The 288,358-nt window shown below is 48.4% G+C and overlaps 1 protein-coding gene across 1 annotated transcript; it reads left to right on the forward strand.

Annotated features, from left to right (window-relative positions):
• The first annotated feature begins 327 nt into the window (after nucleotides 1-327).
• On the forward strand, nucleotides 328-164,352 carry LOC138285693 (polymeric immunoglobulin receptor-like). The gene is made up of 7 exons (XM_069226397.1): nucleotides 328-723; nucleotides 40,651-40,983; nucleotides 57,771-58,103; nucleotides 61,146-61,478; nucleotides 147,324-147,383; nucleotides 163,369-163,428; nucleotides 163,922-164,352. The coding sequence occupies exons 1-7, from the start codon at nucleotides 684-686 to the stop codon at nucleotides 164,125-164,127; spliced, it is 1,365 nt and encodes a 454-aa protein (XP_069082498.1). The 5' UTR covers nucleotides 328-683; the 3' UTR covers nucleotides 164,128-164,352.
• Nucleotides 164,353-288,358: the final 124,006 nt, after the last annotated feature.

Consider the following 288,358-nt stretch of genomic DNA (forward strand, 5'->3'; position numbering starts at 1 on the left):
GTTTTAATCGCGTGTAATTAAATGATGCTATTTGCACAGTGACCAGGCTGAAGCAGACAGAAAATACTCAGGTCACAAAGAGTGATTTATGTCTAATTAAGGATATTTGAGTGGTATTTAAAGTGTTTTTTCTCCTAGTCTTTTGATCTGTGTTCCGTTTATGGTTTTAATTAATTATTAAACTAAATATATACTCAAATATATGCTCAGTGGTGCTTTCCAGCGAGGGAGCCATAGAGAGCAGATGTGCAGCACCAGAGCAGACAGGAACCAGACACTTCCCCTTTCACAGGAGGAAGCCTTTCACATCCGCCCTGGCAGCAGCACAGACACAGGACGGACAGCACTCACACCAGACCTGCCAGCAGAGCCTGTCCTGCCTCTACTGTGGACTGGTGGCAGCCAATAGTGACACATCTCTGCCTATCCTTGGATGTGGCCGTGGTTATCACCAGTATCTGTTCCTGCTAAGAGAGGGATCCACTGTGGCCCATGCTCAGCTGACACTCGGTTTATGGCCAGCTCAGGCTCTGGAGAAGCAAGTAACCCCTAAAGAACCTTCATACTGGAACCAGCAGATCCATGGGACCAACCCTGAGGGGCCAGAAACACTGCCTCGCAGATCAGTGGTGAGACTGAAATACAGATAACATTCATTAACAGGGGAGAAGCAGATAAGCAGAATGATTGCACTGATTGCTTTGGTTCTCGTCTTCTCGACAGGTGAGAATTGATCTTATTGTATTTTATTTTTGGAGTAATTTACTTGTATGTGTGCAGAACTCAAATTAACTTTGCATAATTAATATATGTAAGACCAACTAGTATAACATATAGAGAAGTCTGTGATGAATACCAGGCACCTAACTACTATGCAGAACTCCGTGCTGGTGAGTAGTGGAGACCAAGGATTCTCAGTTGTGGCACCTGAACTCTGGAACCAGCTTATCTGGGCTGTGAACCGTAAATGGACTGTGATGTAATGTTCTTTAAGGTGGTGAGTCTTCAGCTCTTTCAGTGCAGAGCTCTATGAGTGACGCAACCTATTCTGAAAATGAGTCTAGCTTCTGTCAAGAGACAGTTGAAAGTAATCAAGAAAGGTGTAATATGGGTTTCTGTAAAGTAAGGAATTTATTGTTTAGGTATAAGTTACCAATATGTCTGCATCCGAGCTCCCACCAAGTCAGCTCCGTTTAGACATTGTTTTTGCAATGTTACTGAAAGGCTTAGAACACCACATGGGTGGAGGTGTGGGGAACAGTGGGTGTTTCAGGACTGTTTTCTCTACCCTGTCCCATAGTATTCTCTACCCTGTCCCATAGTACCACCACTTTACGAACTAAATATGGGAATTTGTGAGGAATATTTTATCCCAACATGAATGTCTCTTTTAACATTTCTGATGGGTTAGTTTCCTTTGTGAGATATTTCTCCCAGTTGGGCAACTCATCAAACCAGCTCACTGCATGTTGTAACTGTGCCGGTGCATCTTATAGATATAGGGCAGGCAGTCCTAGTGAGAGCTTCACAGTGGCCAGTTAAACCCAGTTATATTTTCCCACCCAATTTAGAAAATACAGAAGCATGTCTAATTCCTTGAATAGTTTAACCGTCCTTGGCACACATAATTCTGCAATATGTAAAGGTATTATGGTAGAAAGACCATCTCAGCCAATTATATCTTTACCATGATAGATCATTGTAGTGTTTTAGATAATTCTAGTGAGCATATCAGCCTTTCCAGAACCCTGTCCATATTTAATTTGAATCACTCTTGCCTCTACATTTATGCAAATTTCAGGGAAGATTCTTGCTTCAAGATAATTGTCTAAATCCAATTGGGCATGTTCATCCAGTCTCTAAAGACCCCCCAAGTAGAATTATTTTTGTTATTTTCCTCAGTTAGTAAATAGGTCTGAAATACTTTGCAATCTGTCACGTTCCTTGCACACAAGAGTTTCTCCTAAATAGACCAATGTGTCAGCATTCAACAATATCATATACGTTCTGTCAACTAGCTCTATCCCTTTGTGCTAGACTTATGAGCAACTTACACCCTAGTGGCTCCATAGCCAATGTCAATAATAGCAGGGTAACATGGCATTCTTCTCTGGCACCTCTTTCTACTTTCCACTTTTTAGGATCAAAATTTCCATTCAGACTCATAACTAGGCCTGGGTAGAGTTCCCAGAGTTCTGCTATGTGGAACTCAACAAAGTTCTGAAAAACCTCTGCAGTGCTCCGCAGACTTCTGTGAGCAGTGGAATTTGGGTGAGTATGTAGGAAAGTTTCCTCTTTTTGGCATGCTTACCCCATTTTCTGCCTGATGTCAGGTTACCCCATTTTCTGCCTGATGTCCGTGTGCTTGACTGTGTTCACTGGGATCCTGCTAACCAGGACCCCAGTGATCATGCTCTGTCTCCTTTAAATTTTGTCACTGCATACTGATAACCCAATATTGCACCCAACATTGGCATACTGGTGGCCCCTTATAAGCACCTTGTGTATAGTACCTAGTTACCGAGGGCATTGGGGTTCCATGGGATCCCTATAGGCTGCAGCATTTCTTTTGCTACCCATAGGGAGCCCATGCAAATGCTTCTGCAGGACTGCTCTTGCAGCCTGCAGGAAAAGGTGTATGCACCCTTTCACTGCCATTTACAGTGCACCAGGTCACTTATATATCACCCCTATAGAAGGCCTTCCAGTCCTGAGGGCAGGGTGCAAACTACCGGTATGTGAGGGCACCCCTGCACTAGTAGAGGTGCCCCCACAACCTCCAGGACCATTTTTCCAGACCTCTTGCCTGAGGAGATGCCATTTTACATGTGTACTGGACATAGGTCACTACCTATCTCCAGCTACATAAGGGAAACTCCGAACATAGGCATGTTTGGTATCAAACATGTTGGAAGCATACCCCCAATGCTTTTGCAAGCATAGGTTGTATGATTCCATGCACTCTGGGGGCTCCTTAGAGGATCCCCAGTATTGCCATTCCAGCCTTCTGAGGTTTTCCAGGCAGCCCCACCTGCTGCCACCTTTCAGACAGGTTTCTACCCTCCTGTTGCTTCAGCAGCTCAAGCCTAGGAAGGCAGAACAAAAGATTTCCTTTGGGAGAGGCGTTTTACACCCTCTGCCTTTGGAAATAAGTGTTACAGGCTTAGGAAATGCTTTGAAGGGCACAGATGGTGCTCTCCTTGCATAATCCCATGTACACCGGTCCAGGGACCCCCAGTCCCTGCTCTGGCATGAAACTGGACAAAGGAAAGGGGAGTGACCACTGCCCTGTCCATCATCACCCCAGGGGTGGTTCTCAGAGCTCCTCCGAAGGGTCCCTGTGTTTTGTCATCTTGGATTGCAAGTTGGCATGGAACTCTGGGAGCATCTGAATGGCCAGTGTCAGCAGGTGACATCAGAGCACTCCCCTGATAGCTGCTTATCTGTTAGCTGACTGTTAGAAATGGGGCCTTTGGTTGGCAGTCAGGTTACCCCCTGTCCAAGCAAGGACCCTCACTCTAGTCAGGGTAAGTCACACACAATCCAAATTATCCTGTGCCCACCCTCTGGTAGCTTAGCACTGAGCAGTCAGGCTTAACTTAGAAGGCAATGTGTAAAGTATTTGTGCAATAAATCATGCAGTAACACCATATAGCACCACAAAAATACACCATGCAGTGTTTAGAAAAATATATAATATTTATCTGATAAGATGCAGGTCAAAACGATTAAAATGCAAAAATATATGTTGAGATATCACTGTAAAAGTTATGTAAAGTGTCTTTAGACTTTTAAAAGTAAACAAAGTCTCTTTCAAGCACAAAGTACCTGGTTCGCATGCAAAATCTCTGCAAAGAACCTCAGAGGGGGAGATGCGTGGAAACAAAGGGGTGTGCGTCGATTTCTCGGGCTGCACACGTCGATGTGCCGTTTAGTTTTCATGCAGGGACGGCTGTGCATCGATTTCCGGTGCTCGGTCGTGGATCCTCTTCAGGTTGCGGGATTTTCAGACGCCCAGGAGACGATGCATGGATTTCTTGTGCTGGCAGGATGAAGTGGCACGAGCTGCGTCGATCTGGTGGGCATTGCGTTGAATTTTTTAGCACACGCCAGGCGCTGCGTTGATTCGTCTCTGGAAGTTGGGCTGCGTCATTCCGGCTCAGCTGTGTGTCAATTCAGTGGGCCGTGCATCACATTTCTGGTCGCTACGCTGGTACTGTGTGACTCTTCTCATTGCGAAGTCAGGCTGCGTCATTCCTGTTCGGCGTGTGGTGAAATTTTCACCACGGTGCAAGCTGTGTGTCGTTTCTGGCAGGCTGTGTGTTGAATTTTGCCACACAAGGAGTCCTTCCTGTTCCCTGAAGTCTTTTTGGTCCTGAGACTTCAGGGAACAGGAGGCAATCTCTATCCAAGCCCTTAGAGAGCATTTCTTCACCACAGCCAGAGAGCAGCAAGGCAGCAGGGCAACAGCAAGGCAGCAGTCCTTCACAGAAAGCAGACAGGTGAGTCCTTTGGGCAGCCAGGCAGTTCTTCTTGGCAGGATGCAGGTTCTGGTTCAGGTTTCTTCTCCAGGAAGTGTCTGAGTTGGTAGGGGCAGAGGCCCTGTTTAAATACCCAAATGTGCCTTTGAAGTGGGGTAGATTTCAAAGAGTGATTTAGAAGTGCACCAGGTCCCCTTTCAGTTCAATACTGTCTGCCAGGGTTCCAGTAGGGGGTGTGGCAGTTCTTTGTGTGAGGGCAGGCTACTGTCCTTTGACATGCAAGTGTCAGGCCCTCCACCCTCCCAGCTAAGGAAGACCCATTCAAAATGCAAATGTATGCAAGTGAGGCTGAGTATCCTCTGTTTGGGCTGTGTCTGAGTGAATGCACAAGGGAGCTGTCAACTAAACCCAGCCAGATGTGGATAGTAAGCACAGAAAGATTTAAGTGCAGAGAAATGCTCACTTTCTAGAAGTGGTATTTCTAAAATAGTAATATTAAATCCAACTTCACCAGTCAGCAGGATGTTGTATCACCATTCTGGCCATACTAAAGATGACCTTCCTACTCCTTTCAGATCAGCAGCTACCACTCAACAAATGTCCGCGGGTAGCCTCAATGTTAGCCTATGAAGGGAGCAGGCCTCACAGTAGTGTAAAAACAAATTTAGGAGTTTTACACTACCAGGACATGTAAACTACACAGGTACATGTCCTGCCTTTTGCCTACACAGCACCCTGCCCTATGGGTTACCTACGGCATACCTTAGGGGTGACTCATATATAGAAAATGGGGAGTTTTAGAGGTGGCACGTATTTTTAAATGCCAAGTTGAATTGGCAGTGAAACTGCACTCACAGGCCTTGCAATGGCATGCCTGAGACAAGGTTAAGGGGCTACTTAAGTGGGTGGCACAATCAGTGCTGTAGGCCCACTAGTAGCATTTGATCTACAGGCCCTAGGCACATATAGTGCACTCTACTATGGACTTATAAGTAAATTAAATAGTCCAATTGGGTATGGTCCAAGGTTACAATGTTTAAAGGGAGAGAGCATATGCACTTTAGCACTGGTTGGCAGTGGTAAAGTGTGCAGAGTCTTAATACCAGCAAAAACAATATCTAAAAAGTGGAGGGAGGCAGGCAAAAAGTTAGGGGTGACCACCCTAAGGCTGTCAGGTCTAACACTGACCAATCCCCTTTCAGGGCTATTAAGGGTGTCTCTCTTGGGTGGTTCTTCAGAGTCGTATTGCAAGACGCCAGCAGGAATCATCTGTATACTTTACTTCACCTTCTTACTGAAGAAACTGCATCTGGACCCTCCAGGAACTTAACAACTGCAACAAAGAAGCAAAGTCACTCCCCTGTTTCAGCAGGAATCTCTCTGCAACGACGACTGGCTGTTTTGTTCCCCTCTCCTGATGAGTTGCATAGATCCTGCATCACAGGTGGTAGACTGTAGTGGTCCTGACAATCCTCACGTCCTACTGTCCAACTTTGGTGAATGTAAGAGCTTGCCATCCCATGCAAGACAGTATCCCTATGCACAGCGTGTTTTGCAATTGGCAAGGTTTGTTGGCATCCTTCCACAAAGTTCTTCAGGCATCATGCACCTTCGTCCCCCAGCACTCTATCCTGCGATGCACAGTTTCCTGAGTGGTTCTCCAGCGGCATGGGATCCTTTGTTGTCGTGCTGCATGGGACTTCATTTGTACCTTCTTTGTCTCTATGCTGTGGGACTCCTGTGCACACTGCCTGGTCTTCTGTGGGCACTCCAATTTGATGAGAGCCCCCTCTGGCTCTCCCTCATGGGAAGAGCCCACCTGGTCTTTCCTGGTCCCAGGCAGCGCCATTTTCTGCTAACGGCGAGCTTTGCGTGTACCAAGGCTTGTTGTTGGAATCCAGCAACGTAAACCAGGCTGCAATCTTTCATCCGGCATGGGACATCATCTGCACCAACCAGGAACCCGCATCCATCTTCTTGGGTGCAGTACTGACTGTTGTTCTTCACCAATGGTTCTTCTTTTGCACCTTCTTCCGGGTTAGCAGGGGCTCCTGTTCTCTCTGGACTCTTATGTGTTTTTTGGGCTTGGTCCACTTCTTCCACAGATCTTCAGGTCCAGGAATCCACTGTTAGTGTCTTACAGTTTCTTCTCGTTCTTGCATAATCTTCTTTCTCGTGTTCTTGTGTGTTCTAGTGTGTTCTAGTGAAGTTACTGTGTTTCACTCCTGCTTTCCTGGGCTCTGGGGTGGGTTCTATAACTTACCTTTAGTGTTTTCTGATACTCCCAATGCCCCTCTGCACATTACACTTGCCTAGATGGGAATCTGACATTAGCATTCCACTTTCTTAATATATGGTTTGTGATCCCCCTAGGCCCATTTCTAACTATTGTGATTTTCACCCTGTTTTTCATACTAGTGTACATATTGTATATATTACTTACTTCCTAAGGGAGTATAGTCTCTAAGGTATTTTTGGCATTTGTGTCACAATAAAAAAGTATTTTTATTTTTGTAACACTGAATATTTTATTTCATGTGTATGAGTACTGTGTGAATAAAGTGGTATAGCATGAGTTTTGCATGTCTCCTAGATAAGCCTTGACTGCTCAGCTACAGCTACCTCTAGAGAGCCTGGCTTCTAAACACTGCCAACATTTCCCTAATAAGGGATAACTGGACGTGGTCTAAGGAGTAAGTACCATAGGTACCCACTACAAACCAGGCCAGCCTCCTACAGAGTTGCACTGTTTGCACTGAATTTCAGTGCCAGGAGTTTCTCCTGTGCTGTAAAATCAGGGTGAACGGTATCACGCGGAGCGCCAGAGAGTAATAACTTCTTTCTGCCGCTCAAGTAGATTTTATATTCGAGCAGCAGCATTCTCAATGCAAGCAGCAGCTTTCTCAAAGTGAGCAGTAGCGACCTGTCACGACCACCCACATTCAGAAATCTCACTTGCCAACTTAACAATTTCTCTTGCTCGCCAACGTAACGTTGGCGAGCTGCCCAAGAGAAAAAAACCTCTGCGCAGCTTCACAGAGTTTTTCAGAACTCCGCGCTCCTTGTGGAGTGGGGAAAACTCTACGAACTTCTACAAACTTCTCCAGTGGAGCTGAATTCTTTCCCCACCCCTACTCTTAATATGGGTTCTGTATACAACAGTGTGACAATGCTTGGACCAAATCCCATCTTTTCCATGACTAACCGTATGTTTTCTCATCCCATTGTGCCAAATGCTCGCTCAATGTCGAGTGCATACGCTTCCTCTGATGCTGACAATGCATGTATTACAAATGTGACCCTTCTAATGTTATGCATCGCCCTTCTATTCAAGAGAAATCCGGACTGATGTTCAGGTATTATTGTGCTTATCACATTTTGCTCTTTTCATACAAACATTAAGGGCCTGATTTATACTTTTTTAGCACCACATTTGCATCATTTTTTGATGCAAAAGCGGCACAAACGTACAAAATTCACGCTTTTGCATCAAAAATTTAGCCAAATGCGGCACAAATAAAGTATAAATCAGGCTCTAAGATACTTAGGGGCATAATTATACTCCGTCTGCGCCGAATGTGTGTCAAAAATTGTGACGCACATTCAGCGCAAACGTTGCCCCGTATTTAAACTTTGGCGCCCGCGGATGACAAAATTCCGCAGTGTGCGTCATTTTTTGGATGCGGCATCCCGCCTTGCGTTAATGATACGCAAGGTAGGCGTTCCCGTCCAAAAAATGACTTAAACGGTCGTGCGTCGTATTTATGCTTTCGGGCAAAAATGACGCACGGCCGGGAGGCGGAGCCATAAAATGACGCACAGCACGATTTGCAGCAAAATTTAACACCTGGGTCAGGGCAGGTGTTAAAATGGGGCAAACACACCTGTATTTAATCAGAACACACAGAAGCAACAGCAGAGCAGCAGAGCAGCAAAAGGGAGACATGGAGGTGATTCTTATCCAGCGTGCACGCAGACGCAGAGCCCAGCAGCTACAACAACACCAGCAGGGACCCCAAAGGCAGCGCAGAAGGCAGGAGAGGATATTCAGCCCCAGAACAACCCTTCATGGCCTCAGGGAACACGACATCATCCAGAGGTACAGGTTGAACTGGCAGGCCATTCAGCCGCTGCTGCGAAACATTGAGCCACAGTTGGCACCCACCTTGCTGACACCCCGCACCATCCCAACAGAAACCAAGCTTCTTGCCGTACTTCACATGCTGGCAAGTGGCTCTTTTCAAACAACTGGTGCCCTGGTTGCGGGAATATCACAACCATCATTCTCTGCCTTTTTGCCCAAAGTACTGGATGCCATCATTGGACTTACACCCCACCACATCTACTTCCCTAACACACTGCAGAAGCAGCAGGAAACAAAACAGGGGTTCTACCTCATATGGGGCTTCCCACACGTCCTTGGTGCAATTGACTGCACACATGCACGCCTTGTGCCACCTGCTGCAACTGAACACCTCTACCGCAACAGGAAGCACACACATTCCATCAATGTGCAGGCCATAGTCGATCACCAAGGAGTGATCACCAACATTGTGGATAAATATCCTGGGAGTGTCCCAGCAAAGCAACCCTCTGGGAAACACAACACATACACCACAACAGCAACATGTGGACAGGAACACACTGAGGTCGTGACATCGCTAGCCATGTTTGATAGGTCTGCAGTGAACCTGTCACACATCTGAAATTACTGTACAGCCTAATGTTAAGACGTCAATGATTACAACTTGTTTAGTGGGTTGCCTAAATGTCACCTTGCAAATTGTAAGTGTCCCAATGACGTTTACATTAATCCATTGCATAAGTCTAAAGGTATGGGATGTCCAGGGTACATTGATATGAACATGTTAACAACACTGTCAATTTTAACCTGTGTATGGAACTATCATCTCACCCCCAGTGAAGACACAGGGAACAACTGTGTCACAAGTCACAATGCTAGGGAGGACACACTGTACTGCAAATCCCAAAACAAACGGTCAGCAGCCAAACACTTGTTCAGCCAAGGAAACAACACGATGCAGATGGTACATCCTACAAGCCTAGGATACGACATTATAACACAAAAGAGTCACAGACAACACAAGACAACTACTGCCATGAAAGGTCATTTCAATAGGGCTAGCTACATCAACATGATCCCATTCATTTTCTCTTGCAGCTGATCAGGAGTATGGCATCCAGCCATGGATAATGACACCTATTGGCAACCCGAGTACTGCAGCAGAGCATGCCTACAACGACGCACATAGGAAGACACGCACCATAGTTGAGAGGACCTTCGGCATCCTCAAGTCAAGGTTTTGGTGCCTCGATATCACTGGTGGTAGCCTCCTATATTCCCCGGAGATGGTCTGTAAGATCATCCTAACATGTGCAATATTGCACAACATTTGCATCAAAAGGAACATTCCCCTCCTGAAACCAGAGCCACACATGCCTGAAGAGGAGGAAGAGGAGGATGCTGGCCTGCAACATGAGGGTGAACTACAGAACACAGCCGCTGGTATACGCAGGCGGCAACATATCGTGAACAATTTCTTTTAAATATAAGCAACATCACCACTTTAATGAACTAATTTAAATAAACACCTATAATAATCACCATATCATGGTCTGACTAATCATTTTTGCACACCTTCATCTCTACTTATCAGAATAAGAGTGTTGCCTCATGGAGCATTGCTGATATACTGATTAGGACACTGAAAATCCCAGAGCTAATGTGATGCATAACATGCAATGGTCACATACACACACACACTGTAAAAGACATATATCATGTGCATTTCTCTTTTGAAGGCCAATAGCAGAGGACCACACCTATTTCACACAACCATGTTGAAATCAAGGTCCAACGCAGCATATGGCACACAACTAAGACACCATCACTCAATAAGGGGAAAACAAGCCTCATACATGAGGCAGTGGATGTGCTATTGAATCAGTAACAGGAATGTCTGACCAGAACCTTGACAGCAGTTATTCCAATTGCATCCAATATTTGAAAGGACTATCTGTGACCAGAGTTCCATAGAAGATGTACATAGACAACACAAGTGACACACATATGAGCAGCATTGCGCACATGACATTCCATGTACATGTCAGCCAATTTCCTAACTCCTGACACACCCATGCACCTGGTCACAACCCACCTGTCTGAAGAGGTCCCTGGAATACTAAGATGTGTACCATGGTATTCCATCCTCTACACAAACAGACTAATAATAGCAATCCAGTGTGCTACACCCTTTCCTATGGTATGCCATTGTCATAGAACATCTGACCGCATGGACGTCAGGTCAATTAATACACTAGCTTCTAGTTTCTAAGCCCTGTTAGCACCTGTAGATTGCTTCCCATGTGAAAATGTCTGTTGGCCATTAGAATGCAAATCTCACCTACAGGACTTGTGAGAAACAGATGCAGCCCACACCTGTGATCACCTCCATGCACAGCACCCATTTCAGCAAGCACTGCCCTGCTGATGCCTGGAACAGCATAGGAGTTGCCATTTCATCAAATACACTGTTAAGCATTGATACTAATTAAGCCATGTAACACAGCCCTTGGGTTCATATGTCACCTTCAAAAACACAGGACATACACAGTTTGAAATGTCAACTCTCTAGTTCGTCCTCCAAACAGTCTTAGTCAGACCGCTGATTAGGTAACTTGTCAAATTGCTGGATCCACCCTGCATTCTGTCAGCCTGACTGGCATCTGTCTGTGCATCACACTAAAGTATCCCTGTGTCTACATATGTACCACACTTGCATTAGCAAACCTCTCATTCATCAGGGGGTATTGGGCTTCTTCAGTGCATACCCAAATACATTGTATAGCATCATCTGCCTTTTAACTGTACCATTTGAGTTAAATCCTCAGTGAAAAGCAAAATTCATGGCCTATCACTTGTCTGGGTCTCATTTATGCATGAATGACAAAGTGTGACAGTGTCCCAGGGCCGTATGCAGGGATTGGGTACGGGGCCTTCAGCAGAACCAGCAACCTCTGATAATGTCTATGAAAATCCACACATGTCAGGACCCTGACAGCTCACACACAGAATCACAGTGCTCACAACATATTGATGGGCCATGTGTGGTTAATAGCTGCGAGAATAATCAGCACAGAGGCTATGATGTTCCCAGATGCAGTGGGAATTGCAGAGGCTAACCTGTAAACAAATGTTGGAATGAAACTTGCCGGAACATGACACCTGAGGCATTATCTCACTCAGCACACCAAGGTTGCCCTGTTGACTGTCTCATTACACATCTTTAGTGACAGGGTGGGACCATCCCCATGTAGGTTCTCATGTCCTCATCCACTTTACTCACATTGATCAACAAAGGATACTCAGTAGATATAGGAATAGCTGCCACTGACTCATGATGACTCCTGGACTGAACTGTGACAAATTACACCCCAAAAAATATACAGCATCATCATTGCACCACACACATGAACAAGACACCTATGTGCAATTGATCACTGGAAATATGTGGACACGTGATGCCTCGTCTGCTGGTCCACCACAGCCACTTGAGAGTTGTGGCTCACTTCTATGACCTCAACTGTGGTGTCATCATACATTTGTGATTCACCTTTGTCTGTCTGGGCAAACAGCATGGTACCCACTTCCTCAATGCATATGTATGACTCACTGTGGGATTCACCAACTAGTGCCTAGGAAGCTGTTACCAAAACTCTAGGACATAGGATGTTGAAAATTTGGACCATTGACATGAACAAGCGTCTGCCATCTATCTGGTGCATGCTTTGTCACATGTGGTGTCTATGTTACCCTAAATCTTGGAAGTTCACATTACGGATGTTGCTACATGTATGACTGACACATGTCCTCTCTCATTTCCACAGTGACTTGCATCTAAGGATTGGACACATTCATACAAGCATATGTGCAATAATGCTTCATGTGATACACACACACTTGGTCAACAAATACATTAGTTGCCAAAGCACACACATTGAGCCAAAGGCATTTAGGTATTGTACATATGTACGTCAAATTGCTATCCTCTCCTTATGCCAAACATGCCCAATTTGTGCAACACATATATGTAGGCCACACATATGGCCATCTAGTGCGTCAGCCAACCGTAAAAATACTGTGAAGGAAGTAGCGGATCATGGTCCTCGGCAATATGATGCCACACGTGAACATACACCATCAACACCATAGTGAGTGCAATCAGTCTATCTCTGATGTGTCCCAAATGTAACATAACATGAAAACAGAAAAATGCCCAAAACCAGTTCATGCACTGAAATTTTGACGTTCCTAGCGTTATGCGTCATTTTCTGACCACCAATACTGTATTTGCGCCATTTTTTTTTACACGCAGGAGTGAACATTAGGCCGCATCCAGATATTTGTACAGGCCATGTACTATTATTTGGATATGGGCTAATTTGCACTCCTGTGTGTAAAAAAAAAAAGACGCAAATACAGTATTGGCGGACAAAAAATGACGCATAACGTGAAAAAGGGCGGACATTTTATACAGGAAATGATGAAATAGGATATCCTGTTTACAGATTATGTACAGTGGGTGTACTTTCACTTTCACTTTGCAGTCTATGATTCTTCTAGACTGTGTGGCTTTGTAGAGAGTGGTGTCCTTAGATTTTGTGCTTTTTTGTCCTGTGTGCTGTCTCTATTGTCAATTTGTGAAATAAATATTGTTGGTGTATACTGTCCTACTGTGTTTTGTGTACATTTGTCCATTTATCTAGTGTTTTTGTTGTTTGTGGGAGTCTGTTGTGGGTAGTGGTAGTTTGGGGATAGTTGGGCCCTTTTAGTGGTTAAGTTTACTTTTCTTCTGTATTTGTACACCTACTTTCCCCCTTTTCCCCTTTCTATTTCTTTAACCCCTATTCCCTTTCACATTTACACAATGTCTGGTAGGCCACGTCTTGGCAGGATGGGTGAAGAGGAGTTGGGGGCTTCATATGGCTTGTGTGCTATTTCTTGCCACTGATGATCGAGGCAGGGGGCAGGGTGATCCAGGGGTATCACACAGAGGCGCACAGAATCCAGTGGGGAAAGGTGCTGCATCACCTGCAGCGTGTGTATGCCAGCCAGAGGAGTGACCACCAGATGAAGCACCGGTGGGCTGACCTCATCACCTGGGAGCAGGATCTCTTGGACTACCTGGGAATCATGATTGGTGGCCCTGTTGGTGAGTACTAATCATGTAAATGTGCACGATTAAATGCTCTGTAGTGACATCAGATGATTTGTACTATGTTTGCCAGCTAACTTGCTGACTGTGTGTAATGCTGGGGAAACATACAGGGATAATTGATGCACTATGGGAAGGATCACAATTGCTAGCTGTCAGGTAGCACGTGCTCAGCAAACTTACAGGATGCTTTCCCGTGAAGTAAATTGGTGCGGCCTTTGTGTCAGACAACCAAACAAAATAGGAGTCAATCATGTCTATATAGGGCACTTTTGCCAGAGAAGTAAAGATGTACCAACATATTGGCTAACTTTGTTGACCAATAGCTAGACTTACTTTAGAATCACTACATGATGCAGAAAATGAGTGCTGGCTTCACGTCAATTGATTATAGCAAAGTGGCTCAGACATATGTCTCATGTGAGTCTGGTGAGTGTGGAAGGAAAGCGTTCACGGAAGTACTATGAATGTTTGGGATTATTGTGGTCCTTTATCTTTTTGGATACATGTCAGATCTGGATTTGGAAACATTGTGAAAAGGTGGAAGGTGCCCTCAGCTAACATCTTAGAATGTTTGTTGGAGTTAGTTATGCCACATTCCAATATGGCAGTCCAAAGGTATGCACATGGGTTCACATCTCCATGGTTGGTGCAAATCACCATAGCTGGGTCACATCAAATGAATAAACTGTAACAACAGGATGCTTAAAAAAGTCCCTGCCCGTCCCTCTGTACATTGTACCTATGTGTCATAAATGTGTCATGGCCACATAGCATGTTTGACTGGTAATGCAGTCCTCAAGTAACCAGGCTTTGGATGTCTCTCTTGGATGCACCTGATGAGACGATTGCACTCCATATTTTTTTCAGGTCACCAATGACTGGGCATGTTTGCCACCACATGATAGTTAGGGTCAATGCATGTGTGCAGATATGTGTGTAACTGGCAGATGCAATATCATCAAGTCTGAATGGCTACCATTTCCTTATTCAGCCTACACGTTGTATATGTTAATGAAATTGTTGGTCTGTGCACAGATTTTTAGTACATTTCTTCCTTCCATGCCTTACAGGTGGACCGGAACCCTACACTGTGGGAGAGGTGGCTACATTTGAGGCCCCAGACCACTCCAGTAAGTGTTGATATGTCTGTTATGTGTTGTGTTTGCTGGTTATGGACTTGTGTGTGTTGAACGCATAGCAAGGTGTGATGCGTTGGGCAATCATTTGTCTTGTTCCATGAGTGGGATTTCAGTTTCTCAAATGTTTTGAGTTGGCCAATGCGTATCCTATGGTATTATCTAGGGATTGTAGGCCATTCCTGTAGGCACCACAGTGAGTACTGGGGTGAGTCATGTGGATGACACTTGTATCAACAAGAGTTGCACTGGAAGTCAGCTCAGATTTAGTCAGCTTGTCAGACCCACATTCTCCAAGATTGGTACAGCAAATTGCTTTCCAATAGACCTCTGCTTCCCTATTTACCAAGGTACTTATTAAACTGTAGGTAGAACCTCCTAGCAGCATGTACTTCCACATGTAGTGCTACAAGTATATGGAACTTAAGTGCAATGGCCTAGGTGTGCATGCTAATCATGATCATGGATGTTCTTGCAACTCTGTGTCTGATGTAAGTTAGGCCTTACTGGAAGTATGCGTTGTGTACCAAGTTCTGCATTTCCTGACATGTGTGGCCCTATGATTGGTCTAGGGTTTGCTGACTCCCAATTGTTGATAGACCTTACCTGTGGTGTGTGTGTAGAGCCAAACACGTGGAGTTTTCTATACACTCCTCGGTGTACATGTTGTTGGAAATTGATAGTTGTTTACCAACCCCCCACCCTCAAACACAGGCATGGGTTTGTGAATGGGATACCTAGTACTGATGCTACCAGTATGTTACACATACATGTGAATAAGTGACTGTTTGGTTGGAACCTAGTATACGCACTCAGGTTTGGCACTTGGTACTATACAGGCATTTCCAGTTACAACTTGCAGACCATGTGGCTTTAGTTTTGCATTCCGTACACTGACATTTGTAGCCCAAGTCTTGGCGGTGGATATGCAGCATGATTGTTAGCTGATAAATGGCAGAACTCAGATAGCAAGTCAAAGCCAGTTGTTACCCATCTTGTAGGTTATGGATGTGCTATGTGTGATGTGACCTTTGTAGGCTGGCCTGTCATGTACTTCCTCAGGGACATTCAATGATCTGTATTGTGATATGACCTGTTACAAGTTCAGTAGATGTATTGTCTGATTAACTTCTTGTGCTATTTCACACAATGCAGTTACTAATGTAGGATATTTGCATTTGTCTTCACAGCTGCAAACATGACTCCAGACCAGGTCCGTGAATTCCAGCAGCAGGCCATGCAATACCAGCACATCCTGCTGGTGGAGTCGGGGTTCAGGAGGATGGCCCGTCGATATCGCCATGAACGGGCCTCCGGGGCATGGAGGGCCTTCCCACAGGGTGGCCCTACTTTGCCCACCACAGCCACCACCAGCACAACCACCACTTCAAGCCAGGTGGCCCCACCCACAGCTAGGACTAGTGAGCCTACATCTGCCGGACTTCCAGGCCCCAGCATTGCTACAGGTGCAGGACAGCCCACTGGCCGTGGCTCCACACACACACAGACCTCCTACACCGGTACCCAGACTGCCCCAACTCCATCTGTTGACCCTGCAGCCTTCCACAACATGAAACAGAAGATGGACCGTGTGCGGCGCAAGTTAAGCCACCTGAGCCGGGATGTGCGCCACAATAACCGGCGTGTGAAGTCAATCAAGAGGACCCTCCGCAGGGCAACCTCTAGACTGTTTTTGATATGGACATGATTCCCTCCACTCCCTCCTCTTTTCTTGTTCTTATACTTAGTGGGCTTAGGGGGCTTAGTGTTAGGTCAGTATAGGCTGTTAGTTTAGTTAGTTTTAGTGGGTGGAGGTTCTGATTGTTTCTATTTTTTCTTATTACATGTGTGGGCGGGTGGGTGGGGGGCTATGTTGGGGTTCTTGTGTGTTTAATAAAAAACAAATAAAAAAATAAATAAAAAAGAAATATATATATATTTGTTTAAGATAGTATAGTATGTGTTTAGGTTAGTATGTGTTGTCCTCCATGTGTCCCGTCTCATAAGGGGGGTGGGGGGTGGATGTTTAGAACGTTTTGTTACATGTGATAAGTAAGTGTAGCTTAGGTTAGTTAGGGACAGTTGTGGGTAATGAGTAGTCAGGGTAGATTAGGGTAGGTAAGATTTTTCCCTCAGTTTCCTCTTCTGTGATTAGCATTTAATAAATATTAGGTTAACCCTTAACAGTATGTGTTAAATGGTACTTGATCCTGGGCTTGGAATCAGTGTACATGAATTTTGTACTATTACATTTGTGTCCTATGCTACATACAAATCCCAACTGAGCTGTAAGATTGGCAGCTACCTCAGAGCTACCTTGCAAAGTTTCCACCCTTCGTTGCAACCACCAATCACAGTTAATATGGATGACAATGTGTTTCTGTTGATAAGTGTGTTTTCTACGTCACAAACAGTGCTTCCAGACTTGGTATTGGGGGAACAGTTTTAGGCGTGACTGCAGTGTGATGATCAAGGACACCCTTATAAGATGAGTTCTCGTAGTCACTCTAGTATTCTTGTCTTCATGACTCACATACGTCATTTGTGACACAGTTCAGCATGATTACCTATTTGTATGTAAACTCAGACATCTTCATTCATGCAGTTTTTGTAGTGTTTGCTTAGATTAGTGTGCACTGTTATATGTGTTGGTATTGCTTGGTGACAACATTTTGTGGCCACTATTTAAAGACTTAGATATCCCTTGAGGAAGCATTATTCTGTCCAACACAGCATGATGGTGTATGGTTTCTCACTTCATCAGATATGTCCCTCAGGATGGGCAGAGTATGATGCAATCATGGCCACTGTGCAGATTTATCTGACTACATAATATCAGGACAGTTGTATTGACACACTATATAATATTTGACAGTAGGCACAATTCAGTTATCTACTGCACAGTTGATATGTCACATTACCCAGAGACAGATTTGTTGTGTAAGTGCTATTTATTGAAAAGTGCTGTAGTGCTATCTGTACATTGTCCATGATTGTGAGTCCATTATAGTGACATCTTACATTGTGATCCTACACAAGGGGTTACGGAAATGCTTTTGACATGCTGGGGTTGATGTTTCAGACAGTGCAGAGGGACATTATTTGCCAATGAGTAGGAGAGAGACAATCACTGGGCAGCCTGAAAAGATATACAGTGGTAAGCAGAACAGTCATTAAGTAGAGTTGTTGCAAGACTGGCACGTTACAAAGCGCAGGACCTTGGTAATAGTTGGCCATGTGGCAGGGACTAGTGCTTCCGGGTACTTTTCCTTGTGAATGGGATCTGTTCCATGTCTTCTTCTGATGTGTGTGTTGCCTCCTCTGTTATTGGTGGTGGTGGTTGTGAAGGGGCAACACACACCTCAGTGTTAGAAAACTTGGAGTCAGACATCCCGGTCACTGCTACCTGTGAAGGCCTTAAGGGCAGTACTGCAGCAAGGAGGATCTGCTGGTTCTTGAGAATAGCAGCCACATCACGATGGTAGGCAGCCAGGTCGGCCCTGAGGGGTTCAATGTTGCATTCGTGCACACGTTGATAGGATTGCTGTTGTAGGTGTTGGGTCAACTGTATTACAGCTGTACTGATTTCCTTCTGGGTTTTTTGCTGTTCCTGCAAGATAGATGTTAGGGCTTGCATAGCTGCTGCCTGATCTGCAGATGACATCATGCACGGACGCACCCCCTCAAGGCTGGCTGCCATAGTTTGCATCCCCACCCGCACCTCCTTGGCCAGCTCACGCTGTACCCCAACTACAGTTCTCTCAAAGCTGGTGCCTGTGCCGTCTGAGTCCTCAGCTGTATAGGAGCTGGCAGGTCTTACAATTGGCGTGGTGGGTGGATCCTCTGCGATGGCTGCTTGTTCTGTGCTCCTCCTTGTGACTGAAGGTGGGGTCTGGAGGGTTTCAAGGACCTTTTGGATAGCTCGTCATCCATGTCATCCGGGTAATCTGGGACAGGCATATCCGCAGGAGATCCATCTTCCTCTGCAATGAAACAAAGTACAATTAGTGTGTCTGTGTTGTGGCATGAGTGATGTGACATGCCTGCCTTGTGATGAATTCACATTGTGATCTTGTTTCGTGTTCATTGCTCCAGCCCTTCAGATGGGCATTCTCCCAGGCCTATGGCTCACCTGCATGTCACATGTATGTTATTACGTTATTAGACTTGTCGGCATCATCTCTTGTAGGTGTTGGTTTTGACCAAATAGAGAATTGCCACCTTCTTGTCCTACTCAACCCTCCATCTACATCCATTCTCATGGTGAGACCTTTCACTGGCTGTGGGTGTTCTGATGGCACTGGCAGCACACTTAACAATCTGGACCTACCCCAATCTCTGATCTTTCACATCCACTTAAATGTATTTGACATGTGGCATATCCTATGCATACAAATGTTATGACACAATATGGATGTTGGCATTGGTAATGTGTACTGCTAATGTTGGGGAATGTGTGGTACATTGGATTGCCCTGATTGTCGCAACGGTGTCCTATTTCCTCCTCTGACTGTGCAGGTGTATGTCAGTGACCAGTTACATGTGCCCCCCCCCAATGCTGTTGTCTGAGCAGTATGACATTTGGGATGTTACGTGGTGACCCAGGCACAGGATGGACCCTGACATCTGCAGCGTGGGTATGTCCTTAGTGCTTTGTAGCTCCTTTTGTTGTTAAAATTGGCTGATGTCTGCAACAACTATGGGCATTGACATTTGACAGTACTGGGGCCCTTGTCCTTTTTCAGGGGATTGTTGAAGTTGTCATCCTCAACCCCCTAGTTTAGGTGTGTATGATCCATAGGGAGGTTACTGCCATTGGCTACTTGAGCTGCACACAGAGCGGAAGTGGTAGTGGCAACTGTTGTCGCAGTTACATTCCAGTTGTCGGTGGCTAGAGGGTGTTAAGAGGGCCCTAATTAATGTGGGGGGTATGGTGGCTGACGTGTGCCAGGATGTCAGCTTGATGTTGTGGCCTTCCCTCCTGGCGTGGATTTCCTTTTGCTCCATCGTTGGCATGGCAGCATGCCCCCATGGGACTGTTGTTGGTGTAGTTTAATGGTATGCCCCAGCTTCTGTCTGTGCAGGCCATGCCCCCATGCCATGCCCCTTTACCCATGCCACTCCATGTATATGATGACTTCCATGCATTTTGCGGTCGGTATCCCCCCTGCTTACGGTTAACATTAGTGCATTTTAATTCCCCATGCGACTTACCCTGCATGTGTGTTGTCTCCTGGTAGTCTGCGCTGTCCTGTCCTTGAATCCCTGTGACGATCTCCTCAGGGATGACGGCTGCGACCATCTCCTCCATGTGGTCCAGGGCCTCCTGGTGTGCTGGACTCCCACCTCCAGTCTGCAGTGCTGCCTTCCTGTTCCTGGCTATCTTTTCCTTGGTCCTGCGCTTGCAGTCATGCCAGCATTTCTTGCACTCGATGACTGTTATGCGTACTTCAGCCACACTGTTCTCCTACTGATTGGCAACTTTGAGGTGACAAACAGTTGGTGCTGGTGTTCCATCACCTCTTTCACCAGAATTTACTGTTCCTCTGCACTGAAGCAACACTTTCTTTTCTTCTTATAAGTGTCCTGGTTCTTGTGTGGGTCCTCCTGGCTGGTTCCTGGTCTGTTGTCATCTTCCTAGGGTCTGTAGTGGCATCTGGGATCCATTTTGTTCTCCTCTGGTGAAATGGCAGTGTTCGTGGGGTTTTTTGACGCTATTGCGTCAAAAAACGATACATATCCGGTTTGCGGGGTCGTAAATCAACCCACAGGCATTTCCGCCACGTTAACGTCGTTTTGCTTTACGACTTGACGCTGCAGTGTGCGTAAAAAAAAATTACTCCCACCTGTGGTTTGAGCCGCTGTGCGTCAAAGTATAAATTTGACGCCCGCACGGCGCACCAAAATGGCGTTAGCCGGCTGTAATATTTTTGACGCAAAACTGCGCCGGCACAGTTTTGCGTCAAAAAGTATAAATATGGCCCTTAGGGGCATATTTACAAGAGGGTTGCACAATACTTGCACCATGCAGTGTTGTACATGCGTGGCCCAAAACTCTAAACCATATTTTTGAAGCCATGCAAAGCCACTTTCCCTGGCTTTGAATGGCTTCAAAAATCTGGGTGCTTATTCACAAGCCCCGGTCTGCAACCGGAACGTCACTTTCAATAATGGTCTGGCGGAGCACACTGCAGAGCCACATCGACAAGGCCTTGCGTGGCTTTTCGTGACCTTTTAGATATGGAGTGAGGCAACGCAGCACAAGTGACTGCGTTGCCTCACACTGTGATAGGGAGGCATGTCATGAAAGTTACAGTGGGTGTTCCCAATTAACCACCACAGTATTTGACACATAAACAGATTTACAACATGCTGTAAACTTTGGAATGTGTCAAAAGTCTATGCCTCTCGAGGGGTGGCATGAGGGAGGCACAACGAGAAGAAAAAACATTATTTCTCCTCGTTTTTCCTCATTCTATTTGTGCTGCCTTCTAGAGCACACACAGTAAGAGGAATTCACCTCCACTGATTGTTTTAGTGCAAGAAGATGTCCCTTCCTGCAGGTTTTAGTGCAAGAAGATGTCCTTTCCTGCACAAAACCAATCATACCTACAATGCAGACACCCTTGCAGTATGGGGCAAGGATGCATGAGTTGGTGCATGGAAGACAATTGTGCACCAGCACTGTGGAAGACATAAGGAATGCGTTGTATCTTATAGATACAACACATTCCTTCCCTTTTCTTCTGACTCATGGAAGCACAGTAAGCAGGCTTGCAGCACTGCCCTGCGCCAAAATAATTTAGATATGCCCCCTGGAGTATTGCAAGGCAGCTCAAATTGCTGTGTTGCATTCCTCTGCTGCTTAAATTAGATTTTACCTTAAAAAACATGAGACAAGAGGCATCTGACAAAACAGGAAACGTTTTTTTAACTAAACATTACAGCCGGGAGTACAGTTACAGCACCGGGGTATGACGACTGTCTCATACAACATCCTACTGATCCATGTTTTATACATTTCTTTGATTGCAATAAACACATAAACATTCTTCTCCTGGTGAAATATGTGCACTAATGACAAGGAATACAATTTCCAGATAAGGAATGCAGGTGGGCCTTGATCTGGCATGGACACCACGTGGGTCAGTGAGTACGTATCCAGATGTCCAGTCTGATGGGCACGGGGTCACTGCATGTGCTTTGTGTGCTGTGTCCGGATTAGCTGAGTGTGCCTAACTATATGTCGTATCTGACTTTATGGTGTTTAAGGAATGCACGTGTCCCTCTAGCCATTTGTTCTTTATTAGGACTAACCTTCAGAGGCCATAGTAGTGTTGCTGCCAATCTGTGGGTTCTGATCTGAGCTTATGTGTTTGGCTGTGAGCTAAGTGTTACCCCAGCTGTGACCTGTCAGTCATTAACCTTCAGGTTTGGGCTGCAGTGCCTGCCTGACCGCTAACCTATGTGCTGGGGTTGACAGAGAGTCCATGACGGGGGAATCCAATAGGGATGATGTGACTTTGTTTGTGTATGAAAATGTATCATTTGTGTTTAAAAGTGTTTTGTTATTAATTGTGACCATTGATTGATCCAATGTCAACAACTCCACGCAAAGGGAGGCATTCAATGGGTGTGGTGTGGACATTCCCATACAACTCTCTTGGTTTTTCACAAATTCTCAGATTTACCAAACAAAGTACACCTGGGAATTTCATCAAAAAGATTTGCCTCCCCAGGAGAGGCCTAACAAGGAGAAATATCTTTATTTCTCCTTGTTTTTTGCCTCTTTCTATATGTGCTGCATTTGATCCAGTAAGTTGGTTACAGGGACTCCCACTCTGGTCAAAGTATCCCATGTGACGACTTCCTAGTGGTGATTACTGGGGTGGCAACTTCTTCATGTGAACATGACGTAAATGGACGTACAAGCATCTGGTTATTTTTGTTTATTTGTGTGCTCCTTAATCACATCTGTTTCTAACCACAAGGTAGCCTTAAACTCACAGTCTTATACCATTACTGTACTTTTTGATTTGTTAAACAGTCAAACCTCAGTATCAACCATACAACGCTCTTCTCTGAAATGGCAAGGTGGCAGCAAATCAAATCAAATCAGGATTTATAGAGCGCAACTACTCATCCGTAAGGGTCTCATGCCGCTGAGCTGTCTAAAACATGCGTTTTTGAGCATCTCGTGAACAGAGCACCACTTTGTTATCGGCAACACGTTTTATTTTCTTTCTTATTTCTACATATCTGAGTAACTAATTGTTCAACAAATTTCACAAACTTTACATAATTTAATTACAATGTGTTTTTTTTATGAATGTGATAATGATTATGTTGAAGGGAAAATTTGCCCTTGTTCATGTTTTACTTTGTAAGTCTCTGACTGGTCCATGTGAGGTCACAGGTACACTTGGAGGGTCCATGTCAATTGGATGCAGTTATTTGCCAGAATACCAAGATATGGACAAGTATTAGTCCAGAGGGGCAGACTGGTTCTGTGACATTCTTGTACAAACATCACCGTCTGAGCGAGCGATGAGGAAGGACCGAGTGGCCATCAATGATTCACTGCTCTGAGAGGTCTGACCTTATTTGGCTTTTTGATTTCAATCTATTAGGAGACGCATTAGAGGATCGATGACTGTGCTTAGAGTAGTTCCCCCCATAAGTCACAAATCCAATACATATCATCAAAAAATGTCAATCAACAATATCAATATTCTTTGGAGTCAATGATCGTAACACATCATGACCTAATTGGCCATTAATAACCACGCCTCAGATAAAATTAGAAAAATGTATTTCCCTATATTAACAATACTAATATCATGTAACTCATTTTCAATACGAACTGATAAGCATAGAAAAACAACACTGGCTGACCAAACCTTCTAATGAATCCTAATCTAATCAACGCGTTAATCATTAAATGTTCTAAACCCCCAATAGAAATCAATAGCAAAAATAGCTGCAATACGGAGATAGCATATATTTAAGATTCGCAACTGAATTATATAAATTGTGTTAATTGCAATCTGTTAGTATTTCCAGGATTCCTTAACTACCCTTCTAATTAGCATAGCATGTCTGGGCTTCATGCTAAACAATTTAATAGACATACATTTGGACAAAATCTCTCAAAATAGTGGTTGGTACCCAGAAACAAAAGTAAAAATTTACATCAAACAATAGCATTTCTGTGATACTCAGTGTGGATCGGCAAGCTGCAATTATCTTCGTCAGACGGGCATCTGTTAGGTCAGCATCAACAGTTGGACTACGGAAGGGAATAGTTCAGAAAGTGGGCTCTAAGCAACCCGAACCATCATAAGCAGTCTAGGGATCAGCGTTCAATATCAAAGTTTTAAGCAATAAAGTCTCTAGGGACTCATCAGTTCCTTCAGCAAAATAGATCTGGTAAAGAATGACTTTGTTCCTTGCTCTGCAGTTGGGTTAAGTTAAAACTGTCCAAAGAACTTTCCACGTTGCCATTGGTCAGATAATCATACATTTACAATTAGTCCAATAAGAGCTCATTTCTAAGTCTAAGATATAACTAAACTGTCTTTCACATGGTGATGATTGGCTCTTCTTCTCCTATTTCCATCGTCAGATCCGTCAGGTAACAATTTTTGTATCAGTCCATACTTTGGTCGGTGCATCCATTGTTAGTTCCTGGGAGCATTGCTTTCTCACATATTAACTATACAATGTATCTTCTGCTATTACAAGACATTCTTCTCATGAGAAAAGTTATATCAGCTAGTGTTTGGTCAACACAGTGGAAAACAATACATAAATTCATTTCTCTATGCAGCCATTTAATGTGAATCCTTTAAACAGTGCAGCTTCACATGAGGCTGTGCAACTAGGCCCACACTTCGCTAATTTAAGGCCCTCAATTTAATAGAGCAAATACATAATAAGTAAGCGTTAATAGGACATACTACTACAGTAACCTAAATATGAGCGCATCAATTTATGACGGCAAGCATTTAATGAAGATTTCTTTGTGATTGATGATGACCACTCAAGTGGGCACATTTTCAAATTGCACATTATTCTTTATATTAGTCAAATTCTACACAGATTCATAATTCAAATTACATGAGTATTTATTAATAAAAATTCAGCGTTCACAATCCCTCCCCTGATTACCAAATATGGCATCATCTCTTACTTTAGCTGATTCAAAACTTTGTCTCACCTACAATTTTGACTCTTTGTATGTATTCATTCCTTTTCTTTGTCTCGAGTGTATTCTAAAATAATTTTCTGTTTCTATTTCTTCCCTCCTCTGATCATTCTTCTGCTTTTTCATTTTAATCATGTGATATATTTTATAGATTCCCCACGTTCCAATTCAACAAATTGCAATAATCAAAATAACCTGTACTATTTTCATTTTTGCCCTTTTCCCAGTGTTGCCGAGCCAATTTCCCACAAATGTGAAACCTTGTCCAACTTTTTCCCAAACTCCGGGTTCTCTCAATCATGTCAGTACTATCATTAGTCAAATTATTAATCAGGCTTCTAATTTCTTTATTATTATCAGATATGTATGTACAGCAGTGTTGCAATTTCAGCATTTTACAGACTCTGCCTTTCTTTGCTAAAAGGATGTCTAAAGCAAGCCGGTTCTAAAGAGTCATAGATCTTACCGCTGCTACTTCAGTATCCATCAGGACCAGGGCTCCCGAAAAACTTATCAACATGTTATCTACAGTGGTAGACTACTTTAGAATTTTCCTTGAATTTAAAATAACTCCTACTGAAGGAATTATAGCCACAAATATATCTCCCACTATACCTGAAGTAGACTCTTGTTTCTGCCTCTTCAATTGCAATTCATTTGATTTCTATGTCTCTTTCACATTATCAAGATGATACATTTTTGGAAATACTACTCCCAAGTAGCGTGTGCCATACCATCCTCTTGGAAGATGGTAATAGCCAATTTGTCCACAAATATAGTAAACCCCAGGAAAGGGTGAGTCTTGTCCATTTAGCATAAAGGTCCATTTGCTCTGGAATATAAACACATGTCTGTATTCATTTGTATCCACAAAGTATCAGTCCTAAACTGATCTCTACGTATGAAAGGTTTTCCTACGATAAGTGCAACTAAAGATAGTTTCCCTTGCATTTTGTCTATACTAATTGTCGGGTAATTTCGAAAGTTTCTTTTATCTATGCCCTGCTCCATTCTTGTTTTTAATATTCTACACCTATCTTCAGTCTGGTCTAAGAAACTTTTCTCTACGTGTGAAAGCAAGCAGGTAAGGTAATTGCGGTGAGCAAAAACAGTGCCAAATGTTAATGTTGGTTCAAAGAATCCTCTTCTATATCCATGCCAGGATCCTGGGTGGGTTTACTCAAGTACTTGATGGGGATAAAGGAAAACACGATATCTTGGTTAGAATAGAAATATTAGATGTATTCCTGGTTATAAAATCTGGTAATAAAAGACTGTAAGTAATACCGTAGGTTAGAGGCAGACTATGATAGCCAATTCCTTCTTCAACTGATGAAGGAATTTGTGTGCAAACAAAACAATCTCTTACATCCATTGTCTCAATATACTCTTGAAGCAAGTGATAAAAAATGTTAGTAGAAAGAGCTCCTTGTGAAGTGTCTACGTGCAAGTATCTCTCATCCTGTTAGAACTTTTTTAAAGCAGTAAGCGTGGGCTCAACTTTTATTGAAGACGTGTGGTTAGTTTCAGAGTGTCTAATGAAGTTCATGTTCACAACCAATAAAAAACATGCAATCATACCAGCAATTGCTAGACCCATACCTATGCACTGGCAGCACCTATTTTTCTTAGCTTGTCTGTTAAGGTTACTCATGATCTGCAGAGAATCGGAAAGTAGAAGAAGAGGTTTTATAGCTATGCAGCAAAAAACAAAACAAATCTTCAATCTCTTTCAGCAGATTATTTACAGTTTTCAATCTTGCTTTCAGGACCCTTGTCAAAAATACATAGCTTTCATCAAAAATCGGTTTAGCAGCTTTGTCAAATGAGGTTAAAAAAAAAGTCTCTTCCAGGTACTTTCAACAGTCTCTTTTCTTTTCTTGGTTTACAGCTTTACACAATTCAGTTAATTGATCTTCTTCACGTGCCAAAATATTGACCTGGAATGTCTTGATCAAAACAAAAAGACAAAAATTATTTCTGCCGTTCACTTGTTGTTACATACGCCCACTCAGGACCTGCATACCTTCGACTTGCAATTCTCTTTCTTTTCAATCTTTGATCTCCACTTAACTCTCCATCCTTCAATCTTCCTTTCTTGTTGTGTCCACTTCTTCTTCAATTTTTGTCACTGTAATTGCTTCTTTTCTCTTTGCTTGTGATTTTGGCCACAAATTGCCTTTCATTGGACCTCTTGTCATTGCTCTTTTCAGTGTCTGACTTGTAACTTCAGTTAGTTCGGCAGGGTTTTCTCTTGACGTACTTGAAACTGGTTCAAGAAGAGTCAGCTCGTTTTGGCTTCAATCCGCCTCAACTCCTTTACCCTCAAAGTCTGTCACTTGCTCTGTTTGTCTTTTAAGACTTCTGCTTCTGGTAGAGCCCTCCTCTGCCTAGAGTCTGCTGCTACCTCATTTGAGGTTGGTTCATTTTGGCTCTCCTGTATTTCCTCTGTTTCGTCTCTCACAGGAGTGGTTGAATCACTTTCAGTTTGCTCAGATTCAATCTCTATCTCTCCTTCTCCTGTCTCTGATTCTGGAGTTAATCTGGAAGTTTTTGGTACTCTCAACAACTCTTCTTCATTGTCCAACGGACATAGTACTCTCCAAGTATGACTTCCGTGGATCCAGTTCAGAACTCCAGCCTACTTTACAGCTGTAGTAGTAACTAGTACTACTTGGTAGGGACCCTTCCATCAAGGCTCCAAGCACATCTTTCTCATGTGCTTCCTGATCACAACCCAATCACCAGCTCTCAGGTTGTGGCCTTGGTCTTGAGACAGTTGCAGTGTGGTGGCTTCCACCTGATGAGAGAAAGAGCAAAACAAATCAGCCAGACCTTTGCAATAGTTCAACACCATATCATCTGTTATGTTCACAAGAGCATTGCCAGGAACCACTGGCAACCTCATTGCTCTGCCCATGAGGATTTTGGGCGGCGACAATCCAGTCTTTCTCTCAGGAATGTTTCTCATACTCATTAGAACTAGCGGCAGTGCGTCAGGCCATTTCAGATTTGTGGACGCACACATCTTTGCGACTCTTGATGTCAAAGTGCCATTCATTCGCTCCACAAGTCCTAATGCTTCAGGGTGGTAGCTACAATGCAACTTCTGCCCAATGTTTACAGCTGAACATAGCATCTTAATTACTTCATTGTTGAAGTGATTTCCCCTATCTGATTCTAATGAGATCGAGAAACCAAAATGTGGCATCAATTTCCTAAGCAGTAACTTTGCTACTGTGAGGCTGCCATTTCTTCATGTAGGGTAACAACAAGTTCCAAAATGCAAAGGGAGAACAGAACTCAATGTCATGCTTACATTGTACAAGAGGCAACATGAGTTCTTTATCATCAGAGAGCACTGAAGCAGGAAGCTCTAAGAAGCTGCTCCCACCAAACACACATGCACTCAGTGATTTTACAACACTTACTCAGCTGTTGAATAAGCAGCAGAAGAAGCATTCTGTTCATGAAGGGTAATGGGTTTCTGGTGAACTGATCTCATTCAAAAGGTGAAAATGCACTGGTGTGTTCACAGCCTCTTTTACAAACAATGAAGATAAAATACATTTGAGTGGAGAAATGGTTTGCTGCACCGGAGGCAATTTCAAATTTCTCGTCCCAAAGCTGCAATACTATTGCCTTGTACATGACTACCCTCGGAGGGGACTCTTAACCATATTACATAAGTGATGCTGCAGCTACAATGAGCGATAGTATCCATGCTTTGTTTTTTTTTTTTATGTTTATTCGACCCTGTGGGCACTTTCTACACTTTTATATATGAAGACACCATGCATTGCTAATTTTAAATGTGTTATAGCAGTCTCATCTCCCAACCCATTGCTGACCCAACTTCACTACCATAGAGGTTTAACCCACCACCATGAACGGGGCGGGGTGCAAGGAGCTAAGAAAGAACACACTGTTAAACAATAAATAGGCACTCCTAAGCGCATTGTTCATGCAGACTGATCAACCTAATTAGAGCATGGGCTGAGATGCTTATGTGCACATCTTGCAGCACCCGGCTTCTGGGGTGCATCACAAACACTCCCGTCCGCAGGAACAATGCCACACAGCTCGGTACCAGTGCAAACAGTGAAAATAGAAACACATGGGAAAATAGGGATATAGAAAGAGGACAGCACACCTTTAGGGCCATATTTACAAGGCCCTAACGCCCTGGAGCTTGACTTTTAGGGACACTCCGTTGGCGCTATGCACTGCGCTATATTTAAAAGGTGGAGTTTCGTGGTTTAAAGCCACCTTGTAAATACAACCTTGTCACATGCAGCACTTTGCAAGGAAGCGGTGTGCAATGGGTTTTGGTGTGGGCAATCCACAGCAACACCCATTGCATTTTGACGCTGCCCCAGATTTACAAGGAATCGTACGTCTGTGGCAGCGACACAAGGAGAAATGCTATCATTTCTCCCCAGCAACGCAGCCAGCCTTGCACCATCGTTGGCGCTCTGCAGCAAACTTATCGCCGGTGCAGGGGGAAACCCAGGGGAGTGCCGCATTGTTGTTAATACGGCGCATCCCTGCATTTTGAAAATGATGATTCGCAGCACTTGCAAATTTGGCGCTGCATCGGGCTCTTTCATTTTCTTGTAAATCTGGGCATTAGTGTCTGTGCACATCTGTGTAGTATCCTGCTAGACAAACAATGAGCCGGCCTTACCATCGGGACATTCACTGCACCCACCCCACACTCATCCATAATAGGTGTCACAATTCAGGTGACCTTGCCAATAAAAGAGGCTGGTGCACATGCCCAGGGCCTGTTACACCCACAGCCAAGAATCACCTGTGCATTTTATTTCTTTAGTATGGGGGCCTAGGGCCTACAACATTACCTCGGTGACGACGAAGATGAACCTCATCTGTCACTTAGCCATGTCCGGTGTCAGCCATGTACTCATGGTCAGCCAGTGATCCAGTGACCTCCTGCCCTTTTCATGCCTGGCAGCTGATGTTCGTCGCTGTGAGGTGGAGGAAGGAGGGCATAATCATTAAGGTGCGAAGGAAGGACCCGACCAGCATGAGCAGAAGCTGGAAGAGATCCCCAGATCAGATTTTTTGAGACAGGACATACTGTGGCAAGCTTTTCACTAATTAAGGAGGATGGAGCGCACCATCACGCACAAGAGTAAGGTGGGGGAGCAAGGGCCTAGTTTGGACTGAGAACAGAGAGGCCAGAGTGGGAGACAACAGGCCATAGAAGAGGGGTTTTGACCGCACCTCCTTTGATACTGGCATGAGACTCTGCAAGAAGAAGGACGGCCAAGTTCACTGCCGGAGAGCTATGAGTCAGTCGTGGGTGTTAAATGACATACTGGACCTGGGTGAGGCCTACAACAACGGTGTCACTCAGCGCGCGGCAAGGACAACACAGACACTAAGGCCCTCATTCTGACCTTGGCGGTCTTTTCGCGAGACTGCCGAGTTACCGCCGCGGTGAAGACCGCCGACCGCGGCGGTATGCCGCTGTGCGCATTCCGACCGCTGGGAGCGTTCCGCCGGGAAACCGCCAGCAGCCACACTGGCGGTCGGCGGAAAAGTGGAGACTGGTCAACCTCCACCGCCACGCCAGCAGAACACCGCCCACAGAATTACGACCCACATATCTGTGTGGCGGTCTTCTGTTGGCGGTGTTCTGTTGGCGGTCACCTCCCCATGGCTCCCGTCGCCTCCCGGAGGACCAACGCACAAGGTAAGTTGACCGTCCGTGAGGGGAGGGGGAGGGGGGGTGTTGTGTGATGTGGGCGTGCATGGGGGTGTGCGTGTGAGTGTGTAGAGGGGGTGTATGAGTGCGTGTATAAGGGCGGGGGGTGCTGCTGTGTCTATGGGTAATGTGTGCTGTTCGGCAGGTGCGCATGTCTGCATGTATGTGTGCGGGTATGTGTCCCCGTTGTGTATGTGTGTGTAGGGGGTGTGTATATGTGCATGTTGGGGGTGTGTGCATGTCGGGGTGCATGTATGTGCATGTCTGGGTGGGGGTGGGGAGGGGGGTGGAGGGTGTGGGGGGAGGACTCGGGTGGGTAGTGGGGGGTGGGGGAGACCCCTATCAGTGCCAGGGAAGGAATTCCCTGGCCCCGATAGTGCTTACCGCCATGGTTCGCATGGCGGTTCCCGACCGCCAGAAACCGCGGCGGTAGGCAGGGTCATGATACCGTTGGCGGTCTTGGGACGACCGCCGGGCCGGAGTGCGCAAACTCCAGTCCGGCGGTCATGACCGCTGTGGCGGTCGGAGTGGGGAAGTGGCGGTCGATCGCGGCGGTGACCGCCGCGGTCAGAATGCCATTTTTCTGACCGCCGGTCTGTTCGCGGTCCGACCGCCGCCTCTCCGCCGACCGCCAAGGTCAGAATGAGGGCCTAATTGTTGGTATGTGCCTGAGTGACCCAGAGCAGTCACACAGTTTTTTTTTATACTCAAGTCCTCTGCGTGTGTGCTTGATATATTTAAGTGTAGAGGCTGTGTGACAATCTACATCCCTTCCAACGTTTACTTATGTTGAATTAGGGCTCTTTGTTCACAAACCTGTGATGTAACACATATGGGGCCAGATGTATCAAATGATTTTGCACTCGCAAACGGCGAAATCGGCCGTTTGCGAGTGCAAAATCGTGGTCTGCAATGCATCAAAGGCATTCGCAGACCACAAAATGAAAATCGCAAAAATTGCGATTTTCTGCGTTGCGACCTGGATTTTGCGAATCGCAAATTGCGATTCGCAAAATCCAGGTAGCAAGACTATTCTGCAAAAAATCGCAAATTGCGATTTTTCGCAGAATGGCATTTTGCACATCCAAAATACCATTGTCTGCAACCAGGTGGTAACCTGGTGCAAAATTTTTAAATGCAGTAAAACTGCATTTTTACATTTAATATGTAAAGCACACATGCCCTTTTGGGGTGCAGGAGAGCAGCACCCTGCCCTTTTGCATTTCCCAAATTGCTATTTCTGGTTCAGAAATCGCAATTTAGGAAATGCAAAAAAATTGCAGCTTTGGGCCAACAGGCCCATAGATGCGAATGGGGCCAGTATCGCAATTTGGTAATTGCATTTGCGATTTTTAAGAAATCGCAATTACCGAATCGCAAATGTGATACATGGCCCTTTGCGAGTCGGTAATTGCGATTTCTTAAAAATAGCAATTACCGAATCGCAATGGGCCAGAATCATACATCTGGCCCATGGTCTCTTTGTCTCTGGCTAGGTGCAAGATTGGGCAGTAGTCCACACTTCTGGCTGCAACCACTGGATTCTTGATTCATGGTTTTTCTCTCAACATTTTTTGCCTGGGTGGCAAGTGTTTGGCTACCTGGCTAGTGTGGGGTAACCAATGCTGTATCTGGTTTGGCAGATGCAGTGCCTATGTTGGTGTCAAACAAGTCCATCTCCAGTTTGTGGTCATCACTCACTGTTTTCTGGGTGTAGTTTTGTTCACTTTCTACCTGCTGATTTTCTTGAACCAGCATACACTTCTTGATACTTTGGACAGACCACATTGTACTGTTATTAAAGTTCCTGGGACATCAGTGACTTCCTACACCTTTTACTCAAACGGGGTGCAGAACTTCCACCCTCGGTATCGATCCTTCATGATTACTTAGTCCCCAACCTCTATGTCTGGGACTAACGCCTTCTGGACTTTGCTGGCCCTGTCCCTCGTGACTTGTCACTTCTCCTGGGTGGCTTGAGTGTATATGACAGCCAGACTTCAACTCAGCCCTGCCAGGATGATATCCCAAGCACACTTCTTCATCAGCAGGTCTATTGGAGCGCGCCCAGTGGTACTGTGTGACGTCTACCAGTACGCTCAATTGAATTGGCGCAAACAGCATTCTGCATCTTTTCCGCAATACCCTCTGATTCTTTGTCCCCTACTCAGGGTGTGCATTCAATTTTCTTCCTCCCCATTCGCCTGGGGCCAATGTATGGTTACCGTCCAAGTTTTACATTCAGACTGTGGAGATATGAATGAAATTCTTGCCCTTGAAAAGGGGGCATGTTGCCTGTTTTAATTTTATCAGGAATCCCTAAGAGTGCAAAGATCTTTTCGAGTACAGGTTCAACCTATTCAGTTGCCCTGGAGCACACAAGTTATAGCACAGGGTACTTGGTGTGACTGTTTATTATGAAAGGAGTAAGGCAGCAGTTAGGATATCTGCCGAAAACCATGCTAACACAGAACCACAGTGACATGCGAGCCGCTTCCATAAGCACCAGAGCAATTGGAAGTTCCCCGCCTCTGACAGTGTATTGGAGCCAGTTTTGGGCCCTTTCATCAACTAGCTCATCGAATGCCAGGAAACCAAACAGTGGACCTTATTTACATATTGGTGGTAACAGTCCCGCTAACAGCTTTCCAACTGAACATCCACCTGTATCCTTGGCAGTCCGCCTTCCGTAATTAGCTTTAGGAGGACCCATTGACTTTAACTCTTCCAAGGCCCGCCAACTCTACCAAGAAATCCCATTAGCTGCCACCGCTGACTTCAGCCACACTTACAGGTGAGCAGATTTGGTTCTGTCATACCTCCAACAAAAAAGTGGTCCGACCTTCACTTCTGACTGGGTGGATTGAGGGAAAATGGGGTAAAAACTCACCTTTTCTCCTAATTCTCCTTCCATTTATGGCTGGACATGACTGGCCAGGACCATCGGTCGCTGCTTCCACAGAACCCCAGAAAAACATGACCCCCATCACTGGACATGAAAGTAGGCAAGGTAGGTAACCTGCAGTTGCATACAGGGGGGATCACTACACATGGGCATGGTACCACTGCAGACATAAATATGTTACAGTAATTTTATTAAATTACTGTGACATGCATCTGTTAGGGACACGGGTAGCCAAGACACAGGTGGGGACACACTGGTGCACAACACATATCAAACACATACACAACTGTTATTATGGCATCAGTATTCATTGACAAATGAATGCCGGCAACAGAATGACAGTAAATTCACTCATGTCAACTGTGCCGAAGTGCGCACACTGCAAGTTGTGCTTGAGTTGTGTGTGTGAGTCAGAAAGTGTATATGTGTGTGCAATGCAATTGGCTAGGTTAGATGGAGGGAGGTGTTCTCGGTGATGTGTTGTGTCAGTATGTGTGCCACTTGCATATGGCTTGGATGTTGTTTTGTACGTTGTGTTGTGTGTTGTGTTGCTGCGTGCAGGACTCAGGTGCATGTTGTTGTGTGGCGGTTGCTGTTGTGATGTGTGTAGTTGTGCTGGTGTGTGTCTGTGTTTGTGTGGATGAGTGTGTTGACTGTTGTGGTTTTGTTGTGTGTGGATACAGTGTCACCAGTGTGTGTCTGTTGTGTGATGGATATACGTGTTTGTGTGTTTGCTGCACGTAGTTGTTGTGTTTTGTTGTGATGGCAAATGGTAATATGTCATGTGTGATGAAGGGGGTGCATATGTGAAGAGTAGGGTGTGTGTGTGTGTGTGTGTAACTTACTTCTATTCCACCGCCACTGGCATTGTCCAATGTCCATTGGGTCAGCGATGTCCTCCCTCCCTCTATCATCAAACCGCCACCAGTACACCACCTGCCCACTTGTAACATCTAAATACTGCTGGCGGGAACCCACCTGCCTGATGGCTAGGAAGTGCACTCTGTAGTGGCAGACTTTGGCTCAGCCACAATACATCTAAATACAGCGGGTGGTGCGACTGTTGACTTGGTGGTCTTCTTGGGCCTGCCACTGACGCAGTTTGGCGATCCAACTGCCAAGATCGAAATCAGACCTGTTATTTCTTAACCAGGCTTTGGTTTTCACATTGCCTTGGTGTCCCTGTTGTTCCAGGACAACTACACGTGACCGTAGTTGTTGGGGCATCAGGATCTGTCACCTCCGGAGTAGGAGTCCTTCTTCAGTCATCCTGAGCTCATCTTGTAGGTGCCACAGGGAGCTTATTGTTCCCTGTTCTTCCATGGTGAGGGCTTTCACTCGATCCAAGAAGTTTCTCCAGAGATTTTCTTCAACTGCCTCATTCACCTTGGATATGCTTGAGTCCTTTTCGGTGGCCTACTTGATCTCTTCCAATGATAGAACCTTCTGGCAAGCATCGTGGACTATAATTCTTATACATTCTTGAACGCCTTAGTCCTCTTCTGGGTCGCTATTGCTGGTCAGGTGTCAGGACAGGTAGTCGGCAGAGTTGTTTATCCCAGGTCAGTACACAACTTCAAATGTGTAAGGCTGCAGTTGCACTGCACACACATGATGCACGGTGGTCCATTCCTGGCAGTCCCTGTAAAGAGAGGTGCTTTATGGTCAGTAATTAGTGACACATCTCAGCCTATCCGTGTATGTGGCTGTGTTTAACCCCAGTGTCTGTTTCTGTTAAGAGAGAAATCCTCTGGTGCCCATGCTCAGCTCACACTTGGTGTATGGCCAGCTCAGTCTCTGGAGAAGCAAGTAACCCCTAAAAAACCTTCATTCTGGGACCAGCAGATCCACTGGACTGATAATGAGTGGGCAGTTGCCCAGCAAATCAGTGGTGAGGCTGAATTACAGATAAAATTAATCAACAGGGGAGAAGCAGATAAGCTGCAGAACGATTGCACATATTGCTTTGGTTCTCGTCTTCTCAACAGGTGAGAATTTATATTTTTGGATTTTAAGTTTTGAGTAATTTACTTGTATGTGTTCAGAACTAAAATTAACTTTGTATAATTAATATATGTGAGATCAACTAGTAAAACATGTAGAAACGTTTATGATGAGTACCAGTCACCTAATTGCCATTCAGAACTCTGTGCTGGTGAGTAGCAAAGATCAAGGATCCTCAATTGTGGCACCTGAACTCTGGAACCAGCTTGTTCTCTAGGTATCTATGTATAAACATGTATGTGGTATTTCTCTAGCCCAAACCTAGCTAGAGTGCTCTACAGGGTCAAAGATAAGCACAAAGGTAACAAATGCCCGGACAGATATGCAGGTTGTGAATCGTAAATGCACTGTGATGTAGTATTCTTTAAAGTGGTGAGTCTTCAACTTTTACAGTGCAGAGCTCTATGAGAGATGCAAGCTATTCTGAAATAATTCTAGCTTCCATCAAGAGTCAGTTGAAAGTAATCAACAAAGGTGTAATATGGTCCGTGACCTGGACTTCCTCGGTTTTCTGTAAAAATAAGGAATTTATTGTTTAGGTATAAGTTACAAATATCTCTTCATCTGAGGTCCCACCACTTCAGTTCCATTTGAACTTTGCTTTTGCTATGTTACTAAAATGCTAAGTACACCACATGGGTATAGGTGTGGTGAACAGTGGGTGTTTCAGGACTCTTTTCTCTACTCTGTCCCAGAGTACCACCACTTTATGAACTAAATATGGGAATTCGAGAGGAATATTTTGTCCCAATATAAATGTCTCATTTAACATTTCTGGTGGGTTAGTTCCTTTTTTGAGATAGTTCTCCCAGTTGGGCACCTCATCAAACCAACTCACTGCATGTTGTAACTGTACTGGTGCATCTTATAGGAATAGGACAGGCAGTCCTAGGTCTCCTTGTGTTTCTCACAGTGGCCAGTTTAAAGCAGTTATATTTGCCCACCCAGTGTAGAAAACACAGAAGCAGGACTAATTACTTGAATAGTTTAACCGTCATTGGCACATAGATTTCTGCAATGTGTAAAAGAATCCTGGTAGAAAGATCATCTTAGCCAACAATATCTTTACCATGATAGATCATTCTAGTGAGCATATTAGCCTTTCTAGAACCCTGCCCATATTTAATTGGCATCACTCTTGTCTTTATTTAGTAACATTTATGCCAATTTGAGGAAAGATTCTTGCTTCACAATATTTGTCTAAATCAGATTGGGCATGCTTGTCATGCTCACCCAGTCTCTAAAGAGCCCCAGGTGGAAATATTTTTTGTATTTTCTTCAGTTAGTAAATAGGTCTGAAATACTTTGGAATCTGTCAAGTTCCCTGTGGAAAAGGGATTCTCTTAAATAGACTAATGGACTAATGTGTCATCAGCATTCAACAATGCCATATAGGTTCTGCCACCTAGTTCTATCCCCCATTGAGCTAGATTTATGAGCAACCTGCATGCTAGTGGCTCCATAGCCAATGTCAACAATAGCAGGGACACATGGCATCCCTCTCTGGCACCTCTTTCTACTTTCCACTTTTTAGGATCAACATATCCGTTCAGACTCATAAATAGGCCTGGACAGAGTTTGCAGAGTTCTGCAATGCGGAAAAAGTGCTGAAAAAACTCAGCAGTGCTCCATGGACTTCTGCGGGCGGTGAAGTTTGGGTGAGTCACACTGTTGCACTGATTTCCAGTGGCAGGAGTTTCTCCCACACTATAAAATCAGGGAGAATGGCATCACGTGGAGCACCAGAGGGAGCTAACTTCTTTCTGACGCTCAAGTAGATTTTCTACTCGAGCGGCAGCTTCTTCAACGTGAGCGGCAGCTTTCTCAATGTGAACGGTATCGACCTGCTGCGACCGCTCACATTCAGAAATCTCGCTCGCCAACTTAGCAATTTCTCTTGCTTGCCAATTTAACGTTGGCGAGCCACCCAAGAGAAAAAGCTCTGTGCTACTTCTCTGAGTTTTTCAGAACTCCATGCGAGGTGGGGAAAACTCTGCAAACTCCTCCAGTTGAGTGGAAGTATTCGATCACCTCTTAATATGGGTTCTGTATGCAACAATGTGACACAGCTAAGAAAGCTTGGACTAAATCCCATCTTTTCTATGACTGTTTTCCCATCCCATTGTGCCAAATGCTTGCTCAATGTCGAGTGCATACGCTTCCTCCGATGTTGACAATGCATGTAATTACACATGTGACCCTTCTAATGTTATGCATTGCCCCTCTATTCAAGAGAAATCCGGACTCATATTCAGGTATTATGTTCAACACATTTTGCTCTTTTGACACAGACATTGAGATATTTAGGGGCATATTTAGAAGAGGGTTGCGCAATGCTTGCACCATGCAGTGTAGTACATGTGTGGCGCAAAACTGTAAGTCAGATTTTTTAAGCCATGCAAAGCCACTTTGCAGGGCTTTGAATGGCTTCAAAAATCTGGGGGCTTATTTACAAGCCCCAGTGTGCAGCCAGAACGTCACTTTTAATGATGTTCCAGCGGCGCACACTGCAGACCCATATCTACAAGGCCACATAAAGCCACCTTGCATGGCTTTTCATGGCCTTCTAGATATGCAGCACCAGTCATAAGCATAAGGGAGGTGCAATGAGGAGAAAAAACATTATTTCCCTTCGTTTTTCCTCTTTCTATGTGTGCTGCCTCCTGCAGCACATACGGTAAGAGGAATTCACCTCCACTAATTGTTTTCTGCAGGATGTCCCTTCCTGCACAAAAAAAATCATATCTACAATGCAGAAACCCTTGCACCATGGCGCAAGGGTGCATGAGTGGGTGCGTGGAAGACAATTGTTCACCAGCACTGTGGAAGAGGACAGGAATGTGCTGTATCTTATAGATACAACACATTCCTTCCCTTTTCTTCTGACGCAGGACAGCACAGCAAGAAGGCTTGCAGCACTGCCCTGCGCCAAAAATTGTAATTATGTCCCCTGGAGTATTGCAAGAAAGCTCAAATTGCTGTATTGCATTACTCTGCTGCTCAAATAAGATTTTACATTAAAAAACAAGAGACAAGAGGCATCTGTCAAAACAGGGAACGGTTTGTTTAATTAATCATTACGGGCAGGAGAGCAGTTGAAGTACCGGGGACTGAGGACTGTCTCTTGTAGAACATTAAAATGACGCATGTTTTATACACTTCTTCGATTGCAATAGACACTTAAACATTCCTCTCCTGGTGAAGTATGTGAACTATTGACATGGAGTCACAGATACAACCTTCAGATAAGGAATGCAATTGGGCCTCGATCTGGCATGGACACCATGTGAGTCACTGAGTACGTGTCCAGATGTGCCGCCTGAGGGGCACGTGGTCACTGCGTGTGCTGTGTGTGCTGTGTCCTGATTAGCTGAGTGTGCCTAACTATGTGTGACATCTGACTTTATGGTATTTAAGGAATCCATGTGTCCCTCTAGCCATTTGTGCTTTATTGGGACCAACCTTCGGGGACCATAGTAGTGTTTCTGCCAATCTTTGGAATATGAGCATGTGTGTTTGGCTGTAGGCTAAGTGTTACCCCACCTGTGACCTGTCAGTCATTAACCTTCAGGTTTGGCCTGCAGTGCCTCCCTGACTGCTAACCTATGTGCTGGGGTTGATGGAGATTCCATGATGGGGGAATCCAATAGGGGTGATGTGACTTTGTTCGTATATGAAAATGTATCGTTCATGTATAGAGGTGTTTTGTTATTGTGTGCATTGATTTATCCGATGTCAACAACTCTGCGCAAAGGGATGCATTCAATGGGCATTGCATGGACGTTCCCACACAACTCTCCTGGTTTTTCATGCATTCCCAGATTCACCAAACTAAGTAAACCTTGGAATGCATCAAAAAGATACGCCTCCCGAGGAGAGGCATAACAAGGAGAAATATCTTTATTCTCCTCGTTATTTACCTCTTTCTATGTGTGCAACAAACATAGAAAGAGGAAAAGGCCTCTCAGGATTGTTTTTGTGCAGGAAGGTGTCCCTTCCTGCATAAAAACAATCTTGCAAGCAACGCAGACCCCCTTGTACCATGGTGCAAGGTTGCCTGGGTTGGCACTAAGCTGCCAAAATGGTGCCAGTGCAAGAGAAAAGGGCAGGAATGCTCCATATTAGTGCGTTGTATTCAGATGTCACATTCAACACCAGTAAGTTGGTTATAGGGACTCCCACTCTGGTAAAAGTATCCTATGAGACATCTTCCTAGTTGTTGCCACTGAGGTGGCTACTTCTTCATGTCAAGATGACGTAAATGGACCTAAACCATCTGGTTGTTTCAGTTGCATTCTGTGCTCCTTCTCAATCACATCTGTTTCTGACCCCAAGGTAGCCTCGAACTCACAGTCTGTTAACATTACTGAACTTTTGGATGTGTTAAACAGTCAAACCTCAGTATCAATGATACAGCACTCTTCCCTGAAATGGCCGGGTGGTAGCAAATCAAATCAGACCAAATCAGGATTTATAGTGCACAACTACTCACCCACAAGAGTCTCGAAGGCGCTGAGCGATCTAAGTTTTTGAGCAACTTATGAACAGAGCGCCACTTTGTAAAGACCTTCATCCCGACTTCAGGGAAGAACATGACCTCTGGTGTTTCAGAAAACTACTAGAAATGTAGCTGCTCATGATGGCTTTCAGCTGGGACCAAAAACTAACTTCTGTGGATTTTATGGAGTAACAGAGAACGGATCCACTGCTGAAAAGTATCACTATCAGTTATAAATTCTATTAATCAATTTATCTGCAACACGTTTCATTTTATCATTCTTTTATTTTTATTTTCTGTTGATATACATCTGGGTAACTAATTGTTCAACAAATTTTGCAAACTTTACCTAATTTATTTACAACGTGTTTTTTTATGAATGTGATAATGATTATGTTGAGGGGATAGGACGCTTTGCTCATGTTTTACTGTGTGATTTCTCTTTAAAGCCAGGGGTCAGGCTCTGACCGGTCCACGTGAGGTCACAGGTACACGTGGAGGGTCGGTGTCCGTTGAATGCAACTATGAGGCGGAGTACCGAGACTCTCCCAAATATTGGTGCCGAGGACCAGGCTGGTCCTGTGAGAAAGTTGTTGAAACATCCATGTCTGAGCGAAAGGTGAGGAGGGACCGAGTGGCCATCAGGGATGCACCGCGCACCGGGACATTCACTGTGGTCATGGAAGGGCTGCGGCTGGAGGATGCCGGGAGCTACCAGTGTGGAATATACAGACATGTTTTGCTTGATGTCAACTTCCCAGTCTCAGTGGTTGTTCTCACAGGTGAGTTCATGCTCCGATAGCATTAATGATCGCTCTATCTCTGGGTGCTGCTGCTGGTTGGGGGGGTCATGGGCTGACACTGGCACAGACGTATCTCTGTACAAATAAATACAATCAGTTAAAAAGTCCTAAAATCAGCTAAACTCACGTCTATCTAAGAGATTGTTAATAGTTACATGTCTGATGGTATTTTTGTAGTAAGTAGTTTTGTTGTCTTTGTCTTCACATGCTGCTCATGTAGAGACATAAGAACCCAAGAGCCGACACATGAAAAAAGAACCCTGTGTTTTGAGTTTCAGCTTAAACCATACTCATGCACAGATACCTGGTGTGCAACACACAGTCCGTGGGTAAGCCACGGTGCACTTTTACTGCGTGTGCAGGGCACAAACTGATAGAGTGCTCTCGCTTATTGACAAGCATTGGCAAAGCCAAAAGGATCTGGCAATTTTTGACGTGAAATTGCTACTTTTTCTGAGATTTTATTTGTGGCGGTGAGGAATGGCGAGTGAAAGACTGAGTCAGCAGTTGGACGGGTGACTTCTAGGGAGACCAGGTGTCCCAGATTGACTGGGACAGTCCGGGATTTTAATTATATGTCCTGGCAAATTTCAGTACGTTTAGCAAATGTCTGTTTTTCAGAGAGCGAGAGATTGTAATTCTAGTTCTGTGTTTGTGGAATGTCCTGGTTTTGGGTTGTCAAAGTCCTGTCACCATGGTGAGTGAGTGCATGGATGAACAGATGAACGAGTGAGTGCCTGAATGAGTGAATGCATGGATGGAAGGCTGGATACACGGTTCTCAATGAATCACTGCATGGATGGAAGCAGTTAATTACACCAATGTTACAGACTGATGTCCCAGGCAATGGTTAGGGTGCACAAGGGTCACAGAAGGGAAGACAGGGCTAAGGTGTGGATGGGTATGCCGAGCAGGAGACAAAACTAGAATATAAAAGTCTAGGTCTGACTAGAGGTGACGCAGGGTACTGTATCACCGTACACATGCTTATTTAAAATAGGATTTTGGAACTGCATTTTACAGGTACAATTGGTGTTTTAATTACTACTTTATGTTCAGAAAGAAAAGCATTGTAATTTTGTAACAAACAGAATAGGGAGAGAGTGAGGTGCTCAGTCTGCTGCATCAGGCAGAGCAGTGAGAATCCCTGGATCCCTTCGTTAGTGTCAGAAATCAGTGTTCCTCTCTTTTAGAAAGAAGTTCTCGGTGAGCCAAAGCAAAATGTGGTCTTTGTTGTTCAAGTCCGACTTTAGGGCAGTGTGACTGGTGCGGCTGCACTGGGCGCTGACTTGGGGAGAGGCGCGTTGACCTCAGGGGGTGCTGTGTTTAGCAATAAGGTATGTATGGTTTAAAAGCACCTACTGCAGAGATTCTCCTGTGGCCAGCTTTCAGGAGGCAATCAATCAATCAATCAATCAATCATGAGATTTATAGAGCGCACTACTCACCCGTTAGGGTCTCAAGGTGCTGGGGGGGAAGCTACTGGTCAAAGAGCCATGCCTTGAGGCATTTCCTGAATGTCAGGAGGTCCTGGGTCTGGCGTAGGTGGAGCGGTAGGGAGTTCCAGGTCTTGGCGGCGAGGTGAGAAAAGGATCTTCCAATAGAAATGCCGACAACTCTTGAGATTAATGTTCCTGCTAGACAGAGAGATCGAAGTTTTGTCCAGTGGCAATTTTGACTATGAGGTAGAGCAGAGAGTTAATATGTCTGTTACAAAGAACGCGTACTGTGCAGATCACAGATCTCTATTTTATGTTAATAGCTGGGTGGATTACTGCTTTTGTCACAGAAACTCTTTTGTTACCACTCCTCATCAGATACAACCCTAATATAGAACTGTGACTGTCATCATAGAGCTGCATGCCGACTGCATAAACTAGGTTATGTTTTTCATCCTAGTTTTCATTATCTATTCTTCATGTTGCTAAAGAGAGTTTGTTTCACAAGAGATACATTCTTAATAGCGAAGCCAACCTTTACCATTGCTTTAAAACAAATAAAATGGAGGTCATGGGGGTGGCAAAAAGGATTGTCACACTGGGCGCCATCAGCACTAAAGTCAGCCCTGGTGCTGTTCCAGGTGAGATGTGTGACTTGGAAAAACCTGTAACATCCTTGTCTGGAGTGATGTCTTGTTCATGATGTTTTACAATAGAATGTTTAGGTGGGGTGTTCTACATTATGTATAGAATGGGTGTTCTACATTCTGTGTAGAATGTTACACTGTGGTACGGGTGACAGGTAAGGTGTTCTACATTCTGTATACAATACTATGCTGTGGTACAGGTGACAGGCAGGTGGTTCTACATTCTATATAGAATGCTATGCTGTGGTACAGGTGACAGGTTGAGGGTTCTACATTCTGTATAGAATACTATGCTGTGGTACAGGTGACAGGCAGGTGGTTCTACATTCTATATAGAATGCTATGCTGTGGTACAGGTGACAAGTAGAGGGCTCTACATTCTGTATTGAATGCTATGCTGTGGTACAGGTGATGGGTAGGGGGTTCTACATTCTGTATAGAATGCTATGCTGTGGTTCAGTTGAGAGTCGCTTCCTGGTGCTGTTGTTTGATACTACAACAAAGCAGCTCCCACGAATATCAGCACTGTAACGTCATTTATCATCAAGAGAGTCACTACAGGGTCTTAAACAGTTGCTGCTCTATTTTTGCACTCTGGAATTTGTAGTTTTGTCTGTAACAGTTAGATTTAGAGAACAACAAGTTCCAAAATGCAAAGGGGGAACAGAATTCGATGTGCTGCTTACATTCTACAAGAGGCAACATGAGTTCTTTGTCATCAGAGAGCACTGAAGCAGGAAGCTCTAAGAAGCTGCTTCCTCCAAACACACATGCACTCAGTGAATAAGCATCAGAAGAAACATTCTGTTTATGAAGGGTAATGGCTTTCTGGCGAACTGAACTTGTTCAAAAGATGAGAATGCACTGGTGTGTTCACAGCCTCTTACAAACAATGAAGATAAAATACATTTGAGTAGAGAAATAGTTTGCTGCACTGGAGGTAATTTCGAATTTCTGGTCCCAAAGCTGCAAGACTAATGCCCTGTACTTGACTACCCTATGAGAGGACTCTTAACCATATTACATAGGTGAAGCTGCAGTTACAGTGAGCAATAGTAGCGCTTTGTTGCTTTTCTACTTAAAGCTGTGGGCACTTTCTACACTTTTATGTATGAAGACACCATTATAAATAGGTTATAGCAGTCTCATCTTCCAACCCGCTGCTGCCCAGCTTCACTACCATAGAGGTTTAATCCATCACTATGAACGGGGCGGGCTGCAAAGGGCTGAGGGAGGACACACTAACAAACAACAAAGGGGCACTGCTAAATGTGTTGATCATGCGGACTGACCAACCTAAATACAGCCTGGGGTGAGATGCTTATGTGCACTCCTGCAGCACCCGGCTTCTGGGGTGACTCACAAACACTCACGTCATCAGGAACGATGCCTCACAGCTCGGTACCAGTGCAGACAGTAAAAATGGAAACACCCAGGAAAATAAGGATATAGAAACAGGACAGCACACCTTTGTCCCAAAGTTACAAGGCCCTAACATCATCTGAACTTCACTTTTTGGGACGCTCCGGTAGCGCTGTCCTCTGTGCTGTATTTACAAGGTGGCGTTATGCCACTTTTTGTGGCTGAACGCCACCCTGTGAATACTGCCCATTCATATGCAGCAGTTTGCGTGTCAGGGGAGTGCAATGAGTGTTGCCGTGGGCGTTCCACAGTAACACACATTACACCGAGTCCTCTGCTTGTGTGCTTGATATGTTGTAGTGTAGAGTCCGTGTGACAATCTACATCCCTCCCAACATTTACTTATGTTGAATTATGGCTGTTTGTTCACAACCCTGTGATGTAACACATATGGTTGCTTTGTCTCTGGCTAGGTGCAAGATTGGCCAGTAGTCCACACTTCTGGCTGCAACCACTAGATTCTTGATTCATGGTATTCCTCTCAACATTGTTTGCCTGGGTGGCAAGTGCTTGGCTACCTGGCTGATGCGGGGTAACCAATGCTGGATGTGGTTTGGCAGGTGCGGTGCCTATGTTGGTGTCAAACAAGTCCATCTGCAGTTTGCGGTCATTACTCACTGTTTCTGGCTGTTGTTTTGTTCACTTTCTACCTGTTGATTTTCTTGAACCAGCATGCACTTCTTGATACTTTGGACAGACCACATTGTACTATTATTAAAGTTCCTGGGACATCAGTGACTTCCTACACCTCTTACTCAAACGGGGTGCAGAACTTTCACCCTGGGTGTCGATCCTTCATGACTACTTAGTCCCCAACTGCTATGTCTGGGACTACAATCTTCTGGTCTTTGCTGGCCCTGTCCTTCGTGGCTCGTCACTTCCCCTGGGTAGCTTGAGTGTCTATGACAGCCAGACTTCAACTCAGCCCCGCCGTGATGATATCCGAAGCACACTTCTTCATCAGTAGGTCTATTGGAGCATGCCCAGTGGTACTGTGTGACGTCTGACAGTATGCTTGTTTGAACTGGTGCAAACAGCATTCTGCATCTTTTCCGCACTGCACTCTGATTCTTTGTACCCTACTCAGGGTGTGCATTAAATGCTCTACCTCCCCATTCGCCGGGGGCCAATGTATGGTTACCTTCCAATGTTTTACATTCAGATTGTGGAGATATGACTGAAATTTTTGCCCTTGAAAAGGGGGTATGTTGTCTGTTTTAATTTTATCAGGAATCCCTAAGAGTGCAAACATTTTTTTGAGTGCAGGTTCAACTTTTTCACTTGTCCTGGAGAACACAAGTTATAGCACAGGGTACTTGGTGTGACTGTACATTATGAAAGCAGTAGGGCAGCAGTTAGGAAATCTGCTGAAAACCACGTTTATGCAGAACCACAGTAACATGCGAGCCTCTTCCATAAGCACCAGGGCAATTGCCATTTCCTCGCCTCTGATAGTGTATTGGAGCCAGTTTTGGGCCCTTTCATCGACTAGCTTATCGAATACCAGGAAACTAAACATTGGGCCTGATTTACATGTTGGTGGTAACGGTCCCGCCAACGGTTTTCCAACTGAACACTCACCTGTAGCCTTGGCAGTCCGCATTCCGTAATTAGCTGTAGGCGGACCCATAGACTTCAACCCTTCCAACTCCACCAAGAAATCCTATTAGCCGCCACCACTGACTTGAGCCACACTTACAGGTGAGCAGATTTGGTTGTGCCATACCGCCAAGAAAAAAGTGGTCCGACCTTCACTTCTGACTTGGCGGACGGAGGGAAAATGGGGTGAAAACTCACCTTTTCTCCTGATTCTCCTTCTATTTCTGGCTAGACATGACTGGACAGGACCATCAGTCGCTGCTGCCACAGGACCCCAGAAAAACACAACCCCCGTCGCTGGACACGAAAGTAGGCAAGGTAGGCAACCCGCAGTTGTGTACAGGGGGGTCACTGCACATGGGCATGGAACCACTTCAGACATAAACATTTTACAGTAATTTTATTAAATTACTGTGACATGCATATGTTAGGGACATGTGTAGCCAAGACACAGGTGGGGACACACTGGTACACAACACATATCAAACACATACCCGACTGTTATTATGGCATCAGTATTCATTGACAAATGAATGCTGGCAACAGAATGACGGTAAATTCAATCTTGTCAACTGTGCCGAAGTGCTCACTGTAGGAGGCTGGCCTGGCTTATAGTGGGTACCTTATGGTACTTACTGTAGGAAAGTACCATCTTGCCTGGCATGTTATCCCCATATTTCACTGTATATATGTTGTTTTAGTGTATGTGTCACTGGGACCCTGCCAGCCAGGGCCCCAGTGCTCATAATTGTGCCCTGTATGTGTTCCCTGTGTGATGACTAACTGTCTCACTGAGGCTCTGCTAACCAGAACCTCAGTGGTTATGCTCTCTCTTTGCTTTCCAAATTGTCACTAACAGGCTAGTGACCAATTTTACCAATTCACATTGGCATACTGGAACACCCTTATAATTCCCTAGTATATGGTACTGAGGTACCCAGGGTATTGGGGTTCCAGGAGATCCCTATGGGCTGCAGCATTTCTTTTGCCACCTATAGGGAGCTCTGACAATTCTTACACAGGCCTGCCACTGCAGCCTGAGTGAAATAACGTCCACGTTATTTCACAGCCATTTACCACTGCACTTAAGTAACTTATAAGTCACCTATATGTCTAACCTTCACCTGGTGAAGGTTGGGTGCTAAATTACTTAGTGTGTGGGCACCCTGGCACTAGCCAAGGTGCCCCCACATCGTTCAGGGCAAATTACCCGGACTTTGTGAGTGCGGGGACACCATTACACGCGTGCACTATACATAGGTCACTACCTATGTATAGCGTCACAATGGTAACTCCGAACATGGCCATGTAACATGTCTAAGATCATGGAATTGCCACCCCAATGCCATTCTGGCATTGGGGAGACAATTCCATGATCCCCCGAGTCTCTAGCACAGATCCGGGTACTGCCAAACTACCTTTCCCGGGGTTTTACTGCAGCTGCTGCTGCTGCCAACCCCTCAGACAGGTTTCTGCCCTCCTGGGGTCCAGCCAGGCTTGGTGGTCCGTGGTCCCTGGAACTCAGCAACTCTGTCCAAGTGACTCCCACAGTCCAGTGACTCTTCAGTCCAAGTTTGGTGGAGGTAAGTCCTTGCCTCCCCACGATGGACTGCATTGCTGGGTACCGCGTGATTTGCAGCTGCTCCGGCTCCTGTGCATTCTTCCAGGATTTCATTTGTGCACAGCCAAGCCCGGGTCCCGACACTCTAACCTGCAGTGCACAACCTCCTGAGTTGTCCTCCGGCGTCAAGGGATCTTCTTTTGTGACTTCGGGTGAGCTCCGGTTCACTCTTCTTCGTAGTGCCTGTTCCGGCACTTCGGCGGGTGCTGCCTGCTTCTGAGAGGGCTCCTTGTCTTGCTGGGCGCCCCCTCTGTCTCCTCACGCAAGTGGCGACATCCTGGTCCCTCCTGGGCCACAGCAGCATCCAAAAACCCTAACCGCGACCCTTGTAGCTAGCAAGGCTTGTTTGTGGTCTTTCTGCGTGGGAACACCTCTGCAAGCTTCTTCACGACGTGGGACATCCATCCTCCAAAGGGGAAGTTTCTAGCCCTCTTCGTTCTTGCAGAATCCACAGCTTCTACCATCCGGTGGCAGCTTCTTTGCACCCTCAGCTGGCATTTCCTGGGCATCTGCCCAATCTCTACTTTGTTGCGACTCTTGGACTTGGTCCCCTTGTTCCACAGGTACTCTTGTCCGGAAATCCACTTTGGTTGCATTGCTGGTGTTGTTCTTTTTTGCAGAATTCCCTTATCACGACTTCTGTGCTCTCTGGGGAATATAGGTGCACTTTACACCTACTTTTCAGGGTCTTGGGGTGGGCTATTTTTCTAACCCTCACTGTTTTCTTACAGTCCCAGCGACCCTCTACAAGTTCACATAGGTTTGGGGTCCATACGTTATTCGCATTCCACTTTTGGAGTATATGGTTTGTGTTGCCCCTATACCTATGTGCTCCTATTGCAATACATTGTAACTTTACACTGCTTGCATTACTTCCTTTTGCTATTACTGCATATTTTTGGTATTGTGTGCATATATCTTGTGTATATTTGGCATCCTCATACTGAGGGTACTCACTGAGATACTTTTGGCATATTGTCATAAAAATAAAGTACCTTTATTTTTAGTACATCTGTGTATTGTGTTTTCTTATGATATTGTGCATATGACACCAGTGGTATAGTAGGAGCTTTGCATGTCTCCTAGTTCAGCCTAAGCTGCTCTGCTATAGCTACCTTCTATCAGCCTAAGCTGCTAGAAACACCTATTCCACACTAATAAGGGATAACTGGACCTGCAACAGAGTGTAAGTACCCCTTGGTACCCACTACAAGCCAGGCCAGCCTCCTACACTTACACCTTGTGCCAGGTCCAGTTAACCCTTATTAGTAGATTAGAGGTGTTCTAGCAGCTTAGGCTGATAGAGGTAGCTATAGCAGAGCAGCTTAGGCTGAACTAGGAGACATGCAAAGCTCCTACTATACCACTTATATCACTTAGCACTATATCATAAGAAACACAACACTCAGAGTTACTAAAAATAAAGGTACTTTATTTTAGTGACAATGGGGGTCATTCTGACCCTGGCGGTAGACTATCGCCAGGGCCAACGACCGCGGATGCACCGCCAACAGGCTGGCGGTGCATCCCTGGGCATTCTGACCGCGGCGTTACAGCCGCGGTCAGAAACGGAAAACCGGCGGTGTCCCGCCGGTTTCCCGCTGCCCTGAGGAATCCTCCATGGCGGCGCTGCAGGCAGCGCTGCCATGGGGATTCCGACCCCCTTACCGCCAGCCTGGTTCTGGCGGTTTTGACCGCCAGAACCTGGCTGGCGGTAACGGGTGTCGTGGGCCCCTGGGGGCCCCTGCAGTGCCCATGCCAATGGCATGGGCACTGCAGGGGCCCCCTAACAGGGCCCCACCAAGATTTTCAGTGTCTGCCAAGCAGACACTGAAAATCGCGACGGGTGCAACTGCACCCGTCGCACCCCTTCCACTCCGCCGGCTCCATTCGGAGCCGGCATCCTCATGGAAGGGGGTTTCCCGCTGGGCTGGTGGGCGGCCTTCTGGCGGTCGCCCGCCAGCCCAGCTGGAAACTCAGAATGACCGCAGCCAGCCAAACTCGGAATCACCTCCAATATGCCAAAAGTATCTCAGAGGATATACTCCCTTAGGAGGTAGGTAATATACACAAAATATAAAGACACAAACCAAATCAGGTAAGTAAACAGTTAGAAAAGTAGTGCAAACACTGTAGAACACAATACAATCCAATAGGGAAAAATATGCCTAGGGGCAACACAAACCATATACTCCAAAAGTGGAATGCGAACCACGAATGGACCTCAGGCCCAGTGTAGTGTGTAGAGGGTCGCTGGGAGTGTAAGAAAACACTAAGGGTGTCCAAAATACCCCACCCCAAGACCCTAAAAAGTAGGAGCAAAGTTACCCTACTACCCCAGAAAGACAGTAAAGTTGAGATAGGGGATTCTGCAAGGACAACAAATGACTGCAAAGCACTGAAGACAGATTCCTGAACCTGAGGACCTGTAAAGGAAGGGGACCAAGTCCAAGAGTCACGCAAGTGTCCGGGGGGGCAGGAGCCCACTAAACCCCAGAGGAAGGTGCAAAAGGGCTGCCTCTGGGTGGAAGAAGCCAAAGATTCTGCAACAACGGAAGGAGCAGGAAACGTTTCCTTTGGTCAGAAGATGTCCCACGGCGTGCTGGAGGACGCAGGGTTTTTTCCACGGAGAAAGACCACAAACAAGCCTTGCTAGCTGCAAGTGTCGCATTTGAAGGTTTTGGGTGCTGCCAGGGCCCAGGGAGGACCAGGAGGTCACCACTTGGAGGAGGAGACAGAGGGGGCACTCAGCAACACAGATAGCCCACACAGAAGCAGGCAGCACCTGCAGAAGCACCTGATCACGCATTCAGAAGATCTGAGCACAACGGTCAACTCAGCACAACAAAAGAGGGTCCCACGGATTCGGAGTCCAACTCAGTGAGTTGGGCAATGCAGGACAGAGTGCTGGGAACCTGGGCTAGGCTGTGCACGAAGGAAGTCTTGTAAAAGTGCACAGAAGCCCGAGCAGCTGCAGTTCACGCAGTACACCGGATTACACTCTGGCAAGGGGAAGCAAGGACTTACCTCCACCAAATTTGGACAGAAGGGCCACTGGACTGTCGGTGACACTTGGATCCAGTTCCTGTGTTCCAGGGACCACGCTCGTCAAGATGAGAGGGGACCCAGAGGACCAGTGATGCAGACGTTTGGTGCCTGCGTTGGCAGGGGGAAGATTCCATCGACCCACAGGAGATTTCTTCTTGGCTACCAGTGCAGGGTGAAGGCAGACAGCCCTCAGAGCACGCACCACCAGGAAACAGTCGAGAAAGCCGGCAGGATGAGGTGCTACAATGTTGCTGGTAGTCTTCTTGCTACTTTGTTGCATTTTTGCAGGCGTCCTGGAGCAGTCAGCGGTGGATCCTTGGCAGAAGTCGAAGAGGGAAGTGCAGAGGAACTCTGGTGAGCTCTTGCCTTCGATATCTGGTGAGATACCCACAGGAGAGACCCTAAATAGCCCTCAGAGGAGTATTGGCTACAGAGAAAGGTAAGCACCTCTCAGGAGGGGTTTCTGACGTCACCTGCTGGCACTGGCCACTCATAGGTGTCCATTGTGCCCTCACACCTCTGCATCCAAGATGGTAGAGGTCTGGGACATTCTGAAGGAGCTCTGGTCACCTCCCCTGGGAGGTGCTGGTCAGGGGAGTGGTCACTCCCCTTTCCTTTGTCCAGTTTCGCACCAGAGCAGGGCTGGGGGATCCCTGAACCGGTGTAGACTGGCTTATGCAAGGAGGGCACCATCTGTGCCCTTCAAAGCATTTCCACAGGCCAGGAGAGGCTGCTACTCTCAGGCCCTTCACACCTATTTCCAAAGGGAGAGGGTGTAACGCCCTCTCTCAGAGAAAATCCTTTGTTCTGCCTTCCTGGGACTGGGCTGCCCAGGCCCAAGGGAGGCAGAAACCTGTCTGAGGGTTGGCAGCAGCGGAAGCTGCAGAGAAAACCCCGGAAAGTTAAATTGGCAGTACCCAGGCTCTCTGCTGGAGCCCCGGGGATGCATGGAATTGTCCCTCCAATACCAGAATGGTATTGGGGTGACAATTCCATGATCCTAGTCATGATACATGGCCATGTTCGGAGTTACCATGGTGACGCTACATATAGGTATTTTACCTATATGTAGTGCACACGTGTAATGGTGTCCCCGCACTCACAAAGTCCGGGGAAATTGCCCTGAACAATGTGGGGACACCTTGGCTAGTGCCAGGGTGCCCTCACACTAAGTAACTTTGGACCTAACCTTCACTAAGTGAGGGTTAGACATATAGGTGACTTATAAGTTACTTAAGTGCAGTGTAAAATGGCTGTGAAATAACGTGGATGTTATTTCACTCAGGCTGCAGTGGCAGTCAAGAATTGTCTGAGCTCCCTATGGGTGGCAAAATAAATGCTGCAGCCCATAGGGATCTCCTGGAACCCCAATACCCTGGGTACCTAGGTACCATATACTATGGAATTATAAGGGTGTTCCAGTGTGCCAATAAGAATTGGTAAAATTAGTCACTAGCCTGCAATGACAATTGTAAAAGCAGAGAGAGCATAAACACTGAGGTTATGGTTAGCAGAGCCTCAGTGATACAGTTAGGCACCACACAGGGAGCACATATAGGCCACAAACTTATGAGCACTGGGGTCCTGGCTAGCAGGATCCCAGTGGCACATGTCAAACATACTGACAACATAGGGTTTTCACTATGAGCACTGGGCCCTGGCTAGCAGGATCCCAGTGAGACAGTAAAAACACCCTGACATATACTCCAGAGTAGAAGTCCTTCTTCAGTCATCCTGAGCTCATCTTGTAGGTGCCAAAGGAAGAGGGCTTTCACTCGATCCAAGAAGTTTCTCCAGAGATTTTCTTGAATTGCCTCCTTCATCTTGGATATGCTTGAGTCCTTTTCGGTGGCCTACTTGATCTCTTCCAATGATAAAACCTTCGGGCAAGCATCGTGGACGATCATTCTTACACATTCTCGAACGGCTTTGTCCTCTTCTGGGTCGCTATTGCTGGTCGGGTGTCAGGACAGGTAGTTGGCAGAGTTGTTTAACCCAGGTCGGAACACAACTTCAAATGTGTAAGGCTGCAGCTGCACTGCACACACACGATGCACGGTGGTCCATTCCTGGCAGTCCCTGTAAAGAGATGTGCTTTATGGTCAGTAATTAGTGACACATCTCAGCCTATCCTTGTATGTGGCTGTGTTTAACCCCAGTTTCTGTTAAGAGAGAGATCCTCTGGTGCCCATGCTTAGCTCACACTCAGTGTATGGCCAGCTCAGTATCTGGAGAAGCAAGTAACCCCTAAAGAACCTTCATTCTGGGACCAGCAGATCCACTGGACCAATAATGAGGGGGCAGAAAAACCCTAGCAAATCAGTGGTGAGGCTGAATTACAGATAAAATTAATCAACAGGGGAGAAGCAGATAGGCTGCAGAATGATTGCACGTATTGCTTTGGTTCTCGACTTCTCAAAAGGTAAAAATTTATATTTTGGGATTTTTTTTTCAGTAATTTACTTGTATGTGTTCAGAACTAAAATTAACTTTGCATAATTAATATATGCGAGATCAACTAGTAAAACATGTAGAAACGTTTATGATGAGTGCCAGTCACCTAATTGCCATTCAGAACTCTGTGCTGGTGAGTAGCAGAGATCAAGGATCCTCAATTGTGGCACCTGAACTCTGGAACCAGCTTGTTCTCTAGGTATGTATGTATATACATGTATGTGGTATTTCTCTAGCACAAACCTAGCTAGAGTGCTCTAAAGGGTCAAAGACAAGCATAAAGTCAACAAATAATAGGAAAGATATTCGGGTTGTGTATCGTAAATGGACTGTGATGTAGTGTTCTTTAAAGTGGTGAGTCTTCAACTTTTTCAGTGCAGAGCTCTATGAGAGATGCAAGCTATTCTGAAAATAATTCTACCTTCCATCAAGAGCCAGTTGAAAGTAATCAACAAAGGTGTAATATGGTCCGTGACCTGGACTTCCTTGGTTTTCTGTAAAAATAAGAAATTTATTGTTTAGGTATAAGTTACAAATATCTCTTCATCTGAGGTCTCACCACTTCAGTTCCATATGAACTTTGCTTTTGCTATGTTACTAAAAGGCTAAGTACACCACATGGGTATAGGTGTAGTGAATAGTGGGTGTTTCAGGACTCTTTTCTCTACTCTGTCCCAGAGTACCACCACTTTATGAACTAAATAAGGGAATTTGAAAGGAATATTTTCTCCCAATATGAATGTCTTATTTAACATTTCTGATGGGTTAGTTCCTTTTTTGAGATATTTCAGATTGGGCATGCTTGTCATGCTGACCCAGTCTCTAAAGAGCCCCAGGTGGATTTTTATTTTTTATTTTCCTCAGTTAGTAAATAGGTCTGAAATACTTTGGAATCTGTCAAGTTCCCTGAGGAAAAGAGATTTCCTTAAATAGACTAATGTGTCATCAACATTCAACAATACCATATAGGTTCTGCCACCTAGTTCTATCCCCCATTGAGCTAGATTTATGAGCAACTTGCATGCTAGTGGCTCCATAGCCAATGTCAACAATAGCAGGGACACATGTCATCCTTCTCTGGCACCTCTTTCTACTTTCCACTTTTTAGGATCAACATATCTGTTCAGACTCATAAATAGGCCTGGACAGAGTTTGCAGAGTTCTGCTATGCGGAAAAAGTGCTGAAAAAACTCAGCAGTGCTCCATAGACTTCTGTGAGCGGTGAAGTTTGGGTGAGTCACACTGTTTGCACTGATTTCCAGTGCCAGGAGTTTCTCCCACACTGTAAAATCAGGGAGAACGGCATCACGTGGAGCACCACAGGGAGCTAACTTCTTTCTGGCGCTCAAGTGGATTTTCTACTTGAGCGGCAGCTTCTTCAACCCAAGCGGCAGCTTTCTCAATGTGAACGGTATCGACCTGCTGCGACCGCTCACATTCAGAAATCCCGCTTGCCAACTTAGCAATTACTCTTGCTCGCCAACTCAACATTGGCGAGCCACCCAAGAGAAAAAAACTCTGTGCCGATTCGCTGAGTTGTTCAGAACTCCATGCGAGGTGGGGAAAACTCTGCAAACGCCTCCAGAGGAGCGGAATTCTTCGTTCACCTCTTAATGTGGGTTCTGTATGCAATAATGTGACACAGCGAAGAAAGCTTGGACTAAATCCCATCTTTTCCATGACTAACTATATGTTTTCCCATCCCATTGTGCCAAATGCTTGCTCAATGTCGAGTGCATACACTTCCTCCGATGTTGACTATGCATGTATTACATATGTGACCCTTCTAATGTAATGCATTGCCCTTCTATTCAAGAGAAATCCAGACTGATATTCAGGTATTAATGTGTTTATCACAGTTTGCTCTTTTGAGACAGACATTAATATACTTAGGGGCATATTTAGAACAGGGTTGCGCAATGCTTTCACCATGCAGTGTGGTACATGCATGGCGCAAAACTGTAAGTCCGATTTTTTAAACCATGCAAAGCCACTTTGCCGGTCTTTGAATTGCTTTAAAAATCTCGGGGTTTATTTACAAGCCCCAGTGTGCAACCCGAACATCACTTTTAATGATGCTCCAGCGGCGCACACTGCAGAGCCATATCTACAAGGCCACATAAAGCCACCTTGCGTGGCTTTTCATGGCCTTCTAGATATGCAGCACAAGTCATAAGCATAAGGGAGGCGCAATGAGGAGAAAAAACATTATTTCCCTGTGTTTTTCCTCTTTCTATGTGTGCTGCCTTCTGCAGCACATACGGTAAGAGGAATTCACCTCCTCTCATTGTTTTCTGCAAGATGTCCCTTCCTGCACAAAAAAAATCATATCTACAATGCAGAAACCCTTGCACCATGGCGCAAGGGTGCATGAGTGGGTGCGTGGAAGACAATTGTTCACCAGCACTGTGGAAGAGGACATGAATGTGCTGTATCTTATAGATACAACACATTCCTTCCCTTTTCTTCTGACGCAGGACAGCACAGCAAGAAGGCTTGCAGCACTGCCCTGCGCCAAAAATTTTAATTATGTACCCTGGAGTATTGCAAGAAAGCTCAATTTGCTGTATTGCATTACTCTGCTGCTCAAATAAGATTTTACATTAAAAAACAAGAGACAAGAGGCATCTGTCAAAACAGGGAACAGTTTGTTTAATTAATCATTACGGCCAGAAGAGCAGTTAAAGTTCCGGGGACTGAGGACTGTCTCTTGTAGAACATCAAAATGACGCATGTTTTATACACTTCTTCGATTGCAATAGACACATAAACATTCTTCTCCTGGTGAAGTATGTGAACTATTGACAGGAGTCACAGATACAACCTTCAGATAAGGAATGCAATTGGGCCTCAATCTGGCATGGACACCATGTGAGTCACTGAGTACGCGTCCAGATGTCCAGCCTGAGGGGCACGTGGTCACTGCGTGTGCTGTGTGTGCTGTGTCCTGATTAGCTAAGTGTGCCTAACTATGTGTGGCATCTGACTTTATGGTATTTAAGGAATGCATGTGTCCCTCTAGCCATCTGTGCTTTATTGGGACCAGCCTCCGGGGACCATAGTAGTGTTTCTGCCAATCATTGGGATCTGAGCATGTGGGTTTGGCTGTAGGCTAAGTGTTACCCCACCTGTGACCTGTCAGTCATTAACATTCAGGTTTGGGCTGCAGTGCCTCCCTGACCGCTAACCTATGTGTTGGGGTTGAAGGAGATTCCATGACGGGGGAATCCAATAGGGGTGATGTGACTTTGTTTGTGTATGAAAATGTATCGTTCATCTATAGAGGTGTTTTGATATTGTGTGCATTGATTTATCCAATGACAACAACTCTGCGCAAAGGGATGCATTCAATGGGCATTGCATGGACGTTCCCACACAACTCTCCTGGTTTTTCATGCATTCCCAGTTTTACTAAACTAAGCAAACATGGGAATGCATCAAAAAGATACGCCTCCCCAGGAGAGGCATAACAAGGAGAAATATATTTATTCTTCTCGTTATTTACCTTTTTCTATGTGTGCAGCAAACATAGAAAGAGGAAAAGGCCTCTCTGGATTGTTTTTTTGCAGGAAGGTGTCCCTTCCTGCATAAAAACAATCTTGCAAGAAACGCAGACACCCTTGTACCATGGTGCAAGGTTGCCTAAGTTGGTACTAAGCTGCCAAAATGGTGCCAGTGCAAGAGAAAAGGACTGGAATGCTCCGTATTAGTGTGTAGTATTCAGATGTCACATTCAACACCAGTAAGTTGGTTATAGGGACTCCCACTCTGGTGAAAGTATCCTATGTGACATCTTCCTAGTTGTTGCCACTGAGGTGGCTACTTCTTCATGTGAAGATGACGTAAATGGACCTAAAGCATCTGGTTATTTCAGTTTCATTCTGTGCTCCTTCTCAATCACATCTGTTTCTGACCACAAGGTAGCCTCGAACTCAGTCTGTTAACATTACTAAACTTTTGGATGTGTTAAACAGTCAAATCTCAGTATCAATGATACAACACTCTTCCCTGAAATGGCCGGGTGGTAGCAAATCAAATCAGACCGATCAGGATTTATAGCGCACAACTACTCACCCACAAGGGTCTCAAGGCGCTGAGCGATCTAAAAAATGAGTTTTTGTGCATCTCAGGAACAGAGGCCACTTTGTAAAGACCTTCATCCCGACTTTAGGGCAGAACATGACCTCTGGTGTTTCAGAAAACTACTAGAAATGTAGCTGTTCATGATGGCTTTCAGCTGGGCCCAAAAACTAACTTCTGTGGTTTTTATGGAGTAACAGAGAACGGATCCACTGCTGAATAGTATCACTATAAGTTATACATTCTATTGATCATTTTATCTGCAACACGTTTCATTTCATCTCTCTTTTAATTTTATTTTCTGTTTATATACATCTAGGTAACTAATTGTTCAACAAATTTCGCAAACTTTACCTAATTTATTTACAACGTGTTTTTTTTATGAATGTGATAATGATTATGTTGAGGGGACAGGACGCTTTTGCTCATGTTTTACTGTGTGATTTATATTTAAAGCCAGGGGTCAGGCTCTGACCGGTCCACGTGAGGTCACAGGTACACGTGGAGGGTCCGTGTCCGTTGAATGCAGATATGAGGCCGAGTACCAAGACTCTCCCAAATATTGGTGCCGAGGACCAGGCAGGTTCTGTGAAACAGTTGTTGAAACATCCATGTCTGAGCTGGAGGTGCGGAAGGACCGAGTGACCATCAGAGATGAACCGAGCACCAGGACATTCACTGTGGTCATGGAAGGGCTGAGGCCGGAAGATGCCGGGAGCTACCAGTGTGGAATATACAGACATGTTTTGCTTGATGTCAACTTCCCAGTCTCAGTGGTTGTTCTCACAGGTGAGTTCATGCTCCGATAGCATTAATGATCGCTCTATCTCTGGGTGCTGCTGCTAGTTGGGGGGGGCATGGGCTGACACTGGCACAGACGTATCTCTGTACAAATAAATACAATCAGTTAAAAAGTCCTAAAATCATCTAAACTCACGTCTATCTAGGAGATTGTTAATAGTTAAATGTCTGATGCTATTTTTGTAGTAAGTATTTTTGTTGTCTGTGTCTTCACATGCTGCTCATGTAAAGACATAAGAGTCCAATAGCCGACACATGAACAAAGAACCATGTGTTGTGAGTTTCAACTTAAACCATACTCATGCGCATATACCTGGTGTGGAACACACAGTCCGTGGGTAAGTCACGGTGCACGTTTATTGCGTGTGCAAGGCACAAACTGATAGAGTGCTCTCGCTTATTGACAAGCCCTGGCAAAGCCAAAAGGATCTGGCAATTTTGGAGGTGTCCCAGATTGACTGGGACAGTTTGGGATTTTAATTATCTGTCCTGGCAAATTTCAGTACATTTAGCAAATGTCCTGTTTTTTTGGAGAGGGTCAATAGAACTCGCCAAGGTCGATGCATAATTGTAATTCTTCTTCTGTGTTTGTGGAATGTCCTGGTTTGTGGTTGTCAAAGTCTTGTCACCCTGGTGAGTGAGTGCATGGATGAACAGATGAACGAGTGAGTGCATGAATGAGTGAATGCATGGATGGAAGGCTGGATATACGGTTCTCAATGAATCACTGTACGGATGGAAGCAGTTAAATACACCAATGTTACAGACTAATGTCCCAGGTAATGGTTAGGGTGCACAAGGGTCACAGAAGGAAAGACAGGCCTGGCAAGCAGGAGACAAAATTAGAATATAAAAGTCTAGGTCTGGCTAGAGGTGACGCAGGGCACAGTATCACCGTACACATGCTTATTTAAAATAGGATTTTGGAACTGAATTTTACAGGTACAATTTGTGTTTTTATTACTACTTTATGTTCAGAAAGAAAAGCATTGTAATTTTGTAAGAACCATAATAGGGAGAGTGTGAGGTGCTCAGTCTGCTGCATCAGGCAGAACAGTGAGAATCCCTGGATCCCTTCGTCAGTGTCAGAAATCAGTGTTCCTCTCTTTTAGAAAGAAGTTCTCGGTGAGCCAAAGCAAAATGTGGTCTTTGTTGTTCAAGGCCGACTTTAGGGCAGTGTGACTGGTGCAGCTGCTCTGGGCGCTGATGTGGGGAGAGGGGCGTTGACCTCAGGGGGGTGCTGTGTTTAGCAATAAGCTATGGTTTAAAAACACCTACTGCAGAGATTCTCCTGTGGCCAGCTTTCAGGAGGCAATAGAAATGCCGACAACTCTTGTGATTAATGTTCCTGCTAGACAGAGAGATTGAAGTTTTGTTCAGTGGAAATTTTGACTCTCTGTGACGTTACTGCTTTTGTCACAGAGACTCTTTTGTTACCACTCCTCATCAGATACAACCCTAATATAGAACTGTGACTGTCATCAAATAGCTGCATGCAAACTGCATAAAATAGGTTATGCTTTTCATCCTAGTTTTCATTATCTATTCTTTATGTTGCTAAAGAGGGTTTGTTTCACAAGACATACATTCTTAATAGCAAAGCCAACCTTTACCATTGCTTTAAAACAAATAAAACGGCGGTCATAGGGGAGGCAAAAAGGATTGTCGCACTGAGCGCCATCAGCACTAAAGTCGGCCCTGGTGCTGTTCCAGGTGAGATGTGTGACTTGGAACAACCTGTAACGTCCGTATCTGTAGTGATGTCTTGGTCATGATGTTTTGCTATAGAATGATTAAGTGGGGAGTTCTACATTCTGTATAGAATGCTATGCTGTGGTACAGGTGATAGGTAGGGGGGTCCACACTCTGTATAGAATGCTATGCTGTGGTACAGGTGATAGGTAGGGGTTCTACATTCTGTATAGAATGCTGTGCTGTGGTTCAGGTGATAGGTAGGGAGTCCTACATTATGTAAAGAATGCTATGCTGTGGTAAAGGTGATAAGAGTTCTACATTCTGTATAGACTGCTGTTGAAAATGCCCATTCTGCAGGGTCATTCCCAGACTTTTTAACTTCCTCCTCCTCTTTTTCTGACCTCATTTCTGCTGGCTTTAGGACTCTGCACACTTTACCACTGCTAACCAGTGCTAAAGTGCATATGCTCTCTCTTTAAAACATGGTGACATTGGATCATACCTAATTGGGCTATTTATTTACTCATAAGTGCCTAGTAGAGTGCACTATATGTGCCCAGGGCCTGTAGATAAAAAGCTACTAGTGGGCTGCAGCACTGGTTGTGCCACCCACTTCAGTAGCCCCTTAACCTTTGCAAGGCCTGTGTGCGCAGTTCCACTGCCAGTTCGACTTGGCATTTAAAAGTACTTGCCAAGCCTAAGACTCCCCTTTTTCTACATATACGTCACAGTCTGTTAACATTACTGAACTTTTGGATGTGTTAAACAGTCAAACCTCAGTATCAACGATACAGCACTCTTCCCTGAAATGGCCAGGTGGCAGCAAATCAAATCAGACCAAATCAGGATTTACAGCGCGCAACTACTCACCCACAAGAGTCTCAAGGCGCGGAGTGATCTAAAAAATGAGTTTCTGAGCACCTCAGGAACAGAGCGCCACTTCGTAAAGACCTTCATCCCGACTTCAGGGCAGAACATGACCTCTGGTGTTTCAGAAAACTACTAGAAATGTAGCTGCTCATGATGGCTTTCAGCTGGGCCCAAAAACTAACTTCTGTGGATTTTATGGAGTAACGGAGAACGGATCCACTGTTGAATAGTATCACTATAAGTTATACATTCTATTGATCATTTTATCTGCAACACGTTTGATTTTCTCTCTCTCTTTAATTTTTATTTTCTATTGATATACATCTGGGTAACTAATTGTTCAACAAATTTCGCAAACTTTACCTAATTTATTTACAACGTGTTTTTTTAATGAATGTGATAATGATTATGTTGAGGGGACGGGACGCTTTTGCTCATGTTTTACTGTGTGATTTCTCTTTAAAGCCAGCGGTGAGGTTCTGACCGGTCCATCTGAGGTCACAGGTACACGTGGAGGGTCGGTTTCCGTTGAATGCAGCTATGAGGCCAAATACCGAGACTCTCCCAAATATTGGTGCCGAGGTCCAGACAGGTTCTGTGACGATGTTGTTAAAACATCCATGTCTGAGCGAGAGGTGAGGAAGGACCGAGTGGCCATCAGGGATGCACCGAGCACCAGGACATTCACTGTGGTCATGGAAGGGCTGAGGCCGGAAGATGCCGGGAGCTACCAGTGTGGAATAGAGAGAAATGTTTTCGTTGATGTCCAGTTCCCAGTCTCAGTGGTTGTTCTCACAGGTGAGTTCATGCTCTGATAGCTTTAATGATCACTCTATCTCTGGGTGCTGCTGCTGGTTGGGGGGGTCATGGGCTGATACTGGCACAGACGTATCTCTGTACAAATAGATACAATCAGTTAAAAAGTCCTAAAATCAGCTAAACTCACGTCTATCTAAGAGATTGTGAATAGTTACATGTCTGATGCTATTTTTGTAGTAAGTAGTTTTGTTGTCTGTGTCTTCACTTGCTGCTCATGTAGAGACATAAGAGCCCAATAGCCGACACATGAACAAAGAACCCTGTGTTGTGAGTTTCAACTTAAACCATACTCATGCACAGATACCTGGTGTGGAACACACAGTCCGTGGATAAGCCACGGCGCACTTTTATTGCGTGTGCAGGGCACAAACTGATAGAGTGCTCTCGCTTATTGACAAGCATTGGCAAAGCCAAAAGAATCTGGCAATTTTGGACGTGAAATTGCTACTTTATCAGAGATTTTGTTTGTGACAGTGTGGAATGGCGAGTGAAAGACTGAGTCAAAAGTTAGACGGGTTTGTTCTAGGGAGACCAGGTGTCCCAGATTGACTGGGACAGTCCGCGATTTTGATTGTCTGTCCTGGCAAATTTCAGTACATTTGCCAAATGTCCTGTTTTTCAGAGAGGGTCAATAGAACTCCCCAAGGTCGATGCATAATTGTAATTCTTCTTCTGTGTTTGTGGAATGTCCTGGTTTTTGTTTGTCAAAGTCTTGTCACCCTGGTGAGTGAGTGCATAGATGAACAGAAGAACGAGTGAGTGCATGAATGAGTGAATGCATGGATGGAAGGCTGGATATACGGTTCTCAATGAATCACTGTACGGATGGAAGCAGTTAATTACACCAATGTTACAGACTGATGTCCCAGGCAATGGTTAGGGTGCACAAGGGTCACAGAAGGGAAGACAGGGCTGGTGGGCAGGAGACAAAACTAGAATATAAAGTCTAGGTCTGGCTATAGGTGACGCAGGGCACTGTATCACCGTACACATGCTTATTTAAAATAGGATTTTGGAACTGAATTTTACAGGTACAATTTGTGTTTTTATTACTATTGTATGTTCAGAAAGGAAAGCATTGTAATTTTGTAAGAACCATAATAGGGAGAGTGTGAGGTGCTCAGACTGCTGCATCAGGCAGAACAGTGAGAATCCATGGATCCCTTCGTCAGTGTCAGAAATCAGTGTTCCTCTCTTTTAGAAAGAAGTTCTCGGTGAGCCAAAGCAAAATGTGGTCTTTGTTGTTCAAGGCCGACTTTAGGGCAGTGTGACTGGTGCAGCTGCTCTGGGCGCTGACGTGGGGAGAGGGGCGTTGACCTCAGGGGGGTGCTGTGTTTAGCAATAAGCTATGGTTTAAAAACACCTACTGCAGAGATTCTCCTGTGGCCAGCTTTCAGGAGGCAATAGAAATGCCGACAACTCTTGTGATTAATGTTCCTGCTAGACAGAGAGATTGAAGTTTTGTTCAGTGGAAATTTTGACTCTCTGTGACGTTACTGCTTTTGTCACAGAGACTCTTTTGTTACCACTCCTCATCAGAAACAACCCTAATATAGAACTGTGACTGTCATCAAATAGCTGCATGCAAACTGCATAAAATAGGTTATGCTTTTCATCCTAGTTTTCATTATCTATTCTTTATGTTGCTAAAGATGGTTTGTTTCACAAGACATACATTCTTAATAGCAATGCCAACCTTTACCATTGCTTTAAAACAAATAAAACGGAGGTCATAGGGGAGGCAAAAAGGATTGTCACACTGAGCGCCATCAGCACTTAAGTCGGCCCTTGTGCTGTTCCAGGTGAGATGTGTGACTTGGAACAACCTGTAACATCAGTGTCTGTAGTGATGTCTTGGTCATGATGTTTTGCTATAGAATGATTAGGTGGGGAGTTCTACATTCTGTATAGAATGCTATGCTGTGGTACAGGTGATAAGTAGGGGGTTCCACACTCTGTATAGAATGCTATGCTGTGGTACAGGTGATAGGTAGGGGTTCTACATTCTGTATAGAATGCTATGCTGTAGTTGAGGTGATAGGTAGGGAGTCCTACATTATGTAAAGAATGCTATGCTGTGGTAAAGGTGATAAGAGTTCTACATTCTGTATAGACTGCTGTTGGAAATGCCCTTTCTGCAGGGTCATTCCCAGACTTTTAACTTCCTCCTCCTCTTTTTCTGACCTCATTTCTGCTGGCTTTAGGACTCTGCACACTTTACCACTGCTAACCAGTGCTAAAGTGCATATGCTCTCTCCTTAAAACATGGTGACATTGGATCATACCCAATTGGGCTATTTATTTACTCATAAGTGCCTAGTAGAGTGCACTATATGTGCCCAGGGCCTGTAGATTAAAAGCTACTAGTGGGCTGCAGCACTGGTTGTGCCACCCACTTCAGTAGCCCCTTAACCTTTGCAAGGCCTGTGTGCGCAGTTCCACTGCCAATTCGACTTGGCATTTAAAAGTACTTGCCAAGCCTAAGACTCCCCTTTTTCTACATATACGTCACCCCGTAGGTGTGCCCTAGGTAACCCCTAGAGCAGGACGTTGTGTAGGTAAAAGGCAGGACCTGCACCTGTGTATTTTACATGTCCTGGTAGTGTAAAACTCCTAAATTCGTTTTTACACTACGGTGAGGCCTGCTTCCTTCATAGTCTAACATTGGGGCTGCCCTCATACATTGTTTGAGTGGTATGAGTGGTAGCTGCTGATCTATAAGGAGTAGAAAGGTCATATTTAGTATGGCCAGAATGGTATTACATATTTTTCTAAACACTGTGTGGTGTATTTTTGTGGTGTTATATTGTATTGTATTGTATTGTAATTGTATTTATATAGCGCTTACTACCCCTGACGAGGCATCGAAGCGCTTTTCGATGAGTAGCACGCTACTCCGGAACCCAACAAGAATTAGTGATGGATTAGTATAGTTTAATAATGAGTACAGTTTTAGTATTATTATGAGTTAATTTGAGCCGCGGATATGAGAGTTTGTTAGTTAGATTGACTGGAGTAATGGAGGGGTGGAGGAGGAAAGAAATCCAGAAGTGTTAATTGGGAGTATATCCTTCATTTACTCAACCCAAAGGCTTGGGATGAGTAAAGGGGGATGGAGGATGGAAGAGCATGTGGAAGGGTTAGGGAGAGCATAGTAGCAGGGTGAGATGAATGCAGGAGAATTTAGTAGGGTTGTGTGGGAGGTCACAGAGGTAGAGTGAGGTTTGGTGAGTTACATGTGGAGGTGGAGGGAAGAGCTTAGGCAGAGATATTTAGGAGGTGAAAGTGGTAGAAGGGATTTGGGATGAGTCAGAGTGAGAATGGAGGATAGTTTGATAGAGACATGACATAAGAGTGATGAGTAGATAAGTATGATAAGATGAGAGCAGGAATTCATAGATATCTAGTATAACAACCCAAAAACTAGGAGCTAGGATTGTGTTATGCGTCACAGCATGGACTGGAGAGGCCTCACTGCACCTCACACCACAGCAGGCCTTGGGTTTGTGTTATGCGCCACAGCATGGATTGGAGAGGCCTCTTTGCACCCCACACCTCAGCAGGCCTTGGGTTTGTGTTATGTGTCACTGCATGGACTGGAGAGGTCCTATGTGAAACGGTGAGAGATGGGGAGCACCTGTACACGACGACCCACAAGAAGAGGTCCACGCTCAAATCATACAGTGTTGCAAGTATAGTGTGATACCCTGCCTCATCCTGAGGGAACCGGGCCTGAACCCGTTCAAGATGTAGGAGAACGAACCACTTCACAGAGTGTGCCGAAGTGGAACCAGATGCAGACATGGCGATAACAGAGTGATGCACGTGCCCTCGTCGGAGAGCTCAGATTGGGAGAAAGGTGGGGAAATCACTACCTGGAGAGAGACTAGACTCTACATAATGCACAGGGAGATGATGAAACGTCAAAAGGTAAAGCAACCAAGAGTCCAAGAGTCCACAGCCCATTTGCAGCATTGAGATCAACGGCCAACCCATCTCAGCTCTTATAGACACTAGGGCATTGGTAAATAAAATGGACATGCCACCGTACCAATGCTTGGAAATGCAGCCCGAGCAGCCACTACAAACACAACAATCTTTGTTTGTGAGAGCAACAGTCCTATTCCAGCTAGCAGGAATGTCTGAAGAGCATGTCTGGCACCTAGAGCAGATCAATGTGAGGTTGTCGGTCACCATGAAGGTGAGATACCCTCATCAGCTGCTGCACTGCAGAACATCTGGGGCTTGGGTTGATAGCATTCGCCAGTCAAGTACACACCCACTAAGTGAAAAACCTTCTACTAGAATTTGGGCATGTGATCAGAGGCCTAGGGAGTCTCAAGGACTATCGCGTTAAGCTGCACTTTCATGAGAGAGTCAAGTCACTGGCATTGATGCACCATAGTGTCCCTTTTCATCTGAGGACACAAATGAAAGAGGAGCTGCAAGACTCACATTCTAGGAGTAATCAAGAAGGTGTCCAGTCCGACTCCCTGGGTATCTCCAATGGTAATCGCCCTAAACCCAAGCAACCAGGAGCAGTCAGGCTCTGCATAGATATGTGCCTCCACAATCAAGGCATCTGGAGGGAGAACCATATCACACACATTATAGAAGACATTGTAGCAGATCTCACCAGAGCCAAACGATTCTCCAAAGTCAACCTTATCTCAGGTTACAACCAACTATTCTTACACCTTGGAAGCAGATACTTTACTTCCTTCTCAACATACCAGGAGCTACACTGCTACAAACGAATGACTATCACAACACACCCGGAGCTACGATGCTACCAAAGACTGAACTTTAGAATCATTTCCATTGCAGAGGTTTCCCCAAAATGCCATATGGGAACCAGTCTGGACTTTCCTGGGTAATCAACATCAGAGCGGATGTGCTAATATACTCCAAATCCTAAAATGAGCACTATCAGCACATGTGAGCAGTTCTACAGTGTCAGACTGAGGCGTAAACTTAGTAGGATCAAATGCACATTCTTCGACCAAAGCCTCATGTTGTATCACTACATATTCTCATCAGAGAGTATCAGCATAGATCCGAGGAAGTCCGATGACATCGGGAACGCCCGAGTACCAACTTTTTACATGGAAGTGAGACATTTTCTAGGGATGGCGAAGTACTGTAGGTGGTTGATGCACGATTTGGCGATGTTCACCGACCCACTCAGCCCACTGACAAAGGCCCACTGTAAGGGAGGAGAATGCGGCCTATTTTTAATCGAGGCATCCACTTTGCCTAGCGAGTGAAGCCATAAGGCCGACTGAAGCCACAGATCCAACTGATCACCCAGACTGCCTGCCCTCAGGCCCTTTCGCTGAAAGAGTTTGTCTATGAGTCACAACAAGACAGCTGTGTGGAGCAAGCGAGCGAGAGAGGGATGCAATCCAATGTAACAACTGGGCGACCCTCCTGGCTCTGGAGAGTGCACTCAGAGCTCTGTGTGACAAGTGAAGCCCTTATGCTCAGAGGCAGGCAGATTGAGGTACCCTGACCTATGAAAGAACTCCTGGTGAGACTAGCCCACCGGAGCCATAAGGGCATGGCAAAGACCAAGGATAGACTGCAGGAATGGACTCCAAGGCAGGCGAGCACGTAGCCCAGTGCCTGCAGTGTCAACTAAAGTGATACTGCGAGGTTGGTTCCCTTTGTCACTAAAGATGCCAGTACCACACCATGCACTCTATTCCATGTTGACTTCAGGAGTGTCCCTGACGGGCGACATGTTCTGGTGTTCATTGATGCACCATTCCAGGGACAAGAATTCTAAGTGTACTGGAGAGCTATAGCAGTTACAGACCGCTGTATCTGGCTATAGTACTTACAAACCAATGCATCCGGTTGTATTAGTTACACACTGCTACATCTGGCTGCAGGTGTTAGTGAACACTGCATCCGGCTGTGGCAGTTACAGAACGCTTCATCCGGCTGTGGCAGTTGCAGAACGCTGCATCTGGCTGTGGCAGTTACAGAACGCTGCATCTGGCTGTAGCAGTTGGAGAACACTGCATCCGGCTGTAGGCGTTAGTGAACACCATATCCGGCTGTAGCAGTTAGGGACCGCTGCATCTGGCTGCAGCTGTTACAGAACGCTGCATCCGGTTGTATTAGTTACAGACTGCCACATCCGGCTGCAGCAGTTAGAGAACGCTGCATCCAGCTGCAGCAGTTACAGAACGCCGCATCCGGCTGCAGCAGTTACAGAACTTGTGGTATTGTATGATTTATTGCACAAATACTTTACACATTGCCTTCTAAATTAAGCGTGACTGTTCAGTGCCAAGCTACCAAAGGGAGGGCACAGGATAATTTGGATTGTGTGTGACTTACCCTGACTAGACTGAGGGTCCTTGCTTGGACAGGGGGTAACCTGACTACCAACCAAAGACCCCATTTCTAACAACTGCCATGCTGTGGTTCTGGTGTTCTACATATAGAATGCTATGCTGTGGTACAGGTGATAGGTAGGTATTCTACATTCTGTCTAGAATGCTATGCTGTGGTACAGGTGACAGGTAGGATGTTCTACATTCTGTATAGAATGATATGCTGTGGTACAGGTGATAGCTAGGTGGTTCTAAATTCTGTATAAAATGCTATGCTGTGGTACAGGTGATAGGTAGGGGATTCTACATTCTGTATAGAATGCTATGCTGTGGTTGAGAGCTTCTTCCTGGTGCTATTGCGTGATACTAAAACAAAGCAGCTCCCACAAATATCAGCATTGTAACTTCATTTATCATCAAGAGAGTCACTACAGGGTCTTAAACAGTTGCTGATCCGTTTTTGCAATTTGGAATTTGTAGCTCTGTCTGTAACAGTTACAAATAGAGAACAACAAGTTCCAAAATGCAAAGGGAAAACAGAACTGGATGTGCTGCATACATTCTACATGAGGCAACATGAGTTCTTTGTCATCAGAGAGCACTGAAGCAGGAAGCTCTAAGAAGCTGTTTCCACCAAACCTTCTTGCACTCAGTGATTTTACAGCACTTACTCAGCTGATGAATAAGCAGCAGAAGAAATATTCAGCTGATGAATAAGCAGCAGAAGAAATATTCTGTTTATCAAGGGTAAAGGGTTTCTAGCAAACTAATCTTGTTCAAAAGGTGAAAATGCACTGGTGTGTCCACATCCTCTTACACACAAGGAAGATAAAATACATTTGAATAGAGAAATAGTTTGCCGCACTGGAGGCAATTTCAAATTTCTGGTCCCAAAGCTGCAAAACTATTGCCCTGTACTTGACTACCCTAGTAGGGGACTCCTAACCATATTACATAGGTGAAGCTGCAGTTACAGTGAGCGATAGTAGCGGTTTGTTGCTTTTCTGCTTAAAGCTGTGGGCACTTTTTACACTTTTGGATATGAAGACACCATGCATTGCTAATTTTAAATGGGTTATAGCAGTCTCATCTTCCAACCCGCTGCTGACCCAGCTTCACTACCATAGAGGTTTAATCCACCACCATGAACGGGGCGGGATGCAAAGGGCTGAGGGAGGACACACTAACAAATAACAAAGAGGCACTGCTAAGCGCATTGATCATGCGGACTGACCAACCTAAATACAGCCTGGGGTGAGATGCTTAGGTGCACATCCTGCAGTACTCAGCTTCTGGGGTGACTCACGTCTGCAGGAACGACACCTCACAGCTCGGTACCAGTGCAGACAGTAAAAATGGAAACACCCGGGAAAATATGGATATAGAAAGAGGACAGCACACCTTTGGGACAGATTTACAAGGCCCTAACATCACCGGAACTTCACTTTTTGGGATGCTCCGGTGACACTGTGCTCTGTGCCGTATTTAGAAGGTGGCGTTATGCCTTGTGAATACTGCCCATTTGCACGGTGCTGTTTGCGTGTCAGGGGCGCGCAGTGGGTGTTGCTGTGGGCATTCCACAGTAAAACCCATTGCACCCACCCAACAACCATCTATCATAGGTGTCACAAGTCAGGTGACCTTGCCAATAAAAGAGGCCCGTGCACATGCCTATTGCCTTTTATTTCTTTAGTATGAGGGACTAGGGCTCACAACACTATATTGGCGACAAGATAGCTGAACCTCATTTGTGACCTAGGCCATGTCCGGTGTGTGTCAGTGCTGTGCTTGTGGTCAGCCAATGATCCAGTGACCTGCTGTCCTTTCCATGTCTGGCAGCTGATGTTCGTCGCTGTGAGGTGGATGAAGGAGGGCATCATCATTAAGGAACGAGGGCAGGACCCGAACAGCATGAGCAGAAGCTGGAAGAGATCCCTGGATCAGATTTTTTGAGACAGGATATACTGCTGCACGCTTTGCACTAATAAACGAGGAGGGACCACACACCACACACAAGAGTAAGCTGGGGAGGAAGGGCCCAGTTTGGAATGAGCACAGAGAGGCCAGAGTGGAAGAGAACAGGCTATGGAGGAGAGGATTTGACTGCACCACCTTTGATACTGGCATAAACCACTGCAGGAAGAAGGCCGGCCAAGTTCACTGCCAGAGAGCTATGAGTTAATTGTGAGTGTAAAATGGCCTACTAGACCTAGGTGAGGCCTATAACAACTGTGCCACACAGCGTGCTGCAAGAACGACACAGACACTAACTGTTGATATGTGCCTGAGTGACCCAGAGAAGTCACTCTGTTTTGTTTATACCTTTGGGCCGAGCCAAGTTCTCTGCTTGTGTGCTTGATAAATTGTAGTGTGGAGGCTGTGTGGCAATCTACATCCCTCCCAACTTTTACTTATGTTGAATTAGGGCTGTTTGTTCACAACCATAGATGTAACACATATGGGCCCATATTTATACTTTTTTAGCGCCGCATTTGTGCCGTTTTTTGATGCAAAATCGGTGCAAACTTGCAAAGTACAATACAATGGTATTTTGTAAGTTTGCGCCGATTTTGCATCAAAAAGCGGCGCAAATGCGCCGCTAAACAAGCATAAATATGGGCCATGGTCTCTTAGACTCTGGCTAGGTGCAAGACTGGGACAAAGTCCACACTTCTGGCTGTGACCATTAGATTCTTGATTCATGGTTTACCCCTCATCATCGTTTGCCTGGGTGGCAAGTGTTACCTGGCTGGTGCCTATGCTGGTGTCAAACAAGGGCACCTCCAGTTTGTAGTCATCACTGACTGTTTCCTGGCTGTTGTTTTGTCCACTTTCTAACAGCCTAATTTTCTTGAACCAGTATACACTTGTATACGTACTTTGGTTAGACCACATTGTACTGTTGTTAGAGTTCCTCGGACATCAGTGACTTCCCACACCTCTTTCTCAAATGGCGTGCTGAACTTCCACCCTGGGTGTCGATCCTTCATGACTACTTTCTCCCCAATGGCTATGTCTGGGACTACAGCCTTCTGGTCTTTGCTTGCTCTGTTGTTCGTGACTCGTCACTTCTCCTGGGTGGCTTGAGTGTGTATGACAACCAGACTCCAACTCAACCCCACTGGGTTGATATACCAAGCACACTTCTTTAACTGCAGGTCTATTGGAGCACGTCCGGTGGTACTGTGTGGCGTCTGCCAGTAGCCCCGTTGGAGTTGGTGCAAACAGCATTCTGCATCTTTTACGTATTACACTACACAATATTTGTGCTCTACTCAGGGTGTGCATGAAATTCCCTACTTCCCTATTCACCTAGGGCCACTGTGGGGTTACCTTCTGACGTTTAACATTCAGACTGTAGAGATATGACTGAAATCCTTGCCCTTGAAAAAGGAGTCTGTTGTCTGTTTTAATTTTATCAGGAATCAGGAAGAGTTCAAAGATCTTTTTAAGTCCAGGTTTAACTTATTCAGTTGTCTGGGAGTGAACCAGTTATAGCATCAGGGGTATGTGGTGTGACTGTCCATTATGAAAGCAGTGAGGCAGCAGTTACATAATCTGCCAAAAAACATGCGAACGCTAACAGTGACATGCAAGCCTCTTCCATAATCACCGGGGCAATTGGCAGGTCCTCGTCTCTGATAGTACATGGGAGCCAGTTTTGGGCCCTTTCATCGACTAGCTTATCCATGAAAGGAAACCATACTTTGGGCCTGATTTACATTTTGGTGGTAACAGTCCCGCCATCAGTTTTCCCACTGGTCACCCACTTGTAGCCTTGGCGGTCTGCCTGCCGTATTTAGATGTTGGCGGTCCCGTAGACTTTAACCCACCCAAGTCCCGCCTAATGGCGGGACACCGGCCACACTTAAAGCTGTGCAGATTTGGATGTGCCCTACCACCACAAAAACATTTGAGGTCTGACCTTCACTTCTGGTTTGGCAGATTGAGGAAAACAGGTTGAAAACTCACATTTATTCCTGTTTCTCCTTCCGTTTCTGGCTAGACACGACTGGACAGGACCATCAGTTGATGCTACCACAGGAGCCCGGATAAAAACACGACCCCCGTTGCTGGACACCAAGGCAGGCAACCCGCATTGGTTGTGTACTGGGGGGGTCACTGCACATGGGCATGGTGTAGGAAAGTACCCTCTTTTTGGCATGGTTGTCCCCACTTGCTGTCAGTGTGTTTTGACTGTGCTCAATGGGATCCTGCTAACCAGGACCCAAGTGACTGTGCTCTCTCCCCCTAAATTTGGTTGCTTGGGACTTCACACACCCCACATTTGGCATACTGGTTCCCCCTTATAAATCCCTAGTATATGGTACCAAGGCACCCAGGGCATTTCAGACACCAGGGGTTCCCCATGGGCTGATGCATGTATTATGCCACCCATGGGAGCCCATGTAAAATGTGTCAGTTGGCCTGCCATTGCAGCCTGTGTGAAAAGGTGCATGCACCCTTTCACTTCGGGTCACTGAACCAGGTCACTGTAAGTCACCCCTATAGTAGGCCTTCCTTGCCCAGAGGGCAGGGCGCAGGTACCAGTGTGAGAGGGCCCCTCCTGCTTGAGCAGAGGTGCACCCACGAACTCTAGCTCCATTTTCCTAGTCTTCGTGAGCGCCTGGGCGCCATTTTACGCATGTACTGGACATGGGTCACTGCCCATGTCCAGCTACATAATGGTAACTCCGAACTTGGGCATGTTTGGTATCAAACATGTCGGAATCATACCTCAATACTGTTGCCAGTATTGGTTGTATCATTCGATGCACTCTAGGGAATCCTTAGAGGACCCCCAACATTGCTCCTACCAGTTTGCAGGGTTTTTCCAGGCAGCCCACGCTGCTGCCATCCTACAGACAGGTTTCTGCCTGCTTGCTGTTTGACCAGCTCAAGCCCAGGAAGGCAGAACAAAGGATTTCCTTTAGGAGTGGGAGGCTACAACGTTTCCCTTTAAAAATAGGTGTTACAGGTCTTTGGAGGGGTATCCTCTCCAAGCCACTGGTATGCTTTGAAGGGCACATTTGGTGCCCTCCTTGCATAAACTGGTTTGCACCAGCCCATGGACCTCCAGCCCTTGCTCTGGCGTGAAACTGGACAATGGAAAGTGGAGTGACCACTCCACTGTCCATCACCACACCAGGGGTGGTGCCTAGAGCTCCTCCAGGTGGCTACTTGATTCTGCCATCTTGAATCCAAGATGGGCAGAGGCGTCTGGGAGCATCTGAGTGGCAAGGAAAGGCAGGTGACATCATAGCCCCCTCCTGATAGGTGGTCATCTTGCTAGGTGACCAATCCCTCTTTCTGGGCTATTTAGGGTCTTCCTTTTGGGTGGGTCCTCAGATTTAATGTGCAAGATTCCAGCAGGATTCCTCTGCAACGTTTACTTCACCTTCTGGTCACTGGAACTGCAACTGCACCCTCTAGGAACCGAAAATCAGTATCCACACCGAAGACTCTGCTTGCAACATTGTTTCCACTGCTCCTTTCAGCAACTGCAACATTTCCCCGGGTGTGCATCCTCTGTGGGTGCCAAGTCTTCAGTCTGCATGAGAAGCAAGAAGGAATGTCCCTTGGAGTGAAGGAGTGACTCACTTGCCTCTGCAGGCACCAACTGCAACAATGACTGGCTGGCTTCTCTCATTCTGAGGTGGATTGATCCTGCATCCCAGCTAGTCATCTGGAGTGGTCCCCTTGGTATTCTCTGCCAGCTGTCCAACTTTGAAGATGAAAGGCGTTACCTCTGCACGCAGAGCAGTACTCCCGGGCTCTGCGTCTCTCACGGCTACTAAGGCTTGTTGGCATCTATTCCAAGGGATCTTCAGGCTCCGTGTATCCCCAGCCCCCAGCGCTCTTCCCTGTGACACACAGCCCTCTGCGTGGGACTCCTTTTCCTAGTGTGCTGCAGGGGCCTCACTGCGACTCCTGCGCTTGCTGCCTATGGGCCGTCTGTGAGGGCTGTCTCCTCTTCTTCTGTATGTCCTTGTTGCTGAGGGTCACCCGGGACTCCCCTCTGTGGGTTGAGTCCCCCTGGGCCTTGCTGGTCCCCGGCAGCACCACTTTTTGCAATCCATTACATTTGCCTTAGCCAAGGCTTGTTGGTAGTTTTTCCACACCACAGACTGACTACAATTCTTCATCCGGCGTGGGATGACGACCGCATCACTCAGGAACTCTTCAGCCTCTTCAGGGCTGCACTGCTGACCATCTTCGTTCACCGTCGACCAGGTCCTGCGTCCAGAAACGGGTGGGTAGTGGCTCCTGCCACGACCGGACACTCCAACGTGACCTCGACTTGGTCCTCTTCTTTTTCAGGTCTCCTTCTTACAGTATCCACCTTTGGTTTCTTGCAGTCTTGTCTGGGTCTTGCAATATCCTTCTCTGAAGTCCTTTAGTGGGTTGGGGAAAAAACTGTTACTTACCTCTTTTCTCCTGGTCACTGGGGGGGGCACTCTGGTACTTACCTTTTGGGTTTCCTACTTCCTCCAGCTCCCCTCTACCGGTTCCACTTCTTTGGGTGGGGACCCGACTTTTGCATTACATTTACTTAGTATATTGTTTGGTTCCCCCCAGGCCTTAAGTATTGCCTATTGCTTTCAATGTTTTCTATTGCATTTTTTATGCTAATCTCTGACTCCTAATGTGTATATAATAGTGTGTTTATTTACCTCCAGTTGGGTGTTGTCTATATATTATTTTGGTATTTGTGGTACCGTAATAAAGTGATGGGAACACATAATCCTTCCTGATTTTCCTGTAGCAGGACTGCTCCAAGGCCTACAGGACTCGCAACCACAACCAACTTTGTCCTGTGTCTCCGATTTAAATATGCCATTGTTACATCATCTACAAGTGCCTCTTTCACATTTCTGAATGCTTGGTCACCTGTGTGGTCCCATTCCCACGGACGGTCATGTTTTGTCAGAGCTCAAAGATGTTCAGACGGGGTGGCTAGATTGAGAATGAATCGCCCAGACTACATGGCCTTCCCAAGAAAACTTCTCACCTCCGATGCATTGCAGGGCACACCTGCCATTTTGATAGCTTCTACTTCCTGTGGGTTGACCTGCAAGCCATTGCTCGAGAAATGGTATTCAAAGGATGCAATGGTCTTTGCGTAAAAGGAGCATTTTTGTCTGTAGAGGGTCAACCCAATATCAGCTAACCTATTCTGTGTAGCCTTCAAACTTGTGTGATGCTCTTCCATGGGGTCAGAGTAGATCAGGATGTTGCTGCTCACATTGAGCACACCAACTAGCTTAGACAAGGTCTCCTGAATGATATCCTGAAAACCTTCTGCAGCAAAAACATGCCATAATTGAGACATCTGTACTTGAGGAGGCCCAGATGAGTGGAGAACATGGTGACTTGCACTGTCGAGCTCAAGCTAGTGGTAGCCTTCATTGAGATCTAGCTTTAAAAAACAGCTGACTTTGTTGAGGTCTGCCACTATTTCATCTATCGTAGTAGTGTGAGAAAGTCATGTTTTTAGCCATGTTCACCCCAATTATATCTGACTGGTACTGGTAGTAACTGACTCTGACTGTGCCCTAGGCTCTGCTAACCAGGCCCAAGGTCAGTGCTCTGATAAAAAAAGATATATGGTAATTAGGTATAATTACAATTGGCAATGACAGAACCATGTACGTCCCTAGTATACAATAAGGCAAGGGGGATTCATACTTCCTATACATCCTTAGTACATAATAGGGCAGGGAAGTTTAGAGGCCCAGTAGATTTTCTTCACGTAAATGTGCACTACTGTGTTGCCTACTGTCACTTTTAAACGGAGCCCCGTTTTGCAGACTTTAAAAGTAAAATGTATGCAAATTTGACTTTGGATTAAAGGTACTTTCAAAGTGGTAATCTACCTTATTTTTATATATAATCCACCCCTAAGGTCTCCCCTAGGTGCCACAGGTATGGAATGCCATGTAACTAAAAGAAGGGACATTATAAGAGATGTCTTATATGCTGTGGTGAGGGAAAAACTGCCCTTTTAGTTTTTCCCCGTTGTAGATACTAAGGGCCAGATGTAGGAAGCACTTTGCGAGTCGCAAACGGCAAAATTTGCCGTTTGCGACTCGCAAATGCGTGTTTCCTATGCAGAAATGCATTTTGCGAGTCGGGAACGACTCGCAAAATGCATTTCCGAATCGCAAATAGGAAGGGGTGTTCCCTTCCTATTTGCGATTCGCAATGGTATGCAATTCCATTTGGGACCGCGTATGCGGTCGCAAATGGAGTCGCAGTTACCATCCACTTGAAGTGGATGGTAACCCATTCGCAAACGGGAAGGGGTCCCCATGGGACCCCTTCCCCTTTGTGAATGGACCCCAAAACATTTTTTCAGGGCAGGTAGTGGTCCAAGGGACCACTACCTGCCCTGAAAAAAAACCGAAACAAAAGGTTTCGGATTTTTTTTTAAGTGCAGCTCGTTTTCCTTTAAGGAAAATGGGCTACACTTAAAAAAAACTGCTTTATTTAAAAGCAGTCACGAACATGGAGGTCTGCTGACTACAGCAGGCCTCCATGTTAGCGAGTGCCCATAGTCGGTATGGGGCCGCAATTTGCGACCCACCTCATTAATATTAATGAGGTGGGTCTTTGCGACCCCATACCGACTCGCAGAAGGTGTCTGAGACACCTTTCTGCATAACATTTTGCGACTTGCAAATTGCGAGTCGCTAGTACTCGCAATTAGCAAGTCGCAAAATGTTATATTGCTACATCTGGCCCTTAACTCCATAGGCTAACGTTGGAATATTTCATTAGGTTTAAATATTGCTAGAAATGAGCTAGGAATGTCATTCAAGGACTCAAAAGATTGGTTATGATAAATCCAACAACTTTTCACTGCTGAATTTATCATAACTAATACAGATGAGACGTTATAGAACTTTCTCTTCTGTGAGCCAAAATTCTGCCTTCTAGCAGCCTTTCCTGATTGGTCAGCCTTAACAGGCTTAGCCATGCTGCTTGATGTGGTGATAAGTGGCCTGCATTGAACAGATTCTCTGTTGGGGGGAGTTCTAGAGTTGCAGTGCACAGGCCAGAAAGGGGGCTGGGTAAATCAAACTGAGATTCAAGGTGAACAGGACAGTAAGGAATGTCAGCAGAGTCTACTCCCTCCTCCTGTGCCCTCCAGCCAGATGCCAGGCCCAGGAATAGAATTTTCAGATGGTCTGGAGGGGAAGTGTTAATAGAAATGAGCTACACCAATAGGTTGGTTTAGCCAGGTCTACTCTGCTGGAGAGGAATCCGCCATCTTAGATTTTAAAAGTGTAATGCTTTGTTGCACAATAATATGTCAACTTTGAAGGAAGTTGTCATGTTTTTGGGTGGCACCCTGTATTTCATGACACAGGGGTCCACACACAGTCTTATGGCTCCTGCCTACTTGGGCTTAGGGGCTATCACGAGGGGTGATACTGATGGAGTCGGTCATGTTACTTACTCAATTACTCCTAATTGCTCCAATTGATCCAATTCTTTTTTTACTAGAGGGTGCAGATGGAATGGCACTCTACTGTGCCTTAGATCCACAGGCATCATAGCTTTGTCTATGTGGAGCTTCATCTTTGAGCCTTTTAGGAAGCCCAAGCCTCAGAACACTTGCAGGAACTCCTCTAGAATGCTCATGGCATGTGAATTATGCCCTTGCTGTGCGTAGAACACCAAACTAAAGCCCTCTACCACATGGCATCCGAAGAGGGTGCCACTGTCTCCTTCAGTCATGTGAAACCTAGCATGTGTTGATTTACCTTTACTTTGACCACATCTCTTAGGGGCTGCCATCCCATTCCTCCATGAGTAGATTCTGGCTTTGGTAGGCACCAGCTTTGAACGTGGCTGGAGTTTGTTGAGTTGAATAAAGTCCATGACGTTCACAGACGCACCCATGTCAATGGGGGTGGTGATTTCAGTTTTCTCCACGAGTACCTTACACATTGGTGGAGGTCTCCTATGGTGTTTTTCTCCTCCTGCGAATGAAACTGTGAAGGCTTCATTTTCATCATCATCTTCCAGGCGACCTACAGAGCCTGGCCGCTGTGCCCACATGCATCTAGGGACATTTGCTTGAGGGTGTGGCACCCTTGCCTTTAATATCCAGAGCCTGTGTTCGGTGCTTCTCTGCATCACACCTTCACAAAGAGATTTCTGCAGCCAGATGTGGATCAAGTCTTGCTTTGTGCTGAACACACGTTGAGTGTGTGGTGTGTCAGTCTGCAGTTTCCACACCCTTTTTCTGCTTGTTTGGATATGATTGGGTTGCGTGGCCATGAATGGTGCCTTTGGATTGCACCTACTTGTTCTTCCCTGACTTTGACCATCCATGCTGCAGCCAATGAAGCACCTTTTGTTAGCGCCACTTCCCTGTCCTCCATTCTGCTGTCTCCCAATTGTGAGACCTCACTAGAATTACTATTTCATCAAGGGAGATACTGGGCTGGCGAAGTATCAGTTTGCATAGAGTGAATGATCAACAACCTTGGATTAATTGGGCTCTGATTTCACCAGGCTGGTCAGTTTGCAGAGTAATGCATAGAAGACACCCACAGATTTGTCATTTGCTTGTCGGTCTCAGCACACTCTAAATCTTTTATAATCAGGATTAAGTTGTGGCTCAAAGTGTTGGTTGAGGGCTGAGACCACAGCGTCAAAGTCCTCGTCCTCCTGGTGCTGGGGAGGTGCTCAAACATGTCATAGAATTCTGCACCGCCCACAAGAAAGATCATGGACTTTTTCACAGCCCCATCAGTCTCTAACATGGCACAAAAACAGTGTTGGAGGTGCCTTAGCCACTGACGGCAGAGTGGGGCAGCTGCTCTGAGGTCAGCTAACTGGTTGAATGGTGGTAGCTCAAGGACAGATGTATGGGCACACCGTGGTGGGGCAGGCAGCACAGCATCCTTCTGTAGGGCTGACATGTCTCTAGTTTGGGCATTCCCTTCTTCCTTTAGTTTCACACACTTTTACCTCAAATGGTGTGGTTTTGGCACTGGCACACAATGTATCGCCAGCGTACAGGTGGCGGTGCAGTCCAATGGGTGTGACAATGATAGGGGCTTGTGGCATTAATGGATTCTGCACCTGGCAACTATGGCTGGTGCCCTATGTTCCTGTCTTCTTTTTTCTTTATTTCTTTTGCTTGTCTTGTTTTTGTCCCTCTTTAACTTTTTTGCTTTTTTCCACTCCTGCCTCTTGCCTCACATCACTATGCCCCCTTGTTTTTTCTTCTTCAGTGACCTTTTATCATATGCTTTTTACTCTCTTGCGTGCCTTTGTTCTTGTTATTTTTTTTATTGCTCTTGCCTTATTTTTCTGTGAGGCCGGTTTGCACAAAGTCCTTCTCTCAACCAGCCCACAAGTGCTCCTTCCTGCCAGGCATTCAGCGCCAAGGATTCCAGACAGGCTCAGGGCCTCTCGAGCACACAGAGCCATGTGCTCTTACAACAGCCTCCCGGACAGGATGCAATGTATCTGTAGACCACTTGACGGTGCTGCTTTACCACATCTTCTCAGGGCCTCATCTAGTTCGCTGAGTGGCGATGGAGCGGAAGCGGTGAGGAGAGAGGCACGAGGCGCTGGGTCCAGGCAGTGCTTTACACACTGGGGGCAAGGCATGGATGGCAGCCTTGACAGTCGGCAGCAGTCTGTGGAGCTGCACACGTAGTGGCCAGAGGCAGCAAGGAGACATCGATGACCCCAGCATGCCAGGTAATACGCTGCCTCGCTGCCAGAATAAAATAGCATACTGGACCTGGGTGAGGCATACAACAACTGGCCACACAGACGACGCGTACACTAATTGTTGGTACGTGCCAAATGACCCTGAGCGGTCACTGCGTTTTATTTACACCTTCGGGCTGCGCCCAGCCTTCCGATTGTGTGCTTGATACACTGTACTGTATGTAGAGTCAGAGTGGCACTCTACAGTGGGAGCTCGCTGCAGTGCCATCAGAAGACCACAAGAGGGCGGCAGAGACACATTGTGCATTATGGGCCTTTCCGTGTAGTGTTTCTTAATCCATTTCTGTTTTTGTCTGACATATTTGCTCTGTTATGATTCTCACATATTGTGCCAATTTTTAGCTACAGAAAAGTAACCCTGAAATTATCTCATAACCATGACTTGCCATAAGGTATTTGAGAAGGCCAGACATCAAAACATTTTGTTTTGGGGGACTCAGGGCAAAAACGTTTCTGGAGCAGTGTGAGGCCTTCTAATAAGAAGTACTGCCTCAGTCACTTTGAGCAAAGAGGAGAGCTGCAAGCCTGATACTAAGAACCATCAGCACCGAGCCAGACAGTGTCTCACCAAAATTAGGGTGACGTTTCTTTGGTTTAGTAAACACAGTGAAACAACAAAAATTAACTCCAAGCTTTCCAGGTCCGTGTATGATGTCCTTCTCCAGTCCAAGAGTTTCTTTGAACTCATAGACTTGTCATTTTTATTGCAATTTAAAACAAGATTACAATTCCCAGAATTCCAACAGAAAAACATTGACTGAAGCAGCACATCACACGTTTACCTAGGAAATTTGGCAGCTATGGGTACAGTGTACACAACAGGTTGGTAGCGGGTGGAACTGGATAAGAAGAACAAGAAGTGAGCGTCCTCGCCACCCACACAGAACACCAAAGTTCAAACTAAAGGCTTTGGAGCACCATCATAATGAATAAAATAAAGACTGTGGACAAAGGCTTTTTGGGACACCAACAATGGAAGGCACAACTGCCTGCTGCCATCAACCAGTAGGCAGGAGGCTACAGGAGCTTAAAGGAGAAGGTAGGGGAGCAGTCAAGTGAGTGGGAGGAGAATGACTGCAGAAGGTGGGACAAGCTATTTATGAGCAGGCATGGACCCCTACCCCACATGCAAGCAGTGTGTGATCTGATCCTGCAATTATGGCCCCTAGGGGAGACAAGCATCCATAATTAAAAACATATGCGACAACTGGGCACAAACCAAATCTGGATGTATTTTAAGGAAATGTAGCAGAGCGATGTGTCTCCATTTTTATGTTTCTTTTCTCTCATGGGCTCAAAAGTGTTGGTGAGCTCTAGCCAATAGGAGCACCTTCAATAGACTTCTTGAACTTCAAAAGGCACACTTGGTGAGGATCTGGCTTTACCGTTTCTCTGTAGTAGTCTTCTCTTGGCTCCTGGTGCTCCTCTACGGCTGGTGGGGGGCTTCCTCTACAGCCCCCCCTCTCCCAGCCATACTCATAAGCCACAGAGCCTACTAGCTGTCGTGCAGGGCACTTAGAGTGGCAGACAAGGCCAGGTTTTCCTCATCTGGCCCTTAGGGGTCATAAGGGGCCAGCTCCATTGGCCCTAAAGAGACCTATCTAATCATTAGTGGCAGCTGAAGGCAAAGTCCTTAGTACATCAGAGGCATCCGGTGGCTGCTTCTTGCAGCTGTCCATGATTCTGGTGTTGTCCCTGTCCATGTCCATGGTCTTGCTTACTCTATCTCCCTTGTATAGGGGTTTGTAAAGGTTGGTGAACATTTCTAGATTCCAGTCAGCCCAAACCAATCCTAGGATGCCACATCATCCCTCCTCCCCATTCCAACAATCCTGCACAGCATTATGGGACAGTCCAATATGGGAGAACCCTTTTTCTCCTGTGCATAGCTCCTGTGTCCAACCAGAGCTATGGCCAGAAAAATGAGCAGCCCTTCCTCTGGGGTCACTATAAACCAGTTTTAGGGCAGCTGCCACCTCATACTCCGTTTGGAGCCAAGATGTCGAGCAGGACTATAGAGAAGGCAGGCCTACCTATCAGCTACATCTGCCTGTCATGGGGGGGGTGCTGTTTGAAGTTTATCAAGTTACTGGGCACAACTACCAGGCCATCCTGTCAAAAAAGAAAACTCCCTGAACACATCCAGGACCCTCTGCCCACTGTCTGGCAGAAATACACATTCTCACTACAGGGGAGCCATCAGCAGTCATGTGACACTCAACACTAGCAGAAAGGTCTATTGATTTTAGGCAGGAAAATGGCAAATTTCAAAAAGAGTAATTCCCAAAATAGTAAATCAAAATCTGATTTGACTAATAAGTTGAATTTTAAATTGCTATCAAGACGAGTCCTTAAATTACTTCTCTAGCTGCTACCAATCAAAAGTTTGCATTTAATACATTTTTCCCTATGGACGTAGCCCAACAGCTAGAGTGAAAATAGACCTTATGGATATTTCACTGTAAGGAGGTTAAACATTCATTTCTACATGTCCTACTTTTAAATATCATGCTCCTTGCCTTCAGGAGCAACAAGGCCTACTTAGGGGTGACATTAATATCTAAATGAAATGTTTATACTTGTCAAAACGGGGTTATTTTGACAGGTTGAACTTGCAATTTAAAACTGCCACAAGCATATAAAATGTGTACAATTACCAGGCTGTGCATGATCTCACATGCAGCCAACAGACATACACACATGCCTGTACACACCCATTCATATGTAACCAGTCCAATGGCACTTACCCTTGCTGCACTATGGCAGCCTCATGTTAAAAGTTGGACAGTGGTGATAACCCTCTGTCCAATTACCATGAAATTACCTTGAGTGCGGGAGTAAGGTGATAAGACTTGTCCACAGTAAAGGTCAAAAAAATGGGTAATCCCAAGCAAAAAATCATTGTGAACTAAATGAGAGGAACCCATTTGCAACAGTGCCCGCTCTACATATCTTGGCTGGATGAATCAATGTAGTCAAAATTAACATTCTCCTCAGTATCTGTTTCAGTACCTCCAAACATCTTTCCCTGTCAGTGGTATACGGTCTGTTTCAAAGTAGACATTGCGTGTTTTGAGATGGCAAAATAGACACTACATTTGTTTGGGATGACCAAAAGCCTAGCACTATGCATTTCGGCCACATTTCTGATGGCTCCCACCAATAGGGGTTATTTGGTGTGCCCCGATCTAGAGGAATATATTTTAGGACCAAGTGGCGCATAGGATGGTGCTCAGAATGTTTCCCTCCCTCAAGGGAGATGGGGACTCCTCTTACCCCAATAGAAACACCAATGCTTTTGTAAGTGGATGATGAGAGAGTGCAGAGTCCTGAAGGATCTCTTTCTGGGAAGCATCAGTGTTCTGGGTGTAAGGCCTGAGCCAATTTCAAACACCTTTTTTTAAATAAGATTACAAGATCATTTGTGTCTTTCACAATTGATTTGACCTAATATTAAACAAAATACCTTTTACATACGATTATAAAAAGCGATTGTTTTCCTCTTACCGTAGAAACATCACATTTGGGAATGGATATGGGTATTATGCTGTAATTTGTGAAAAGTACCTACTCAAATTGTGAATTCTAATTGGAGATGTATCACTCCATAAGAATGAGCAAAAGCAAATTGTTTTGCCAAATAAATCATCAAAATTACTAATTTGGAATCATCAGCATACTTAGAACAGTCTGTGATGACACCAGTGAACCAGGAAGTGAGCCAGGTGCAGTATGAATCGAGAAGAGAGAGGAGTAAATGTCCTGAAACATTCTTAGAAGCAGTATGGAGGAGCATTATGGGAAGTCAGGAGTCCCAGGAGATTGTTTCCCGAAAGATGAAATGCAGAACTCAAAATACAGACCAATGGGCCAAACAGTCAAGCTATTTTGAAAATTCTTCCTTACCAAGCCAGAGTCCACATAAAAGGCAATTTGGAGCTGTATGAGGGAAATAATTTTATAGGTGTGACAAACAGGATCACAGAAGAAATGTACACACGTTGATACTTACTGAAGTGCTATACCTAAAAGTTACCAGCACCCACATCAGCAAAAGCTGGAGCCACAGGCAGTGGGTTTTGCACTGAACCCCCCCCTCCCAAGCAATGGAGACGATCACTGCCTGATTGCTTCCTGCACTTTCTAGCAGGAAGCAATCTCAGGGCTTGGCACCATCAACACATCAGCACACAGTGGGGCATGTTAGAGGACACTAGCGAAAGTAGGCAATGACAAACATACAGCAGTGACACTGATTACTCAGAAACATTGCAGATCCATCATGAGTTCCATTCCTTGAGTCAATATTCAAGCGCAATTTATTATGGGACTTAATGTGTGTCCATGTCTATGTCTAATCAAACTATTACAGCTGCAGTAGCAACCAGACTCCATTTATTTGTGTGCACTCTTTTAGATATGAGTAACCAAACTCCAAATGGGCAGCAGACATGGGAATACTGGGAAATCAGCAGGACACACATATAGAATATGCACTGCATGAGACAAGTAGTCTGACATACCATCAATCGGTTGCTCTTAACAGATCCAACTACCCAAAGCATCAACTTGCACAAAGAGGGGGAGCAGACATAGGTATGAACAGTCCACCAAGTCAAGCAAGTGAAACGACTGCTTCTGCCAGAGGAATGGTCACTTGTTACATGTATTGTTACGTTACATGTATTTGTGAGTACACCATCACCTTTGAGGGTACAGTGGTGCTATGTAAGTGTGTGATACTAGCTCTGGGAGTAGGATGAGGAGTGTTAGAAATGGGGTCTTTGATTGGCAGTCAGGTTACCCCCTGTCCAAGCAAGGACCCTCACTCTAGTCAGGGTAAGTCACACACAATTCAAATTATCTTGTGCCCACCCTCTGGTAGCTTGGCACTGAGCAGTCAGGCTTAACTTAGAAGGCAACGTGTAAAGTATTTGTTCAATAAATCATACAATAACACAATATAGCACCACAAAAATACACCACACATTGTTTAGAAAAATATATAATATTTATCTGGGTATTTGCAGGTCAAAACGTTAAAAGATGTTATATGAAATTGTAGAGATATCAGTGAAAAGTGATATAAGTGTCTTAAGTCTTTAAAAAGCAAACAAAGGCCCTCATTCTGACCTTGGCGGTCGGCGGAGAGGCGGCGGTCGGACCGCGAACAGACCGGCGGTATTAAAAATGGCATTCTGACCGCGGCGGTCACCGCCGCGACCGACCGCCACTTCCCCACTCCGACAGCCACGGCGGTCATGACCGACGGGCTGGAGTCTGCGCACTCCGGTCCGGCGGTCGACCCAAGACCGCCAACGGTATCATGACCCTGCTTACCGCCACGGTTTCTGGCGTTCGGGAACCGCCATGCGAACCATGGCGGTAGGCACTATCGGGGCCAGGGAATTCCTTCCCTGGCACTGATAGGGGTCTCCCCCACCCCCCACTGCCCCCCCGAGTCCTCCCCCCACACCCTCCACCCCCCTGCCACCCCCCAGAGGTGGTACGAACCCCCTCCCCACCCCCACCCCGACATGCACATACACGCACCCCGACATGCTCACACCCCCAACATGCACATATACACACCCCCTACACACACACATACACAACGGGGACACATACCCGCACACATACATGCCGACATGCGCACCCGCCGAACTACACACATCGCCCATAGGCACAGCAGCACTCCCCGCCCGCATGCACGCACTCACACACCCCCTCTACACACTCACACGCACACCCCCATGCACGCACACATCACACAACACCCCCCCACCCCCTCCCCTCACGGACGATCAACTTACCTTGTGCGTTGGTCCTCCGGGAGGCGACGGGAGCCATAGGGACGTGACCGCCAACAGAAGACCGCCAACAGAAGACCGCCACACAGAAATGTGGGTCGTAATTCTGGGGGCGGTGTTCTGCTGGCGTGGCGGTGGAGGTTGACCAGTCTCCACTTTCCCGCCGACCGCCAGTGTGGCTGCTGGCGGTATTCCGGCGGAACGCTCCCAGCGGTCGGAATACGCGCAGCGGCATACCGCCGCGGTCGGCGGTCTTTACCGCGGCGGTAACTCGGCGGTCTTGCGAAAAGACCGCCAAGGTCAGAATGAGGGCCAAAGTCTCTTTCAAGCACCAAGTACCTGGTTTGGAGTGGAAAATCTCCGCAAAGGGCTGCAGAGGAGGAGATGCGTGGAAAAATGGTGTGTGCGTCGGTTTCGCCCCTTCACACACGGACTTGCGTCGTTATTTTTCACACAGGGAAGCCGTGCGTCGTTTTCCGGCGTGTGGATAGTCTCCTTCTGTGGGTCGCGGGATTACCAGATGTCCCGGGGTCTGTACGTGGAATCCGGGGCTTGTTGTCCGGCTGTGCGTCGTTCCGGTGGGCTGTGCGTGGAATTTTCTCCCTCACGGCAGACGTCGTGTGGATTTCCTCTCTGTAAGTCGAGCGGCGTTGTCCAGGCGGGCCGTGCGTCGAAGTTTCGGTCGCACCGCAGGCGTCGTGTTGACCTTTTCCTTGTGGGGTCGAGCGGCGTCTTTCCGATCGGCGTGCGGTGAATTTTTCACCGCAGACGAAGCTGTGCGTCGAATTTTTCAGTGCACAAGGAGTCTAGTTGAAAAAGAGAAGTCTTTTTGGTCCTGAGACTTCAGGAGGCAAGCTCTAGCCAAGCCCTTGGAGAGCACTTCTGCAGCAAGGCAAGCGTTCAGCAAGGCAGCAGGCCAACAGCAAGGTAGCAGTCCTTTGTAGAAAGCAGTCAGGTGAGTCCTTTGAGCAGCCAGGCAGTTCTTCTTGGTAGCATGCAGGTTCTGGTTCAGGTTTCTTCTCCAGCAAGTGTCTGATGTGGTAGGGCAGAGGCCCTGTTTTATACCCAAATGTGCCTTTGAAGTGGGGGAGACTTCAAAGAGTGGCTTAGAAGTGCACCAGGTCCCCTTTCAGTTCAATCCTGTCTGCCAGGGTCCCAGTAGGGGGTGTGGCAGTCCTTTGTGGGAGAACAGGCCCTCCACCCTCCCAGCCCAGGAAGACCCATTCAAAATGCAGATGTATGCAAGCGAGGCTGAGTACCCTGTGTTTGGGGTGTGTCTGAGTGAATGCACAAGGAGCTGTCAACAAAACCTAGCCAGACGTGGATTGTAGGGCACAGAAAGATTTAAGTGCAGAGAAATGCTCACTTTCTAAAAGTGGTATTTCTAAAATAGTAATATTAAACCCAACTTCACCAGTCAGCAGGATATTGTATTACCATTCTGGCCAGACTAAATATGACCTTCCTACTCCCTTCAGATCAGCAGTTACCACTTCAGCAATGTATGAGGGCAGCCCTAATGTTAGCCTTTGAAGGGAACAGGCCTCACAGTAGTGTAAAAATTAATTTAAGAGTTTTACACTACCAGGACATGTAAACTACACAGGTACATGTCCTGCCTTTTACCCGCACCACACCCTGCTCTAGGGGTTACCTAGGGCAGTGATTCCCAACCTGTGGGCCGGGGACCCCTAGGGGTCCGTGAAGCCTCCTCAGGGGGTCCGCGACTGCTTAGAAAATGTAATATTATTAAGTTCCAACTATCAGTAATGACTGAGTGGGGGTCCCAGGATTCAAATAATGATTCAGTGGGGGTCCCCGGGCTCCAGTATTGATAAAATGGGGGTCCACAGAAGTCAAAAGGTTGGGAACCACTGACCTAGGGCACACATTAGAGATGACTTATGTGTAGAAAAAGGGGAGTTTTAGGCTTGGCAAGTACTTTTAAATGCCAAGTCGAATTGGCAGTGAAACTGCACACTCAGGCCTTGCAATGGCAGGCCTGAGACAAGGTAAAGGGGCTACTGGAGTGGGTGCCACAATCAGTGCTGCAGGCCCACTAGTAGCATTTAATCTACAGGCCCTAGGCACATACAGTGCACATTACTAGGGACTTATAAGTAAATTAAATAGTCCAATTGGGTATGATCCAAAGTTACCATGTTTAAAGGGAGAGAGCATATGCATTTTAGCACTGGTTAGCAGTGTAAAGTGTGCAGAGTCTAAAACTGTCCAAAAAGTGTAGGGAGGCAGGCAAAAAGTTAGGGGTGACCACCCTAAAGCATGTCAGGTCTAACATGTGTCCCCCCCAGCTGAAAGTGGGGAGAGCTACCCAACCTCCTGGGAGCTCTCATCGCTAAGGCGGAAGTATCTGGAGAGACCATCAGCAGTGGCGTGGTCAACCCCTGGGCGATGCTCCACCGTAAAGTCCATCCACTGTAGGGAAATGGACCACCTCAAGAGTTTTGGATTCTCACCCCTCATCTGCATGAGCCATCTGAGGGGCCTGTGGTCTGTCTGAACCCGGAAGTGAGTCCCAAACAGGTAGGGTCTTAGCTTCTTCAGTGCCCAGACCACAGCAAATGCTTCTCTCTCAATAGCACTCCACCTCTGTTCCCGTGGTAATAGCCTTCTGCTAATAAAGACTACTGGTTGGTCTGAGCCCTCCTGATTTAGCTGTGCTAGAACAGCCCCAATGCCATGCTCGGAAGCGTCTGTCTGCACAATAAATTCCTGGGAGTAATCAGGGGCCTTAAGCACGGGGGCCGTGCACATGGCTTCCTTCAGAGAATCAAAGGCTTTCTGACAAGCCTCTGTCAAATTCACCAACCTAGGTTGTTTCTTGGAAGTGAGTTCTGTCAGGGGTGACGCAATGGTGCCATAGCCCTTGATGAATCTGCGGTAGTATCCAGTGAGACCTAAAAAGGCTCTCACCTCAGTCTGTGTTCTAGGTGGTTGCCAGGCCTTGATAGTTTCAATCTTGGTCTGGAGTGGCTGCACCTTGCCACCACCTACTAGGTGTCCCAAGTACACCACGGAACCCTGCCCAATCTGGCACTTACTGGCCTTGATGGTCAGGTCTGCCTGTTGCAGAGCCTGAAGCCCCTCCTTGAGGTGGAGCAGGTGTTCCTCCCAGCTGGAACTGTAGACAGCTATATCATCCAGGTAAGCTGCACAGTAGGCATCTTTACCAGCTAGGACCCCGTTAACCAACCGTTGGAAGGTAGCAGGGCATTTTTCAACCCAAATGGCAGCACCCGGAATTGGTAATGGCCATCAGAGGTGGAAAATGCGGATCTCTCTTTAGCCCCCTCTGCCAGTACCCTGAAGTAAGATCTAACGTACTCAGGAACTTGGCAGCGCCTAGTCTGTCAACGAGCTCATCAGCTCAGGGGATGGGGTGAGCATCAGTCCGGGTGACTGAGTTGAGACCCCGGTAGTCCACACAGAACCTGAGTTCTGGATTCGCACCTGGTGTAGTAGCCTTAGGAACCAATACAACAGGGCTGTCCCAGGGACTACTGGATTTCTCAATAACCCCTAAAGTCAACATCTTGGAGACCTCCTCCTTGATGGTGGCCTTCACCTTATCCAAATTTTGTTCTTCACAGGGGGACTGTCACCTGTTTCAATGTCATGAACACAGAGGTGGGTCAGTGCCGGAGTAAGGGAGAACAGGGGGGAGAACTGCTCTAACAGCTCATAGCAGTCTCCTCTCTGGGTTAGAGTCAGGGAGTCAGAGAGAATGACGCCCTCCACTGACCCATCTCCTTCTTTGACAGAGAGGAGGTCGGGGAGAGGTTCACTCTCCTCTTCCATGCCCTCATCTGTGCCCAGGAGCATACTGACTTCAGACCGCTCAAAGTGAGGTTTGAGCCGGTTGTGATGGAGGACCCTTAGGGGGTGCCTAGGGATCTAGAGGTCCTCTAGGTAAGTGGCCTCCCCTTTACGCTCCTTGATCTCAAAGGGGCCAGTCCAGCAGTCCTGGAGAGCCCTGGGCTCTACTGGCGCCATCACCCTAACTTTGTCTCCAGGTGAGAACTCAACAAGAGTGGTCTTCCGGTCATACCACTCCTTCATCACCTCTTGACTGGCCTCGAGGTTACTCTTGGCCTGCTTCCAGAAGCGTTGGGTTTGGTTGCGGAGGGCCAGCATGTAGCTGACCACATCCTGGGGAGGTGACTTGGGAGCTTTCTCTCAGCCCTCCTTAACAATGCTTAAGGGTCCCCTGACAGGGTGACCATAGAGAAGCTCAAAGGGGCTGAACCCCATCCCTTTCTGGGGCACCTCTCTGTAAGCAAACAAGAGGCATGCTAAGAGGACGCCCCACTTACTCCTCATGGCATCAGTCAGGCCACTAATCATGCCCTTCAGGGTCTTGTTGAATCTCTCGACAAGCCCATTGGATTGAGGATGATAAGGGGTGGTAAACCGGTAGGTCACCCCACACTCATCCCACATGGACTTCATGTATGCAGACATGAAGTTTGTGCCCCTGTCAATCACAACCTCCTTAGGGAATCCCACACGGGTAAATATTCCCAACAGGGCTCTGGCCACCACCGGTGAAGTCACTGTTCTCAGAGGGATTGCCTCTGGATAGCGGGTGGCATGGTCCACCAAAACCAGGATAAACCTGTTGCCCAAGGCAGTTTTGGGTTCCAAGGGACCAACAATGTCGATGCCCACCCTTTCAAAGGGGGTGCCAACGACTGGGAGTGGGAGCAGGGGAGCCTTGAGCTGTTTCCCTGTTTTCCCACTAGCCTGGCAGATGGGGCAAGCTTTGCAGAAGTTATCTGAGGCTGTCCTCATTCTGGGCCAATGGAAGTGGGTGACAAGCCTGTTAAAAGTCTAGTCTTGGCCCAGGTGTCCTGCCAGGGGGATGTTGTGAGCCAGACCCAGTTGGAAGGTCCGGTAACACTGGGGGACCACCAGCACACAGGCTTCCCCAGGACCTGGAACCTTAGGCTCACTGTAAAGGAGATCATTCTCCCAGTAAATATGGTGACTGCCAGAGGCGTTACCTGCTGCTTGGGCTGTAGCCTGTTGCCTCAGACCCTAAAGGGCGGGGCATTCCTTCTGCGCCTTGCAGAATTCTGCCCTGGTTGGCCCCCCCTCTACTTGCCAGCCAGCAAGTTCATGTAGGTTACCCAGGTCAGCTTTGTCCTCCCCAGTTGGCTCAGGGGCCTCCTCCTCCTCAGGGGCCCCGTCCACCACCATGGGAACATTTGAGGTGGGTTTCCCATGCCTCTTGCCCTTCCTCTTTGCAGCTGTCTGGGCCATTTTTCCAGGCTCCAGATGCCCTTGACTCCCTTCCCGGGCAGCCATGGACCGTGTGGTTATGCAGACCCACTCAGGCAACCCTAACATCTCCAGGTGGGATCTGAGCTCTACTTCTTTCCAAGCATTATGCTCAAGATAATTGCCTAACAGACAACCTACAGGTATGGCAGGACTCACAGCTACTTTCAGAGTACCAGAGACCCCCCCCACTCAAAGGTAACCAGAGCCACTGGTAGCGACTATGACCTGGTGGAATGTATTAGGGACTATCTGCTCTGTTGGCACCAGCTGACTCTTGACAGTAGTCAAACTGGCTCATGTGTCACGCAGAGCATCCACCTTTTGCCCATCAATGGTGACCCACTTCCTGTACTTGGAAGTATTTTGGGGCATGTGGGCTTTGGGCACCATTTCTCTTTCTCCCAGGGACACTAGGGAAACCTCTACCTGCTCCCCAAAGCTATCTAGGTCCATCTCCCCCCGAGTGCTACACTAGTCAACCCAGGTGTCTGTCCGGTAGTGGACGGTGCTCTCTTGGAACACTGGGAGTCGCCCTTAGAGTGACCATACTGGTAGCACTCTAAGCATTTGGAGTTGAATTTCCCTGATGATTTATCATAAGTCCCTGGCTTTTTCCCAAATCTGGAAGAGGAATAGTTGCCACCCCCACCCTGGGAATTCTTTTGGAGACCTTTTGAGAGTTCCTTATCTGTAAGATTATCTCCCCCCTCTTTCTTCTGTTGGGAACCCTGACCACCTTTGTGGGTGTCCCCCCCCAGATACCTTTCTGGACACTCTGGTGCTAACCCAGAGGTCCTCCTCCTCAGCAAGCTTCCTGGGATCAGTCGGCTTACTATCTACCAAGTGCTGGCGCAACTCTGTAAAAGTAGTATTGAGCATATGCTCTCTCAGAATCAAGTCATATAACCCTTTGTAATCATCTACTTTGTTGCCCTGCACCCATCCATTCAGTGCCTTACTGGAAAAGTCAAAGAAATCTGCCCATGTTTTTGTGGATTGTTTGGTGCTGTCCCTGAACTTCTGACGGTATCCCTCAGGGGTCAGCCCAAACTTGGCAAGTAAAATGGCTTTCTGAAGTGGGTATGTGTTTTGATCTGGTTTATCCAATGTGAGAAGTGTGTCCCTCCCCAATGTTGGCACATAGCTGTACCCCATTGCCCTTCAGGAACCTCATGAGGCCTTAGTGCAACTTCATTGGCAGCTAACCATTTATCTATGTCATCTCCCACCACAAAACTGGGCACCACATTTTTGGGTATACAAACCTTCTTTTCTCCAGCAGGTCCTGTCTGTATGCTGCCACCATTACTGCTGGATTCATACTGTCTTGCCTTGATCTCCAGCTCCTTGAGACTCAGTTCATGAGCCAACAATAGTTTCTTTTCAGCCAAAGCTCTCTCAGCTGCAGCTTCAACTCTTTCAGCTTCCATCTGTTTGGCTGCTCTCTCAGCCTCCATCTGTTTGGCTGCTCTTTCAGCTTCAGCTTGCTTGGCTTCTCTCTCTGCCCTCCTTTCCTCCTGTTGAGCCTCAATTTTCAGTTTTGCCATTTGCAATTGGAACTCCCTTTCTTCTCTCCTTTCCTCTGCGGTCAGGCTTTGCTCAGAGACACTGCTCCCTGGTCTGGAAGGGGGCACAATTGCAGTGGTAACATCACCCACTGATGGCAATAAATCCTCTGAGGGGCCATTTTCTGGCTCCTCTTCCTCATCATCCTCCTCTAAATGGGCTTCTGCCCAGGCCCTCAGTGCCACTTGAAAGTCCTTCTTTCTGGAGGCCCCTTGGGTGGGTACTCTCATCACCCTGCAGAACTCTTTTAGCTGTTTGACAGTATATGTCTCCAACAGGGCTAGGTCCAAATCTCCTGCTTGAGACCCAGCCAGAGACATGTTGAGTGAGTATTTCGTTTTTGAAAATTGTCAGGAAAAACAAATTTGCAAAAAGAGATAAAAATCAAGTTGACCTTCAACTGTGGGTAGATAGTGAAATACTTAGCTACTGTATGTCACTGCACAAATACAAGTCCTATCCTCACCGCTGATCACCAATGTTAGAAAGGGGGTCTTTGGTTGGAAGTCAGGTTACCCCCTGTCCAAGCAAGGACCCTCACTCTAGTCAGGGTAAGTCAAACACAATCCAAACTATCCTGTGCCCACCCTCTGGTAGCTTGGCACTGAGCAGTCAGGCTTAACTTAGAAGGCAATGTGTAAAGTATTTGTGCAATAAATCATACAATAACACAATATAGCACCACAAAAATACACCACACAGTGTTTGGAAAAATATATAATATTTATCTGGGTATTTGCAGGTCAAAACGTTAAAAGATGCAATATGAAATTGTAGAGATATCAGTGAAAACTGATATAAGTGTCTTAAGTCTTTAAAAAGCAAACAAAGTCTCTTTCAAGCACCAAGTACCTGGTTTGGAGAGGAAAATCTCCGCAAAGGCCCGCAGAGGAGGAGATGCATGGAAAAATGGTGTGTGCATCGGTTTCGCCCCTTCACACATGGACTTGCGTCGTTATTTTTCATGCGGGGAAGCCGTGCATCGTTTTCCGGCGCGCGGACAGTCTCCTTCTGTGGGTCGCGGGATTACCAGATGTCCCGGGGTCTGTGCGTGGAATCTGGGTCTTGTTGTCCGGCTGTGCGTCGTTCAGGTGGGCTGTGCATGGAATTTTCTCCCTCACGGCAGGCGTCACGTCAATTTCCTCTCTGGAAGTCGGGTGGCGCTGTCCAGGTGGGCCGTGCATCGAAGTTCCGGTCGCACCACAAGCGTCACGTCGATCTTTTCCTTGCGGGGTCGAGCGGCGTCTTTCCAGATCGGCGCGCAGTGAATTTTTCACCGCGGAGCAAGCTGTGCGTCGAATGTTTCGGTGCACAAGGAGTCCAGTTGAAAAACAGAAGTCTTTTTGGTCCCGAGACTTCAGGGAACAGGAGGCACGCTCTATCCAATCCCTTGGAGAGCACTTCTGCAGCAAGGCAAGAGTTCAGCAAGGCAGCAGGCAAACAGCAAGGCAGCAGTCCTTTGTAGAAAGCAGTCAAGTGAGTCCTTTGAGCAGCCAGGCAGTTCTTCTTGGCAGGATGCAGGTTCTGGTTCAGGTTTCTTCTCCAACAATTGTCTGATGTGGTAGGGCAGAGGCCATGTTTTATACCCAAATGTGCCTTTGAAGTGGGGGAGACTTCAAAGAGTGGCTTAGAAGGGCACCAGGTCCCTTTTCAGTTCAATCATGTCTGCCAGTGTCCCAGTAGGGGGTGTGGCAGTCCTTTGTGTCAGAGCAGGCCGTCCACCCTCCCAGCCCAGGAAGACCCATTCAAAATGCAGATGTATGCAGATGTATGCAAGTGAGGCCCCTGTGTTTGGGGTGTGCCTGAGTGAATGCACAAGGAGCTGTCAACTAAACCTAGCCAGACGTGGATTGTAAGGCACAGAAAGATTTAAGTGCAGAGAAATGCTCACTTTCTAAAAGTGGCATTTCTAAAATAGTAATATTAAATGCAACTTCACCAGTCAGCAGGATTTTGTATTACCATTCTGGCCATACTAAATATGACCTTCCTACTCCCTTCAGTTCAGCAGCTACCACTTCAACAATGTATGAGGGCAGCCCCAATGTTAGCTTATGAAGGGAACAGGCCTCATTGTAGTGTAAAAATGAATTTAGGAGTTTTACACTACCAGGACATGTAAACTACACAAATACATGTTCTGCCTTTTACCCGCACCGCACCCTGCTCTAGGGGTTACCTAGGGCACACATTAGAGGTGACTTATGTGTAGAAAAAGGGGAGTTTTAGGCTTGGCAAGTACTTTTAAATGCCAAGTCGAATTGGCAGTGAAACTGCACACACAGGCCTTGCAATGGCAGGCCTGAGACAAGGTAAAGGGGCTACCAGAGTGGGTGGCACAATCAGTGCTGCAGGCCCACTAGTAGCATTTAATCTACAGGCCCTATGCACATACAGTGCACATTACTAGGGATTTATAAGTAAATTAAATAGTCCAATTGGGTATGATCCAAAGTTACCATGTTTAAAGGGAGAGAGCATATGTACTTTAGCACTGGTTAGCAGTGGTAAAGTGTGCAGAGTCTAAAAGCAAGCAAAAACTATCCAAAAAGTGGAGGGAGGCAGGCAAAAAGTTAGGGGTGACCACCCTAAGGCATGTCAGGTCTAACAAGGAGTTACTTGAAGAGTTAGTTCTTCAGGTTCTCTCAGAATTCAAGAAGAGAGGAGGAGTCTCTAATGTGTACTGGGAGGACGTTCCATGCAGTAGGAGCCATGTCTGACAAGGTTCCACCTCCAGTTTTGCTTAACTATATGCGTGGAATGTGTGGGTCTGGCTCAAAAGAGGAGCCTGGGTGGTTGGAGGAAATGTATGCAGCAGTTCAAAGAGGTTGGGCCTGTGTTGTGTAGTGCCATGTTGTGTTGGGTATCATTTTGGAAAAATCCAGAGACTGTTTTGACCAAGAAAATACTAGTAGACTGTCTTTTTCCTGGATGAGGGTTTGCAAATCCCTTGTATTCACTACTCTAATACCGTATATCAGCGTATGGGGATGGAATCCTTCTTTTCAAACCCTTCTTCCTGCACCCTTTAAGTAAAAGGTCAGTGACTGATGCAATTCATCAGTTTATGGAATCCCAGCAGAGAAGAGGTTTTGCAGGAAGACCGACTATAGCCAGGTACCTGGACTTATGGGACTTTAACTGCTCCATTGATTTCAGTTGGATTGCCCACAGTTGGTGGGGACGTTCCTTATTATTGCATTTTAGATCAGACACTGTCAAATACCTGCTTTGTTTTTCACTGAACTACCCACAAACCCTAGGGTGGTGGTAAAGCAGAATTCCTTTAACTGAAGCCCCCATCCCCGCTCATGCCCATCTGTGACATCACTGCACCACAAGGCACGCTGATATCTCAAATCGGAACTGGACATGACAAGGAAGAAAAAGGTTAGTGTTCTTCCTCAGACCCATTGGGGACTTTAGGCCCCTGCAGCCCTTAAAATGGGAGAGTCCCCTCTTTCCAGCAATGCTTTCTCAAATAATTTCCTGCTCATGTATTGCAAACACGCTGTGATCCATGAGCAGGAAACCATTAGACACCTGGAAATCCACTGGACCACCAGGGATTTCGTGTTTGCGGGAGGTTGTACCCCTGGTGTATGGGCCGAACCCCCATCGGGACAATAATATTTTTGGAAAAGTTTTTAGCTAAGGTTTGAAGCTTACAATGGCTTTTGAAAAAAGCCATTGTAAGCTACACGTAAGCCACACCACCCTGGACACCCCAGTAAATGTGCAGATTTATGAGGCTTTCTTTTAGTTAATAACCAACACAACCCCCAACATCCACAGATAACCAAATTGCAGTAAAAGAGCCAGTTTCTGTGGAAACATTTAGGTGGACATTTAGACATTGGCGGTAAAAGCCGCCTACCGCTGCGGTGACGGCTGCCAAAAGACCGCCACCGCGACATAATGAGGGCCTTAATGTGTCCAAATGTGTCCATGAAGCGGATGCTACTCTTTCATACTGCAGGTTTTAGGCATGATCATGCAAGTGGGGTAAAACAATTTCTGAAAAAAGTAGGGTAACTCTGGGTGGGACGGATTTAGTGGATTCTAGCTGTATCATACATCAAAGATATAGGAGTAACATGTGTTCTTAGCCAAAGTTTCAGGTTTGCAAAGACTTCTAGGTTTGAAATCTTGGGGAAATTCATACACGCCACACCACCCTAAGCTCCACTAGTGTTTTACTTTTCAGAAATTTGTGGCTTTTGTAGGTTTCCCTGTGTGGCACCCAAGACACGCCCCCAAAGTCCACAGCTATTCGCACTGTAAAAACAAGGTTATTTCCTGTGGAAAAATGTGATGAGTCCACTTTCTGCCCTTGCCTATTGCAGGTGCTAAGCCCACCCATACAAGTGAAGTATCATATTTATTTTGGCAGACTTGGGAAGATGCTGGTTGGTAGGAAATGTAAGGCTCCACACAGCTTTCAGAAGTTTTCCTCACAGTAATGTGAGGAAAATGTTTGTTCTTCACCAAAGTTTGAGGTTTGCAGGGCATTCTGTGTAAGAAAACATTGTGGGATCAATGTGAGGCAAACCATTTCATAAATGTGCTGGTTTGGTAGGTTTCCCTGCGTGCCAGCTGAGCTATGGTCTGAACTCCACAGCAAACTAATTTGCCACAAAAGGGTTGGTTTTCGCTGAAGAAATTTGATCTCTCCATGTTGCGTTTTTAGACCTTTTCCTGCCATGGGTGTTAGGCCCATCCACAAAAATATATTTTAGCCAACATTTGATATTTGCTTCCTCTTCTGGTAGCAGCAACTTCACAGAAGTACAAATAACCACTGTTCCTAAACTCAGTATCTGGTGCTCATTTCAGAAATAGATTGATTTCATTCATATTTATTTTTCACTCTTTATATTTTATCACATGGATTGCTCCTTACTTGGTACACAGTGACAAACTATTGTAAGGTGTAGATCAGTTGCTGGTTCTGAATACCTCGGGTTATGGTGAATATACAAACCATGTACTGGTCCCTGCAACCAGAATGGTATGGCAGATGTAACGGTGTATTGCTTTTGTAAACTGACAAGTTACAGATGAGAACATTGTCACAAATAGCTCTTTCTTTCTATTTATTTCCATTATTTTTTTATTTCAACTATTAGTTTCTTTAGGAAAGCCTTTGCCCAATGCTGATTATAGCCTTCTGGCATCACACCTGTTTCCAGCACAAACTGCAAGTAGGTTGAAACCAAACAAATTAGGGAAAATTAGATACATCTTAAAACAATGTCAGACCTGTGCTAAAAATATTTTTGGTACAGCTCAGCTTGTTCCTGAAATCTACAGCGATGCTGATTTTAGCTCTGCAGGCCTTTCATTGATACCATTTATAGGAAACAATAGACACTTTCTTGCACAGCACATTTCCCCCATTTTTCCCGACACCCCCTAAACAATTAGCTTAATTTTGGCTATTTACTCAGTCCCTTCCCGGGGAATCCACAAACCCTGGGTACTTTTAGAATTCCCACAATGTTGGAAAAAAAGAACATAAGTTTGGCATGGATACATTATGTGGACTAAAATGTTATGGAAGTGTAAGCTCAAAATACCCAAATACCAAAAATAATTTTTCTTCAGCCTCTTGAGCCTTTTCAGTCTCTTTTTCAACTTGATCCCTTTCAGTTTGTTTAAAATCTCTATTAAATGTAACAGGTACAAACAAAGCGTTGCGCTAAAGACAGTCAGCGCTTCGATTCAGGCAAGCAGTATGTAATCACATTGAACATTGGGTGGCATAGTCTCATATATAAGTAAAGACATTGCATATATTTGAAATGTATTCCAGCCTGCCTAAGCCTACAAAGGGACAAAGGGGAAATGGAATAATTTCAACCAAAAACAGCAGACAACAACAATACATTGTTCCAGTCTTATAATGTAGGGGTGATATTGCAAGCTTATAGGCACCTGGTGTGTAACCCCGTTTATGTCTATATATTGCGGTGGGCAGGCCTAGCTGATGTGGTGTCAAGTATTGGGGTAGAAATGTGTCACAGAAAGAGTTGTAACGCTCCGAGCTGGGGTGGATTAAAGCAAGTAAACTCTATGTGTGAAAGATAGCATAACAAGGACTGCCATATAGCGTGAAATTTGTCATCAGTAACGGACAGGATATGCAAAATGTGCTCCATTTCCATGATGTGCAAGAGACGAGTGAACCACTGGGCTAGGGAGGGCGGTGTTTTCTACTTCTATGCTATAGCTATTAGCTGCCTAACTGTATGCATCATATAGCTAGCAAGGGCCTAGTCTGTGTTAATCATGGCTGTCAGATGGATGGGCCTGCGTCCCAAGTTCACTGTGTAATATGTGGCCGGCAGGTGGAACCCCACCACGTCTGTCTTTTAAATGGCTTAGAACTTCCTCCCAGAAGAAAGTGATCCGTGCACACGTCAACCACATGTGAGAGAAGTCGTCCGCTCCAAGACGCATCTCCAGTCCGAGGTACCAGGGTACATGGAAGCCAGCAGTGCAGAGGTATGGTACCATTGATACAAAAGCTTATAAGCCATTTCTCTGGGGGAGAGACTGCAGTATAATTTAGGAATGTCCGCCAAAGTCTTTCCCATTGTTTGTGAGAGATAGCATCTATAGGGGGCTATAACCCACTGGTGCTGGTATTGGTAAGATCGCTGAGGTGGTGAGTGCTGCAGAACTTGATAACTATTGGAGATTAGTCCCCCGGATTCGACATAGGTCCTGACGAGTGATTCAAAAGGAGTGTATGGGCAGATAACACAAGGATATACGGAAGGGTGAAGCTGGAGGTATTGCAAGTGCACTGTTTCAGGCAATCCTATTTGCACTGCTCAAATGTTTTTATGGTATCGCCCTGTAAGAGGTCTCTAAGAGGTCTGTATTCCGCATCCATCTAGGCACCAAAGGTGTACGGGACGGGAGCTCAGGGGAAATGTAGTATTGTGAGCCAAGGGTGTATTTGGTGATGGGAAGGTAGTCAGACTCCGCCAGATTGTCCCACACATTCAGGACCATCCTCGTCGGAGTTGCTAGATATGTATTACGTGGTTGAGTGTGTCTGGGGAGCCACGGCAAGTCCCAGAAGGGGTGATATGCCACCACTCTGTCCATGTGGAACCAATGGATCTCGCTGTCTCTAGCCATCCATGCTGAGACATATCACAGATCTGCTGCTGCATAGTAGTCTAAGAGGTTAGGGCAGCCCAAGCCCTCCCCATACCAGGGCTGCATTAAAAGAGAGTAGGAGAGGTGGGCGCCCTCCTTCCCCAAATAAAGGCACTTAGGTCACGCTGTAGTCTCAGTATGTCATCTCGGGGATCAAGTTGGGGGAGATTGAAACAGGTAGAGCACATGTGGAAGCACATTCATCTTCAATACATTTGGGCATCCCAACCACGATATGTGGAGGGGCTTCCATCGTCTGAGGTCCTCAAGGAGCGCCTTCCAAGTTGTGCTCATCCACGTTTCCAACATGGGTGTGAGATAGATCCCCAGATATTTAATCTTACCAGCAGCCCAGCAGAATGGTGCCAGCCCCTGTAGCACCCGGATGTCTGACTTTGGGATGGTGATATTCATGACTTACAATTTGAAGAGGTTCATTTTGAACCCTGAAATATCCACAAACTCTGCTAGACTGGCTACCACTGCCGGTATCTGGCCGGGTTAATGTTAAGAGGAGGTCATCTGTGAATAGGTTGATGTTATGCTCTTGCCATCCAAATGATATCCCCTCAATCTCCTTGTTGCCACATATCGCAATGGCCAAAGGCTCTACTGCTAAGGCAAATAAGAGCGGCGGCAGGGTACATCCCTGCAGGATGCCTCATATAACATTAATGAGATCTGTGAGTTTTCAGTTCACTCAGGTAGTATCCATTGGAGACACATACTGTATAAGGCCATTATTTAATAGATCATATTGGGACCCAGACCCACCCTCACCAGAATCAAGCAGAGAAATCTCCAATTAACCCTATCAAATGGCTTCTCAGCATCTAGCAAGAGAAAGCATGCAGGGATCGCATGGTGGTTGCTTTCTCAATCAGATGTGCTACCCCGCTGTTTTGTCAGCTACCTGACGGCACCGAATGAAGCCTACCTGGTCGGGATCGTTAAGGCCAGGCATATGTAGGAAAGTACCATCTTGCCTGGCATGTTACCCCCATTTTTTCACTGTATATATGTTGTTTTAGTTGTATGTGTCCCTGGGACCCTGTTCACCAGGGCCCCAGTGCTCATAAGTGTGCCTGAATGTGTTACCTGTGTAGTGACTAACTGTCTCACTGAGGCTCTGCTAATCAGAACCTCAGTGGTTATGCTCTCTCATTTCTTTCTAAATTGTCACTAACAGGCTAGTGACCAATTTTACCAATTCACATTGGTTTACTGGAACACCCTTATAATTCCCTAGTATATGGTACTGAGGTACCCAGGGTATTGGGGTTCCAGGAGATCCATATGGGCTGCAGCATTTCTTTTGCCACCCATAGGGAGCTCTGACAATTCTTACACAGGCCTGCCACTGCAGCCTGAGTGAAATAACGTCCACGTTATTTCACAGCCATTTTACACTGCACTTAAGTAACTTATAAGTCACCTATATGTCTAACCTTTACCTGGTAAAGGTTAGGTGCAAAGTTACTTAGTTTGAGAGCACCCTGGCACTAGCCAAGGTGCCCCCACATTGTTCAGAGCCAATTCACTGAACTTTGTGAGTGCGGGGACACCATTACACGCGTGCACTACATATAGGTCAATACCTATATGTAGCTTCACAATGGTAAGTCCGAATATGGCCATGTAACATGTCTAAGATCATGGAATTGCCCCCTCTATGCCATCCTGGCATTGTTGGCACAATTCGATGATCCCAGTGGTCTGTAGCACAGACCCTGGTACTGCCAAACTGCCTTTCCTGGGGTTTCACTGCAGCTGCTGCTGCTGCCAACCCCTCAGACAGGTTTCTGCCCCCATGGGGTCAAGCCAGGCTTGTCCCAGGATGGCAGAACAAAGGACTTCCTCTGAGAGAGGGTGTTACACCCTCTCCCTTTGGAAAATGGTGTGAAGGCAGGGGAGGGGTAGCCTCCCCCAGCCTCTGGAAATGCTTTCTTGGGCACAGATGTGCCCAATTCTGCATAAGCCAGTCTACACCGGTTCAGGGACCCCTTAGCCCCTGCTCTGGCGCGAAACTGGACAAAGGAAAGGGGAGTGACCACTCCCCTGACCTGCACCTCCCCTGGGAGGTGTCCAGAGCTCCTCCAGTGTGCTCCAGACCCCTGCCATCTTGGAAACAGAGGTGCTGCTGGCACACTGGACTGCTCTGAGTGGCCAGTGCCACCAGGTGACTTCAGAGACTCCTTCTGATAGGCTCCTTCAGGTGTTAGTAGCCTATCCTCTCTCCTAAGTAGCCAAACCCTCTTTTCTGGCTATTTAGGGTCTCTGTCTCTGGGGAAACTTTAGATAACGAATGCAAGAGCTCATCAGAGTTCCTCTGCATCTCTCTCTTCACCTTCTGCCAAGGAATCGACTGCTGACCGAGCTGGAAGCCTGCAACACTGCAACAAAGTAGCAAAGACGACTACTGCAACTCTGTAACGCTGATCCTGCCGCCTTCTCGACTGTCTTCCTGGTGGTGCATGCTGTGGGGGTAGTCTGCCTCCTCTCTGCACTAGAAGCTCCGAAGAAATCTCCCGTGGGTCGACGGAATCTTCCCCCTGCAACCGCAGGCACCAAAAAGCTGCATTACCGGTCCCTTGGGTCTCCTCTCAGCACGACGAGCGAGGTCCCTCGAATCCAGAAACTCTGTCCAAGTGACCCCCACAGTCCAGTGACTCTTCAGTCCAAGTTTGGTGGAGGTAAGTCCTTGCCTCACCTCGCTAGACTGCATTGCTGGGAACCACAACTTTTGCAGCTACTCCGGCCCCTGTGCACTTCCGGCGGAAATCCTTTGTGCACAGCCAAGCCTGGGTCCACGGCACTCTAACCTGCATTGCACGACTTTCTAAGTTGGTCTCCGGCGACGTGGGACTCCTTTGTGTAACTTTGGGTGAGCACCGTTTCACGCATCCTCGTAGTGCCTGTTTCTGGCACTTCTCCGGGTGCTACCTGCTCCTGAGAGGGCTCTTTGTCTTGCTCGACGTCCCCTCTCTCTCCTGGTCCAATTTGCGACCTCCTGGTCCCTCCTGGGCCACAGCAGCGTCCAAAAACGCTAACCGCACGATTTGCAGCTAGCAAGGCTTGTTGGCGTTCTTTCGGCGGGAAAATACTTCTGCACAACTCTCCACGGCGAGACGGATCCGTCCACCAAAGGGGAAGTCTCTAGCCCTTTTCGTTCCTGCAGAAACCTCAGCTTCTTCTGTCCAGTAGAAGCTTCTTTGCATCCACAGCTGGCATTTCCTGGGCATATGCCCATCTCCGACTTGCTTGTGACTTTTGGAATTGGTCCCCTTTGTCCACAGGTACCCTAGATTGGAAATCCACAGTTGTTGCATTGTTGGTTTGTGTCTTTCCTGCATTATTCCTCTATCACGACTTCTTTGTCTTTTGGGGAACTTTAGTGCACTTTGCACTCACTTTTCAGGGTCTTGGGGAGGGCTAATTTTCTAACTCTCACTATTTTCTAATAGTCCCAGCGACCCTCTACAAGGTCACATAGGTTTGGGGTCCATTCGTGGTTCGCATTCCACTTTTGGAGTATATGGTTTGTGTTGCCCCTATCCCTATGTGTCCCCATTGCATCCTATTGTAACTATACATTGTTTGCACTGTTTTCTAAGACTATACTGCATATTTTTGGTATTGTGTACATATAACTTGTGTATATTTGCTATCCTCTGGCTGAGGGTACACTCTAAGATACTTTGGCATATTGTCATAAAAATAAAGTACCTTTATTTTTAGTATAACTGTGTATTGTGTTTTCTTATGATATTGTGCAAGTGACACTTGTGGTACTGTAGTAGCTTCACACGTCTCCTAGTTCAGCCTAAGCTGCTCTGCTAAGCTACCATTATCTATCAGCCTAAGCTGCTAGACACCCTATACACTAATAAGGGATAACTGGGCCTGGTGCAAGGTGCAAGTACCCCTTGGTACTCACTACAAACCAGTCCAGCCTCCTACATTGGTTGTGCAGCGGTGGGATAAGTGCTTTGAGACTACTTACCACTCTTGTCATTGTACTTTTCATAAGAGAAAAATATACAAAACAAGTTCAGTGTGTGTACACATAGCTAAAAAGTTTTGCATTTCCTCTTTTCACTCTTTTCTAAAGTGCTGAAAAGTACTTCTAAACTTTCAAAAAGTTCTTAAAAGTTTAAAAAGTTTTTTTTCTGTCTTTCTAAAAAGTTCTGAAAACTTTTATTTTCTTTTTCTATCACTTTAACTCTCTCTAAAAATGTCTGGCACAGGCCAAAATGTTGATCTGTCCAAACTTGCATATGATCACCTTAGCTGGAAAGGAGCAAGGAGTCTCTGCATAGAGAGAGGTTTGAGTGTTGGGAAGAATCCTTCCTTAGAACTGTTAATTAACATGCTTAGAGAACATGATAAGGCCATAAGTGCCCCATCTGTTGAAAAAGTAGCTAATGGTTCTCAATCTGATCCAGGGACTACCCCAGGAAAAGATGGAGGGAAGAAACTCCCTAGCCTGCCCATTACTAGACAGTCTAGCATAGTTGGTCATGATGATGAGCCACACCATACAAATAGTGTTGTCTCACATCATAGCAAAAGCATGTATTCTCACCATACTGGTAGTGATGTTTCTGTTAGCCAAGCTGTTAGGGTGGCTTCTGTAAGGGACAGGTCTCCTTCTGTGCATTCCCATCATACCTCTGTATCTAGGAATGTCCCTCCCACCAACCCTGATGACAGAATGTTAGAGAGGGAACTCAATAAGTTGAGGGTGGAACAAACCAGACTGAAGCTTAAAAAGCAACAGCTGGATTTGGATAGACAGTCTTTTGAATTAGAGAGGGAAAGACAGAAGTTGGGTTTTGAAACCCATGGTGGCAGCAGCAGTATTCCCCATAGTCATCCTGCAAAAGAGCATGATTCCAGGAATCTGCACAAGATAGTTCCCCCTTATAAGGAGGGGGATGACATTAACAAGTGGTTTGCTGCACTTGAGAGGGCCTGTGTTGTACAGGATGTCCCTCAAAGGCAGTGGGCTGCTATCCTATGGCTATCATTTAGTGGAAAAGGTAGGGATAGGCTCCTTACTGTGAAAGAAAGTGATGCCAATAATTTCCAAGTTCTTAAGAATGCACTCCTGTATGGTTATGGCTTAACCACTGAACAATACAGGATAAAGTTCAGAGAAACCAAAAAGGAGTCTTCACAAGACTGGGTTGATTTCATTGACCATTCAGTGAAGGCCTTGGAGGGGTGGTTAAATGGCAGTAAGGTTACTGACTTTGAAAGCCTGTATAACTTGATCCTGAGAGAGCATATTCTTAATAATTGTGTGTCTGATTTGTTGCACCAGTACTTGGTGGACTCTGATCTGACCTCTCCCCAAGAATTGGGAAAGAAGGCAGACAAATGGGTCAGAACAAGGGTGAACAGAAAAGTTCATACAGGGGGTGACAAAGATGGCAACAAAAAGAAGGATGGTAAGTCTTCTGACAAGGGTGGGGACAAATCTAAAAATTAGTCTTCATCAGGCCCACAAAAACACTCTGGTGGGGGTGGTGGGCCCAAATCCTCTTTTAATTAGAACAAGGAAAAGAAACCATGGTGCTATTTTTGTAAAGTAAAAGGCCATTGGGCAACAGATTCCAGTTGTCCCAAGAAAAGCACCAAGCCTCCTACCACTACAACCCCTACTGCTACACCTAGTGTCCCTACTAATAGCAGTGGTGGTGGGAGCAAACCTACTAATAGCCAATCCAAGGGAGTAGCTGGGCTCACTTTTGGTGACTTAGTTGGGGTTGGCCTTGTTAGGGAGGCCACAGAGGCTGTGTTAGTCTCTGAGGGGGCTATTGATTTAGCCACCTTAGCTGCTTGTCCCCTTAATATGGATAAGTACAGGCAGCTACCCCTAATAAATGGTGTTGAGGTTCAGGCCTACAGGGACACTGGTGCTAGTGTGACTATGGTCATAGAGAAACTGGTCCACCCTGAACAACACCTACTTGGTCACCAGTACCAAGTAACCGATGCTCACAACAACACACTTAGCCACCCCATGGCTGTTGTTAATCTCAACTGGGGGGGGGTTACTGGTCCAAAGAAAGTTGTGGTAGCCTCAGATTTACCTGTAGACTGTCTACTAAGGAATGATTTGGAGACATCAGCTTGGTCAGATGTGGAGTTGGAGGCCCATGCAGCAATGCTGGGCATCCCAGGGCATATTTTTGCTTTAACCAGGGCTCAGGCCAAAAAGCAAAAAGGACAGGGAAGCTTGGATCCTGGAACAATGGACCAAGTGCTCCCTAAAGCTAGGGCTAGTAGAAGCAAACCACTTCCTACTATCCCTCCCTCTACAGTGGATTCAACTTCAGAGGAAGAAGAATTCCCTCCCTGTGCAGAACCTACACCAGAGGAGCTTGAAGCAGACACTGCTGAGCTTTTGGGTGAAGGGGGGCCTGCCAGAGAGGAGCTGAGTGTGGCACAGCAAACCTGTCCCACATTAGAGGGTCTAAGACAGCAAGCTGTCAAGTAAGCTAATGGGGATGTCAGTGACTCTCACAGAGTTTACTGGGAGGACAACCTCTTGTACACTGAGCATAGGGATCCTAAACCTGGAGCTGCCAGGAGACTAGTGATTCCTCAGGAGTACAGAAAGTTCCTCCTAACTCTGGCACACGACATTCCCCTAGCTGGGCATCTAGGACAAATGAAAACTTGGGACAGGCTTGTTCCCTTGTTTCATTGGCCTAGGATGTCTGAGGACACAAAAGATTTTTGTAAGTCCTGTGAAACCTGTCAAGCCAGTGGCAAGACAGGTGGAACTCCAAAGGCACCCCTTATTCCACTGCCTGTGGTTGGGGTACCCTTTGAAAGGGTAGGGGTTGACATAGTTGGCCCCCTTGACCCTCCTACTGCTTCAGGCAATAGATTCATCTTGGTGGTAGTGGACCATGCCACAAGATATCCTGAAGCTATTCCTTTAAGGACCACTACAGCTCATGCAGTGGCAAAGGCCCTCCTGGGAATATTTTCCAGGGTGGGCTTCCCAAAGGAAGTAGTATCAGACAGGGGAAGCAATTTCATGTCTGCATACTTAAAGGCCATGTGGAAGGAGTGTGGTGTAACTTATAAGTTGCTAGTATGTTTGTGTAGATTTTGGCATTAGCAGGGCAATGGGGCGATAGGAGGTAAAGTGAGTAGGGTCCTTTTCTGGCTAGGGAATTAGCAAGATTTCAGTGCCCCCCCATCGTGGGGGTGAGACCCATGACCTCTGTGAAAGAGTTTATAGTTTAACCAAAGGGGCCTCCAGGTCAGGAAGAAACAACTGATAAAAACTCACCGGCAATCCATCCGGCCCCGGCGCCCTGCCTATGGGAAGTGCTCATAGTGCTAGGTATATCTCTTCTACCGAGATAGAAGATTCCAAGGCCTCATTATATATAGACTCCAATGGGGTCAATCTGCTCCAATGACGTTGTTTCACTACCATAAAGGGTCTGGTATGTTCCATTTGTCCTTTTCTGTGACTGCCCAGGATCCATCGGATTTCAGGAGGTTAGATATATATGCCTTATTTGGCTTTTTCCACAGCCTGCACGCCAGTAATGTATCCTCCTTGTTACCCCCTTTATAGTAGCTTTGTTTAAGTGCCAAAAGGGATCTCTCAACCTTGTTCCTTCTATGAGCTCGCAGTTGGCCCCTCAGAGTAGCCAACTGTTTTTTATTCCGATGAGTGGGACAGATCTTGTCCTGTTGTTCCAGCACTTTTTTGCCAGAGGTCAGATTGTGCTCTACTATGCGCTCCTCCAGGCCACGTGCAATGACTATTGTGGTGATCACTCCCTGAATTGTGGCCTTAAGGCCATCCCATATCCCATAGGGTGTGCAGGGAGGTTGCTTGGTCCGTATTGTGATTGAAGTAGTCAGTGATGTCCTTTCGGATCTCTGCTACATCTAGCGGGTCCCTCATCAGCCTCGCCGGGAATCACCACCTGGGATATTCTCCCTGGACCCTGTTGGGTAGGGGCCATACCACGTCGGTATGTACATAGTCAGAAATGGATATACCTAAGATCGCAATGGCGTTGGGGGCGTGTAGGAGCTTATGTGAGAGAAAAAGGTAATCTGTGCAGGAGTATGTAGTGTGGACGTGAGAATAAAAGGTGTAATCATGGCTGTCTGGGTGCCAGTAGCACCAGGCATCTTTAAGGCCTTGGTCGAGGATGTCCCTTTTAAGTTGCGGTGACATGGCTCTTGTCGCCTGTTGTGCATTAGTGTACCTGTCTAGGGTGGGGTCCCACGCCAAGTTCAGATCTCCTCCCATTATAATGTTCCTTCAAGTCATTCCAGTTGGGCTTTCAGCATGCAATGTAAATAGGCATTCTGGGCAGTGTTAGGCGCATATATGTTCAGCAGGATGAGGCACTCTCCCCCTTCTGTAGGTGTATGGTCAGATATCAGCCCTCCCTGTCCCCGATTACTTTGGTAATGTGTGAGTTAAAGTGTGCTTTACAGAATATGGCCACCCCCAGCATCTTGGTGTCAGCGTATGCTCAGTGTCGTACAGGGTATTTAGCATGGGCCATTTTATGTCTGTCCATCCCACGTACATGTGTCTCTTGGAGGAATACAATGTTGTGGTTGTGTTGAAGAATATATATCCAGATCTTTTTACGCTTGTTTGAAAAGTTGATTCCCCAGACATTTAGAGATACAGTTTCATCCCTTTCCCCAGTGGCTCATCCAGAAATAGGTAGAAGCGGGTAACGGCTAAGGCATAGGCTTTCACTTATCGTATTGAGGGGCCCTTTCCCCCATGTCTGATATGTGTGCCTCCCCTCTTATCCCAAAGAACTAATGCAGACCTGAAGAGTAACAAATAAGAAAAACATTCAAAAACAACCCTAGGCCAACGGGCCCGAAATTGTGTACACAACATTGTTAGATAGTCGTGTAGAGCCACAAGCTTCTCCACTGAAGAGTCACCCTCCACCAGGAAGAAATACCAGAGGCAAATAAGCAATATCGAAAACAGCTGTTTTCTCATTCATTCAGAGGTTCGGAGGACGCTCCAGTGGCATCCCGGGGGCCGGCGCCACCATCAAGGTAAGTTCCAAACAGCGAGTGGCCCAGTCCACGTGCAGCCTACCACTAAGCGTCAGAGTGCCAGTCATCGCCAGTGGAACCTGCACAGATCGTGCAGGCAGAGGTGGATTGTTCATGTTTCATAGCTGTTGTATGATGTCCCTCTTCATTTCCTGTGAGAATGTCAGCGCCCAACTTATATCAGGACAATAACACCCCATTGTGGTCCAGATGGGTTTCAGGATATCACTTGATGAACTTTCCAACTGAGAGGGGGTGCCGGTCTCTTCTGAGGCAGGGAGCCCCAGCAGTCGTTCCTCAATCCACAAGTGATAAGAGGGTGAACCTCTTACCCTCCCATTCCAAGAGTAAGGCAAATGGATGACTCCATTGATATTCAACATTTAATGTTCGTAGTTTGACAGTTACTGCCTTGAGGTCTTTATGTTTCCTTAGAGTGGTGATGGATAAGTCTTGGCATATTTGTATCTTGTTAACCTGGTATTCTGGGCTGGATGTCAGCCGCGCCGCTTGGATACTGGCCTCATTTTCAGTGAAATAATATACTCGAGCCAAGATGTCCGAAGTGGGGTGCCCGGGGGTAGCCACCACCCAGTGGGCTCTGTCGAGAGACGGCAATGGCCCCCCACCAAGTTCAGTCCAGCTCTGTCCACCGGATAACCCCCAATATGGGCGACAGGTGAGAGAAGTCTCCAGAGGTGTCTATTCCCTCAGCGCTCCAGCAGGAGGGCAGGCTCACCAGGTGTACGTTGTGGTGTGTCTTGCAATATACCAGGGTATTTCGTGGCTGGATGACATCATGACATTCATTGTTGAAAGTGGCACATTTTGTGGCCCATGGGAATCCCCTGTCACAAGCAGTCCCCAGCTACCCGGCAGCAACTGCCAGTCTACCCCCAGTTTCAGCCACGGGAGTAGCAGGGGGACCATCTGAAGTCCAGTGGGGGTCCCAGGAACCGGCAGTACATCAGCAGAGCACTCCCCCACTCCCAAAGCAGCCACTAGGGCCCCCGCCAGGTACCTCATTCCCCAACACCACAGACTGTGCCCTAGACAAGCAGTCCTGGAGACAAGGAGGGGGGCCCACAAAGATAGATGCAGCAGCTCTGGCCTCCGTGACAGGCAATTCTCCTGCTGATCAGTCCGCCATCCTAGAGTCCCTCCCAGTCTGCCCGACAGATACCACTCTTCTACTTGTCACCGCAGGGCCACACCAGTGTCCAGCTGCCCACTGGCTCGTCTTGCCATGGGATCCTCAGGGGCCAACGTTCCACCTCCCCTATGCTCCACTCAGCTTGGGGGACAAGGCCAGTGGTGCTGTCCGGCTCTTTGCCCTTTGTGCCACCATCCAGGCCACAGTGAGATTCCTCTCAAATATTGATAGTCTTCAGGCAGGGCAGCCCGAGGCACTTATTAGTGTTGGCTCTTGCAGTCCAGGGGCATCCGATGCTGCAGCCTCCATGCCAGGTTGGTGCGCGGCACACAAAAGGACAGTCTTTGTCTAGGCAAAGGCCCTGCAGGCCATCCATTGCTGCGCATAGAGGCGGCAGATAATGTGCCTGTCAGGCAGGTCCAGTCCCCGCAGGCTGCTGCTCCTCCCTTGGGACATCCCGCTTGAGTCACCGGCCGCTAGAGTGTACCTACCCGAGGTCCACAGGCCCCGGCATCCAGGCCCTGTGGCCTGCTGGCAGCCACCTGTAGTCACGTCAAGCAAGATGGCAGCTCCAGGCCCATCAGGCCGCAATGGGTTGCCTCACCAGCAGCAGGGGCAATGTGCCTTCACCTGCATCTCTCTGCTGCCCTCATGCGGCTCCCAGGCCCAGTGGTGTAGATGGCACTGAGTTATTGCCCCCAGGATCCAGAGCTTCTTCACTCCCCTCTCCCTCTGCTTCTTATTAGAGGCAACAGTGCTGAGAGAGGGTGACTCCTCTGGCCTTTGGTCAGTGTTTGTTGCCCTTCCCATCTCCTCCTGCTGCTGCAGTTGCTTCTCTGCCTCCAGGATCGAACTGAGAGCCTTGTCAATTCCAGGCCCTCCTCCAGCCGCAGGCTCTTGCCTGCGCCTCATCCCTGGTGGCCCAGTGGCCATCCACAAGTAAGTATCTCCACTCTCTCACTCCTTCTCCCCTCTTTTTTACTCCTTTTGACTGCTTTTCTCCTTTCACTCATTTTTACTCCTGCCCTTTCTCCTCCCACTCGGCCCTCTCCCTCCCATGCGGGTGCTGCCCCTGCAGCCCCGCCCCATCCTCCTCAAAGCACCTTTTTAAAACCCTCCCTCCTCACAGGTGACCGAACCCCCACCTTCCTCCCCTTTTTAAAGTTGGCCACAGTGCTGTGAGAGGGTGACTCCTTTGACCTTCGGTCAGCATCTGTTGCCTTCCCCAGCTCCTCCTGCTGCTGCCGCTGTTGCTCCTCCTCTGCCTCCAGGATCAAACTGAGAGCCTTCTCAGTAAAAGGCCCTCCTCCACCCACAGGCTCCTGTCTGCGCTTCATCCCTGGTGGCCCAGTGGCCATCTACAAGTAAGTATCTCCGCTCTCTCAATCCTTCTCTCCTCTTTTTACTCTTTTTTACTCCTTTTTACTCCTTTGCCCCTTTTTATCCTTTTTTCTCTTCTCCCTTCCTCCTTTTCCCCTGCCCTTTCTCCTCCTGCTTAGCCCTTTTCCTCCTGTGCAGCTGCTGTCCTGCGGCTCTCCCACTCCCCCTGCCAAGCCCATTTCCTGCCCTCCCAGTTGACCGAACCCCCACCTCCCACATCTGTTGCCTTCAACAGCTCCTCCTGCTGCTGCCACTGCTGCTGTTCATCTGCCTCCAGGATCGAACTGAGAGCCTTCTCAGTTCGAGGCCCTCCTCCATTCATGCCTGTGCCTCTTCCCTGGTGGCCCAGTGGTCATCCACAAGTAAGCATCTCCACTATCTCACTCCTTCTCTCCTCTTTTTACTCCTTTTCTTTTACTCCTTTTAACTCCCTTTTTTCTTTTACTCCTTTATACTCATTTTCTCCTGCCCTTTCTCCTCCCACTTGGCCCTCTCCCTCCTGTGCCGCTGCTGCCCCTGTGGCCCTGCCCTCCTCCTCCCCACAAAGCATCTTTCCCGCCCTCCAGTCTCCCAGCTGACGAACCCCCCACCTCCCTCCCCTTCTTAATGACGGCCTCAGCGCGGCCGAACAACTGAGGTGCCAAAGGAGCACCCAAGGCAAGCCTGTCTGCGGCCGTTCGTGCCTGGATGGCACCCAGCACCGAGCCGTCCTCAGGCCACCCTCTATTATGACACCCAGACCCTCCGCCACAACAAGCGTCTCAGTGACTGCTGCACCGCATCTCCCAAAGGACACCCACGGAACTTTCTCCTGCTGGAACTTCAACTTCAGTTTCAGCCACAACAGTCAGAAAAAACACCCCACACCTGGAAACACTGACGCCCACCACAACCTCATCAACGCCCTCCTCCTGAATATACACAGCCTCCTTAAGCACGCCACCGAACTCTGGGACCTGATCGACTCCGTTCAACCAGACATCGCTTTCCTTACGAAGACCTAGACCAACCCCACCTCTGGACCAGACATCGCCATTGCTATCCCGGATGGCTACAGCACCCTAAGGAAGGACCAGCCCTTCTGTCTGGGTGGAGGACTTGCCATTGTACACAAGTCCTCACTACGCATCACAGCCAACACGGAGGAGCACTGCACCACAAAGGAACACATTCGCTTCCTGATCCATGCCAATCACAACTCCATCCGCAGCCCCCTGGTCTTCAGACTGCGTGGTTCCCACCCAGCATTCATTGATGCCATTGTAGACATTGCCACCCCCCACGCCCTGGCGTCCTACGACTACATCCTCCTCGGAGACCTGAATTTCCACCTTGTGGACCACAACGACCAAAACACCACCTTCCTAATCAACAACCTCATCACCCTCGGGCACAGACAACACCCATGCACGCTGCCGGACACACACTGGACCCCTTTACCTCAAGCAACCGGATTACCGTAAAGACCATCTCCACCCTGGACTGGACAGACCACCACTGCCTACACTTCACCAACACAGCACCCAGCAGCCGCACCAACTCTCCCAGGGCCCTCCACAGAAAATGGAATGAAATCACCAACGAGCAACTCACCACAACACTTGGCAAATCACCCTCGCCTCCCTCCGATGACACCAACACCGCAGCATGCAACCTCAACTTCTGGATCACTGAATGCTTCGGCGCCCTAGCTCCCCTCATTTTAACATCGGCCAACCACATCCCAAAGAAAGCCATCTGGTTCACCACCAAACTATTAGAATCCAGGAACACCTGCAAGTGCCTAGAGAAGAAATGGAGAAACAGCCAAACCAGCGAAGACCTCGCCTCCTTCAAAGCCACCACCACCATCCACCACCGGCGCATAAAGAACGCAAAAAGAACGCAATCCAGGAACGCATCATCTTCTCCATGCACAACACAAAAAAACTATTCATGGTTATCAACAAATTCACCAATTCCCCCTCCGAAGCCACCAGCATCCCCCCATCGCAAGACCTCTGCGACAGACTCGCCACCTTCTTCCACCGCAGGATCAAGGACATTTACAACAGTTTCCTCCACGAGAACCAGCTCAGCATCAGAACCGATGACCGACCCACCAAAACCATCCACAGCTGGTCCACTTTCACCACTGAGGAAAAAGAAAGCATCATGAACAGCACTCACTCTGGAGCTCCCACAGACCCCTGCTCCACCACATCTACATCAGAGCCAGCACATCCATCGCCCCCGAGCTTCGCAAGACAATGAATTGCTCCATCAACACAGCCACTTTCCCCAAAAGACTGGAAATATGCTGAGGTACGCCCTCTAATGAAGAAGCCCTCAGCTGACACATCAAAGCTAAAGAATTTCCGTCCTATCTTGCTGTTACCCAGCCAAAGTACTGGAAAAGGCCATCAACTCACAGCCACGGCAATTCATCAAGGACAACTCACTGAACACCTCCCAGTCTGGGTTCCTCCGCAACCACAGCACATAGACAGCTCTTTTTGTAGCCACCAATGACATCCATACACTCCTAGACCATGACCACACCGCAGCACTCATACTCCTCAAACTCTCAGCAGCCTTCAACACGGTCTCCCACAGCACCTTATGCACCAGACTTCATGACGCAGGAACCCACAGAAAAGCCCTGCAATGGATCCACTCCTTCATCTCTTGCAGAACACAGAGTCAGGCTCTCATCATACACAACTAAACCTACAGAAGTTAGCTGTAGAGTTCCTTACGGATCTGCCCTGAGCCTAACACTCTTCAACATATACATGGCCCCACTTGCAGCCATCGTCTGAGACCACAGAATGAACATTGTGTCATACGCCGATGACACACAACTCATCATATCCCTCATTGAAAACCATGATGAGGCCAAGAGGAACTTCCACACAGAAATGGAAGCCGTCACTGCCTGGATGAGAGAGAGCTGCCTCAAGCTCAACTCAGATAAGACGAGCCCATCATCTTCGGAAACTCCAACTCAGCCTGGGACAACTCCTGGTGGCCTACATCTCTCAGCACACAACCTTCTCCGACTGATCATGCCTGCAACCTAGAAATCATCCTTGACTCCTCCCCATCCATGACCCGACAGGTAGTCACCTCCTCCTGCTGGCACACCCTCTGCCAACTCTGAAAGATTTTTAAATGGACTCCAGTAAACTGCCGCAGGACAGTCACCCACGCCTTAGTCACAATCAAGCTCTACTACCGCAACACACTCTACACCAGCATCCTCACAAAAAACATCAGAAATCTGCAACTCATCCAAAACGCCCCTGCCAGACTCGCCCTGAAGCTCACCCACCAATAACGTATCTCCCAGCACCTGAGGACCCTCCACTGGCTCCCGGTGGAGAAACAAATCATCTTCAAGCTACTCACCCACACCTACAAAGTCATTCACAACATTGAACCGGCATACCTAAATCACTGCATCTCCTTCCAACACCTCGCCAGTCCCCTTCGCTCCACCCAGCAGGTACTGGCCACCATCCCACACATACTGAACCTACCTCGCAGCGAAGAGCTGGAACAACCTACCAATGCATCTCAGACAAAGCCCATTGCTCACCATCTTCAGGAAAAACCTCAAGACATGGCTCTTCGGATGAGGCTCTGTCTGTCCCCTCCCCCCAGCTGCTGGAGACTCTCACGGGTGAGTAGTTGCGCTCTACAAAAACTGATTGATTGATTAAGTGTGAATCTTACTAGGCGTGCATGCTGGCCACGCCCCTTTCGATCCCCTTCGAATACAATTTATTTCAACATAATTCTACTTACACTCACGCCTCTCATAACATTTGTTACTAGTGCTAATAGGTTTAATTACTCTGAGATGCTCTGAAATGTAACCTAAAACCCCAATTTAGTTCATTTCTCTAATGGAAGAATTTAATATGTATCACTTATTCCAAGAAGAGTGTGATCACATACAATGAACATCAAAGTACTGAAATCTTATGTGAATGGTAGTTGATTGTACTAGTTAAGTGTAGATCACCTCTGCATAGAAACATGCAAATGTGTATATGCATTACATTTTGTAACATTCATAATTACAAAGTATTTGTTTAACAAGCTAGCATATGTAGTCTTAATATATTCATTGATAGACACATTGTAATCAAACCTTCTATCCCTAGAATTATTAGTAGCAATATATGATTCAATTTCAGATTCAGGTAAAGCATATCCAGTTGAAGAATGAAGGATAACCAGGAGACATACTAAAATTATCAGTAAAATATTAGCATAAAATGTTTTTTTACTAATGTACTTTCCAGTACAAAACTTCTTTTACTCTGGAAAGTACCCTAAAAGAAATGCAAAGTAGCGTGAAGCACTGCCTTGGGCTACTTAGCGCCAAGGAGGGTGTTACATGGGTGATACATGGGTGTTCCTATGCAACCACCCATACCTTTAGAAGCAAAACCGAATCTACAAGCAAGGGTAGACAGGGTTTTGCACCAAAAGTTAGAATGCCTCTTGAAAGCAGGCTTTAAAAGGAGAAAAGTTTTCATTTCTCTTTTGTTTTCCAACTTTGCATGCATGCTGCACAAATGTGTCTAAAGATAGTATTGTGTACAGTAAGGGCAGCCTTCCAGTACAAAACCTATACTAGACTCATGCACAACCCTTGCACTATGGTGCAAAGGTGTGTGCGTGGTGCATGGCAGCTACAATCAGCGCCAGCACTAGGGAGAGAGGAGGAGAGAGCCATATCTATGTAAATATGGTGCTCTCCTGCTCCCTCCCTGTCACACAGTGCAGCGCAGCACAGCATTTTTCGCTGGTGCACTGTGCTGGCAGATTATTTGGTAAATCTGGGCCTCAGTTTGAAACATTTACGGGAAACCTGCTTTCCCTAATGTAAGGTACAAAATTAATCTTCTTTAAGTAAGAAATTCAGGCTGTAACTAAAATAAAGGTTAAAAACCTCAAAAATGTCAAACTTCCAGCAAAAATTATTTAACTTTGTTTTTCTCCACTCCTCATAATGAAACAAACAGTCTTTCAAGTCAAGCCTGCTCTAGTTGTATTTTCATTAAGTAAATGTATTAAGGTGCTGGATAACTTCCTGTTCTGTACTCTTACCCTTGTAAATCTTTAGACCAATTTTTTGCTCTGAATTTTTGTTACTCAAATCTGATTCTGCCTGCACTGTTTCGATTTTAACCACTTTCCATCTGCAACTTTCTTTTGGTGTTTTTTCCTCCTTCCCATGCAAATTATCTTGGAGGCAGCTTTAATCTTTGGACCCACTTGTACGATCTGCAGTGTCTTCATCTTTACTTGCCTCTAATTTTCTGCAGGTTTAGATTGCAACAGCTTGATCTGCTCTGGGGATTCCTTAAACTGTCATTTTTGTCTGCACTCTCGCTGACTCGTTTTGCTCAGTTTACTGCTTTTCTTGTTTTTCTTTGTCCCCTCTCTGGATTGAATTAGTGAGTTCAACACAGTGAAACAGTGCTTGGTGTCACAGCTTCTTCATCTGCAGTCTTCACTCTCTTTGTGTGATCCGCTGTTGCAAGCCTGCACACTTAACTGTAGTACTGTCACAAAGATCACTTGGTGGGGGGGCGTGGTCTGGCCATCAGAGAAATGGCTGCCTGGTAAATGAGCTCTGCGTGCCGAGGCTGAGTCTGGCGGTCCAGAGGGGCTATTGGAGGTCGAGACCACCCCTGCAAGTTGGGCACAGTCTACTCATTATGGCGGCGAGCGTCAGAGGGGGCCGTTTCTCCCTGCAAACCAGCGTGCGCAGGACAGCGGCCTTGTGGGCTTCTGTTATCGGAAGAAGCGCGGTCTAAATTATTTCATTGCGCGGAGAGCGCACGAAGAGTGCGGGCGGCCGGGATGGATCGCACCCGGCTGCTGAAGTGAAGTCAGGCTGAAGCCTGCCCAAGGTACCCTAGTGTTGGCGGTTGGACAGCCCCCCCTCTGAATCCCTGGAGTCCTCGAGGGATGGGGAAAGGTCAGGGAAAGACCACCAGCAGCCTTCTCGCCCGTGCGGAAGTGAGCCCCATACCGCAGAGAGAGGGAGGGGGATCCCCCTCTGCTAACGGAGTACACTATCATCAGAAGCCCTACTGAGGCTCGAAATATGTGCAAGGAGATGCGCCACAGCTACTTATCATACGTGTTGTAGGGATCTCCTACCAGCCTGGATCATGTCTGGCCTTGAAAGCTGGTGTATGCCTATGTAGCAGGGACCCGCAGGATGGGGGTCCCTCATCAAAGTGAAGTGGCAGACTGTGAGACTTTTGTAGCACCGTGAGGACCAACCCTTAACATTGACCCCTTGGGCACGCACCCTACCTCAGTTGGACATTGCTCTTGCGAGTGTGGCTGGCCTGTACCGAGGGAAATCATTCACTCCCCCCTGACCTCACACATGACCTTGCCTGGCACTGTTCACCAAGATCGGGCCTACTGCGGAGGGTCACGGTTGGGGAGCGGGCACTCTAAGAGTACAGAGTGCTTGACTTACAGCAGCTGCGCTCACACAAGAAGAGAAGTTCTTACGCTGGTTTCTCCGTCCCAAGGAGTCGACTAAGGCTCCTGCACAGACACGACTTAGCACCATATCCGCTCTGGAGCCCCTTCTTCTACCAGGCGGTGATGCCAGGGGGGAAAACATCGGGCAGACACTCCCGACAACTACTGTTCTCAGAAGCCATTGCACCACCAAAATCCATGGCAGCACACATGACCCCCTTAGCTCTGTGGCCCAGGCGGCCGACCCCCACTAGCTCTGTGGCCCAGGCACCCGGCCCCCACCCTGTTGACGCCACATCCTGCATCCTGCAGGAAATCACAGCAGTGGGACAACATCTGGAGGCAATGGACTCGAACATTTCGGCCCTTTCTGCGGCCTCCACCTTCATACGGGCAGATATAGCCCATTTCCAAGTAACAGTGACGAACCTTGATCATCCCCTCACAACCGTCGATAACCACATTGCAGACCTGCTGGCCCAGAACGAGGAGATATGGTTCCTGCAGCTGAAGATCACAGATCTGGAGGATAGAAGCAGGAGAGACAATGTCCGCTTTTTTGGCATACCAGAACACACAGCCTTGATTTTTCTCCGCCGTTGGAGTTCCAAAGAGTCCACAGAATTGGTCCTCTGCATAAAGCTCACTCTGGGTGGCCACGCCAGTTTTCTCCACCTTGAGCAGGCCCGACAAGTCATTACAGTGGCCAGATCTCAGGGCCTGTACTCTCTGGAGGGTCATGAGATAAGAGTGGCTGTGGACTTCTCCAGATTAATGAACAAAAAATGGAAAGCATTCCTGGCACTATGGCGGTGTTCTGATGACGGGGCGGTGGAGGTGGAGCAGCCTCCACTTCCCTGCAGACCGCCAGTATGGCTGCTGGCGGCTCTCCGTCCGAAAAAGGACAGAGGGCTGCCAGCAGTTATAATACGCTGCGTGGAAAACCGCCTGCAAGACCGCCGAGATCGAAATGAAGGCCTAAGTTTGGCCTTTTTGTGCCCGCCCGTATGTGGATTACCCTAGATGGTAAATCGAGAGACTTCCTTGATCCTGCAGACCTGCAATCCTTTCTGAATAACCTCACTCTGCAACCCATGGAGCAAACTCCTACTCATCTGAGAACAGATTCTACGTCCCTGGAGGATTCCTCCTCCGTTGATACTTCCCACCATCATGCCGCCCTGCAGAAGAGAGGACATGTAGGAAAACGGCTCCCTGTTGCAGTTACCCCACACTTTTTGCCTGATATTGATGCAGACTTGACTGAGAAGTGTGCTGGGACCCTGCTCACCAGGCCCCAGCACCAGTGTTCTTTCACTTAAAATGTACCATTGTTTCCACAATTGGCACACCCCTGGCATACAGATAAGTCCCTTGTAAAAGGTACCAGTGGTACCAAGGGCCCTGTGAGCAGGAAAGGTCTCTAAGGTCTGCAGCATATGTTGTGCCACCCTAAGGGACCCCTCACCTGTGTGTGTTGGTGGGGAGAAAAAGGCAAAGTTGACATGGCATCCCCCTCAGGATGCCATGACCACACAATACTGCCTGTGGCATAGGTAAGTCTCCCCTCTAGCTGGCCTTACAGCCCTAAGGCAGGGTGCACTATACCACAGGTGAAGGCATAGCTGCATGAGCAATATGCCCCTACAGTGTCTAAGTCCATTCTTAGACATTGTAAGTACAGTGTGGCCATGTTAAGTATATGGTCTGGGAGTTTGTCAAAAACGAACTCCACAGCTCCATAATGGCTACACTGAATACTGGGAGGTTTGGAATCAAACTTCTCAGAATAATAAACCCACACTGATGCCAGTGTTGGATGTATTAAAAAATGCACACAGAGGGCATCTTAGAGATGCCCCCTGTATTTTACCCAATCCTTCAGTGCAGGACTGACTGGTCTGTGCCAGCCTGCTGCTGAGAGACGAGTTTCTGACCCCATGGGGTGAGGGCCTTTGTGCCCTCTGAGGCCAGAAACAAAGCCTGCTCTGGGTGGAGGTGCTTCACACCTCCCCCCTGCAGGAACTGTAACACCTAGCAGTGAGCCTCAAAGGCTTGGGCTTCGTGTTACAATGCCCCATGGCACTCCAGCTAGTGGAGATGCCCGCCCCCTGGACACAGCCCCCACTTTTGGCGGCAAGTCCAGGGGAGATAATGAGAAACACAAGGAGGAGTCACCCACCAGTCAGGACTGCCCCTAAGGTGTCGTCAGCTGAGGTGACCCCTGCCTTTAGAAATCCTCTATCTTGATTGTGGAGGATTCCCCCAATGGGAATAGTGATGTGCCCCCCTCACCCCAGGGAGGAGGCACAAGGAGGGTGTAGCCACCCTGAAGGACAGTAGTCATTAGCTACTGTCCCCCAGACCTAAACACACCCCTAAATTGAGTATTTAGGGGTCACCCTGAACCCAGGTAATCAGATTCCTGCAACCTGAAGAAACAAGAAGGACTGCTGACCTACAAGCCCTTCAGAGAAGACAGAAGACAACAACTGCTTTGGCCCCAGCCCTACCGGCCTGTCTCCTGTCTCCTGCAACAAGCGACGCATCTGACAAGGACCAGCGACCTCTGAAGCCTCAGAGGACTGCGCTGGACCAAAGGACCAGGAAACTCCCGTGAGCAGCGGCTCTGCTCAATTTCAACAACAACTTTGCAACTTTAAAGAACTCACGTTTCACGCTGGAAGCGTGAGATTTCACACTCTGCACCAGACGCCCCCGGCTCGAGATCCAGAGAACCAACACCACAGGGAGGACTCCCCGGCAACTGCGACCCCATGAGTAGCCCGAGACGACGCCCCTGGGCCCCCACAGCGACTCCTGCAGAGAGAATCCAGAGGATCACCCTGACCGCGACTGCCTGTAACAAGGGACCCGATGCCTGGAACAAGCACTGCACCCGCAGCCCCCAGGACCTGAAGGAACCGAACCTCAGTGCAGGATTGACCCCCAGGCGACCCTCTGCCTAGCCCAGGTGGTGGCTGTCCCGAGAAGCCCCGCCCTGTGCCTGCCTTCACCGCTAGAGTGACCCCAGGGTCCCTCCATTTATTCCTATCTAAAGCCCGAGGCCTGCCCCTATGCCGCTGAGGGTGTGTTTTGTGTGCCTACTTGTGTCCCCCCCATTGCTCTACAAACCCCCCTGGTTCGCTCCCCCGGACGCGGGTACTTACCTGCTGGCAGACTGAAACCGGAGCACCCCTGTTCTCCATAGGCGCTTATGTGTTTTGGGCATCTCTTTGACCTCTGCACCTGACTGGCCCTGAGCTGCTGGTGTGGTAACTTTGGGGTTGCTTTAAACCCCCATCGGTGGGCTAAATATGCCCAGGAACTGAGACTTGTAAGTGTCTTACTTACCTCATAATCTAACCTTTACTTACCTCCCCCAGGAACTGTTGATTTCTGCAGATTCCACTTTTAAAATAGCATATTGCCATTTTAACAAAGACTATATATGATATTGCTTTTATTCAAAGTACCCAACTTACCTGTATGAAGTACCTTGCATTTTATGTGTTTACTTCAAATCTTGAACCTGTGGTTCTTAAAATAAACTAAGAAAATATATTTTTCTATATAAAATCCTATTGGCCTGGAGTAAGTCTTTGAGTGTGTGCTCCTCATTTATTGCCTGTGTGTATACAACAAATGCTTAACACTACCCTCTGATAAGCCTACTGCTCAACCACACTACCATAAAATAGAGCATTAGAATTACCTAATTTTGCCACTATTTTACCTCTAAGAGGAACCCTTGGAATATGTACACACTATTTCTTACTTTGAAATAGTATATACAGAGCCAACTTCCTACATTGGTGGCAGCGGTAGGATATAAGACTTTGCATTTGCTGGACTATTCAGCCAATACCTGATCACATGACTAAATTCAAAAAATTGTCATTAGAAACTGATTTTTGAAATATGAGCTATTTTTCTAAATTTTTTAAAGTCTTGCTAGGGCCTTGTGTAAGTCCCTGTTAGCATTTCTTTAGAGTTTAAAAGTTTGTAAAAGTTTGGATTTAAGTTCTAGAAATAGTTTTTAGATTCTTAAAAAGTTATCCCAACTTATAGAAAATAAAGTCTAGCACAGAAGAGATGGCGGTGGAACTCAACCTCACCCCTTACCTGCATCTAGGGATGTCCGAGTTAAGGACTCTCTGTAAACTAGAAAATATAAAGACTGGGTCAAACCCTACCAAAGTTAAGCTCCAGGAGCTTTTGTCAGAGTTTGCAAAAGGCCACCCCTCTAAGGATAACCCTACAGAGGGGTAAATTAGTGACCAGGAGGATAATTCCCTCCCTCCTGTTCTAGTTAGGGAGGCCAGGGTCCCTCAAACCCTGACTCCACAAGTGATAGTCAGGGGTACTGTTTCTTCCACAGGAGAGTCCAGTAACTCTGAAAGCACTGAGGGCTGCCTCAATGAAGACGACCTCCTGTTAGCCAGGATGGCCAAAAGACTGGCTTTGGAGAGACAGCTCCTAGCCATAGAGAGGGAAAGACAAGAGATGGGTTTAGCTCCCATCAATGGTGGCAGCAACATAAATAGGGTCAGAGAAAGTACTGACATGCTAAAAATCTCCAAAGGGATTGTAACAAAATATGAAGATGGTGATGACATCACCAAATGGTTCACAGCTTTTGAGAGGGCTTGTGCAACCAGAAAAGTAAACAAATCTCACTGGGGTGCTCTCCTTTGGGAAATGTTCACTGGAAAGTTTAGGGGTAGACTCCTCACACTCTCTGGTAAAGATGCAGAATCCTATGACCTCATGAAGGCAGCCCTGATTGAGGTCTTTGGATTCTCAACTGAGGAGTACAAGATTAGGTTCAGGGGGGCTCAAAAATCCTCGAGCCAGACCTGGGTTGACTTTGTTGACTTCTCAGTCAAAACACTAGATGGTTGGATTAATGGTAGCAGTGTAAATGATTATGATGGGCTATATAACTTGTTTATGAAGGAACACCTTTTAAGTAATTGTTTCAATGATAAAGTGCATCAGCATCTGGTAGACCTAGGTCCAATTTCTCCCCAAGAGGTGGGAAAGAAGGCAGACCACTGGGTCAAGACAAGGGTGACCAAGGCTTCCATAGCAGGTGGACAAAAGAAAGGGGTCCCAAAGCCTCCCCAGGGGAAGAGTGTTGAGACATCCAAGGGAAAAAGTAAAGAGTCTTTTACAGGGCCCCACAAACCTGGACAGGAGTGTGGGTCCAAAGCCTCTTCACAATCCTCATTTGGGTACAAGGGTAAAAACTTTGATCCCAAAAAGGCCTGGTGTCGCAGCTGTAGCCAGCATGGACACCAACCTGGAGACAAGGCCTGTCCCAAGAAAGGTTCCACTTCAACTACTACTCCAGTTAGCACTGGAATAGCCAGTCTTCAGGTGGGACCAACAGTGTGCCCAGAGCAAATCAGGGTTCACACTGAAACTATATTAGTCTCAGAGGGTGATGTGGACTTAGCCACACTTGCTGCCTGGCCGCCTAACATGCAAAAATACAGGCAGCAGCTCTTAGTTAATGGGACTACAGTAGAAGCCCTGAGGGATACGGGTGCCAGTGTCACTATGGTGACAGACAAACTGGCTTCCCCAGGAAAATACCTGATTGGACAAACTTATCCAGTCACCAATGCTGACAATCAGACTAAAGTACGTCCCAGGGCTAAAGTAACTTTAGAATGGGGAGGGGTCACTGGCCTGAAACAGGTGGTAGTCTCTTCTGCTATACCAGTAGAATGTCTGCTTGGAAATGATCTGGAGTCCTCAGCATGGGCTGATGTAGAACTCAAAACCCATGCAGCCATACTGGGTATCCCTGAACTGGTGTGTGGCAAGACAAGGGCACAGTGCAGGGCTCAGGGTGAAAATTCTCAACAGCCATCAAGTGATCGTAGATTAATTTGGCCGCTTTTACCAAACCCTTTACACCCCCGAAACAGTGGGAGATCAGGGCAAGTTGACCACCTTCTTTGAGAAGGCACGCCTGCCCAGGCTTTATTGGACGGAGAAATTAGTAGAGAAGAGATCCAACAAGCGATAGCCAAGCTCCCCTACCACAAAGCTCCTGAGGAAGATGAATTCACAACAGAATTCTATAAATGGACTTGGGCGGAAACGATCAACGCCATATATGAGGCCTTCCATGGGGCGGACCAGTCGGGCTCTCTACACCCCCTCGCTAACAAAGCCTCTATAATAGTACTAGCCACACCTGGGAAGGACCCTCTTCTTTGCGGCAACTAACGACCTATATCCCTTCTCAATGGAGATGTCAAAATCTTGGCGGGAATTCTCGAGGCCCGCCTTAAGAAGGTCATTCCCTCTCTTATCCACTACACACAGGTGGGCTTTGTACCTCGTCGGTCCTCGAGAAACCACTTATGTACCTTGCTGCACGCTCTCTGGGCAGCACGAGACTCCCGGGCAGAGGCTCTGGCTCTCTCCCTGGACACAGAAAAGGTGTTCGACTGTATAGAGTGGTGGTACCTCTTTGAAATTCTAAAACGATTTGGACTTGGGACTAGCTTTATCAACAAGGTGCGTTTGCTATATGACTCACCAACAGCACAGGTCAACTGCGGAGGGTTTCTATCCAACACCTTTTCAATTAAGAGGGGGACCCTTTAGGGTTGCCCCTTGTTGCCACTACTATTCTTGTTAGCTGTAGAACCCCTGGCGGCAGTGATTCGTAGATTAAGGTGGTCATTCCAACTTCGGCGGTCTTTTCAATAGACCGCCGAGGGACCGCCGTACAGAAGACCGCCAGTGCTGGCGGTCTTCCGCACAGGCCATTATGACCGTTGGCAGCGCTCCGCCCGTTTCCGGGCGAAGAGCCGCCAACAGCCATACTGACGGCAGGCGGGGAAGTGGAGGTAGCTCCACCTCCACCGCCACGCCAACAGAACACCGCCCAGCGAATCACGACCTGTGATTCGCTGTGGCAGTGTTCTGTTTGCGTGGCGGAGTCGGCGGAGCAGCCCCCATGGGTCCCGTTCCCTCCCGGAGGATCACCGGAACAGGTAAGGTGATTGTCCGCTGGGGAAGGGGGGTGAGGGGGTGTTGTGAGTTGTGTGCGTGCATGGGGGTGTGCGTATGTGTATGTTGAGGGGGCGTGTGAGTGCGTGCATGAATGTGGCAGGGTGTGTGTATGTGCATGAGTGCGTGCATGAATGCAGCGGGGTGTGTGTATGTGCATGAGTGTGTGCATGAATGCGGCGGGTGTGTGTGTATGTGTGTGTATATGTTGGGGATCGGGGTGGGGACGGGGGTCCTGCCACCTTTTGGGGGTGCAGGGGTGGTGGGGGGGTAGGCGAGGGAGTCGGGGTGGCGGTTGGGGGTGGGGGAGACCCCTATCAGTGCCAGGGAAGGGATTCCCTGGCACTGATAGTGCTTACCGCCATGGATTTCATGGCGGTCCCAAACTGCATGAAATCCATGGCGGTAAGCCGGGGTCAGGCGGGTTGGAATACCGCCGGCGGTATGTGACAACCGCCGGGCTGGAGACCCAGGTCTCCAGCCCGGCGGTCTTTACCGCCGTGACGGTCGGAACGGTGAAGCGGCGGCTGGCCATGGCGGTAACCGCCATGGTCAGAATTCATTAAAAAAGACCGCCAGCCTGTTGGCGGTCTTACCGCCGCTTAACCGCCGACCGCCACGGTCGGAATGACCACCTAAGTCTCATAACCGGGGTACCTCTACCAGGCGGTACATCGACCATCTACCTTTATGCCGATGATATCTTATTAACCCTCACCGATCTGGCTAGGTCCCTACTGGCACTCCGAACCATATTAAAAGACTTTGAACTCCTCTCGGGCTACCGGATTAATTGGGACAAAAGCGAGGCGTTGCCCTTGTCCCCTGTGACAGTAAGTGCGTTCGTGCAGGAACTACCGTTCAAGTGGAAGCGGTCGCGTCTACAATATTTGGGCATCCACATCAACGGAGGATTGGAGAATATGGTGGTTGATAACCTGGACCACTGTTAGCCAGTATGATAAGAGAGTTAGATAAATGGGTGCATTTGGGCCTATCTATGTAGGGCAGGGCGCAGGCGGTGCAAATGGTGACACTACCGAGATTCCTTTATGTCCTGGGCATGCTACCTCTACAGATCCCCATGTCCCGCCTTAGAGAGAAAGACCGTTGCATCCGAACTTTTGTCTGGGGTACGTTGCACCCTTAATTACCCCTAGGTCTACACTTCTCGCCTGGCGGGGAAGCTGGGGCTGGGTCTCCCCCTCACTGGTCTAATAGCTGTGGACTTTGATCATCATTATAGGGCGATGGTCTTGAATTCAACAAATCATTTGAAGTCCCCATGTATGTAATGAAGATCTTTATTTAAGTGCATAAATCAAGACCCTCGGCCTCTCCATTAGGGCAAAGAACCCTCACCCCCTCCTGCCAGTACTGCAAAAGGTGAAAAGTAAAATGGTAATAAAGTGAATTTATTACCATTTTATGTTTCCCTTTCCCCAACCCGAGCCATGTTTTGGGGGAGGGTGGCATTGCTGCTAATTGGCAGCAGAGGAGTGGTATTCACTCCTCTAGTTAGCAATGCACATGTCACTTTTCCCAGCTGTCTTGCGATGGCCAGCTTAACATGCACAGTGTAAACTTCTCAACTCAGCTGTCTAAGACAGCGTGGTGGAGAGCAGGCACTGGCCCCCGGTGCTTGGAGGAGCATTGGGCAACCCACTCCTGCCAATCCTGGTGCTGCTCTTATGCTGCTAACATTATCAGCCGCATGAGAGCAGCGTTCAGATTGGTGTGGAGAACTGCTGCAGCTTGCTGACCAGACCAGCGCTAAGAAACTAAAGCGACCTGAAGCGAGCCAGTGCATGCAGTGGGTGAATACATTTTAATTGTATTCTTTTTAACCCACTGATATACTGTAAGACTCGCACTTCCTTCAGTTTCAATGCCAGAGTTGTAAGTCATGGTCCTTTATAAACTATGTTTAGAACAAGCCATGGCTGACTGCTTTGGTGTTGGCCAGGCACTGCTGATCAGTGGCTGACCCCCAAAATATTTAGGGTGCCAGCCACCACTGTAAATCAGTAATAGTTGTTTTATTTTCATCATTATGGGCACCATTACATTCGTAAGTCCCAGAGGAAGATATAATTATATAAAGTGGAAGCATTGTTGTATTCTGCCTATAAATAGTCCCAGAAATATGACGTTTGACTGATCTGCCTTTTATTATTCCTAAGAATCAAAAAGACTTAAAAAATCCTGATCACCAATCACAGATTAATTTATTCTAAACACTTTATTGACTCACTTGCAATCCACAGATATGCATATTGGAAAGAAAATATAAAAACAAAAGTATTTGGGGATACCAAAATTAAACTAAATTAAAGGTACATAATCTATTTAGAGCACGCATAATTCTCAGAGAAATGATGATTTTGAAGAAGACTAGTCAACAAGTGACATGCATGGTCTTGGAGTATACTTGAGACTTAAAATTAATTTAACACAATTCTTAGAATGGCAATGGAAAAAAGCATTACTAATGCTGAATTAAATGGCATGCTGCAAAATGGAACTTGTATTATAATTACATTTCATTAATATGGAATTATCCTGTGGTCCATAGATACGGATGTGTGTATTACCAAATTTCTCACCAAAGTTCCTGGTCCATTTGCAATTAGACCTCGCCACCAATACATCATATGTTCTCCACTGACAGGAACCATGTACACTATTGGTAAGTTATGCCAAAGTTGGTTAACTCATTCTAGTTTAAACAGTGTGTAAGAACACCTGTAAAACACTAGCGAAGACATGCATTTGAGTGACTCCTTGGTTTCTGCCCTCCTGCTACTTGATCTGATCAAGCCCAGGAAGGCAGAACAAAGGATTTCCTTTGGGAGAGGGAGGTAACACCTTCTCCCTTTGGAAATAGGTGTGACTGGCTTGGGAGGGGTAGCCTCCTCAAGCCACTTGTTTGCTTTGAAGAGCCCATTTGGTGCCCTCCATGCATAAACCAGTCCACTCCGGTTCAGGGACCCCAAGTCCCTGCTCTGGGGTGAAACTAGACCAAAGTTGGCAGGGAAGTCTGGGGTGAAACTAGACCAAGGTTGGCAGGGAACTCTGGAAGCATCTGAGTGGCTAGGCCAGGTAGGATACGTCAGAGCCCCCTCAGGGCTATTTAGGGTCTCTCTCTTGGGCGGGTCCTCTTATTTGGCTTCCAAGACTACAGCAGGATTCCTCTGCAACCTCCACTTCGACTTCTGGCCACTGGAACTGCGACTGGACCCTCCAGGAACCGACAACGCTGCAAACAACGAAGCAGACTCTTCTGCAACTTTGTTTCCATGATTCCTGCCAGCTTTGCAACATTTCACCAGCCATGTACACTAAGAAGACAACCTGCACAAGAAGAAGAAGGAATCTTCCTTGGAATGGAGAAGTCACTCCCCTGCAACGTAGGCACCTACAGCAAGCGACGACTGGCTGTGTGGATCTCCCCTCATCTTGAGCTGCATGGATCCTGCATTGCGGATGGTGGTCCGGAGTGGTCCTCACTGCCAGCTGTCCAACTTGGGTAAATGTAAGCCTTTGCCTTCCCATGCAGGATAGTACCCCCCTGCACCGCACCTTTTGCAGCTGCCAAGGATTATTGGTATCTCCTTCAAGGGATCTTCGGCTACGTGCAGCTCCAGCCCCCAGCACTCCTTCCTGCAAAGTGTGCGAGGAGGCCTCTTTTTGCATGGTTAGCCCGCACTTTGTGCCTGATGTTGATGTGTTCTAGAAGTTGGTAGTGTCCAGGGCCCCTGGTAAAAAGGTTCCCTGGGCCAAAGCTCTTTCCATAAATATTTTGTGATGCTTGGCACAATTGGATACACTCTTAAATATCCCTTTAAGTCCCTAGTAAGTGGGTACCCCAGTACCAAGGGCAAGAGATATTAAGAGTAGGCCCTTGAGGGCAGCAGCACTGATTGTGCCACCCTCAAGGGCCCTGCACCCAGGTGCACCCAGCACTGCCATTGCAGGCTGAGTGTACTGGAGAAAACCTAAAAAGACAAACCAGAAATGGCACACCCTCTGTTTGCCTGGTCCACCCAACACTGCATATATTATGGGTCACCCCTCTGGCAGGCCTTCCAGCCCTGAGGCAGGGTGCACCATACTGTGTGTGAGGGCATAGCTGCATGAGCAATATGCCCCCACTATGTCCTTACCAGACGTAGGACATAGTGAGTGAACAGAGCAGCCATTTTAAATGTGTGTGTACTGAACACTAATCAAACACGAGTTTCCCAATTACATGATGGCCTCTCTGCACCGTGGGTTGTTTGGTATCAAACAACTCAGAATGATAAATCCAAACTGGTACCAGTATTGGATTTAGTCCTAAATGTACCCAGGGATCAACTTAGCCCCCTGTAAAAGCTAACATAACTGGCATGGTTGCTGACTGGTTCCATTCAGCCTGCCACCTCCAGACAGCCAATCCATAAACCTTTGGGGAGAGCCCAGGCTCTCTGGTTTGGGAACAATGCCCTTCCTGGGTGGAGGAGCTAACACCCCCTCCCCCAGGAATGTGCAACACAGATGTGTAACACAGATGGCTTCCTTCTTGCAAACCCCCACTTTTGGCAGGAGCAGAGGTGGGAAACCAGACAAAGGGAAGGAGGAGTGGCCTCATTGGGCATGCACCACCCCTGAGGGCTTGCATGCGCAGTGGTACCCCTGATTAATTTTCCTCCATGTTGGAATGGAGGAAAATAGCCAATGAGGTTTAGGGAAGTGACCGTTGCCACAGGAATTGGTCACTGTAGTGGGTGTAGCCACCCAAGGGTAAGTGTCCCATTGGACACTACCAGGTTCCCCCTAAAATACCCACTAAACTCAGTATTTACTGGGCTCCCCTAGACCAAGAAAACAGATTTGGAAAAGATTTTAAACGACAAAGGAGACCAGCACCAAAAGAAGACCACAGCAAGAGAACTGAGGACCTGCTGCACAATGATAAGGCACCAGACCCTGCCTGCTACAACCAGGACCCGAACAAATTACCACTGCAGTGGAGCTGGACACTGGACCAACCCCAAGAAATCCAGGGGACCTCCAGGCTTCAAGATTCACCCCAGATCTCCCTTAAGAGTGGAGGCACCACTCAACAACTCAAAAAGAACCAGCAAACCAGTGAGGGTCTCTTCACTGACTGGCCAGGAGCTGCAGCTACACCTGATGACACAACTATGACCGCCCAGACGTGTCCCACATCTGTGCCAAGTTTGGTGACACTGCACCCTCTAGTGGCTGAGTTACGACTGTACCCTGGGTACTGGTAAGCTGACATTGGACCATCAGAAAACCAGCTCCCCCAGAGCTGAACAAGGATCAAGAGGAAGCCCCAGTTGAGGGACTTCAGGAACACCCCAGACCTCTGACCAGAGTGCCCCCGTTGTCCTGTAAGCCACCCTCCAAGAGACTCAACTCCAGCTCCAAAGGACTCCATTGCGCACAGCATTCAAGACCTCCAAAACGCCCTGCACCTGGCCGCCCTGGGCCTTGCATTGCAGGATCTGCTGTGTACCCCGGGTCCCTAACCCCTTGCGACCTCGACAGCCCAAGGGGACCTCCAGGCACCATCTTTAAAACTGCAAACCAGCTCCTTTTCCAAGTGTCGCATCCAGGTGGCCCTGTGCCTATGCCAACAACCTCTCCAACGCTGCTCCCGCCGGAACCAGGAGCCACCCAAGACTCTCAGCTGGCATAAGATGCCCACCGACTACTGCGACCATCCTGCAAATGAAGAGACTGGTAATCCAACTGTGTAATTTTTAATGCATTTTTAAAGGTGACTGTGCAGTGATTTGTATGGTGTGTAATTATGCACAGAAAGGCTAACTTTGCTAAAACTTTGAAAAATCATATCTCGAAAATTACTTAAAGTATCTTAAAGATATTGGTCTTAAAAATTATATAAAAGTCTGAAGTAAAATCTGGTCTTGAGTTATTCATTCAGTGTGTGTGGTGCATGATTGGATTTGTGAGCACAGTAAATGCTTAGCACATCTTAGCACATCTCCAGGCTGACCAAAGGACTGGCTTTAAAAAGGTAGTTTTTGAAGATAGAAAAGCAAAGAAAAGAGCTGGGCTTGCCACCCATCTCTGGTGGCAGCATGCAAGTGTTAAAGGAGAAACCCTTTAACAGTCAGCTCCCAAAAGGAGTTGTCCCTCCCTTCACTGAAGGGGATGTTATAGTGAAATGGTTTTCTGTCCTTGAAAGAGCCTGCATTGGGTGGGAAATTGAAAAGAAACACTGGGGCACACTGGCATGGGAGTTATTCCCAGTAAAGTGCAGAGATAGGCTCCTGACACTAAATGACGCAGATTCTAAATCCTCTGACCTCATGAAGGGTACCCTGATTGAGGGCTTTGGATTTACAACTGAAGAGTACAGAATAAAGTTTCGGGATGCTCGAAAATCCCAGCACCAAACCTGGGTTGACTTTGTGGACTATTCACTCAAAATGCTGGGTGATTGGTTAGCTGAGAGCAAGGTACAAGACTATGATGGGCTGTACACTTTGTTTATGAAGGAGCATCTGTTGAGTAATTGTTCCAGTGATAGATTACACCAGGATCTGGTAGACCTGGGTCTACTTTCCCCTCAAGAGTTGGGGAGGAGGGCAGACCACTGGGTCAAAACAAGGGTTAACAAAACTACCACTGGTGGGGGAGACCAAAAGAAAGAGGCCAAAAGGCCCCTCCAATGGAAATATTGGGCCAAGGGTAAAAACAACAAAGAGTCTTCTCAAGGCCCCCAAAAACCTGCACAGGAGGGTGGGCCCAGAGACTTCTCATAGTCCAGGAGAGGGTACAAAGAGAATAACTTTGACCCCAACAAGGCTTGGTGCCAAGATTGCAAAACAAAGGGGCACCAAACTAGAGACTCTGGCTGTAAAAATAAAAAGAATGCCTCCAGACAACCAGCAGTAAATGCAGTTGGCAATATCCAGATGGGGTCAGAGGTGTGGCCTGACCATGTCAGTGATCCCTCAGAGGCAACATTAGTCACTGAGGGTGGAGTAGATTTACCCTGTGCTGCCTGGCCAAGTAACATGAACAATACAGGCAGCACCCTGTTATTAATGGGTAAAAGACAGAAGCTCTAAGGGATACAGGGGCTAGCATCACCATGGTGTCTCAGCACCTAGTACGTAAACTCAGTTCCTGGTAGGGAGGTCTTATCCTGTCACTATTGCTGACAATGAGACCAAGTTCCACCCCATAGCTATGGTAAACGTTGAAATTGGAGTAGCAGCAGGGCAGAAATAATTGGTTGTGTCCTCATCCATCCCTGTAGATTGCGTACTTGGTAATGACCTGGAGTGTTCCCCCTGGGCTGTGGTAGAGCTAAAGACCCATGCAGCAATGCTTGAGATCCCTGAGTGGGCTTGTGTTAATACTAGGGCACAGAGCAAACTTTGGAGGGAAAAAGGAGAGCCGGATCCTGAAATAGTGCACCAGCCTCCTAAGAGAGAAGGCAAGAAGACTGGGGGACCATCTCCAAACAGATCCCAAGACAGGACCCCTCTTCTCAGGAGGAGGAGTCACCCACCTTAGAAGGAACTGAGCCTGAAGAGCTTGGGTCTTACCACCCAGAGCTCTTGGGCCCAGGGGGGCTCTCTAGGGAAGATCTGTGCCAGGGACAAAGGGAGTGTCCCACTCTTGAAGGCTTGAGACAGCAAGCTGCTCAGGAGGAGCTAGGAAATGTCATTGGTACCCAGACGGTCTACTGGGAGGAGGGGCTCCTGAACACTGAGGCCAGAGACCTCAAGCCTGGTGAAACCAAGAGGGTGGTAGTGCCACAGACATTCAGGGACTTCCTTCTCACTTTAGCCCATGGCATTCCCCTAGCAAGGCATCAGGGCCAAAATAAAACATGGAGTAGGTTGGTTAACCACATCTATTGGCCAGGAATGCCTCAAAAAGTGAAGGACATTTGTCAGTCCTGTCCCTCCTGCCAAGACAATGGTAAGACAGGCTGGTACTTAAAGCCCCCCTTAATGCCACTACCTGTGGTTGGGGTTCCCTTTGAAAGTGTAGGGATTGATATTGTTGCCCCCCTTGACCCTCCAACAGCATCAGGACATTGATACATATTAGTGGTAGTGGATCATGCCACTAGTAATACTGAGGCTATTTCCCTTAGGACCATAACTGTACCTGCAGTTGCCAAGGCCCTCCTGGGTGTTTTTACTAGGGTTTGGTTCCCTAAAGAGGTAGTATCAGACAGAGGTTCAAACTTTATGTCTGTATACTTAAACCACTGGTGGCAGGAATATGGAGTGACATATAAGTTCACTATCCCATACCATCCACAAGCAAATGGTTTGGTTGAAAGATTTAACCAGACCCTAAAAGGCATGATTGGAGGACTCCTTGAAAAGCTAAGAAGGAGATGGGATGTCCTACTTCCTTGCTGCTGTTTGCCTACATGGAAGTGCCACAGAAGGGAGTGTGTTTTTTACTCTTTGAACTTTTGTTTGGGCTCCCTGTTAGGGGAGCTCTAAGTTTAGTGAGGGAAGGCTAGGAGAGACATCTCAAAGAGCACAAACAAGACATTGTGGACTATGTGCTTGGCCTATGTTCTAGGATGGCTGAGTACATGTAGAAAGCCAGCAAAAACCTGGCAGGTCTGAGACATGATTACAGGGTTACTTGTGTGGGTGGCACAACCAGTGCTGCAGGCCCACTAGTAACATTTGATTTACAGGCCCTGGACACCTCTAGTGCACTTTACTAGGGCCTTAATAGTAAAACAAATATGCCAAACATGGAGAACCAATTACATACACATTTTAAACAGGAGCACTTGCACTTTAGCACTGGTTAGCAGTGGTAAAGTTCCCAGAGTAATACAAACAGCAAAATCTGAGTCCGGCACACATCAATAACTTGGGGAACAGAGGCAAAAAGTTAAGGGAGACCACGCCAAGGATGAAAAGTCTAACATTGACCTAGCCAGTTGCAAAAACCCCAAAAGAATCATACATATCAACCGCCTAAACCCTATTTTGACAGAGCTGATGTGACCATGCTCATGGTCACAGATGAGGGACAGCAGGATGAGAGTGAGCCTCTCCCTGATCTCTACTCCAGCAACCCCAAAGATGGTTATGTGGATGGAGTGGTCTTGTCAGACACCTTCACAGAACAACTGATTGCAGGAAAGTCCTTAACCAGTATGCTCAGCTATTTTCTCTGACCTCTGGGAAGACAAACTGGTGTACCCATGATGCGGACACTGGTGACAGCCTGCCTGTCAAGAACAAAATCTACAGACAGTCTGACCATGTCAGAGAAAGCACAGAAGCTGAAGTGAAGAAAATGTTGAATGTGGGTGTCATTGAACCCTTAGAGAGCCCCTGGGCCAGCCCAGTAGTGTTAGTCCCCAAACCTCACTCCACGGGTGACAAGAAAGAAATGAGGTTTTGTGTGGCCGACAGGGACCTCAACTCAGTAACCTTAACCGATGCACACCCAATCCCAAGAACTGATGAGCTCATAGACAGATAAGGGGCAGCCAAATACCTGAGTACTTTTTATTTGACATCAGGGTACTTGCAGATTTGCCTGACCCCCTAGAGCAAAAGAGAGGTCAGCATTTATTCTTACTCCTAGTGGGCATTATCAGTTCACTTTAATGCCCTTTGGATTAAAAAATGCAACTGCCACCTTCCAAATGTTGACTGGAAACTTTTAGTGCAGTTTACTTAGAGGATATAGCTGTCTATAGTTCCATCTGGCAGGATCACCTGATCCACCTTGGAAAGGTCATTGAGGCCCTGCAAAAGGCAGGCCTCACTATCAAGGCCAGTAAGTGCTAGATAGGACAGGGAAAAGCTGTGTACTTGGGCCAGCTTGATGGTGAAGGTCAAGTGCAACCTCTACAACCCAGGATCCAGACCATTCTGGCTTGGGAAGCTCCTACAACCCAGACACAAATCAGGGCATTCCTTGGCTTAGCTGGAAATTACAGGGGGTTTGTGAAGGATTATGGTACAATAGTTGTCCCCCCCTCACAGAAACTACCTCTAGAAAGAGGCCCAGAAAAATCAACTGGACAGTGAGTTATCAAGAGGCCTTTGACACTCTGAAGACAGCTATGTACTCTGCTCCAGTACTAAAAGCACCAGCCTGCTCCAGGGAATTCATAGTCCAGACAGATGCTTCAGAGATAGGGATAGGAGCAGTCCTCTCCCAAAGGATTGATGATGGACATGGCCAGCCAGTTGATTTTATTAGCAAGAAGCTACTCCATAGGGAACAAAAATGGAGTGCCAAAGAGAGGGGAGCCTTTACTGTGCTTTGGGCCCTGAAGATTGAGGCCAAACTATTTTTGGTTCTCACTTCACTTTTCAGACTGACCACAGGCCTCTCAGATGGCTACAACAAATGAAAGTTGAGAATCCCAAACTGCTTAGGTGGTCCATTTCCCTACAGGGAATGGGCTTTAAAGTGGAACATAGACCTGGGACTGCCCATTCCAATACAGAAGGCCTCTCCAGGTTCTTCCACTTAGAAGATGAAGACTCACTAGGGAAAGGGTAGTCTCATCCTCATTCTATTGGGGGGGGTAGTGTGAAAGGAGGACTCTTTTTGCATGGTTAGCCCTCACCTTTTTGCCTGATGTTGATGTGTTCTAGAAGTTGGTAGTACCCAGGGCCCCTGCTAAACAGGTTCCCTGGGCCAGAGCTCTTTCCCTAAATCTGTTTGGGAGTGTTCTTGATACAACGGGCAGAGGCGTTCTGGATGCGTTGTAGTCTTTTTTGTACCTTGGTGGTGGTTCCGGCATAGAGTGGTTTGCCGTAGTCCAATCGGCTGCTGACGAGGGCCTGGGTGTTCTTTTGGTTTTGGTAGGGATCCATTTGAAAATCTTCCCGACGCATGCACATGGTGTTGAAACAGGCGGAGGAGACTGCACTGACTTGGCGGTTCATCAAGACTGATGAGTCCAGGATGAATCCGAGGTTGCGGGCGTGGTCGGTGGGGGCCGGACCGCATCTGAGGGCAGTGGCCCACCAGGAGATTGAGTTTGCAAAGAGCCCAAAATCTTAAATTCAGCTCTACTGATCCACACCCAGGATCTGGGACCTGAGCGGCACCATTTAGGGGTCAGGAGCTTACCTCAGCTGGATATGAGTGCTGGTCCTGTTGGTTATGTCCCTGTGACTCTGAACAGGAGGCTAGCAGACTAGCCCTTGGAGTCAATGTAGGAGTCAGGGTTCAGGTGCAGGTCCAAAATCCTCTGACTCAGGTAGGAGGGCAGCAGGGCACCAATACAGCAAGGCAGCAGCCCAGTTGAGTAGGAGTTCTTTTAGCAGCACAGCAGTACTTCTTCTTGGCAGAGTCTCCGTAGGTCCAGGAGTGTACCTACTTTGAAGTCTAGGAGAAGTCTTTGGAGGTTTCTGTTTGAAGTGCTTGCAAATTCCTGAGTCCCTTGCCCTGGTTCCAAGCTGGCTGTAATGACAGTGTGGAGGTGGCAAGCTCTTTGTGTCAATTTTTCATTACAATTTCATAGATACCAAATATGCATACCTGGTCCCATTCAAACGTTGGTACTTATTAAATGTAACAAAGCTATCCAATCTTAAGCTATGGGGCATGTAGGACTCAGCATTGAAAACCAAACCAAATTTTGGAGTTTTACACTACCAGGACATGGAAAACCTAAACCTACATGCCCATCTTTAGAATTACAATGCACTCAGTCCTACGGGCTACCTAGGGTCTACTTTAGGGGCGCCTTATATACAATAAAAGGGGAGTTTAAGGCTTGGGGTTATATTACCAAGTCGAATTTTCAGTTTCAAATTGCCTGCATGCCTGGGACATGCTTTTAGGAGCTCTTTAAGTGGGTGGCACAACAAGTTCTGCAGGTCCACCAGTAGGATTTAATTAACAGGCCCTAGGTATAAGGTACACTACTCATTGAATTTATAAGTGAAATATGCCAATCAGGTGTAAACCATCTCAACCATGTTTAAAGAACTGAACACAGGCATTTTAGCACTGGTCAATAGTGGTGAAGTGCACATAGTCCAAAGGCCAACAGAAGCTAATTTTTGCAAAAACGCAAAAGGGTTGCGGGGAGGCCACCGTTAGGCTGACAGTTCTAACAGAAATTTTCAGCTGGTAGCTTTAGGAAAAGGCCTCTTGCTACTATTGTGTCTCTGTAGCTTATATGGGAGGCCAGCCTACTGACCCTTGGAGTCTACTTCTTTGATCTAGGTACAAGATGGAACAGGTCCAGTCCTGCAGGTCTCTTCTCAGGTCAGAGGCAGTAACTCTAGTCCTTTTCTGTTCCTCCTCAGGTCCAGTATTTGTTCTGGAAAGGGTACTTGGGGATGCCACTTTGATGCCTGATATCAGCTAGTTGGGGGGAGGAGGTAATAAAGGGAGTATGACTCATGAGTTCTCCCTAAATAATCGGGAAAAGCTCCCAGAGGTAACCCTATTCGCAGTTGCAGCACCTCCTGCCTGTCCTACCGCACACTGTCCCACAGTGCGCCCACCTAACCAAGGAAATGTGCACCCCTTCCTCTTTGGTCACCCCAAACCAGTTCTGAAGTAACTCCTCTCCCACAGGGTTTGGTGCCTACCTGACTGGGGGAATGAAGGAAGGGGGTCTGTCCAGGTATCAGCTAACATTAGCCGGAGACAGGGGAGGCCCCATCAAAGTAAATTAGGTTCCTTAGTCTACCCCAACTGGTCATCCTGTCAGAGGAACACAATCAACTCCCCACACCCAAGCTTTTGTCTTTGTTCTGGCTATAGCCTTTACACTTAATCAGGGCTATTTACCAGCTTGGTGACAGCTGGCGGATAGCGCACATTAGACTCCAGGAGCTTCAGCCAGGGAAAAAGTAGCTTTCCAAAAGTCCCTCTTCCATAATATTTATTGAAAGTCCAGCTTCACCTTTCAGTTGATTTTTGATTAAATATTATTTAAATTGTAATTTATTTTTCTTTCTAGCTGGTCCCTAGCCTGTGATATAAAAAATATTATTCAATATTAATGCCCAGTGTTTATCTAAGGGCAGCCAGCCTTTCTTCAGTGAGAATAGTGTTTGAGTGCTAGTACTGTGTGGATATCTAAACTTAACATTTCTACCTGTCATGTTTTTAAATATCATGTAACCTACCTTGTGGGCTACAAGACCTATATAGGGGTGACTTATTAATGTTTTTAGGATGCTTTTCTCCTATTAAAATGGTTTATTTTTATAGGTTGCAGTTTTAAACTAGCAGCTTCTAGGCTGCAGTGGCAGGCCTGGAGTAATATTTGCCTAGTCACACTAGTCAGTGGCACAGTAGTGCTGAGGTCCATAAATGACATTTAACTTTTCATGCCATGAGTGTACTTTAAGCACCAGATACTAAGGCCTCCTTATATAAATGTTAGGTATAACATTTAGAGTTTTAGCCTCTTTCTACATATTGTAGGGGCCTAGTTAGCAGTGTCCTAATGCACTGAGTGAAAAAAACAGCGGAACAGTCTACAGAAAATGGGGATGACCATACAAAAAGGGGCACTTTCTCACAGTATGCATTTTAGGAACAATGGGAAAAGGAATTAGGCATTGCCTTAGAGGATGGTCAATGGGAGTGAATCTTAAAAATGCATAGCAGTTTTGCTAAATGTGCATAATGGAAAGAATACTTCTCAGAATTCTCTATATTCAGTACATGCAAATTGTGGTGCATAAATTTGACAGCAAAAACCCAGACGTATACTGGAGGGGATTAGTTGAGCAATATCCACTATTAAATGTCCTACGCAAATGCTCTCCGTTGCACACAGAAATGAAATGCGGGAAGCTATATGTACAATCAAATTATCTAAACACGCTCGATGACCCTCATTGATTCTAGTACGATTCACCTCATATTTTGTTTACCTATGGTTTGAAATGAATGTTGTTAACTGCAAAACATACTAGTTTTATACTTTTGGGAAGCTGGAGGGCCTAGAATACATTTAAGGCTCACAGTTTTTTGTTTTTAATGATTTTTACAGATAAATACAGACAAAATCAACATGTTTCCTGTCCTCTTTTAAAAGAGGAAAAATACTGACAGTTGTGCTTCTTGTCAGAGACTCTCCATGCGTTCTTTCATGAACTCCAGGCAACAGCTGTGCAGATGTTTTCCTAAAGCATGGCATCCACATATGAGTGCACGTCTAAGAGTTAAATAAATGTGGAAATATACCATTCTACAATTCTATTTACTCTCAAAACACATAATAAATATGGAGAAATACCAAAATGATGCCCAAAAATGTAATATGGATAAATACAGATGGGAATATTAAAAAAATAAATACCATAAAACTGGGAGCCCTAACCATAGTATCTGGCTGCAAAATATGTTGGGATTATTGTGAGAAAGTAGCCTCTTTCTACCATGGTTACCCCCACTTTTGGCCTGTTTGTGAGTGTGTGTCAGTGTGTTTTTACTGTCTCACTGGGATCCTGCTAGCCAGGACCCCTTTGCTCATAGTTTGTGACCTAATGTGTGTGTTGTCAGTAGTGCTTAACTGTGTCACGGACGTTCTGCTAACCAGAACGTCAGTGCTTATGCTCTCTCTCTTCCAAATTAATCACTATAGTTTAGTGACTTCATTTACCAATTCCAGTTGGCACACTGAACTCCCCTTATAAGTCCCTAGTGTAGGAGGCTGGACTGGCTTATAGTGAGTACCAAGGGGTACTTACACCTTGCACCAGGCCCAGGTATCCCTTATTAGTGTATAGGGGTGTCTAGCAGCTTAGGCTGATAGATAATGGTAGTTTAGCAGAGCAGCTTAGGCTGAACTAGGAGGCGAGTGAAGCTCCTACAGTACCACTAGTGCCACTTGCGCAATATCATAAGAAAACACAATACACAGATATACTAAAAATAAAGGTACTTTATTTTTATGACAATATGCCAAAGTATCTCAGTGAGTATCCTCAGTATGAGGATAGCAAATATACACAAGATATATGTACACAATACCAAAAATATGCAGTATAGCAATAGAAAACAGTGCAAACAATGTATAGTTACAATAGGATGCAATGGGGGCACATAGGGATAGGGGCAACACAAACCATATACTCCAAAAGTGGAATGCGAACCACGAATGGACCGCAAACCTATGTGACCTTGTAGAGGGTCGCTGGGACTGTAAGAAACCAGTGAGGGTTAGAAAAATAGCCCACCCCAAGACCCTAAAGTTCCCCAAAGAGCACAGAAGTCGTGATAGGGGAATTCTGCAGGAAAGACCAACACCAGCAATGCAACAATGATGGATTTCCAGACTAGAGTACCTGTGGAACAAGGGGACCAAGTCCAAAAGTCACGATCAAGTCGAGAGTGGGCAGATGCCCAGGAAATGCCAGCTGTGGGTGCAAAGAAGCTGCTACTGGGCAGTAGAAGCTGAGGATTCTGAAAGAACAACAAGGGCTAGAAACTTCCCCTTTGGAGGATGGATGTCCCACGTCGTGAAGAGTCGTGCAGAAGTGTTTTCCTGCGGAAAGACCGTAAACAAGCCTTGCTAGCTGCAAAGCTTGCGGTTAAGATTTTGGATGCTGCTGTGGCCCCGGAGGGACCAGGATGTCACCAATTGCGTGAGGGGACAGAGGGGGCGTCCAGCAAGACAAGGAGCCCTCTCAGAAGCAGGCAGCACCCGGAGAAGGGCCGGAACAGGCACTACAAAGTGGAGTGAAACGATGCTCACCCGAAGTTGCACAAGAGAGTCCCACGCCGCCGGAGGACAACTCAGGAGGTCGTGCAATGCAGGTTAGAGTGCCATGGACCCAGGCTTGGCTGTGCACAAAGGAAATCCTAGAAAAGTGCACAGGAGCCGGAGTAGTTGCAAAAGACGTGGTTCTCAGCAATGCAGTCTGGCGTGGGGAGGCAAGGACTTACCTCCACCAAACTTGGACTGAAGAGTCACTGGACTGTGGGAGTCACTTGGGCAGAGTTGCTGAGTTCAAGGGACCTCACTCGTCGTGCTGAGAGGAGATCCAGAGGACCGGTGCTGCAGTTCTTTGGTGCCTGCGGTTGCAGGGGGAAGATTCCGTCGACCCACAGGAGATTTCTTCAGAGCTTCTAGTGCAGAGAGGAGGCAGACTACCCCCACAGCATGCACCACAAGGAAAACAGTCGAGAAGGCGGCAGGATCAGCGTTTACTAGGTCGCAGTAGTCGTCTTTGCTACTTTGTTGCAGTTTTGCAGGCTTCCAGCACGGTCAGCAGTCGATTCCTTGGCAGAAGGTGAAGAGAGAGATGCAGAGGAACTCTGATGAACTCTTGCATTCGTTATCTAAGGAATTCCCCAAAGCAGAGACCCTAAATAGCCAGAAAAGAGGGTTTGGCTACTTAGGAGAGAGGATAGGCTAGCAAAACCTGAAGGAGCCTATCAGAAGGAGTCTCTGACATCACCTGCTGGCCCTGGCCACTCAGAGCAGTCCAGTGTGCCAGCAGCACCACTGTTTCCAAGATGGCAGAGGTCTGGAGCACACTGGAGGAGCTCTGGGCATCTCCCAGGGGAGGTGCAGGTCAGGGGAGTGGTCACTCCCCTTTCCTTTGTCCAGTTTCGCGCCAGAGCAGGGCTGAGGGGTCCCTGAACCGGTGTAGACTGGCTTATGCAGAAATGGGCACCATCTGTGCCCATGAAAGCATTTCCAGAGGCTGGGGGAGGCTACTCCTCCCCTGCCTTAACACCTTTTTCCAAAGGGAGAGGGTGTAACACCCTCTCTCTGAGGAAGTCCTTTGTTCTGCCTTCCTGGGCCAAGCCTGGCTGAGGGGTTGGCAGCAGCAGCAGCTGCAGTGAAACCCCTGAAAAGGCAGTTTGGCAGTACCCTGGTCTGTGCTAGAGACCCGTGGGATCATGGGATTGTACCAACAATGCCAGGATGGCATTGAGGGGGCAATTCTATGATCTTAGACATGTTACATGACCATATTCGGATTTACCATTGTGAAGCTTCACATAGGTAGTGACCTATGTGTAGTGCATGCGTGTAATGGTGTCCCCGCACTCACAAAGTCCGGGGAATTTGCCCTGAACCATGTGGGGGCACCTTGGCTAGTGCCAGGGTGCCCACACACTAAGTAACTTTGCACCTAACCTTTACCAGGTAAAGGTTAGACATATAGGTGACTTATAAGTTACTTAAGTGCAGTGGTAAATGGCTGTGAAATAACGTGGACGTTATTTCACTCAGGCTGCAGTGGCAGGCCTGTGTAAGAATTGTCAGAGCTCCCTATGGGTGGCAAAAGAAATGCTGCAGCCCATAGGGATCTCCTGGAACCCCAATACCCGGGGTACCTCAGTACCATATACTAGGGAATTATAAGGGTGTTCCAGTATGCCAATGTAAATTGGTGAAATTGGTCACTAGCCTGTTAGTGACAATTTGGAAAGAAATGAGAGAGCATAACCACTGAGGTTCTGGATAGCAGAGCCTCAGTGAGACAGTTAGTCATAACACAGGTAACACATTCAGGGCACACTTATGAGCACTGGGGCCCTGGCTGGCAGGGTCCCAGTGACACATACAACTAAAACAACATATATACAGTGAAAAATGGGGGTAACATGCCAGGCAAGATGGTACTTTCCTACACCTAGTATATAGTACCTACGTACCCAGGGCATTGGGGTTCCAGGAGATCCTTATGGGCTGCAGCATTTCTTTTGCCACCCATAAGGAGCTCAGACGAACCCTTTCACAGGACTGCCACTGCAGCCAGCGTGAAATAGTGCACACACTATTTCACAGCTTTTTTCACTGCACGTAAGTAACTTATAAGTCACCTATATGTCTAACCTTCATTTACTGATGGCTAGGTGCAAAGTTACTAAGTATGAGGGCAACCTTGCACAAATCCCCGGACTTGTGCACTACATATAGGTCAATACCCATATGTAGCTTCACAATGGTAACTCCGAATATGGCCATGTAAGGTGTCTAAGATCATGGAATTGTCCCCCCCCCATTCCAAATCTGGTATTGGAGGGCCACTCCCATGCATCCTGGGGGCTCCACCATGGACCCTCAGTAATGCCAAACCAGCTCTTGGAGGCTTGCACTGCAGCTACAGCTGCTGCCACCTCACAGACTGGGTTCTGTGAGGTGGCAGCAGCCCAGTCCCAGGAAGGTGGCAGCCCAGTCTCAGGAAGGCAGAACAAAGCATTTCCTTTGCGAGGAGGGTGTTACACCCTCTCCCTTTGGAAATAGGTGTTACAGGCTTGGGAGGGGTAGCCTCCCAGAGCCTCTGGAAATGCTTTGATAGGCACCGATGGTGCCCTCTTTGCATAAGCCAGTCTACACCAGTTCAAGGACCCCCAGTCCCTGCTCTGGCGTGAAACTGGACGAAGGAAAGGAGAGTGACCACTCCCCTGTCCATCACCACCCCAGGGGTGGTGCCCAGAGCTCCTCCAGTGTGTCCCTGGCGTTAGCCATCTTGTTTTCCAAGGTGTGAGGACAATGTGGGGCTCTCTGAGTGGCCAGTGCCAGCAGGTGATGTCAGAGATCCCTCCTGATAGGTGCATACCTGGTTAGGTAGCCATTCCCCCTCTCAGGGCTATTTAGGGTCTTTCCTGTGGGTTCCTCTTCGGATTCAGCTTGCAAGTTTCCACTAGGAATCCTCTGCAACTCCTGCTTCATCCTCTGACCATCGGATCAACCGCAGACTGCTCCAGGAACTGCTGCAACAAAGTATCTAGAAGGGCTACTGTGACCCTGCAACTTCAGCTCCAGTCAGCAACTGCAACAGTTTCCAAGGTGTGCATGCTCTGAGGACTCCCTGTCTTCACCCTGCACCAGAAGGACCAAAGAAATCTCCCGTTGAGTGATGGAGTCACTTCCCTGTTCCAGCAGGCACCTTCTAAAATGATGACCGGTTCTGTGGGACTCCTCTCCTGGTGACGAGCATGTTTCCTGGAACACAGGTGGTGGACCCAGAGTGTCCTAAGGTCCAGCTGTCCAAATTTGGCAGAGGTAAGAGCTTGTCTTCCCTGATTGCGACAGTACCCCTGTGCACCGCATCATCTCTACCTCCTGAGGCCTCTGTGCACTATTTGAAAGAATCCTTCGTGCACAGCCTGGCCCAGGTCCTTAGCACTCTATCCTGCGTCGCTCAACTCGCTGAGTTGTTCTCATGGGGCCTTCTTTTGTAGTGCTGCAGCAACCGCAATTTGCACCTTCTTTGCCCCCATGTCCTGGGACCTCTCTGGGTGCTGCATGGTCATCTGTGGGTTCCCTCCAGTGTTGGGAGCCCCCTCTGCCTCCTCAGTCTGAGTTGAGGCATTTTGATGCAATCTGCGACATTGCTTGAACCAAGGCTTGCTAGATGAATCAAACGCTGCAACTCGCCTGCATCTAAAATCTCTATGTGGGACATCCTTTGCATCATGCAGGAACCCGCAGCCATCTTCTTTGGTGCTCTTCTGCAGACTTCTTCCGACCGGAGAATCTTCTTTTGCACCATCTTCTCAGTTGGCGGGCCCCTGTCCTTCATGGAATCTTCTGCAACTTCTGGACTTGGTCTCCTCTCTTTACAGGTCTTCAGGTCCAGGAATCCACCATTTGTTGCTTGCAATCTTGCTTGGTTCTTGCAGTAACTCTAACCACGACTTGTAGTGTGTCCTGAGGAAACTTGCAGTACTTTACTCCTACTTTCCTGGGCTCTGGGTGAGGTAATTTACTCACCTTTGTGGTTTTCTTACACTCCTAGCGACCCTCTATACTACACTTGCCTAGGAGGGAATTTGTGATTCGGATTCCACTTTCTTAGTATATGATTTGTGTTGCCCCATGGCCTAGTTCTTCCTATTGCATTCTATGGTATTTTCTATTGTTTGCACTATCATTTGACTATTTACTTACCTTATCTTGGTGTCTAGCGTATATATTGTGTATAATACTTACCTCCAGAAGGAGTATTGCCTCTAAGATATTTCTACCCTTGTGTCATTAAAATGAAGTACCTTTATTTTTGGTAACACTGAGTATTGATTTTTATTGTGTATAAGTACTGGGTAACTATAGGGGTATTGCAGGAGCTTTGCATGTCTCCTAGTCCACACTAAGCCGCCCTGCTACAGCTACATCTATCAGCCTAAGCTGCTAGAACACTACTACTTCATATAATAATGGATAACTGGACCTGGTATAAGGTGTAAGTACCCAAGGTACCCACTACAAACCAGGCCAGCCTCCTATAATTATTCAGCATGAAAACCTAACCTAAGAGATCATAGAAAAAGAAGAAAAATGATGTAGTATCTGAGGGTTTGTTCTGCAGTTGTTAGCCCAAGACTATAAAATATGTCCAAAGAGACTGTTGGAGGCACAAGATCAGAGGCCATCTTCTAGCCTAAACAATGGGGCTATAACACTGCATTAATTACAGACTTCCCCTGTAAATAATTTATGATGCAGGGTCACTGCACTGTTTTGCACTTTCTTACATCAGTCTGAATCAATCTGAAGGTGCCATGGTTGAGGATTTGTCAAGAGCCACTGGCGGTGGCGAGCTTGTCAGCTACGTAGGCAGGTGTGCTGGAAGTGATCGCTTTGTAGATGATGTAGTAGGTAGAGTTTAACTCGGGTTCCATGCTCCAGCACTTCATGATGAGTGTGGTGCTCGATTCTTTCATATTCAATAGTCTTTTTCAGTTTCCTGATATTCTTTCATCTTTTAAGCATCAGCAGGGTTGCAGATCAGAAAGTACTCACAGCTTATTTAGGTTGGCCTGATATAGGAAGCAGCTTCAAGTTTGCAATCGAGACTAAAGTACATGGCCCTACACCCAGATTCTGAAAGGTGTCACGGAACTCAGTGCAGCAGCCAAAAATGCTGTACTGGGTTGCGTGGCAAGGAGGGAGCAGGAGAGTGCCATATTCACATGGATATGGCTCTCTCCTCCCCTCTCTCTAGCACCAGCACTAATTTCAGCTGCCATGCGCCACGCACACATCTCAGTGCCATAGTGCGAGGATGTGTGTGTGTGTGTGTAAGTCTAGCATAGGTTTATGTGTTGGAAGGTATCCCTCCTGTACAAAATACTATGCCTAGACATGTGAAAACCTTTTCCTACTTTGTGTCTGGGCTGCACATCGCAGTACACATACAAAGTTGGAAAAGCACGGAGAAATGAAAGTATTTCTCTGTTTAAGCCGGCTTTTCAGCTGCATTAATTTGTGGCACTAAATCCTGTCTTTTATTGTTATTGAATAGGGTTGAGCATCACAAAGCATGGGTGGGTGCCTGGGAACGCCCATGTTCCACCCATGTAACGCCCCCTTGACACAAAGTACTACAAAGCAGCGTTTCACATTGCTTTGAGTCACCTTGGGTACCTTCCAGGGCAAAACAAGTCTTGCACTGCAAAGTGAATCATTGTGTCCTCATTAGTGTCACTTTAGTGATGTTAACCCAGTGCAAAATGTTTGAGAATCTCCCATTCAGTATCTAAAAGTAGAGAAAACCAATTGGCAAAGTGAGCTGATCTATGCTGTATGATGTGGTGGATGGAAGCAAAATGTGGATGGCAATTCAAGAGATCATTGGAGGACCCTTGCTGACCAAAGGCCTCTGTATATATATTATACAATATTTTTTTGAAAAAGCAATACTCTAGCAAAACAGCTAAAGCTATCTCCAAGGCCAGGCCTAAAAATGTTATACAGTTAGATAAAATATTCGGGTCTGTGAAATGTTTGGCTGTCGTAAAATGATAGAACTCAGAAATAATCTTAATCCACCATTGGGTGCCCTGTGGTTTATATATTATAAAAAATAGCCAGGATAACATCATACACTTAGGACATTATATAGATGATATATGCAGTTAGAGGGAACAAACTTTCTTTTCAATTTCACATCTGGTGCAGTCCTCTTTCACTCCTTTCCAAAGAGCTGTGCATTACTTCTGATTTGCCTTTTCCCACACCATTTGGGTGATTTATATCCGAGTTGTGATGTATTCAACAAATAACTAGCTCTGGTGTGCTTCTTCCTGCATCATGCAGCTCCGATGAGACATTTTACCTTACACGTTTGAGATCGGCTGTTGTTGAATATGTTTGATCAATTCAACCAAATAAAAGGAAAATTAACCATAATGCAGCTAGGGGAAGTCCAAAATATGTTACAACCAGGCAATCAATTTTTAAATTTGACTGGATCCAAACCTGATCAAATTTAGAAATCTCCTACAAATGATATCTTGAGGGAAATTATGGAGTAAGCATTAAAAAGATCATATAAAACTCCAGAGAGAGAGAACTAAGAACAAAACCTTATCCAACTACATACATATAAATAAACAAAACCACATTTATAAAACATTATTGAAAATTGTGAGATGTTCAGGTGTCCTATGAGGTGAGCTATCATTTGAGACCAGGGCATCCTTACTATTTTCTAGTTTTAATTCTTCCTAGCAAGCAGTGAACAAACACTGATATACTAGTATAGCAATCCTTTGAGCTCTAATCTAGATTAGGGATGTGACGCATATGATGGCTGTCTCCCATAAGGCATCAGTCACGTCAGATGTAAAACTGATTCTGTTTTTGATGAATGATGCTATGGCTATGTACTGGCCTCTGTACCTTCTGCACCAGCATTATGTCTGCTTATCTTTTGAATGTTTCCTGACCCTTAATTTCTCAATTGAACCAGTTTCTTATTATTATTTTCACTCCAAGATCTCTCGAACACATGGACGACAGTAATACCAACAGTATCTGGAACCAGAGATGCAGAAGGTGAGGTCCTGAAAAGTATTTACCTTAAAGTTCGTAGATGAACAACTTCTGAAGAACAACAGCATATCGTAGTTTCCATCAAAACCAGCTCTCCTGGAGATTGCAAGAGGCTTCAGTGTAACAGTATTCATAACTCTATGGGCACTTTTTGCATTAGCAGACACTGCAACCTAGAGAAATATTAACTGTATCTTGTCTTACTGCTATATGGGAATTATTGGTATTCTTTACTGTGATCACCTGGTGAATTCAGAGTTCTGTAAAGTTATATTAACACTTTCAATAGTTCAAATCAGAGTGTATGCGTGTGAAGCTCACCTGGTGAGCATGGGAGACTTCCTTTTTGAAAATATGGGCTTTAGAGAACAGGCCACCCTTGTCTGTTTATTGGTAACACATAGGGATTTGTTACTCTGTTGATCATTCCTGAAATTTCCCTCTGCTTTATCCAGTCTTCAGGTCCTTGCTAATTTTCTTACCTTTACTTTCTTTGGTGGGTTCATGTGCACTGTTGTATTTCCCTTAGCTGAATATAGGGCCTTTCTCAACTAGTTGTTTATAACTTGAGGCTCTTCCAGCAATCCATAAAGTACAGAAAGCTAGGAATCTGTTGCTTACAGGAGCACATGAAGATCACCTACTCTACCCTGTTGTTCTTATAACTGATATTATAGTAAGATGTTGACTGTTAGACAGGAGTTTCTGTCTACTTGTAGGAATATTATTCTCTCCTTTGTTCAGGTCTTGTAAAGTATGAATGTAAGTCTTGCATGACCACAACTTAGTGGAGCCACACCCTACCAAAACCGTTGTGTCTTTGCCATCCTCTTGACCTTCACGCTGGTAGGGTTTTTTCTTCTGAGACTTGGACGGACACATCTGTTGTATATCCTTAGAACTATGTTGTCCAAATTATTATGGATTACATGGATTCTCATGCAGTGCAATTTTCCACTGTAACCGCAGACTTTTAAAAATGTACTTTTCATGCCAAATCGTGCTGCTCTGTTAGAAAAGGCTTGGTATACTGCTGTGCAATGATCACAGGGCTCGATTCACAAAGGGACTACACTGGCTATCCTCAGGAAGAGCAATGGAAAATAATGCTTGCCACAAATCAAACATAGTAAACCACTCCACTCCACTCAGCAAGGATTTGGTAGCATAATGATAGCAGGACTCTGTACAGTGGGACAACATGTGACTATTATTAATTTTTTACAGGTTAAGTGCTATTTTCTTTTTCTGCTTGTTTTATTTTATTCCCATGATCATATGGAGCAAGCATTTAAAAGATCATACAAAACTCTAGCGGAGAGAACTCAGAGCAAAACTTAATCCAGCTACATAAATATAAGCAAAATAATCAGAGTTTTAAGGGCACCCTGGCACTTCTATTCAAATTCCTTGTTCAATCATTTTCTCAATGATAGGTGTCATTCTCTCCTTTGGTTCATTAGTAAGCTTGTAGTGAGAAGAACAAGGAAATATATCATTAGGTTTACTTGTACCTCCACTGGCTCTGCACTTTGTGTTAATCCAGTTGATTTCCCTGTAAAATCCCACACCTCCTCTTTCATGGTGTGTCCTAAATGAGGTGGCAAATGTGAAAACTAGGAACAAACTCACTCGTGATTTTTCAGATTTAAGCTTTAATCTAGATCTTTATCTTGTGTTTGAATTGCTACACCATCCAATATAAAATAAATTAACCAATTCATCTTATTCAAATATCACGAACCAACAATGTAACTAAAGGTGCGTAAAAATTATGAATTTATAGACATTCTCTGTAGATCAAATATTTACATTGCTGACACCTTATTAGTGATATGTGTATTACTAACACCTACAACTTTTTGTCCCGAGAGAGTTACATTGAGGACCTCCATTGGTTTAACTGTGGAGTGAGTAGCACCAGCATCAATTAAAAACTATACAGAGTGACCAGTCACCTCACCCTCTACATATGGGTCACTCTGGTCTACTTCTAGGACTGCACCAATCTAGCAATCCTCCTCCTCCCTCAAGCACCTTCATTGTGCCTGCATTTGGCTTGCTCGTGTAGAAATGCGGATTGTAGATGCAAATTGCTGAAAATTATTGAAGGATCAGTGAAGGATTTTGCTAAAAATGAGGATTCATTCAAAATCCCGCATTTTTATTCATTATCATTATCACTCATCACTAGGGCTCTAGGCCACTTTCTATTGTACTTCCTTTGATTTTGCATGCTATGCACAGAGGATTCCTTGCCTGGGGCAGCTGACTGAGGCATCCCTTTATATGCCATATGAATCATGCTTGTTGCATCTGTGGAACCATTTGTGACTCATTTTGCATTTGTACTCCCATTTTCAAAGAAAGATTTTCCTGCAGATATGACAAGGTATAGACTTTTAACTGCATATTAATGTTAGAATTAGCTATATTTGAATTATTGACAAAACCTCTTCCATGACCTTGAGAATCAACCTGTGAAAATGTAGCTACTTTCTGAACCAAATGAAAATCATCATTCTGCACACCATCTCCTTGGATATCCAAATGTGCACCTAAAATAGAATCTGAACCAAAACTAGGATTTCATAGTATGGAATGGTTTCCTTTCTTGATAACTTTTGAAAATGCTTCGTCTGTGCAACTATCATCCTCTGCTTTCCTTCAAAACAATCAGTACAATACTTGGCATATTACAAAATCACATCAAGAGACTTTCCTTGCCAACACATCACATTCTACTGAATATGAGAACTAATCTCTGGACACAGTCTCAACACAAAAGCTGAAACAAATCAACTAACCCCTTCTTTTGTCTTCTGTACAGTCAATATATTTGCATTAATCTCTCATAGTATGCATGCATTGATTCGTATGGATACTATGACACGTTCAAAAGTGCAATCACCAATTTATATTAATCTAGCACAATAGGAGATGGACCATTCTAAGGAGAAACCCTTGGAGTTCTTCATCTAGCCAATTCACAACAGCCTTGTCCTCCAGTCACAAATCTTTAGGCATGTTAATCACAATCATTGCTTTCAAATCAATACAAAGAACCTTTGAAATCTACCCAGTTGTTTCTAACTCTGTATATAACTTATTGGGTTCTTCTCTAAGCCTTGGAAAATTGTTTGTAAATGTCAAAGGATAAGACCTTGTCTATGGCACAAGAACATATGCATCTCCATGTACTTCTCTGAAAGGAAATCCTGCCAGCACTTTACACTCAGAATCACTCATGCTGGTGATCTTTCCTTTTTCTTCTTTCATTTAAGTATGGTTTTCCCCTTTTTTCAGCCTTTTTTCTTTGTGTCAAATTCTTCTAATTGTCTATGATTGTTGTTCATTCTTCCACATGCATTCTCAAACTAGCACACATCATTTCTCGTATCTCACTGTCACTCTGTTCCATTCTATAATTTCAGCACAGTCTCTTTTTGTACAAATCTACTTAAATCCACTCAAAGTTCATCTGACAATTTGTCAAGTGTGTCATATGCTGCTTCTTTACTCAAATATTATAGTTCTTCTTCATTCTGGGTCAGTACTCTGTCTTTATTATCCAACATTATCAATTTCTTCTGGCTCACTGAGTGCTGATCCCACTATAGCACTTGTACTTGGACCTGGCAAAACAGGACTTGGTTCTCCAGCTCCTCTTTCTTGTACTTGCCGACGTTGATCATCATTATACGGAGGTGGTCTCGAATTCAACAAACCATCCGGAGTGCCCATGTGTATGCCTGATATTGATGTCCCTGAAAAGGTGGCAGGGTCAAAAACATCTCATCCTTAAACATGATCTGCACTGTTGTAGACTGTTTAGTAACTAACACTAAAGTTTTCTAATGTGAAGTGGTCAGAATCTGCAACCAATAAAGACAGTATTTCCAAAGCTACTGATGGGTGGCTCCCCAAAGTGGGAGGACTAGTTCTGGAACATGTATCTGATAAGCAAGTCTTTGGACTCTCCTGCACACCACCTGTTCTGGTTTTTGTGGCTGAAGGCATTTAAACAGTAATTTTGCCACTGTTGCTTAGTGCAAAGAAAAATAGGAATGTGTGGCAGGAGCACATCAAACAACTTTATGTGGCTGATTATGCTAAGCAAACTGCCATCAATACAGAGGTGCCTTCAGAGTAGAACTGTACATCCTCTCTCTACTCTGGAGGAACTACACCATGAGGGGTACAGCCAAGATGAGCCCGATTCTCGAGACTGAGGAGCCTACTGTGTCTTCAGATATATTGTAAATCTCAGTGAGTGAACATAATACTGTAGTGTCAACTATTGCAACCTCTGTTGTGTTTTATGATGAGCCTCCAACAGAACCAACACTTGTTTGAAATGATAATTACAAGAAATTGTGCTATATGAAAATGACTCTGAAGCGGATTTTGAAAGAAGTAAGATAATAATCCCTTCTCCAGCCAAGCAACATTATAAGGTAATTTTTGCTTGCTGTTGGTTTTGTGACATATACCTTTCTCCACCATGGTCATATATCTGGATTGCTACTGGACTTCTGACTATTTTAATGTGGATCATAATATTGATTATAATTTTACTTATTATGTATGACAACTACATCCCTGATAAAAGTGTTTTTTTACAGTGGTAAAGAATTCCAGCTGCATTCTTCTTCTCACAAAGCACACATTGTTTAGGAAAAGATTCCTCATAAGAATATGGGTCTGAATGAAATAATTTAAATCCTGTATGTTTTTAAATAATCACTATATTACATTAATTACATTATAATACCTGGCCACTTTGCAAATTCTTGGCACATAAATGCTGTTAAAAAACTGATGCCAGATTCAAACCCTTGTGCCTCTTTAGATAATAAAGATATTTATTTAAATGCCTATATCACCAGTAGCTATTTTATTTTCATAATTATGGACACCATTACATTTGTAAATCAAACAGCTCCAGAGAAATATATAATTAGATAGTGGAAGCATTGTTGGACTCTGCCCATAAATAGTCCCAGAAATAACAATTGTCTGACTGATCTGCCTCTCAGTATTCTTCAGAATCAAAAAAATGTGATCACCAATCACAGATTACTTTATTCTACACACTTTATTGACTCACTTGCAATCCACATTTATGCATATTGGAAAGAAAATATAAATACAAAAGTATTTGGGGGTACCAAATTCTTCTAAATTAAAGGTACAGAATCTCTATTTACAGCATGCGTGATTGTCAGAGAAATAATGGTTTTGAAGACAAGTAAACCAGCAACATGTATGGTCTTGGAATATACTATTGACCTAAAGACACCACCTATTCCAAAAATTAATTTAACACAATTTTCATATTAGCAATGGAAGGAAAACACTACTGATGCTGAATTCAACTATATGATGCAACATGGAACTTATAATTTGATTGCATTTAATTCAGATGGAATTGCCCTGTGGTCAATAATATGAATGTGTGTATGAACATGTTTGTCCCCAAAGTTACTGGTCCATTACAAAATAAACCAGACCTCCAACACAGCATTTATTCCCCAATGACAGTAACCATGTACACTATTGGCAAGTTATGTTAAAGATAGTTTAAGTTATGTGAAGAACACCTGTCAAAAACTAGTGGCGGCATGGAGTGCTTTGTGGGTCTAAATGCCATAACAAATAAATTATGTATATCTACTATATACTTTTACAAAAGAAAAACAATGATGCTCAGAAAAAGAAACTAGAAAAAGAATTAGGTAAACTGACGAAGAAATAATACAGACCAAGTATTTGTAATGGTTTTCAAACACTCTTAAAATGAGTATACACAATTATGACTATTATTTCTTTAAATTTCTTCTGCCCTTAATCTTCTGAAACAAAATCTTGCAACAAGGAAACGCTCAGATGTGAAATATTGCACAAATAAGTTATTGGTCATTTTAAACTTTGAAGGTTAATAAGGTGACTTTGGAAGCTCATAAACAAAAGTTCTTTGTTTTACCCTTTTAATTTGAACCTAAGGCAGAGTGTATCCCATTATTGTGGCAGAAGGCCCATGTCTAATATGGCTCTTCTGAGGAACAATCTGCTTGCCAATTAATGTCTTTCATTCTTATTATTGTCAGAAACACACATCCTTAGGTTGGTATGAAAATCCACAAAAACTCCTTTACTCATGATTGGAAATTCCCATTGGAGTTAATTTGCTGTACAACAATCAATCTTACATTCCAAAGCATATCTGTAAGCACAAACCTGCTACGACATTCACTCCTCTGCAACTCTATCACTCTGCACAGGGTTAATAACATCTTCGAGCTCAGTCGTGCTGGTAAACTACTTACAGCACTTGCTCCATTCATTCCCTCTTATCTTGCTGTCCTCAGGGATGGGTACTATCTAAATAGAGCATAGCAAATCTGCTGTGGGATTAATCCAGGTTTTACCTTTATGTAACTGTTCAGAAAACAATGAAATGTGTAGGGGCTGTTTCTGCTTTGGGCGTTCTAGAACTGCACCACTCTGAGATGCCTACATCTTCTCAACAACACATATTTGATATTTAGCAATATGATCTCTTGAAAACCGTTGCTGATGTCCACTATAGGACAGAGACACTACCACGATCATGGTTTTGGATTTTGCAGGCTGCACCCTATGCATGAGGCCAGATGTCATTACCACTCATAGATCGCACCCTTTCTCATTTATCGCAGGGTAGGATTGGATGCGAGAGCAGTAAGGGAGAGTTAGCACCGTTTCCTTGGTAATGGTAAGCAGTAATGCTAAACATGCATTGGGTATATTGTGCTGAGATGCCTAGCATCGCTGAACTTTCCGGCTGTTTATTTATATTATGAAACATATTCATAGCAAATTTAATTGACACCATGATTGCTCAAGCTTGATCAGCCTCGTAGGCAATGAGTCATAGGAGAATAATTCTTTTAGAGGCATTGACAAAATTTTATGACTTGAGTGATTTGTGTATGTAAAGTATCACTGAATAAAACATTTTGAAAAGAAAACATTGGAAGCTATATTTTATAGTCTCTTCCGCCAGTATCGCTCAAACAGTAGTCAGTCAGTGACAGAGATCACCAACTTCAAAAGAGTTTGCAGATGTTTTGATGATATTTGGTTTAACTTGTGATTACGTGCTTACCACAGATGTTAAACAAATTAATGTTGTAAAATTATGCAAAATGAGCAGTAGGTGGAAATATACCTTCCTAAAAGGGCTTTTCCGCTGGATGATGTACATGCCTAGAAATAGGGTTACATTATTCTGAAATGATTAAAGAAGTTGATGACCATTTAAAACATTGTAATATCAGTAAAAGGCCATCGCACTTTGGATTTACTTTCATATAAAGACATCCTGTTCTTTCATTGAGATGGAAGATCCTAGTACTGTGCGCCTAAACTGCAGATTGGGTGTTTTTCAAAAGCAACAGTAAGAAATACTGAAAAGAGGATTAGGAAGATGATCCACAACTGAGTTTTCAGTACTAGAATTAAGAAAGGTGATGGGTTGTTTTGGTGGGTTGAGCTCTCACTGTTGTCCTCCATTGGTGACCAGGTGGTTACCTCTTAATTTTGGCAGTGGTTTATGAGCACTTTTTCCTCCAGAACAAGGATCTTTTACATATATTGTATATATTGGGGCTCTTAATATAACATGGTGATTGAAAGGAATAAGCACTTATGATGTCCAATAGAATACTTAATCAATCAATCAATCAATCAATCACATTTATAAAGCGCGCTACTCACCCATAAGGGTCTCAAGGCGCTGGGGGGGAGGGGGTCAGTGCTCGAAGAGCCAGGTCTTGAGCTGCCTTCTGAAGGGGAGGTGTTCGGGTATGGCGCGAAGGTGACTGGGCAGGGAGTTCCAGGTCTTCGCTGCCAGAAAAGAGAAGGATTTTCCTCTGGCGGTGGTTTTGCGGATGCGGGGAACGGCTGCCAAGGCCTGACCGGTGGAGCGCAGAGTGCGCAGAGGAGTGTAGAAGGAGACGCGGGAGTTGATGAGTTTGGGTCCGAGGTTGTAGAGGGCTTTGTGTGCGTGGGTGAGGAGTCTGAAGGTGATCCTCTTGTTGACCGGGAGCCAATGGAGTTTTCTCAGGTGTCCGGAGATGTGGTGGTGGCGAGGTATGTCCAGGATGAGTCGTGCTGCGGCGTTCTGGATCCGTTGAAGTTTCCTCTGCAGCTTGGTGGTGATGCCGGCGTACAGAGTGTTCCCGTAGTCCAGGCGGCTGGTGATGAGGGCGTGGGTGACGGTCTTCCTGGTGTCGATGGGGATCCAGCGGAAGATCTTGCGGAGCATGCAGAGGGTGTTGAAGCACGCTGAGGTCACCGAGTTGACCTGTCTGGTCATCGAGAGGGAGGAGTCCAGGATGAAGCCGAGGTTGCGTGCGTGGTTGGTCGGTTGGGGAGTGCTGCCTAGGGCGGGGGGCCACCAGGAGTTGTCCCATGCGGAGGGGGTAGGGCCGAGGATGAGGACCTCCGTTTTATCTGTGTTCAGTTTCAGTCGGCTGTCTGTCATCCAGGTCGCTACTTCCTTCATGCCATCGTGCAGTCTGGTCCTTGCTGATGTGGGGTTGTTGGTGAGGGATAAGATGAGCTGGGTGTCGTCGGCGTAGGATATGATGTCGAGTCCGTGTTTGCGTGCGATGTTTGCCAGGGGGGTCATGTAGACGTTGAATAGGGTGGGGCTGAGGGAGGATCCTTGGGGTACGCCGCAGATGATCTCCGTGGCTGCGGATCTGAAGGGGGGGAGGCGGACTCTCTGGGTCCTTCCGGAGAGGAAGGAGATGACCCATTCCAGGGCCTTGCCTCTGATGCCGGCGCTGCAGAGGCGGTCTATCAGGGTGCGGTGGCAGACCGTGTCGAAGGCTGCAGAGAGATCCAGGAGAATGAGGGCCACGGTTTCACCCTTGTCGGTCAGGGCTCGGATGTAGTCCGTGGCTGCGATGAGGGCGGTTTCGGTGCTGTGGTTGGCCCTGAATCCGAACTGAGTGGAGTCGAGGGAGTCGGAGGTTTCCAGGGCGGCGGTGAGTTGAGCGTTGACGATTTTCTCAATCACTTTGGCGGGGAACGGTAGGAGGGAGATAGGCCGGAAGTTTTTGAGTTCGGTGGGGTCTGCTGTAGGTTTCTTTAAGAGGGCGTTGAGTTCTGCGTGTTTCCAGCTTTCAGGGAAGGTAGCGGTGGTGAGGGAGGCGTTGATGACGTCTCGGAGGTGGGGTGCGATGATGTTGTCGGCCTTGTTGTAAATGTGGTGAGGACAGGGGTCGGAGGGTGATCCCGAGTGGATCGAGTTCATGACGCGGGTGGTTTCCTCGGTGGTGGTAGGGTTCCAGGCGAGGATGGTGGAGATGTCGTTTGCGGCTTCCGGGGGCGGGTTCATGTTGGTGGTCGTGAAGCTGTTGTAGATGTCGGCGATCTTACGGTGGAAGAAGGTCGCGAGGGAGTCGCAGAGGTCCTGTGAGGGAGGGATGGGGTTGGTTTCTGCGTCCGGGTTGGAGAGCTCTTTGACGATGCCAAATAGTTCCTTGCTGTTGTGGGTGTTGTTGTCAAGTCTGATCTGGTAGGCTGTTTTTCGTGCGGTGCGGAGGCGTTGGTGGTGTTGGCGGGTGGTGTCCTTGAGAGCTGTCAGGTTTTCCTCTGTCGGGTTGAGGCGCCATGTCTTCTCGCGGAGGCGGCATTCTTTCTTGGAGTTTTTGAGTTCGGTGGTGAACCAGGAGTTTTTCTTGTGGTTGTTGGTGTTGGTTTGGGTCTTCAGAGGGGCCAGGAGGTTGGCGCAGTCGGAGATCCAGTTGGTGAGGTTGTTGGCGGCCTCGTTGGGGTTGCTGGTGCTGGTGGGTTGGTTCAGGGAGAGCGTTGCTGCGAGTTGTTCTGTGGTGATTCGGTTCCAGTGTCTTTTTGGTGGTTGCCGGGTGTGGTGATGCACGGTGGTTTTCTTGAAGCTGAAGTGGACGCAGCTGTGGTCCGACCATGTGAGTTCGGTGGTGTGGCTGAAGGTGATGTGTTTGCTTGAGGAGAAGATGGGGTCGAGCGTGTGTCCGGCGTAGTGGCTGGGGGTGTTGACCAGTTGTTTCAGTCCCAGGTTGGCGAGGTTGTCTAGAACGGCGGTGGTGTTGTTGTCGGTGTGGTTCTCCAGGTGAAAGTTGAGGTCTCCTAGGAGGATGTAGTCGGTGGATGAGAGTGCGTGGGGGTTGATGAAGTCTGCGATGTCTTCGCTGAACTTGGTGCGGGGTCCTGGTGGTCTGTACATGAGGGTGCCTCTTAGGGTTGTCTTGGGGTCGATGTGGATCGCGAAGTGGAGGTGTTCGGCGTCGGGAAGTGAGTTGTCGGTGTGGGTCGAGATGCTGATGGAGCTTTTGTGTGCGATGGCGATGCCTCCTCCGGTGCGGTTGAAGCGGTCTCTCCGGATGATTTTGTAGCCGTCGGGGATGGCGTTGGCGATGTCGGGTGCCGAGGAGGGGTTCATCCAGGTCTCGGTGAGGAAGGCGATGTCTGGGTTCGTTGAGTTAATGAGGTTCCACAGTTCAATGGCGTGCCTGTGGACGGAGCGGGTGTTGACCAGGATGCATTCGAGGTTGCTTCCGGGGGCGTCGTTCTTGGTGGTGGCGGTGTGGGTCCGTAGGCAGGTGAAGCGGCAGTTGCTGCAGGTGAAGGGTCCGTGAGTTCGTTTCGGGGTGGCGCGGTAGCAGCCCGGCGCGCGGCCGGGGTTGAGGTTGGCGAGGGTGGCGGAGTCATAGGTCAAGCGGGGGCGCGGGGGCCAGGGGTTCGGGCGCTGGGCGCGGTCCAGGCGCGGACGGGCGCAGACGGGCTTGCCTTAGGCGCGCCGTCCGCTGCGCGGCCTCGCAGCGGCCGCCATTTAAGGGGTAGGTGGGGAGGCGGGGTCAGCTGGGAGGCGGGAGGTGGGCGGGCAGGGGAGCTGGAAGTGGCAAAAAAGAGCGGAAAAAAAAAGCGGCAAAAAAGAGCGGCAAAAAACGGCGGGAAAAGCGCGGTAGGAGCGGCGGGAAAAAGCGGCAAGACGGCGAAAAGGGAACAAGAGCCTACTAAAATCTACTAAAAAGGAGGGGCTGAGAGGGGAGGACGGCGCACGGCACTCGGGGGCACACGCACGGGATACAAGGAGAGAAAAGGGAATTTCAGTCACTCGGGGGCACACGCACGGGATACAAGGAGAGAAAAGGGATTTTTAGTCAGCACCAGCACAAGCACAAGCACTCGGGGTACACGGGCAAGAAGGGGGGAGCACACTCACAGGAGAGGAAGGCAGTCAGGGACTGGAGGCACTGCGTGAGCAGGGGAGCGACCTACCCGAGGGTCAGTGGTCGCTACCTCTGCCTCGCAGCGGCCGCCATTTAAGGGGTAGGTGGGGAGGCGGGGTCAGCTGGGAGGCGGGAGGTAGGCGGGCAGGGGAGCTGGAAGCGGGAAAAAAGAGCGGCAAAAAAAGCGGCAAAAAAGAGCGGCAAAAAACGGCGGGAAAAGCGCGGTAGGAGCGGCGGGAAAAAGCGGCAAGACGGCGAAAAGGGAACAAGAGCCTACTAAAATCTACTAAAAAGGAGGGGCTGAGAGGGGAGGACGGCGTACGGCACTCGGGGGCACACGCACAGGATACAAGGAGAGAAAAGGGAATTTCAGTCACTCGGGGGCACACACACAGGATACAAGGAGAGAAAAGGGATTTTTAGTCAGCACCAGCACAAGCACAAGCACTCGGGGTACACGGGCAAGAAGGGGGGAGCACACTCACAGGAGAGGAAGGCAGTCAGGGACTGGAGGCGCTGCGTGAGCAGGGGAGCGACCTACCCGAGGGTCAGTGGTCGCTACCTCTGCCTCGCAGCGGCCGCCATTTAAGGGGTAGGTGGGGAGGCGGGGTCAGCTGGGAGGCGGGAGGTGGGCGGGCAGGGGAGCTGGAAGCGGGAAAAAAGAGCGGCAAAAAAAGCGGCAAAAAAGAGCGGCAAAAAACGGCGGGAAAAGCGCGGTAGGAGCGGCGGGAAAAAGCGGCAAGACGGCGAAAAGGGAACAAGAGCCTACTAAAATCTACTAAAAAGGAGGGGCTGAGAGGGGAGGACGGCGCACGGCACTCGGGGGCACACGCACGGGATACAAGGAGAGAAAAGGGAATTTCAGTCACTCGGGGGCACACGCACGGGATACAAGGAGAGAAAAGGGATTTTTAGTCAGCACCAGCACAAGCACAAGCACTCGGGGTACACGGGCAAGAAGGGGGGAGCACACTCACAGGAGAGGAAGGCAGTCAGGGACTGGAGGTGCTGCGTGAGCAGGGGAGCGACCTACCCGAGGGTCAGTGGTCGCTACCTCTGCCTCGCAGCGGCCGCCATTTAAGGGGTAGGTGGGGAGGCGGGGTCAGCTGGGAGGCGGGAGGTGGGCGGGCAGGGGAGCTGGAAGTGGGAAAAAAGAGCGGCAAAAAAAGGCGGCAAAAAAGAGCGGCAAAAAACGGCGGGAAAAGCGCGGTAGGAGCGGCGGGAAAAAGCGGCAAGACGGCGAAAAGGGAACAAGAGCCTACTAAAATCTACTAAAAAGGAGGGGCTGAGAGGGGAGGACGGCGCACGGCACTCGGGGGCACACGCACGGGATACAAGGAGAGAAAAGGGAATTTCAGTCACTCGGGGGCACACGCACGGGATACAAGGAGAGAAAAGGGATTTTCAGTCAGCACCAGCACAAGCACAAGCACTCGGGGTACACGGGCAAGAAGGGGGGAGCACACTCACAGGAGAGGAAGGCAGTCAGGGACTGGAGGCGCTGCGTGAGCAGGGGAGCGACCTACCCGAGGGTCAGTGGTCGCTACCTCTGCCTCGCAGCGGCCGCCATTTAAGGGGTAGGTGGGGAGGCGGGGTCAGCTGGGAGGCGGGAGGTGGGCGGGCAGGGGAGCTGGAAGCGGGAAAAAAGAGCGGCAAAAAAAGCGGCAAAAAAGAGCGGCAAAAAACTGCGGGAAAAGCGCGGTAGGAGCGGCGGGAAAAAGCGGCAAGACGGCGAAAAGGGAACAAGAACCTACTAAAATCTACTAAAAAGGAGGGGCTGAGAGGGGAGGACGGCGCACGGCACTCGGGGCACACGCACGGGATACAAGGAGAGAAAAGGGAATTTCAGTCACTCGGGGGCACACGCACGGGATACAAGGAGAGAAAAGGGTTCCGTCCAACCAGTGCTAAACAAAGCACATGCTCTTCACAGTGCTGGACAGCAGCTGTAACAAAATTAAGAAGAAAAGGTTTATTATTATTCACACTTGCATCCAGTAATGTTTTTTGAATGGCTTGTAGAAGTTAGTATTTTGAGAATGAAATCACACATTTCTAAGTCAATTCAATATGTGAGGAGGTCCATTTAAAGTCTAATAGACCTTGGGTCCCTCGGGCCCTCATTGCTTTGGATTGCAGTACACCCTGGTTTGGAGCCATTTGGAGCCGGCTCCTGTGTTGTCGCCGAGATCCCTGCTGGGCCGGCGGGCGGAAACTAGGTTTCTGCCGGCCGGCCCAGCGAGGATCTCCAAATGGCCACGGCGGGGTGCGGCCGCATTGGCGGCTGTCCGGTGGTCCAAATCTTGGCGGGTGGCTTCAGCCGCCCGCCAAGGTCATAATGAGGGCCAATGTGCCAGAGTGGGACAACTGGTGACAGTAGACTAGGTCCTAAGCACGATTTCAGGCCGACAGCGATGGAGAGCGGGTTGGATACAGTCATCAAGTTCAACCCAGTTGCCTATTTTATCTAGAGTCTTAGGGGCCGATTTACCTCCTGCACGGTAGAAACTGCACCTCCATTGTATCTTTACAACCAAGATAATGGCCCGCTTGCCCAATTTAGATGCGGGCGGATAATAGACTTAATCACTGCCGAGGCTACTCCGTCTCTGACGTCATTAGCCAGAGATCTGCTTTGCAGATTTTTCCCGGTCTTCCGGATATCTGAGTGTTAAAAACATTTCTAAGTCCCAGTTTTTCAGGGTTAGTAAAAGTCCATCTAATCACAACCAAGGGTTGCAGCGCCTCTGGAACAGCATTTGAGGGATAGGGCTCATTCCAGCAGAGGCCACCAGCAGGATCCGGGTCCTATCCAGTTTGAACTTGTGAGAAATTGGGTTGTTGATTGACTGTAGTGTGAACCCTGGTCAAGCAACAGACATATTCGCTGGCTGGTGAACCACAAAAAGTATTTATGAAGCACACAATTCATAATAAAGTGAAAACACAAAACAATAAAAATCCCTCACCAGTTTAGAAGAATAGCGCAAGATATAAGAAATACTTTTACACCAAAAGGACAAAAATCCAATCAATAGAACCAGAGTTATACATTTTTGCAGATTTCAGTGAGAAGAGCCTACAATTTTCAATTCAGCTCTACTGAGCCATTCCAAGGTTCCAGGACCTGATGGGTGCCACTTGGGGGTCAGGAGCTTACTCCAGCTGGATCTTGGAGCTGGTTATGATGGTTGGGAGCCTGTTAGGTCCATGTGGCACTGAACAGGAGGCCAGCAGACAAGCCCTTGGAGTCCCTTCATGAGTTCTGAGTTTAGGTACTGGTCTAAATCCCTCTGACTCAGGCAGGAGGGCAGCAGGGCTCCATGGCTGTAATCCAGCAAGGCAGCAGTCCACGAAGGCAGTATTCCAACAGGAGAATAATTCAGCAGCGTGTCACTCCTTTCAGCAGCACAGCAGTCCTTCCTGGCAGAGTCTCCACAGGTCCAGACGTATATTGAAGAGTGGGTCTGAGGGCCCTATTTTTAAACCTGGGGCCTCCTTTAAAGCCTTGGAGTAGTTTCTAGATGTTTCACTTTGAAGTGTTTGGAATTTCCTTATTCACCTGCCCTGGTTTGAAGCTGGGTGCAGTGACAATGAGGAGGTGTGTGAAGGAAGAGCACAGTCTATTCAACTGACGAATTGCCATAGATCATTTTTACTTCTTTGATGGCAAGAATAATGTTGACAATATTCTTGCCATCAATCACATTTTGAGAATAAGAAAGAACATAATTTTTCCATCACATTCCACTTTGTTTTTAGCTCTTAACGAAGGCTACCACAATAATAAACTAGTGAGGTAGGGGTCCTTAGTTAAATGTACCATTACACTCACTTCAGCTCAGGTGTACACCTACAAAATATCTTCACCATTGGCTTTGAATGGCAAACCCATCAAAATAACTCAGGCAAAGAGCCATCCTGGAGAGCCCTTTGGGCACTGCAGCACAGGTCCAAAGAGAAGCTGCCCAATGATGAAGCATGCCACCAGGTTCAGTGGGTGAGGGCTTTTGCTCCAAAATGTAAACATTCCCCCGACCTCATGTTCCTAAGGCAACACTAGTTGTGTTTACTGTTAGGTATTAATAGGAACTGCAGACTTTTTGTTTGAATAGCTGGCCCTTTACCACATCATTTTGGTAATCTCTAGCTGGTTGTGATGTCTTCAACAAATAGCTAGTGCTATTGTGGTCATTCCTGCATCATGCAGCTCTGATGAGAAATTTTACTATACACTTTTGAGTTCTACAAGCTTTTAAAACATTGCCAAAAACTCCAGAAAAAAACAACTAAGAACCAAAGGTAATACAGATACATAAATAATAAATATAAAAACACCTTTAGAAGACAATATTGAAAATGGCAAGATATTTGGTGTCCTATGAGCTGAGCTGTCCTTTAAAACCACTGCATCCATATAATTTTCCAGTTATAATTCTTCGGCGGAAGCAGCAAAAAAACACTGATAGACTAGTATATCAATAGTTTAAAGTACTGTATGAGCTCTAACCTGCATTAGAACTATTTCACATAAAATGGCTGCCTCTCTTAATGCACCTTTCAGGTCAGATGTGACACTGATTCTGTTTTTGATGAAAGATGCTATTGCTATATACTGGCTTCTCTACCTTATGTCTGCTCTCCTTCTGAAGAATGTTTCCTGACCCTTTGTGGCATTTAATCTCCCAGTTGAACCACTCTCCTCTCCTTATTTTCACTCTTAGATCCCTCAAAGCCACAGTCGACAGTAACACCATCAGTATCCGGAACCTCAGATGCAGCAGGTGAGGTCCTGAAGGTATTCACCTTAAAGTTTTTGGAATGGAACCTTGTGAAGAACAAAAGCATCTAGTAGTTTCCACCAGCAACAGCTCTCCTGGAGGTTGCAGGAGGCTTCAGTGTAGTAATGTTCACAACCCTATGGGCACTTTTAGCATGTTGGCCTACTGACCTACTCATGCAGGAATGTGCACAAACAGACATTGGGCGCAAATTTGCTCACACAGGAAAATTGCAGCTTATAATGAGAAATTTACATTTCAATAAATCTGCCTAGAAAGGTGAGTGCAGGCTTTGTGAATAGTTTGTACTACTAAGTGCAACTTTGTGCCCTGATACCTTTGTGAATAATGTATGTTTCTGTTTTTTAAATATTTTTTTTTACAACTCATGCCATTTAAAGACAACTGTTCAAAGTTTTAAAAATATCTGAAATTATTGAAAGTCTAGGAGCCATTGAGTAATAAATGGCTGACATTTGTTTTTCTAACCCTCTAGGTGCTGAGGAGAAGGAAGGCGGCTCTTCATTCTCTGTTTTCAATGCCATCCAAGTGGCTCAGATTGTAATCCTGCTTCTCATTGTAACAGTGACATCACTTCTGTGCAAACGTGGCACATTCCAAAGCAGGACTCCCGACTCTCCTGAATATGTAAACACCTCAATGGCCTTGGTCACTGGTGCACAATCACCTGAAATCGCCTGACTGATGCAGGCCCGAGAGGACTCATTCAAACTAAAATGGGATTCATGACCCATGAGCATTCCAAAGTGAACAGAACCTGCTTAGCTGCACTTTAATTTACACACATTTCTGCAGAACGTTCCAGAACAGGGGGAAATGTGTGAAATATGCCTCAGTGTTGTAAGAGTTTACATTGCTTTTTGGCTTTCTGCGCAATGTTTGAGGTAATAAAAATTAGATGCAAATTAAAATGCTGACAACTTTTCACCAAACCTTTCGGAGCAGTTGAGGTGTCAGTGCGTGGTCTCTGACACTTGTTTGCAATTAAACTTGTGCAAATTTCGGGTCACATAAAGAGCTATCTGATGAATTAAAATTGCAAACGGTGGCTGTTCAATAAATCTATACATTTGAATAACTGAAGCACATTAGGCTCCACAATGAAGACAGAGTGTGGTTAAGATTTCAAACCATAAAGGTTTACAGAAGACAAAATCATTGTTAGTATCAGTTCAACAATCAATATATGAATCAATTGATTTAATATGGAAGTCAAAATAAATCAAATCTATAGAGGATGAACTAGCATAGAGGTGCCCCAAAGAGAAAGGTATAAAACATAATCTCTCTAATAAAGGGAGTACTCTAAATTCCATACTTTGCTCTAAGCTGCATCGAAAAACGGACTGAACTCTTACTGAACTCATAATCTACCCTGCACCAACTTAAATAACTCAATTCTATCCTTTGTTACATCTACATACAGTTCTCATTGAATAGTGATACTTTTGGAAGCTCATTAGCTTCTCTAGGCTTTCCACAATTCAGATGAGTTTTTCAAATTCCCATTGTCTATAGCAGATACAGGGACCAGCCTGTACTCTGCTGGGGTCATCTGAAATTGCTAATAATTGTAACATTTTGTGATTATCACAGTAAAAGAAAACATTTCAAATGGGAAAGTAAACAAAAGAACATTGCATTCAATATTTAAAACTCTAGCGTCTACTAGAAATAATATGTTAACATGTCACAAAGCAAGATGGGAACCAACGATAGCCATATTGAATGCACGCCTACATTAGCGATGCGAAGAAAACCCAGTTAATAATGTCACCACCACCCACACTATCAGTATTTGAAATCTCCCATTACACAGAGGTTATTGACTTTTTCAGCTTGCTTCTAAACTCCTGCTGCTCTTTTAATTCACAATGAACCCTATTATGTATGTCCTCCAGTTCTTGCTTCCTTGTTTTGTGTCTTGATTCAGACCTCTGTTGCTCTCCGTTGTCGTTTGAACAACTGTCTACTGAAATGTGTTTTATCTCTCTTGTAGAAAGAAATACGCATATCACCCAATGATAATAATTAGTATCAGGTTTAATATGCTCTTAAATATTCCTCTGCCTATAACACTAATCTACACGCCAATCTTAAAGAATCCTTTCCCATTGACTCTCAGGCATATGTCATGTTATATCATGTTATGCTATGATATGCTGTGTTATGTTATGTTACATATTATGCTTTGTTACATGTTATGCTATGCTATGCAGGCGTGAGTCTATCCAAAACTATGCCCTAGTGGGACGACTCGAAAAGCCAGGTCTTCACATTCCTGCAGAATTTTAAGAAGTGAGAAGGAGGCACTTCTGTGTAGCAGCAGGTTGTTGGATGATGTAGGAGAGATGTAGGAAAAGGTTGAGCAGAGGTGTCAGAAAGGTTTGTGAAAGCAGATGCAATTGATGAAGTATGCTAGGTCTGTGTTGTGTAGTGCCTTTAAAGTGTGGGTGAGGTTATGTGAATGGGGAGCCAGTGGAGCTCCTTCAGGTGTGGTGGGATGTAAGTGCAGCGTGGGATGTTGCGAGTTATTCTGGTGCAAAGCTCTGAATGGTCTGCAGCCTTCAGGTGGGATTTTTTGCAATCCTAGCATAGAGGATAGTCCCATGGTCATGCTTGCTTGTGATAAGGGTGTGCATGACATCTTTTATATCTTCTCCATCATCTTCAGGGTATGGAAGCATGAGGCGGTGACGGTCCCAAGGTCCTTGGCATAGCTGGTGATGGTTGGCGTCAGTCCTAGCTCTGGTGACAACCAGGTGGAGTCCCATGATGATGTACTCTTCCCAAAGATCACAATTGTGGTATTTATTGATGTTCAGCTTCAGATTCATATTCCTCCACTTTTTAATTTCAGTCATACAGGTGTTAGCACGTCTGTCCTTATTTGGCCTTTAATATTTAATTTATAAGGGGACGCGTTAAAGGTTCGATAGCTCTTTTGACTACGCTTAGAGTGATTCCACCATAAGTCTCCAATTCACTACAATTTCAACATCATAATCAATAAACATCATCAAATAATACTTGAAGTCAGTAATCTTTACACATCATGACCCCTTTGGTCACGAATGACCACACCTTTATGTAAAAGTTTGAAATGTTATTTCCCTATATTAACAATGCTAATGTCACGTAAATTAATCTAAAAACCAGATAATAAACATACATAAACAACACCATGTAATAAAAGTAGTGACACGCTGCAGTAGTTGGATGTGTAGATGTGTATTCCAAGTACTCAGAGAGAAACAGCTCAGCAGTCCATCTCCAATAATCTCCCAGTTCCATCACCAACCCCCATAGAATCTTCATCCCATATCATTCTCAGCTGATGTCAGAAGTATGACATCAGTACTCAATACTACACACTGGTTGACCAAATCTTCTAAAGAATCTCAATTTAGCTAAAGCATTGATAGTTATGCATTCAAGAGTCACAGTACAAATAAAAAGCAACAGAAATAGCATACATCTAGTTTCAGCAAATGAGCAGCATTATTTGGGTCCCCCTAACTACCCTTCTGATTAGAATAGCATGTTTGAACTTCATTCAAAACAATTTAGTTAAAGTTAATTTGGAAAAACATCCAACTATGGCTCTATCAAAATAGCGGTTGGTACCTAAAAACAAAGAACAACTTAAAACAAGAACAGTAGCTTTTGTTTTACCTCTCCTCATATGGATCAGCAAGCTGCAATTATCTTCATCAGTTGGACATCGGTCCGGTCAGCATCAGCAATGGGCAGTGAAAGGGAGTGGTTCAGACATAGGGGTCTCTAAGCAATCCCTGAACCATTTAAGAAGCGGTGTCTAAGGGATCAGCATTCAGCATCAGAATTTTAAGTTTTAAGAAGATAGACATAAATCATCAGGAACTGTTCAGCTCCCTTAAAAGAAAAGAATGAGAACCCCTCTCCTCTGTGCAGCCGGACTAAGTTAAAATCGCCTTAAGAACTTCCCACAAGGCATTGGTCAGGAAATTGTGTGTTTACAATTTGTCCAATAAGGATTAAACCCCAAATCTCAGATACAACTAAATTGTCTTTCACATATCAATGATTGGCTCCTCTTCTCCTGTTCCCATCGTCAGGCTAGTCAGGTAACATTTTTGTATTCATCTGTACTCCAGTCAGTGCATCCATTGTTAGCTCCTGGGAACATCGCTGTCTCACCCGACAAACTATACAGAGTAACAACTACTAATACAAGATATTCTAGCAAGCAGTTCTCATGAGAAAGATAAAGACTTCTGCTAACGTTTGGTCAACACGGTGTGAACAATACATGCATTAATGTTTCTGGACATACATTCCCACAATTTTATCAAACAGTGCAGCTTAACATGAGGCTGTGCAAACTAGGCCCAAACCTCGCTAACTAAAGGCCTACAATTAATAAGCAAATACATAATGTAAATTCATTGATAGAACGCACTACTAGCATAGTCTAAATGCAGACACTTCAATTAATATTAATAAGCACGTAATAAAGACTCTTGGTACTTTAATGACAGCCACTCAAGTAGGCACGTTTTCCAAGATGCACATTATTTTCTACACTAGTTAAATTATATGCAAATTCTTAACCCAAGATACATAAAATCATTAGCAATAAATTCATCGTTCACACAGACATACCCTTAGACTGGGTACTGTGCATCTTTTTTGCAAGGCAGAGAATGAACTCTGTATCATCAGCATAGGAGAGAACGTGGATGCTATGAGAGCTGATGATGCTGGATAGAGGGATCGTGTATGCACTGAAGAGGGTCGGGTTTGAGAGGATCCTTGCAGAACTCCACAGATGAGGTTGCAGGCATCCGAGGTTTATGGTGCCAGGCTAACTGATTGTGTCCTTCCAGTGAGAAAGGAGCAGATCCATCAGGTTACGTTTCCTTGGATTTCGATCCCATATAGGTGGTGGATGAGGAAGGGATAAGCAACTTTGTAAAACACTGTGGAGAGGTCCAGGAGGATGTGGGCTGCTTGTCTTTGCCATCCAGGGTCTTGCAGATGTCATCCATGGCAGGTGTCCTCATCAGTGATGAGGACACTTTCAATGCTGTGGTAGGGTCGGAAACCAGACTGAGTGCATTTTCCCAAGCATCTTGGAAGGTTGCAGAAGATTCAGAATGTATCCTCCGAATCCGTCATCTCATCAGAAATGTCACATACATCAATATTAGCTTGTTAATTTGCTTGCTTGTTTAAGGTACATATGTGCAACATTGCTTAACGAGAAGCATGCAGCAGACTCAACTCTCTTTTGCCAGTGAGATAACTAAAGCTAGCATGTCCTGTAAGATCATCGCATTTATTGCCAAAAGCTCAGTATTTAATAAAGTTAAAGAACCAGCCACATTAGTAGCCAAACCATCTACCATGTAGACAGCTTTCTGGTCTTCAAATCATTTATTACTACACCTACAGAAGGTATCATAGTGCCAAATATTTCACCTACTACTTGTAAGGTACTATTCTTAGCCTTTGCATGAGTCACCATTCCCTTATTATCCATGTAGGTCATCTCTGAAGGGTGTGAAGCTGAGTTGAGTCTGTTTGTAAAGTCTGTAGTTGCAGATATCAGTGGTGGGCAGAGAACATACTGAGTAATCATAACATAATACATTTTTCTAATGCGACAAAGTCACACATCTGAAATAAAAAAAAAGAGACTAGATAGAGGACCAAAGTACTGTGGGGTATATTTATGAGAAGGGGTTGAGCCGCTCTTGCACCAAACAATGTGGTGCATGCACGACACAAGCCCAAAAAGCGATTTATGAAGCCACGCAAGGTCACTTTGCGTGGCTCTGGACGACTTCATAAATCTGGAGTAAAGCAACGCAGCGCAGATCTACCCCAGGGAAGCATTCCATTGGTGTCACATGGGTGTTCCACCACAACATCCATGGACATTGATGGATTTCCAGATTTACCAAAAGTGGTGGACCTGGGAATGCACCAAAATGCTACACCTTCCCAGGTGAGGCGCAACAAGGAAAAATATATTTATTTCTCCTCCTTAATTTCCTCTGTGTGCTGTGTTCCACCAAACAAATAGAAAGAGGAAAATGCCTCAGGGGATTGTTTTTGTGCAGGAAGGTGTGCTCCTTACAATGGAGCTTCCTTGCACCATGAAATCTGTGTTGGCACAAAGGTGCCAAAATGGCGCCAGCACAGGAACAAAGGCAGGAATGGACTGTATTCTTTTAAATACAGCACATTCCTGCCCTTTCCTTTTGACACTGCACAGCAAGGTGACAAAGTCATAAATATGCCCCTGGGGCTATAGCAGGGTACATATTTCTCCTATAGAAAAGAGATATGTGATGTGATTACTGTGCAAAAAATACATTTTCAGGATCCAAACCCCCCTGTCTAATGTCGATCCTTATACAATCCTGTTCTTTTGCAATGGTCTTTAAAGGCTATGTTAGTGCTCTGTATTAGCGCTTTGCTTCCCCATAGCTAGGTCTACACTATAAAATACTTCAAATAATTGCTTTAAAGAAATACATCTCCCATTGAAGGATCATGGCAGCAACTCCTCAATTCATACAGAATCCATCTTCCTGTTGATTTCTCCACACTCGGAGGTAAAGCCCACTCCACTCCTTCTTTCCTTGCTGGACTGCAGGTGATACAATGGACACCTGAGGAGTTTTTTCTGGGGTGCTGCCTCTAGGGCATTTCAATGAATTTAACAATGTATTCACACCTTCTTGCACTGGGATGGATTTTGTGAGCTGTCCACTGGGCTTTTGATTTAGATAGACCTTGTCTGAATTGTGGGACCCAAGCTCCTGGTTTATAGACATTTGCCTAGAATTATTGTTTGGCTCACAGGGACACCACATTATGGCCCTCATTAGGACCCTGGCGGACGGCAGTATTGTGGAGAAGAGTACTGTCAACAGGCTGGTGGTACTCTTTCCCAAAATATGACATTGGCGGTTTGGCTCAAGCCAAACTACCAATGTACCACTCCGTCCGCCAGGGCGGTAACACCCGCCGGGCGGGAGACTTCAGTCTCCAGCCAGGTGGCCATCACTGTCCCACCCGCGGGATTATGACCCCACCTACAGCCATGGTTTTCGTGGCTGCCTTATCGCCACAAACACTATGTCAGTATGCACTATCAGTGACAGGGAATCCCTTCCCTGTCACTGAAAGGGGTCTTCGCCGCCCCTCCCTCTCCCCTGAGTCTTCCCCCACCCTCCCACTCCATCCCCCCCACAACATACATGCACATTCATGCATGCACATTCATGCACCGTCATACACATGCATACACACACTCATACCCACATTCACCCACACATGCGTACATCCATTCACACACACATCCACACACTGACATAGATAAACTCACCCACGCATTCAGACAACACAACATACATGCACACTCACAAAACATGCATGCACACATGCATTCCACACGCCACACTCCCACATGCACAAACATACACCCCCACATCCCTCCGCTGTCGGAGCACCCGACTTACCTGATTGCAGGGGGTCCTCCGGCAGGAGACGGGACGGGGCACTGCTGCCAGCAGCAGCTTCCACCAGCAGAACACTGCCAGGTCATGATACAGTCTACAGTGCTCTACTGGCATGGCCACCTTACCGCCATCCGCCGCTATGGCCGCAGCTGGAATTCCGCCATCCTTCTGGCGGAATTCCGGCTACAGTCATAATATGGCGGAGGGTACGTAGCCGCGGCAACGGTGCTTTGGTGGCCATCGCCGCAGCAGTAGGCAGTCAATACTGCCAATCTTATAATGAGGGCCTATGTGACCAGACTTTAATGGTAAATTGATGATCAACCTTGACCTGGAAGCAATGTTTTCATTCATAACAACAAGCAAGGCGTGCCTATGGGTTCAACATTTTCTCTGTCATATGCAAACCTCTACATGGGACAGTTCGAATCAACGCACATATGGTTACATTGCCCACCTGCCATAACAGAATGCATAGGGCTTGATGTATAGTTGTTATTTATCAGACATGATATGTGATAAATATTACCTACTACGAGTTTGTGGGGAATAACGTGGATTTTGGTGTTTCTCACACCAAAATCTATGTGTTACGGTAAATACTGTACAATTTTCCCTGTTAAATTTTGGCAGGTTTGACCTGCTGAAATTTAACAGTTTGTGTTATTTAAACTTGTAATTCCCACACATGCGTAAACAGGCCAAAACTCTAATGGGGCAGGTACATCGATGACACGTTTCTACCCTTGAAAGGCAACATCAGTTTTCTACATATATATTTTTTTTTCATCTCAGTCACCTTTACTCATTATTTCAGTAAAACCAGTATACAACATACTAACATTACTTTGTGCATGAAGAATGACCAGATTACCTCCAGAATGTACCATAATACGTTGCAGAGGCGCAGACATCACACGCAATGAAATTATCATGTGGGGCAATCTCAACCAGAGGTGTGACTTCCACCTGCCCTCAAGGTGGTAGCAACTAATGGAGCCCTTGTGGCCTAATCTTCATTTGGACTACATGCCAGGCTCCTGTTAAATTCACAGTGATCCCACTGGGAATCTTCGGCAGGTGTAGTTTACCAGGAATAGTTGTGTAATTCTTTGGTAAATGTGTTACTACTGTGCATAACCATTAGTTATGACAAAGTACAGTTAGTGTGCATTTACGCATGCCTAAATGTAAAATACAGTAAGTGTGCATCAAAGCATGCCTGAATGTAAAATATAGTAAGTGTGCATTTACACATGCCTAAAGGTAAAATACAGTAAGTATGCATTTACACATGCCTAAATGTGCCACATGAGCACATTTGAAATATTTTCTTTCGAATTCTATCTCATCACCAATCTGGGTAGAGGCATACAATTGCCCTTGCCAGGAGTAAAGCTCAGATGGTATCCATAATAGGATGAAAACTACGTTTATAAATACCAAGTGGTTGCTGATCTAATGACCTACTCAGGTGGGAGCTTGAACAAACTAACACTGGGAGCAGATTTGCTCATATATAAACATCCAGCTAGTGTAAATGTACATTTCAATAAATCTATCTAGAAGGGTAACTTCAGGTTTCGTGAATAGTAAACAAGGCCTACAGTCATTACCTAAGTTAAATTTGGTGCGCAAATACCTTTATGAATATGGCCATATGTTTCTGTCCCCCTAAATAATTGTCGTTGGTACAACTCATTTGTGTGACACAAAGACACTGTGTAAATATTTAAACATTAAATTATTGAAAGATAAAGCGACTTGGAGCTAGAAATGATTGACATTTGTTTTTCTAACCCTGTAGGTTCTGTGGAGATCGAAGAGGGCTCCCCCTTGTCTGCTCTCAGTGCCACCCAAGTGGCACAGATTGTAATCTTGCTTCTCAGTGTAACAGTCACATAACTTCTGTGCAAACGTGGCCCATTCCAAAGCACGACTCCTGACTCTTGTACACCTCAGTATTTTTATAACACGTCATTGGTGCACAATCAGTTCTGTCGACTAGGTTCTCATAATTCTAATGAGGCTACTGGATTTGGACAGCAGAATCGCATAGACTGTGGGGTACTAAGTACAATTCCACACCATGTGACACCTGTCAGCCTTTTCCGGGTTGTCCGGCTAATTAGCAACGCCTCATCTCTACCCGAGAGCAGGGATGATTGGGGTAACCGGGCGCATGACAAGAAAGACTCCGTATGAACAGGTATCAGGCATGATATAAATGAAGCTTCCTTTCCCCTTATTTGACGATCTTTAGTTCCCCACACACTTTTTAAGTCTATCAACTTCAACCAGTAATTATAGCCTCCAATAGCCAACCGGGAAACAAAGGAATCAGAAAATGTTAATTTTGTATCGGTCAATAAAATATGTTGACTTTCCATCACTGACAATTTAAAATAATATGGCTCAGCATTTTCAACATTGCGCCCAGAGAAATATGTAAATTTTTCAGTATAAGTTTTGGAACTACTCACTGGTGGAGTCGGACAGTGTTCCCACTGTGTGTAATTACAAATTTGGGGTACTCACTCTGTGAATAAAATGATGTCCATAATAATTATAACAGAACATATCTCCATATTTTCTTTGGATTGATACACATGCTTATTTTCAAATACAATATAATACTGCAAATCAGACTTCATAGATTCAACTGTTTTCACATCCCAATCATCAGAAACCACTCTGGGTGTAATTACATCATTCATCGAAAGTTTGAATACATATTAAATTTGAATGACCTCCGTTGGGCCTTATATATTAAATGAGAATTTATCCCAAAGATTTCCATCAGGAATCGGTATAGCAGAAATGTTCACAAGGGACAAGTCTCTGCGGACTTTTTGGGAAGAAAAATGTGATTTTAAGACCTCATACACCAGTTCAACTGTAGAGCGTCCAGGAAGGTAATGGCCATGTATGAGTATGAAGAAAACAATGACAAACCCAATCCAAAGAAAAAAGGTAAGTGCAGATAGTAAGAGCCGTAGATGGTTCCATGGAGTAGTGAAATGGTTGATTTTGAGCCAAATTATCAGCTTATGTGCTCTTGACAGTTCTGTTGCAGTAGAGGCAGATGAGTCAGTGAAAGTGTTATTGATGAAGCAGTTTGTGGAAAAACTGGAAGAGAATAACTTGCAGACGACTCCCTTGGTGGTTCATAGTAAACTATGCCTTCCATTCACATAGAATTTTAATAAAATCGATGAATATTATTGCTGTTATTTGTTGTAAACTGTAAACTTCCTAGTTGTATAGCGCACTTCTCACCCGTTAGGGTCTCAAGGCGCTGTATGCATACCGCTGTGGAACTCCTCCTGTCTTTTTCCCTGTGAGGTGCCCACTCCTGGGCAACCTCCAAGGTGAAGCCAGGCATCCCAGCACTGTTGGGGCCATTGTGGAGATTAAGCAAGCTATTGCCCAGAGTTACAGAGTGGGACCCATGAATTAGATTAGGCACCAATGCGAGAATTATCAGGTCCGAGGAAATTGAACCCAAGACCCGCCAAGGCGGGAATTGAACCCTGATCCCAGGCCAGATTTCCGCATCAGGGTCTGCCGCTCTAACCATTGAGCCACAATTCTGTAGAAGTTAGTGGAACCAATGAAAGATCATTTTCCACCCTACCAAAGCTTAGAGAGGTGCCAGTGCTGCTGCTTAAAACCTGTAGGGGAACATCCTGGTCTGAAGTGAGAGGGATTCGGGTACTACCCAGGAGACCCCTAGGTCTGCTGTCCAGGATAGGCCATACGGTGTAACTTGACTTTGTCAATGGAGATGAAGCGATTTTCTTTAGAACCAGGCAGTGGTGGTTAAATGACAGTTCTGGTACTATATATACCTTTTTCACAGCAATCTTTTCACGCACAGAATCCCCAACTTTTGGAATCCAGCCAGTAGATGTCACTGGTACATCTCTTATTCTCAAGGGGGCAGCACTGGCAGATGCGTTGTCATAACGGAACTGTTGTAAGTCATGCAAGACAGTCACACATTCATTTATGTCAAAAGGTGTTTCTTCTACCTCCATGCCAGGACCATCAAGATCTGGAACATACATTTGTGTTCCGAACAGGCATTCATATGAAGTATGCCCCCTAGGGACCTTATGGCTAGATTGTTAAGGGCTTTCTGGACTCCATACATGTGTGTAAGCCAACTACGACCCGTGCCTAATACTCTGGGTGTTAAGAATTGCTTTAAATCTCGGTTTCGTCGCTCCACTACACTATTTCCCTCAGGATGAAATTCAGACAAGTAATGCAGTTGGACCCCTAACAAAGCCATGGTGTCCCTGAAAGCCCTTGAGGTAAAAGCAGTGCCCTGGTCCGAGTGGAAAGCTGCAACAGCATATGTGCTGATCAAGACTTGCAAATCTAACAGTTTGAGTGTCAGCCGAGCGTTGTGGCCAAACCTATAGAAATCTATAGCATGAGTCAATAATGACTTCAATGTATTTGTATGCACTATCAGGTGTCAGAGGACCACAATGGTCCAAGTACACACATTGTAATGGTTTGTTGGAAATTAGGGGGGGTGTTTGCAGTGGGCATTTGACGGTGGATCCTTTTATTTGCTTGGTTTGTTTGTACAGACCTGGCCACCAGTAACATGCTTGTAACAGTGAAATTGTAGCTGCCACACCAGCATGGGCAGAAGCAACTCCCTCATGCACTGCTTTGATCAATTCTGGTCTTTGGTCTTTATTGGGAATCACACAATATCCCACCCCAGGTATAACTGCTAGGGCTGTATTGAAGCATGACATGGGGTAGGAATATTTTGCAGGATATGCTTTTGGTAAGGACTTGCCGTCAGCCTAAGCTTTCACAGCTGCCAGCGTTTCACATGCACTTTCGTTCTAGAGCTAGTTACTGCAGCAACAGAAGACAAGTATTGCCTGGAATGTGTATTCCAACACACTGGTGTCCTAGTGTATGTACTACATGGACATTGGGTAGCGTCTCTTTCAGATCTGCTAGTTTCCGCCACAGAAGTCTGTGTTTAATAGTGTTTCCTTTTTGAATCTCCGAACCCATTCTGGCACCAGTAATGCAGATATTCATTGAAGGACAAGACGCAATAGAACAAATCATTGACAATCACCGTCATTTGCTCAGGATCCGTATGTTCCAGTGCCATCACCAGAGCCATGAGCTCTGCAAGTTGTGCAGTGCAGTCCCCTAGGGTCTTCATGTAAGTATGTTGCGGATGGAACTTGCCATTTTTCATGTATCTACTCATGACTGTGCAAGCAGCAGAATATTGGAGTTTAGTGCCTATAGCTGGTTGGGCTGGACCATCAGTGTACAAAATTGTCTGATACTGTTCAATAGGCAATGTGTTTGCCGGAACTGGATATTCAAGTTCATATTGCAAAAACTCTTGGGTTTGTAATTTTGAGTCAAAGATATAGGCCCTCATTACAACCCTGGCGGTAAATGCCGCCTACCGCCGTGCTGATGGCCGCCAACATACCGTGACCACGGCGGTATTCCACCACGGGTATTATGACCCACACAGAGAAATCCGCCACTATACAGACACACACACAAGTCCGTCACACTAAAGGTCAGTGATAAGCTGGCAGTCCCAAAACCCACACCTTTACGCCAACAGGAATATGCCCACAGTATCAGGACCCACTAATCAATGCAGTGGTCTTTCAACCGCGGTAAACCATTGGCGGTACACACTGCCACAATCAAAATACAAACACACTTACAAAGCTACACCAGATTGGCCAATTCAAAATACACACACCTGATACACCCAAACACACCACACCCACAACACTATAAAATACACACCGACATTAACCACAACCATTTACAGTGAAAAAAGAGACCAACCACAGAGAGACAAGCAGGGAGCACCCACTTAATCAGAGGCACAGAACACCCTCACCCATACACCATTCACGCACATCACAGCATAAACCACAACACATCACCTCACACATCACCCCACACATCCTCACACATATCACTCACACCACATCCATGGCACCCCAAAGACACCCCAGGTTTTCTGAGGAGAGCTAAGGGTCATGGTGGAGGAAATCATACGGGTAGAGACACAGCTTTTCGGATCACAGGTGCAGCAGACGTCCATTGCAAGGAAGATGGAGCTATGGCAGAGAATCGTGGACAGGGTCAACGCCATGGGACAGCACCCGAGAACCAGGGATGACATCAGGAAGAGGTGGAACGACCTACGGGTGAAGGTGCGTTCCGTGGTATCAAGCCACCAGATTGCTGTACAGAGGACTGGAAGTGGACCCCCACCTCCCACAACTAACAACATGGGAGGAGCAAGTCTTGGCGATCATGCATCCTGAGGGCCTCGCAGTAGTAGCAGGAGGACTGGACTCTGGTAAGTCAAATCTTAACTACTTCATTCCCCCACCTTCCTGCATGCCATCACAAACTCATACCCCTACCCTCACACCCATCACTCAACCAACTCACATATACCCCACTATCACAACCCACCTATCCTGATACAAAGCCCTGCATGCCCCCCCAATGCATGGACACTCATCACCACAGCATGCCCAATAGAGATACTCACCAGCCCACAAAATCACCACTCACACAAGGGCAAGCTGACAGGGAAATCACAATTATACAGAGAAACCCACCCATGCACAAGATGGCACACGCAGATACATTAACAATGCATTTTCATACCAACAGGACCCCTACCCAACGTCACCGGAGAGGTGGTGCCAGCTACATCCATCCCCCCCACCCCCCCAGAAGAGGCCCACAGTGATGACAGCTGCTCTGCACGCCTGGATCAGGATTACCAAACTGGCACATCAGGGACCTCTGGACAGTTGGTTTCCCTGCCACAGTCCCAACCCACCACCCCCTCAGGACATACCACCACAGCACCCACCCAGCAGGCCCATGCCACTGTCCCCAGGACAGGGACCCCAGGCAAACCCACAAACTCAAGAACATCAGGGACCTGGGGTCAGTGGCAGTGGGCACACGGTTCAGGGGACAGAGGCACAGGACAACAGGGAAGCTGGGAGGACTGCTGTGCGACAGGGGGAGGACAGGCCCAGGGAACCGACCCTCCACGAGGCACTCTCAAACATCATGGGAGCATACCACCATTCCCAGGAGACCATGGACCAGGTACTGGCCAAGTTGCAGGAGACCCAGCGGCTGCAGGAGGGACAGTACCTGGGGATCAGGGATGACCTAACAAAAATATACACCATCCTGGTCACCATTGCAGGGGTGCTGGATGATATAGGCAAGACCATGAGGGAGGCAGTGGCAAAACAAAGTGTGCCCGACACTAGCCAAACTGAGGAACAGCCTACCACCTCCGCCGGCGCTAGTAGACAGGACGCCCCACCACAGGACCAACAGGCCACCAGCACCCCACCCCCTGCAGAAGGAGAACCACCCTGCAAACTGTCCATGCGATCAAGGCAGAAGACAGAAAACATTGCCAAGACCCCGCCAGGAAATAAGACTCTCCTGATTGTCACCCTTCTTACCCACACTGGCACCCTGTCCACCTTGAACTGCCATTACTCCCCTTCCTATGCCCTCTTGGACAATGCACCTGTGATACGAAGAGACGGGACTCTAACTGGACATTCCTCCACCATCACCCCAGCCCATTGCACATACCCCAATACTTAGTGGCACGAAAATAAACAGCCTTGAAACAAATACCATACTGGAGTCAATGTAATGATTCTCAAATGTATTAGTACAACATTATCAAAGCATTGCAACGTATATGTACAGTGAAATATACGACAGGATGACCTTTGGTGGGCAACAGTACATAAATCAGGAGCCCACATATATGGGGCACACAGATCTGTAAATTGAGAATCCAAAGGGAACAGTCAGTGTCCATAGACAGAGTGTAAGAGCCTGCCATATACAATGTCCAAAAGATTACTGAAATGTTAAGTGGAGTTACTGTCTCTTACCTGTGTGTCAATGGAAGTACTGCTGCATTATATTTGTTATGTTGTCAACATCTTCTTCCTCTGCCTCCTCTTCGTCACTGTTCATAGGCTCCACTGCTGCCATAAGACCATCTCCAGGCTCATCCTCCTGCAGAAAAGGCACCTGATGTCTCAAGGCCAGGTTGTGCAACATACAGCATGCCACAATGATCTGGCAGACCTTCTTGGGTGAGTAGTACAGGGATCCACCAGTCAGATGGAGGCACCGGAACCTGGCCTTCAGGAGGCCGAAGGTTCTCTCAATAATCCTCCTTCTACGCCCATGTGCCTCATTGTAACGTTCCCCTGCCCTTGTCCTGGCATTCCTCACTGGGGTCAGTAGCCATGAGAGGTTCGGGTAACCAGAGTCACCTGCAAATATCGAGGGACAACTGTCAGACACACACTAACCCTTAGGGACAACCCCACACCCAGACAACTACTGGGTGGGGACCTTGGGCTCACCTATTATCCACACCCAGTGCCTCTGGAGTTGGCCCATCACATATGGGATGCTGCTATTCCTCAAGATATTGGTGTCATGCACAGAGCCAGGATATTTGGCATTCACATGGGAGATGTACTGGTCCGCCAAGCACACCATCTGCACATTCATCGAGTGATAGCCTTTTCTTTTCCTGTAAACTTGTTAATTTCTCCGGGGGGGCGCAAGTGATGTTGGGGTTATGTCCCAAGGCATAAAAGTCAGCTTTCACTGTGGCCAATTCATCCACCTGGGGGAACATGATGTAGCTGTGCATGTGTTTCAGCAGGGCAGACAACACTCTGGACACCACGTTAGAGAGCATTGTCTGAGACATCCCTAATGCCATGACCACTGTTGTTTGGAAGGAACCACTTGCCAGGAAATGGAGCACTGACAGGACCTGCACTAGAGGGGGATTCCTGTGGGCTGGCGGATAGCTGACATCAGGTCTGGCTCCAATTGGGCACACAGTTCTTTGATTGTGGCACGACCAAGTCTGTATGTGATGATAATGTGTCTGTCCTCCATTGTCGACAGGTCCACCAGGGGTCTGTACACTGGAGGATGCCACCATCTCATATTCTGCCTCAGCGGTTGTAGCCTATGGAAGAGAACGGTGAGCAGAGAGTCATATTTGCAAATAGATTGCACATGTGTTGCTGAATTTAAGTCAAAGAAGCAGTATGTGAAGTTGAGAGTCAGTTGACGTGCTAAGGTCTGCTGTGACGCAGTTAGGTGCCATGCCATGTGCCCCCCTGAAATGGTGCCTGCCTGACCTGTGAGGAGGGACAAGTGGAAATGAGGTAAGTGCGCTTGCGTTGTGCGCCATTGCGGTAGGCGGTCGATGACCGCCGCGCAAGTTCGCATTGGTTATCATTGGGCGCTATGGGTTCCAGGAGCCAATGGCGATGTACACTGGTGGTGACGGTATGCACCACCGCGGACGTGACTGCCATTTTCTATCTCTTCACTCACTTGATACCTGACCCTCAACAGGAGAGGACCTACACTGCAATTGCTGCTGTGACCTGAGTCTGGAAGTGACCATGGCTCATGTGTCTGGGGAAAGAGCCCCTGCCTTCACTGCGGAGGAGATGGAGAAATTGCTGGATCGGGTCCTACCCCAGTACACATTACTCTACGGTCATCCAGACAAACAGGTGAGTACACTGTGAGCATGATGCGTGGGCAATGCATGTTTGGAGTAGTGTGGATGTAAGACGCATATTGGGGGGTGCTGTGGCGTCCTGGCCTGAGTGCTGCATGAGAGGTGGTCAATGTATGTGCATCAGGGCATGGCTGAGAACTGGTGGGCCATGTGCATGCCGGTCCGGAAGGGTGAGTAATTTCCTTTTCTGCTGTCTTTTCCCTCCAGGTCATCACCCACCAGAAAATGGGTATTTGGCGTGCCATCGCAAAGGAGTTGCGGACTCTGGGGGTCTAACACAGGCAGAGCACCCACTGCCACAAGAAATGGGAGGACCTGCGCCGCTGGACTAAGGAAACGGAGGAGGCCCAGCTGGGGCTGGCCTCCTCACTTGGAAGGGGTGCCCGTCGCACCATGACCCCCCTGATGTTCCTCATCCTGGCGGTGGCCTATCCGGAGTTGGATGGGCGCTTGAGGGCATCACAGCAGTCACAAGGGGGTGAGTACAGATTCTGAAAAGCTGACATCGCGCTTTAGGAGCCAACTGGGTGGGGGTTGTGGGCTGTGGGTGCCCCTAGGCCAGGGCGATCATGGCAGGGTAGGTCACTTGTGTGCAGGCTCAGACTCACCTCTACCCCAATAGTACAAGTGGCATCTACTACTGCGCAGGGTCCTGTGGGTGTCAGGTGTGCAGATGCTGGCGTTATGCATTGTACCCCATGGGCTGGTGACTCCCTTATTGAATGGTTGGGCATGGCCTGGTGTATAGGGCAGCTACCTGTGTGTTGTGTACGCCAACGGTAGTGGTGTTGCTGGCATTGACCAAGTGTACCCTCTGTCTCTCCCCCCTTTTTGTTTTGTCACCCTGTCCTTATGTGCATTAGCATCACCTGGCGGAGGAGCAGAGGCACCGGCGGCGGAGGAGCAGAGGCACCGGTGACAGAGGGAGCTGCATCCCACATGGGCCTAGAGGCTGAATCCACTGAGGGTGAAGGCACCAGTGGGATGGAGGGCGAGGGGAGCTCCACGACGGGGACAGGAGGGGAGACCACTGACAGCGACTCCTCCTCCGACGGAAGCTCCCTGCCGATGGCGGACACCTCTGTGCCCACCCCTACAACAGGTATAGCCACCACACCCCCTACCAGCATCGCCCTCCCAACAGCCCCTCAGCGTGTTTCCCGTGCCCGCTCACCCAGGAGGGTGGGCATCTCCTTCGTCCCAGGCACCTCAGGCCCTGCCCCAGTCAGCCCTGTGCCCTCAGTGAGGAGACTATTGACCTCCTGAGATCTCTCACTGTTGGGCAGTCAACCATTCTGAATGCCATCCAGGGTGTTGAGAGGCATTTGCAACAAACAAATGCATACCTGGAGGGCATTCACTCTAGCGTGACGGCCCAACAGAGAGCATTTCAGGCTCTGGCCTCAGCACTGATGGCATCCCTTGTCCCTGTGTCCAGCCTCCCCCCTCCAACTTCCACTACCCATACCCAATCCCCTCTACCTCACCCTATCCCAAGCACATCTTCAGATCAGCATGTACCCCATACAACACACAAAAGTGGCTCAGGCAAACATAAGCACCACTCTTCCTCTCACAGGCACTCACACAAGCACCACGCCCATGCAAACACACCAACATCCACTGCCTCCACTGTGTCCCCTCCTCCTCCTCGTCCACCTCCCTCCCAGTAGCATCTCCACTCACACCTGCATGCACTACATCTACATCTACTACTTCCATCACCAGCACACCCATCACTACATGCCCCTCACTGGCAGTCACCACCCCCACAACTATACACACGCCCCCTGTGTCCTCTCCCAGTGTGTCTGTGACCCCTCCTCCAAAAGTACAATAAACGCAAGCACCCACCCATCCAACAGCCATCCAACTCCCAACAGCATCCAGCCCATGCACCTTCAACCAAACTCAGCAGACGTACACCTCATACAACCACTCCCGCTTCCTCCACTCCCAAACCCTCTCATCTTCCCGTCCCAGTGTGTCTAAAAAACTTTTCCTAGAAAACTTTGACCATTTCCCTGTGCCCCCCCCACATCCTTCCCCTCGGGCCAGGGTGTCAAGATCCCAAGCCAGCACCTCAGCCACCAAGTTTGCGTCCGCTGTGTTACCTGCAAGTCCCAGAGGATGAAAGGGGCACCCATCAGGGCAGCCAGTGTGCCACTGACCCCTGCAAAGGACCAACCCATTCCGCCACCTGCCAAGGTAAAGAAGGGGCCAGCATGCAGTACGGCCAAGAACACGACCCACCCAGCAAGGCCTCCTCCAAAATTCAAGCTGCCAGTGCCAAGGTCCTAGCAGCATCTGCCAAGGTGGGGAAGGGGAAGAAAACCCAAGGCAAGGCACTTCAGGCCTCGGAGGCTCCAGGTGAGGGACTGGTGCCCACCATCAGTAACGACAGCCCCGCAACCTGTACTGCGGAGAGCACCACCGCAGGCACCGCCACCTGCACCGCCATCTGCCCCGCCACCTGCACCTCCCCCTGCACCGCCCCCTGCACCGCCGCTGCCACAACTGTCAGCAGCATCATCCCCAGTGGGCAGCCATCCGAGGCTGCAGGAGACGGCCTGGTGTCTCCCTCCACCACTACCAGCACCTGCACCATGGTCAGCACCAGCAGCATCCCCGCCGCAGACAGCGCCGAAAGCACTGCCACCAGCACTGCCATCTGCACCGCTGGTGCCACTACAACTGTCAGCAGCAGCATCCCCAGTGGGCAGCTGTCCGGGGCTGCAGGAACCGGCCTGGAGCCTCCCCCCACCACTTGAAGCACCCCCACCTGCACGGGCACTACCACCAGTTTGCAGCCTTTGTCACCGCAGGATGGAGTTTGGCCCTGCCTACATGGAGTATCATGCTACCTGTTCCCTGCAGATCTCGTGCCTCAGACACCCAGTGAGGGAATGGGAACTGCAACACCCCAGGAGTAGCATCACTGGGCACAGGGCCCCCTCCAAAACCAGTGGAGATATGCATCCACTCTCATTTTCCTTGGCAGGATGAAGCAGACTGGGCACAGGGCCCCCTCCAGAACCAGTGGAGAAATGCATCCACTCTCATTTTCCTTGCCAGGATGAAGGAGACTGGGCACAAGGCCCCCTCCAAAACCAGTGGAGAAGCCATCCACTAGAGAGACTGTGGCCTTGCACTCCCCAGGACCAAGCAGTGGGCAAACCACCCACTTGAGAGACTGTGGCCTTGCACTCCCCAGGACCGAGCAGTGGGACAACTACCCACTTGAGAGACTGTGGCTTTGCACTCCCCAGGACCAAGCAGCAAAGTAAATAAATCAACATTAGGGCAATAGATGTAGGAATATGACCCTCTGCTCACTGTTCTCTTCTATAAGCTTTAACCGCTGAGGCGGAATATGAGATGGCGGCATCCTCTGGTGTACAGACCCCTGGTGGACCTTGCGACAATGGAGGACAGACACATTATCCTAACATACAGACTTGATCGTGCACAATCCAAGAACTATGTGCACAATAGGAGCCAGACCTGATCTCAGCTATCCGCCAGCCCACAGGAATCCCCCCTCTAGTGCAGGTCCTGTCAATGCTCCATTTCCTGGCAAGTGGTTCCTTCAAAACAACAGTGGCCATGGCATCAGGGAAGTCTCAGCCAATGTTCTCTAATGTATTGACCCGAGTGTTGTCTGCCCTGCTGAAACACATGTGCATCTATATCGTGTTCCCCCAGGTGGAGGATTTGGCCACAGTCAAGGCTGACTTTTATGCCCTGGGACATATCCCCAACATCATTTGTGCCATTGATGGTACACATATGGCATTTGCCCCCCCTCTGGAGAAATGAACAGGTTTACAGGAATAGAAAAAGCTATCACTCAATGAATGTGCAGATGGTGTGTTTGGAGAACCAGTACATCTCCCATGTGAATTCCAAATATCCGTGCTCTGTGCATGACGCCTTTATCTTGAGGAATAGCAGCATCCCATATGTGATGGGCCAACTCCAGAGGCACCGTGTGGGGCTATTAGGTGAGCCAAAGGTCCTCACCCAGTATATGTTGGTGTTTGGGTATGGGATTATCCCTAAGGGTTAGTGTGTGTCTAACAGTTGTCCCTCGCTATTTGCAGGTGACTCTGGTTACCACAACCTCTCATGGCTACTGACCCCAGTCAGGAATGCCAGGACAAGGGCAGGGGAACGTTACAATGAGGCACATGGGCGTAAAAGTGGATCATTGAAAGGACCCAGGCCTCCTGAAGGTCAGGTCCCGGTGCCTCCATTGGACAGGTGACCCTGTACTACTTACCCAAAAAGGTGGGCCAGATCATCGTTGCATGTTGCATGTTGCACAACCTGACCTTGAGACGCCAGGTGCCTTTTCTGCAGGAGGATGTGCCTGGAGATGGTCTTGTGGCTGCGGTGGAGCCTGTGGACAGTGAGGAAGAGGAGGCAGAGGAAGAAGATGTGGACAACAGAACAAATATAATACAGCAGTACTTCCAGTGACACACAGGACACTGTAACTCCACTTTAAATTTAAGTTATCTGTTGGACATTGTACTAAGAAGCCTCTTTCCCTATGTCTATGGCCACTGACTTTTCCCTTTGGAATCTCTATTTTCAGATATATGTGCCCCATTCTGGCTCTTGCTATATGTACTTCTGCCCACCAAAGGTCATCTTGAAGTATATTTCACTGTACATTTGCATTACAATGCTTTGATAATGTGGTACTAATACATTTGTGAATCATTAGACTGACTCCAGATTGGTATTTGTTTCAAGGGTGTTTATTCAGGTGCTCATAAGTATAGGGGTATGTGCAAGGGGCTGGGGGAGGAAAGTCCAGGGTAGAGTCCAGACTCTTGGTATCACAGGTGCATTGTCCAAGGGGGCATAAGAAGGGGAGCAATGGCAGTTCAAGGTTAACAGGGTAACAGAGTGGGACAGAAGGGTGACTATCAGGAGAGTCCTATTTCCTGGCGGGAGTCTTGACAATGTTATCTGGCTTCTGTCTGGATCGCAAGGACCGTTTGTGGGGTGGTTCTCCTTCTGCAGGGACTGGGGTGCTGGTGGCCTGTTGTTCCAGTGGCAGGTACTCCTGTCCACTAGCGCCGGCGGAGGTGGAAGGCTGTTCCTCGGTTTGGCTAGTGTCAGGCGCCCGTTGTTGTGCAGCTGCCTCCCTCATGGTCTTGCCCATGTCAGCCAGCACCCCTGCAATGGTGACCACAATGGTGTATATATTTGTTAGGTCATCCCTGATCCCCAAGTACTGTCCCTTTTGCAGCCGCTGGGTCTCCTGCAGCTTGGCCAGTATCTGGCCCATGGTCTCCTGGGAATGGTGGTATGCTCCCAGGATGTTGGAGAGTGCCTCGTGGAGAGTCGGTTCCCTGGTACTGTCCTCCCCCTGTCTCACAGCAGTCCTCCCAGCTTCACTGATGTCCTGTGCCTCTGTCCCCTGAACCGTGTGCCCACTGCCACTGACCCCAGGTCCCTGATCGTCCTGTGTTTGTGGGGTTGCCTGGGGTCCCTTTAGTGGTGGACACACTGCTGATTGACATGTCCTGGGGACAGTGGCATGGGCCCGCTGGGTGGGTGCTGTGCTGGTGTTTCCTGAGGGGGGAGGCTCTGTGGTGGGTTGGGACTGTGCCTGGGTACCCAACTGTCCAGAGGTCCCTGATGGGCCAGGTTGGTCATCCAAGCAGGCACGCTGCTGTCGTCACTGTGGGCCTCTTCGGGGGGGGCTGGATGTAGCTGGCACCACCTCTCCGGTGACGTTGAGTATGGATGGGATGCAAATGCATTGTTAATGTATCTGCATGGGCCATATTGTGCATGGGTGTGTTTCCCTGTATGAATGTGATATCCCTGTTGGCTTGGCCTTGTGTGAGGGGTGATTTTGTGGGCTGGGTGAGTCTCTCTACTGGACATACTGTGGTGATGGGTGTCCATGAAGGTCTGTGATGAGTGTCCATGCATTGGGGGGGCATGCAGGGCTTGGTATTGTGATGGGTGGGTTGTGATGGTGGGGTATATGTGAGGTGGTGGAGTGATGGGAGTGAGGGTAGGGGTATGAGTTTGTGATGGCATGAAGGAAGGGTGGGGGTATAAAGTAGTTAAGATTTGACTTACCAGAGGCCAGTCCTCCTGCTACTCCTGCATGATCCTGCAGGATGCACGATCGCCAAGACTTGCTCCTCTCATGTTGTTAGTTGTGGGGGAGGAGCTGGGGGTCCACCGCCAGTCCTCTGTACTGCTATCTGGTGTCTTGCAACCATGGAACGCACCTTCCCCCGTAGGTCATTCCCCCTCTTCCTGATGTCATCCCTGGTTCTTGGGTGCTGTCCCACAGCGTTGACCACGATCCTCCACCATAGCTCCATCTTCCTTGCAATAGACGTCTGCTGCACCTGTGATCCGAATAGCTGTGGTTCTACCCAGATGATTTCCTCCACCATGACCCTTAGCTCCTCCTCAGAAAACCTGGGGTGTCTTTGGGGTGCCATGGATGTGGTGTGAGTGATATGTGTGAGGATGTGTGGGGTGATGTGTGGGGTGATGTGTTGTGGTGTATGCTGGGATGTGTGTGAATGGTGTATGGGTGATGGTGTTCTGTGCCTCTGATTAAGTGGGTGCTCCTGGCTTGTCTCTTTCTACTTGCTATCTTTTTTTTCTGTAAGGGGTTGTGGGCAATGTGGGTGTGTGTTTTATATCGGATTGGGTGTATGGGCGTGGTGTGTGTATGTGTGTCAGGTGTGTGTAGTTTGAAATGTCCAATGTGGTGTAGTTTTGTAAGTGTGTGTGTATTTTGATCGAGGCGGTATGTACCGCCAATGGTTTACCACGACTAAAAGGCCGCTGCTGTGATTCGTGGATCGTGATACTGTGGGCGTATTACTGTTGGGGTAACAGTGTGGGTTTTGCTATCACCAGTTTATCACTGACCTTTGGGCTGGCTGACTTGTGTGGGTGTCTGTATAGTGGCGGAATTCTCAGTGTGGGTCATGATACCCGTGGAGGAATACTGTCGCAGTCACAGTATGTTGGCGGCTGTCATTTACCGCCAGGGTTGTAATGAGGGCCTTAATGCTTTAATGCGTTGTCCGTAGTCTGGAATGTATGTTCTGCCAAAATTTAAAAAGCCCAATAATGACTGGAGCTTTTTGACGTTGTTTCCAGGTTGTAGTTGTGCCCTTTTTTCTAAAACTTGGGGTGCGAGGCTCTTGCCTTCATCCGAAAGTTTGTATCCCAAAAATAGGACCCTAAGGAAAGCTATTTTTGTTTTTTTAAAATGTAATTTTCAGCCAAATTTGGCAATGAAGGCTACCCGTCTTAAATGATGCATCAGGTTGTCTGTAAGGTAGGTATCATCCACATATGACAATGCCTCAGGGTCAATGTTGTGTAAAATAGATGTAACAGGAGCTGAGAACAGTCCTGGACTGTTCTTGTACCCTTGTGGGAGTCAGCAGAATGTTTTCTCATGGCCTAAAGTGCTGAAACTTGGTAGGTCCCTACTTTCAGGTGCTATGTTTTGGCAGAAGAACACGTTGGAGACATCCAGGGTCATTTTGTATTTTTTTTTGCAGTATAATCTTCATAAGTGCTGTGCTGTGTGCATTATGCATAGCAAATGTGCTTGTATGACTGTTTAAACGTCGATAGTCTAAAACTATTCTCTATGAATGGTCGGGTTTAGCAACAGGGAACAATGGATTGTTCATTGGTGAGACAAAGGGTTCAATTCTGCCCTGGTACTCTAATTGTTTGAGGATTTCCTTCACAGGTGCTTTTGCTTCATGTTTTATTGGGAATTGGGGTTGACGTTGAGGTTGGGATTTAATTGGTATTATATAATAGGGGGGATCTTCATCCTACCCTACCTGGTTGCGATATAACGCAGGTGCCTGTGGCACTGCCCAATCAATGGCGTGTATTTGCAGAAGCTTTCTGGGAACAAGGGGCAAGAAGGATTTTTCAATAACCTTTTCACCATATGGGAGATCACGGACAAATTCTGTTGGCCAGTCTTTTCGGCCGGTAAAATGTCATAAATGGTGACAACGCAGTCCCAAAAGATAGCGTATGTTGTGCGTTCAGTGTCTCCCTCTAACTGTAAAGTTACTTTACATACCCTGTCGGTGTGGAGACACGCATGTCCGGAGTCTCAACTTGGAAGAAGTCATCAGTTGCTTTCACCTCCAGATGCTCTTAAGGATCCCAACGAACTATTGTGACCTTTGCTGCACTGTCTAGCAGTGCCAGTGGGGACTTCCTTTTCTTCAGTAAAGCACTCTTCCTGAGTCGCATGTCGTATTGCAACTGCTGCCACTTTTTTCTTTTTAAACTGAGGCTTTTGTTGAGGATGTTTCTCTTCTTTCTTAAAAGAAACTTAAGACAAGCGTTGTGAGTCCTTTCTCAGTTTCAAGTACTCTGTTCGCTGCTCTGACTCCCTACCTCTCTCACTGTGTTTTTCCGGTGAGTCCTGAAAGGAACGAGATTCGCTTGTATCAGTATATTGATAGCTATCAGGTGTTTTTATATTATCTCTATTTCTAAGATTATGGGCCTGATTACAACTTTGGTGGAGGGGGTTAATCCATCCCAAATGTGACGGATATCCCGCCCACCGTATTACGAGTCCATTATATCCTATGGAACTCGTGATACGGTGGGCAGGATATCTGTCACATTTGGGACGGATTAACCCCCACCGTCAAAGTTCTAATCAGGCCCTATATCTCTTTTGAGGGGTCTCCTAATGCGGAGATTCTCCCCTCCCTTTTTTTTGTTTGTTGTTTTTTATCCTAGCGCTTTTTAAAACCTTCAGGTGCTTGCTTAGTAAAATCTTTATTGTAATTGTGGTTTAATTGGTCTGGCCCCCAGAATACCTCGACCAATGCTGGAGTAGGTCTCAACGATAATCTTTGGCAGCTCATGTTCACGGTCCTTTACAGGAATGTCCCGGAGCCACATGCGCACTGCTGGTGCAACTGCTTCCCCTTTAAGGTTACTTCCAGCTCATTTATTTTTTGAGCTAACCAAAACGGAATTTCTTCCCATTTGGCAGGTACCTTACCGATGATCGAATGGACAATTGCATGGTTGATGACAGCGTAACTATGTATTGTTGCGCTGGGGCAGTACATGCTGGGTTAGTATTTAATGTCTGCATTACAAACTGTACTAATAGTCTGTATATTTCGGTCAGTTCTGTATACAAGTGGTGTACCTCAGCTACCGCTTAGGTTGCTGCATCAGGGTGTGGTGTTTATGTGGCTAGTAAAGGCCAGGATGGGCCGTCATTGATCAGAGGACCTAACCTAATGCATAATATTGTATGTGGTAGGGCGCCATCAAGCCAATTATCATGGTCTTGATAAGATAGAGGTATTTCTAAATATGCATAAGCTCTGTTTTGTGCAGGTATGTTTGCAGGTGTATATTGATGAAATGTGTTTTTGTTCCCATCAACTGCTGGAAACGTGACCCAAAAATAAAGAACAAAATGTCACTTGACCCCCCTGGCTAATCAGGCCATTAGCCAGTAAGTGTGCAATAAGGAGCGGTCGCATATTTAATGCAATTGATAACCGCTGTGCGTTCGCCATGTTATTGGTAAAGGTCTTAGTTCAGAGATAAGGATACCAAGTGGGGATTGGTCCTTTAAAGGTTCAAGCTTAAACAACCTACAGATAGGTGCTTTCTACTTAGCTGAGGAGGAAATTCTCAATATCACAGACGTCTCCATATATATTACTGAGGTGTCTTTAGCCTTTAGTAGGCCTTGAGATACTTAGGAGGATTCAAAAATGAGAACCTGACCAAACATTGGCGGCACCATGTTGCATAGGTTCTCATTATTCTAATGAGGCTACAGAATTTGAAAAGCTGAATCGCATAGACTGTGGGGTACTAAGTACAATTCCACGCCATGTGACACCAGTTGGGCTAATCCGGGTTTTCCAGCTAACTAGCAGCTCCTCATCTCTACTGAGAGCAGGGATGATTGTGGCAACAGGGCGCATGGCAAGAAAGAATCTTCAGGGGAATCGTGGTCGATCAGATCTTATTCCTTTTTCTCAGTTACTTTATTCTCACAAAGGCAAAGACTAACAGATGCAGAATATAGTTCAATAAGGATTTATTGAAGTAACTGCATCTTAGATAAAATGGCATGTATCGCAATATCTAGGATGATAAAATACAATAAAAGCAAAATTGTGACAAGGAGAGTGAAACACAAAAACAGTCCCACCATACTATCACTAGGAGTGATATATAGTTCTCCTATCTAAGCTATGTTAGAGCACATCGTAATAAGCCTTAATCCGCCCTTCAGGTTTCCCTCCCTGGGAAGACATCATCCCTCATACCTGAGTAAGGAAGCCTGTAGTCTAGAGAGACACTATCCCCATGTAGGCCAGGGGCTTGGCAGTCCCAGCAAGCAGCTGTGGCTAAGCAATCAGCAATCAGCATGCAGTTGTGGTCATCTGGCTGGAATCTCCTTCTAACGTGTATGGGACAAAGGAGTGTTTTTATAATAAAACAGCTGGCATTCTACGAAAGGGTCCCCACGTAGGAATATGTGTGTTTCTATAAATGTTGGAGACACAGCGTACCATGTGTGTTTCTATAAATGTTGGAGACACAGCGTACCATGTGTGTTTCTATAAATGTTGGAGACACAGCGTACCACTTTTGCCGGCAACCCTATTTGACTGCAGCCTTGAAGAAAGCACAAAGTGAAATGAATGTCCTACTAAGAACGTAATGCTTTCCTAGGAGAAAGAACAATTAGATAGAGAAAAATAAAACAACACCGCAAATGTGGCTATTGCTAGAAAAATAAAGTGATGCTGAATAAAATGTAACTGGGCTAAAGTGCACAAGGGCAGGCCTAGCTTGCTAAAATAATTTGCCTAAAATATGGCTACACAACAGCTCAAGACTGATTAAGGCCCTGATCCAAGGTTATTCTAAGGTGAGCAGATCCAGCCTAGCTCCACTTTAATTTGCAACAAACATCTTCATAAGATTCAGAACAAGGGGGCATTATGTAATATAGCTCGGAATGATTGATCTCTGCTGTATGAATTTACATTGTCTTTTGACCTTCTGCCCCTTCTTCTCCAAAGATTTGCACTGATGCTGGTTTTTTTTTTTAACTCTGAAAGTGCACTGAGTCCTGCCAACCAGGCCTCTGTGCCAGTGCTTGGACACTTAAATTGTGTATCTCTGATTGGCTCACCTACAATTGGCACAAGGTAACTTACTTATAAGTTCATAGTATATTGTACAGGAGTAACCAGGGCCTGTAAGTTAAAGTGCCCAACATGGATACAGCACTTTTTTGTGCCACGACAAGTGTGACAAACTAAAGCATGACAGTCAGCCTGCCACTGTTGGCTGACAGTGCAATTTTGGAACTGCTATCTGGACAGACCTTCCTTTTAAATATATAAGGCACTCCTAAGGCAGGTCTATCAAGCACTAATACAGGGTAGTTGTATATTATAAAGTCAAACATATAGGTAGTCATTACAACCCTGGCGGTCGGTGTTAAAGTGGCGGTAGGACCGCCAACAGGCCGGCAGTAAAATTTTTGCAATTACTACCGTGGCGGAAACCGCCAACAAAGAAAGCCACTTTAACACTCCGACTGCCACAGCGGTACAAACAAACAGCGCTGCGGTCACCGCCAACAGACAGGCGGAGGACAAAGTACCACCCACAGTATCACAACCTACCAATCTGCCACCTTTTCCGTGGCGGATTCACCACAGATAAAAACACGGCGGAAACAGGACTTCGAAGGGAAACCGCTCACCTCTACACACCCCACGAGGAACGAGGACGCCATGGACCCAGAACTCCACATACTCCCTGCGATTGTCTTCCTGCTCCTCTACCAGGAGCACGAACGCCGGCGGCGAAGACCACGGTGAGTACTGCACCTACGACACAGGGGAGGGGGGAGGGAAAAAAAAGGGACACACACACGCAACACGCAACACCCCCAGCCCACCCACTACAACACACACACTAATAGAGCATGAAACATCACAGTTACACTCCCCAACCCCCCGGAAGAATGCAAAGACTATAGAAAATGAGTGTAACCATTGTAATATATTAAAAGCAAGTAGGCAAAAATATATATATACACCATGTACAAAATATATACCAAGCATAGTAGTCCAGGTAGTGCTCCAATTAAGTTCGTGGAACACTGGGCCCACACGGTATGGGCGAGACCCACACAAGATCCCCGACCATGATGGAGAGAACACTGCAGGGGCATCAGAGAGCAAGAAAACAGGCACCTCAGGGGGAGGGAAAGGGGGGACACCTCAGCAGTTTGAGTGCACAACACCAAATCCATGAGAGGGCCACATGCCCACTGTTCAATCCTGGGGAGTGCAAAGCCACAGTCTCTCAAGTCTCTATAGTGGGTGGGTTGCCCACTGTTCAATCCTGGGGAGTGCAAAGCCACAGTCTCTCAAGTCTCTACAGTGGGTGGGTTGCCCACTGTTCAATCCTTGGGAGTGCAAAGCCACAGTCTCACAAGTCTCTACAGTGGGTGGTTTGCCCACTGTTCAATCCGGGGGAGTGCAAAGCCACAGTCTCTCAAGTGGATAACAGTCTCCACTGGTTCTGGAGGGGGCATGGCGCCCAGAGTGCTTAATCCTGCTAAGGACAGAGGTAGTGGATGACAGTCTCCACTGGTTCTGGAGGGGGCATGGCGCCCAGAGTGCTTCATCCTGCTAAGGACTGAGGTAGTGGATGGATCTCTCCACCTCCTCTGGTTCTGGAGGGGGCATTGTGCCCAGAGTGCTTCATCCTGCTGAGGACAGAGGTAGTGGATGGATCTTTCCGCTGGTTCTGGAGGGGGCATTGTGCCCAGAGTGCTCCATCCTGCTGAGGACAGAGGTAGTGGATGGATCTCTCCACTGTTTCTGGAGGGGGCATGGTGCCCAGAGTGCTTCATCCTGCTAAGGACAGAGGTAGTGGATGAACCTCTCCACTGGTTCTGGATGGGGGCATGGTGCCCAGAGTGCTTCATCCTGCTAAGGACAGAGGTAGTGGTTGGATCTCTCCACTGGTTCTGGAGGGGGCATGGTGCCCATAGTGCTTCATCCTGCTATGGACAGAGGTAGTGGATGGATCTCTCCACTGGTTCTGGAGGGGGCATGGTACCCAGAGTGCTTCATCCTGCTAAGGACAGAGGTAGTGGATGGATCTCTCCACTGGTTCTGGTGGGGGCATGGTGCTCAGAGTGCTTAATTCTGCCGGTGACGGAGTCAGTAGCGTCAGTGCCCTTGGCGCTCATGGGCCAGCATTGCTTGAGACGGCGGTGCCCTGTTCAGCGGTGCTTGAGACGGCGGTGCCCTGTTCAGCGGTGCTTGGAGCGGCGGGCTCCTTTGCAGTGACTCAGCTGCTGGCGGTCCTTCATGGGCAGCTGGGCTGGTGCTGGCCTCTTGGGCAGCTGGGCTTGTGCTGGCGGTGGCCTCCTGGGCAACTGGGCTGGTGCTGGAGGTGGCCTCCTGGGCAGCTGGGATGATGGTTGTCTTCTCCGCCGTGCTGCTCTTCCCAGACTTGCTGACTTTCTTGTGCCCCTTCCCCACCTTGGAAGGTGTCGCAGCTGACTCCACACTCCCACCTATACCCCTGGGAGCGGCTTTGGTGGCTGGAGTGTTCCCCCTCTCCCGCCGGGCACTGGCCAACTTCTGATGCTTCACAGGTGGGGGCACTGTCTGTGCTGTGGCTCCGTGCCACACTGGCTGCCCTGGTGGCCGGTGCACTCCAGATTCTGGTGACTACAGGCACCACTGGTCCCGTAGATGTTGTGGCTGAGGTGCTAGTTCGGGACCTAGGAGACGGAATGGATGGGGGAGGTGTGGGAAAGAGGTCAAGCTTGGACAGGAAACGTTTTTTGGACACACTGGGACGGGTAGCTGGAGGGGGTTTGGGAGTGGAGGAAGAGGTTTTAGTTGTAGGAGGTGTTCATTTGCTGACTTTGGGTGAAGGTGCATGCGCTGGAGGCTGTCGTGAGGTGGATGGCTGTTGGGTGGCCTGCGTTTGTGTATCTTGGGAGGGGGCATCACAGACACACTGGGAGAGGACTTGTGAATGGTAGTGGGGTGGTGACTGCACGTGAGCGGGGTGTGGTGGTGGGTGTGCTGGTGATGGTAGTAGTTGCTGTAGAGGTAGTGCATGCAGGTGTGAGTGTAGACGAGACAGGGAGGGAGGAGGGAGATGAGGAGGAGGGGGACACAGTGGAGGCAGTAGATGTTGGTGTGTCTGCATGTGTGTGATGCTTGCGTGAGTGCCTGTGGGATGTGTGGTGCTTATGTTTGCTTGAGCTTCCCTTGTGTGTTGACGTGTGTGCATGCTGGTCTGTCGGTGTGCTTGGGATAGGCTGAGGTACAGGGGATTGGGTCCGGGTGGAGGAGGTTGGAGGGGGGAGGCTAGACACAGGGACAATGGCTGCCATCAGTGCTGAGGCCAGAGTCTGAAAAGCTCGCTGAAGGGCCGCCTGACCAGAATGAATGCCCTCCAGGAATGCATTTGTTTGTTTCAACTGCCTTTCTACACCCTGGATGGCATTCAAAATGGTAGACTGCCCAACAGTGAGGGACCTGAGGAGGTCAATGGCCTCCTCACTGAGGGCAGCAGGGGTGACTGGGGCAGGGCCTGAGGTGCCTGGGGCGAAGGTGATGCCCACCCTCCTGGTTGAGCGGCCATGGGGCAAAGGCTGAGGAGCTGCTGGGAGGGCGGTGCTGGAAGGGGGGGGTGGCGGCTGTACCTGTAGATGGGGGGGACAGATGTTGTCGCCACCACAAGGGAGCTCCCATCAGAGGACGAATCCGTGTCACTGGTCTCAGCTCCTGTCCCCGCCGTGGAGCTCTCCTCGCCCTCCGTCCCACTGGTGAACTCCGATTCTGTAGTATGGCCCTCCATTGCCATGTGGGATGCAGCCCCCTCGTGCTACGGTGCCACTGCTCCTCTGCCTGATGATGCTAATGCACACAAGAACAGGGAGACCACAAAAAGGGGGGGGGGGGGGGACAGAATAAAAGACATGTTGAATGCATTCATTACCGCTACCGTTGGCGGACACGACCGACACAGAAGCCCTCTGCACTACGCCGCGCTCTTGGGCTCCACTGTTCAATTCCTGGGAAATGGCCTACTAGGCTATGGACGACATCTGCACATATGGATAACACAGGGGCATGACTAGGTGTACTTGGCACTCTAAAGAGGTGCAGTGGGGTGCCACATGGCCTGCCTTACGGAGGGACCTTGCCTACGGAACACGCCCTGGCCTATGGAAACCCACAGTCCACCTCCCCCACCCAGACACCTCCACTGCACGCAAAATCAGCAGAATGCAAGTGTACTCACCCCCTTGTGGCTGCTGTGATGCCCTCAAGCGCCCATACATTTCCGGGTACGCCACCACCAGGATTCTGAACATCAGGGGGGTCATGGTGCGACGGGCACTCCTCCCACGTTGGGAGGCCATCCCTAGATGAGCCTCCACCGTCTTCTTGATCCAGCGGGGAATGTCCTCCCATCTTTTCCGGCACTGGGTGCTCCGTCTGAGGTAGACCCCCAGGGTCCGGACGTCCTTGGCAATGGCACGCCAAATATGTTTTTTCTGGTGGGCGCTGACCTACATGATTTGTACAGGGGAAAGAGAAAGTTATTACCAACTGTACTGTCAAAGTGATTGGCCCCCATCCCTACCCTTGCCATGTGGCACATGCACTCACCGTCGTTTCATGCACGCCGCACTCTCCCCCCTTCCTTCTTACATCCACCCCTCTCCACACAGGCATAGCCCATACAGCATGCTCCCTGTGTACTTACCTGTTTGTCTGGAGGACCGTAGAGTAGCGTGTACTGGGGGAGGACCCCGTCCACGAGTTTCTCCAACTCCTCCGATGTGAAGGCAGGGGCCCTTTCCCCAGACACTCGAGCCGTTGTCTCTTCCAGACCGAGGTCACAGCAACACTTGCAGTGTAGGTCCTCCCCTGTCGAAGATCAGGTATCGAGTGATTGAACAGATAGAAAATGGCGGTCACGTCCGTGGCGGTGCGTACCGTCACCGGCGGCATACATCGTCATTGGCTCCTGGGACCCATAGGGTCCAATGTTAACCAAAGCAGCGTTGCGCCGCGGTCTTCAACCGCCTACCGCAACGGTGTACAACGCCAGCGCAGTTACCTCACATCCCATTGTCCCACTTTACAGGTCAGGCAACCGCCATTTCAGGGGCCCACATGCCTACAATTTCAACTGCGTCACACATACTTAGGCCTAGACTCAACACACATACAGGCCACTTTTTAGATTATGAATGGTGTTCTGTGTAAGCTGTGGGTGCGTACCTCTGAGTTGTTTGACTCTGTGCTCGCTGTTGTCCTTCATAGGCACCGTCCACTGGGACATGTGAGGAGATAGTGGCATCCTCCGGTGTACCGACCGTTGGTGGACCTGTCGCCAATGGTGGAAAGACATGTGATAATCACATACAGGCTTGACCGTGCCACAATCTAGGAACTGTGAACCCAGTTGGAGCCAGACCTGATGTCAGCTACCCGCCATCCCACAGGAATCTCCCCTCAAGTGCAGGTGCTGTCAGTGCTCCATTTCCTTGCAAGTGGGTCATTTCAAACAACAGTGGCCATAGCATCAGGGATGTCCCGGCCTATGTTTTCCAACGTGTTGTCCAGAGTGTTGTCTGCCCTGCTGAAACATATGCAGAGCTACATCGTTTTCCCTCAGGTGGAGGATTTGCCTACAGTGAAAGGTGATTTCTATGCCCTGGGACATATCCACAACATCATAGGTGCCATTGATGGGACACATGTGGCTTTGGTACCCCCCCACAGGAGTGAACAGGTGTACAGAAACTGGAAGAGTTAAAATTCGATGAATGTACAGATGGTATGTTTGGCAGACCAGTACATCTCCCATGTGAATGCCATGTTCCCTGGCTCAGTGCATGACGCCTACATCCTGCGGAATAGCAGCATCCCTTATGTGATGGGTCAACTCCAGAGGCACCGTGTGTGGCTATTAGGTGAACACCTGGAAGCTAGTCAGTGGGAACGGTTGTGTGGGTCTGGGGATATCCCTCCAGGTTAGTGTGTGTCTAACAGTTGTCCCTCGCCATTTGCAGGTGACTCTGGTTACCCCAACCTGTCATGGCTACTGACCCCAGTGAGGAATCCCAGGACAAGGGCTGAGGAACACTACAATGAGGCCCATGGGCAAACTAGGAGGGTGATCGAGCGGACCTTCGGCCTCCTGAAGGTCAGGTTCAGGTGCCTCCATATGACTGGTAGATCCCTATTCTACTCACCAAAGAAGGTGTGCGAGATCATCGTGGCCTGCTGTATGCTTCACAACTTGGCTTTGCGACGACAGGTACCTTTTCTGCAGGAGGATGGTCCAGATGGCGGTGTTGTGGCAGCTGTGGAGCCTGTGGACAGTGAAGACGAGGAAGCAGAGGAAGAAGACATGGACAACAGGGACTCAATGATCCAGCAATATTTCCAGTGACACACAGGTAAGAATACAGACCTGCCTACTACATGTACTTAAACACTACTGCCTCTCTACTGTCTGTCGTTTTCACCCAGTGTATGGTCACTGAGTTGTCACTTTCCCTTTCGATTTCACAGATGTGGGTCCTACTATGTGACATCTGCTTTGATTCCTCATGGACTAGAGCTGTGTGACATAGGTATGTTGACATTACCAATGAAAAAGCTTTTTGCCACAGTTATTGCTAATACAGTATTCCGAAATCACAGACAGACTCCAGATTGTTTTGTGCTTTCAGGGTGTTTATTTAAGTGCTCAATATTGGAGGGGGTTGCAAAATGGTGAGGGGTGATGGTGGAGGAATGTCCATGGCAGGGTCCAGTCTATTAGTCTCACAGGTGCATTGCCCATATGGGCATAGGAAGTGGAGCTGGGGCAGTTTAAGGATGGACAGGGTGACAAAGTGGGACAGTAGGATGACAATCAGGGTGGTCTCATTTCTTGGCGGGGGTCTTGGCATCGTTCTCTGTCTTGTTCCGGGATCTCAGGGACCATTTGCGAGGTGGTTCTCCCTCTGCAGGGGGTGGGGTGCTGGTGTGGTGGTCCTGTGGGGGTGCCTCCTGTAAACTAGCGCCGGCGGAGGTGGTGGGCAGTTCATCGTCCAGGCTAGTGTCAGGGGCCCCTTGTAGTGCCACAGTGTCCCTCCTGGTGTTGAGTACTTCCTTCAGCACCCCTACGATAGTGCCCAGGGTGGAATTGATGGTTCTGAGTTCCTCCCTGAAGCCCATATACTGTTCCTCCTGCAGGCGCTGGGTCTCCTGAAACTTGGCAAGTACTGTTGCCATCGTCTCCTGGGAGTGGTGGTAGGCTCCCATGATGGAGGAGAGGGCCTCGTGGAAAGTGAGTTCCCTGTGCCTGTCCGCCCAATGTCGCACAGCTGCCTTCCCAGTTCCCCTGTGTTCCTGACCTCCGTCCCCTGGACCATGTGCCCACTACCACTGCCCCCAGGTGCCTGTTGTTGTTGGGGTGGTGGGTTAGCCTGGGTTCCCTGTAGTGGTGGACAAACAGCTGATTGACGTGTCCTGGGGACGGAGGTATGGGCCCGCTGGGTGGGTGCTGTGCTAGTGTTTCCAGAGGGGGGAAGCTCTGTGGTGGCCTGTGACTGGGTGTGGGGAACCGACTGTCCCGAGGTCCCCGACGGGCTGGGCTGGCCATCTAGATCCAGTTGGACAGAGGTCCTGTCATCACTGTGGGCCTCTTCTGTTGGTGGTGTGGACATGTGTGGACCCTCCTGTCCGGTGGCATTGGGTAGAGGTCCTGCAGGGGTATAAAAGGATGGTTATTACATCTGTGTGAGTCATGGTGTGCAATGGGTAGGTGAGCGTGTACCCCAGTGCTTGCATTTCTGTGTGGGACCTCGTGTGCTGATGGTTTAGGGGGGTGTATGGGTATGTGCAGTGGGCATGCTTTGGTGATGGGTGTCCATGCTTTGTTGTTGCATGCAGGGCTTGGTGTTAGGATGTGTGGTTTGTGATGTTGGGACATTTGTGAGGAGTTAGAGTGATGGGGGTGAGGGTGAGGTTGGGGGTATGTGCTGGCATGCAGGTAGGGTGGGGGATGTAATAGTTAAGATTTGACTTACCAGAGTCCATTCCTCCACTTACTCCTGCAAGGCCCTCAGGATGCAGAATTGGCAAGACCTGCTCCTCCCATGTTGTTAGTTGTGGGGGAGGAGGTGGGGGTCTGCCGCCAGTCTGCTCAACCACCAGGTGGTGTCTTGAGACCACTGAAAGCACCTTCCCCCGTAGGTCATTCCGCCTCTTCCTGATGTCATCCCGATTTCTTGGGTGCTGTCCCACTACGTTGACCCTGTCCACTGTTCTTCGCCATTGCTCCATCTTCGTTGCAATTGTGGTGTGCTGCACCTGTGCTCCGAATAGCTGTGGCTCTACCTGGATGATTTCCTCCACCATGACCCTGAGCTCCTCCTCCGAGAACCTGGGGTGTCTTTGCCGTGCCATGGGGTGGTGTAAGTGATGTGTGGGGTGGTGCGTGGGGTGATAAGTGTGCTGATATGTAGTGGTGTGTAGTGTGCGGTATGTGGAAGTTATGTGGGTGATGGTGTTGTGTGCCTGTGGATGCTAGTGTTGTTGATGGTGGTGTCTCTCTCTGGCCTTCATTTGTGATTTGTTGTCGTAAGGGTTTGTGGGTGATGTGGGTGTGTGTTTTATATAGTAATGGGTGTGTGGGAGTGGTGTGTGTATGTGTTTCCGGTGTGTGTATTTCGAATTGTCAAATGTGGCTGGCTTTGTAAATGTGTGTGTATTTTGAGCGCAGCGGTGTGTACCGCCAATGGAATACCGGGGTTGAAAGACCACCTCATGGATTCGTGTGTCGTGATAGTGTGGGCGTATTTCTGTTGGCGTGACGGTGGAGGTTTTGTTATCGCCAGTATATCACTGACCTCACTGACCTTTGGTGTGCTGGACTTGTGTGGGTGTCTGAATTTTGGCAGATTCCGAGCTGTGGGTCATAATAGCTGTGGCGGATTTCCGCGGCCGCGGCAGTGTGTTGGCGGTCTTCTGCACGGCGGTACGCGGCTTTTACCGCCAATGTTGTAATGAACGCCATAATTTTTACTCTAGAAAGACTAGTAGCCCCATTGGCGAGTTCAGGGTTACATGTTGACAACTCAGCTGTGCCAATGTCTGAATGGGGCTACTAAAGTTACCAATTGAAGGTTGTTAGACCTGGAATCCTTGGTGTGCTCTTCCCTGTCTTTTTTGCCTTTGCTTCCCATGGTTTGACTGTGTGCTGGTCTCTGTTTTTGCTGTTTCTGGTACTCTGGGCACTTTACCACTGCTGACCAGTGCTAAAGTGCAAGTGCTCCTATGTAAAATGTATTTGTAATTGGCTTGCCCATGATTGGCATATTTGACTTACCAGTATGTCCCTAGTAAAGTGCACTAGAGGTACCCAGGGACTGTAAATCAAATGCTAATAAGTAAGCCTTCAGCACTGGTTGTGCCACCCACATTAGTAGCCCTGTAAACATGGCTCAGACCTGCCACTGCAGTGTCTGTGTGCAGTTTTAAACTGCTAATTCGACCTGGCAAGTGTACCCACTTGCCAGACCTAACCATTTCCTTTTTCATACATCTAAGGCACCCCTAAGGTAGGCCCTAAGTAGCCCCATGGGCAGGGTGCAGTGTATGTTAATGGTGGGACATGTACTGATTTGCTTTACATGTCCTAACAGTGAAATACTGCCAAATTTGAATTTTCACTGTTGCAAAGCCTATCTCTCTCATAGATTAACATGGGGGATTCCCTTAAATATTTTTAAAGCACAGATTCCCTTTGAGAGCAGATAGAAATGTGGAGTTTGGTGTTGCTGAACTCACAATTTAAAAATACATATGTTAGTGAAGTTGGTGTTTAGATTGTTAGTTTGAAAATGCCACTTTTAGAAAGTAGGCATTTTCTTGCTTAAACCATTCTGTGACTCTGCCTGTTTGTGGATTCCCTGTCTGGGTCAGACTGACAGTTGGGTTGTTTCTGAATCTCCTCTAGACAGTGCGACAAAGGGAGCTGGGGCACGGCCTACGGGGCATAGCCTGGATATCCTGAATAGCCATCTGAGCTAGAGTGGCGGGAGGAGTGGCCCCTTACTCCTGAATGGGCTGTGCCTGCCCTCACACAATGCAGTCTCCAACCCCCTGGTGTGTGTCTGCGGCCTGTCCTGGGCATGGCAGGATCTTGTGAACAACAGAGACTTTCCTTTGAAGAAAGGGCCCTAAAAGTAAGAAAATGGTTAAGCATTACAAATGGTTTGATAAATCATGCAGTTAGGAACATGAAAAGTTGATGACCGCTTTAGTTGCTATCTCTAGGGACCATTTAGACATACAAAATTATATTTTAAGATATAAGAAAGAGTACTAATTAAGGAAAAGCAGAATTAGAGAGGAAGCCAAGACCAATTTGGCTATGGCAAGTGAGGTTAAAGATTCTACATAGTTTTGGAAGACTGTTAGTGCTTCATTTTTCAAGGTCTCCACAGCACACTCAGTAGATTGCCTGATTTCAGATATGGAATCGATGAATCATTTTAAAAACAATTTTGACGCCAAACAGGTGGTTTCAAATGATACCTTAGATATAGTCCTCTCAACCCCTAGCAGTAAACATATGGGGGGTCATTCTGACCTCGGCGGTAAAAGGCGCTTACCGCCGGTCAAAAGACCGCCATAACACCGCCGTGGCCGCGGTAAACCGCCATGGTCTTTCTGACCCGCAACTGGCAAACCGCCAAAAACCCGACATCAACAAAAGTCCGCCACACCAACGGCCAGCGGGAAACTGGCGATGACCAAACCTCCACCGTCACGCCAACAGAAATACGCCCATGCCATTCCGACCCACGAATCCAAGCGGCGGTCTTTCAACCGCGGTATTCCATTGGCGGTACACACCGCTGCGGTCAAAATACACACACAGCTCCAAAACACTGCCACATTGGACAATTTGAAATACACACACCTGATACACATACACACACCACACCCAAACACCCAATTCAATATAAAACACACACCCACATCACCCACAAACCCTAACAACCCAAAAAAACGACAGACAGCACTGCTTAGATAACACCATCACACAGAGGCAAACCACACCATCACCCACACAATATCCACACACAAAAAACCACACATCACCACACTCACCGCACTCTATAACACATACACCACCCCACACCTCATCTACACCACCCTATGGCACCCCAAAGACACCCCCAGTTTTCAGACGCCGAACTCCGGGTCATGGTGGAGGAAATAGTTTGGGTAGAGCCCCAGCTCTTCGGGACACAGGTGCAGCACACCACCATTGCCAGGAAGATGGAGCTATGGCAAAGGATAGTTGACAGGGTCAACGCTGTGGGACAGCATCCACGAAATCGGGATGACATCAGGAAGCGGTGGAACGACCTACGGGGGAAGGTGCGTTCCATGGTATCAAGGCACAACATCGCGGTGCAGAAGACTGGCGGCGGACCCCCACCTACTCCCCCAGAATTTACAGCATGGGAGGAGGAAGTCTTGCACATCCTGCATCCAGAAGGCCTCGCAGGAGTATCTGGAGGAATGGACTCTGGTAAGTCAAATCTTAACTACTTCATCCCCCCCACCCCACCTGCATCCCAAATCATACCCCCACCCTCACCCCCACCCCCATCACACCTCCTCCCTGCAAATGTCTCACCATCACAACCCACCCATCCCAACACCTAGCCCTGCATGCGTCCACAAAGCATGGACACCCATCACCAAAGCATGCACACTGCACATACACATCTCCCCCCCAAGCCACCCTCACAAAAGACCCCACACAGGAATGCCAGCCCTGGGGTACACGGGCACCCAACCATTGACCGATATGGCACACACTGAAGCAATAACCATACCTTTATACCCCTGCAGGACCCGAACGCCACCACACCGCCCAGGAGGATCCAGAAATGTCCATCCCACCCCCAGAAGAGGCCACCAGTGATGACAGGAGCTCTGTCTCCCTGGACCCAGATGACCAGCCCGGACCATCGGGGACCTCGGGACAGTCGGTTCCCCTCACACAGGCAATGGCCACAGCAAACCCAACCCCCTCTGGGAACACCAGCACAGCTCCCACCCAGCGGGCCCATGCCTCTGTCTCCAGGACACGTCAATCAGCGGTGTGTCCACCACTACAGGGCACCCAGGTTAACCCACCACCCCAACAACAACAGGGACCTGGGGGCAGTGGTAGTGGGCACACGGTCCAGGGGACAGAGGCCCAGGGGAACTGGGAGGGCTGCTGTGCGACGGGGGGGGACAGGCCCAGGGAACCCACTCTCCACGAGGCCCTCTCCTCCATCATGGGAGCATACCACCACTCCCAGGAGACGATGGCGACGGTACTGGCCAGGTTCCAGGAGATCCAGGTCATGCAGAAGCTACAGTACATGGGGTTCAGGGAAGAACTTCGAAGCATCAGTTCCGCAATGGGCACATTCGTCTGTGCACTCAACCAGATTGTCACCACATTGCGGGACCATGTGGCACAACAAAGGGCCCCTGTCACTAGCATGGACCAAGAACAGGCAACCACCTCCGCCGGCACTAGTTGACAGGAGGCCCCCACACAACAACAGGCCACCAGAACCCCACCTCCTGCAGAAGAAGAACCACCCCGCAAGCGGGGCCTGAGATCTCGTAAGAAGACAGAGTAGGATGCCAAGACCCCCACCAGCAAAGGATACCCCCTGATGTCATCCCACTGTCCCACATTATCACCCTGTCCAACCTTGAACTGCCCCTGCTCCACCTTCCACAGGCATATGGACAATGCACCTGTGAGACTGAAAAGCTTGACTCTGCCATGGACATTCCTCCACCATCACCCATCACCGATTTGCCACCATGTCCCTATTTCCAGCACTTTAATAAAAACACTTATTGCACAAAAATCATCTGGAGTCTGCCTGTAATGTGAACAAATGTATTAGACATAACGCTGCCAAAATGTCCAGTTACACAGTGATGAGAACATACCACTGTCACACAGCTGTAGTCCATGGGTAAACAAAGCAGAGGTCCCTGAAATTTAAAGGGAAAGTCACAAATCAGTTAACATACACTGGGGGAATAGGCCAGACAGTGGAGAGGCAGGAGACTGTAAGTAATCGTAAAATGCCGGTGTTGAATCTTACCTGTGTGTTATTGAAAATACTGTTGTATCACTCTGTCCCTGTTGTCTGTGTCGTCCCCGTCGTCTTCCTCCTCTTCACTCTCCACAGGTTCCACCGCTGCCACAACACCACCATCTGGACCATCCTCCTGCAGGAAAGGCGCCTGGCGTCGCAAAGCCAGGTTGTGAAGCATACAGCAGGCCACGATGATATGACACACCTTCTTTGGTGAGTACATTAGGGATCCACCTGTCATATGCAGGCACCTAAACCTGGCCTTCAGGAGGCCGAAGGTCCGCTCGATCACCCTCCTAGTACGCCCATGGGCCTCATTATACCGTTCCTCTGCCCTGGTCCTGGGATTCCTTACTGGGGTCAGTAGCCAGGACAGGTTGGGGTAACCAGAGTCACCTATTAGCCACACACAGTGTCTCTGTAGCTGTTCCATCACATAAGGGATGCTGCTATTTCGCATGATGTACGCGTCATGCACTGACCCAGGGAACTTGGCATTTACATGGGAGATGTACTGGTCTGCCAAACAGACCACCTGGACATTCATCGAATGATAACTTTTTCTGTTCCTGTGCACCTGTTCACTACCTCTGGGGGGAACCAAAGCCACATGGGTCCCATCAATGGCACCAATGATGTTGGGAATATGTCCAAGGGCATAGAAATCACCCTTCACTGTAGCCAAATCGCCCACCTCAGGGAAAACAAATGTATTTCATGCATGTATTTCATCAGGGCAGACAACACTCTGGACAACACCTTTGAAAACATAGGCTGAGACATCCCTGATGAAATGGCCACTGTTGTTTGAAATGACCCACTTGCCAAAAAATGGAGTACTGACAGAACCTGCACTAGAGGGTGAATCCCTGTGGGATGGCGGATGGGTGACATCAGGTCTGGCTCCAGCTGGGCACACAGTTCCTGTATAGTGGCACGGTCAAGTCTGTATGTGAGTATGACATGTCTTTCTTCCATTGTCGACAGGTCCACCAGCGGTCTGTACACCGGAGGATTCCTCCATCTCCTCGCAAGTCCCAGCGGACGGTGCCTAGGAAGGACAACATGGAGCACAGAGTCAAGCAACCCACAGGTACGTTCACACAGCTTGCACAGTACACGATTCTCTATGCATTGAATGGCTTGTATGAGTGGCAATGCAAGGCCTAGGCCTGTGTGACGCAGTAGAAATTAAGCCATGTGGGCCCTTGAAATGGCGGCTGCCTGACCTGTGAAGTGTGACAATGGGATGTGAGGTCAATGCGCTGGCGTGGCACACCGTGGCGGTAGGCGGTCGAAGACCGCGGTGCAAAGCCGCATTGGTTAACATTGAACCCTATGGGTTTCAGGAGCCAATGAGGATGTGCGCCGGCAGTCGCGGTAGCATGCCGCGGTACGCACCGCCGCGGCCGTGACCGCCATTTTCTTTCTGCTCAATCACTCGAGACCTGATCATCCACAGGAGAGGACCTATACTGCAAGTGCTGCTGTGACCTCGGTCTGGAAGAGACAATGGCTTCTGCGACTGGGGAAAGGGCCCCTATCTTCACTTCAGAAGAATTGGAGAAACTCGTTGATGGGATCCTCCCCCAGTATGCGCTACTCTATGGTCCTCCAGACCAACAGGTAAGTACACTGGAACCATGTTTTGTGGCCAATGCCTGGGTTGAGTGGGGTGAATGAAAGATGGTGGGGAGGGGAGCGAATGAGGCATGCATCGCACGACAGATGAGAGCATGTGCCATATGGCAAGGTTGGGGAGGGGGGGCCACTCACATCGACCATGCAGAAAATGATGATTTTTTTTTCCCACCCTGTACATGTCACATAGGTCAGCGCCCATCAGAAGATCGACATTTGGCGTGCCATCGCCAAGGACGTCCGGACCCTGGGGGTCCATAACAGACGGGGCACCCACTGCCGAAAGAGGTGGGAGGACATCCGCCGCGGGAGCAGAAAGACCGCGGAGGCTGTGCTGGGGATGGCCTCCCAACCTAGGAGGGGTGCCACACGGCAATTGACCCCCCTGATGTCCCGGATCCTGGCGGTGGCCTACCCCAATTTGGATGGGCGCGTGAGGACATCACAGCAGACACAGGGGGGTGAGTACCAGCAAATTCTGCTATATTAGCGCACAGTGGAGGTGTCTGGGTGGGGGAGGAGGACTGTGGCTATCTCTAGGCTAGGGCGATTTCAATAGGCTAGGCCCCTCCGTAAGGCATGGCCCTGTGCCCCCACCCCTCACCTCTGTAGGGTGCTAAGTACAGCTATCCATGGCCCTGGGTCACCTATGTGTGCATTTGTCGTCCATAGGCTTGTAGGCCAAATCACAATAATTGAGTAGTGTACACCGAGTGCGCAGTGTAGTGCAGGGGGCTTCTGTGTCTGTCCTCTCCGCCAACGGTGTCGCCAATGCATGCACTCAACATGTCTTTGTTTCTCCCCCCCCCCTTTCGTTGTGGTCTTCCTGTTCATGTGTGCATTAGCATCATCAGGCGGAGGAGAAGTGGCATCGGAGCACGAGGGAGCTGCATCTCACATGGCCCCGGAGGGCCATGCAACCGACTCCGAGTTCACCAGTGAGACGGAGGGCGAGGGGAGCTCCACAACAGGGACCCGTGGAGACATCAGCGACACAGACACGTCCTCGGAAGGGAGCTCCCTTGTGGTGGCGGCAAAATCCATGCCCACCGCTACAACAGGTACAGCCGCCACCCAGCGCACCAGCTCCGCCCTCCAAGCAGCCCCTCAGCGCTCGCCCCGTGCCCGCTCGGCCAGGAAGGCGGGCATCTCCTTCGCCCCAGGCACCTCAGGCCCTGCCCCAGTTACCCCTGCTGCCCTCAGTGAGGAGATCATTGACCTCCTCCAGACGCTCATTGTTGGGCAGTCTACCCTTTTGAATGCCATCCAGGGTGTAGAAAGGGAGGTGCACCGGAGCAATTCATACCTGGAGGGCATTCATTCGGGTCAGGCTGCCCATCAGCGATCGTTCAACGCTCTGGCCTCAGCACTGACGGCACCATTGTCCCTGTCTCCATCCTCCCTCCTCCAACTCCCTCCACCCAGTCCCACTCCCCTGTTCCTCTGCCTATCCCAGACACACCTACAGACCAGCCTGCACACACATCAACACCCAAGGGCAGCTCATCCAGACATAAGCACCACAGATCACACAAGCATTCACCCAAGCAACATCCACATGCAGACATGCCAACAGCAACTGCCTCCTCTGTGTCCCCCTCCTCCTCGTCTCCCTCCTCCCTCCCTGTGACGTCTCCACTCACACCTGCATGCACACCACCATCAGCCAGTACGTCCATCACCAGCACACCCACCAGAACACTCCGCACACGTGCAGACACCACCCCCACTGCCATTTACACGTCCCCTGTGTCCTCTCCCAGGGTGTCTGTCACCCTCTCTTCCAAACCACACAAACGCAGGCAGCCACCCACCCAACAGCCATCCACATCACGACAGCCTCCGTCACAAGCACCTGCACCCAAAGACAGCACACGTGGCTCTCCAACAACCACATCCTCTTCCTCCACTCCCATACCCACTGCACCTACCCTTCCCACTGCTCCTAAAAAGTTTTTCCTCTCCAAAATTAACCTCTTTGCATCACCTGACTCACCCCCTCCATCTCGTAAGAGTCCAAACAGCATCTCAGCCACCACAAGCCCTGCACCTACAAGGACCATAGTCCAGGGCTATTGGAGTCCACCAGCTTCTAGGGCAACAACATCGGCCAGCAGCAAGGGGACAGCCAGCCCACCCCCTGGGAAAAAAACTAAAAAAGGGAAGGGCCGGCGCAAGAGGCCAGAGACGGCAGCCCCCAAAGACACTACCCAGGCACCGTCACCTGCCACATCCACAAAGGGAGGCAAGGGCCCCAGAGAATCGGCGAAGGAGGGCAAGGGCAGCAGGGCGGACAAGTCCGGCAGGAGGCGAGCTGCCCAGGAGGGCCCCACCAGCCCCATTTCGGGTCTGAAGGAGGACACCCACGGGCCCAGGACTCCAGCACAGGAGGGCCCCGCAAGCGAAAGGTCGGATGGCGACTGAGCGGTAAATATTGGCCCGATCTGGTTCCCTGGGAACACATGTAAAGCACCGCTGAACAGGGCCCCGCCGTGACAAGCACCGCTGAACTTGGGCTCTTCAAGACAAGCACCGCTGAACTTGGGCCCTTCAAGACAAGCACTGCTGAACAGGGCCCGCCGTGACAAGCACCGCTGAACAGGGCCCCGCTGTGACAAGCACCGCTGAACTTGGGCCCTTCAAGACAAGCACCACTGAACAAGGCCCCGTCGTGACAAGCACCGCTGAACAGGGCCCCGCCGTGACAAGCACCGCTCCGCTGGGTCCTTCCTGTCAAGCACCGCTCCGCTGGGCCCTTCCTGTGAAGCACCGCTCCGCTGGGCACCGCCGTCTCTGAACCGCTCCGCTGGGCCCTTCTTGTCAAGCACCGCTCCGCTGGGCACCGCCGTCTCTGAACCGCTCCGCTGGGCCCTTCCTGTCAAGCACCGCTCCGCTGGGCCCTTCCTGTCAAGCACCGCTCCGCTGGGCACCACCGTCTCTGAACCGCTCCGCTGGGCCCTTCCTGTCAAGCACCGCTCCGCTGGGCACCGCCGTCTCTGAACCACTCCGCTGGGCCCTTCCTGTCAAGCACCGCTCCGCTGGGCCCTTCCTGTCAAGCACCGCTCCACTGGGCCCTGCCGTCTCTGAACCGCTCCGCTGGGCCCTTCCTGTCAAGCACCGCTCCACTGGGCCCTTCCTGTCAAGCACCGCTCCGCTGGGCCCTTCCTGTTAAGCACCGCTCAGCTGGGCACCGCCGTCTCTGAACCGCTCCGCTGGGCCCTTCCTGTCAAGCACCGCTCCACTGGGCCCTTCCTGTCAAGCACCGCTCCGCTGGGCACCGCCGTCTCTGAACCGCTCCGCTGGGCCCTTCCTGTCAAGCACTGCTCTGCTGGGCCCTTCCTGTCAAGCACCGCTCCGCTGGGCACCGCCGTCTCTGAACCGCTCCACTGGGCCCTTCCTGTCAAGCACCGCTCCGCTGGGCACCACCGTCTCTGAACCGCTCCGCTGGGCCCTTCCTGTCAAGCACCGCTCCGCTGGGCCCTTCCTGTCAAGCACCGCTCCGCTGGGCACCGCTGTCTCTGAACTGCTCCACTGGGCCCTTCCTGTCAAGCACCGCTCCGCTGGGCCCTTCCTGTCAAGCACCGCTCCGCTGGGCACCGCCGTCTCTGAACCGCTCCGCTGGGCCCTTCATCGCAAGCACCGCTGGCCCATTGGCAGGGCCGGATCTGTGTCGGCCAGGGCTTCACGAAGCACTCTGGGCACCATGCCTCCTCCAGAACCAGTGGAGTCTGTAATCCACTTGATGGACTGTGGCTTTGCACTCCCCAGGATGGATCAGTGGGCAAGCCACCCACTGTAGAGACTTGTGAGACTGTGGCTTTGCACTCCCCAGGATGGATCAGTGGGCAAGCCACCCACTGTAGAGACTTGTGAGACTGTGGCTTTGCACTCCCCAGGATGGTCCAGTGGGCAACCCACCCACTGTAGAGACTTGTGAGACTGTGGCTTTGCACTCCCCAGGATGGTACAGTGGGCATGGAGGCACCTCGTGGATCTGGCGTCGTGGACTCAACTGGCTGAGGTGCCCCCCCTTCCCTTCCCCCTGAGGTGCCTGTAGTTTTACTATCTGATGCCCCTGCAGTGTTCTCTCCAATGGAATCGGGTCTCGTGTGTGGGCTTTGCCCATGTGTTTAGGCCCATTGGCCCACGAACAATGGATGATAGACAATATAGACCGGACTTTTGACCTATGTATATATTGTTGATGATTTAATATATTTTATTTATATATTTCATATTTCACTTAACTTCAAATATGCTATAATATACTTCAATTTTAATGATCATTTTCTTTTGTCTTTGCATTCTTCCGGGGGGTTTGGGGGGTGTCACTCTGAGTTGTTGCTCTGCATTGATGTGTGTGTTGTAGTGGGTGAGGGTGGGGGTGGGTGTGTGGCGTATGTGTGTCCCCATAATTTTTTGCCTCCCCCCTCCCCTGTGTCGTAGGTGCAATACTCACCGTTGTCGTCTGCGCCGGCGTTTGTGCTCCTGGTAGAGGAGCAGGAAGACAATGGCTGGGAGGATGTGTAGTTCCGGGTCCATGCTGTCCTGATTCCTCGTGGAGTGTGTAGAGGTGAGCGTTTTCCGTTAGAAAAGTCTGTTTCCGCCATGCTTTTATCGTCGGGGCAACCGCCCCAGAAAAGGTGGCTGATTGGTGGGTCGTGATAGTGTGGGCGGTACATTGTCTCCCACCTGTCTGTTGGCGGTGACCGCCGAGCTGTTTGTTTGTACCGCCGTGGCGGTCGGAGTGTTAAAGTGGCGGGCTGTGTTGGCGGTTCCTGCCAGGGTCGGAATTCCATTTTTTGGACCGCCAGCCTGTTGGCAGGTTGGCCGCCGCTTTAACACCGACCGCCAGGGTTGGAATGACCCCCATGGTGTTTGATCTGGATGAAGTAAGTGATGTGACAAACAAAGCAGCTTAGGGGAAGCACCAGGGCTTGATGGCGTCCATGTGAATGTTTTTTAAAAATAATATTGATTTATTGACACCTATTTTTAATCGAGTACTTACCGCCACTGAGGGAGAAGGCCTACCTATAACCGGTTTCTAATCTATAATCATACCGATTTTCAAGAAGATAAATAGGACTGATACAACATGTTTTTGGCCCATCTTCTTCCTTGATTCCTCTGCCAAGTTGCTGGGTAGAGTTCTATTTGAAAGTTTGGAAATATGGGAAGAAGACATTTTTTTCTGTCAGATGTACAATATGCTTTTAAGAAAGGGTTGGGCACTGTAGAACAAACTTAAATCTAAATCTCCTAACAGGGAAATAGTCTAGCTCTAGAAAAGGTTTTACGCACCTAGGGGAATATTTAAGAAAAGTGGCGCTGCACATAGTGTAACACAAGTTTCCTTGCACCCCTTAGCGCCCCTCTACCACCACCATGTGTGCGCTGTAACTTGGCTCTGAGCAGGTGTTAAAAGTGCCATAAAAAATGATGCAAAGAAATATGTCAATTTTTTTGCCCCCCTAACGTGAGAACGCCCCGTTTGGGCATAATGTAGTGAAAAAGGTTGCATGCATGTTGAAATGTGGGGCCCTTCAAGGATCCTTTCTGTCCCTCCACTTATTCAATGCATACATTAGGTCTCTCATTATTGAACTAGTATCTAAAGGCTGTAAACTCCATCCTTGTATACACATTTTCAAAACACTACAAGACATCTCTCCAGCTGGATGGAGACCAACAAACTGAATTTGAACATGGGCAAAATGGAGATACTCTTCTTGAACAATAGGACCTGCGTTTGGAACCACTTGTATTGTAAACTAGGCTCGCTACAGACTCCTTCATTCTCGGCCCAGAGCTTAGAGGTTGTGATTGATGGAAATCTTTCACTGCAGGAGATAGGGAGTTCATTGGTTACGGAATTCGTGTGCTGGTGGCCGGGATCACCTATTTGACAGTGGAGTGAGGAGGAGCGCCGCTGGATATTGCTGCGCTTGCTACGCGCGCAGGCTGGGCCTACTAACGCCTCTGCTGCTCCCGGGCCTCTGAGGGCGGAGCCCGCGGCTTGTAGTGAGCGTGGGCAGCTCTGCCGTGGTGAGGTATCCCGGTGAGGAGGCGGGGGCCCTTCCCGGGGCACGGGCTGCATGCCAGCGGATTGGCCTCTTGCAGGAGCACACTGGAGGTGCATGGGTCTGACCTGCTGTAGTGTCGCAGGCGGCCTGAGATGGGGATGATTGGCGCCCGGGAGCGACACTGAGACCTCGCTGGATTCTACTGGGCGGGCCGCTGAGGTGGTGCCTGCAGAGAAGCCCCTGCGCAGGCATCGATATAAGTGAAGGTGAGGAGTGCGAGGGCCCCTGGAGGCCCAGTGAGGCACTGCTGGAGCCGGGGTAGAGATGACACAGAGCGCCTGGGAGCCACTCCTGGATATCGGCTGAGCTGCTGCCCCTAGGCGACACACCTCGTAGCTGTTGACTGCTCACCCCTACACTGCTGCACGGGGGCGGACTGACTGGTGGTGCACTTTGCCGACTAACATTGAAGAGTGGCCTTCCTAAAGCCTTGGTCCTACGCCTGGTTGAAATGGGGAGATCTGATGCTAGACAGCAAAAATTGCAGTTTGGTGCCAAAAAGTGGACCAGGGTGCTGACAGAGAGCATGGAAAGTGCCGCGCCCTCGCCCCCCCAGGTGGGCATTTGGAAATGGGAGAAATGAAAGCACTCTTACTCACCATGCAATCCAGCCTAACTTCATTAGACAGCAAAATGGATACGATGACTACCAGGTTGGACCAGCTAACTAATAGGCTGGAAAAACAAACAGGGCGAATAACAGAAGCTGAACAACAAATTTCGCACGTTGAAGACACCATGTAGAAAAGGAGTGAGCAACTTCTGCAGATGGATAAACTCCTCAAAGTCATAGCGCTCAAAAATGAAGATTTGGAAGCCAGATCCAGATGCAATAACCTGCGCATAGTGGGCATTCCTAAATCCACAAACACTGGCCGTATGGACCAATATGTGGAGTGCCTGCTCCTCAGCCTCTTTGGCAAGGAGGCTTTTTCACGGATTCTAGTGGTGGAGAGGGCGCACAGAACACTGACTGCCAAGCTGCTGCCTGGTCCCCCGTCCAGACCAATTGTCACTCACCTCCTGAACTACAAGGACAGGGATGCTGCATTAAGACTGAGTAGAGAAAAGCATCCCCTGCAGTTTGAGGGTAACGCACTGTTGATTTATCCAGACTTCACCATGGCGGTCCAGGAGGCTCGGAAAACATTCACACCTGTGAAGCAGAAATAGCTGCAAGCGAACATAACATACGCCATGTTATACCCGGCGCGACTGAGAAATACTCATAAGGGTAGAAATATGATATTTACCACCCCGCAGCAGGCAAATGAGTTTTTAAAAGGACCTGTGGGGGAGAGACCCCGGAAAATACTGCTGGTGCAGGCCTGGACAACTCTTCCACTCTATCTGATCAGGACTGAAGTGGCTTTACTTCCTGGTACGGACTCCCGCCCTGGGGCAGAGCCCAGTACATTATAAACAAATGGCCCCTTCAGGTGTAACTTTGCACCTAGTCCCGGCACGTGCCCCTTGACAGGCTGACCGCTGCGGGCTATTTTGGGCACCTTATACTTGTCCAGGCACCCGCCCTGACACCTGAGGGGCTCTACGGAGGCTCTCTGGATGCGTTTCTACTGGGAAATCCACATCTACTGTTTGAGATGCAGTATTGTCAGTTTCTGTTTCGGTTCGGGCCACTGAGGTGGTGAGAGAGGGGAAGGGGAGTTTACTGTTTGTTCTAAGCCACACCAACACATATTCTTGGGCCCCTGCACTCTATTGGCCCTGTTTATGGGCTGCACACTCTACAGGCCATGACCGATTACACTAGCCTTTACTTATGGTGGGGCTGCGGCTCAGGGCATTGATGATGGGCACGTCTTGCGCTGCCTGACGTGGAACATCAGGGGGTTGGGAGAGCTTCGTAAGCGACGCCATATTATAGCGTGCCTGGAATGACACAGAATACACATTGCACTCCTACAAGAGACGCACTTCACACCTGGGAAACGAAACACATTTGCGGATCGCTGGTCCTCTTACAGTCAACACGCCGCCTACTCCTCATACTCGAGGGGCACCTCCATTGTCATACGCAGGGGCACCCCCTATGTTCCGCTGGGATCTAGGAACAACACGCAGGGCAGATATACCGTTATATGGGGCCAGGTGCTGCAACATTCCATTACCATTGTCAACTGCTACGCGGCAAATTCAGATGACCCTACTTTCTTTGACTCCATATGGAGCTGTATTGTGGAGATAGGCTCAGAATATTTGGCATTGGGTGGGGAATTCAGTTTGGCACTGGACCCTCTGGAGTATAGGGAGACAGGGGCAGCTCCCCATCAACATGCGGCAGCTGAAAGACTTAGGGCAGACATTATAGCGCAGGACGTGGTGGACGGGTGGCGCTGGCTGCACCCCTGAGGCAGAGAGGGTACATTTTATTCCGCTGTACACTCGGCCTGGTCGAAGCTAGACTATTGGTTCATTTACCGCTCCATGGTGCCTTGGTATGCAGGGGTCACACACATGGCCCACACATGCTCCGACCACTCCCCGGTCGCGCTCGGGCTGCGGTTCCCTGCTGCATTTCCCCCCCTCGCATAGTGGCACCTGTCCCCGACCATGCTGGTGGATGACGCTTTCCGTAGCGAACTGAGGACCAAGATAGCAGATTTATATGATAGAGACAAGGTTACTATGAACAGTGTTGCGGTAATTTGGGAAGCCTTTAAAGTCACTCTAAGGGGATTCTGCTTGGCCAAGGGCATGGGCATTTTATGAGACCTACGATCCACACTCAATCGGCTGGAACTGCAACTTAAAAGACTCGAGTCTGAGCGAGCTGAGGCACCCCCGGCCGACGTTGCGTGGCGCTTGCGTGAAACTTTAACTGAATTTCAGGAAACTGCAGAACGAGAAGTCCGATTTAGAGGCAAATATGCCCGTGCCCGTTCCTATGGGGAGGGTGAAAGGTCGGGCAAGTCCCTTGCCCACATACTTCGGGAAGCCCGAGCAGAGAACATTATACTCTAAATCAATGATGCTTCCGGCCGCCTAATTAGGGATACCCCTGAAATGCTTAAAACCTTTGCCGACTACTACCAATACCTACCAGAACAGCCCCGTCAGATGTTGATGGTTTTTTGACCGAGGTAGCATTGGCCTGGATTAGTGATACGCAGCTTTTTGGAAGCCAAGCTCGAACACAATGAGATCCGGGAGTCCATGATGCAGCTCCAGGCTGGTAAGGCCCCAAGGCCTGATAGCATACCAGACGATTTTTATAAAACGTACGTGGCCATACTTGTTCCGTGGCTAGGTGAGGTCTATCGCGAGGCATGACAGGGGGGCTCTATGAGGGAGGCTCTCTTAATTACCATATTAAAACCAAATAAGCATGCTACCAGTTGCCATTCCTATCATCACCTATCCCTTATAAACTGCGACGTTAAGATTCTGGCGAATGTACTTGCTAATCGACTGAGTCTTCTGATGACATTCTTGGCTAGGCAGAATCAATCCGAGTCACACTGGGCAGGTCTACCACAAATAATTTGCACACCTTCTTCGCTGTCCAACAAAGTATGGATCCTGAGATTTCGGCGGTCGATGCCACCAAGGCATTTGATACTCTTGAATGGGATTATCTAATGGCAATCTTGAAGCGTATGGGCTTCCCCCATATATACCTTTTTTGGATCAAATCAAATCAAATCAAATCATAAACATTTATAAAGCGCGCTACTCACCCGTGCGGGTCTCAAGGCACTAGGGGGATGGGGTTACTGCTGCTCGAAGAGCCAGGTCTTGAGTTGCCTCCGGAATGCGAGGTGGTCCTGGGTGGTCCTGAGGTTGGTGGGGAGGGAATTCCATGTCTTGGCCGCCAGGTAGGAGAAGGATTTCCCACCTGCCGTGGTGCGGCGGATGCGAGGTACGGCGGCGAGAGCGAGGTTGGCAGAGCGAAGTTGACGGGTTGGTGTGTAGAAACTGAGGCGGCGGTTGAGGTATTCGGGTCCCTTGTTGTGGAGGGCTTTGTGTGGGTGGGTGAGGAGTCGGAAGGTGATCCTTTTGTTGACGGGAAGCCAGTGCAGGTGTCTCAGGTGGGCGGGTATGTGGCTGTTGAGGGGTATGTCGAGGATGAGGCGGGTGGAGACATTTTGAATTCGTTGCAGACGTTTCTGGAGTTTAGCGGTGGTTCCTGCGTATAGGGTGTTGCCGTAGTCCAGGCGGCTCGTGACGAGGGCGTGGGTCACGGTCTTTCTGGTGTCGGCGGGGATCCAGCGGAAGATCTTTCAGAGCATGCAGAGGGTGAGGAAGCAGGAGGATGATACGGCGTTGACTTGTTTGGTCATGGTGAGAAGTGGGTCCAGGATGAAACCGAGGTTGCGTGCGTGGTCTGAGGGGGTGGTGCGGTGCCAAGGGCCGTGGGCCACCAGGAGTCGTCCCAGGTGGTCGGGGTGTTTCCGAGGATGAGGACTTCCGTTTTGTCTGAGTTCAGTTTCAGACGGCTGAGTTTCATCCATTCTGCGATGTCTTTCATTCCATCTTGCAGGTTGGTCTTGGCGCTGGTGGGGTCCTTGGTGAGGGAAAGTATCAGCTGAGTGTCGTCGGCGTAGGAGGTGATGTTGATGTTGTGTTTGCGTACGATGTCGGCGAGGGGGCTCATGTAGACATTGAAGAGAGTCAGGCTGAGCGAGGAGCCTTGTGGGACGCCGCAGATGATCTCAGTGGGGTCTGAGCGGAAAGGTGGGAGGTAGACTCTTTGGGAGCGGTTGGAGAGGAAGGAGGTGATCCAGTCTAGGGCCTGTCCTTGGATCCCGGTGGAGAGGAGGCGGGATATTAGGGTTCGGTGGCAGACGGTGTCGAAGGCAGCCGAGAGGTCGAGGAGGATGAGGGCGACTGTTTCTCCGTTGTCCATCAGAGTTCTGATGTCGTCTGTGACTGAGATGAGGGCGGTTTCTGTGCTGTGATTGGCTCGGAATCCGGACTGAGAGGGGTCGAGTAGGTTGTTGTCTTCAAGGAAGTTGGTAAGTTGTTTGTTGACGGTCTTCTCTGTGACTTTGGCAGGGAAGGGGAAAAGCGAGATGGGGGCGGAAGTTCTTCAGGTCGCTGGGGTCCGCCGTAGGTTTCTTAAGTAGGGTGTTGACTTCTGCGTGTTTCCAGCTCTCGGGGAAGGTGGCAGAAGCAAACGAGCTGTTGATGATGGTCTGGAGCTGCGGGACGATGAAGTCGTCGGCTTTGTTGAAGATGAAGTGTGGGCAGGGGTCCGAGGGGGCACCGGAGTGGATGGAGTTCATGGTGGCTTTGGTCTCTTCCGTGTTGATGTGAGTCCAGGCGTTGAGGGTGATGGCTGGGGTTTTAGGTTCTGTGGTGGTTGGCTGGGTCTGGTGTCCGAAGCTGTCGTGTAGGTCGGTGATCTTACGATGGAAGAAGGTGGCGAGGGAGTTGCAGAGGTCTTGTGAGGGTGTGATGGCGTTGGCGTTAGGGTTGGAGAGCTCTTTGACAATGACTTTGCTATACACTGGACCATTGGCCACTGTGCAGGTTAATGGCCATCGATCCATGTCAGTTCGTATTGAGAGGGGCAGGGATGCCTCTCTCACCATTGCTTTTCGCATTGGCTATGGAGCCCTTGGCGGCAATGCTCCGCCAGCATTATACTCAGTATGCGATTCGCGCCCCCTCTAGACATATCCTAATTTCGCTATACGCGGATGATGTCACCTTATATCTGAAAGACCCAGAGGAGAGTCTAAACCCTGTATTATGGGAATTTACTAAATTTGGTTACATGTCAGGAGTCCGGGTTGATTGGGGGAAGTCACAGGTATATCCCCTGACTACTTGCACAGCACGATATTCCTCGGACTTCCCCCTCCAGTGGTCCAACAACTCCCCCTGCTATCTAGGTATAGAGATTACCCGAGATAGACACAAACTGATGCACCTGAATTATGAGGCACTGCTAGACAACATACAGGCGATGGTCACACGTTGGATCGCTCTGCCCCTGTCTATAGCGGGGCACATATCACTAATGAAAATGATCATACTCCCTAAACTCCTCCATCTATTTTTGAATATACCCTTCCCCCCAGCCCAACCTTTTTTTTAAAGAACTGAGAACACAGATGATTAGACTGGCATGGGCTGGCAAACAGCCTCGCCTCAAATGGGAGGTCATGACGCAGCCCATTAAGCATGGGGGCTTTGAAGCTCCAGGTTTTGAACTGTATTATAATTGCGCACAGGCACAATTTGCATACTATTGGTACCGTCCATCCCCGTACATGGCACACTTGGCGGTGGAGGGGGGATACAAGGCACCTGTCCCTAGTTCCGCTTACCTGAGCCAGACCTTGCTCTCACTGGCCCTCAATACTCGACGGTGAAATGTACGCAGCTAGCCTTGAAAAATATAGCCACTTGAGTGGGAAGCAGTTTGCTATATTCACCGGATATGCCGCTTCTCGGGCACAAGGTGATCTCGGTGGCATGCGAGACTGCGGGTGTGAGGCTGCTCTCTAGGCTCAACATTCGCACATGGGGAAATCTCTACATGAGCTCCTGTTTTCGGGAGTGAGATGCTTTCTCTCTGGATGGGGCACTCTCCCTGCTGAAGGCTTTCTTGTATCTTCGCCTCTGGTGCTCTGTCACGGCTCTTTCGCCCTCCTTCCCCATGGAGCCAACCCGTGTGCACGCATTCCATGCACTGCTACAGTTGAGCGCACTGCGGCACTTAGGGGGTTATTACAACTTTGGAGGAGGTGTTAATCCATCCCAAAAGTGACGGTAAAGTGATTGATATACCACCAGCCGTATTACGAGTCCATTATATCCTATGGAACTCGTAATACGGCTGATGGTATGCCCGTCACTTTACCGTCACTTTTGGGACAGATTAACACCTCCTCCAAAGTTGTAATAACCCCCTTAGTCTCTACACTTTACCATACAATTTAACAGGAGCAGCTGATCAATGAGGGGAGGGCACGTGGGCGGTGGGACGAGGAGCTGCAGTGGCAGATCACAGAGACACAGTGGTCATATTGTTGTCGGCAGATGGGGAGGCTCACGGCCAGCAGTAGATTGCGGATCATACACTATAAATGCCTATACCACACACCGGCAAGACTCTACCGACACAATCTCCGATCTAATGATAACTGTGATAGGTGTGGAACGGAGGGTGCTGATTTCCTTCTCCTGGTCTGGTCCTGCCCCGCGATACTGGGTTTTTGGGGGGGAGGTTGAGGAGGCACTGGCTGTTATGATTTCCACACCATTGACACTCCCGCTGCTGGTTGCACTACTGGGTCACGCTGAAGCGATTACCCTTGGATATCGCAGGTATGTCAGATTTACTCTATTACTGGCTAAGCGCAGGGTGGCCTGCAGGTGGAGCAGGGGGAGGGTGCCCAAATTCAAAGAATGGCTCTCATTGGATGCATACCTGCTTCAGCATTAGGCCCTTGCCATTGAGACGTCTCCATAAGGATCCCTCTTAGAGGCGTGGGTTTTATGGGACCTGAGACTTATGTATGCCCTGACCCTGGGATGGTCGGTGCCTCACCTGTGGGGAGTTCGGAGTTTGGGAAGATCTGGCGGAAGCTGAGTCCTACTTATATGTGACGACATAGACTATGCCGGAGATGCGATGTTGTAGTGCTTTCCTCTTATTTAGTTTCTAAGCACTAACATAACACAACAGAAATGCACTTCTGAGGTCAAAGAAGACTTTTATTGTTGTTATATGAATGACGAATTAGTAGCTTTCCAGTCCGCGTTAATCAAACAAAATATATCAGTTTGCAATATACACAGCAGGTTATATTTATAATGCAAAGCAAAACAAATACTTCACCGTGTAGGAACTATTTACAGCTACATCTTTCTAAGGTCTGCAAGCTGATGACCCCTGTCAGCCGCGAGAAAGAGTTTCATCTACCCACACGGGATGCTGGCAGCTGGCGCCAAGCTCCAGCACGAGGTCCGGCAGATTCGAATCTCACTCTCTGCAGCCTGTTACATTCGTTACAAAGGTGTGCCCCCTCCTCTCAGACCTGGGAAACTGAGCAAGCCTTTTGGAGACTGGCCAGGTCTCCAAGACTACTCCTGTTCCCAAGCTCAAGCGAGGAAAAACAACGCCCATGTACTCTCTCTTATCAGGTCTAGTCTACTGTGAGAGCAAAACATCTTGGTTCATCTGGTGCAAAAACACAGCTTGGAAAAATACAGCTTGGATTCTCAACTGCAATGTCTAACTCCACGTTAAAGGCAATGGGCAGCTAACCTAAATATCAAATGCAATGTCATGTTAAAGGCAATAGGCAGCTAACCTAAATATCAAATGCAATGTCTAGTGTCATGTCAAAGCCAATAGGCAGCTGAGCTGAATACAAAATGCAATGTCTTATATCATGTCAAAGCCCATAGGCAGCTGAGCTGAATACAAAATGCAATGTATAATATCATGTCAAAGCCAATAGGCAGCGGAGCTGAATACAAAGTGTAACATATGATATCATGTCAAAGCCAATAGGCAGCGGAGCTGAATAATATATGATATCATGTCAAAGCCAATAGGCAGAATATCTAATAGCATGTCAAAGTCAATAGGCAGCTAAACTGAATACATCATGTCAAAGCCAATAGGCATGCAATGTCAAAGCCAATAGGCGGCTAGACTGGATACAGCATGTCAAAGCCAATAGGCAGAATACAGAATGTAATGGCTAATGCAATGTCAAAGCCCATAGGCGGCTAAACTGAATACAGAAAGTAATGGCTAATGCCATGTCAAAGCCAATAGGCGGCTCAACTGAACAAAACATACCATGTGCTACTGGTGAACATTGAGCAACTAATATGCGCAGTGGTGAAACACAAAGTCATTGGTCAAAACAAACTCCATCAAATAGCAGGACAGATGTGACGAAGCTGAGATTGATGCTATGTGACAAACCTGAGGGTGAGGGAGCTAATGCTCACTAAATATTTTCATTAGTAGTGCAGTGCTCTTATGCAATCATTCAATAGTTATGTAATGTGGCTTGGAACTGTTGTTGCATGTTGAATGCTTTATTGGGGTTTATGAGTTACTTACTGCAAAACTTAATAAATAAATTAGAGAAATACATGTGGACAATTGTACCATTATTGATTATTGAAGCACAGAAGCTGATAGTGATAGCTTGTATGACATCCAGACTTGATTATGCAAATGTGATCTACACAAGCCTACTGTAGTAGAATTGTACTCGGATTAAGTGTGTGTCATTTGATGAGTACACTTGCGCATCTGTATAGCACGAGAGTGCTCTTGTTGTAGTTCAATGATAGTTCCATGTTCGAGTGTGGAACGGTGGCTGCGTGTGGCTATGAGCAACTCAGAAGATGCTGGAAGACCTTGCAGGCACTGGAAGCTCCTGGTTGTGGGTGTTACTATTTATGAAATAAAACTGACAGAAGCGCATACCTGCCTCATCATGAATACTTCATCTTGGTGACGAGCAGAGAATCCACACCCTGTATCAACACCCACCAAGCTTTTGAGAATTTTGCCTGCCTCATAATCGCTGGAACTCATGATATCTGTAGTCATTGTATGTCTACAGTAAAACGGAAGTCCCTACAAGTAGTGAGTAGCCGTCCAACTACTGCTGCGTTCTGTGGTTTCATTTTGCGCACCGACTTCACCATTTCTTTGGCACGGAGCACAACATGTATTCACACTAGGGCGTGAGACAGTGCATGCATGTCGAAAAACATACTACTTCTCCCAGCATTCAACTGCGCGTGGTGTCATCATTGGGCATCTTCAGACCAGCATGCGAGACAGTACATGCACATCACAACGTTTACTGCTTCTCCCAGCATTCAACTGCGCGTGGTGTCATCATTGGGCATCTTCAGACCAGCATGCGAGACAGTACATGCACATCACAACGTTTACTGCTTCTCCCAGCATTCAACTGCGCGTGGTGTCATCATTTGGCATAGAATAGCCATGTGCTCAACACAACATAGAAAACATGCAGATTCACATTGAGACGGCCATCTTGGGAGTACAAATTTACGGCGACAGGCACGCAAAGCACCATAGTCTGTTATTACTGGCAATCATAGGAATACAGTTACAGCTACAGACATGCAACACATCAGTTGTCTGTCACTATAATTACATTACTGGCGACAGGCATGCCTCCTGTCTTATGAATTTGAAGTGCAGTGACAATCACACCAGAAATAATTAGCGGCATTACAACCATGGTATAGTAATTGTTTTGCCTGCATTTACGGTGCCAGGCACACCAACTCGTGACACAAATAAGATATGGCTTAAACTAATCTAGCGCTTTATTCACTTAGAACCAAGCAGGATTGTGGACATAATTACATTTTTTCTTTATTATGGCTACAGCACAACTTGCGCGACCATCTCCATTTTTACAGTAAACAGGCAAATTTAGAATTATATGGTGTCCCTGAGCAAAGATATGTGTAGCCATTGATGCAGTTAAATTTTCTCAGGAGCATAAAGTAGCAATTTGTATGGCTGCATGGGTCTAGCTGCACAACAGGGTTTTGAAAATGTACCACTTTTTCCCCCACCACAAGAAAGTGCTGACGACCGTGAGAATTTGCATTGTTACAAAAATGCAATGGCACGCATGGGTAAGCAATATGCAAAAGAACCAAGTACAATGTTTGAAAGACACAAATGTGGCTGAGGAAAACGTGTTTAATCCATTGTTCTTTTGGTCACCATGCCACCCCAGTTTGGGCACAGCCATATGCAAATCAGTCTTGACTCTGGTTCCCATGGTAACAGTCCAGCCCGAACTGCCAGGCCTGGTCCTCCCTGGAGCATAAACAAGCATCCTGGGACCAGTTTCAGGGAATCACCCTTCATCATCCAGGCCAGCTTGAATTCAGTGGCACAGTGAGCACCGGATCCACGTCTGGGAATACCCTTCCCACTGAGGACAACTTTAGCAACACAAAAAGATGATGGATGGAGTGCTAAAACTATTAAAACGGTCACCTCCAATCACAGATCTGGGTTTAATCCATCATTCTTTTGCTCACCATGCCACCCCAGTTCGGACCAAGCCATATGCAAATCAGACTTGACCCTGTTCCTTATGGGAACAATCCATCCCGAACTGCCAGGCCAGTCCTCCCTATACCAGAAACAAGCATCCTGGAACCAGTTTCAGGGTATGACTCTTGATCAGCCAAGCTAGCTTGAATCCAGTGGCAGAGTGAGAACGGGATCCACGTCTGGGTGTACCCTTCGCACTTAGGGCAACTTTAGCAACTCAACTCCTGCTGAGGAAAGAAAATGTAACAGACAATGTTTGTGCAGGAAATGTAAACAAAGTAGAAAAACAACTATCAAAGAAAAGTAATGCATTCTGCTTTAAATGTGGGTCAAAATATCATTTGGGTAATAATACTAGTTGTCCTGCTATAGGAAAAAGATGCAAGCTATTAAAAAAATAGGTCACTTCCAGGCAGTCTGCAAATCGGTAAGAAATTCCACACTTCTTAATAGTGTAGAGGTGTGAGATCCTGTAGAAACATGCACAGAATGGCTTCATAATACCATATTGACAACTGAATGTAATACGGAGGGTGCTCTCATAAAGTAAAGGGTCCAAGCAGCACTGCAAAGATTGGTGACATTGAAATCCCTAATATGGCTTACTCAGGGTCATCAAGTACAATTTTGTCGGATGTCATTTTCTTGGAGAAGTGGGGTAGCATAATCAAGTTAGAACCAACAGTTGTGAACCGCAAGACATTTGGTGAGTTTGACATACATATGTTAGGATGCTTTGTATCCAGATTAGAATGTCTAACAAGGCATATCATCACGTAAAGTGTATGTAGCCATCAATGGTCGTAATATATTAGGTTGGCAAGATTGAGCCAAAATGGGTCTATGCTTGGTTCCAGGATCTCCTAATCTGATAGTCTTGGGTGATATTCCTTCAAATTATTTGAAAGATGACTGTGAAGGTAGGCTTCATGTGGAGTATGTTGACCAAGATTCACAATGTGAGGTGCTGAAAAAGTGTTGAAATAATTTCCTAATGTGCTTTCAGACACTCCTGGAACAGTCAAAGACTGCGAGCACAAGATTTGCCTTAAATCTGATGTTATACCAATTATCCACAAAGTGTGTCCCCTACCTCTGAGTGCTAGGGATGAACGTAAATCTACACTCAATGATTTGTGCACAGAAGATGTCATAGCACCCTGTGACTCCTCGGAATGGGTTTCCCCCATTGTTGTGGTGAAAAAAAAACTGGGGTCGTTAGACCATGTACAGACTTGCATTCATTGAATAAAAATGTCCTGGTCGATTGTCACCCTTTTCCCAAGAAACATGGATTGCTTGTCAAATGGGTGGGGGGGAGGATTTCCATCATGGATTTGTATTCAGCTTATCACCAAATACCACTCACAGCTGAAACGCAAGAACTCACCACATTTGTTACCACACTTGGAGTATTTAGGTACCTCAAATTACCCATTAGTCTAGCCGCAGCAGCTAGCGTCTTTCAGAAACTCATGGATAATCTGTTGTAGGGCATCCCTGTGGTCTAAGCCTATTAAGACGATATTCTGTTTTTTGCTAAAGATTGGGAAACATACAATTCGACCCTACACAGAGCGTTATCAGTCTTAGCCAGAGCAGGCATGACAATAAGGTTAGACAAATGCAAATGTGGCACAAGGCTATTTGAGTATTTAGGTCACATGATCACACCAGATGGCATTATACCCAAGTCATCCTTGATCAGAGCTATTCACAAAGCAAATTCTCCAAAAGACAGGTCTGTTCTTCGGTCATTTTTAGGCTTAGCAGAGTACTGCGCCTGACATGTACATGGATATGCACAAACATTGGAACCTCTACAAGCCTTGTTGAGAAAAGGCGCTAAGTTCATATGGACAAGCAAGCTGTCTCAAGTCTTTAACAAAGTCAAAGATATGACTGTGTAAGCTCCTGCACTGCATCCAGCTCAAGATGACTGCAAGTGTTTCATCACTGTTGATGCAAGTCTAACAGGCTTAGGAGCAGTTCTGGGACAATCGGTGTAAAGAACATACTATGAGGGTCATTACAACATTAGCGGTAAATCCCGCTTACTGCCATGCAGAAGACCGCCAACACACTGCCGCAGCCGCGGAATTCCGCCACAGTTATTACGACCCACAGCTTGGAATCCGCCAAAATCCAGACACCCACACAAGTCCGCCACACCAAAGGTCAGTGATAAACTGGCAATAACAAAACCTCCACCGTCACGCCAACAGGAATACGCCCACACTATCATGACCCACAAATCCACTCAGTGGTCTTTCAACCGCGGTAAACCATTGGCGGTACACACCGCCGCGCTCAAAATACACACTCACTTACAAAACACTACTGTAAGGAAATGCCTCCTTGGCATGGTTACCCCCTGACTTTTTGCCTTTGCTGATGCCAAGTTATGATTTGAAAGTGTGCTGAGGCCTGCTAGCCAGGCCCCAGCACCTGTGTTCTTTCCCTAACCTGTACCTGTTTCCACATTTAGCACACCCTGGCATCCAGGTACGTCCCTTGTAACTGGTACCCCTGGTACCAAGGGTCCTGATGCCAGGGAAGGTCTCTAAAGGCTGCAGCATGTCTTATGCCACCCTGGGGACCCCTCACTCAGCACGGACCCACTGCTTGCCAGCTTGTGTGTGCTGGTGGGGAGAAAATGACTGAGTCGACATGGCACTCCCCTCAGGGTGCCATGCCAACCTCACACTGCCTATGGCATAGATAAGTCACCCCTCTAGCAGGCCTTACAGCCCTAAGGCAGGGTGCACTATACCATAGGTGAGGGCATAGGTGCATGAGCTCTATGCCCCTACAGTGTCTAACCAAACCTTAGACATTGTAAGTGCAGGGTAGCCATAAGAGTATGGGGTCTGGGAGTTTGTCATACAAGAACTCCACAGCACCATAATGGCTACACTGAAAACTGGGAAGTTTGGTATCAAACTTCTCAGAACAATAAATGCACACTGATGCCAGTGTTCATTTTATTGTGAAATACACCCCAGAGGGCATCTTAGAGATGCCCCCTGAAAACATACCCGACTTCCAGTGTGGGCTGACTAGTTTTACCAGCCTGCCACACACCAGACATGTTGCTGGCCACATGGGGAGAGTGCCTTTGTCACTCTGTGGCTAGTAACAAAGCCTGTACTGGGTGGAGGTGCTTCTCACCTCCCCCTGCAGGAACTGTAACACCTGGCGGTGAGCCTCAAAGGCTCACCCACTTTGTTACAGCGCCCCAGGGCACTCCAGCTAGTGGAGATGCCCGCCCCCTCTGGCCACTGCCCCACTTTAGGCGGTAAGGCCGGAGGAGATTATGAGAAAAACAAGGAGGAGTCACTGGCCAGTCAGGACAGCCCCTAAGGTGTCCTGAGCAGAGGTGGCTCTGACTTTTAGAAATCCTCCATCTTGCAGATGGAGGATTCCCCCAATAGGATTAGGGATGTGCCCCCCTCCCCTCAGGGAGGAGGCACAAAGAGGGTGTAGCCACCTTCAGGGCTAGTAGCCATGGGCTACTAACCCCTCAGACCTAAACACACCCCTAAATTGAGTATTTAGGGGCTCCCAGAACCTAGCAAGATAGATTCCTGCAACCTGAAGATGAAGAAGGACTGCTGACCTGAAGCCCTGCAGAGAAGACGGAGACACCAACTACCGGCCTGTCTCCCCACTTCGAGAAAAACTGCAACAGCGACGCGTCCCCCAGGATCCAGCGACCTCTGAAGCCTCAGAGGACTACCCTGCATCTAAAAGGACCAAGAACTCCCGAGGACAACGGCTCTGCTCCAAAGAAGAAACAGCTTTGCAACAAAGAAGCAACTTTTAAAGACAACACGTTTCCCGCGGAAGCGTAAGACTTTACACTCTGGACCCGACGCCCCGGGCTCTACCTGTGGAGAAACAACACTATAGGGAGGACATCCCGGCAACTGCGACCCTGGGAGTAGCCAGAGTTGCCCCCCCTGAGCCCCCCCAGCGACGCCTGCAGAGGGAATCCAGAGGCTCCCCCTGACCGCGACTGCCTGCTTCTAAGAACCCGACGCCTGGTAAAGACACTGCACCCGCAGCCCCCAGGACCTGAAGGATCCGACCTCCAGTGCAGAAGCGACCCCCAGGTGGCCCTCTCTCTTGCCCACATGGTGGCTACCCTGAGGAGCCCCCCCCCCTTGCCTGTCTCCCATTGAAACCTAATGCAAACCCGACGCCTGTTTGCACTCTGCACCCGGCTGCCCCCGTGCCACTGAGGGTGTACTTTTTGTGCTGACTTGTGTCCCCCCCGGTGCCCTACAAAACCCCCCTGGTCTGCCCTCCGAAGACGCGGGTACCTACCTGCTGGCAGACTGGAACCGGGGCACCCCCTTCTCCATTGAAGCCCATGCGTTTTGGGCACCACTTTGACCACTACACCTGACCAGCCCTGAGCTGCTGGTGTAGTAACTTTGGGGTTGCCCTAAACCCCCAACGGTGGGCTACCTTGGACCCAACTTTGAGCCCTGTAGGTGGTTTACTTACCTGCACAACTAACAAACACTTACTTCCCCAGGAACTGTTGAAAATTGCACTGTCTAGTTTTAAAATAGCTTATTGCCATTTTTGTGAAAACTATACATGCTATTTTGCTGATTCAAAGTTCCTAAGTTACCTAAGTGAAATACCTTTCATTTGAAGTATTACTTGTAAATCTTGAACCTGTGGTTCTTAAAATAAACTAAGAAACTATATTTTTCTATACAAAAACCTATTGGCCTGGAATTGTCTTTGAGTGTGTGTTCCTCATTTGTTGCCTGTGTGTGTATAACAAATGCTTAACACTACCCTCTGATAAGCCTACTGCTCGACCACACTACCACAAAATAGAGCATTAGAATTATCTCCTTTTGCCACTATCTTACCTCTAAGGGGAACCTTTGGACCCTGTGCATGCTATTTCTTACTTTGAAATAGTACATACAGAGCCAACTTCCTACATTGGTGGATCAGCGGTGGGGTACAAGACTTTGCATTTGCTGGACTACTCAGCCAGTACCTGATCACACAACTAAATTCCAAAAATTGTCATTAGAAACAGATTTTTGAAAATTGAGCTATTTTTCTAAATTTTTAAAAGTCCTGCTATGGCCTTGTGTTAGTCCCTGTTAGCATTTCTTTTAGAGTTTAAACGTTTGGTAAAAGTTTGAAGTAAGTTCTAGAGATAGTTTTAGATTCTTAAAAAGTATTCCAACTTTTAGAAAAATAATGTCTGCTGCAGAAGAGATAGTTATGGAACTCAACCTCACCCCTTACCTGCATCTTAGGATGTCAGAGTTAAGGTCTCTCTGCAAAATCAAAAAGATAAAGACTGGTTCAAACCCTACCAAAGTACAGCTCCAGGAGCTCTTGGCAGAGTTTGCTAAAAATAACCCCTCTGATGATACCTTCCCAGAGGGGGAAGCTAGTGATGTGGAGGATTTCCCACCTCCAGTCCTAGATAGAGAGCCCAGGGCTCCTCACACCCTGTCTCCACAAGTGATAGTCCGAGATGTTGCTTCTCTCTTAGGAGAGTCCAACAGCTCTGCAAGCATTGAGGGCAGCCTCAATGAAGATGACCTCCTGTTAGCCAGGATGGTCAAAAGATTGGCTTTGGAAACACAGATCCTAGCCATAGAAAGGGAAAGACAAGAGATGGGCCTAGGTCCCATCAATGGTGGCAGCAACATAACTAGGGTCAGAGATTCTCCTGACATGTTGAAAATCCCTAAAGGGATTGTAACTAAATATGAAGATGGTGATGACATCACCAAATGGTTCACAGCTTTTGAGAGGGCTTGTGCAACCAGAAAAGTAAACAGATCTCACTGGGGTGCTCTCCTTTGGGAAATGTTCATTGGAAAGTGTAGGGATAGACTCCTCACACTCTCTGGAAAAGATGCAGAATCCTATGACCTCATGAAGGCTACCCTGATTGAGGGTTTTGGATTCTCACCTGAGGAGTACAGGATTAGGTTCAGGGGGGCTCAAAAATCCTCGAGCCAGACCTGGGTTGATTTTGTTGACTAGTCAGTTAAAACACTGGATGGTTGGATTCATGGCAGTGGTGTAAATGATTATTGTTAGACCTGACAGCCTTAGGGTAGTCACCCCTAACTTTTTGCCTGCCTCCCTCCACTTTTTGGACACTGTTTTTGCTGGCTTTTAGACTCTGCACACTCTACCACTGCTAACCAGTGCTAAAGTGCATATGCTCTCTCCCCTAAAAACATGGTAACCTTGAATCATACCTGATTGGACTATTAATTTACTTATAAGTCCCTAGTAATGTGCACTTTATGTGCATAGGGCCGGTAGATTAAATGCTACTAGTGGGCCTGCAGCACTGGTTGTGCCACCCACTTAAGTAGCCCCTTTTCCTTGTCTCAGGCCTGCCATTGCAGGGCCTGGGTGTGCAGTTTCACTGCCACCTCGCCTTGGCATTTAAAAGTACTTGCCAAGGCTAAACCTCCCCTTTCTCCACATATAAGTCACCTCTAATGTGTGCCCTAGGTAACCCCTAGAGCAGGGTGCTGTGTGGGTGAAAGGCAGGACATGTACCTGTGTAGTTTACATGTCCTGGTAGTGTAAAACTCCTAAATTCGTTTTGCACTACTGTGAGTCCTGCTCCCTTCATAGGCTAACATTGGGGCTGCCCTCATACAGTATTGAAGTGGTAGCTGCTGATCTGAAAGGAGTAGGAAGGTCATATTTAGTATGGCCAGAATGGTAATATAAAATCCTGCTGACTGGTGAAGTTGGATTTAATATTTCTATTCTAGAAATGCCACTTTGAGAAAGTGAGCATTTCTTTGCACTTAAATCTTTCTGTGCCTTACAATCCACGTCTGGCTGGGCTTAGTTGACAGCTCCTTGTGCATTCACTCAGACACACCCCAAACTCAGGGTACTCAGCCTCACTTGCATACATCTGCATTTTGAATGGGTCTGCCTGGGCTGGGAGGGTGGAGGGCCTGCTCCCACACAAAGGACTGCCACACCCTCTACTGGGACCCTGGCAGACAGGATTGAACTGAAAGGGGACCTGGTGCACTTCTTAGCCACTCTTTGAAATCTCCCCCACTTCAAAGGCACATTTGGGTATAAAACAGGGCCTCTGCTCTACCTCATCAGACACTTGCTGGAGAAGAAACCTGAACCAGAAACTACATCCTGCCAAGAAGAACTGCCTGGCTGCTCAAAGGACTCACCTGTCTGCTTTCTACAAAGGACTGCTGCCTTGCTGTTGGCCTGCTGCCTTGCTGAACTCTTGTCTGGCTGTGAAAGTGCTCTCCAAGGGCTTGGATAGAGCTTGCCTCCTGTTCCCTGAAGTCTCAGGACCAAAAAGACTTCTCTTTTTCACTTGGACGCTCCGTGCGCCGAAAATGTCGACGCACAGCTTGTTCCGCGGCGAGAAAAACGCCGCATACCGACGCTGATCGTCGCGACGCCTTCGAGACGACCGGAACTTCGACGCACGGCTTCGCAAGGACAACGCCGCCCGACCTCTAGAGGAGAAATCGACACGACGCCTGCCGTGAGATCGTAATTTCGACGCGCAGCCGGAAAACAAGCAGGAAAATTCACGCACTGACCCGTGACATATGGTAATCCCCGCGATCCACAGAAAGAGACTGTCCGCGTGCCGGAAAACAACGCACGACTTCCCGCGTGAAAAATAACGACGCAAGTCTGTGTGTGCTGGGGAGAAATCGACGCACACACCCTTTTTCCACGCATCTCTTCTTCTGTGGCCCTCTGAGGAGATTTTCCGCTCCAAACCAGGTACTTTGTGCTCAAAGAGACTTTTTTTGCTTTTTAAAGACTTAAGACATTCTTATATCACTTTCCAGTGATATCTCTACAAATTCACTTTGCAACTTTATTCTTTTTGACCTACAATTATCCTGATAAATATTATATATTTTTCTAAACACTGTGTGGTGTATTTTTGTGGTGTTATATGGTGGTATTGTATGATTTATTGCACAAATACTTTACACATTGCCTTCCAAGTTAAGCCTGACTGCTCGTGCCAAGCTACCAGAGGGTGGGCACAGGATAATCTTGGATTGTGTGTGACTTACCCTGACTAGAGTGAGGGCTTTTGCTTGGACAGGGGGTAACCTGACTGCCAACCAAAAACCCCATTTCTAACATTGGTGATCAGCGGTGAGGATAGGACTTGTATTTGTGCAGTGACATACAGTAGCTAAGTATTTCACTACCTACCCACAGTTGAAGGTCAACTTGATTTTTATCTCTTTTTGCAAATTCGTTTTTCCTGACAATTTTCAAAAACTAAATCCTCACTCAACATGTCTCTGACGGGGTCTCAGATAGGAGACTTTGACCTAGTCCGGTTGGATACATATACGGTCAAACAACTAAGAGGATTCTGCAGGGCAATGAGGGTACCCACCCAAGGGGCCTCCAAAAAGGAGGACTTTCAAGTGGTGCTGAGGGCCTGGGCAGAAGCCCATTTAGAAGAGGATGATGAGGAAGAGGAGCCAGAAAATGGCCCTTCAGAGGATTTTTTCACTATCTGTGGATGGTGTTACCACTGCAATGGTGCCCCCTTCCAGACCAGGGAGCAGTGTCTCTGTGCAAAGCCTGACCGCAGAGGAAAGGAGAGAGGAAAGGGAGTTCCAATTGCAAATGGGAAAACTGAAAATTGAGGCTCAACAGGAGGAAAGAAGGGCAGAAAGAGAAGCCAAGCAAGCTGAGGCTGAAAGAGCAGGCCAACAGATTGCAGCTGAGAGAGCCTTGGCTGAAAAGAAACTGTTATTGGCTCATGAACTGAGTCTCAAGGAGCTGGACCTCAAGGCAAAACAGTCTGAATCCAGCAATAATGGTGGCAGCATACTGACAGGACCTGCTGGAGAAAAGAAGGTTCGTATACCCAAAAATGTTGTACCCAGTTTTGTGGTGGGAGATGACATAGATAAATGGTTAGCTTATGAAGTTGCACTAAGGGCTCATGAGGTTCCTGAAGGGCAATGGGGGGTAGCTATGTGGGGTTATGTACCGCCACTGGGGAGGGACACACTCCTCACATTGGATCAACCTGATCAAACACATACCCACTTCAGAAAGCCACTTTACTTGCCAAGTTTGGGCTGACCCCTGAGGGATACCGTCAGAGGTTCAGGGACAGCACCAAACAAACCACACAAACATGGGTAGATTTCTTTGACTTCTCCAGTAAGGCACTGAATGGATGGGTGCAGGGCAACAAAGTAGATGATTATAAAGGTTTATATGACTTGATTCTGAGAGAGCATATGCTTAATACTACTTATACAGAGTTGCGCCAGCACTTAGTGGATAGTAAGCTGACTGATCCCAGGAAGCTTGCTGAGGAGGCGGACCTCTGGGTTAGCACCAGAGTGTCCAAGAAGGTACCTGAGGGGGACACCCACAAAGGTGGTCAGGGTTCCCAACAGAAGAAAGAGGGGGGAGATAAACTTACAGATAAGGAACTCTCCAAAGGCCCCCAAAAGAATTCCCAGGGAGGGGGTGGCAACCCTTCCTTTTCCAGATTTGGGAAAAAGCTAGGGACATATGACAGGTCAGGAAAATCCAACCCCAAATGCATGGAGTGTTACCAGTATGGTCACTATAAAGGCGACCCCCAGTGCTCCAAGAGGGCACCGTCCACTACCGGACAGACACCTGGGTTGACTAGTGTAGCGCTCGGGGTGGAGATGGACCCAGATAGCTTTGGGGAACAGGTAGAGATTTCCCTAGTGTCCCTGGGCGAAGGAGAAATGGTGCCCAAAGCCCACATGCCCCAAAATACTTACAAGTACAGGCAGTGGGTCACCATTGATGGGCAGAAGGTGGAGGCTCTGCGTCACACAGGAGCCAGTATGACTACTATCAAGAGTCAGCTGGTGTCAACAGAGCACATAGGCCCTCATTCTGACCTTGGCGGGCGGCGGAGGCCGCCCGCCAAAGTCCCGCCGTCAGATTACCGTTCCGCGGTCGAAAGACCGCGGCGGTAATTCTGACTTTCCCGCTGGGCTGGCGGGCGGTCGCCTTCAGACCGCCCGCCAGCCCAGCGGGAAAGAGGCTTCCACGATGAAGCCGGCTCGGAATCGAGCCGGCGGAGTGGAAGCTGTGCGTATTTCACTGTCTGCGCAGCAGACAGTGAAATACATGTAGGGGCCCTCTTACGGGGGCCCCTGCAATGCCCATGCCAGTGGCATGGGCACTGCAGGGGCCCCCAGGGGCCCCGCGACCCCCCCTACCGCCATCCGGATCCCGGCGGTCCGACCGCCGGGATCTGGATGGCGGTAGGGGGGGTCGGAATCCCCGCGGCGGTGCAGCAAGCTGCGCCGCCGTGGAGGATTCAATGGGGCGGCGGTACACTGGCGGGACCCCGCCAGTGGTGCCGGTCCGACCGCGGCTTTACCGCCGCGGTCGGAATCCCCATTGGAGCACCGCCGGCCTGTCGGCGGTGCTCCCGCGGTCCTCCGCCCTGGCGGTCAAAGACCGCCAGGGTCAGAATGACCACCATAGTCCCTAATACATTCCACCAGGTCATAGTCGCTGACAATCGTGAGAGTCACCTACCGGTGGCTCTGGTTCCCTTTGAGTGGGGGGGGTCTCTGGTACACTGAAAGTAGCTGTGAGTCCTGCCATGCCTGTAGATTGTCTGTTAGGCAATGATCTTGAGCATACTGCTTGGAAAGAAGTGGAGCTCAGGTCTCACCTGGAGATGTTAGGATTACTTGAGTGGGTCTGTATGACCACACGGTCCATGGCTGACCGAGAGGGAAGTCAAGGGTGTCTGGAGCCTGGAACAATGGCCCAGAGAGCTGCCAAGAGGAGGGGCAAGGGGCGCGGGAAACCGGCCCCAGAAGTTCCCGCAGTGGCTGACGGGGCTCCTGAGGAGGAGGCTCCCGAGCCAACTGGGGAAGACATTGCCACCCTGGGTGACTTACCTGAGCTTGCTGGCTGGCAAGTTGAGGGTGGATCCACCAGGGATGAATTCTGCAAGGCGCAGAAAGAATGTCCCACTCTGGAAGGTCTGAGGAAACAAGCCTCAAACCAGGCGGCAGGTGAAGCCTCTGGCGATCACCATATATATTGGGATAATGATCTCCTCTACAGTGAGCCTAAGGTTCCGGCCTTTGGGGCAGCACGTACGCTGGTGGTCCCCCAGTGTTACCGAACCTTCCTACTGGGTCTGGCTCACGACATTCCCCTGGCAGGACATTTGGGGCAAGGCAAGACCTTTGACAGGCTTGTCACCCACTTTTATTGGCCCAGAATGAGGACAAACTCAGATAAGTTCTGCAGATCTTGTCCTACCTGCCAGGCCAGTGGTAAAGCAGGAAAAAGGGTTAAAACCCCCCTGATTCCACTTCCTGTCATTAGCACCCCCTTTGAAAGGGTGGGCATCGACATTGTTGGTCCATTGGACCCCACGACTGCCTTAGGCAACAGGTTCATCCTGGTTTTGGTGGACCATGCCACCCGTTACCCAGAGGCAATCCCTCTGAGGACCGTAACTGCACCGGTGGTGACCAGAACTCTCATGGGGATATTTACCCGTGTGGGGTTCCCCAAGGAGATAGTGTCTGACAGAGGCACTAACTTCATGTCTGCATACATGAAGTCCCTATGGGATGCGTGTGGTGTAACCTACAAGTTCACCACACCCTATGACCCCCAGTCTAATGGTCTTGTGGAGAGATTCAACAAGACCTTGAAAGGCATAATTGGTGGCCTCCCTGAGGCTATGAGGCGTAAGTGGGACGTCCTCTTACCATGCCTTCTATTTGCTTACAGAGAGGTCCCCCAGAGGGGGGTAGGGTTCAGTCCCTTTGAGCTTCTCTATGGGTACCCTGTCAGGGGACCCTTAAGCATTGTCAAGGAGGGATTGGAGAAGGCTCCAAAGGCACCCCTTCAGGATGTGGTCAGCTACATGTTGGCCCTCCGCAACCAGATGACCGCTTCTGGAAAGAGGCCCAAAGTAACCTTGAGGCCAGTCAAGAAGTAATGAAATGCTGGTATGACCAGAAGGCCACCCTGGTAGAGTTTCAACCTGGAGACAAAGTGTGGGTAATGGAGCCAGTAGAGCCCAGAGCTCTCCAGGACCGCTGGTCTGGCCCATTTGAAGTAAAGGAGCGGAAAGGGGAGGCCACTTACCTAGTGGACCTCCAAACCCCTAGGAAACCCCTAAGGGTGTTCCATGTCAACCGACTAAAGGCTCATTTTGAGAGGTTGGAGATCAACTTGCTTCTGGTCACAGATGAAGGAATGGAAGAGGAGAGTGAACCTCTCCCCGACCTCCTCTCTGCCCAAGAAGGTGATGGGTCAGTGAACGGGGTCATTCTTTCTGACTCCCTGACTCTAAACCAGAAAGGAGACTGCTATGAGTTGTTGGAGCAGTTCTCCCTTACTCCTGGACTGACCCACCTCTGTGTTCATGACATTGACAACGGTGACAGTCTCCCTGTGAAGAACAACATTTACAGGTTATCGGATAAGGTGAAGGCCAGCATCAAGGAGGAGGTCTCCAAGATGTTAGCTCTAAGGGTTATCGAGAAATCCAGTAGTTCCTGGGCCAGCCCAGTGGTGTTGGTCCCTAAGGCTACTGTCCCAGGTGCAATGCCAGAACTCCGGTTCTGTGTGGACTACCGGGGTCTCAACTCAGTCACACGGACTGATGCTCACCCCATCCCCCGAGCTGATGAACTCGTTGACAGGCTGGGCGCTGCCAAGTTCCTGAGTACGTTTGATCTTACTTCAGGGTGCTGGCAGATCGCCCTGACTGAGGGGGCTAAAGAAAGATCCGCATTTTCAACCCCTGATGGCCATTACCAGTTCCGGGTGATGCCGTTTGGATTGAAAAATGCCCCTGCTACCTTCCAACGGTTGGTTAACGGGGTCCTAGCTGGCAAGGATGCCTTCTGTGCAGCCTACCTGGATGACATAGCTGTCTATAGTTCCAGCTGGGAGGAACACCTGCTTCACCTCAAGGAGGTGCTTCAGGCCCTGCAACAGGCAGGCCTGACCATCAAGGCTAGTAAGTGCCAGATTGGGCAGGTTTCCGCGGTGTACTTGGGACAGCTAGTGGGTGGTGGCAAGGTGCAGCCACTCCAGGCCAAGATTGAAACTATCAAGGCCTGGCAACCACCTAGAACTCAGACTGAGGTGAGAGCCTTTTTAGGCCTCACAGGCTACTACCGCAGATTTGTCAAGGGCTATGGTACCATTGTGTCACCCTTGACAGAACTCACTTCCAAGAAACAACCTAGGTTGGTGAATTGGACAGAGGCTTGTCAGAAAGCCTTTGACGCCCTGAAGGAAGCCATGTGCACGGCCCCCGTGCTCAAGGCCCCTGACTACTCCCAGGAATTTATCGTGCAGACAGACGCTTCAGAGCATGGCATAGGGGCAGTTCTAGCACAGCTAAATGAGGAGGGCCTAGACCAACCAGTGGTCTTTATTAGCAGAAGGCTATTACCACGGGAACAGAGGTGGAGTGCTATTGAGAGAGAAGCTTTTGCTGTGGTCTGGGCACTGAAGAAGCTAAGACCCTACCTGTTTGGGACTCACTTCCGGGTTCAGACAGACCACAGGCCCCTCAGATGGCTCATGCAGATGAGGGGTGAGAATCCAAAACTCTTGAGGTGGTCCATTTCCCTACAGGGGATGGACTTTACGGTGGAACATCGCCCAGGGGTTGACCACGCCAATGCTGATGGTCTCTCCAGATACTTCCGCCTTAGCGATGAGAGCTCCCAGGAGGTCGGGTAGCTCTCCCCACTTTCAGCTGAGGGGGACACATGTTAGACCTGACAGCCTTAGGGTAGTCACCCCTAACTTTTTGCCTGCCTCCCTCCACTTTTTGGACACTGTTTTTGCTGGCTTTAAGACTCTGCGCACTCTACCACTGCTAACCAGTGCTAAAGTGCATATGCTCTCTCCCCTAAAAACATAGTAACCTTGAATCATACCTGATTGGACTATTAATTTACTTATAAGTTCCTAGTAATGTGCACTTTATGTGCATAGGGCCGGTAGATTAAATGCTACTAGTGGGCCTGCAGCACTGGTTGTGCCACCCACTTAAGTAGCCCCTTTTCCTTGTCTCAGACCTGCCGTTGCAGGGCCTGGGTGTGCAGTTTCACTGCCACCTCGCCTTGGCATTTAAAAGTACTTGCCAAGGCTAAACCTCCCCTTTCTCCACATATAAGTCACCTCTAATGTGTGCCCTAGGTAACCCCTAGAGCAGGGTGCTGTGTGGGTGAAAGGCAGGACATGTACCTGTGTAGTTTACATGTCCTGGTAGTGTAAAACTCCTAAATTTGTTTTGCACTACTGTGAGTCCTGCTCCCTTCATAGGCTAACATTGGGGCTGCCCTCATACAGTATTGAAGTGGTAGCTGCTGATCTGAAAGGAGTAGGAAGGTCATATTTAGTATGGCCAGAATGGTAATATAAAATCCTGCTGACTGGTGAAGTTGGATTTAATATTACTATTCTAGAAATGCCACTTTTAGAAAGTAAGCATTTCTTTGCGCTTAAATCTTTCTGTGCCTTACAATCCACATCAGGCTGGGCTTAGTTGACAGCTCCTTGTGCATTCACTCAGACACACCCCAAACTCAGGGTACTCAGCCTCACTTGCATACATCTGCATTTTGAATGGGTCTTCCTGGGCTGGGAGGGTGGAGGGCCTGCTCTCACACAAAGGACTGCCACACCCCCTACTGGGACCCTGGCAGACAGGATTGAACTAAAAGGGGACCTGGTGCACTTCTTAGCCACTCTTTGAAGTCTCCCCCACTTCAAAGGCACATTTGGGTACAAAACAGGGCCTCTGCCCTACCTCATCAGACACTTTCTGGAGAAGAAACCTGAACCAGAAACTACATCCTGCCAAGAAGAACTGCCTGGCTGCTCAAAGGACTCACCTGTCTGCTTTCTACAAAGGACTGCTGCCTTGCTGTTGGCCTGCTGCCTTGCTGAACTCTTGTCTGGCTGTGAAAGTGCTCTCCAAGGGTTTGGATAGAGCTTGCCTCCTGTTCCCTGAAGTCTCAGGACCAAAAAGACTTCTCTTTTTCACTTGGACTCTCCGTACACCGAAAATTTAGACGCACAGCTTGTTCCGCGGCGAGAAAAACGCCGCACACCGACGCTGATCGATGCGACGCCTTCGGGACGACCGGAACTTCAACGCACGGCTTCGCAAGGACAACGCCACCCGACCTCTAGAGGAGAAATCGACGCGACGCCTGCCGTGAGATCGTAATTTCGACGCGCAGCCCCGCAGACCGACGCGCAGCCGGAAAACAAGCAGGAAAATCCACGCACAGACCCGGGACATCTGGTAATCCCCGCGATCCACAGAAAGAGACTGTCTGTGCACCGGAAAACGACGCACGACTTCCCGCGTGAAAAAAAACGACGCAAGTCCGTGTGTGCTGGGGAGAAATCGACGCACACACCCTTTTTCCACGCATCTCTTCTTCTGTTGCCCTCTGAGGAGATTTTCCGCTCCAACCCAGGTACTTTGTGCTGAAAGAGACTTTGGGCCTGATTCTAACTTTGGAGGACGGTGTTAAACCGTCCCAAAAGTGGCGGATATACCACCTACCGTATTACGAGTTCCATAGGATATAATGGACTCGTAATACGGTAGGTGGTATATCCGCCACTTTTGGGACGGTTTAACACCGTCCTCCAAAGTTAGAATCAGGCCCTTTGTTTGCTTTTTAAAGACTTAAGACATTCTTATATCACTTTCCAGTGATATCTCTACAAATTCACATTGCAACTTTATTCTTTTTGACCTACAATTATCCTGATAAATATTATATATTTTTCTAAACACTGTGCGGTGTATTTTTGTGGTGTTATATGGTGGTATTGTATGATCTAGTGCACAAATACTTTACACATTGCCTTCTAAGTTAAGCCTGACTGCTCGTGCCAAGCTACCAGAGGATGGGCACAGGATAATCTTGGATTGTGTGTGACTTACCCTGACTAGAGTGAGGGCTTTTGCTTGGACAGGGGGTAACCTGACTGCCAACCAAAAACCCCATTTCTAACATTGGTGATCAGCGGTGAGGATAGGACTTGTATTTGTGCAGTGACATACAGTAGCTAAGTATTTCACTACCTACCCACAGTTGAAGGTCAACTTGATTTTTATCTCTTTTTGCAAATTCGTTTTTCCTGACAATTTTCAAAAACGAAGGCCCTCATTCTGATTTCTGCGGGCGGCGGGCACCGCCCGCCGGGCGGGAACCGCCACTTGGCCGCTCCGCGGTCAAAAGACCGCGGAGGCCATTCTGGCTTTCCCGCTGGGCCGGCGGGCGCCCTCCAAAGGAGCGCCCGCCGGCCCAGCGGGAAAGGCCCTGCAACAATGAAGCCGGCTCCGAATGGAGCCGGCGGAGTTGCAGGGGTGCAACGGGTGCAGTTGCACCCGTCGCGATTTTCACTGTCTGCAATGCAGACAGTGAAAATCTCTCTGGGGCCCTGTTAGGGGGCCCCTGCACTGCCCATGCCAGTGGCATGGGCAGTGCAGGGGCCCCCAGGGGCCCCACGACACCCGTTCCCGCCATCCTGTTCCTGGCGATAAAAAAACGCCAGAAACAGGATGGCGGGAGGGGGGTCAGAATCTCCATGGTGGCGCTGCAAGCAGCGCCGCCATGGAGATTCAGCCCAGCCGGGGGAAATCCGGTGGGAAACCGCCGGACACGGCTGGGCGACCGCGGCTTTACAGCCGCGGTCAGAATAGCAAAGGAAGCACTGCCAGCCTGTTGGCGGTGCTTCCGTGGTCGTCGACCCTGGCGGTCGATGACCGCCAGGGTCAGAATGACCCCCTAAATCCTCACTCAACATGTCTCTGACGGGGTCTCAGATAGGAGACTTTGACCTAGTCCGGTTGGATACATATACGGTCAAACAACTAAGAGGATTCTGCAGGGCAATGAGGGTACCCACCCAAGGGGCCTCCAAAAAGGAGGACTTTCAAGTGGCGCTGAGGGCCTGGGCAGAAGCCCATTTAGAAGAGGATGATGAGGAAGAGGAGCCAGAAAATGGCCCCTCAGAGGATTTTTCACTATCTGTGGATGGTGTTACCACTGCAATGGTGCCCCCTTCCAGACCAGGGAGCAGTGACTCTGTGCAAAGCCTGACCGCAGAGGAAAGGAGAGAGGAAAGGGAGTTCCAATTGCAAATGGCAAAACTGAAAATTGAGGCTCAACAGGAGGAAAGAAGGGCAGAAAGAGAAGCCAAGCAAGCTGAGGCTGAAAGAGCAGCCCAACAGATTGCAGATGAGAGAGCCTTGGCTGAAAAGAAACTGTTATTGGCTCATGAACTGAGTCTCAAGGAGCTGGACCTCAAGGCAAAACAGTCTGAATCCAGCAATAATGGTGGCAGCATACTGACAGGACCTGCTGGAGAAAAGAAGGTTCGTATACCCAAAAATGTGGTACCCAGTTTGGTGGTCGGAGATGACATAGATAAATGGTTAGCTGCTTATGAAGTTGCACTAAGGGCTCATATGGTTCCTGAAGGGCAATGGGGGGTAGCTATGTGGGGTTATGTACCGCCACTGGAGAGGGACACACTCCTCACATTGGATCAACCTGATCAAAACACATACCCACTTCAGAAAGCCACTTTACTTGCCAAGTTTGGGCTGACCCCTGAGGGATACCGTCAGAAGTTCAGGGACAGCACCAAACAAACCACACAAACATTGGTAGATTTATTTGACTTCTCCAGTAAGGCACTGAATGGATGGGTGCGGGGCAACAAAGTAGATGATTATAAAGGTTCATATGACTTGATTCTGAGAGAGCATATGCTTAATACTACTTGTACAGAGTTGTGCCAGCACTTAGTGGATAGTAAGCTGACTGATCCCAGGAAGCTTGCTGAGGAGGCGGACCTCTGGGTTAGCACCAGAGTGTCCAAGAAGGTACCTGGGGGGGACACCCACAAAGGTGGTCAGGGTTCCCAACAGAAGAAAGAGGGGGAGATAAACTTACAGATAAGGAACTCTCCAAAGGCCCTCAAAAGAATTCCCAGGGAGGGGGTGGCAACCCTTCCTTTTCCAGATTTGGGAAAAAGCCAGGAACATATGACAGGTCAGGAAAATCCAACCCCAAATCCATGGAGTGTTACCAGTATGGTCACTATAAAGGCGACCCCTAGTGCTCCAAGAGGGCACCGTCCACTACCGGACAGACACCTGGGTTGACTAGTGTAGCACTCGGGGGAGATGGACCCAGATAGCTTTGGGGAACAGGTAGAGATTTCCCTAGTGTCCCTGGGTGAAGGAGAAATGGTGCCCAAAGCCCACATGCCCCAAAATACTTCCAAGTACAGGCAGTGGGTCACCATTGATGGGCAGAAGGTGGAGGCTCTGCGTGACACAGGAGCCAGTATGACTACTATCAAGAGTCAGCTGGTGTCAACAGAAGATAGTCCCTAATACATTCCACCAGGTCATAGTCGCTGACAATCGTGAGAGTCACCTACCAGTGGCTCTGGTTCCCTTTGAGTGGGGGGGGGGGTCTCTGGTACTCTGAAAGTAGCTGTGAGTCCTGCCATGCCTGTAGATTCTCTGTTAGGCAATGATCTTGAGCATACTGCTTGGAAAGAAGTGGAGCTCAGGTCTCACCTGGAGATGTTAGGATTACCTGAGTGGGTCTGCATGACCACACGGTCCATGGCTGACCGAGAGGGAAGTCAAGGGCGTCTGGAGCCTGGAACAATGGCCCAGAGAGCTGCCAAGAGGAGGGGCAAGGGGCGCGGGAAACCGGCCCCAGAAGTTCCCGCAGTGGCTGACGGGGCTCCTGAGGAGGAGGCTCCCGAGCCAACTGGGGAAGACATTGCCACCCTGGGTGACTTACCTGAGCTTGCTGGCTGGCAAGTTGAGGGTGGATCCACCAGGGAGGAATTCTGCAAGGCGCAGAAAGAATGTCCCACTCTGGAAGGTCTGAGGAAATAAGCCTCAAACCAGGCGGCAGGTGAAGCCTCTGGCGATCACCATATATATTGGGAGAATGATCTCTTCTACAGTGAGCCTAAGGTTCCGGCCTTTGGGGCAGCATGTACGCTGGTGGTCCCCCAGTGTTACCGAACCTTCCTAATGGGTCTGGCTCACGACATTCACCTGTCAGGACATTTGGGGCAAGGCAAGACCTTTGACAGGCTTGTCACCCACTTTTATTGGCCCAGAATGAGGACAAACTCAGATAAGTTCTGCAGATCTTGTCCTACCTGCCAGGCCAGTGGTAAAGCAGGAAAAAGGGTTAAAACCCCCCTGATTCCACTTCCTGTCGTTGGCACCCCCTTAGAAAGGGTGGGCATCGACATTGTTGGTCCATTGGACCCCAAGACTGCCTTAGGCAACAGGTTCATCCTGGTTTTGGTGGACCATGCCACCCGTTACCCAGAGACAATCCCTCTGAGGACAGTAACTGCACCGGTGGTGACCAGAACTCTGATGGGGATATTTACCCGTGTGGGGTTCCCCAAGGAGATAGGCCCTCATTCTGACCTTGGCGGGCGGCGGAGGCCGCCCGCCAAAGTCCCGCCGTCAGGTTACCGTTCCGCGGTCGAAAGACCGCGGCGGTAATTCTGACTTTGAAAGAGGCTTCCACAATGAAGCCGGCTCGGAATCGAGCCGGCGGAGTGGAAGCTGTGCGACGGGTGCAGTTGCACCCGTCGCGTATTTCACTGTCTGCGTAGCAGACAGTGAAATACATGTAGGGGCCCTTTTACGGGGGCCCCTGCAATGCCCATGCCAGTGGCATGGGCACTGCAGGGGCCCCCAGGGGCCCCGCGACCCCCCCTACCGCCATCCGGATCCCGGCGGTCGGACCGCCGGGATCCGGATGGCGGTAGGGGGGGTTGGAATCCCCTCGGCGGCGCAGCAAGCTGCGCCGCCTTGGAGGATTCATTGGGGCGGCGGTACACTGGCGGGAGCCCGCCAGTGGTGCCGGTCCGACCGCGGCTTTACCCCCGCGGTCGGAATCCCCATTGGAGCACCGCCGGCCTGTCGGCGGTGCTCCCGCGGTCCTCCGCCCTGGCGGTCTTTGACCGCCAGGGTCAGAATGACCGCCATAGGTGGTCATTCTGACCCTGGCGGTCTTTGACCGCCAGGGCGGAGGACCGCGGGAGCACCGCCGACAGGCCGGCGGTGCTCCAATGGGGATTCCGACCGCGGCGGTAAAGCCGCGGTCGGACCGGCACCACTGGCGGGGTCCCGCCAGTGTACCGCGGCCCCATTGAATCCTCCGCGGCGGCGCAGCTTGCTGCACCGACGCGGGGATTCCGACCCCCCCTACCGCCATCCAGATCCCGGCGGTCGGACCGCCGAGATCCGGATGGCGGTAGGGGGGGTCGCGGGGCACCTGGGGGCCCCTGCAGTGCCCATGCCACTGGCATGGGCATTGCAGGGGCCCCCGTAAGAGGGCCCCTACATGTATTTCACTGTCTGCTGCGCAGACAGTGAAATACGCGACGGGTGCAACTGCACCCGTCGCACAGCTTCCACTCCGCCGGCTCGATTCCGAGCCGGCTTCATCGTGGAAGCCTCTTTCCCGCTGGGCTGGCTGGCGGTCTGAAGGCGACCGCCCGCGAGCCCAGCGGGAAAGTCAGAATTACCGCCGCGGTCTTTCGACCGCGGAACGGTAACCTGACGGCGGGACTTTGGCGGGCGGCCTCCGCCGCCCGCCAAGGTCAGAATGAGGGCCATAGTGTCTGACAGAGGCACTAACTTCATGTCTGCATACATGAAGTCCCTATGGGATGCGTGTGGTGTAACCTACAAGTTCACCACACCCTATCACCCCCAGTCTAATGGTCTTGTGGAGAGATTCAACAAGACCTTGAAAGGTATGATTGGTGGCCTCCCTGAGGCCATGAGGCGTAAGTGGGACGTCCTCTTACCATACCTTCTCTTTGCTTACAGAGAGGTCCCCCAGAGGGGGGTAGGGTTCAGTCCCTTTCAGCTTCTCTATGGGTACCCTGTCAGGGGACCCTTAAGCATTGTCAAGGAGGGATTGGAGAAGGCTCCAAAGGCACCCTCTCAGGATGTGGTCAGCTACATGTTGGCCCTCCGCAACCGGATGACCAGCTTCTGGAAAGAGGCCCAAAGTAACCTTGAGGCCAGTCAAGAGGTAATGAAACACTGGTATGACCAGAAGGCCACCCTGGTCGAGTTTCAACCTGGAGACAAAGTGTGGGTAATGGAGCCAGTAGAGCCCAGAGCTCTCCAGGACCGCTGGTCTGGCCCATTGGAAGTAAAGGAGCGGAAAGGGGAGGCCACTTACCTAGTGGACCTCCAAACCCCTAGGAACCCCCTAAGGGTGTTCCATGTCAACCGACTAAAGGCTCATTTTGAGAGGTCGGAGATCAACATGCTTCTGGTCACAGATGAAGGAATGGAAGAGGAGAATGAACCTCTCCCCGACCTCCTCTCTGCCCAAGAAGGTGATGGGTCAGTGAACGGGGTCATTCTTTCTGACTCCCTGACTCTAAACCAGAAAGGAGACTGCTATGAGCTGTTGGAGCAGTTCTCCCTTACTCCTGGACTGACCCACCTCTGTGTTCATGACATTGACACCGGTGACAGTCTCCCTGTAAAGAACAAAATTTACAGGTTATCGGATAAGGTGAAGGCCAGCATCAAGGAGGAGGTCTCCAAGATGTTAGCTGTAAGGGTTATCGAGAAATCCAGTAGTCCCTGGGCCAGCCCAGTGGTGTTGGTCCCTAAGGCTACTACCCCAGGTGCGAAGGCAGAACTCCGGTTCTGTGTGGACTACCGGGGTCTCAACTCAGTTACACGGACTGATGCTCACCCCATCCCCCAAGCTGATGAGCTCGTTGACAGGCTGGGCGCTGCCAAGTTCCTGAGTACGTTTGATCTTACTTCAGGGTACTGGCAGATCGCCCTGACTGAGGGGGCTAAAGAAAGATCCGCATTTTCCACTCCTGATGGCCATTACCAGTTCGGGGTGATGCCGTTTGGATTGAAAAATGCCCCCGCCACCTTCCAACGGTTGGTTAACGGGGTTCTAGCTGGCAAGGATGCCTTCTGTGCAGCCTACCTGGATGACATAGCTGTCTACAGTTCCAGCTGGGAGGAACACCTGCTTCACCTCAAGGAGGTGCTTCAGGCCCTGCAACAGGCAGGCCTGACCATCAAGGCTAGTAAGTGCCAGATTGGGCAGGGTTCCGTGGTGTACTTGGGACACCTAGTGGGTGGTGGCAAGGTGCAGCCACTCCAGGCCAAGATTGAAACTATCAAGGCCTGGCAACCACCTAGAACTCAGACTGAGGTGAGAGCCTTTTTAGGCCTCACAGGATACTACCGCAGATTTGTCAAGGGCTATGGTACCATTGTGTCACCCTTGACAGAACTCACTTCCAAGAAACAACCTAGGTTGGTGAATTGGACAGAGGCTTGTCAGAAACCTTTGACGCCCTGAAGGAAGCCATGTGTACGGCCCCTGTGCTCAAGGCCCCTGAATACTCCCAGGAATTTATCGAGCAGACAGACGCTTCAGAGCATGGCATAGGGGCAGTTCTAGCACAGCTAAATGAGGAGGGCCTAGAACAACCAGTGGTCTTTATTAGCAGAAGGCTATTACCACGGGAACAGAGGTGGAGTGCTATTGAGAGAGAAGCTTTTGCTGTGGTCTGGGCACTGAAGAAGCTAAGACCCTACCTGTTTGGGACTCACTTCCGGGTTCAGACAGACCACAGGCCCCTCAGATGGCTCATGCAGATGAGGGGTGAGAATCCAAAACTCTTGAGGTGGTCCATTTCCCTACAGGGGATGGACTTTACGGTGGAACATCGCCCAGGGGTTGACCACGCCAATGCTGATGGTCTCTCCAGATACTTCCGCCTTAGCGATGAGAGCTCCCAGGAGGTCGGGTAGCTCTCCCCACTTTCAGCTGGGGGGGACACATGTTAGACCTGACAGCCTTAGGGTAGTCACCCCTAACTTTTTGCCTGCCTCCCTCCACTTTTTTGGACACTGTTTTTGCTGGCTTTTAGACTCTGCACACTCTACCACTGCTAACCAGTGCTGAAGTGCATATGCTCTCTCCCCTAAAAACATGGTAACCTTGAATCATACCTGATTGGACTATTAATTTACTTATAAGTCCCTAGTAATGTGCACTTTATGTGCATAGGGCCGGTAGATTAAATGCTACTAGTGGGCCTGCAGCACTGGTTGTGCCACCCACTTAAGTAGCCCCTTTTCCTTGTCTCAGGCCTGCCATTGCAGGGCCTGGGTGTGCAGTTCCACTGCCACCTCGCCTTGGCATTTAAAAGTACTTGCCAAGCCTAAACCTCCCCTTTCTCCACAAATAAGTCACCTCTAATTTGTGCCCTAGGTAACCCCTAGAGCAGGGTGCTGTGTGGGTGAAAGGCAGGACATGTACCTGTGTAGTTTACATGTCCTGGTAGTGTAAAACTCCTAAATTCGTTTTGCACTACTGTGAGTCCTGCTCCCTTCATAGGCTAACATTGGGGCTGCCCTCATACAGTATTGAAGTGGTAGCTGCTGATCTGAAAGGAGTAAGAAGGTCATATTTAGTATGGCCAGAATGGTAATATAAAATCCTGCTGACTGGTGAAGTTGGATTTAATATTACTATTCTAGAAATGCCACTTTTAGAAAGTGAGCATTTCTTTGCACTGAAATCTTTCTGTGCCTTACAATCCACGTCTGGCTGGGCTTAGTTGACAGCTCCTTGTGCATTCACTCAGACACACCCCAAACTCAGGGTACTCGGCCTCACTTGCATACATCTGCATTTTGAATGGGTCTTCGTGGGCTGGGAGGGTGGAGGGCCTGCTCTCACACAAAGGACTGCCACACCCCCTACTGGGACCCTGGCAGACAGGATTGAACTAAAAGGGGACCTGGTGCACTTCTTAGCCACTCTTTGAAGTCTCCCCCACTTCAAAGGCACATTTGGGTACAAAACAGGGCCTCTGCCCTACCTCATCAGACACTTGCTGGAGAAGAAACCTGAACCAGAAACTACATCCTGCCAAGAAGAACTGCCTGGCTGCTCAAAGGACTCACCTGTCTGCTTTCTACAAAGGACTGCTGCCTTGCTGTTGGCCTGCTGCCTTGCGGAACTCTTGTCTGACTGTGAAAGTGCTCTCCAAGGGCTTGGATAGAGCTTGCCTCCTGTTCCCTGAAGTCTCAGGACCAAAAAGACTTCTCTTTTTCACTGGGATGCTCCGTGCGGCGAAAATTTCGACGCACAGCTTGTTCCGCAGCGAGAAAAACGCCGCACACCGACGCTGATCGACGCGACGCCTTCGGGACGACCGGAACTTCAACGCACGGCTTCACAAGGACAACGCCGCCCGACCTCTAGAGGAGAAATCGACGCGACGCCTGCCGTGAGATCGTCATTTCGACATGCAGCCTCGCAGACCGGCGCACAGCCGGAAAACAAGCAGGAAAATCTATGCACAGACCCGGGACATCTGGTAATCCCCGCGATCCACAGAAAGAGACTGTCTGCGCGCCGGAAAACGACGCACGACTTCCCGCGTGAAAAAAACGACGCAAGTCCGTGTGTGCTGGGGAGAAATCGACGCACACACCCTTTTTCCACGCATCTCTTCTTCTGTTGCCCTCTGAGGAGATTTTCCGCTCCAAACCAGGTACTTTGTGCTGAAAGAGACTTTGGCGGTCATTCTGACCCTGGCGGTCAAAGACCGCCAGGGCGGAGGACCGCGGGAGCACCGCCGACAGGCCGGCGGTGCTCCAATGGGGATTCCGACCGCGGCGGTAAAGCCCGCCAGTGTACCGCCGCCCCATTGAATCCTCCAAGGCGGCGCAGCTTGCTGCGCCGCCGAGGGGATTCCGACCCCCCCTACCGCCATCCAGATCCCGGCGGTCCGACCGCCGGGAACCGGATGGCGGTAGGGGGGGTCGCAGGGCCCCTGGGGGCCCCTGCAGTTCCCATGCCACTGGCATGGGCATTGCAGGGGCCCCCGTAAGAGGGCCCCTACAAGTATTTCACTGTCTGCTTGGCAGACAGTGAAATACGCGACGGGTGCCACTGCACCCGTCGCACAGCTTCCACTCCGCCGGCTCGATTCCGAGCCGGCTTCATCGTGGAAGCATCTTTCCCGCTGGGCTGGCGGGCGGCCTGAAGGCGGCCGCCCGCCAGCCCAGCGGGAAAGTCAGAATTACCGCGCGGTCTTTTGACCGCGCAGCGGTATTCTGGCGGCCCCCGACAGGCCGGCGGCGACCGCCGCCGGTCAAAGTCGGAATGAGGGCCTTTGTTTGCTTTTTAAAGACTTAAGACATTCTTATATCACTTTCCAGTGATATCTCTACAAATTCACATTGCAACTTTATTCTTTTTGACCTACAATTATCCTGATAAATATTATATATTTTTCTAAACACTGTGCGGTGTATTTTTGTGGTGTTATATGGTGGTATTGTATGATCTAGTGCACAAATACTTTACACATTGCCTTCTAAGTTAAGCCTGACTGCTCGTGCCAAGCTACCAGAGGGTGGGCACAGGATAATCTTGGATTGTGTGTGACTTACCCTGACTAGAGTGAGGGCTTTTGCTTGGACAGGGGGTAACCTGACTGCCAACCAAAAACCCCATTTCTAACATTGGTGATCAGCGGTGAGGATAGGACTTGTATTTGTGCAGTGACATACAGTAGCTAAGTATTTCACTACCTACCCACAGTTGAAGGTCAACTTGATTTTTATCTCTTTTTGCAAATTCGTTTTTCCTGACAATTTTCAAAAACTAAGGCCCTCATTCTGATTTCTGCGGGCGGCGGGCACCGCCCGCCGGACGGGAACCGCCACTTGGCCGCTCCGCGGTCAAAAGACCGCGGAGGCCATTCTGGCTTTCCCGCTGGGCCGGCGGGGGCCCGCCAAAGGAGCACCCGCCGGCCCAGCGGGAAAGGCCCTGCAACAATGAAGCCGGCTCCGAATGGAGCCGGCGGAGTTGCAGGGGTGCAACGGGTGCAGTTGCACCCGTCGCGATTTTCACTGTCTGCAATGCAGACAGTGAAAATCTCTCTGGGGCCCTGTTAGGGGGCCCCTGCACTGCCCATGCCCATGCCAGTGGCATGGGCAGTGCAGGGGCTCCCAGGGGCCCCACCACACCCGTTCCCGCCATCCTGTTCCTGGCGATAAAAAAACGCCAGAAACAGGATGGCGGGAAGGGGCTCAGAATCTCCATGGTGGCGCTGCAAGCAGCGCCGCCATGGAGATTCAGCCCAGCCGGGGGAAATCCGGTGGGAAACCGCCGGACATGGCTGGGCGACCGCGGCTTTACAGCAGCGGTCAGAATTGCAAAGGAAGCACCGCCAGCCTGTTGGCGGTGCTTCCGTGGTCGTCGACCCTGGCGGTCGATGACCGCCAGGGTCAGAATGACCCCCTAAATCCTCACTCAACATGTCTCTGACGGGGTCTCAGATAGGAGACTTTGACCTAGTCCGGTTGGATACATATACGGTCAAACAACTAAGAGGATTCTGCAGGGCAATGAGGGTACCCACCCAAGGGGCCTCCAAAAAGGAGGACTTTCAAGTGGCGCTGAGGGCCTGGGCAGAAGCCCATTTAGAAGAGGATGATGAGGAAGAGGAGCCAGAAAATGGCCCCTCAGAGGATTTTTCACTATCTGTGGATGGTGTTACCACTGCAATGGTGCCCCCTTCCAGACCAGGGAGCAGTGACTCTGTGCAAAGCCTGAACGCAGAGGAAAGGAGAGAGGAAAGGGAGTTCCAATTGCAAATGGCAAAACTGAAAATTGAGGCTCAACAGGAGGAAAGAAGGGCAGAAAGAGAAGCCAAGCAAGCTGAGGCTGAAAGAGCAGCCCAACAGATTGCAGCTGAGAGAGCCTTGGCTGAAAAGAAACTGTTACTGGCTCATGAACTGAGTCTCAAGGAGCTGGACCTCAAGGCAAAACAGTCTGAATCCAGCAATAATGGTGGCAGCATACTGACAGGACCTGCTGGAGAAAAGAAGGTTTGTATACCCAAAAATGTGGTACCCAGTTTTGTGGTGGGAGATGACATAGATAAATGGTTAGCTGCTTATGAAGTTGCACTAAGGGCTCATAAGGTTCCTGAAGGGCAATGGGGGGTAGCTATGTGGGGTTATGTACCGCCACTAGAGAGGGACACACTCCTCACATTGGATCAACCTGATCAAAACACATACCCACTTCAGAAAGCCACTTTACTTGCCAAGTTTGGGCTGACCCCTGAGGGATACCGTCAGAGGTTCAGGGACAGCACCAAACAAACCACACAAACATGGGTAGATTTATTGGACTTCTCCAGTAAGGCACTGAATGGATGGGTGCGGGGCAACAAAGTAGATGATTATAAAGGTTCATATGACTTGATTCTGAGAGAGCATATGCTTAATACTACTTGTACAGAGTTGTGCCAGCACTTAGTGGATAGTAAGCTGACTGATCCCAGGAAGCTTGCTGAGGAGGCGGACCTCTGGGTTAGCACCAGAGTGTCCAAGAAGGTACCTGGGGGGGACACCCACAAAGGTGGTCAGGGTTCCCAACAGAAGAAAGAGGGGGAGATAAACTTACAGATAAGCAACTCTCCAAAGGCCCTCAAAAGAATTCCCAGGGAGGGGGTGGCAACCCTTCCTTTTCCAGATTTGGGAAAAAGCCAGGAACATATGACAGGTCAGGAAAATCCAACCCCAAATCCATGGAGTGTTACCAGTATGGTCACTATAAAGGCGACCCCTAGTGCTCCAAGAGGGCACCGTCCACTACCGGACAGACACCTGGGTTGACTAGTGTAGCGCTCGGGGGGAGATGGACCCAGATAGCTTTGGGGAACAGGTAGAGATTTCCCTAGTGTCCCTGGGTGAAGGAGAAATGGTGCCCAAAGCCCACATGCCCCAAAATACTTCCAAGTACAGGCAGTGGGTCACCATTGATGGGCAGAAGGTGGAGGCTCTGCGTGACACAGGAGCCAGTATGACTACTATCAAGAGTCAGCTGGTGTCAACAGAGCAGATAGTCCCTAATACATTCCACCAGGTCATAGTCGCTGACAATCGTGAGAGTCACCTACCAGTGGCTCTGGTTCCCTTTGAGTGGGGGGGGGGTCTCTGGTACTCTGAAAGTAGCTGTGAGTCCTGCCATGCCTGTAGATTCTCTGTTAGGCAATGATCTTGAGCATACTGCTTGGAAAGAAGTGGAGCTCAGGTCTCACCTGGAGATGTTAGGATTACCTGAGTGGGTCTGCATGACCACACGGTCCATGGCTGACCGAGAGGGAAGTCAAGGGCGTCTGGAGCCTGGAACAATGGCCCAGAGAGCTGCCAAGAGGAGGGGCAAGGGGCGCGGGAAACCGGCCCCAGAAGTTCCTGCAGTGGCTGACGGGGCTCCTGAGGAGGAGGCTCCCGAGCCAACTGGGGAAGACATTGCCACCCTGGGTGACTTACCTGAGCTTGCTGGCTGGCAAGTTGAGGGTGGATCCACCAGGGAGGAATTCTGCAAGGCGCAGAAAGAATGTCCCACTCTGGAAGGTCTGAGGAAATAAGCCTCAAACCAGGCGGCAGGTGAAGCCTCTGGCGATCACCATATATATTGGGAGAATGATCTCCTCTACAGTGAGCCTAAGGTTCCGGCCTTTGGGGCAGCATGTACGCTGGTGGTCCCCCAGTGTTACCGAACCTTCCTAATGGGTCTGGCTCACGACATTCCCCTGTCAGGACATTTGGGGCAAGGCAAGACCTTTGACAGGCTTGTCACCCACTTTTATTGGCCCAGAATGAGGACAAACTCAGATAAGTTCTGCAGATCTTGTCCTACCTGCCAGGCCAGTGGTAAAGCAGGAAAAAGGGTTAAAACCCCCCTTATTCCACTTCCTGTCGTTGGCACCCCCTTTGAAAGGGTGGGCATCGACATTGTTGGTCCATTGGACCCCAAGACTGCCTTAGGCAACAGGTTCATCCTGGTTTTGGTGGACCATGCCACCCGTTACCCAGAGACAATCCCTCTGAGGACCGTAACTGCACCGGTGGTGACCAGAACTCTGATGGGGATATTTACCCGTGTGGGGTTCCCCAAGGAGATAGTGTCTGACAGAGGCACTAACTTCATGTCTGCATACATGAAGTCCCTATGGGATGCGTGTGGTGTAACCTACAAGTTCACCACACCCTATCACCCCCAGTCTAATGGTCTTGTGGAGAGATTCAACAAGACCTTGAAAGGCATGATTGGTGGCCTCCCTGAGGCCATGAGGCGTAAGTGGGACGTCCTCTTACCATACCTTCTCTTTGCTTACAGAGAGGTCCCCCAGAGGGGGGTAGGGTTCAGTCCCTTTCAGCTTCTCTATGGGTACCCTGTCAGGGGACCCTTAAGCATTGTCAAGGAGGGATTGGAGAAGGCTCCAAAGGCACCCCCTCAGGATGTGGTCAGCTACATGTTGGCCCTCCGCAACCAGATGACCCGCTTCTGGAAAGAGGCCCAAAGTAACCTTGAGGCCAGTCAAGAGGTAATGAAACACTGGTATGACCAGAAGGCCACCCTGGTAGAGTTTCAACCTGGAGACAAAGTGTGGGTAATGGAGCCAGTAGAGCCCAGAGCTCTCCAGGACCGCTGGTCTGGCCCATTGGAAGTAAAGGAGCGGAAAGGGGAGGCCACTTACCTAGTCGACCTCCAAACCCCTAGGAACCCCCTAAGGGTGTTCCATGTCAACCGACTAAAGGCTCATTTTGAGAGGTCGGAGATCAACATGCTTCTGGTCACAGATGAAGGAATGGAAGAGGAGAATGAACCTCTCCCCGACCTCCTCTCTGCCCAAGAAGGTGATGGGTCAGTGAACGGGGTCATTCTTTCTGACTCCCTGACTCTAAACCAGAAAGGAGACTGCTATGAGCTGTTGGAGCAGTTCTCCCTTACTCCTGGACTGACCCACCTCTGTGTTCATGACATTGACACCGGTGACAGTCTCCCTGTAAAGTACAAAATTTACAGGTTATCGGATAAGGTGAAGGCCAGCATCAAGGAGGAGGTCTCCAAGATGTTAGCTGTAAGGGTTATCGAGAAATCCAGTAGTCCCTGGGCCAGCCCAGTGGTGTTGGTCCCTAAGGCTACTACCCCAGGTGCGAAGCCAGAACTCCGGTTCTGTGTGGACTACCGGGGTCTCAACTCAGTTACACGGACTGATGCTCACCCCATCCCCCAAGCTGATGAGCTCGTTGACAGGCTGGGCGCTGCCAAGTTCCTGAGTACGTTTGATCTTACTTCAGGGTACTGGCAGATCGCCCTGACTGAGGGGGCTAAAGAAAGATCCGCATTTTCCACTCCTGATGGCCATTACCAGTTCGGGGTGATGCCGTTTGGATTGAAAAATGCCCCCGCCACCTTCCAACGGTGGGTTAACGGGGTTCTAGCTGGCAAGGATGCCTTCTGTGCAGCCTACCTGGATGACATAGCTGTCTACAGTTCCAGCTGGGAGGAACACCTGCTTCACCTCAAGGAGGTGCTTCAGGCCCTGCAACAGGCAGGCCTGGCCATCAAGGCTAGTAAGTGCCAGATTGGGCAGGGTTCCGTGGTGTACTTGGGATACCTAGTGGGTGGTGGCAAGGTGCAGCCACTCCAGGCCAAGATTGAAACTATCAAGGCCTGGCAACCACCTAGAACTCAGACTGAGGTGAGAGCCTTTTTAGGCCTCACAGGATACTACCGCAGATTTGTCAAGGGCTATGGTACCATTGTGTCACCCTTGACAGAACTCACTTCCAAGAAACAACCTAGGTTGGTGAATTGGACAGAGGCTTGTCAGAAAGCCTTTGATGCCCTGAAGGAAGCCATGTGCACGGCCCCCGTGCTCAAGGCCCCTGACTACTCCCAGGAATTTATCGTGCAGACAGACGCTTCAGAGCATGGCAGAGGGGCAGTTCTAGCACAGCTAAATGAGGAGGGCCTAGAACAACCAGTGGTCTTTATTAGCAGAAGGCTATTACCACGGGAACAGAGGTGGAGTGCTATTGAGAGAGAAGCTTTTGCTGTGGTCTGGGCACTGAAGAAGCTAAGACCCTACCTGTTTGGGACTCACTTCCGGGTTCAGACAGACCACAGGCCCCTCAGATGGCTCATGCAGATGAGGGGTGAGAATCCAAAACTCTTGAGGTGGTCCATTTCCCTACAGGGGATGGACTTTACGGTGGAACATCGCCCAGGGGTTGACCACGCCAATGCTGATGGTCTCTCCAGATACTTCCGCCTTAGCGATGAGAGCTCCCAGGAGGTCGGGTAGCTCTCCCCACTTTCAGCTGGGGGGGACACATGTTAGACCTGACAGCCTTAGGGTAGTCACCCCTAACTTTTTGCCTGCCTCCCTCCACTTTTTTGGACACTGTTTTTGCTGGCTTTTAGACTCTGCACACTCTACCACTGCTAACCAGTGCTGAAGTGCATATGCTCTCTCCCCTAAAAACATGGTAACCTTGAATCATACCTGATTGGACTATTAATTTACTTATAAGTCCCTAGTAATGTGCACTTTATGTGCATAGGGCCGGTAGATTAAATGCTACTAGTGGGCCTGCAGCACTGGTTGTGCCACCCACTTAAGTAGCCCCTTTTCCTTGTCTCAGGCCTGCCATTGCAGGGCCTGGGTGTGCAGTTCCACTGCCACCTCGCCTTGGCATTTAAAAGTACTTGCCAAGCCTAAACCTCCCCTTTCTCCACAAATAAGTCACCTCTAATTTGTGCCCTAGGTAACCCCTAGAGCAGGGTGCTGTGTGGGTGAAAGGCAGGACATGTACCTGTGTAGTTTACATGTCCTGGTAGTGTAAAACTCCTAAATTCGTTTTGCACTACTGTGAGTCCTGCTCCCTTCATAGGCTAACATTGGGGCTTCCCTCATACAGTATTGAAGTGGTAGCTGCTGATCTGAAAGGAGTAAGAAGGTCATATTTAGTATGGCCAGAATGGTAATATAAAATCCTGCTGACTGGTGAAGTTGGATTTAATATTACTATTCTAGAAATGCCACTTTTAGAAAGTGAGCATTTCTTTGCACTTAAATCTTTCTGTGCCTTACAATCCACGTCTGGCTGGGCTTAGTTGACAGCTCCTTGTGCATTCACTCAGACACACCCCAAACTCAGGGTACTCGGCCTCACTTGCATACATCTGCATTTTGAATGGGTCTTCCTGGGCTGGGAGGGTGGAGGGCCTGCTCTCACACAAAGGACTGCCACACCCCCTACTGGGACCCTGGCAGACAGGATTGAACTGAAAGGGGACCTGGTGCACTTCTTAGCCACTCTTTGAAGTCTCCCCCACTTCAAAGGCACATTTGGGTATAAAACAGGGCCTCTGCCCTACCTCATCAGACACTTGCTGGAGAAGAAACCTGAACCAGAAACTACATCCTGCCAAGAAGAACTGCCTGGCTGCTCAAAGGACTCACCTGTCTGCTTTCTACAAAGGACTGCTGCCTTGCTGTTGGCCTGCTGCCTTGCGGAACTCTTGTCTGACTGTGAAAGTGCTCTCCAAGGGCTTGGATAGAGCTTGCCTCCTGTTCCCTTAAGTCTCAGGACCAAAAAGACTTCTCTTTTTCACTGGGATGCTCCGTGCGCCGAAAATTTTGACGCACAGCTTGTTCCGCAGCGAGAAAAACGCCGCACACCGACGCTGATCGACGCGACACCTTCGGGACGACCGGAACTTTGACGCATGGCTTCGCAAGGACAACGCCGCCCGACCTCTAGAGGAGAAATCGATGCGACGCCTGCCGTGAGATCGTAATTTCAACACGCAGCCCCGCAGACCGGCGCGCAGCCGGAAAACAAGCAGGAAAATCTACGCACAGACCCGGGACATCTGGTAATCCCCGCGATCCACAGAAAGAGACTGTCCGCGCACTGGGAAACGACGCACGACATCCCACGTGAAAAATAACGACGCAAGTCCGTGTGTGCTGGGGAGAAATCGACGCGCACACCCCTTTTCCACGCATCTCTTCTTCTGTGGCCCTCTGAGGAGATTTTCCGCTCCAAACCAGGTACTTTGTGCTGAAAGAGACTTTGTTTGCTTTTTAAAGACTTAAGACATTCTTATATCACTTTCCAGTGATATCTCTACAAATTCACATTGCAACTTTATTCTTTTTGACCTACAATTATCCTGATAAATATTATATATTTTTCTAAACACTGTGTGGTGTATTTTTGTGGTGTTCTATGGTGGTATTGTATGATCTATTGCACAAATACTTTACACATTGTCTTCTAAGTTAAGCCTGACTGCTCGTGCCAAGCTACCAGAGGGTGGGCACAGGATAATCTTGGATTGTGTGTGACTTACCCTGACTAGAGTGAGGGCTTTTGCTTGGACAGGGGGTAACCTGACTGCCAACCAAAAACCCCATTTCTAACATTGGTGATCAGCGGTGAGGATAGGACTTGTATTTGTGCAGTGACATACAGTAGCTAAGTATTTCACTACCTACCCACAGTTGAAGGTCAACTTGATTTTTATCCCTTTTTGCAAATTCGTTTTTCCTGACAATTTTCAAAAACTAAATCCTCACTCAACATGTCTCTGACGGGGTCTCAGATAGGAGACTTTGACCTAGTCCGGTTGGATACATATACGGTCAAACAACTAAGAGGATTCTGCAGGGCAATGAGGTTACCCACCCAAGAGGCCTCCAAAAAGGAGGACTTTCAAGTGGCGCTGAGGGCCTGGGCAGAAGCCCATTTAGAAGAGGATGATGAGGAAGAAGAGCCAGAAAATGGCCCCTCAGAGGATTTTTCACTATCTGTGGATGGTGTTACCACTGCAATGGTGCCCCCTTCCAGACCAGGGAGCAGTGTCTCTGTGCAAAGCCTGACCGCAGAGGAAAGGAGAGAGGAAAGGGAGTTCCAATTGCAAATGGCAAAACTGAAAATTGAGGCTCAACAGGAGGAAATAAGGGCAGAAAGAGAAGCCAAGCAAGCTGAGGCTGAAAGAGCCTTGGCTGAAAAGAAACTGTTATTGGCTCATGAACTGAGTCTCAAGGAGCTGGACCTCAAGGCAAAACAGTCTGAATCCAGCAATAATGGTGGCAGCATACTGACAGGACCTGCTGGAGCAAAAAAAAGGTTTGTATACCCAAAAATGTGGTACCCAGTTTTGTGGTGGGAGATGACATAGATAAATGGTTAGCTGCTTATGAAGTTGCTCTAAGGCCTCATGAGGTTCCTGAAGGGCAATGGGGGGTAGCTATGTGGGGTTATGTACCGCCACTGGGGAGGGACACACTCCTCACATTGGATCAACCTGATCAAAACACATACCCACTTCAGAAAGCCACTTTACTTGCCAAGTTTGGGCTGACCCCTGAGGGATACCATCAGAGGTTCAGGGACAGCACCAAACAAACCACACAAACATGGGTAGATTTCTTTGACTTCTCCAGTAAGGCACTGAATGGATGGGTGCGGGGCGACAAAGTAGATGATTATAAAGGTTTATATGACTTGATTCTGAGAGAGCATATGCTTAATACTACTTATACAGAGTTGCGCCAGCACTTAGTGGATAGTAAGCTGAGTGATCCCAGGAAGCTTGCTGAGGAGGCGGACCTCTGGGTTAGCACCAAAGTGTCCAAGAAGGTACCTGGGGGGGACACCCACTAAGGTGGTCAGGGTTCCCAACAGAAGAAAGAGGGGGGAGATAAACTTACAGATAAGGAACTCTCCAAAGGCCCCCAAAAGAATTCCCAGGGAGGGGGTGACAACCCTTCCTTTTCCAGATTTGGGAAAAAGCCAGGGACATATGACAGGTCAGAAAAATCCAACCCCAAATGCATGGAGTGTTACCAGTATGGTCACTATAAAGGCGACCCCCAGTGCTCCAAGAGGGCACCGTCCACTACCGGACAGACACCTGGGTTGACTAGTGTAGCGCTCGGGGGGGAGATGGACCCAGATAGCTTTGGGGAACAGGTAGAGATTTCCCTAGTGTCCCTGGGCGAAGGAGAAATGGTGCCCAAAGCCCACATGCCCCAAAATACTTCCAAGTACAGGCAGTGGGTCACCATTGATGGGCAGAAGGTGGAGGCTCTGCGTGACACAGGAGCCAGTATGACTACTATCAAGAGTCAGCTGGTGTCAACAGAGCAGATAGTCCCTAATACATTCCACCAGGTCATAGTCGCTGACAATCGTGAGAGTCACCTACCAGTGGCTCTGGTTCCCTTTGAGTGGGGGGGGGGTCTCTGGTACTCTGAAAGTAGCTGTGAGTCCTGCCATGCCTGTAGATTGTCTGTTAGGCAATGATTTTGAGCATACTGCTTGGAAAGAAGTGGAGCTCAGGTCTCACCTGGAGATGTTAGGATTACCTGAGTGGGTCTGCATGACCACACAGTCCATGGCTGACCGAGAGGGAAGTCAAGGGTGTCTGGAGCCTGGAACAATGGCCCAGAGAGCTGCCAAGAGGAGGGGCAAGGGGCAAGGGAAACTGGCCCCAGAAGTTCCCGCAGTGGCTGACTGGGCTCCTGAGGAGGAGGCTCCCGAGCCAACTGGGGAAGACATTGCCACCCTGGGTGACTTACCTGAGCTTGCGGCTGGCAAGTTGAGGGTGGATCCACCAGGGAGGAATTCTGCAAGGCGCAGAAAGAATGTCCCACTCTGGAAGGTCTGAGGAAACAAGCCTCAAACCAGGCGGCAGGTGATGCCTCTGGCGATCACCATATATATTGGGAGAATGATCTCCTCTACAGTGAGCCTAAGGTTCCGGCCTTTGGGGCAGCACGTACGCTGGTGGTCCCCCAGTGTTACCGAACCTTCCTACTGGGTCTGGCTCACGCCATTCCCCTGGCAGGACATTTGGGGCAAGGCAAGACCTTTGACAGGCTTGTCACCCACTTTTATTGGCCCAGAATGAGGACAAACTCAGATAAGTTCTGCAGATCTTGTCCTACCTGCCAGGCCAGTGGTAAAGCAGGAAAAAGGGTTAAAACCCCCCTGATTCCACTTCATGTCGTTGGCACCCCCTTTGAAAGGGTGGGCATCGACATTGTTGGTCCATTGGACCCCAAGACTGCCTTAGGCAACAGGTTCATCCTGGTTTTGGTGGACCATGCCACCCGTTACCCAGAGGCAATCCCTCTGAGGACCATAACTGCACCAGTGGTGACCAGAACTCTGATGGGGATATTTACCCGTGTGGGGTTCCCCAAGGAGATAGTGTCTGACAGAGGCACTAACTTCATGTCTGCATACATGAAGTCCCTATGGGATGCGTGTGGTGTAACCTACAAGTTCACCACACCCTATCACCCCAGTCTAATGGTCTTGTGGAGAGATTCAACAAGACCTTGAAAGGCATGATTGGTGGCCTCCCTGAGGCCATGAGGCATAAGTGGGACGTCCTCTTACCATGCCTTCTCTTTGCTTACAGAGAGGTCCCCCAGAGGGGGGTAGGGTTCAGTCCCTTTGAGCTTCTCTATGGGTACCCTGTCAGGGGACCCTTAAGCATTGTCAAGGAGGGATTGGAGAAGGCTCCAAAGGCACCCTCTCAGGATGTGGTCAGCTACATGTTGGCCCTCCACAACCAGATGACCGCTTCTGGAAAGAGGCCCAAAGTAACCTAGGCCAGTCAAGAGGTAATGAAACGCTGGTATGACCAGAAGGCCACCCTGGTAGAGTTTCAACCTGGAGACAAAGTGTGGGTAATGGAGCCAGTGGAGCCCAGAGCTCTCCAGGACCGCTGGTCTGGCCCATTTGAAGTAAAGGAGCGGAAAGGGGAGGCCACTTACCTAGTGGACCTCCAAACCCCTAGGAACCTCCTAAGGGTGCTCCATGTCAACCGACTAAAGGCTCATTTTGAGAGGTCGGAGATCAACATGCTTCTGGTCACACATGAAGGAATGGAAGAGGAGAGTGAACCTCTCCCCGACCTCCTCTCTGCCCAAGAAGGTGATGGTTCAGTGAACGGGGTAGTTCTTTCTGACTCCCTGACTCTAAACCAGAAAGGAGACTGCTATGAGCTGTTGGAGCAGTTCTCCCTTACTCCTGGACTGACCCACCTCTGTGTTCATGACATTGACACCGGTGACAGTCTCCCTGTGAAGAACAAAATTTACAGGTTATCGGATAAGGTGAAGGCCAGCATCAAGGAGGAGGTCTCCAAGATGTTAGCTCTAAGGGTTATCGAGAAATCCAGTAGTCCCTGGGCCAGCCCAGTGGTGTTGGTCCCTAAGGCTACTGCCCCAGGTGCGAAGCCAGAACTCCGGTTCTGTGTCGACTACCGGGGTCTCAACTCAGTCACACGGACTGATGCTCACCCCATCCCCCGAGCTGATGAGCTCGTTGACAGGCTGGGTGCTGCCAAGTTCCTGAGTACGTTTGATCTTACTTCAGGGTACTGGCAGATCGCCCTGACTGAGGGGGCTAAAGAAAGATCCGCATTTTCAACCCCTGATAGCCATTACCAGTTCCGGGTGATGCCGTCTGGATTGAAAAATGCCCCCGCTACCTTCCAGCGGTTGGTTAACGGGGTCCTAGCTGGCAAAGATGCCTTCTGTGCAGCCTACCTGGATGACATAGATGTCTACAGTTCCAGCTGGGAGAAACACCTGCTTCACCTCAAGGAGGTGCTTCAGGCCCTGCAACAGGCAGGCCTGACCATCAAGGCTAGTAAGTGCCAGATTGGGCAGGGTTCCGTGGTGTACTTGGGACACCTAGTGGGTGGTGGCAAGGTGCAGCCACTCCAGGCCAAGATTGAAACTATCAAGGCCTGGCAACCACCTAGAATTCAGACTGAGGTGAGAGCCTTTTTAGGCCTCACAGGATACTACCGCAGATTTGTCAAGGGCTATGGTACCATTGTGTCACCCTTGACAGAACTCACTTCCAAGAAACAACCTAGGTTGGTGAATTGGACAGAGGCTTGTCAGAAAGCCTTTGACGCCCTGAAGGAAGCCATGTGCACGGCCCCCGTGCTCAAGGCCCCTGACTACTCCCAGGAATTTATCGTGCAGACAGACGCTTCAGAGCATGGCATAGGGGCAGTTCTAGCACAGCTAAATGAGGAGGGCCTAGACCAACCAGTGGTCTTTATTAGCAGAAGGCTATTACCACGGGAACAGAGGTGGAGTGCTATTGAGAGAGAAGCTTTTGCTGTGGTCTGGGCACTGAAGAAGCTAAGACCCTACCTGTTTGGGACTCACTTCCGGGTTCAGACAGACCACAGGCCCCTCAGATGGCTCATGCAGATGAGGGGTGAGAATCCAAAACTCTTGAGGTGGTCCATTTCCCTACAGGGGATGGACTGTACGGTGGAACATCGCCCAGGGGTTGACCACGCCAATGCTGATGGTCTCTCCAGATACTTCTGCCTTAGCGATGAGAGCTCCCAGGAGGTCGGGTAGCTCTCCCCACTTTCAGCTGGGGGGATACATGTTAGACCTGACAGCCTTAGGGTAGTCACCCCTAACTTTTTGCCTGCCTCCCTCCACTTTTTTGACACTGTTTTTGCTGCCTTTTAGACTCTGCGCACTCTACCACTGCTAACCAGTGCTAAAGTGCATATGCTTTCTCCCCTAAACACATGGTAACCTTGAATCATACCTGATTGGACTATTAATTTACTTATAAGTCCCTAGTAATGTGCACTTTATGTGCATAGGGCCGGTAGATTAAATGCTACTAGTGGGCCTGCAGCACTGGTTGTGCCACCCACTTAAGTAGCCCCTTTTCCTTGTCTCAGGCCTGCCTTTGCAGGGCCTGGGTATGCAGTTTCACTGCCACCTCGCCTTGGCATTTAAAAGTACTTGCCAAGCCTAAACCTCCCCTTTCTCCACATATAAGTCACCTCTAATGTGTGCCCTACGTAACCCCTAGAGCAGGGTGCTGTGTGGGTAAAAGGCAGGACATGTACCTGTGTAGTTTACATGTCCTGGTAGTGTAAAAATCCTAAATTTGTTTTGCACTACTGTGAGTCCTGCTCCCCTCATAAGCTAACATTGGGGATGCCCTCATACAGTATTGAAGTGGTAGCTGCTGATCTGAAAGGAGTAGGAAGGTCATATTTAGTATGGCCAGAATGGTAATATTCCCGCCGGTTTCCCGCTGCCCTAGGGAATTCCGACCCCCTTACTGCCATCCTGTTCCTGGCGGTTTTCACCGCCAGGAACAGGATGGCGGTAACGGGTGTCATGGGGCCCCTGGGGGCCCCTGCAGTGTCCATGCCAATGGCATGGGCACTGCATGGGCCCCCTAACAGGGCCCCACAGAGATTTTCAGTGTCTGCATAGCAGACACTGAAAATCGCGACGGGTGCAACTGCTCCCGTCGCACCCTTTCCACTCCGCCGGCTCCATTTGGTGCCGGCATCCTCGTGGAAGGGGGTTTCCCGCTGGGCGGGCGGGCGGCCTTCTGGCGGTCGCCCGCCCGCCCAGCGGGAAACTCAGAATAACCGCGGCGGTCTTTTGACCACGCAGCGGTATTCTGGCGGCTCCTGCCGGCCCTGCGGTTACCGCGGCCGGCGGGAGTCAGAATGACCCCCTTTGTTTGCTTTTTAAAGACTTAAGACATTCTTATATCACTTTCCAGTGATATCTCTACAAATTCACATTGCAACTTTATTCTTTTTGACCTACAATTATCCTGATAAATATTATATATTTTTCTAAACACTGTGTGGTGTATTTTTGAGGTGTTATATGGTGGTATTGTATGATTTATTGCACAAATACTTTACACATTGCCTTCTAAGTTAAGCCTGACTGCTCGTGCCAAGCTACCAGAGGGTGGGCACAGGATAATCTTGGATTGTGTGTGACTTACCCTGACTAGAGTGAGGGCTTTTGCTTGGATAGGGGTAACCTGACTGCCAACCAAAAACCCAATTTCTAACAATTATGATGGGCTGTACAATTTATTTGTGAAAGAACACCAGTTAAGTAATTGTTTCAATGATAAACTGCATCAGCATCTGGTAGACCTAGGAACAATTTCTCCCTAAGAATTGGGAAAGAAGGCGGACCATTGCGTCAAGAGTAGGGTGACCAAGACTTCCACAGGGGGTGACCAAAAGAAAGGGGTCACAAAGACTCCCTATGGGAAGAGTGTTGAGAGATCCAAGGGAAAAAGTAAAGAGTCTTCTACAGGGCCCCAAAAACCTGCTCAGGAGGGAATGTCCAAAGCCTCTTCACAATCAAATTTTGGGTACAAGGGTAAAAACTTTGAACCCAAGAAGGCCTGGTGTCGTAGCTGTAATCAGCAGGGACACCAAACTGGAGACGAGTCCCAAGAAAGGTTCCACTTCAAACTCTACTCCAGCTAACACTGGAATAGCCAGTATCCAGGTGGGATCAACAGTGTGCCCAGAGCAAATCAGGGTTCACACTGAATCTACATTAGTCTCTGAGGGTGGGGTGGACTTAGCCACACTGGCTGCCTGGCCCCCTAATATGCAAAAATACAGGCAGCAACTCTTAATTAATGGGACAAGTGTAGAAGGCCTGAGGGATACAGGTGCCAGTGTCACCATGGTGACAGAGAAACTGGTTTCCCCTGGTCAATACCTGGCTGGACAAACTTATCCAGTCACCAACGCTGACAATCAGACTAAAGTACATCCCATGGCTATGGTAACTTTAGAGTGGGGAGAGATCAATTGCCTGAAACAGGTGGTGGTCTCCTCAAATATCCCATTAGACTGTTTGCTTGGAAATGACCTGGAGTCCTCAGCATGGGCTGAGGTAGAACTAAAGACCCATGCAGCCATGCTGCGTATCCCTGAACTGGTGTGTGTCAAGATGAGGGCACAGTGCAAGACTCAGGGTGAAAAAGTGGTGTTGGAGCCTGGAAAAAGGGCCCAACCCTCCAAGAGAAAAAGAAAGAAGACTGGGGAACCAGCTTCAATACAACAAGAGAAATAGAACCTCTCTTCCCAGGAAGAAGTTCTGCCCTCTGAGGGAACTGAGCCCATGGAGTTAAAACCTTATCAGGTTGAGCTCCTAGGCCCAGGGGGACCCACAAGGGAACAGTTGTGTAAGGGGCAAGAAACATGTCCCTCTCTTGAAGGCCTTAGGCAACAAGCTGCTGAAGAGACCAAAGGAAAAATCACTGGAACACATAGGGGGTGATTCTAACCTTGGCGGACGGCGGAGGCCGTCCGCCAAGGTACCGCCGTGAAATGACCGCACCGCAGTCAAAAGACCGCGGCGGCCATTTAAACATTTCCTCTGGGCCGGCGGGCGCTCTCCGAAAGAGCGCCCGCCGGCCCAGAGGAAATGCCCCTGCAACGAGGACACCGGCTCAGAATTGAGCCGGCGTAGTTGCAGGGGTGCGACGGGTGCAGTTGCACCCGTCGCGTATATTTCAGTGTCTGCAAGGCAGACACTGAAATACTTTGCGGGGCCCTCTTCCGGGGGCCCCTGCCGTGCCCATGCCATTGGCATGGGCACGGCAGGGGCCCCCAGGGGCCCCGCGGCACCCCCTACCGCCATCCTGTTCATGGCGGGTTTCCCGCCATGAACAGGATGGCGGTAGGGGCTGTCAGAATCCTCATGGCGGCGGAGCGCGCTCCGCCGCCATGAAGGATTCCCCCGAGCAGCGGTAAGTCGGCGGGAGCCCGCCGACTTGCCGCTTCTGACCGCGGCTGAACCGCCGCGGTCAGAATGCTCGTGGGAGCACCGCCAGCCTGTTGGCGGTGCTCCCGTGGTCGGTGGCCCTGGCGGCCACCGGCCGCCAGGGTCAGAATGACCCCCATAGAGTCTATTGGGAAGATGGACTCCTCTACACTGAGGCAAGAGATCCCAAACCTGGTGCTACTAAGAGAGTGGTAGTGCCTCAGGAGTTTAGGAACGTCATTCTGACCTTAGCTCATGATATTCCACTTGCTGGGCATTTGGGACAAACCAAGACTTGGGAAAGGTTAGTTAACCATTTCTATTGGCCCAACATGTCCCAGAAGGTAAAGGAGTTTTGTGTCTCCTGTGCCACCTGTCAAGCCAGTGGTAAGACAGGTGGACACCCAAAGGCCCCCCTCATTCCACTTCCAGTGGTGGGGGTACCCTTTGAAAGAGTGAGTGTGGACATAGTGGGTCCACTTGAACCTCCCACAGCCTCAGGGAACCAATACATACTAGTAGTAGTGGATCATGCTACTAGATACCCTGAAGCAATTCCCTTTAGGTCCACTACTGCCCCTGCAGTAGCGAAAGCACTCATTGGTATTTTTACCAGAGTGGGATTTCCTCAGGAGGTGGAGGCTGACAGAGGTACCAACTTCATATCCCCATACCTGAAGCATATGTGGAATGAGTGTGGGGTGACTTACAGATTCACCACACCATACCATCCACAAACCAATGGTCTTGTAGAAAGGTTTAACAAGACATTGAAAGGCATGATCATGGGGCTACCTGAAAAACTCAAAAGGAGATGGGATGTCCTCTTGCCATGTCTGCTTTTCGCCTACAGGGAGGTGCCTCAGAAGGGCGTAGGGGTTTCCCCCTTTGAACTTCTGTTTGGCCATCCTGTAAGGGGACCACTAGCTCTTGTAAAAGAAGGTTGGGAGAGACCTCTTTATGAGCCTAAACAAGATATAGTGGACTATGTACTAGGCCTACGTTCAAGGATGGCAGAGTACATGGAAAAGGCAAGCAAAAACCTTGAGGCCAGCCAACAGCTCCAGAAAATGTGGTATGACCAAAAGGCTGCTATGGTTGAATTTCATCCAGGGCAGAAAGTCTGGGTTCTGGAGCCTATGGCTCCCAGGGCACTTCAGGACAGATGGAGGGGCCCTTACCCAGTGCTAGAGAGAAAGAGTCAGGTCACCTACCTGGTAGATCTAGGTACTAGCAGGACCCCCAAAAGGGTGATCCATGTGAACCGCCTCAAACTCTTTCATGACAGGGCAGATGTGAATCTGTTGATGGTAACAGATGAGGACCAGGAAGCTGAGAGTGAACTTCTCCCTGATCTCCTCTCCACAGACCCTAAAGATGGCTCAGTTGATGGAGTGATCTATTCAGACACCCTCTCTGGCCAACAGCAATCTGACTGTAGGAAGGTCCTACAACAGTCTGCTGAGCTCTTTTCCCTAACCCCTGTTCAGACACACCTGTGTACCCATGATGTGGACACAGGACACAGCATGCCTGTCATAAACAAAATTTTCAGACAGTCTGACCAACTTAAGGAAAGCATCAAGGTGGAAGTCCACAAGATGCTGGAAGTCATTGAGCACTCTGACAGCCCCTGGGCTAGCCCAGTGATCTTAGTCCCCAAACCTCACACCAAAGATGGAAAGAGAGAGATGAGGTTTTGTGTCGAATACAGAGGACTTAATTCTGTCACCAAGACAGATGCCCCTCCCATTCCAAGGGCAGATGAATTAATTGACAAACTAGGTGCTGCCAGATAACTAAGTACCTTTCACTTGACAGCAGGGTACTGGCAAATCAAAATGGCACCAGGAGCAAAAGAAAAGACAGCATTTTCCACACCTGATGGGCACTATCAGTTTACTGTTATGCCCTTTGGTTTAAAGAATGCCCCTGCCACCTTCAAAAGGTTGGTGAATCAAGTCCTTGCTGGCTTGGAATCCTTTAGTGCAGCTTATCTTGACGATATTCCTGTCTTTAGCTCCAGCTGGCTGGATCACCTGGTCCACCCGAAGAAGGTTTTGAAGGCCCTACAAGCAGCAGGCCTCTCTATCAAGGCATCCAAATGTCAGATAGGGCAGGGAACTGTGGTTTACTTGGGACACCTTGTAGGCGGAGGCCAGGTTCAGGTACTCCAGCCCAAGATCCAGACTATTCTCGACTGGGCAGCTCCAAAAACCCAGACTCAAGTCAGGGCATTCCTTGGTTTGACTGGGTACTACAGGAGGTTTGTGAAGGGATGTGGATCAATAGTGACACCCCTCACAGAACTTACCTCCAAGAAAATGCCCAAGAAGGTAAACTGGACTGTAGAATGCCAACAGGCCTTTGACACCCTGAAATTAGCTATGTGCACAGCACCAGTTCTAAAAGCTACAGATTACTCCAAGCAGTTCATTGTGCAGACTGATGTCTCTGAACAGGGGATAGGGGCAGTTTCGTCCCAAACAAATGATGATGGCCTTGACCAGCCTGTTGCTTTCATTAGCAGGAGGTTACTCCCCAGGGAGCAGCGATGAGTGCCGTTGAGAAGGAGGCCTTTGCTGTGGTTTGGTCCCTGAAGAAGCTGAGACCATACCTCTTTGGTACTCACTTTGTAGTTCAAACTGACCACAGACCTCCCAGATGGCTAATGCAAATGAAAGGTGAAAATCCAAAACTGTTGAGGTGGTCCATCTCCCCACAGGGAATGGACGTTATAGTGGAACACAGACCTGGGACTGCCCATGCCAATGCAGATGGCTTTTCCAGGTTCTTCCACTTAGAAAATGAAGACTCTCTTGGGAAAGGTTAGTCTCATCCTCTTTCGTTTGGGGGGCGTTGTGTAAGGAAATGCCTCCTCGGCATGGTTACCCACTGACTTATTGCCTTTGCTGATGCCAAGTTATGATTTGAAAGTGTGCTGAGGCCTGCTAACCAGGCCCCAGCACCAGTGTTCTTTCCCTAACCTCTACCTTTGTTTCCACAATTGGCACACCCTGGCATCCAGGTAAGTCCCTTGTAACTGGTACCCCTGGTACCAAGGTCCCTGATACCAGGGAAGGTCTCTAAGGGCTGCAGCATGTCTTATGCCACCCTGGGGATCCCTTACTCAGCACAGACACACTGCTTGCCAGCTTGTGTGTGCTGGTGGGGAGAAAATGACTAAGTCGACATGGCACTCGCCTCAGGGTGCCATGCTAACCTCACACTGCCTATGGCATAGAAAAGTCACCCCTCTACCAGGCCTTACAGCCCTAAGGCAGGGTGCACTATACCATAGGTGAGGGCATAGGTGCATGAGCACTATGCCCCTACAGTGTCTAAGCAAAACCTTAGACATTGTAAGTGCAGGGTAGCCATAAGAGTATATGGTCTGGGAGTCTGTCATACACAAACTCCACAGCACCATAATGGCTACACTGAAAACTGCGAAGTTTGGTATCAAACTTCTCAGCACAATAAATGCACACTGATGCCAGTGTACATTTTATTGTGAAATACACCCCAGAGGGCATCTTAGAGATGCCCCCTGAAAACATACCCGACTTCCAGTGTGGGCTGACTAGTTTTACCAGCCTGCCACACACCAGACATGTTGCTGGCCACATGGGGAGAGTGCCTTTGTCACTCTGTGGCTAGTAACAAAGCCTGTACTGGGTGGAGGTGCTTCTCATCTCCCCCTGCAGGAACTGTAACACCTGGCGGTGAGCCTCAAAGGCTCACCCCTTTTGTTACAGCACCCCAGGGCACTCCAGCTAGTGGAGATGCCCGCCCCCTCCGGCCACAGCCCCTCTTTTGGCGGCAAGGCCGGAGGAGACAATGAGAAAAACAAGGAGGAGTCAGTGGCCAGTCAGGACAGCCGCTAAGGTGTCCTGAGCTGAGGCGACTCTGACTTTTAGAAATCCTCCATCTTGCAGATGGAGGATTCCCCCAATAGGATTAGGGATGTGCCCCCCTCCCCTCAGGGAGGAGGCACAAAGAGGGTGTAGCCACCCTCAGGGCTAGTAGCCATTGGCTACTAACCCCCCAGACCTAAACACACCCCTAAATTGAGTATTTAGGGGCTCCCAGAACCTAACAAGATAGATTCCTGCAACCTGAAGATGAAGAAGGACTGCTGACCTGAAGCCTTGCAGAGAAGACGGAGACACCAACTGCTTTGGCCCCAGCCCTACCGGCCTGTCTCCCCACTTCGAGAAAAACTGCAACAGCAACGCGTCCCCCAGGGTCCAGCGACCTCTGAAGTACTACCCTGCATCTAAAAGGACCAAGAACTCCCGAGGACAGCGGCTCTGCTCCAAAGAAGAAACATCTTTGCAACAAAGAAGCAACTTTTAAAGACAACACGTTTGCTGCCGGAAGCGTGAGACTTTGCACTCTGCACCCGACGCCCCCGACTCGACCTGCGGAGAAAAAACACTACAGGGAGGACTCCCCGGCGACTGCGACCCTGTGAGTAGCCAGAGTTGACCCCCCTGAGCTCCCCCAGCGACGCCTGCAGAGGGAATACAGAGGCTCCCCCTGACCGCGACTGCCTGCTTCTAAGAACTCAACGCCTGGTAAAGACACTGCACTCGCAGCCCCCAGGACCTGAAGGATCTGACCTCCAGTGCAGAAGCGACCCCCAGGTGGCCCTCTCCCTTGCCCAGGTGGTGGCTACCCCGAGGAGCCCCCCCCTTGCTTGCCTGCTTCGCTGAAGAGACCCCTGGGTCTCCCATTGAAACCTATTGCAAACCCGACACCTGTTTGCACTATGCACCCAGCCGCCCCTGTGCCGCTGAGGGTGTACTTTTTGTGCTGACTTGTGTCCCCCCTCCCCCGGTGCCCTACAAAATCCCCCTGGTCTGCCCTCTGAAGACGCGGGTACCTACCTGCTGGCAGACTGGAAAAGGGGCACCCCCTTCTCCATTGAAGTCCACAGGCTTCCCAGCTGCCACAACACCTCCTTCAGGACCATCCTTCTGCAGAAAAGGCACCTGTTGTTGCAAAGCCAAGTTTTGCAGCATACAGCAGACCACGATGATCTGGCACACCTTCTTTGGTGAGTAGAATAGGGAACCACCCGTCATATGCCAAGCCTAAACCTCCCCTTTCTCCACATATAAGTCACCTCTAATTTGTGCCCTAGGTAACCCCTAGAGCAGGGTGCTGTGTGGGTGAAAGGCAGGACATGTACCTGTGTAGTTTACATGTCCTGGTAGTGTAAAACTCCTAAATTCGTTTTGCACTACTGTGAGTCCTGCTCCCTTCATAGGCTAAAATTGGGGCTTCCCTCATACAGTATTGAAGTGGTAGCTGCTGATCTGAAAGGAGTAAGAAGGTCATATTTAGTATGGCCAGAATGGTAATATAAAATCCTGCTGACTGGTGAAGTTGGATTTAATATTACTATTCTAGAAATGCCACTTTTAGAAAGTGAGCATTTCTTTGCCCTTAAATCTTTCTGTGCCTTACAATCCACGTCTGGCTGGGCTTAGTTGACAGCTCCTTGTGCATTCACTCAGACACACCCCAAACTCAGGGTACTCGGCCTCACTTGCATACATCTGCATTTTGAATGGGTCTTCCTGGGCTGGGAGGGTGGAGGGCCTGCTCTCACACAAAGGACTGCCACACCCCCTACTGGGACCCTGGCAGACAGGATTGAACTGAAAGGGGACCTGGTGCACTTCTTAGCCACTCTTTGAAGTCTCCCCCACTTCAAAGGCACATTTGGGTATAAAACAGGGCCTCTGCCCTACCTCATCAGACACTTGCTGGAGAAGAAACCTGAACCAGAAACTACATCCTGCCAAGAAGAACTGCCTGGCTGCTCAAAGGACTCACCTGTCTGCTTTCTACAAAGGACTGCTGCCTTGCTGTTGGCCTGCTGCCTTGCGGAACTCTTGTCTGACTGTGAAAGTGCTCTCCAAGGGCTTGGATAGAGCTTGCCTCCTGTTCCCTGAAGTCTCAGGACCAAAAAGACTTCTCTTTTTCACTGGGATGCTCCGTGCGCCGAAAATTTTGACACACAGCTTGTTCCGCAGCGAGAAAAACGCCGCACACCGACGCTGATCGACGCGACGCCTTCGGGACGACCGGAACTTTGACGCATGGCTTCGCAAGGACAACGCCGCCCGACCTCTAGAGGAGAAATCGACGCGACGCCTGCCGTGAGATCGTAATTTCGACACGCAACCCCGCAGACCGGCGCGCAGCCGGAAAACAAGCAGGAAAATCTACTCACAGACCCAGGACATCTGGTAATCCCCGCGATCCACAGAAAGAGACTGTCCGCGCGCTGGAAAACGACGCACGACTTCCCGCGTGAAAAATAACGACGCAAGTCCGTGTGTGCTGGGGAGAAATCGACGCACACACCCTTTTTCCACGCATCTCTTCTTCTGTGGCCCTCTGAGGAGATTTTCCGCTCCAAACCAGGTACTTTGTGCTGAAAGAGACTTTGTTTGCTTTTTAAAGACTTAAGACATTCTTATATCACTTTCCAGTGATATCTCTACAAATTCACATTGCAACTTTATTCTTTTTGACCTACAATTATCCTGATAAATATTATATATTTTTCTAAACACTGTGTGGTGTATTTTTGTGGTGTTATATGGTGGTATTGTATGATCTATTGCACAAATACTTTACACATTGCCTTCTAAGTTAAGCCTGACTGCTCGTGCCAAGCTACCAGAGGGTGGGCACAGGATAATCTTGGATTGTGTGTGACTTACCCTGACTAGAGTGAGGGCTTTCGCTTGGACAGGGGGTAACCTGACTGCCAACCAAAAACCCCATTTCTAACATTGGTGATCAGCGGTGAGGATAGGACTTGTATTTGTGCAGTGACATACAGTAGCTAAGTATTTCACTACCTACCCACAGTTGAAGGTCAACTTGATTTTTATCCCTTTTTGCAAATTCGTTTTTCCTGACAATTTTCAAAAACTAAATCCTCACTCAACATGTCTCTGACGGGGTCTCAGATAGGAGACTTTGACCTCGTCCGGTTGGATACATATACGGTCAAACAACTAAGAGGATTCTGCAGGGCAATGAGGGTACCCACCTAAGGGGCCTCCAAAAAGGAGGACTTTCAAGTGGCGCTGAGGGCCTGGGCAGAAGCCCATTTAGAAGAGGATGATGAGGAAGAAGAGCCAGAAAATGGCCCCTCAGAGGATTTTTCACTATCTGTGGATGGTGTTGCCACTGCAATGGTGCCCCCTTCCAGACCAGGGAGCAGTGTCTATGTGCAAAGCCTGACCGCAGAGGAAAGGAGAGAGGAAAGGGAGTTCCAATTGCAAATGGCAAAACTGAAAATTGAGGCTCAACAGGAGGAAAGAAGGGATGAAAGAGAAGCCAAGCAAGCTGAGGCTGAAAGAGCCTTGTCTGAAAAGAAACTGTTATTGGCTCATGAACTGAGTCTCAAGGAGCTGGACCTCAAGGCAAAACAGTCTGAATCCAGCAATAATGGTGGCAGCATACTGACAGGACCTGCTGGAGCAAAAAAATAGGTTCGTATACCCAAAAATGTGGTACCCAGTTTTGTGGTGGGAGATGACATAGATAAATGGTTAGCTGCTTATGAAGTTGCACTAAGGGCTCATGAGGTTCCTGAAGGGCAATGGGGGGTAGCTATGTGGGGTTATGTACCGCCACTGGGGAGGGACACACTCCTCACATTGGATCAACCTGATCAAAACACATACCCACTTCAGAAAGCCACTTTACTTGCCAAGTTTGGGCTGACCCCTGCGGGATACCGTCAGAGGTTCAGGGACAGCACCAAACAAACCACACAAACATGGGTAGATTTCTTTGACTTCTCCAGTAAGGCACTGAATGGATGGGTGCGGGGCGACAAAGTAGATGATTATAAAGGTTTATATGACTTGATTCTGAGAGAGCATATGCTTAATACTACTTATACAGAGTTGCGCCAGCACTTAGTGGATAGTAAGCTGACTGATCCCAGGAAGCTTGCTGAGGAGGCGGACCTCTGGGTTAGCACCAAAGTGTCCAAGAAGGTACCTGGGGGGGACACCCACTAAGGTGGTCAGGGTTCCCAACAGAAGAAAGAGGGGGGAGATAAACTTACAGATAAGGAACTCTCCAAAAGCCCCCAAAAGAATTCCCAGGGAGGGGGTGGCAACCCTTCCTTTTCCAGATTTGGGAAAAAGCCAGGGACATATGACAGGTCAGAAAAATCCAACCCCAAATGCATGGAGTGTTACCAGTATGGTCACTATAAAGGCGACCCCCAGTGCTCCAAGAGGGCACCGTCCACTACCGGACAGACACCTGGGTTGACTAGTGTAGCGCTCGGGGGGGAGATGGACCCAGATAGCTTTGGGGAACAGATAGAGATTTCCCTAGTGTCCCTGGGCGAAGGAGAAATGGTGCCCAAAGCCCACATGCCCCAAAATACTTCCAAGTACAGGCAGTGGGTCACCATTGAAGAGCAGAAGGTGGAGGCTCTGCGTGACACAGGAGCCAGTATGACTACTATCAAGAGTCAGCTGGTGTCAACAGAGCAGATAGTCCCTAATACATTCCACCAGGTCATAGTCACTGACAATCGTGAGAGTCACCTACCGGTGGCTCTGGTTCCCTTTGAGTGGGGGGGGGTCTCTGGTACTCTGAAAGTAGCTGTGAGTCCTGCCATGCCTGTAGATTGTCTGTTAGGCAATGATTTTGAGCATACTGCTTGGAAAGAAGTGGAGCTCAGGTCTCACCTGGAGATGTTAGGATTACCTGAGTGGGTCTGCATGACCACACGGTCCATGGCTGACCGAGAGGGAAGCCAAGGGTGTCTGGAGCCTGGAACAATGGCCCAGAGAGCTGCCAAGAGGAGGGGCAAGGGGCAAGGGAAACTGGCCCCAGAAGTTCCCGCAGTGGCTGACTGGGCTCCTGAGGAGGAGGCTCCCGAGCCAACTGGGGAAGACATTGCCACCCTGGGTGACTTACCTGAGCTTGCTGGCTGGCAAGTTGAGGGTGGATCCACCAGGGAGGAATTCTGCAAGGCGCAGAAAGAATGTCCCACTCTGGAAGGTCTGAGGAAACAAGCCTCAAACCAGGCGGCAGGTGAAGCCTCTGGCGATCACCATATATATTGGGAGAATGATCTCCTCTACAGTGAGCCTAAGGTTCCGGCCTTTGGGGCAGCACGTACACTGGTGGTCCCCCAGTGTTACCGAACCTTCCTACTGGGTCTGGCTCACGCCATTCCCCTGGCAGGACATTTGGGGCAAGGCAAGACATTTGACAGGCTTGTCACCCACTTTTATTGGCCCAGAATGAGGACAAACTCAGATAAGTTCTGCAGATCTTGTCCTACCTGCCAGGCCAGTGGTAAAGCAGGAAAAAGGGTTAAAACCCCCCTGATTCCACTTCCTGTCGTTGGCAGCCCCTTTGTGGGCATCGACATTGTTGGTCCATTGGACCCCAAGACTGCCTTAGGCAACAGGTTCATCCTGGTTTTGGTGGACCATGCCACCCGTTACCCAGAGGCAATCCCTCTGAGGACCGTAACTGCACCAGTGGTGACCAGAACTCTGATGGGGATATTTACCCGTGTGGGGTTCCCCAAGGAGATAGTGTCTGACAGAGGCACTAACTTCATGTCTGCATACATGAAGTCCCTATGGGATGCGTGTGGTGTAACCTACAAGTTCACCACACCCTATCACCCCCAGTCTAATGGTCTTGTGGAGAGATTCAACAAGACCTTGAAAGGCATGATTGGTGGCCTCCCTGAGGCCATGAGGCGTAAGTGGGACGTCCTCTTACCATGCCTTCTCTTTGCTTACAGAGAGGTCCCCCAGAGGGGGGTAGGGTTCAGTCCCTTTGAGCTTCTCTATGGGTACCCTGTCAGGGGACCCTTAAGCATTGTCAAGGAGGGATTGGAGAAGGCTCCAAAGGCACCCTCTCAGGATGTGGTCAGCTACATGTTGGCCCTCCGCAACCAGATGACCCGCTTCTGGAAAGAGGCCCAAAGTAACCTTGAGGCCAGTCAAGAGGTAATGAAACGCTGGTATGACCAGAAGGCCACCCTGGTAGAGTTTCAACCTGGAGACAAAGTGTGGGTAATGGAGCCAGTAGAGCCCAGAGCTCTCCAGGACCGCTGGTCTGGCCCATTTGAAGTAAAGGAGCGGAAAGGGGAGGCCACTTACCTAGTGGACCTCCAAACCCCTAGGAACCTCCTAAGGGTGCTCCATGTCAACCGACTAAAGGCTCATTTTGAGAGGTCGGAGATCAACATGCTTCTGGTCACAGATGAAGGAATGGAAGAGGAGAGTGAACCTCTCCCCGACCTCCTCTCTGCCCAAGAATGTGATGGTTCAGTGAACGGGGTAGTTCTTTCTGACTCCCTGACTCTAAACCAGAAAGGAGACTGCTATGAGCTGTTGGAGCAGTTCTCCCTTACTCCTGGACTGACCCACCTCTGTGTTCATGACATTGACACCGGTGACAGTCTCCCTGTGAAGAACAAAATTTACAGGTTATCGGATAAGGTGAGGGCCAGCATCAAGGAGGAGGTCTCCAAGATGTTAGCTCTAAGGGTTATCGAGAAATCCAGTAGTCCTTGGGCCAGCCCAGTGGTGTTGGTCCCTAAGGCTACTGCCCCATGTGCGAAGCCAGAACTCCGGTTCTGTGTCGACTACCGGGGTCTCAACTCAGTCACACGGACTGATGCTCACCCCATCCCCCGAGCTGATGAGCTCGTTGACAGGCTGGGCGCTGCCAAGTTCCTGAGTACGTTTGATCTTACTTCAGGGTACTGGCAGATCGCCCTGACTGAGGGGGCTAAAGAAAGATCCGCATTTTCAACCCCTGATAGCCATTACCAGTTCCGGGTGATGCCGTCTGGATTGAAAAATGCCCCCGCTACCTTCCAACGGTTGGTTAACGGGGTCCTAGCTGGCAAAGATGCCTTCTGTGCAGCCTACCTGGATGACATAGATGTCTACAGTTCCAGCTGGGAGAAACACCTGCTTCACCTCAAGGAGGTGCTTCAGGCCCTGCAACAGGCAGGCCTGACCATCAAGGCTAGTAAGTGCCAGATTGGGCAGGGTTCCGTGGTGTACTTGGGACACCTAGTGGGTGGTGGCAAGGTGCAGCCACTCCAGGCCAAGATTGAAACTATCAAGGCCTGGCAACCACCTAGAATTCAGACTGAGGTGAGAGCCTTTTTAGGCCTCACAGGATACTACCGCAGATTTGTCAAGGGCTATGGTACCATTGTGTCACCCTTGACAGAACTCACTTCCAAGAAACAACCTAGGTTGGTGAATTGGACAGAGGCTTGTCAGAAAGCCTTTGACGCCCTGAAGGAAGCCATGTGCACGGCCCCCGTGCTCAAGGCCCCTGACTACTCCCAGGAATTTATTGTGCAGACAGACGCTTCAGAGCATGGCATAGGGGCAGTTCTAGCACAGCTAAATGAGGAGGGCCTAGACCAACCAGTGGTCTTTATTAGCATAAGGCTATTACCACGGGAACAGAGGTGGAGTGCTATTGAGAGAGAAGCTTTTGCTGTGGTCTGGGCACTGAAGAAGCTAAGACCCTACCTGTTTGGGACTCACTTCCGGGTTCAGACAGACCACAGGCCCCTCAGATGGCTCATGCAGATGAGGGGTGAGAATCCAAAACTCTTGAGGTGGTCCATTTCCCTACAGGGGATGGACTTTACGGTGGAACATCGCCCAGGGGTTGACCACGCCAATGCTGATGGTCTCTCCAGATACTTCTGCCTTAGCGATGAGAGCTCCCAGGAGGTCGGGTAGCTCTCCCCACTTTCAGCTGGGGGGACACATGTTAGACCTGACAGCCTTAGGGTAGTCACCCCTAACTTTTTGCCTGCCTCCCTCCACTTTTTTGACACTGTTTTTGCTGCCTTTTAGACTCTGCGCACTCTACCACTGCTAACCAGTGCTAAAGTGCATATGCTTTCTCCCCTAAACACATGGTAACCTTGAATCATACCTGATTGGACTATTAATTTACTTATAAGTCCCTAGTAATGTGCACTTTATGTGCATAGGGCCGGTAGATTAAATGCTACTAGTGGGCCTGCAGCACTGGTTGTGCCACCCACTTAAGTAGCCCCTTTTCCTTGTCTCAGGCCTGCCATTGCAGGGCCTGGGTATGCAGTTTCACTGCCACCTCGCCTTGGCATTTAAAAGTACTTGCCAAGCCTAAACCTCCCCTTTCTCCACATATAAGTCACCTCTAATGTGTGCCCTACGTAACCCCTAGAGCAGGGTGCTGTGTGGGTAAAAGGCAGGACATGTACCTGTGTAGTTTACATGTCCTGGTAGTGTAAAACTCCTAAATTCGTTTTGCACTACTGTGAGTCCTGCTCCCTTCATAAGCTAACATTGGGGCTGCCCTCATACAGTATTGAAGTGGTAGCTGCTGATCTGAAAGGAGTAGGAAGGTCATATTTAGTATGGCCAGAATGGTAATATAAAATCCTGCTGACTGGTGAAGTTGGATTTAATATCACTATTCTAGAAATGCCACTTTTAGAAAGTGAGCATTTCTTTGCACTTAAATCTTTCTGTGCCTTACAATCCACGTCTGGCTGGGCTTAGTTGACAGCTCCTTGTGCATTCACTCAGACACACCCCAAACTCAGGGTACTCAGCCTCACTTGCATACATCTGCATTTTGAATGGGTCTTCCTGGGCTGGGAGGGTGGAGGGCCTGCTCTCACTCAAAGGACTGCCACACCCCCTACTGGGACCCTGGCAGACAGGATTGAACTGAATGGGGACCTGGTGCACTTCTTAGCCACTCTTTGAAGTCTCCCCCACTTCAAAGGCACATTTGGGTATAAAACAGGGCCTCTGCCCTACCTCATCAGACACTTGCTGGAGAAGAAACCTGAACCAGAAACTACATCCTGCCAAGAAGAACTGCCTGGCTGCTCAAAGGACTCACCTGTCTGCTTTCTACAAAGGACTGCTGCCTTGCTGTTGGCCTGCTGCCTTGCTGAACTCTTGTCTCGCTGTGAAAGTGCACTCCAAGGGCTTGGATAGAGCTTGCCTCCTGTTCCCTGAAGTCTCAGGACCAAAAAGACTTCTCTTTTTCACTTGGACGCTCCGTGCGGCGAAAATTTCGATGCACAGCTTGTTCCGCGGCAAGAAAAACGCTGCACACCGACCCTGATCGACGCGATGCCTTCAGGACGACCGGAACTTCGACGCACGGCTTCGCAAGGACAACGCCGCCCAACCTGTAGAGGAGAAATCTACGCAACGCCTGCCGTGAGATTGTAATTTCGACGTGCAGCCCCGCAGACCGACGCGCAGCCGGAAAACAAGCAGGAAAATCCACGCACAGACCTGGGACATCTGGTAATCCCCGCGATCCACAGAAAGAGACTGTCCGCGCACCGGAAAACGACGCACGACTTCCAGTGTGAAAAATAACGACGCAAGTCCGTGTGTGCTGGGGAGAAATCGACGCACACACCCTTTTTCCACGCATCTCTTCTTCTGTGGCCCTCTGAGGAGATTTTCCGCTCCAAACCAGGTAGTTTGTGCTGAAAGAGACTTTGGGGGTCATTCTAACGCTGGCGGTCTCTGACCGCCAGGGCTAAAATGACGGGAGCACCGCCAACAGGCTGGCGGTGCTCCCATGGGCATTCTGACCGCGGCGGTACAGCCGCGGTCAGAAACGGGAAACCAGCGGTGTCCCGCCGGTTTCCCGCTGCCCTAGGGAATCCTCCATGGCGGAGCTGCTTGCAGTGCCGCCATGGGGATTCCGACCCCCTTACTGCCATCCTGTTCCTGGGGATGGCGGTAACGGGTGTCATGGGGCCCCTGGGGGCCCCTGCAGTGTCCATGCCAATGGCATGGGCACTGCATCGGCACCCTAACAGGGCCCCACAGAGATTTTCAGTGTCTGCATAGCAGACACTGAAAATCGCGACGGGTGCAACTGCACCCGTTGCACCCTTTCCACTCCGCCGGCTCCATTTGGAGCCGGCATCCTCGTGGAAGGGGGTTTCCCGCTGGGCGGGCGGGCGGCCTTCTGGCGGTCGCCCGCCCGCCCAGCGGGAAACTCAGAATAACCGCAGCGGTCTTTTGACCACGCAGCGGTATTCTGGCGGCTCCTGCCGGCCCTGCGGTTACCGCGGCCGGCGGGAGTCAGAATGACCCCCTTTGTTTGCTTTTTAAAGACTTAAGACATTCTTATATCACTTTCCAGTGATATCTCTACAAATTCACATTGCAACTTTATTCTTTTTGACCTATAATTATCCTGATAAATATTATATATTTTTCTAAACACTGTGTGGTGTATTTTTGTGGTGTTATATGGCGGTATTGTATGATTTATTGCACAAATACTTTACACATTGCCTTCTAAGTTAAGCCTGACTGCTCGTGCCAAGCTACCAGAGGGTGGGCACAGGATAATCTTGGATTGTGTGTGACTTACCCTGACTAGAGTGAAGGCTTTTGCTTGGATAAGGGGTAACCTGACTGCCAACCAAAAACCCAATTTCTAACAATTATGATGGGCTGTACAATTTATTTGTGAAAGAACACCAGTTAAGTAATTGTTTCAATGATAAACTGCATCAGCATCTGGTAGACCTAGGAACAATTTCTCCCTAAGAATTGGGAAAGAAGGCGGACCATTGCGTCAAGAGTAGGGTGACCAAGACTTCCACAGGGGGTGACCAAAAGAAAGGGGTCACAAAGACTCCCTATTGGAAGAGTGTTGAGAGATCCAAGGGAAAAAGTAAAGAGTCTTCTACAGGGCCCCAAAAACCTGCTCAGTAGGGAATGTCCAAAGCCTCTTCACAATCAAATTTTGGGTACAAGGGTAAAAACTTTGAACTCAAGAAGGCCTGGTGTCGTAGCTGTAATCAGCAGGGACACCAAACTGGAGACGAGTCCCAAGAAAGGTTCCACTTCAAACTCTACTCCAGCTAACACTGGAATAGCCAGTATCCAGGTGGGATCAACAGTGTGCCCAGAGCAAATCAGGGTTCACACTGAATCTACATTAGTCTCTGAGGGTGGGGTGGACTTAGCCACACTGGCTGCCTGGCCCCCTAATATGCAAAAATACAGGCAGCAACTCTTAATTAATGGGACAAGTGTAGAAGGCCTGAGGGATACAGGTGCCAGTGTCACCATGGTGACAGAGAAACTGGTTTCCCCTGGTCAATACCTGGCTGGACAAACTTATCCAGTCACCAACGCTGACAATCAGACTAAAGTACATCCCATGGCTATGGTAACTTTAGAGTGGGGAGAGATCAATTGCCTGAAACAGGTGGTGGTCTCCTCAAATATCCCATTAGACTGTTTGCTTGGAAATGACCTGGAGTCCTCAGCATGGGCTGAGGTAGAACTAAAGACCCATGCAGCCATGCTGGGTATCCCTGAACTGGTGTGTGTCAAGACGAGGGCACAGTGCAAGACTCAGGGTGAAAAAGTGGTGTTGGAGCCTGGAAAAAGGGCCCAACCCTCCAAGAGAAAAAGAAAGAAGACTGGGAAACCAGCTTCAATACAACAAGAGAAATAGAACCTCTCTTCCCAGGAAGAAGTTCTGCCCTCTGAGGGAACTGAGCCCATGGAGTTAAAACCTTATCAGGTTGAGCTCCTAGGCCCAGGGGGACCCACAAGGGAACAGTTGTGTAAGGGGCAAGAAACATGTCCCTCTCTTGAAGGCCTTGGGCAACAAGCTGCTGAAGAGACCAAAGGAAAAATCACTGGAACACATAGAGTCTATTGGGAAGATGGACTCCTCTACACTGAGGCAAGAGATCCCAAACCTGGTGCCACTAAGAGAGTGGTAGTGCCTCAGGAGTTTAGGAACGTCATTCTGACCTTAGCTCATGATATTCCACTTGCTGTGCATTTGGGACAAACCAAGACTTGGGAAAGGTTAGTTAACCATTTCTATTGGCCCAACATGTCCCAGAAGGTAAAGGAGTTTTGTGTCTCCTGTGCCACCTGTCAAGCCAGTGGTAAGACAGGTGGACACCCAAAGGCCCCCCTCATTCCACTTCCAGTGGTAGGGGTACCCTTTGAAAGAGTGAGTGTGGACATAGTGGGTCCACTTGAACCTCCCACAGCCTCAGGGAACCAATACATACTAGTAGTAGTGGATCATGCTACTAGATACCCTGAAGCAATTCCCTTTAGGTCCACTACTGCCCCTGCAGTAGCGAAAGCACTCATTGGTATTTTTACCAGAGTGGGATTTCCTCAGGAGGTGGAGGCTGACAGAGGTACCAACTTCATATCCCCATACCTGAAGCATATGTGGAATGAGTGTGGGGTGACTTACAGATTCACCACACCATACCATCCACAAACCAATGGTCTTGTAGAAAGGTTTAACAAGACATTGAAAGGCATGATCATGGGGCTACCTGAAAAACTCAAAAGGAGATGGGATGTCCTCTTGCCATGTCTGCTTTTCGCCTACAGGGAGGTGCCTCAGAAGGGCGTAGGGGTTTCCCCCTTTGAACTTCTGTTTGGCCATCCTGTAAGGGGACCACTAGCTCTTGTAAAAGAAGGTTGGGAGAGACCTCTTTATGAGCCTAAACAAGATATAGTGGACTATGTACTAGGCCTACGTTCAAGGATGGCAGAGTACATGGAAAAGGCAAGCAAAAACCTTGAGGCCAGCCAACAGCTCCAGAAGATGTGGTATGACCAAAAGGCTGCTATGGTTGAATTTCATCCAGGGCAGAAAGTCTGGGTTCTGGAGCCTGTGGCTCCCAGGTCACTTCAGGACAGATGGAGGGGCCCTTACCCAGTGCTAGAGAGAAAGAGTCAGGTCACCTACCTGGTAGACCTAGGCACTAGCAGGACCCCCAAAAGGGTGATCCATGTGAACCGCCTCAAACTCTTTCATGACAGGGCAGATGTGAATCTGTTGATGGTAACAGATGAGGACCAGGAAGCTGAGAGTGAACTTCTCCCTGATCTCCTCTCCACAGACCCTAAAGATGGCTCAGTTGATGGAGTGATCTATTCAGACACCCTCTCTGGCCAACAGCAATCTGACTGTAGGAAGGTCCTACAACAGTCTGCTGAGCTCTTTTCCCTAACCCCTGTTCAGACACACCTGTGTACCCATGATGTGGACACAGGACACAGCATGCCTGGCATAAACAAAATTTTCAGACAGTCTGACCAACTTAAGGAAAGCATCAAGGTGGAAGTCCACAAGATGCTGGAAGTCATTGAGCACTCTGACAGCCCCTGGGCTAGCCCAGTGATCTTAGTCCCCAAACCTCACACCAAAGATGGAAAGAGAGAGATGAGGTTTTGTGTCGACTACAGAGGACTTAATTCTGTCACCAAGACAGATGCCCCTCCCATTCCAAGGGCAGATGAATTAATTGACAAACTAGGTGCTGCCAGATAACTAAGTACCTTTGACTTGACAGCAGGGTACTGGCAAATCAAAATGGCACCAGGAGCAAAAGAAAAGACAGCATTCTCCACACCTGATGGGCACTATCAGTTTACTGTTATGCCCTTTGGTTTAAAGAATGCCCCTGCCACCTTCAAAAGATTGGTGAATCAAGTCCTTGCTGGCTTGGAGTCCTTTAGTGCAGCTTATCTTGACGATATTTCTGTCTTTAGCTCCAGCTGGCTGGATCACCTGGTCCACCCGAAGAAGGTTTTGAAGGCCCTACAAGCAGCAGGCCTCTCTATCAAGGCATCCAAATGTCAGATAGGGCAGGGAACTGTGGTTTACTTGGGACACCTTGTAGGCGGAGGCCAGGTTCAGGTACTCCAGCCCAAGATCCAGACTATTCTCGACTGGGCAGCTCCAAAAACCCAGACTCAAGTCAGGGCATTCCTTGGTTTGACTGGGTACTACAGGAGGTTTGTGAAGGGATGTGGATCAATAGTGACACCCCTCACAGAACTTACCTCCAAGAAAATGCCCAAGAAGGTAAACTGGACTGTAGAATGCCAACAGGCCTTTGACACCCTGAAATTAGCTATGTGCACAGCACCAGTTCTAAAAGCTACAGATTACTCCAAGCAGTTCATTGTGCAGACTGATGTCTCTGAACAGGGGATAGGGGCAGTTTCGTCCCAAACAAATGATGATGGCCTTGACCAGCCTGTTGCTTTCATTAGCAGGAGGTTACTCCCCAGGGAGCAGCGATGAGTGCCGTTGAGAAGGAGGCCTTTGCTGTGGTTTGGTCCCTGAAGAAGCTGAGACCATACCTCTTTGGTACTCACTTTGTAGTTCAAACTGACCACAGACCTCCCAGATGGCTAATGCAAATGAAAGGTGAAAATCCAAAACTGTTGAGGTGGTCTATCTCCCCACAGGGAATGGACGTTATAGTGGAACACAGACCTGGGACTGCCCATGCCAATGCAGATGGCTTTTCCAGGTTCTTCCACTTAGAAAATGAAGACTCTCTTGGGAAAGGTTAGTCTCATCCTCTTTCGTTTGGGGGGCGTTGTGTAAGGAAATGCCTCCTTGGCATGGTTACCCACTGACTTATTGCCTTTGCTGATGCCAAGTTATGATTTGAAAGTGTGCTGAGGCCTGCTAACCAGGCCCCAGCACCAGTGTTCTTTCCCTAACCTCTACCTTTGTTTCCACAATTGGCACACCCTGGCATCCAGGTAAGTCCCTTGTAACTGGTACCCCTGGTACCAAGGTCCCTGATACCAGGGAAGGTCTCTAAGGGCTGCAGCATGTCTTATGCCACCCTGGGGACCCCTTACTCAGCACAGACACACTGCTTGCCAGCTTTTGTGTGCTGGTGGGGAGAAAATGACTAAGTCGACATGGCACTAGCCTCAGGGTGCCATGCTAACTTCACACTGCCTATGGCATAGAAAAGTCACCCCTCTACCAGGCCTTACAGCCCTAAGGCAGGGTGCACTATACCATAGGTGAGGGCATAGGTGCATGAGCACTATGCCCCTACAGTGTCTAAGCAAAACCTTAGACATTGTAAGTGCAGGGTAGCCATAAGAGTATATGGTCTGGGAGTCTGTCATACACAAACTCCACAGCACCATAATGGCTACACTGAAAACTGCGAAGTTTGGTATCAAACTTCTCAGCACAATAAATGCACACTGATGCCAGTGTACATTTTATTGTGAAATACACCCCAGAGGGCATCTTAGAGATGCCCCCTGAAAACATACCCGACTTCCAGTGTGGGCTGACTAGTTTTACCAGCCTGCCACACACCAGACATGTTGCTGGCCACATGGGGAGAGTGCCTTTGTCACTCTGTGGCTAGTAACAAAGCCTGTACTGGGTGGAGGTGCTTCTCATCTCCCCCTGCAGGAACTGTAACACCTGGCGGTGAGCCTCAAAGGCTCACCCCTTTTGTTACAGCACCCCAGGGCACTCCAGCTAGTGGAGATGCCCGCCCCCTCCGGCCACAGCCCCTCTTTTGGCGGCAAGGCCGGAGGAGACAATGAGAAAAACAAGGAGGAGTCAGTGGCCAGTCAGGACAGCCGCTAAGGTGTCCTGAGCTGAGGCGACTCTGACTTTTAGAAATCCTCCATCTTGCAGATGGAGGATTCCCCCAATAGGATTAGGGATGTGCCCCCCTTCCCTCAGGGAGGAGGCACAAAGAGGGTGTAGCCACCCTCAGGGCTAGTAGCCATTGGCTACTAACCCCCCAGACCTAAACACACCCCTAAATTGAGTATTTAGGGGCTCCCAGAACCTAACAAGATAGATTCCTGCAACCTGAAGATGAAGAAGGACTGCTGACCTGAAGCCTTGCAGAGAAGACGGAGACACCAACTGCTTTGGCCCCAGCCCTACCGGCCTGTCTCCCCACTTCGAGAAAAACTGCAACAGCAACGCGTCCCCCAGGGTCCAGCGACCTCTGAAGTACTACCCTGCATCTAAAAGGACCAAGAACTCCCGAGGACAGCGGCTCTGCTCCAAAGAAGAAACATCTTTGCAACAAAGAAGCAACTTTTAAAGACAACACGTTTGCCGCCGGAAGCGTGAGACTTTGCACTCTGCACCCGACGCCCCCGACTCGACCTGCGGAGAAAAAACACTACAGGGAGGACTCCCCGGCGACTGCGACCCTGTGAGTAGCCAGAGTTGACCCCCCTGAGCTCCCCCAGCGACGCCTGCAGAGAGAATCCAGAGGCTCCCCCTGACCGCGACTGCCTGCTTCTAAGAACTCGACGCCTGGTAAAGACACTGCACTCGCAGCCCCCAGGACCTGAAGGATCTGACCTCCAGTGCAGAAGCGACCCCCAGGTGTCCCTCTCCCTTGCCCAGGTGGTGGCTACCCCGAGGAGCCCCCCCCTTGCTTGCCTGCTTCGCTGAAGAGACCCCTGGGTCTCCCATTGAAACCTATTGCAAACCCGACACCTGTTTGCACTATGCACCCAGCCGCCCCTGTGCCGCTGAGGGTGTACTTTTTGTGCTGACTTGTGTCCCCCCCCCCCGGTGCCCTACAAAATTCCCCTGGTCTGCCCTCTGAAGACGCGGGTACCTACCTGCTGGCAGACTGGAAAAGGGGCACCCCCTTCTCCATTGAAGCCTATGAGTTTTGTGCACCACTTTGACCTCTGCACCTGACCGGCCCTGAGCAACTGGTGTGGTAACTTTGGGGTTGCCCTGAACCCCTAACGGTGAGCTACCTTGTACCCAACTTTGAACCCTGTAGGTGGTTTACTTACCTGCAAAACTAACAAACACTTAACTCCCCCAGGAACTGTTGAAAATTGCACTGTCTAGTTTTAAAATAGCTTATTGCCATTTGTGTGAAAACTGTTCATGCTATTTTGCTGATTCAAAGTTCCTAAGTTACCTAAGTGAAATACCTTTCATTTGAAGTATTACTTGTAAATCTTGAACCTGTGGTTCTTAAAATAATCTAAGAAAATATATTTTACTATACAAAAACCTATTGGCCTGGAATTGTCTTTGAGTGTGTGTTCCTCATTTATTGCCTGTGTGTGTACAACAAATGCTTAACACTACCCTCTGATAAGCCTACTGCTCAACCACACTACCACAAAATAGAGCATTAGAATTATCTCTTTTTGCCACTATCTTACCTCTAAGGGGAACCCTTGGACTCTGTGCGTGCTATTTCTTACTTTGAAATAGTACATACAGAGCCAACTTCCTACAACTACCACATTGGACAATTCCTAATACACACACCTGATACACATACACACACCATTCCCACACACCCACACCACTATAAAACACCTGCCCACATCACCCACAAACCCTTACTACCTAAAATATTGATGAAGGCCAGAGAGACAACACAGCAAAGACAACACCACCATACAAAGGCACACAACACCATCACACATACAAATCCACGCACAAAACACCACACAGCCCTAAACATCACCCCACACATCACAACACACACCACCTCACACATCACCCACACCACCCCATGGCACCACAAAGACACCGCAGGTTTTCTGAGGAGGAGCTCAGGGTCATGGTGGAGGAAATCATCCGGGTAGAGCCACAGCTATTCGGATCACAGGTGCAGCACACCACCATAGCTAGGAAGATCGAGCTATGGTGCACAATCGTGGACAGGGTCAACGCAGTGGGACAGCACCAAAGAACTCTGGTAAGTTAAATGTTTAACTACTTCATTCCCCACCCTACCTGCATGCTAACACATACCCCCACCCTCACCCTCACCCCCATCACTCCAACTCCTCACAAATATCCCACTATCACAAACCACACATCCCAACACCAAGCCCTGCATGCAACACCAAAGCATGGACACCCATCACCAATGCATGTCCACTGCACATACCCACAAAGACCCCTAAACAATTAGCACACAAGGTCCTACACAGGAATGCAAGCACTGGGGTACAGGGTCACCCACCCATTGCAAACCATGCCACACACAGATACTAAAACTATGCCTTTACACCCCTGCAGGACCCCTACCCAACGTCACCGGACAGGAAGTTCCAGACATGTCCACTCCCCCCACAGAAGAGGCCCACAGTGATGACAGCAGCTCTGTCCAACTGGATCTAAATGACCAGCCCGGCCCATCTGGGACCTCGGGACAGTCGGTTCCCCTCACACTGGCACAAGCCACAACAGAGCCTCCCCCCTCTGGAAACACCAGCACAGTACCCACCTGGCGGCCCCATACCTCTGTCCCCAGGACACATCAAGCAGCAGTGTGTCCACCACTACAGGGAACCAGGCTAACCCACCACCCCAAGAACAGCAGGAACCTGGGGGCAGTGGTAGAGGGCACACGGTTCAGGGGACAGAGGCCCAGGAACACAGGGGAACTGGGAGGGCTGCTGTGCGACAGGGGGAGGACAGGCCAGGGGAACCCGTTCTCCAAGAGGCCCTCTCCAACATCATGGGAGCCTACCACCATTCCCAGGAGACGATGGCAATGGTACTGGCCAAGTTTCAGGAGACCCAGCGGCTGCAGGATGAACAGTATTTGGGGTTCAAGGAGGAACTCAAATCCATCAATACCACCCTGGGCACCACTTTAGGGGTGCTGAAGGAACTCGTGAACACCAGGAGGGACACTGTGGCACCACAAGGGGCCCTGACACTAGCCTGGACGATGAACTGATCACCACCTCCGCCGCCACTAGTGGACAGGAAGCACCGCCACAGGACCACGACACCAGCACCCCACCCCTTGCAGATGGAGAACCACCCCGCAAGCGGTCCCTGAAATCCAGGACAAAGACAGAGAACAATGCCAAGACCTCCGCCAAGAAATGAGACCACCCTGATTGTCATCCTTCTGTCCCACTTTGTCACCCTATCCATCCATCAACTGCCCCAGCTCCACTTCCAATGCCCCTATGGACAATGCACCTGTGAGACAAATAGACTGGACTCTGCCATGGACATTCCTCCACCATCACCCCTGCCCATTTTACAACCCCCTCCACTAATTAGCACTTAAATAAACACTCTTAAATCACAAAACTATCTAGAGTCAGTCTGTGCTTTCACAAATGTGTATTTGCAATAACTGAGGGAAATAGCAATATCCATTGT

This window comes from Pleurodeles waltl, chromosome 1_1 (genome assembly GCF_031143425.1).
Source record: "Pleurodeles waltl isolate 20211129_DDA chromosome 1_1, aPleWal1.hap1.20221129, whole genome shotgun sequence".
NCBI lineage: Eukaryota > Metazoa > Chordata > Amphibia > Caudata > Salamandridae > Pleurodeles > Pleurodeles waltl.

Bases quoted from the DNA above. Each gene is read 5' to 3' on its own strand.
- LOC138285693 (XM_069226397.1), top strand. From the start codon at position 684: ATGATTGCACTGATTGCTTTGGTTCTCGTCTTCTCGACAG. The intron at 40,984-57,770 runs GTGAGTTCATGC...TTATATTTAAAG, and splicing joins CTCAGTGGTTGTTCTCACAG to CCAGGGGTCAGGCTCTGACC. The intron at 58,104-61,145 runs GTGAGTTCATGC...TTCTCTTTAAAG, and splicing joins CTCAGTGGTTGTTCTCACAG to CCAGCGGTGAGGTTCTGACC.